This window comes from Homo sapiens, chromosome X (assembly GCF_000001405.40).
Source record: "Homo sapiens chromosome X, GRCh38.p14 Primary Assembly".
Classification (NCBI taxonomy): Eukaryota; Metazoa; Chordata; class Mammalia; order Primates; family Hominidae; genus Homo; species Homo sapiens.
Genome location: NC_000023.11, coordinates 2,825,700 through 3,114,057, shown reverse-complemented (window position 1 = coordinate 3,114,057; position 288,358 = coordinate 2,825,700). Strand labels below are relative to the sequence as shown.

The 288,358-nt window shown below is 43.3% G+C and overlaps 5 protein-coding genes, 1 long non-coding RNA gene and 2 pseudogenes across 41 annotated transcripts, besides 15 other annotated features; 4 read left to right on the top strand and 4 right to left on the bottom strand.

Annotated features, from left to right (window-relative positions):
- RPS24P21 (ribosomal protein S24 pseudogene 21) lies at positions 928 to 1,268 on the top strand (annotated as a pseudogene).
- On the bottom strand, positions 1,331 to 73,824 carry ARSF (arylsulfatase F). Of its 7 annotated transcripts, none has more exons than NM_001201538.2 (11): positions 73,717 to 73,824; positions 45,947 to 45,985; positions 41,883 to 42,032; positions 37,389 to 37,510; positions 33,045 to 33,167; positions 29,392 to 29,815; positions 24,426 to 24,562; positions 12,837 to 12,971; positions 10,134 to 10,296; positions 3,806 to 3,930; positions 1,331 to 1,884 (listed from the first exon to the last, which is right to left on the bottom strand). In NM_001201538.2, exons 2-11 carry the CDS (start codon positions 45,955 to 45,957, stop codon positions 1,502 to 1,504), a joined length of 1,773 nt encoding a protein of 590 aa, NP_001188467.1. In that variant the 5' UTR covers positions 45,958 to 45,985; positions 73,717 to 73,824; the 3' UTR covers positions 1,331 to 1,501. The 7 variants fall into 7 exon arrangements, with proteins under 7 accessions (NP_001188467.1, NP_001188468.1, NP_004033.2 ...); NM_001201539.2 differs by lacking the exon at positions 73,717 to 73,824 and adding an exon at positions 72,395 to 72,587; NM_004042.5 differs by lacking the exon at positions 73,717 to 73,824 and adding an exon at positions 47,186 to 47,259.
- RN7SL578P (RNA, 7SL, cytoplasmic 578, pseudogene) lies at positions 55,556 to 55,838 on the top strand (annotated as a pseudogene).
- On the bottom strand, positions 79,947 to 107,512 carry ARSH (arylsulfatase family member H). The gene is made up of 9 exons (NM_001011719.2): positions 107,354 to 107,512; positions 103,907 to 104,028; positions 100,886 to 101,011; positions 98,665 to 99,088; positions 95,388 to 95,524; positions 89,903 to 90,037; positions 86,583 to 86,745; positions 84,690 to 84,811; positions 79,947 to 81,040 (listed from the first exon to the last, which is right to left on the bottom strand). The coding sequence occupies exons 1-9, from the start codon at positions 107,443 to 107,445 to the stop codon at positions 80,673 to 80,675; spliced, it is 1,689 nt and encodes a 562-aa protein (NP_001011719.1). The 5' UTR covers positions 107,446 to 107,512; the 3' UTR covers positions 79,947 to 80,672.
- On the top strand, positions 145,813 to 179,537 carry ARSL (arylsulfatase L). Of its 10 annotated transcripts, none has more exons than NM_001369080.1 (12): positions 145,813 to 145,909; positions 153,638 to 153,680; positions 154,170 to 154,455; positions 155,623 to 155,784; positions 158,521 to 158,642; positions 160,793 to 160,915; positions 164,331 to 164,754; positions 167,924 to 168,060; positions 170,859 to 170,993; positions 175,801 to 175,963; positions 177,195 to 177,316; positions 178,868 to 179,248. In NM_001369080.1, the coding sequence occupies exons 3-12, from the start codon at positions 154,358 to 154,360 to the stop codon at positions 179,224 to 179,226; spliced, it is 1,845 nt and encodes a 614-aa protein (NP_001356009.1). In that variant the 5' UTR covers positions 145,813 to 145,909; positions 153,638 to 153,680; positions 154,170 to 154,357; the 3' UTR covers positions 179,227 to 179,248. The 10 variants fall into 10 exon arrangements, with proteins under 10 accessions (NP_001356009.1, NP_001356008.1, NP_001269560.2 ...); NM_001282628.2 differs by lacking the exon at positions 145,813 to 145,909 and adding an exon at positions 149,717 to 149,834 and having other exon boundaries at positions 178,868 to 179,537; NM_001369079.1 differs by lacking the exon at positions 154,170 to 154,455.
- Positions 148,019 to 148,078: an enhancer, noted in NCBI's record as "active region_29373". NCBI's record gives its function as "activates an Ori minimal core promoter by ATAC-STARR-seq in GM12878 lymphoblastoid cells {active_cell/tissue: GM12878}" and the evidence as "EXISTENCE:reporter gene assay evidence [ECO:0000049][PMID:35858748]".
- Positions 149,409 to 150,232: an enhancer, noted in NCBI's record as "H3K27ac hESC enhancer chrX:2881867-2882690 (GRCh37/hg19 assembly coordinates)". NCBI's record gives its function as "activates a minimal SCP1, AML or CMV promoter by ChIP-STARR-seq in naive H9 embryonic stem cells {active_cell/tissue: H9 hESC(naive)}" and the evidence as "EXISTENCE:reporter gene assay evidence [ECO:0000049][PMID:30033119]".
- Positions 151,883 to 152,708: an enhancer, noted in NCBI's record as "OCT4-NANOG-H3K27ac-H3K4me1 hESC enhancer chrX:2879391-2880216 (GRCh37/hg19 assembly coordinates)". NCBI's record gives its function as "activates a minimal SCP1, AML or CMV promoter by ChIP-STARR-seq in naive and primed H9 embryonic stem cells {active_cell/tissue: H9 hESC(naive and primed)}" and the evidence as "EXISTENCE:reporter gene assay evidence [ECO:0000049][PMID:30033119]".
- Positions 152,709 to 153,532: an enhancer, noted in NCBI's record as "NANOG-H3K27ac-H3K4me1 hESC enhancer chrX:2878567-2879390 (GRCh37/hg19 assembly coordinates)". NCBI's record gives its function as "activates a minimal SCP1, AML or CMV promoter by ChIP-STARR-seq in naive and primed H9 embryonic stem cells {active_cell/tissue: H9 hESC(naive and primed)}" and the evidence as "EXISTENCE:reporter gene assay evidence [ECO:0000049][PMID:30033119]".
- Positions 184,702 to 185,051: a silencer, noted in NCBI's record as "silent region_20639". NCBI's record gives its function as "represses an Ori minimal core promoter by ATAC-STARR-seq in GM12878 lymphoblastoid cells {active_cell/tissue: GM12878}" and the evidence as "EXISTENCE:reporter gene assay evidence [ECO:0000049][PMID:35858748]".
- Positions 184,719 to 210,086, top strand: ARSD (arylsulfatase D). Of its 5 annotated transcripts, none has more exons than NM_001669.4 (10): positions 184,719 to 184,826; positions 188,293 to 188,442; positions 192,034 to 192,155; positions 193,335 to 193,457; positions 195,831 to 196,254; positions 198,366 to 198,502; positions 203,265 to 203,399; positions 204,079 to 204,241; positions 205,216 to 205,337; positions 206,426 to 210,086. In NM_001669.4, the coding sequence occupies exons 1-10, from the start codon at positions 184,783 to 184,785 to the stop codon at positions 206,785 to 206,787; spliced, it is 1,782 nt and encodes a 593-aa protein (NP_001660.2). In that variant the 5' UTR covers positions 184,719 to 184,782; the 3' UTR covers positions 206,788 to 210,086. The 5 variants fall into 5 exon arrangements, with proteins under 5 accessions (NP_001660.2, XP_005274572.1, XP_005274571.1 ...); XM_005274515.3 differs by having other exon boundaries at positions 206,074 to 210,086; XM_047442108.1 differs by lacking the exon at positions 184,719 to 184,826 and adding an exon at positions 188,180 to 188,197.
- Positions 185,072 to 185,231: a silencer, noted in NCBI's record as "silent region_20638". NCBI's record gives its function as "represses an Ori minimal core promoter by ATAC-STARR-seq in GM12878 lymphoblastoid cells {active_cell/tissue: GM12878}" and the evidence as "EXISTENCE:reporter gene assay evidence [ECO:0000049][PMID:35858748]".
- Positions 189,203 to 189,712: an enhancer, noted in NCBI's record as "H3K4me1 hESC enhancer chrX:2842387-2842896 (GRCh37/hg19 assembly coordinates)". NCBI's record gives its function as "activates a minimal SCP1, AML or CMV promoter by ChIP-STARR-seq in primed H9 embryonic stem cells {active_cell/tissue: H9 hESC(primed)}" and the evidence as "EXISTENCE:reporter gene assay evidence [ECO:0000049][PMID:30033119]".
- Positions 189,713 to 190,223: an enhancer, noted in NCBI's record as "H3K4me1 hESC enhancer chrX:2841876-2842386 (GRCh37/hg19 assembly coordinates)". NCBI's record gives its function as "activates a minimal SCP1, AML or CMV promoter by ChIP-STARR-seq in primed H9 embryonic stem cells {active_cell/tissue: H9 hESC(primed)}" and the evidence as "EXISTENCE:reporter gene assay evidence [ECO:0000049][PMID:30033119]".
- On the bottom strand, positions 207,936 to 209,154 carry ARSD-AS1 (ARSD antisense RNA 1). Its single transcript, NR_144459.1, has 2 exons — positions 208,853 to 209,154; positions 207,936 to 208,490 (listed from the first exon to the last, which is right to left on the bottom strand). It is a non-coding gene; the product is annotated as an ARSD antisense RNA 1 (long non-coding RNA).
- Positions 215,405 to 216,200: an enhancer, noted in NCBI's record as "NANOG-H3K27ac-H3K4me1 hESC enhancer chrX:2815899-2816694 (GRCh37/hg19 assembly coordinates)". NCBI's record gives its function as "activates a minimal SCP1, AML or CMV promoter by ChIP-STARR-seq in naive H9 embryonic stem cells {active_cell/tissue: H9 hESC(naive)}" and the evidence as "EXISTENCE:reporter gene assay evidence [ECO:0000049][PMID:30033119]".
- Positions 216,201 to 216,996: an enhancer, noted in NCBI's record as "H3K27ac-H3K4me1 hESC enhancer chrX:2815103-2815898 (GRCh37/hg19 assembly coordinates)". NCBI's record gives its function as "activates a minimal SCP1, AML or CMV promoter by ChIP-STARR-seq in naive H9 embryonic stem cells {active_cell/tissue: H9 hESC(naive)}" and the evidence as "EXISTENCE:reporter gene assay evidence [ECO:0000049][PMID:30033119]".
- Positions 221,553 to 222,243: an enhancer, noted in NCBI's record as "OCT4-NANOG-H3K27ac hESC enhancer chrX:2809856-2810546 (GRCh37/hg19 assembly coordinates)". NCBI's record gives its function as "activates a minimal SCP1, AML or CMV promoter by ChIP-STARR-seq in naive and primed H9 embryonic stem cells {active_cell/tissue: H9 hESC(naive and primed)}" and the evidence as "EXISTENCE:reporter gene assay evidence [ECO:0000049][PMID:30033119]".
- Positions 223,762 to 224,353: an enhancer, noted in NCBI's record as "NANOG-H3K27ac hESC enhancer chrX:2807746-2808337 (GRCh37/hg19 assembly coordinates)". NCBI's record gives its function as "activates a minimal SCP1, AML or CMV promoter by ChIP-STARR-seq in naive H9 embryonic stem cells {active_cell/tissue: H9 hESC(naive)}" and the evidence as "EXISTENCE:reporter gene assay evidence [ECO:0000049][PMID:30033119]".
- Positions 224,004 to 224,093: an enhancer, noted in NCBI's record as "active region_29372". NCBI's record gives its function as "activates an Ori minimal core promoter by ATAC-STARR-seq in GM12878 lymphoblastoid cells {active_cell/tissue: GM12878}" and the evidence as "EXISTENCE:reporter gene assay evidence [ECO:0000049][PMID:35858748]".
- Positions 231,240 to 285,128, bottom strand: GYG2 (glycogenin 2). Of its 17 annotated transcripts, none has more exons than XM_017029928.2 (12): positions 284,972 to 285,128; positions 283,863 to 283,997; positions 270,968 to 271,060; positions 270,704 to 270,845; positions 259,904 to 260,078; positions 258,903 to 259,065; positions 257,434 to 257,560; positions 253,993 to 254,215; positions 252,336 to 252,536; positions 238,144 to 238,248; positions 236,751 to 236,858; positions 231,240 to 233,006 (listed from the first exon to the last, which is right to left on the bottom strand). In XM_017029928.2, the coding sequence occupies exons 2-12, from the start codon at positions 283,867 to 283,869 to the stop codon at positions 232,845 to 232,847; spliced, it is 1,506 nt and encodes a 501-aa protein (XP_016885417.1). In that variant the 5' UTR covers positions 283,870 to 283,997; positions 284,972 to 285,128; the 3' UTR covers positions 231,240 to 232,844. The 17 variants fall into 17 exon arrangements, with proteins under 17 accessions (XP_016885417.1, XP_047298564.1, NP_003909.2 ...); XM_047442608.1 differs by having other exon boundaries at positions 236,751 to 236,855; NM_003918.3 differs by having other exon boundaries at positions 285,083 to 285,128.
- Positions 265,225 to 265,851: an enhancer, noted in NCBI's record as "H3K27ac-H3K4me1 hESC enhancer chrX:2766248-2766874 (GRCh37/hg19 assembly coordinates)". NCBI's record gives its function as "activates a minimal SCP1, AML or CMV promoter by ChIP-STARR-seq in naive H9 embryonic stem cells {active_cell/tissue: H9 hESC(naive)}" and the evidence as "EXISTENCE:reporter gene assay evidence [ECO:0000049][PMID:30033119]".
- Positions 267,249 to 267,351: a silencer, noted in NCBI's record as "fragment chrX:2764748-2764850 (GRCh37/hg19 assembly coordinates)". NCBI's record gives its function as "represses an EF-1alpha promoter that drives an FKBP-Casp9 reporter gene in an ReSE screen in phorbol 12-myristate 13-acetate-treated (for megakaryocytic differentiation) K562 erythroleukemia cells {active_cell/tissue: K562(+PMA)}" and the evidence as "EXISTENCE:reporter gene assay evidence [ECO:0000049][PMID:32094911]".

Genomic DNA, 288,358 nt, shown 5'->3' with positions numbered 1-288,358 from the left:
CAATTTCTATCTGTTGTTGACAAACATAAACCCTTTTGGTTGGTTAGTGGCCACGTTTAGACTTGATCCTCTTAATGCACTGTTTAAATGCCTCGTATGTTGCCTCCTGATGACACAGGGCCTTATATTTAGAGCAAAGCAACTGAGCAGATGGCACAAGTGTCTGTAGGTGCTTGTTTTCTGGCACGGAAAGACACGTTTAGAAAATGGAAATTAGGCTTGATGCAGTGGCTCATGCCTATAATTCCAGCACTTTGGGAGGCTGAGGCAGGAGGATCACTTGGGGACAGGAGTTTGAGATGGGCCTGGGCAACATAGCAAGACCCATTCTCTACAAAAGAATAAAAAGAGCCGGGCGTGGTGGTATGTGTCTGCAGTGCCACCTACTCCAGAGGCTGAACTGGGAGGATTGCTGTGGAGTCTTCAGTGAGTTATGATGGTGCCAGTGCCCTCAGCTGTCAACATGGATGACATAGTAACTATCTACACAGGAAGGTCATGAGCTACTGACTTCTTCAGAGGCAACAAATGGTCATCGATGTCCTTCACCCCAGGAAGGCAACAGCACCTAAGACAGATATTCAGGAAAAACTAGCCGAAATGGACAAGACCACACAGGATGTCCTGGTTTTTTGGTTGTTTTTGAAACGGAGACTTGCTCTGTTGCCCAGGCTGGAGTGCAGTGGCGCAATCTTGGCTCACTACAACATCTGCCTCCCAGGTTCAAGCAATTCTCCCGCCTCAGCCTCCCAAGTAGCTGGGATTACAGGCATGTGTCACCACGCCTGGCTAATTTTTGTATTTTTAGTAGAGACGGGGTTTCATGATGTTGGCCAGGCTGGTCTCAAACTCCTGGCCTCAAGTGATCCCCCCACCCCAACCTCCCAAAGTGCTGGGATTATAGGAGTGAGCCCCCGTGCCCAGCCAGGATGTCCTCTTTGTATTCATATTCAGAATTCATTTTGGTGGTGGCAAGACAACTGGTTTTGGCACGATTTACAAATCTTCAGATTATGCAAAGAAAAATGAACCCAAACATAGACTTGCAAGACACAGCCCATGTGAGAAGAGAAAGACCTCAAGGAAACAGCAAATGGAATGAAAGAACAAAACAAAGAAAGTCAGGAAGACTGCAAAGGCCAGTGTTGGTGCTGGCGATAGGCAAGGTGGAGACTGGGTGACAAACAGAAGAAGTAGCAATTCTGCAGTGACATTATCAGCGGCCATCGTGCGGATTTTTTATAAGAGAATTAGTAAATTATAAGCTTTCGGGAAATAAAACAAATTTCAATCAACATTTATCCACAGGAATCCAAAAAAAAGCAGCAAGTGGAACAACCAGTGGGCCTTTAATAATCTGGAATGGTAGATGAATTTATTGACTATTAAATGCACTCCTTGCCAACTTGAAAGCACCAAAGTTAGTGCTTCCTTTGGTAGCCTGATTGTAATTATCTCTTCTCGTTAGGACCAAAGGCTTCCTCTGGTAGCCTGATTGTAATTATCTCTTCTCGTTAGGACCCCGAGGCTGAGAGACTTCCTCTTCCTTGTCACACAGACAAAATGGGAACACCCCACAGCAAGGCTTCAGCCACGTCCTGCCCTGATTCAGTTCTGAGAGTTGGTAGGTCACAGGCACGATGGTTTCCTGGTGTTCCTTCAGGGCGTTGGCCACCTTTTTAATCACAAAATCATGGAGGGGCTCTGTGGCAGGTGTCAGGGGTGTGGACTCTGAGGGGTCCCTGGAGAGATCGAAGAGCAGAGGGGGGTTGTGGTAGGTAACCTGTTCTCCGAAACATCTGCATAATGAGGTGACATAGCAGCCACCAGAAGCTGGTGGCTGGAATACCGGGGTCACATAGTGAGCCTTCCAAACTGACCCACCTGGAGGAGAAAAGAGAGACTCGTCAAATGATGCGCACTTCAGCCAGATCAAAGGAAGAAGTCCTAGTGTTCTATAGCAGGGGTCCCCAGTCCCCAGGCCACAAACTGGTACCTGTTCGTGGCCTGTTAAGAACCTGGTCACACACAGGAGGTGAGTGGTTGGGGGAGAGAGCGAAGCTTTATCTCTGTATTTACAGCCATTCCCTATCGTTGGCATTATTGCCTGAGCTCTTCCTCCTGTCAGATATCAGTGGCTGCATCAGATTCTCATAAGAGCACGAGACCTATTGTGAACTGTGCATGCGAGGGATCTGGGTTGCAGGCTACGTATGAGAATCTAATGCCTGATGATCTGTCACTGTCTCCCATCACCCCCAGATGGGACCATCTAGTTGCAGGAAAGCAAGCTCAGGGCTCCCACTGATTCTACATGATGATGAGTTGTAGAATTATTTCATTATGTAATACAATATAATAATGATAGAAATAAAGTGCACAATAAATGTCATGCATTTGAATCATCCCAAAACCATCCCCCACCCCAGTCTGCAGAAAAATTATCTTTTACAAAACTGGTCCCTGGTGCCAAAAAAGTTGGGGACTCCTGTTCTAAACACTGTAGAATAACTATAGTTAACAATAATATGTTACATAGTTACAAATAGCTAGAAGGAGGATATTCAATGTTCCCAACACAAAGAAATTATGCATGTTTGAGATGATGGATGTGCCAATTATTCTAATCTGATCACTATGCATTGCCTATCTCAAAATATCACTAGATATCCCCAATTTTCATGTGCAATGTGTGCATATTATTATATGTGTGCCACTTTTTAAAAATTTAAAAAACTTCCAATTTCTGGGTCATAAACTCATTTTCTTCTAACACTTTTAATCTTACATTTTATCTTTAGTCTGCCTAGAATTGATTTTTATAAATGAAAGTTTAGCCATGACCACTTATGCCTACAAAATAACCTGCCCATAGAAGATATTCAATACATATTTTTTTATCTCCAAAAAAAAAAAAAAGAAAGAAAGAAAGCACATCAGAGGCATGCACCCAAGGTGCTGGCTTCTCTTGTCTTCTTCCGTCTTCTCAAGGCTGGTTCTTGGGCTTCTTTTTGCCCACACGTCAATGCTAAATATTATGCAATCCTTACAACAAAACGAGAACATTAGAGTTCCCTGGTGAAATGATATACACATTTTCCAGCAGATATCAGTCCTGTTTCTAAAAATGTATATATATTTTTTGGTTTTGTTTTTGTTTGAGATGGAGTCTCACTCTGTCTTCCAGGCTGGAGTGCAATGGTGTGATCTCAGCTCACTGCAACCTCTGCCTCCTGGGTTCAAGTGATTCTACCGCCTCAGCCTCCCAAGTAGCTGGGACTACAGGTGTGCACCACCATGCCTGGCTAATTTTTGTATTTCTTAGTAGAGACAGGGCTTTGCCATGTTTGCCAGGCTGGTCTCAAATTCCTGACCTCAAGTGATCTGCCCGCCTCGGCCTCCCAAAGTTCTGGGATTACAGGCGTGATCCACCACACCTGACTAAAAATGTATGTTTCGTAAAAGTGTCTCTCTAACTTTATAGGCAAATCTTATGTTCATACATCTGTTTTCTTTATTAAAGTGTAATCGATAAGTAAAAATTGCATAGATTTTCCATGCACAATGTGATGTTTTAATGTATGTGCGACTGCTGAGATAATTAAGTGAAGCCAATTAGCATCTCCATTACCCCCACCTGCCTTTCTGCAGAAGAGCAATTCTGAGAAACTTCTCCAAAACCATGTGTTCAGTGAGCCCTGGAATGAAAGGACCGGTCTAGAGAGGAAAGGAAGAATGCGTTCAGGATACACCTGAGTGACCCTGCTCCTGGCAGGGAACAGGAAGCAACGGGTTGAGCACTCACTGTCGTCCTTGGGGATCCACCGCACGGCGTGCAGGTAGGAGCCACAGTAGTGGAAAAGAAATTCATGCTCCGAGTGCCTGACGTTGCCCTGCAGCAAGGGCATGAGGTCTCGGCCGTCAATGACCCTGCAGAGACACAGACAGTGCAGATAAGGAAAATGAGGAGAAGGGACGTTGGGTCCCAAGCTACCTGAAGGGTACTTGGTGAAGACTGCGTCATGCCTCAGGTCCAGAGGACAGCGTACTGAGTCTTTAGGAAAACTCATGCATGCTCTCTGGGAGATTACACTCCAGTGGACAAGAGAAGAAAGCTAAGTTCTGATCCTGAAATGATGAGGCCGAGGAATGTGACAATGCATGCCCCAAAGGCGAAAAGATCAGACAGCCTTGGCTGCGACACAGAGCTCTCCACAGCTCAGCAATTTATGGCAATTTCATAAATCTGAACTTCATTTGCAATTATATTGCTACCCTTTGAAAAAATTTTATGTAATCACTAAAAAGTCATATACTTCTAATTTTATATGAGAAATGGAGTAAATGAACGCACAAACAGAAAACCAATCACCATGTTCTCACTTACAAATGGGAGCTAAACACTGGGTACACATGAACATGAAGATGGGAACATTAGACACTGGGGGGCTCCGAAAAGCAGGAGGGAGGGAGGAGGGAAGGGTTGAAAAACTACCCGTTGGGCGCTATGTTCACTGCTTGGGTGATGAATTTAATAGAAACCTCAGCATCACACAATATATCCAAATAACAAACCTGCACATGGGACCCTGAATCTAAACTAAAATGAATTTTAAAAATTTATATTAGAAAATATATCTTATGCCTTGTATTAGAAAGCAATAATAATAAAACCTGCTTTGTAATGGGACACATAATAATACATCCCAGATAAGGATTTTTCTCTTTTATTTTTTTTGAGATGGAGTTTCACTCTTGTTTCCCAGGCTGAGGGGCAGTGGTGTGATCTCTGCTCACCGCAACCTCTGCTTCCCGGGTTCAAGGGATTCTCCTGTCTCAGCCTTCCAAGTAGCTGGGATTACAAGCATGTGCCGCCACACCCAGCTAATTTTGTATTTTTAGTAGAGATGGGGTTTCTCCATGTCAGTCAGGCTGGTCTTGAACTCCCAACCTCAGGGGATCCACCCACCTCGGCCTCTCAAAGTGCTGGGATTATAAGCGTGAGCCACCGCGCCCAGCCAGGATTTTTTTTTCTTTCTTGGAGACAGAGTTTTGCTCTTGTTGCCCAGGCTGGAGTGCAACGGCACGATCTCGGCTCAATGCAACCTCCATCTCCCAGGTTCAAGCAATTCTCCTGCCTCAGCCTCCTGAGTAGCTGCGATTACAGGCGTGTGCCACCATGCCTGGCTAATTTTGTATTTTCAGTAGAGACGGGGTTTCACCATGTTGGTCAGGCTGGTCTCAAACTCCTGACCTCAGGTGACCTATCTGCCTTGGCCTCCCAAAGTGCTGGGAATACAGGTGTGAGCCACCGTGCCATGCCTAAAAAGGATCTTAAAAGAAATAAAACTATATTTACTATCAGATACAATGATTTCCTATGTTAATTATCACTGAAAAAACTGCCGGAAATAATGAGTAAGACTAGCAAGATCACACAATACAATAACAACTTTTAAAAATGTCTATATATTTGCAATGAATAGCTGGGAATAGCTTTTTAAAGTATCATGTACTATAACATGAGAAAGCATGAAGTATTTAGGGATAGCATTTTTATGTGAAAAATTTGTATGAGAAAAGCCACAAAGCACCAAATAAGAGAAATAAATGGAGAAATGAACTATATTTATTGATTGGAAAATTCAAAGTTTTTTAAGACATCAATTTTCTGCAAATTGATCTATAGATTTAAAGCAATCTCAATCACAATTTCAGAAAGGTTTATGTTGAAAGGAAGAAACTTATTCCAAAATTTACATGGGAAAATAAAGATCCTAGAATGGTTTAAAATTTTTTGAAGAAGAAAATAGTTTGAAGACTCACTACATAACTCCCAGATTTACTATAAAGCTAGACTAATTGAGACAGTGTAGTGTTGAAATAAGGGTTTCAATGGATCAATGAAATAGGAGAGTCCAGGAATTGACCAACACGTATACTGCTTTTCAACAAATGCTCAAAATAATTCAGTAGAGATAGGACTGTCTTTCAATAAATGACAGTAGACAAATTGGATATCCAAATGCAAGGAAAATAAATCTCAGCCTATACCTCAAGCCACATTAAAAAATTAACTCAATGTGGACCATAAGCCTAAATGTAAACCCAAAACTATAAAACTTCTAAGTGAAAACATAGGAGAAAATCACTGTGATCTTTTGATAAGAAAATTTTTTTTAAGTTTTATCACAAAAATCACAAGTTATAAAAGAAAAAAAGATAAATTAGCCATTATCAAAATGTAAAACTTCTGCTTTTCAAATGGCAATGTCAAGAAAATAAACATGTGACCTCACTCCATTAGTGGGGAAAAAGAAAAAAAGAAAAAAATTAAAATATTAAATATCAATTTTAAAAATTTAGAGCATTAGAACACCATCCTGATTACTCTTTTAAACTTGATTACTCTAGCTTTATAGTAAATTTTGGAATTATGTAGTGAGTCTTCAAATGATTTTCTTCTTCAAAAAATTTTAGGCTATTCTAGATTCTTTATTCTAGAAAATCTTATGAAATACTTTTGATCTGCAGTTGATTGAATTCGCAGATGCAGAACCTCTGAGTTCAGAGGGATGACTATTTGCTTCTACTCCACGGCTTGTCTTTTTCTTTTCTTTTAAACTTTCTTTTAAGTTCATATTTAATATTTTAATTTTTTCTTTCTTTTCTTTTTTTCTCCACTAATGGACTGAGGTCACATGTTTATTTACTTGATATTGACATTTGAAAAGCAGAAATTTTAAATTTTGATAATGACTAATCTATCACTTTTTTCTTTTATAGCTTGCAACTTTTTTGATAAATCTAAAAAAATTATTTTCTTATCTGAATATTACAATGATTTTCTCCTATGTTTTATTTAGAAGTGTTATAATTTTGGGTTTACATTTAGGCTTATGGTCCTTTTAGGGACGGTCTTGTTTGTACTGAATATGTACAGACTTTTTCTCGTCATTATTCCCTAAAGGGTACAATATAACAACTATTTTATGTGGCATTTACATACATTGTATTAGGTATTATGAGTAATCTAGAGATGATTTAATATATACAAAAGGATGTGTGTAGGTAATATGCAAATACTACAGTATTTTACATCAGGGACGGGAGCATCTGGGTATTTTGGTATCCACGTGAGGTCTTGAGACCAACCCCCCATGGATACCAAGGGACAGCTGTATTGGTAAACCACATACCTGATAAGTCATTTTTTCCCAACACTTTGATAAACCATTGCATCCTCAGATTCCCGTGTTTCTACACATTAATGGTGTCCTCTGTTTTATCTTTACTTTTCTTTTTTGTCTATTCTACACTCTTGTTCAGGATCTCTGGTTATAAATCTGTCCATCTCTATTTTTGGTTGTAATTTGCTTTATCTGTTTTGTGTGATGAGGTGGTGAAACAAATTGTGTTAATTCTAAAAATAAATAACTATTTGGCTTTTACAGTATTAGCAGCCTTCATTTCTGTACAGGTGAGAGCCGCTTTTGAGTTCTTCTTGTTGATTTCATTGTGTTGGGGATTGAAGCAGACAGGAGAGAGGTATCCACAGGCCCTCATGATGCTGGTGTCATAGACAGTGAGCCTGATACTGTGAATTTGCTGTTTGTTCCCTTCTACGTAGTACAGCTATTCTCTATTAGCAAGGACATATTTAACTGGTCAATGCACATGCCAAAGAAGTCATGAATTCAAATAAAGAGGCTTGGGAGAACCAAGCATAGGAATAACCAAAAAATCAACCTGATGAGTAGTACCCGGCACGCCGACCTGTACGTGAAGCTGAGGTTAGGTCTCCCACCACAGTGCCTTAGTCATCTTCGCGATATTCTTCCACTTCCCGTTGAACTACAAAGATGGTGCGTCCTCTGAAGACTTAGCCTATGGCTAGTGGAGTCATGGTTGCAGGCAGGAAAGGACAGCTGTACTATACATCTTATCAAGGACACCAAACTCATAACCCTAAACCCCTGACCAAATGAGCATGTAATCTCATGGCGCCGAATGCACTGGAGTGATGAGTGACTCCAATCAACTCGTTCTTCTTTTTAACGTGAGGACAACGGCTGGAACTTGGCAGCAGTTGCCTTCCACCCTCATGCAACGTAACAATATTGTGCCTGGACATTTGCCGTCTCCCTAACAGGCTGTTGGGCTATGTGGAACGACAGACTTCTTAAAACAACTATTTCTAAATGGTAGAACAGGAAAGCTGGGCTTCTCCATAGTTTTTTGATAGGTTCTTTTTGCAATAACTTCACAGTGGTTTTTTAAATATTTTTTCTGGGCTGGTCATGATGGCTCACACCTGTAAATCCCAACACTTTGGGAGGTTGAGGAGGGAGGATCACTTGAGGTCAGGAGTTCAAGACCAGCCTGGCCAACATGGCGAAAACCCATCTCTACAAGACATACAAAAATTACCCAGGCGTGGTGGCCGGTGCCTGTAGTCCCAGCTACTGGAGAGGCTGAGGCAGGAGAATTACTTGAACCCGGGAGGCAGAGGTTGCAGTGAGCTGAGATCGTGCCACTGCACTCCAGCCTGGGCAACAGAACGAAACTCTGTCTCAAAAATAAAATAAATAAAAATAAAGAATAAAATATTTTTTCTTTCCTGTGTTAGCATCATCAATGACTAACTTCTTTCCAGGCAGAAAATAAAAATGTCTTCATCTAAAGTTCAGTCCCGAAAATTATAAAATAAATTCCAGCCTTAGTGTGTTGATAGAGATATCTGCTAGCATCAAACATAAATTTTTAAATATTAGAAAGGCAAACTTGGGGATGTGTCTTGATTAGTTCTTGATAGTTTGTTTTTCAGTAAGTTAACCATGACTTCTAAAATATTTTTCTTTTCTGTATTAGTGCCAACAGAACCTATTTCTTCAGAAATAGATTAGCTTTGTTACGTGAAGAAAGAAATATTACAAGAACTCTGTGGGCTTGGAGGAGAGACATAGCTGCGGTTCTAACCCATCTGGATTCCCTTGCAGAGCTGTGATCAATGAACTGTCAATCAGCAGCAAACCTACCTAGGCTGGTTGCTGCCAGGGAATGGAGCAATGTAGTATGAACGATCTCCTCTTGAAGAAATTCAAAGTATTCATGATAGAGTTCAAAGCATCCTCAAATATCTTACCTTCTTCTCAGTCTTCCAGATCTTTCACACCAGAGACTAGGATTATTTTTCCCTTTCTTATAGAGATGAGTGAGTTTTACCTACCATGTCTTCATCTCCAAAGCTTCCTGTCTCCATCTTTCTCTCAATTGAAAATGTTAAAGTATCTAAGATGGTCCGCATTAGATTAGTATCTAAGACTGGTCTCTGATACTTGTTCAGGACCTCTGGTTATAAATCTGTCCATCTCTATTTTCGGTTGTAATTTGCTTTATCTGTTTTGCGTGGTGAGGTGTTCCTCAGAAAACCAAAAATAGAGCTACCATGTGATCCAGAAATCCAACTACTTGGTATACACCCAAAAGAAAAGAAATCAACAGATCAAAGGAATAGCTGCATTTCCATGTTTATCGCAGCACTCTTCACAATAGCCAAGCTATAGAATCAACCTAACCACCTATCGGCAGACAAATTAACTTTTTAAAAAGTGTTATATATGCACAAGGGAATACTATTCATCCCTAAAAAAGAAGGAATTCCTGTCATTTGCAGCAACATGAATGGAACTGGTGGCCATTATGTTAAGTGAAATAAGCCAAGCCCAGAGAAAGGCAAACATCACATCTTCTCACTCAGTGTGGGAGCTAAAAATAAATAATAGTGAATCTTAGGAAGATAGAAAGTAGAATAGTGATGACCAGAGGGGAGAGATGAGAGGAAAATGAAGGGGAAAAAAAGAAAATAAGTATGTTTATTACCACTGAACTGTATACTGAAAAATGGTAAAGATGGTAAATTATATATGTATATTTTACCTCAATAGAAAAAAAGAAAAGACTGGTCTCTTCTGAAAAATGCTGAATAGACACAGTCATATAGGAAGGTAAAACTGTGTAGATACTAGGGAAAAAGTGGGTCTGCCAGGATAGAGTCAGTCTCCTTGTTCTGAATCTTCTGAGAAGGAAGAAGGGTGAAAATAAGCTCTTGTTAACAGTTTATATGACATCACCTGTCCTGAGGGAGACTTCCTCCTGACACTGATGCGACAGTTGGTAAAATATCCATTAAACTTGTAGGTTCCTTAATCAACCGTCCAGCTGGTACCTTTCCAGGCCATCGGACAATTCCTGGGACGCGGATTCCACCTTCCCAGCCCCCCATGCCTTTTCCACCTATAAGACAATGCAATTAAGTTCAATTATTGTGCCTAGTTAAAATAGTCACTGTATTGAATGTATTTAAAAGGTAAGCTAGTATCAAAAGAGATCACATTTGTATAGTGTCTACTCTATGTAGAGTCCTAGTGGGGTAAGTAGTGCACGTCTACAGAATTATATTTTCCTGTGCTGCTGGTAGGTTTTTGATTAAATAACTAAGCATATGTAATATTGGACATTTACATTCTATTTGCATGGCTATTTTCTCTACTTAAAGTGTTCTTATCTCAAATATACACCTACTTCATTTCCAACCTCCCTCATACCTTTGCTCAAAGTAACTTCCTATATTTTTTTTAATTAATATTTTTCTTGTATCCAGCCCCCAATTTTATGGAACTCACAGTAACCTCAATGAGGCGTGCCTGAACATTTTATTTGAAATGGCAGTCCCACCCCAGAATTCTTTACTCTCGTGTTTTTTCTTATTTACAGCCACCTTCTAATATGCCATATTATTTATTTATTTTATTTTATTTTCTGCTGTGCCTCCCTCCAGTAGGATATAAACTCCATGAAGACGAGGATTTCTGCCTATTTTGCTCACTGTTGATTCATGCACCTTGAAAACAAATGGAATACTATGGACATATGGTAACTTATTGTCCACATCAAGGTATTATTGAGAATAAAAGCAGAAAGTTGTCTTAATTATACCAAGATGACAGGCATACACCAGGATTTCCAGGGGGAAATTAGGAGAAGTGGCCACTGTCCTGTGTTAATTGACTCTTATTTTATTAAGTTAATCAGAGTAAAATCTACATTATGTCATGGCATGCTGAAAAGTTAATTTTTTTTTTTTTGAGATGGAGTCTCGCTCTGTTGCCAGGCTGGAGTGCAGTGGTGCTATCGCGGCTCACTGCAACCTCCGCCTCCTGGGTTCACGCCATTCTCCTGCCTCAGCCTCCTGAGTAGCTGGGACTACAGGTGTCCGCCACTATGCCCAGCTAATTTTTGTATTTTTAGTAGAGATGGAGTTTCACCATGTTGGCCAGATGGTCTCGATCTCTTGACCTTGTGATCCGCCTGCCTCAGCCTCCCAAAGTGCTGGGATTACAGGCATGAGCCAAAAATTTTTAAAAACAGTTCCCATAAGCAAACATACAATGTCTAACATGCGCACGCATGCTTATAGCAGTGCAATTCTCAATTGCAAAGATATGGAACAAGCCTAAGTACCCATCAACCAACAGGTGGATAAAGAAAACGTGGTGTACATACACCATGGAATTCTACTCAGCCATAAAAATAAGTGAAATAATATCTTTTGCAGTAACTTGGATGGAGCTGGAGGCCATTATTCTAAGTGAAGTAACTCAGGAATGGAAAACCAAACAGCCTGTTTTCACTTATAAGTGGGAGTTAAGCTACAAGAATGCAAAGGCATAAGAATCATATAATGGGCTCTGGTGACTTTGGGGAATGATTGGGAGTAGGCTGAGGAAAAAAATACTACATATTGGGAACAGAGTACATGCTCAGATGACGGTGCACTAAAATCTCAGAAATCACCACTAAAGAACTTATCTGTGTAACCAAAAACCACCTGTAACCCCAAAACTACTGAATTTTTTTTTTAAAATAGAATGTCTATAATAACAATTTCCACTAAGGATTTGTTTTGGGTCCTAAGTGCACACTTTAGTGCTACACGCTCTAAAGAGTACACATTCATACCCTCTGCAAGATGGAGGCAGAGCCTTTACCTCATTCATACAGAAATTATAATTTCCTACCGAATCCAAGACTGTGGAATCTGTAGTTGCATGAATAACAACGTATTTTCCTCTAGAAAATACTTTAAAATCTCTCTCAAGACATATGATAAAATATACTCGACATTTTCCAGATAATTATCTTTTTTCTTTTTCTTTTTTTAATCCTCATTTCACAAATGAAGATAATATTCTAACATCAGGTTACACATTATAGACTGGCCAATGTAGTAGCTTATGGACCTATTTTGTGGACTAAATGTTACAGCAGGACATAAAATCAGTATATGTGAATTTAATCATGAAACCCAAGACAGGCTTGTCTACTTTCTATGCTGTACTATATCCTTGGAAGAGAGTGTCGAAGACTTCTTAATGATGAAGGATCCCTGGTTTCTGATCTCTGTTCTCTAGGAATCACACTCCCCCTCATTTAATCTCTCAATAATCTCATAAATGGAATGAATGAGTAGATATTTCTTTAAAGACCCCATAAAAGCATCTGCTTGTGCTAACTCCTCATAATTTGATAGGGTTGTCAGAAAGGCATATTTCTAGATGCTCCCTCTACATAAATGGCTTCCTTCCACAGAAATGTTAACAAATGTAAGACCAATTTTCTTGACCTTGGTCCAATACTTCATTTTACTAAGAGTCAAATTAAACAAACTTGTTCAGTTTTTCAGGCCTCATTCCTTTGTGTCATGGGCTTTAATTATAAGAACCACAAAAAAGCTTATTCACCACCAGATCACTTGCATGAGTTCCTCTCCTCACCTTTGTATATTCCATTCCATCCACCAAGTTGGGCATGCCCTCGCCTAGCTTCCAAATGCCCTCCGTGATCTGATGTAAAGTAGACAAGGGTGTTGTTCCTTAGGCCAAAATCATCGATAGCATCAAGAATCTTGCCTAAAATAATATACAAGAGACAAGTAAAAATAATGACATTATGAGGTATTTCACCCCTAAGTCAAATGGGCATGAGCTATCTAAAGGAAAACAAGGATGGTGTGACCCTATGTCAAAAGCCACAAAAGAAAAGAAATGTGCATTAACAGTTTAAATTGACAAACCATTGAAAGAGAAAAAAACTGAGAGTCAGGCCGGGCGCGGTGGCTCATGCCTGTAATCCCAGCACTTTGGGAGGCTGAAGTGGGTGGATCACAAGGTCAGGAGTTCAAGATCAGCCTGGCCAAGATCATGAAACCCTGTCTCTACTAAAAACACAAAAATTAGCCAGGCATGGTGGCACAGGCCTGTAATCCCAGCTACTCAGGTGGCTGAGGCAGAGAATTGCTTACACCCGGGAGGCAGAGGTTGCAGAGAGCTCAGATCGTGCCACTGCACTCCAACCTGGGTGACAGAGTGAGACTCATCTCAAAAAAACAAAAAACAAAAAAACAAAAAACTGAGAGTCCAAAATTTTTAAGAAATAAAAGATGACCTGCTTTAAGAAAAAAATATTATGGCAATACAAATGAACATCAGTTGCTACTGGTATCATTTAAAAGGACAAATTCTCCTTGATAATTTCCTTCATGCAGAATGAAAACATTAAACAGAGAAATACAGTTTTTCCCACTGGATATGAAACGAAGGACTGTAGTGGTATTCTGACTGATGTTGCACAGAATGGCAGTCACGGTTTATGCAACCTCTCTGCTCACAGAAGGCAGACATTGTTACAGAATTTGAGGAGACAGAGGCAAGAATAAGACACTCCCACTGTTGGGTTCACATAATTTATTTGATATATTCTTGCAGATGATTTAGATAAGTAATTCTTTAACCATTTTCCCTTCCCTTCTTATTTGATATTTTAAATAGAGAATAGGATGACTAGGTTGGGAGAATTAGACTCAATGGGCAAGTTAAAAGAGGAAGAATGTATTCAAAATAAACCACATTTCCAATCATTTTTATAGGAAAATAGCTAAATTCCTAGAGTTCCCAAACCCAGTCTGTATTATGCATAATTATGAAAAAGCTTATTAGTCTCAAACGTGTCTAATTCTATGTGTTCTACTGTTGGTTATCTCAGATAACATTACATTAACATTCCTAAAGTACTATACCTTAGAAATTTTCTTCTAGAGCCAAGGCACACAAGTAAGGGCAAGTTAAGAAAGAATTTATATTTTAAAATACTTTTAAAAATTTACCACAATACTTTTAGCAAAAATCGCACTGAAAATTCATCCAAGAGAAAATGATCAATGGATGCTAAACCTGGCATTAAATGTTTGATAAGAACCAAAATATTGGCTTCATCTCAAAGTATCTCCCATAAAATAGTTAAAAATCTCAAATTATTAAGTAATGACAAAATAAGTAACTTTACAGTGGAGAAAACTGGAAGACACCATTTAATCAAGAGATGAAGAATTTTATAACCATTGTTGGGGCTAATTCACTTACTTGTCTACTGGATTGAGAACACACCATCACTTCCACTTCCATTGAAGGAAATGTCAAACCAACCCAATTCAAGGGACATTCTAGATGATACCCGGTCTTTATTCTCAGAAAATGTCAAGGTCTTTGAATTCAAGAAAGAATAAAGATTGCTCAGTCTTTGTCCAGATCAGAGGAGTTTAAACAGATACAACAAGAAAATCCATGGACCAGAACAGAAAGAGGGTAGAGGAAGTAGGGGTTTTGTTGGTTGGTTTTTGTTTGTCCATTGGTTTTGCTTGCTGTGTATAAATTTTCTTTTGAGGACAGCTGGAGAAGTTTGGCTGGGATTTGTGAATTAAATCCTAAGAATCCACCCATGTTAATTTCCCGATTTTGATGATTCGCAGTGATGATGTAGGAGAATGTCTTTGTTTTAGAAAATACACACTAAAGTTTCTAAATTTAATGAACATCATATCTGCATCTTATTCCCAAATATTCAGAAGCATAAGAAACATGTGGAGGTGGAAGAGAGAAAGAGAGAGAGAGGAAGAAAGAGGATGATCAGGAGAAAGGAAGAGGGGCGAGAGAAGATATATTTGATAAATTGCTAACAATTGGGAAAGATGGGTGAAGGGGACACGGGAGTTGTTTTTACTCTTCTTGCTACTTTTCAGTAAATAGTGAAAAGTAGCAAGAAAAAACAACAAAGCTAATATTTTTCTGATTATAAAAATACAAAATAGCTTGGGAAATACAAAAAAATAAAGAAAATTATAAGGAGGAAAATAAAGACCACCAATTTCCTGCCCCATTGCCATTTGACTATTTAAAAAAAATTGTTACATACTGTATTAGTCTGTTTTCACGATGCTAATAAAGACATACCTGAGACGGGGTAACTTATAAAGAAAAAGAGGTTTAATGGAATCACAGTTCTACGTGGCTGGAGAGGACACACAATCACGATGGGAGGTGAAAGGCACATCTTACACGGTGGCAGACATGAGAGAATGAGAGCCAAGCAAAAGGAGTTTCCCCTTATAAAACCATCAGATCTCATGAGACTTATTCACTACCATGAGAACACTATGGGGGAAACTGCCTCCATGATTCAATTATCTCCCACCAGGTCCCCCCCACAACATGTGGGAATTATGGGAGCTACAATTCAAGATGAGATTTGGGTGGGGACACAGCCAAACCATATCACATACTCTTGTAGATGCATCTCTCTCTCTCTATTTGGGTTGATATTGTATGAACGGTTTTCAACTTGCTTTCTTCATCCAATATTATTTCTCGGAAAATCTTCGTGTTAAAAAATTATTCAAGACTGGGCATCATGGCTCACACCTGTAATCCCAGCAATTTGGGAGGGCAAGGAAGGCGGATCCCTTGAGCTCAGGTATTTGAGACCACCCTTGTCAACACAGTGAGACCCTGTCTCAATTAAAAAAATAAATTTAAAAAATTATATGTACAATTTAATGGCTGGAAAAGTGTCCATTGTGTGTGTGTGTGTGTGTGTGTGTGTGTGTGTGTGTGTGTTGTGTGTGTATGTGTATATATATATATTTTATTTTGAGATGGAGTTTTGCATTTGTTACCCAGGCTGGAGTGCAATGGCACGATCTCAGCTCACTGCAACCTCCGCTTCGCAGGTTCAAGCATTTCTCCTGCCTCAGCTGCAGGCATGCGCCACCACACCCAGCTAATTTTGTATTTTTAGTAGAGACAGGATTTCTCCATGTTGGTCAGGCTGGTCTCGAACTCCCGACCTCAGGTGATCTGCCTGCCTCGGCATCCCAAAGTGCTGGGATTACAGGCGTGAGCCACCACACCTGGCCTAAACAATTTATGATACTTTATTTTTAAGTAGTATAAATTATTTAACCATTTTACTGTTGTTCACTATTCTGGTTAATTTTCATACTTTGCCATAATTTAAAATGCCATAATGAACAACTTTTGGCATTAATAATAGTTCATTTTCTCAATTCCTCATCAGTATCTAATGTTTGATAGGTGATTATGGTACATTATGAATGATCATGAGTTTCCTCCTGTGTCCACTCTAATATTTGTACTTTTAATCTGTAAAAGATGTTTAAAATTTTGCTGATATTTTTGGAAGGAATTATGTGTTTCCATTATTGATTTATAAGAACTCTTTATTTGTCAAGCAGTTAAAACAATGTCATGTTGTTGCTAATATTTCCTCAGTTTGCATAGGGCCTTTAGTCATGCTACTTATCAGATAACCTTTTGCTATTACTAACACTATACCTCATCCAGATGTAAATTTACTGTTTAACTATAGCTTCTTCCAATTTTTGTTTTGTTTCACTCAATGTCCTTAATGTGTATGGAAAAGCATGCTAATTGAATTGGTAATGGTTTTTCCTAAACTAACTCTGTGAATTTCCTTGGGCTGCTGAAACAAATTAGTACAAATGAGGTGGCTTAAAACAACAAACATTTATTCTTTCACAGTTCTGGGGGCCAGATGTTCAAAATCAATGTGTTGGCAGAGTCACTCTCTCTCTCTGAAGTTTCTAGGGGAGGACCTTTCCTTACCTCTTCCTCACTTCAGACAGTTGGCATCAGTCCTTAGCCTTCCTTGGCATGTAGCAGCCTCATCCTAATTCACCATATCGGATTAGGACCCACCCCCAATGACCTCATCTTAACTTGATTCCACCTGCAACGACCCTATTTCCAAATAAGATCCCATTCTCACATACCTTGGATTATGACTTGAACATACCTTTTTGGGGGGATGTAAGTCAACTCATAACACAAACTTTCCCCAACACCTTTCACCCCTGCCACCTTGATTTAAAAACTTTATTGTACCGAATGTAATGTCCTTCTCTTTCCCAGACCTGCTCTAAGGCTATTATTTTCTGCTTCATTGATCTAAAAGTCAAATCTTGTATTTCTGCGTTTTAATTTTTGTAGTTATCTTTTTGATAGCATTTCTTATGATCACAGAAGTGTTTCTTGATGTTTTCTACCAAAGACTTTCTCATCAGATGTTTCTGGAAAGTTTATTTCCTATCAGTTTATTCAGTGTGTATTTCATCATCACCTCTATAATGACCACTCCCCAGAGAACAGTAATTAATGCTCTAATCAGAGCTACCTTAGCCTTCAATATTAACTTTGAAATAACTAATACATGTATACAATCCACTCTTCCTTTCCATGTATTCAAGTTTTCTTTCATGAGTCAGCTTCGAGATACTCATTTACTGCTTGAAAAATTATTTCTAAATATTTTAGTTATTGACATTGGAGCTATAATGAATAGTAGCTGGTGATCCATTGTATCTTGAAATGCATTATTTTTAACAAAAAGAAAAGGTCTTAATTTTGGTGCATATACCCAACAGAGAAACACTGTAGACTTCATATATATGTATAACTAATATATTTTTATATATAGCTAATATATTTATGTATAGCTAATATATAAATGTAACTAATTATACTATTGGACTAATACTATACTAACATATACTATACAAAAACAAATGTATTTATTATATTATATATCAATCTTTAGAACACATATACTACATAACATGTAGTATATATGTATTTATGTATATAATAAAAATGTTTTATAAGTTATATTGTTAGATATATATAAAATATAGATAATATCAACAGCATGATATATAACATGTATATAGTTAACTACATATACATATATATAGTTAGGTAATACTAGAAAGCATGCAAGAATTTTCCTGGCTACTATCTAATTAATGCACATCTTATAAGTCTCTCAAAATATTAAGAATTAAAATATTCAAAGCGTCAGTCAACATTATGCTTAAAAGTAAAAATTGAAACTATTTCATTAATACCAGAAAAATAAGAATATTTTTGTCATTATGTAACTTATTTTTGTACATAACCTGACTAATGCAATTAACATTAAAGTTAAATACATACTTTAACACATAAAATACAAACTTAACATTAAATGTAGTGAACATACCTATGTTGGAAACCCCAGAAAGTTTAATAAAACCTCTATGGTACTGATGTATACATGTACATAATATATAATATGCATAGCATAATTGTGATATATATAAGATAGAACCATATAATATATTAAAATCTAATAATTGTATATTAATGATATGTTTATATTATATATGAACATAATAATATAATGATGTATATAAGTAATATAACTATAATATAAATTATATGTAATATAATTTTATTATAATATCATATGTCATCTATGTGCTGATATGTGTTTTATTAAACTCTAGGGTTTTTAACATAGGCAATTCTGTTCTTTACAAATAATATTAAATTACTTTGAGTTGTTTGTATTCTTAATATTATTCAATTATATTCAATTATTCTATTTATATCTTAAAATTTAGAGAGATTACATAGTGGCCATGGAAATGATTATTTCTGAGACAGGATTTTGCTCTGTCACCCAGGCTAGAGTGCAGTGGTGCAATCGTGGCTCACTGCAGCCTCAAACTCCTGGGCTTAAATGATCCTGCCACATCAGCCTCCAAAGTAGCAGGGATTACAACCATGGAAATGATTCGTACCTTTCTAACATCAACTGAAATAAATAAATAAATATAGAAATTATATGCTACAGAAATACATAATATATATTCATATATATGATAACTTTCAAATTATTAATACTAATATGTATAACAAATAATATAAATATATATATTATAAAGGGTTAAGTTATATTTTATATATGTGTCTCAAATATTTCATATAAATTATATATATATATGACATAGAAATACATGTTTACAGCCTCCTTTGCAGTTCTGCCCTGTCCAGGGTTGCTGCCCAAGCTGTGTTGCTGTCCACAGACAGGCCTGCCCTGGGATTCCACCACTCACAACTGTCTGTACAACAGGCTCAGCCAAGACCCTCATCCTTGTCTCATCTCCTGCTGATAAGGCCATTTCTCCTACTCATTTTTGCACATTTTACTTTCTTATCTGCATTCTTGAGAAACCTGCTCTTCAGATCCAAGCTGATGGACTCTTGCCCATGCAGAAATGCATGACTCATTCGGCATCAGAGATTTTCCCCTGGGTGGGGCAAGGGTGGTATCTCCAATGAAAGCCTCTCGCTGGGCTCGAAGGAAGCAGGAAGCCAGGTTGGGGGAAGTTTTTGGAGTTTTTCTGACTCCTGTGAAATGACGGTCTGTAGGAGTCTAATGGGGCTACTGGAGACTTCAGAGAAGAATGTAGCTCTCCTTCCTCATCATTCAACATGACTTCTTTGCCCTGCATAAGAGGTAGCTGAGCTAGGGAGTAAGAGCTTTGGAGCCCAACCCTGGCTTATCTCCAGGAGCAGCCACCAAAGGCCACATACTTTTGCCTCCTTCTCTGTGAATGGAGATAAACATGATGATGAAGATGATACTCGTCTCCGGGGATGTTGTGGGGATTCATCCAGAATACACTGGTAACAGTGCATGGCCCATAGGAAGTATCACTTTTAAAAGTGTTTATTATACCAGCTGGAAAGGCTACTATTAGGTTGGTGCAAAAGTAATTGAGGTCTTTGTCATTACTTTCAATGTATCCATCTATAATCTATCAATCTATCATTACTTTCAATGACAAAGACCTCAGTTACTTTTGCACGAACCCAATAAGTCAAAAAAATAAAAGAGGAACAGATGCTGGTGAGGCTGCAGAGAAGATGCAACACTTATATACTATTGTTTGGAATATAAATTGGCTCAGCCACTGTGGAAAGCACTTTGGAGATTTCTCAGATAACTTAAAACAGAACTACCCTCTGACCCAGCAATGCCATTACTGGGTGTCTACCCAAAGGGAAATAAATCATTCTACCAAATAGACACAGGCACTTGCATGATTATCATACTATTCACAATAGCAAAGACATAGAACCAATCTACATGGATAAAGAAAATGTGGTACAGATGCACCATGGAATACTACACAGCCATAAAAAAGAACAAAATCACATCCTTTGCAGTAACATGGATACAGCTGGAGGCTATTGTCCTAAGCAAATTAACACAGAAAAAGAAAACCAACTACCACATGTTCTCATAAGTGGGAGTTAAACATTGGGTACTCATGGACATAAAGATGGGAACAATAGACACTGGGGACTCCAAAAGGGGAGAAGGAAGGTGGGGGACAAGGGCTGAAAATCTATCTATTGGTTGCCATGCTCGCTCCCTGGGTGACAGGAGCTATTGTACTTCAAATCTTGGCATCATGCAATATACCCAGGTAACAAACCTGCATGCGTACTCCCTGAATCTAAAATAAAAGGTGGAAATTATTAAAAAATGAAAATAAATGTTTATTCTATCAGTAGACTCCATTATTTCAGGGCACTGCTGTGGGAAACCCATGATAATTTTTTTTTCTTTTGAGACGGAGTCTCGCTCCGTTGCCCAGGCTGGAGTGCAGTGGCGCGATCTCGGCCACTGCAAGCTCTGCCTCCCAGGTTCACGCCATTCTCCTGCCTCAGCCTCCCGAGTAGCTGGGACTACAGACGCCCGCCACCACGGATGTGTTTGTATATTTAGTAGAGACGGGGTTTCACAGTGTTAACCAGGATGGTTTTGATTGCCTGAACTCGTTATCCACCCGCCTTGGCCTCCCAAAGTGCTGGGATTACAGGCGTGAGCCACCGCGCCCGGCCACCTATGATAATTATAAAAGGCAGGAAGGTGATATCTCTACCAGGAATGGCCACAAATCAACTTTTCTAATAAGAAAAGCAACAATTCTTAGGACTTGGGGTATTGTTACAGCTTCTGGGATAAATAATTTCAGGGTAAATATATGTTTGCTTGAGAATTGCTAAAATTATATATTAAAGCAGATGTTTATTCTTCCTAAAGGCTTGATTCTGGCTGTGTGGACAAAACATTCAAAACCTCTGGGCACCAGTATCATGTACATCTCAGTTGCGCTTTTTCAAAATATAATTTTCAGATATCACAGCTTGTCCAACCAGATTCAACACACCCATCCGTTTGCGTAATATTATCTGAATGTCACCAGAAAAATCCCATCGAAATTAAAGTCATACCCAAAGTGCCTTGTTTGAACACTATGACACATCATCAGGTTTATTAAATTAGATACTTTGGGAGCTTTGTTAATTTAAATTTTTAAAGCAAATAGTAATGTCTTTTACTTATCACAGCCTGAGTTTGAATGACCTATTTCATTGATTTTCAAAGATCAAATCAAAAATAGGATCGCCACGATTTTTGAGATTGAGTGCAATATTAAGAATCTAAACTTTAAGGACTAGTGCTGGTGGAGGCAGAAAGTAAGAGGGGTATGCATAGCTATCTATCTATCTATGTATCTATGTATGTATGTATGTATGTATGTATGTATGTATCTATCTATCATCTATCTACCTACCTATCATCTACGTATCTGTCAATCTATCCTATCATCTATCTATCTTATCTATCAATCACCTATCTTATCTGTCATCTATCATCTGTCATATGTATCATGTACTTATCTATATATCTATCCATCTATCATCTATATATCTGTTTATTCATCTTTCTATTCATGTATCCATCTATAATCTATCAATCTATCATCTGTCTCTCTGTCATCTATCATCTGTTTATCTATGTATCTATCTCTCAATCATCTATCTTTCTATCGATCATCTATCGTCTATTTATCATCTATCTATCATCCATCATCTATCTATCTACCTATCATCTATCAACTATCAGTCCATCATCTATCTATCCATCTATCATCTATTTACCTATCATCTATCTATCCATCATCTATCTCTGTCAATCATCTGTTTCTATACATATGTACACAAACACTACAGACACAGACACACACACTTATACCTACATAAACATCTATTCATGTTCATGTATTTGGTTTGAATATTATTTATATTTTTAAATACTTCATATTTTTTATGTGTTTAAGACTATGCAAATTGGCTTTGCTTTTTCCAGGCTTAATTTTCCAAAGCGTCTTTCTATTTAGTGACATATATTTCACAATATCTGTGTCTGGAAAATATTATACTTTAAATTTGTGTCCTGCATATATGTGAGTTTCACTCATGGTTTTCTTTCATTAATGTTGGAAAATTAAAGCCATTTTGCTAATCAATACATTTACCATGTAAGTCCTAGGACGTCCCATTTACATTGTTCTCTCTACAGGATGAGTTCATGAGGGTACTGGATTCTGACTTACCAGTTAATTCCCAATCCCCAACTAAGATATTGGTGCTCAACAGACCTGAAATAAAGTTTGGCTATGTCACTAAAGAGTCTGAAAATATGATTTCTCTTTCTATCAAAAAGATATGTGGGCTGGGTGCAGTGACTCATGCCTGTCATCCCAGCACTTTGAGAGGCTGAGGCAGGCATATTACCTGAGCTTGGGAGTTCAAGAGCAGCCTGGGTAACATGGAAAAACCTTGCCTCTACAAAAAATACAAAAATTAGCCGGGCGCAGTAGCATGTGCCTATAGATAGCCCCAGCTACTCAGGAGGCTGAGGCAGGAGAATCGCATTAGCTCAGGAGGCAGAGATTTCAGTGAGCTGAGATCATGTCATTGCACTTCTGCCTGAGTGACAGAGTGAGATCTTGTCTCAAAAAAAAAAAAAGACATGTGCACTCATATGTTCATCACAGCACTATTCACAAGAGCAAAGACATAAATCAACCTAGGCACCCATCAATGGTGGATTGGATAAAGAAAATGTGGTACGTATACACCATGGAATATTACACAGCCATAAAAAAGAACAAGATCATGTCCTTTGCAGCAACATAGATGCCGGTGGTGGACATTATCCTATGCAAATTAATGCAGACATAGAAAACCAAATACTGCATGTTCTCACTTATAAGTGGGAGCTACTGTCACCCAGACTGGAGTGCATGGAGTGCAGTGGTGCAATCATGGCTCACTACAGCCTCAATTTATGGGCTCAAGCAATCCTCCCGCTTCAGTCTCCTAAGTAGCTGGGACTACAGGCACATGCCACCACACTCAGCTAATTTTTGTATTTTTGTAGAGACAGGGTCTCACTATGTTGTCCAGGCTGGTCTCAAACTCCTAGGCTCAAGTGATCCTCCTGCCTCAGCCTCCCAAAGTGCCAGGATTACAGATGGAAGCCACTGTGCTCAGCTGGACTTTTGTTAAATAGATTTTAGCTGATCTTGTCACAAAAAAGTAACAGTGTGAGATGATAGATACATTTGCTTACTATATTACTATTACTTAATATTACTATATTATGTTACTTAATGATTACTATTTGCTTCACTATAGTAATCATTTTACTATCTATACGTATCTTTTAACGTCACGTTGTGAATCTTAAAATACACAATAAAATTTATTTTTAAAAATGAAACAAAATAAGTGGGAGCATAACATCAAGTATATGTGGACACACAGATCAGTACAATAGATACTGGGGACTACTAGAGGGGTGAAGGAAGGAGTGGGGGAAGGGTTGAAAACTAACTATTGCGTGCTATGCTTAGTGTCCGGGTGAAGGGTTTGATCATATCCTAAACCTCAGCATCACGTAATACACCCAGGTAAAAAACCTGCACATGTACTCCCTGAATCTAAAACAAGAGTTGAAATTTTTGAAAAGAAGATTTGATTTGTTATCTGGCCAGCACTGGAGACGCAGTCAAGTAGACAAAGACCCAAGTTGATAAGTGGACAGCATGCAAAGAAAGGAGAGGAAATGCATATAGTTTTTTTGCTGACTTTCTCAATTGCTAGCAACTATTACCTCATTAATGTCTCAGACCACTCTGTCCCATAGGCATAATTCTCTTCACTCTACAGGTTGACCAAGAGCAGTTTTCAGGTGTCCTGTCCTATCAGAACACGTTAGTTTCTGTCCACTTAAGTCCTGTGACTTACCCACCATGGAGTCCATCTCTTCCACATTATCCCCATACAAGCCATGCTTGCTGGTGCCAGTGAAATCGTCCGTGGTGGGGAGAGGTGTGTGCACGTGAAGAAAGGAGAAAAAGAGAAGGAAAGTTTCCTTACTGTGCCTGAGAAGACATCAATGAAACTACTTGTGAGTTTTCAATATCTATGAATGTGAAAACTATTGTTTTGGCTTCTCATAGACATGACCTGCTTCCTTCTTCTCCAAGCTGCAGAAGATAGAGTGGGTCCACCCAAGGGCCCCATCCTGCATAGAATGGACTCCATGATCCTGCAGCACCTCAACTGCTCCCTAACCCCTTTGGTAATGCTACTGAAACCATCTCTATAAACTTCATAAAATCAATCAGAGAGGAAGGGAGCGGGAGAAACAAAATGAACTAAGCTTGCAGCATACTCAGCTTTGATCCTGAGGTCAGCTTGCCCTCTCATCTATGTATTCCTACTTGTTTGGTACCTATTTGTTCTAGAATCGCACAGATCCTGTTACAGGATGATAACATAACATCATGAAATGTTAAGTTTTCCATTTGCAATAATCTTTCAGGTTGTGCATACCAGGGAAACTGCTGATGTCTGCTTCTCTGAAGGACCCTATGAGAAGCTGACTTACCAAAGCATACCATTTCCATATTCTGATGATTCCATTCCCTCTTACCCCAACCCATCAGTGACCCCAAGACCCTCCATGATTCCCCTAAAAAATCCAGCCCAGAACTCCTTGGAAGGATGGGTTTGAGGACAGGCACAGTGGCTCACGCCTATAATCACACCACTTTGGGAGGCTGAAGATGGCGGATCACCTGAGGTTAGGAGTTTGAGACCAGCCTGGCCAACAGGGTGAAATCTTATCTCTACTAAAAATACAAAAATTAGCCAGATATGATGATGGGCTCCTGTAATCCCAGCTACTGGGGAAGCTGAGGTGGGAGAATCGCTGAACCCAGGAGGCAGAAGTTGCAGTGAGCTGAGATTGCACCACTGCGCTCCAGCCTGGGCAACAGAGTGATACTCAGTCTCAAAAAAAAAAAAAAAGATGGATTTGAGGTCTCCTCTCATGTTCGCACTAATTGCCCTGCAATTATTAAACCTTTCTCTGCCATAAACCCTGCTGCCTCAGTGTATTGGTATGTTACTGTGCAGCAGGCATATGAACCTGGTAGTCCTGTGACACCATCACAGTTCCTTTGATTCTCAGATGCCAGGACAGCTGTAGAATATACTGCAAGCCAACACGGACCTCCCATATCATGCGAGTGCGAAAAGTCAAATCCAGCTCTGTTTGGTGGATGTTCTCACTGCTCGTGAAGCCTCAAACTAGGGTCACACCCTGAGATACATCAAGAGACAGTGGTATGGAAGTCATTTCTTAGCCAGATCAAGAGTTTCACGAGCCATAAGCCAGTACAAACAGGAATGCCTTGGCAAGCCATTTGCACCCTGTAGGTTCTCACATGAGGATACAGGGAACTAGGCTGACCCGCTGTTAATTTTGATAATCCATCTGCATGAATGATAAGTCCTCAGCTACCCAGGAAAACACACAGCACAAATGCCATTCGTTGGGAAATTTCTGCTCTGGTGAGATATCAAAATATAAAGAAATAAAAAAAATGAATTTTAAAAACAAGACTTATGTCATGGTGTCTTGAACAGTGACCCCTCAAAATTCACGTTCACTTGAAACCTCAGAATGGGACCTTATTTGGAAATGGGGCCTCTGGAGATTTAATTACTTAAGATGTGATCATTCTGGATTAGGATGAGTCCCCAATCCAATAATGTTGTCCCTATAGGAGAAGAGGAGACACAAGCACAGAAGAAGAGGCCATGTGGAAATGGAGTAATGCAACCACCAGCCAAGGGGCATCTGGAGCCACCAGGAGCTAGAGGAGGCAGAAGAGATCCTCCCCTAGAGCCTCCAGAAGAAACTGGATACAATTGTAGTAGTTTGAATAGTAGCCCCCAGAAATATAAGTCCATATATTTTAAAGCCCAGAACCTGGAATGAGACCTTATTTGGATATCAAGACCTTTGCAGAGGTAATTAATTAAGGATCTGAAGATGAGCTCATCCTGGAATTAGGATGGGCACTAAATCCAATGACTATTGTCGTTATAAGAGACAGAAGATGAGACACAAACACAGAGGGGAAGGCCATATGCAGATGAAGCAGAGACTGGAGTGATGCGGCTACAAGCCCAGGGATGCCTGAAGCCACCAGGAGTGGGGAAGGGCAGGAAGAATCCTCCCCTAGAGCCTACAGAGGAAGCACAGCTCTGAACATTAAATATTTAAAATTAAATAGTTTGCATCCCAAACTAAGCTGCCAAAATAAAGAGTCGTGGTCAAAGTGATCAGCTGAATAATGCCCCATTCCAAAGATATCCACATCCTCATTCTCAAAACCTGTGAACATGTGATATTACATGGTAAAAGGTTTTTGCAGATGGGAATGAATTAAGGATCATGAGACAAAGTGATTATCCTGGGTTATCTGGGTAGGTCCAGTGGAATCAGAAATGTCCTTTTATAAGAGAGATGCAGAAGGGTCTGAGTCAGAAAACAAAACCCTACAAGCTAAAGAATGCAGGCAGCTTCAAGAAACTAGAAGAAAGAGAAAACAGATTCTCCCCTAGAACCCCTAGAAGTAACTAGCCCCACCAACATCTTGATTTTAGCCCACAAGTTTAATTTTGGATTTCTTACCTCAAGAACAGCAGAATAATAACTTTGTGTTGCATTAGGCCACTACATTTGTGGTAATTTTTTTTATTTTTTAAGACAGGGCCTCACTCTGTTGCCCAGACTGGAGTGCAGTGGTGCAATCACGGCTCACTGCAGCCTCAACCTCCCAGGCTCAACTAATCCTCCCACCTCAGCCTCCTGAGTAGCTGTGACTACTGATGCATGCCATCATATCCAACTAATTTTTTTGTATTTTTTGTAGAAATATGGCTCCCATATGTTGCTTTGGCTGGTCTCAATCTCCAGAACTTAAGTGATCGCTTACCTCAGCCTCCCAAAGTGCTGGAATTACAGGCATGAGCCATTGGACTCAGCCCTATAGTGATTTGTTATAGCAACTGTAGGAGAGTCATACACTGAGAATCCAGATAAAAATAGTTTTGAGCATTCATGAACCTAAGCCATGAGCTTATTGTCACAACGTCCAAGTCTTTATATTTCCTCTTCACCATTGTTTTTTCCATTCAATATTGTGTTATTGTGGATCATATGGAACTTTTGAAACTCGACAGAGGTTTTGGTGAACAATGTACATCTCAACCATAGGATCTGTTCTTCAAGTACTCATGTAAATTCCTAAGGAGAACTGTGTGGGAATGTTTGAAGACGAACTGGCAGACAGAAGAGAATAGGATTGCTTATCATATACTTTCAGAGTGGTTGGTGCTAATTTGCACATATTGATGCTCTGTCTGTAAAAATTCATAGAACTCTGCACATTTGGAAAGGTACCAGGGAACAGAAAGATTTGCTCTAAGTGACACCAAGCATTCAGTTGCATCTACAGAGCAAGTATGGCTTTATTACTCCCAGACAACATTTTTTTTTTTAAGACAGAGTCTCCCTCTGTTGCTCAGGCTGGAGTGCAATGGCGTGATCTCAGCTCACTGCAACCTCCGCCACCCGGATTCAAGCGATTCTCCTGCCTCAGCCTCCCAGCTAATATGTATTTTTAGTAGAGATGGCGTTTCACTATGTTGGTCAGGCTGGTCTCAGATGATCCACCCTCCTCGGCCTCCCAGAGTGCTGAGCCACCGCTGCCAGCCCCAAACTACATATTTATCACCTTCACTTGGGCTACAGAGTGAGGACAAAGCTATGTACCAGAGTACACAAGACACCTTACATCCTGAAAATCCAGATCCTAGAATGGCTATTGGTAAAGATTAAGCCTCAATCAATATGGAAAAAGCAAATGAAAAAATGTGTTTACAGGCTTTTTTTAAAGAAAGAAGGTCCAACAACAAGAGGATAGATACCCTTGAAAATTTCCAGTCATTGTGTTCTGGATGCATAAAGTTTTTATAACAATCACCTTTGACCATTTACCTCATCCAATTCATGAAATAGCCCTTACGTATCACATGCTCAAAGAGAAGCCTTCTGATTTTAATTTCCCCAAGTAGCTTTTTTTTTGTTTTTTAACAACAGGAACATAATGCAATGGAAAACTTACTTTTTTCATCTGATTTCCAGATATATATATATATTTATCTATATGTATCAGGGAACCAGACAAAAAATATTATAAAATATATTATATATATACATATATAGTATAGTATATACATATTGTATATGTACATATTCCCTGTTGTAAGTTAACATGATGACAAGATGCATTGTAAATTAACGTAAACAATTTGTGAGTTTAAGTTACTAGGGTCTGCGTCCATGGTCTGACAACATATAAATTTCAGAGCCAATAGAGAGGCCATGATTTTAATAACAGGAGCCCAAACAAGGTACCACCGCTTTAGGTACCAACTGAAGAGTCCAACTGGTCTTCAATACACTTCATATTTTTATCTAACCCTATTACACCATTTAGCAATATTCCATTTCCTAACTCAATATTTTTAATACCATCATCCCCTATTATTTTTATTAATGCATTATAGATGTGCATAGTTTAAGAGTACACGTTACAATTTAATACATTCATATAATTTGTAAAGAATTATTACAAATGATTTATTTTTTCAAATCAGTGTAATTGGGGTGTCCATCACCTTAAATATTTGTCTTTTCTTTATTCTAGAGCCATTTGACTTATTCTCTTTTAGCTATTTAGAAGTGTACAATAGATTATTATAAACTACAATCACCCTACAGATCTATCTAGGTCCTTTTAAAAAAGAGATCATTATCATTATTACATGAATTTGTAATTATTCCGCTTACCTTTCTAAAAAGGAAATCGCTTCCTTCACCATAATGGATCCAGCTCGTTCAGCCTTCATGGGCTGCTCCGTGATCTCGTGCCCCCGCATGAGGAGGCAGTCCCAGTATAAAGGGGACGTGTGGCTGGAGAACCAAGCATAGCCCAAGAGGAAAATAAACAGAATCATGGAGAAGATCAGGAGCCAGGGAACAGAGACCCAGCCGCTCAGCTTCCCAAAGGTTAGGGTGAGGATGGCAATGGCAACTAGCTGCACACAGAGCCAGAGCTGACTCTCAAAGGCTAATTCCGTGTTACGAGAGGGGTCCGGCCAGCAGCTGTCAACGAGAGTGAACGGCATGCCATAGTAGTAGTCAAACCCATAATTATATGGATGGTGGCACTGGTCACTTCGGGAGTCGCAGTTCAAGCCTTGGTGCCATTTGCCTAAAACCAAACACACAAACACATCTACGCATCAATATGTCAACATATGCCAGCACATTGCAAAAACCATGTGAGCATTCTTCACGTGAAACAATCAGCTAATACACAAAAATAAAGTAGCAGAGATATTCTCCTTCCTCTAAAAAATCCGAGTGCCACTTAGCCACATTTTTTTTGTTCTTCTTTAGTTTACAGAGGAAGTTTGTATTCAGATCCGGTTGTGAGCAACAGGATAGGATAAACAATAAGGGAGAAAAATAGAATTGTGAGTTTCTGTCAATGACGTGAACTAGAAATTTTCTCATTCACTGAGAAGACAAAGTCATAGCCACAAAGATAGAGACATCACAGAGGCAAGGCAGGTTACAGATGATGGAAGAATAGATACACCGCAGAGACAAGGCAGGTTACAGATGATGGAAGAATAGATACATCACAGAGACAAGGCAGGTTATAGTTGATGGAAGAATAGATGTATACATAGATAGAGCTAGCTAGCTAGCTAGAGATGATAGGTAGGTAGATATATAGATAGATAATATGTAGACAGAAAGATAGGTAGATAGACAGATGAACAGATGCATATGTAGATATAGCTAGCTAGATAAATAGAGATGATAGAAAGAAAGATAGATGATAGATAATATGTAGACAGAAAGATAGGCAGATAGATGATAGAGATAGAGTGAGTGGTTGGATGGATGGATGGATGGATAGATAGATAGATAGATAGATAGATAGATAGATAGATAGATAGATAGGATAGAGGAGAGGAGAGGATAGGACAGATTCAAATAAATGACGGAGGATAGATGGAGCATGTATAGATGTGTGTGTAGGTGGATGGATGGATCGATAGATGACTAGCTAATTAGATAGATGCACAAATAGATCTGTGTTGTGGGTGGATGAATAGACAGATGGGATATGATAGATAAAAATAAATTATGGTGTATACATCTATGTATACATATGTGTATGTATATATCAATAGAGAGATAGATGTGATAAATATGATAGATACAAATAAATGATGGATGGATAGATGGGGCATGTATGTATGTGTAAGTGGATGCATGGATAGATAGGTGGGTGGCTGAGTAGGTGAGTAGATAGGTGGATGGAGATCTATGGGTGGATAGATAGATAGGATAGATGAATAGATAGATAGATAGATATGATGGATAGATGGATTGATAGATGAATGGATAGATAGATAAATAGATGATAGAGATAGAGTGAGTAGTTGGATAGATGGATAGATAGATAAATAGATAAGATAGGATAGGACAGATTCAAATAAATGATGGAGGATAGATGGAGCATGTATATATGTGTGTGTAGGTGGACAGATGGATACCTGGATGAGTGGGTGATTAGATAGAGAGATGCATGAATAGATCTGTGTTGTGGGTGGATGAATAGACAGGTAAGATATGGATAAAAATAAATTATGGAGTATGCATCTATGTATACATATGTGTATGTATATATCAATAGAGACATAGATGTAATAAATATGACACGTACAAATAAATGATGGAGGACAGATGGAGCATATTTGTATATGTAGGTGGATGAAAGGATAGATGGGTGAGTAGACAGATAGATAAATAGACAGGGATAGAGATATATGGGTGGATGGGTGAATGGATAGAGAGATGTCTAAATAGATGAATGAATGGCTAGATAAATAGACAGATATAGATGATGGATAGATAGATACATGATAGATGAATGAGTGGATGAATAGATTATAGATGATAGATAGATGATGGGTAGATAGATTCATAGATGATAGATAAATGATAGATGATGGATTGATCAATAGACAAACAGGTAGATAGATAGACAGGTAGATGGATGGATAGATGCATAGAGATATATGGGTTGATGGATGGATGGAGAAAGAGAGAGAGATGACCGATGATAGCTATAGATAAATCATGGAGGATGGACCAGCATGGATGGATGAATAGCTGGCTGACTGCAAATCCTAGGGGCTCTCATTAAAACTGATCGAAGTAAGGGACTTATTCAGTAAAACGTACCACACCTTGAATGATCACCAAAGGGTGCCTGTGAGTCCTGCTAGCATGTGGATGATCAGCAAACCCTCAGAGGCTGCGATAATGTGTATCTACTAGGAATATTAACAGCTTCCTGTATGTGGTGAGGGCCCCATCAAGAATGCCTGTGCTTCCATCAACCTCTGAGTGCCTGTGGGGATAGGTAGAGGAGAGGCAGTGCTACTGGCTTAGGCTTCCTGTCCTGCAACCCCACGGAGATTGCCTTCTCTTATCAACAGCAGATGTATTACAAAAATTGAAGGGATTTAAAACAGCATGTTATTCTCACACCAGCTGAAACCCAGGCTTCCCAAACAGGAATAGTAGTTGGAGTTCCAACTACTGGGTGGCTGAGGACTTCTATCATCCTTGGCAGTGAGAAGAAAATCTGTGTGGTCCATTTTTAGTGAAATAAAGAGGCAGATGACAGGATACACGGTGAGAGACTATGCGGGCAGGCAGAGCCAGAAAAATTTTATGTTCTTGTAATATATTCATTTTAAAACATCTCCTATCACTGAGCTGTGTGAAGAATCAGACTAGGTGTGGTGGCTCACATCCATAATCCCAGCACTTTGGGAGGCCAAGGCAGGCAGACCACTGGAGGCCAGGAGTTCAAGACCAGCCTGGCCAACATGATGAAACCCCATCTCTACTAAAAATACAAAAATTAGCCAGTCGTGGTGGCACGCGCCTGTAGTCCCAGCTACTTGAGAGGCTGAGGCACAAGAATCCCTTGAACCCAGGAGATGGAGGTTGCAGTGAGCCGAGATTGTGCCACTGTGCTCCAGCCTGGGTGACACAGTGAGACTCCTCTGTTTTAAAAATAATAATAAAGAAAAGAAGTCCTGCCACAAGTAATCCTCCCACCTCAGCCTCTGGAGTAGCTGGGACCATAGGCACATGCCACAATGCCTAGCTAATTTTATATTTTTAGAGACGGGGTCTTTCTATGTTGCCCAGGCTGGTCTGAAACTCCTGGTTTCCAGCGATCCTCCCACCTTGGCCTCCCAAAGTACTGGGATTGTAGGCATGGGCCACTGCGCCTTTACATAAGACATTGTAAAATACAGCGTTTCCAAGAAAGTCATAAATCAAGGGTAGAACAAAGGACATGATTACCTTATGATCAATGACTAACACCAATTCTTGTGTCTTACCTATAAGCCCCGTGCTGTATCCTTGCTTCTTTAGCAAGGCTGCAAGTGTTGTCTCATTAAGAGGGAGGCCTGCGGGGACTGCAAGATTTTGGATGACACGTCTATTACCACTAGAAACCATACCTAGATGTAGTGTGGAAAAAAGTACAATGAGTAGGTGTTGCTACAGAGGGAATATTTTTGTCACTACAAAATTTGCACATTGAAATCCTCATCTGCAAGGTAATGGTTAGGAGGTAGGGCTTTTAGGAGGGGATGAGGTCAGGAGGGTGGAGCCTCAAGAATGGAATCAGTGCCCTTACAAAAGGGACCCCAGAGAGCTCCCTCACCCCTTCCACCATGTGAGGACACAGCAAGAGGGCGCCGTGTATGAACCAGGAAGCAGGTCCCCAGCAGACACTGAATCTGGCATGCCTTGATCTTGGACTTCCAGCCTCCAGAACTGTGAGCAGTAAATGTCTGTTGTAGATAAGCCTCCCAGTCTATGGTATTTTTGTTATAGCAGCCCAAACAGACTAAGAAAAGATCTTTTTTTTTTTTTGAGATGAAGTCTCGCTTTGTCACCAGGCTGGAGTGCAGCAGTGCCATCTCAGCTCACTGCAACCTCCACCTCCCAGGTTCAAGTGATTCTCCTGCCTCAGCCTCCCAAGTAGCTGGAACTATGGGTGCACGCCACCACACCCAGCTAATTTTTGTATTTTTAGTACAGACGGAGTTTCATCATGTTGGCCAGGATGGTCTGCATCTCCGGACCTCATGATCTGCCCGCCTTGGCCTCCCAAAGTGCTGGGATTACAGGCATGAGCCACTGCACTCAGCCAAAAAAGACCTTTTCTTTCTTCTCGTCCAAAGTCAGTGTCAGCAGACTGGCAGTAGGGTTGATACGTGCGATTTTATTCTGCCTCCAAGAACCGCTATCTGGAATCCACATAATTTGGCATTAAACTGCGGCATCTGTACCCACAAGCGAAGACTACTTCCCTCACCATTTTTTTTTCTTTTTTTTTTTTCTCTCTCTCTCTTTTTTTTTTTTTTTTTTTTTTGTTGTTGTTGTTGACATGAAATCTCACTCTGCTGCCCAGGCTAGAGTGCAGTGGCATGATCTCAGCTCACTGCAACCTCTGCCTCCTGAGTTCAAGCAATTCTCCTGTCTCAGCCTCCCGAGTAGCTGGGATTACAGGTATGTACCACCATGCCCAGCTAATTTTGTATTTTTAGTAGAGATGGGGTTTCACCATGTTGGCCAGGCTGTTCTTGAATTCCTGGCCTCAACTGATCTGCCCTCCTCAGCTTCCCAAAGTGCTGGGATTACAGGTGTGAGCCACCATGCCCCAAGCCCACTTCCCTCACCTTTAAAAATAGAACTATATGACTGGATGTGGTGACTCGCACCTGTAATCCCAGCACTTTGGGAGGACAAGGCAGGGGGATTACCTGAAGTCAGGAGTTCGAGACCAGCCTGACCAATATGGGGAAACCCCGTCTCTACTAAAAATACAAAATCAGCTGGGCGTGGTGGTACATGCCTGTAATCCCAGCTACTCAGGAGGCTGAGGCAGGAGAATCGCTTGAACCCAGGGGCAGAGGTTGCAGTGAGCCGAGATTGCGCCATTGCACTCCAGCCTGGGCAACAAGAGTGAAACTCCATCTGAAAAAAAAAAAAAAAAAAAATAGAACCATGCAACCCAACAATTTCACTCCTGGGGAATGTCAAAAGAATTGAGGTTCCTGAGGAACCCAAAAGGATTGAAAACTGGTATTCAAAGAAAAACTTGTACATGTATGTTCATAGTTGTATTCCTCACAATCACTAAACAATAGAAACATCTTGACTGCCCATCAATTGATGAATGGATGGAGAAACTGTAGTGAATCCATGCGAGGGAATAGTATTCAACATAAAAATAAATGAAACTCTGACCCAGGCTACCATAAAACATTATGCTTGGTGACAGACGCCAGTCACAGACTGTCACATACTGTATGATTCCTTTTATGTGAAATGTCCAGGACAGACATGTTTGTAGAGACGGAAAGTGGATTCTTGGTGACCGGGGGCTGCGAGAAGGGGGAATGGGGAGTGATTGCTTCATGGGGACAAGATCTCCTTTGTGGGTGATGGAAATGTTCTAGAATTCGATAGAGGTGATGGTTGTACAATATTGGGAAAGAGCTACATGCTACTGAATAGCACATTTAAAAATAGCTACTTTTGGCCAGGCACGGTGGCTCATGCCTAAAATCCCAGCACTTTGGGAGGCCGAGGTGGGCCGATCACTTGAGCTCAGGAATTCAAGACCAGCCTGGTTAACATGGTGAGACCCCATCTCTACCAAAAATACAAAAATTAGCTGGGCATGGTGGCGGGTACCTGTAATCTCAGCTACTCAGGAGGCTGAGGAGGGAGAATCGCTTGAGCCCTGGAGTTTGAGGCTGTGATGAGCTGAGATTGTGACACTGCACTTCAGCCTGGGCAACAAAGGGAGACCCTATCTCAAAAGCAAAAAACCAAACAAACAAAAAAAGTCACCAGGTTGGGTGCAGTTGCTCATGCCTGTAATCCCAGAACTTTTGGAGGCCAAAGAGGGAAGATGGCTTGAGTTCAGGAGCTCGAGACCAGCCTGGGGAACACAGCAATACCCTAAGTAGTTAAAAAATTAGCCAGGCATAGTGGTGCACACTTGTGGTTCCAGTTACTTAGGAAGCTGAGGTGGGAGGATCACCTGAGCCTGGAAGGTTGAGGTTGCAGTGAGCTGTGATCATACCACTGCACTCCATCCCGGTCAACAGAGCAAGACCTTGTCTCAAAATAATAGTAATAAATTAAAAAGTAATGAGAACATGACAACTAGAGCTTACGATAATTTCGTTCTTCTCATTTCATTTTTGTTTTATCTAAAATTGATATATGGCCGGGTGCGGTGGCTCACACCTATAATCCCCGCACTCTGGGAGGCTGAGGTGGGTGGATCACCTAAGGTCAGGAGTTCAAGACCAGCCTGGCCAACATGGCGAAACTCCATCTCTACTAAAAATACAAAAATTAGACAGGCCTGGTGGCACGTGCCTGTAATCCCAGTTACCCAGGAGGCTGAGGCAGTAGAATCACTTGAACCCAGGAGGCAGAGGTTGCAATGAGCCGAGATTGCACCACTGAACTCCAGCCTGGGTAACAGAGCGAGACTCCATTTCAAAAATAATAATAATAATAATAATAATAATAAATAAAATAAAATTGATATAAATTGAGCAAGGGGATAATACTACTGTCTCCATGGGTAAAATGCTGTGATGAAAGTTGTCCAAAAATCTGATAGCTATTTCTTGGTTTATGACTTTGTGGGTTTTTGGTTGTTGTTGCTGTTTGTTTGTTTTGAGACAGAGTCTCGCTCTGTCACCCAGGCTGGAATGCAGTGGCACAATCTTGGCTCACTGCAACCTCTGCCTCCCGGGTTCAAGCGATTCTCCTGCCTCAGCCTCCTGAGTAGCTGGGACTACAGGTGCATGCCCCCATGTCCGGCTAATTTTTGTATTTTTAGTAGAGATGAGCTTTCACCGTGTTGGCCAGGCTGGGCTCGAACTCCTGACCTCAAGTGATCCACCTGCCTTGGCCTCCCAAAGTGCTGGGATTACAGGCATGAGCCACCATGCCCGGCCATGACTTTGTGGTTTGAAAGAAAAAAAAAGATATTTTTTGGTGACAGACTGAATGTGTAAACACATGTTGTATTAATTACTTCATTCCAAGACAGCTTATCTTTGTTGACCTGGGAAACTCAAATGTACACCTTGTGACTTGGAATTCAGATAAAAAACTCTCATTGCATCAAAAGACAACTGAAGCACACAGGGTGATCTTGCATCTCTGAGAAGCGCAGCCATTTTGATGTGACCAGTGCTAGCTGTGTGTGCCAGTGCACCTATGCACATGTGTGCTTTTTCTTTTCTTTCCTTTGTATCTTTTTTTTTCTTTCTAACACATGCTCTATCAACGAGGCTAGAGTGCAATGCTGTGATCACACTCACTGCAGCCTCAAACTCCCGGGCTCAGGCGATCCTCCCACTTCAGCCTCCCAAGTAGCTGGGACCACAGACACATGCCACCATGCTCAACTTATTTTAAAAAAATTTTGTGGAGATGGGGTCTTGCTCTGTTGCCCAGGCTGGTTTGAAACTCCTGGGCTCAAGCAATCCTCCCACCTTGGCCTCCCGAAGTTCTGGGATTACAGGCGTGAGCCATCGTGCCCAGCCCTTTTTTACTTGTTAACGTGGTCAAGCCACATTTTTGTTTCCTCACATCCTAACATGAGGGCAGAGCCCAGCAGAGCCCGCCAGTTTGCGCACCTGATCGGATGGGGTATCTTCCCGTCAAGAACGCGGACCGGCTTGGGCTGCAGAGGGAGGCGGCAGAGATGTGCTGAGTCAGTCGCACGCCTTCCCTGGCAAGGCGGTCGATGTGAGGCGTCCTGAAGGGGGAGAGGGAAGGTGTATTGGAGAGAAGGAAAAGGTGGGGGGCGGGGGAAGCAGAGAGGAAGAGCGAGAGGAAGACAGAGAAGGACAAACAGAAAGGCACAGGTGGAAAGAGAGAGGAGAGACAGACAGGGAGAGAGGGAGAGACCCAGAAAGCGAGGCAGAGAGAGAGACAGACAGAAAGAAAGGATGAAAGAGAGAGAGAGACAAACGAGAAAGAGAGCAACAGAAAAGGATAGAAAGAGAAAAACAGAAAGAGAGAGATGAAAAGAGACAGAGAAAGAGACAAAGGGTAAGACACACAGAGAGAAACAGAGAGAGATGGAAAGAGAGAGACAAACAGAAAAAAGGAGAGAGAAAGACAGAAAGAGGGAGACAGAGAAAGACAGAGAGGGACAGAGAGAAGACAAGAGAGAGAGAGAAAGACAGAGAGAGAGAAACAGAAAGAGAGAGATGGAAAGAGACATGCAGAGATTAAGAGAGAGACAGAAAGAAATGGAAAGAGAGATAAACAGAGGGAGGGAGACAGAGAGAAACAGAAAGAGAGGTGGAAAAAGAGACAGATGGAGGGAGACAGAAAGAAAAACAGAGAGAGACAAACAGGGAGAGATGAAAAGAGAGAAAGAGACACAGAGAGAGATACAGAGAGAGAGATGGAGAGAGAGAAGAAGAGAGGAAGAGAGAGACAGAGAGAGATGGAAAGATACAGACAGAGGGAGAGAGAAGGAAAGAGAGAAAGACACAGAAAGAAATGGATAGAGTGAGATAGACAAAGAGAGAGACAGAGACAGAGACAGACAATCAGAGAGACATAGAGAGACAAGCAGACAGAGAAAGGGGGAAGACAGAGACAGACATAGAAAGAGATGGAGAGACAGATGGAAACAGAAGGACAGAGAGAGGGAGAGAGAGAGACAGAAAGAGATAGAAAGAAATGGATAGAATGAGATAGACAAAGAGAGGGAGACAGAGAGAGACAATCAGAGAGAGAGATAGAGAGACAGGCAGACAAAGAGAGGGAGACAGAGAGAGACAGAGAGAGAGATAGAAAGAGACAAGCAGACAGAGAGGGGTGACAGAGACACGCATAGGCATAGAAAGAGATGTAGAGACAGAAAGAGGAGAGAGAGAGACAGAGAGAGAGACAGAGAGATCTGAAGATAAACAACATCTCTGTTTATTATGATTTCCAGGTACCCAGAGCAGGTAACTGCACACGGAGTTCATTTTTCTTTTTTGCCCGTGTCAAGGTGAAGTATGACTGAGATTCCAGGCAGCTGTTGTTCTGCAGGGTTCATATACCTGGGTGCCACTATATGGTGTCCATTCACTGTACTTCAGCCTTACAAAATAAAATGCTTAAGGGATTGGGGTCTGATTCATCGAGGCTAATTGCTTACAGACCTTACTTATGCCTAACTACTCACAGACCCACCCACTCACTGGTTTGATAGATACATTTCCCTGCAGTCTGCATAGGTTGCAAAACTGTCATATGATTAAATATTCAAAAGAAGGAAATCCCACCATTTTCGACAACACAGATGAACTGGAAGGGTATTAGATTAAATGAAATAAGCCAAGCACAGAGAGACAAATACCGCATGATCTCACTTATGTGTGGAATCTAAAATAGCAAACTCAGAAGTAGACAGTAGAATGGTGGGTATCAGGCGCTGGGGTGAGGGTCGAGAACAGGTAGGTTAAAGGATACAACATTTCACGGAGCCAAACGTGAATAAATCCTCTATTTGATTTATTCCTCACATAGAGGAATAAATTTAAGAGATCTGTTGCAGATTGTGGTGACTATAGTTAATAACAATGTATTCTATTCTTGAAATTGCTATAATTTTCACCATTTTCACCACATATAAATAATAAGTATGTGTGGTTGTGCATGTTAATTAGCTTGATTTAGCTATTCCACAATGGATCCATGAATCAAAACATCATGATGTACACCAGAAATACACAGAACTATAATTCGTCAATTAAAAAATAATTTAACAAGAGATTTCTGGAGGCTGGAGAGACTTCTGGAAAAAGAATCAGTCTCCTCTTGGATGAAAATAAAATATAATGAGTTCTACATTTATTCATGAGAGAAATTATGACAGGTAACTGGTGCAAGGAGAAGTTCCAGCTTTACCAAGGTGTGCATCTGATTTTTTTTTCAGATATGGAAGTCACCTACCAACTTTTAAAACATTATTTATTTTGCAAAGAAAAAAATTGTAAACTGCATTCCTGGGGCACATGTGCCTGGTTTTAGATTTCACATTATAATCTCACTTCTCAAATTGCTAGTATTTTCAGCAAAACACCGATACCCCACGCTAACATACTCTCTGTAAATATCTGCCATTTATGGACACCATGTTTCTGCGCTTTTCGGTGAGTCCTCTCTTCTTTTCTCATAAGCAATGGTTAATTTTTGGCGACTACTTTTTCATGACTCCTAGCTCCGTTGTCGAAAACTGTGATGACTACCTTCAGCATCTATTAGTCATACAACGCAATGATCTTAAAAGTGTATGATGTACGTCTGATAACGATGTACTCCTAAGCTCAGTATAAGAATGGCTAATACAGATAGCTTCTATTATCCACCACAAAGCACTGAGTTTGTTTCATATCTGTTTTTCTTCTTTCAGAATGCCCATTGTTAAAAATACAAGCTCACCATCTTAAAGAATCTATTGGCTCACCAAATTAGGAAACAGAATGAATTCTGCTGAATATACATATTCACATTTATATATTTATGAATATATATAATTGAATATATATTCATAAATTCATACATATTTATTAATATATATTTATATATTATAAATCTATATTTATAATATATATTTATTAATTATATATTTAATTATATATTTATAATTATATATAATTTTATTTATAAATATATTTATAAATATTTATATTATATTTATTTATATTAAAATATTTATATATGTATAATTAAATATATATTAATAAATAATATATATTTATTTATTAATATATAGTATAGTGATCAGATCAGGGTAATCAGCACATCCAGTGCCTCTAGCATTAACCAGGATGGTCATAGTAAAAGCATGGCTATCTGGACCCGAGTCCTGGCTCTGCATTTACTAGCTCTGAAGTCTTGGAGAAGTCGCTGAACCTCTCTGTGCCTGTTTTCTTATTTGTCAAATGCAGAGAAGCCTTTATATCCCTGAGTTTATGTGTGTAAAGAACTTAGAATAGTACCTAACACACAACTACCCTCTATCATACAGCCTATTATGAATATTATATATTATATATATAAATATATATTTATATATTATCAATATATATTGATAATATATACTTTTATATATTATCAATATGTATGAAGATATATTCATTTTATATAAATATTTATTTATATAAAATGAATATATATTTACATATATTTATTTAAATGTACTTTTATAAAATATATAAATATATGTTTATATATTTATTTAAATATATTTATATTTAATTTTTAAAAATACATTTATATAAAAGTGAATATATATTCATAGACATAGAAATATGTATATGTTCATGTATATATGAATAACATATTCATATATATTAGTAATATTATATATTCATATATTATAAATATATTCATATATGTTTATACATTGAATGTATGTTCATATATTCATAATATATGGATATGTAATATAATAAATGTATGATATATACTTTATATATTATAGAATATATTCATATATGAATATATCACATATATTTATATAATGACATTTATATGTTCATATCTGTATATGTACATGTACATACAATCATCATGCTTCATAATAGGCTGTATGATAGAGGGTAGTTGTGTGTTAGGTACTATTCTAAGTTCTTTACACACATAAACTCAGGGATATAAAGCCTTCTCTGCATTCGACAAATAAGAAAACAGGCACAGAGAGGTTCAGCGACTTCTCTAAGACTTCAGAGCTAGTAAATGCAGAGCCAGGACTCGGGTCCAGATAGCCATGCTTTTACTATGACCATCCTGGTTAATGCTAGAGGCACTGGATGTGCTGATTACCCTGATCTGATCACTATACTTTGTATGTATCCAAACCTCACTGTGTACCCTGTGAAGATGGACAATTATTATTTCTTAAGTTTAAAAACTGAAAGAGATTCAAATTAAAATTATTAAAAATGTAATTGTAAAACTATTACATAATCTAAATAATTTAAAACTATCAAAAAGTTTAAAGTAACTTAAAAAAAAGTCCCAACAAATACATTTGGTTTTGCACATAGATGCAGCCGTACAGCCAGCCTGCTGAACCTGAACGACTGACGAACGTATGACTGGCCATGAAACCGCCTTACCTCATGGTGTCATTGCCGTAGCAGCCCAGATCTCCAATACCCAGGTCATCAACCATGATTAGGACAATATTAGGCTTGTCGTCATGCACCCTGTGTGCCTGGCATGTGTTCAAGAGTGCACACACCAAAGACATGAAGACCAAGGGTCTCCTGGAAAGCAAGCAGGGATTTTATTGGTATCAGGCTTCTCTGGGTGGATTCAGGATCCACCTCCCAACACAACACAACAGGGGTCTTTGGAGATCACGTGGATCTCCCAGGCATCTCCTGAAGCTCAAGAGTGTCTCTCTCCAAGCACCGAGCACTGCTGCTGAATGGTAGCGGAAGTGCCCAACGTAATGCGTTATTGGCTTCTCACTTTGCATAAAATAAAGGCTAAAACAACAGATGTTAACATGGATGCAGTGAAAAGGGAATCCTTTTATACTGTTAGTGGGAATGTACAAGCGCTGTGGAAAACAGTATGGAGATTCCTTAAAGAACTAAAAGTAGATCTACTATTTGATCCAGCAATCCCACTCCTGGGTATCTACCCAGAGGAAAAGAAGGCATTATATATAAAAGACACTTGCGGCCGGGTGTGGTGGCTCACACCTGTAATCTCAGCACTTTGGGAGGCCGAGGCAGGTGGATCACCTGAGGTCAGGAGCTCGAGACCAGCCTGGCCAACATGGTGAAACTCTGTGTCTACTAAAAGTACAAAAATTAGCCGAGTGTAGTGGCACACTCCTGTAATCCCAGCTGCTAGGGGGGCTGAGGCAGGAGAATCACTTGAACCCGGGAGGCGGAGGTTGCAGTGAGCCAAGATTGTGCCACTGCACTCCAGCCTGGGTGACGGACCGAGGTTCCATCAAAAACAACAACAACAACAACAACAACAACAAAAGACACTTGCACACGCATGTTTACAGCAGCACAATTTGCAGTTGCAAAAATGTGGAACCAGCCCAAATACCCATCAATCAATGAGTGGATAAAGAAAATGTGATATATAGAGATAGATAGCTATAGATTGTATACAAAGTGAGAAGCCAAGAGCGCATTTCTTTGGGCACTTCTGCTGCCATTCAGCAGCAGTGCTTGGTGCTTGGAGCGAGACACTCTTGATATCTATAGATCTGTAGATACCTATATATAACACATCTTCTTTATCTGTATAGATCTGCAGGTATCTATCTATCCATATCAAATTTTCATATTCATACACACACACACACACACACACACACACACACACCATGGAATACTACTCAGCCATAAAAAGGAACAAAATAATGTCATTTGCAGCAACCTGGATGGAGTTGGAGACAATTATTCTAAGTGAAGTAACTCAGGAATGGAAAACCAAACATTGTATGTTCTCACTCATAAGTGGGAGCTAAGCTATGAGGCTGCAAAGGCATAAGAATGACGCAATGGACTTTGGGGACTCAGGGAAAGGGTGGGAGGGGAGTGAGGGATCAAAGACCGCACATTGTGTGCAGTGTACACTGCTCAGGGGATGGGTGCATCAAAATCTCACAAATCACCACTAAAGAACTTATCCATGTAATCAAACATCACCTGCTCCCCAAAAACTATTGAATTTTTTTTAAAAGGCTAAAGTAGATGCCCTTCCAGGAGGGAAGTCTGAAAACACGTACTCAGGGGCAAATCATTGCAGAGGACGGAGACGATAAGACTCCTGAGGTTAACTCCCTCTTCCAGGGACTTAACCTCATTTAAGGGACTTAAATGAGTCTCTACAGGTAAGGGATTTAACCTTAACTTCATTCTAAAATTAGAATTTTTATTCTAATTTAAGGGCATGTGGGTGTGTGTGATCCTTACAGTACTATTCACAATGGCCAAACTGTGAAATCAACCTCAGTGTCCATCATTGCATGAATGGATAAAGAAAATGCGGTACATATACACCGTGGAATATTATTCAGCGTTAAAAAAGAATGAAATTCTGTCATTTACAACAACGTGGATGAACCTGGAGGTCATTATGCTAAGGAAAATAAGCCTGGCACAGAAACACCAATACCACATGATCTCACTTCTATGTGAAATCTCAAAAAGTTGATCTCATAGAAGGAAAGGGTAGAATGATGCCTGCTGGGAGCTGGGGGGCCAGTGGAGGGGTTGGGGAGATGTTGGTCGAAGGATACAAAATTTCAATTTGACAGGAGAAATAAGTTCAAAGAATCTATTGTACTTGTGCTGACTGTAGTTAATAAGAATGTATTTTAGAGTTGAAAATTACTGATAAAATCTACTCAAAGTGTTCTCATCACAAATAGGTAAGTGGATGAGGTAACATGCATTAGCATAATTGAGCTATTCCAAAATGCAGGCGTATTTCAAAACATCAAGTTGTACACCATAAATCTATGCAATGTTTATATGTCAGCTTTTTTGACTCAAGGGACAATAAAAAAAGAAAAAGAAATTTAAAAAGGAAAAAAATAAAAAGAAAAATGAATTTAAAAAGAAAGAAAAAATAAATAAAAATAAAATATTCATAATATAAAAAGAATAAATACATGCAATTTATCATTACTCCAAATTTTTAAAAAGTCAGGTTGCAGTGGCTCACACCTGTAATCCCAGCTCTTTGGGGGGCTGAGGCAGGAGAATCAGTTCGTCACCAGCCTGGGTAACATAGTGAGACCCCATCCCTACAAAAAAATGTAAAAATGAACTGGGTGTGGTGGTGCATGCCTGTAGTCCCAGCTACTCTGGAGGCTGAGGTGGGAGGATCGCTTGAGCTCAGGAGTTCAAGCCTGCAGTGAGCTGAGATTGCGCCACTGCACTCTAGCCTGGGCTACAGGACGAGACCCTCAAAAGAAGAAAAAGTGTGAGAATAGCAGCTTTGGCTGGAGAAAAGAAAAACAAGCAAAAAAATAAATAAATAAAATAAAATAAGGAATTACCAAGTAAAGGAAAAGTGGAAGTTGGGGAAAGAACTGAATTGAGGAAAAGAAAGAAACGTGGACTCTGAGGACCACCTGAGTCCACTTCATAGTTTTGCTCAGTCCCAGCTGAGGTCATATTTTCTTAAGGAAACACATGACGCTCTTCTCAGCATATCCCTACTCAGTTATCAGGTAATGAATATTGGACATGTGGATTATTGATTCAATTCCTATCTCATGTCTATACATGTTTCAAAACCCACTTCAAATATCTCCTCTGAGAGAAAAAATACAAACAGGAGTTCATCCCTATTGGCTCTCAGAGTCCTTTGTAAATACTCTGAAACAATGACAGCCACAGAAGAGTACAATTTTTTTGCTGTATGCAAACATCTCCTTGAAGATTGAGAATGTCTTGCAGGCAAAAGCTACATGCTCAGGACTGTGGGCCAAATCCCCGAAGTTATAGAAATGCTTTTCATCTATGCAAAGTTAGTTGAATTTTTTCACCTCCTGTTTTTACAACACTTTAAAATCATGTATACGGCTGGGCACAATGGTGGCTCACACCTGTAATCCCAGCACTTTGAGAGGCTGAGGCGGGGGGATTCCTTGAGCCCAGGAGTTCAAGACCAACCTGGGCAACAAAATGAGAACCTGTCTCTACAAAAAATAAAAATAAAAAATTAGCTGGGCGTGGCGATAAGCACCTGAGGTCCCAGCTACTCTGGAGGCTGAGGCTGGAGGATCTCTTGAGCCCAGGAGTTGGAGGTTGCAGTGAGCTATGACTGCACCACTGTCGTCTACCCTGGGTGACAGAGCAAAACCCTGTGAAACCCTGTCTCTAAAATAAATAAAAATAAACATAAACTCATATGTATCTGTTGGAAATTTACAGTTTACATCTCTATCAATTGCCTAACTCCTACCTTTTTAAAAAACTTACACACTTACTAAGTCGAGAGAATGAACTTAGACATCTTATGGCCAGCCATATAAAGACAGCATGTTGACTCATAGTAGGTTACAAGAAAAGAAAAAGAAAAAAGAAAAAAAGGCAGATGATATTAAATGCCTCTACCTATAAGGCTGGATTCACAAATACACAGAATTATACATTAGATTCAATGTGCTCACAATGCAGTATATGGCTTTACCTACCTGGGCCTCATTGTGCAGCTTGGAATACCTTCTTGTTGTCTTTGGCAGAAGACACAGACGTGATTTAAAAGACCAAAAAAAAAAAAAAAAAGTATCATTCATGTGTCAATTAAATTAGTTCCCAGCATGAAATTCACACTAGACTTGTGAGCCATATCCCTAATTCCGACATTTTTAAATTGATTTTCCAAGGCCACTACTGCACAAATCCTGAACTTTCAATGAGTTCATTCTTTTGACCTTTTTTTTTTTTTTGAGCCGGAGTCTCGCTGTCACCCAGGCTGGAGTGCAGTGGTGCAACCTCAGCTCACTGCAACCTCTGCCTCCCGGGTTCAAGCCATTCTCCTGCCTCAGCCTCCTGAGTAGTGGGGACTACAGGCGTGCACCACCACGCCCGGCTAATTCTTGTATTTTTAGTAGAGATGGGGTTTCAGCATGTTGGCCAGGCTGGTCCTGAACTGCTGACCTCAAGTGCTCTGCCCGTCTTTTGGCCCATTTTTAAAAGAACTCCTGCTGCCCCAAGTCCTGGGGCTCTTGGATGAATTGTCTCAGTGGCAAAACCTGCCCTGAAACATGCTGGCCCAAGAGCATTGTCTCAATGTCCTGCCAAGCCTAAAAGTTTAAACTCAGAAAGCTTCTGTGTCCTGAATAAGGAAAGAGGCAATTAATCAAAATGAGCTCCCTCTTTTTTGACTGCAAAATGCAGAAACCACTGAATGACTAATGGTTATATTTAGTTGGCAGTGGCAGAGGGGTTAGGACTAAGGGATATGACAGCCAAATGCATTACAATGAAAGAAAAGCCCATCTGTAGTCTGCAAGTTATTACCCATATTTGTACCTTAAAATAACACTAAGGACAAAATACAAACGCATTCCTCCTTAAATTCATTTTGTTCCAAAGCATGTATACTCTGGACACATACTATACACACTACACAGACACACACGCACGCACACTCACACACACACACACACACGTTCTTGGTTAAGAAAGAAAAAGGAAGGGAGGGAGGGAGGGAAGAAAGAAGAAAGGGTATGAGAGTAACAGAAAGGAGAGAAACTTGCTCACACTAAAATTGGTTTGGAATCCATTTCTCAGTGCCTAAGCTGATGATCCATTGAGTTTCAGAATACAATAGGTCAATGGATCTTTCAACTATGCCCGTTTCTACCAGAGGTTAAAAAAAAAAAAAAAAGGCTGAGAAAATGTGTCCAAACAAGCCTTCCCCAACTCACCTATCAGCCGTATTATCTCTCTAATGTCTAGGAGCAGAACAGACAGGCTGTTCTGCAAAGGCTCTGCCTCTTTTGGCAGCTGCCTCGAATCATTACGAAAGCATCAGCTGCTCCGTGTCACCTCTCTCTCCCATGGGAGGGCTGGTCCCTGCTAGGCTCACCCAGATGGTTCCCGTTGCTAATCTGCAGCCCGCATTTGCAACTCCTACTACACACCCAGGAAAAGAAAAACAACAGCACATCAACAACAAAACATTACATTCAGCCAAATACCTACAGCCTTTCTTGCTGACGCTGAATGTTCTTATCTGGGACGACCACCAAAGCCATTCATCGCACCAGAATTAAGACTGGCTGTTTTGAGCCAGAGCAATCCCATTTGATGTCCCTTGTGTTGCGGTGACCTCATGGTCTATAGCAGTGCCTCAGGGACATCTGTGCTCCCAACTAAAGGTGGTGGGGACGTGGGAGGGAAATGGAAGGTCTTCCCTGTCTTTATATCTTAATAATATTCAACAAGACAAAGTGTGGGGTATAATTTGGAAGATGGCAGGTGTGCTGTTCGTCAACACCCACCCCAAAAGGATGGCTATTATATTAAACACTGATGCAAAGCCAGATAGCAACTCTCCCAGCATTTTAAATAAAGATTTGAGAATATCAGAGGGCATACATAACCCTCTCTAAACCAAACACCACCTTGTGAGATGGAACGCTCCATGAAACATGCTGTTGTATGATTCTATAAACTCTAGAAACCAGATTTTGTTTTGTTTTGTTTATGAGACTGGTTGTCTCTCTGTTACCCAGGCTGGAGTAAAATTATGGTGATCACAGCTCACTGCAGCCTCGACTTCCAGGCTCGAGTGATCCTCCTGCTTCAGCCTCCCGAATAGCTGGGACTACAGGCACCCACTAGTCCATGGATAATTTTTGTATTTTTACATAATCTCACTATGTTGCCCAGGCTGGTCTCAAACTCCTGGGCTCAAGCAATCCTCCCATCTCGGCCTCCCAAAGTGCTGGGATTATAGGCGAGAGTCACTGCGCCCAGCCTGGAAACCAGATCTTGCATTAGACCAGAGATGCAGATTTCTTCAGGTAAATGTACCTGGAGAGGAATTTTGAACTGGAATTGTCTAAAAACACCAAAATAATATATGTTAAGAAGATGTGAACTTATTCCCTAAAATGAAAATTTACATATAAAGGGCATGTGCATTTTTTTTTTTTTTTGAGACAGAGTCTCACTCTGTTGCCGAAGCTGGAGTGCAGCAGCACAATTTCAGCTCACTAAAATCTCTGCCTCCTGGTCTTAAACGATTTTCCTGTCTCGGCCTCCTGAGTAGCTGGAATTACAGGCACCTGCCACCATGACTGGCCAATTTTTTTTCTCCTGATTTTATTTTATTTATTTATTTATTTATTTATTTATTTTTATTATACTTTAAGTTCTAGGGTACATGTGCACAACATGCAGGCTCGTTACATAGGTATACATGTGCCATGCTGGCCCGCTGCATCCATCAACCCGTCATTTACATTAGGTATCTCTCCCAATGCTATCCCTCCCCCAACCCCCCACCCCACAACAGGCCCGGTGTGTGATGTCCCCCACCCTGTGTCCAAGTGTTCTCATTGTTCAATTACCACCTATGAGTGAGAACATGCAGTGTTTGGTTTTCTGTCCTTGTGATAGTTTGCTCAGAATGATGGTTTCCAGCTTCATCCATGTCCCTGCAAAGGACATTAACTTATCATTTTTTATGGCTGCATAGTATTCCATGGTGTCTATGTGCCAGGTTTTCTTAATCCAGTCTATCATTGATGGACATTTGGGTTGGTTCCAAGTCTTTGCTATTGTGAATAGTGTGCATATGTCTTGATAGCAGCATGATTTATAATGCTTTGGGTATATACCCAGTAATGGGATTACTGGGTCAAATGGTATTGCTAGCTCTAGATCCTTGAGGAATTGCCACACTGTCTTCCACAATGGTTGAACTAGTTTACACTCCCGCCAACAGTGTAAAAGTGTTCCTATTTCTCCACATCCTCTCCAGGATCTGTTGTTTCCTGACTTTTTAATGATCGCCATTCTAACTGGTGTGAGATGGTATCTCAGTGTGGTTTTGATTTGCATTTCTCTGATGGCCAGTGATGGTGAGCATTTTTTCATGTGTCTTTTGGCTGCATAAATGTCTTCTTTTGAGAAGTGTCTGTTCATATCCTTTGCCCACTTTTTGATGGGGTTGTTTGTTTTTTTCTTGTAAATTTGTTTATGTTCTTTGTAGATTTTGGATATTAGCCCTTTGTCAGATGGGTACACTGCAAAAATTTTCTCCCATTCTGTAGGTTGCCTGTTCACTCTGATGGTAGTTTCTTTTGCTGTGCAGAAGCTCTTTAGTTTAATTAGATCCCATTTGTCTATTTTGGCTTTTGTTGCCATTGCTTTTGTTGTTTTAGTCATGAAGTCCTTGCCCATGCCTATGTCCTGAATGGTATTGCCTAGGTTTTCTTCTAGGGTTTTTATGGTTTAGGTCTAACATGTAAGTCTTTAATCCATCTTGAATTAATTTTGTATAAAGTGTAAGGAAGGGATCCAGTTTCAACTTTCTACATATGACTAGCCAGTTTTCCCAGCACCATTTATTAAATAGGGAATCTTTTCCCCATTTCTGGTTTTTGTCAGGTTTGTCAAAGATCAGATGGTGGTAGATGTATGGTGTTATTTCTGAGGCCTCTGTTCTGTTCCATTGGTCTATATCTCTGTTTTGGTATGAGTACCATGCTGTTTTGGTTACTGTAGCCTTGTAGTATAGTTTGAAGTCAGGTAGCATGGTGCCTCCGGCTTTGTTCTTTTTGCTTAGGATTGACCTGGCAATCTGGGCTCTTTTTTGGTTCCATATGAACTTTAAAGTCGTTTTTCCCAATTCTGTGAAGAAAGTCATTGGTAGCTTGATGGAGATGACATTGAATCTATAAATTACCTTGGGCAGTATGGCCATTTTCACAATATTGATTCTTCCTATCCATGAGCATGGAATGTTCTTCCATTTGTTTGTGTCATTTTATTTCGTTGAGCAGTGGTTTGTAGTTCTCCTTGAAGAGGTCCTTCACATCCCTTGTAAGTTGGATTCCTAGGTATTTTATTCTCTTTGTAGCAATTGTGAATGGGAGTTCACTCATGATTTGGCTGTCTGTTTGTCTGTTATTGGTGTACAGGAATGCTTGTGATTTTTGCACATTGATTTTGTATCCTGAGACTTTGCTGAAGTTGCTTATCAGCTTAAGGAGATTTTGGGCTGAGACGATGGGGTTTTCTAAATATACAATCATGTCATCTGCAAACAGGGACAATTCGACTTCCTCTTTTCCTAATTGAAAACCCTTTCTTTCTTTCTCTTGCCTGATTGCCCTGACCAGAACTTCCAACACTATGTTGAATAGGAGTGGTGAAAGAGAGCATCCCTGTCTTGTGCCAGTTTTCAAAGGGAATGCTTCCAGTTTTTGCCCATTCAGTATGATATTGGCTGTGAGTTTGTCATAAATAGCTCTTATTATTTTGAGATACGTCCCATCAATACCTAGTTTATTGAGAGTTTTTAGCATGAAGGGCTGCTGAATTTTATCAAAGGCCTTTTCTGCATCTATTGAGATAATCATGTGGTTTTTGTTGATGGTTCTGTTTATGTGATGGATTATGTTTACTGATTTGCATATGTTGAACCAGCCTTGCATCCCAGGGATGAAGCCAACTTGACCATGATGGATAAGCTTTTCGATGTGCTGCTGGATTTGGTTTGCCAGTATTTTATTGAGGATTTTTGCACTGATGTTCATCAGGGATATTGATCTAAAATTCTCTTTTTTTGTTGTGTCTCTGCCAGGCTTTGGTATCAGGATGATGTTGGCCTCATAAAATGAGTTAGGGAGGATTCCCTCTTTTTCTATTGATTGGAATAGTTTCAGAAGTAATGGTACCAGCTCCTCTTTGTACCTCTGGTAGAATTTGGCTGTGAATCCATCTGGTCCTGGACTTTTTTTGGTTGGTAGGCTATTAATTATTGCCTCAATTTCAGAGCCTGTTATTGGTCTATTCAGAGGTTCAATTTCTTCCTGGTTTAGTCTTGGGAGGGTGTATGTGTCCAGAAATTTATCCATTTCTTCTAGATTTTCTAGTTCATTTGCATAGAGGTGTTTATAGTATTCTCTCATGGTAGTTTGTATTTCTGTGGGATTGGTGGTGATATCCCCTTTATCATTTTTTATTGCATCTATTTGATTCTTCTCTCTTTTCTTCTTTATTAGTGTTGTTAGCGGCCTATCAATTTTGTTGATCTTTTCAAAAAACCAACTCCTGGATTCATTGATTTTTTTGAAGGGTTTTTTGTGTCTCTATCTCCTTCAGCTCTGCCCTGATCTTAGTTATTTCTTGCCTTCTGCTAGCTTTTGAATGTGTTTGCTCTTGCTTCTCTAGTTCTTTTCATTGTGATGTTAGGGTGTTGATTTTAGATATTTCCTGCTTTCTTCTGTGGGCATTTAGTGCTATAAATTTCCCTCTACACACTGTTTTAAATGTGTCCCAGAGATTCTGGTATGTTGTGTCTTTGTTCTCATTGGTTTCAAAGAACATATTTATTTCTGCCTTCATTTCGTTATTTACCCAGTAGTCATTCAGGAGCAGGTTGTTCAGTTTCCATGTAGTTGAGCAGTTTTGAGTGAGTTTCTTAATCCTGAGTTCTAATTTGATTGCACTGTGGTCTGAGAGACAGTTTGTTGTGATTTCTGTTCTTTTACATTTGCTGAGGAGTGCTTTACTTCCAACTATGTGGTCAATTTTTGAATAAGTGTGATGTGGTGCTGAGAAGAATGTATATTCTGTTGATTTGGGGTGGAGAGTTCTGTAGATGTCTATTAGGTCCACTTGGTGCAGAGCTGAATTCAAGTACTGGATATCCTTGTTAACCTTCTGTCTCGTTGATCTGTCTAATATTGACAGTGGGGTGTTAAAGTCTCCCATTATTATTGTGTGGAAGTCTAAGTCTCTTTGTAGGTCTCTAAGGACTCCCTTTATGAATCTGGGTGCTCCTGTATTGGGTGCATATATATTTAGGATAGTTAGGTCTTCTTGTTGAATTGATCCCTTTACCATTATGTAACGGCCTTCTTTCTCTCTTTTGATCTCTGTTGGTTTAAAGTCTGTTTTATCAGAGACTAGGATTGTAACCTCTGCTTTTTTTTTGCTTTCCATTTGCTTGGTAGATCTTCCTCCATCCCTTTATTTTGAGCCTACATGTGTCTCTGCACATGAGATGGGTCTCCTGAATACAGCACACTGTTGGGTCTTGACTCTATCCAATTTGCCAGTCTGTGTCTTTTAATCAGGGCAGTTAACCCATTTACATTTAAGGTTAATATTGTTAGGTGTGAATTTGATCCTGTCATTATGATGTTAGCTGGTTATTTTGCTCGTTAGTTGATGCAGTTTCTTCCTAGCATCGATGGTCTTTACAATTTGGCATGTTTTTGCAGTGGCTGGTACTGGTTGTTCCTTTCCATGTTTAGTGCTTCCTCCAGGAGCTCTCGTAGGGCAGGCCTGGTGGTGACAAAATCTCTCAGCATTTGCTTGTCTGTAAAGGATTTTATTTCTCCTTCACTTGTGAAGCTTAGTATGGCTGGATATGAAATTCTGGATTGAAAATTCTTTTCTTTAAGAATGTTGAACATTGGCCCCCACTCTCTTCTGGCTTGTAGAGTTTCTGCCGAGAGATCCACTGTTAGTCTGATGGGCTTCCCTTTGTGGGTAACCCGACCTTTCTCTCTGGCTGCCCTTAACATTTTTTCCTTCATTTCAACTTTGGTGAATCTGACAATTATGTGTCTTCTCGAGGAGTATCTTTGTGGCTTTCTCTATATTTCCTGAATTTGAATGTTGGCCTGCCTTGCTAGGTTGGGGAAGTTCTCCTGGATAATATCCTGATGAGTGTTTTCCAACTTGGTTCCATTCTCCCTGTCACTTTCAGGTACACCAATCAGATGTAGATTTGGTCTTTTCACATAGTCCCATATCTCTTGGAGGCTTTGTTCATTTCTTTTTACTCTTTTTTCTCTAAACTTCTCTTATCACTTTATTTCATTCATTTGATCTTCAATCACTGATACCCTTTCTTCCACTTGATTGAATCGGCTATTGAAGCTTGGGCATGCATCACGTAGCTCTTATGCTGTGGTTTTCAGCTCCGTCAGGTCATTTAAGGTCTTCTCTACACTATTTATTCTAGTTAGCTGTTCGTCTAATCTTTTTTCAAGGTTTTTAGCGTCCTTGCGATGGGTTTGAACATTTCCTTTAGCTCGGAGAAGTTTGTTATTACCGACCTTCTGAAGCCTACTTCTGTCAGCTCGTCAAAGTCATTCTCCATCCAGCTTTCTTCCGTTGCTCGTGAGGAGCTGCAACCCTTTGGAGGAGAAGAGGCACTCTGGTTTTTAGAATTTTCAGCTTTTCTGCTCTGGTTTCTCTCCATCTTTGTGGTTTTACCTACCTTTTGTCTTTGATGCTGGTGACCTACAGATGGAGTTTTGGTGTAGATGTCCTTTTTGTTGATGTTGATGCTATTCCTTTCTGTTTGTTAGTTTTCCTTCTGACAGTCAGATCCCTCACCTGCAGGTCTGTTGGAGTTTGCTGGAGGTCCACTCCAGACCCTGTTTGCCTGGATATCACCAGTGGAGGCTGCAGAACAGCAAATATTGCAGAACAGCAAATATTGCTGCCTGATCCTTCCTCTGGAAGCTTTGTCCCAGAGGGGCACCACCTGTATGAGTTGTCAGTTGGCCCCTACTGGGAGGTGTCTCCCAGTTAGGCTACAAGGGGGTCAGGGACCCACTTGAGGAGGCAGTCTGTCCATTCTAAGACCTCAAACACCATGCTGGGAGCACCACTGCTCTCTTCAGAGCTGTCAGACAGGGACGTTTAAGTCTGCAGAAGTTTCTGCTGCCTTTTGTTCAGCTATACCCTGCCCCCAGAGGTGGAATCTACAGAGGCAGTAGGCCTTGCTGAGCTGCAGTGGGCTCTGCCCAGTTCGAGCTTCCCTGGCCACATTGTTTACCTACTCAAGCCTCAGCAATGTTGGATGCCCACCCCCCCAGCCAGGCTGCTGCCTCACAGTTCAATCTCAGACTGCTGTGCTAGCAGTGAGCAAGGCTCTGTGGGAGTGGGAACTGCCGAGCCAGGTGCAGGATATAATCTCCTGGTGTGCTCTTTGCTAAGACCATTGGAAAAGTGCAGTATGTGGGCGAGAGTGTCCCAGTTTTCCAGGTACAGTCTGTCACAGCTTCCTTGGCTAGGAAAGGGAAATCCTCTGACACTTCCCAGGTGAGGCAATGCCCTGCCCTGTTTCGGCTTGCCCTCTGTGGGCTGCACCCACTGTCCAACCAGTCCCAATTAGATGAACAAGATACCTCAGTTGGAAATGCAGAAATCACCCGTTTTCTGTGTTGATCACGCTGGGAGCTGTAGACCGGAGCTGTTTCTATTTGGCCATCTTGGAATGGAATCCCAATTTTTGTATTTTTAGTAGAGACGGGGTTTCACCATGTTGGTCAGGCTGGTCTCAAACTCCTGATCTCAGGTGATCCACCCACCCCAGCCTCCCAAAGTGCTGGGATTACAAGCATGAGCCACCGTGCCTGGCCGCATTTTCAATCCAAACAATAAAATACAAAGAATAAAAGTGACTGTAATTCAGATTCCCATGGCAGCTCCATGACCATCGGTTTGCAGTCTCATTGGTGAATTAGTTAAGTGACTCTGCTTTCTACAGATTCCTCTCCTCCCAGCTTCCAGGACTCTCTCAATTCATTCTGTTTCTCCATGGAATAAGTATTCACTTTGAGGACTTCTTTCAGAATCCCTACTTATAATCACAGAAAGGTTTTCCACCTTCATGCAACTGCTCATGGTAAAATCTTGGTTTCTAAAGAATTTACTAATCTCTTTTTTTCTTTTTCTTTTAGAGACAGGGTCTCATTCTGTCACCCAAGTTGGAGTGCACTGGTGTGATAAGAGCTCGCTGCAGCCTCAGCCTCCTAAGCTCGAAAGATCCTCCAGTCTCAGCCTCTGGAGTGGCTGGAACTACAGGCATGCACCACTGCACCTGGGTAATTTCTTTATTTTCTATTTTTTTGTAGAGACAAGGTCTCCCTATATTGCCCAGGCTGGTTTTGAACTCCTGGCCTCAAAGAATCCTCCTGCCTTGGCCTCATGAAGCACTGTGATTATAGGTGTGAGCCATCATGCCCAGCCTAGATTTACTGATCTTGATATGTTCTGCCTTTTCTGACTCCCTTTTATGTTGACAAAAACAGCAAGTAGCCTGCCTGTGGTCCCGGCTACTCAGGAGACTGAGGTGGGGGATCGCTTCGGCCCAGAAGTTCTGGGCTATGGTGCGCTAGGCTGATCAAGTATCTGCACTACGTTCAGCACCAGCTTGGTGACCTCCCAGGAGCAGAAGACCACCAGGCTGCCTAAGGCCTGGTGAACCACCCTAAGTCACAAATGCAGCAGGTCAAAACTCTCGTGCTGATAGTGGTGGAATCACATGTCTGAATAGCCACTGTACTCCAGCCTGGGCAACACAGCAAGACCCTATCTCCTAAAAAAAGAAAAAGAAAAAACAGACAGTAACATAGCCACACTTAGCCAAATTCTAAACTATGGTTCATGCTACCTAATCAGTCGTGTCTATTTAATGCAATAATGCCATTGCACACAACTGTCATAAGGGCAGGAAAAGAAAACACTAGAACACGAAATGAAAAGGAACAAACCTTTGACCAAACCAAGTGTTGTTTCCTGAGCTGTGTAAGTCAAAGACAGTCCTATTACAGGTCATGATTTGCAATGTTCTGCTGTCCATTGAGTGGTTGTCGGGGTAAGGTGCATGTGTCTGACTTCACCCAAATTGTTCAGAAATGGCACTTGCCTGCCATCTCTGAAAGACATAGATGAATCTTAATACAGTCCTTGTACATAGCTTTTCTATGTATTTTTTTCCAGTGGGACAAGAAACACATGGCAGACTTTACTGTCATGCTGGGTATAGTGACCCAGTGAAGATAAAGCTCCCCTAAGGAAATTGATAGCATGTCTATTTTATCAAAGTTTGCATTTCTTTCAAAGGGTAGCATCTGGCCAGGAAATATAATGTCCCCTCTTCTAGGAAATAAAGTGAAATTGTAATAAATGCAATGTTTATCATCGACACGTCTACATTCCTGAAATTCTTGGAGTTCACTTTTCTCATGGGTGAAATCAGGATTGGCGTGTTATCTGTGCATAGCCTTTGATGTAAAGATGACGACACTCCCTAGCCACATTCCCTAGACGATTTCAGCTGCCCCCTAATAAGACGTTCTGCCTGTTACTCTTCAGAATTATGGGATGAAGAGGGCTCCATAAACCATCTCACCGAAAGAGAATCAGAACCACCTACTCTTCCAGGAGCTGAAGAGAGCTTTTAAGCAGATCACAGATGACCAAGTGTCCTAGTAATGTCAGAGTTTCTGGGGAAAAAAACGCTAATAAAGAGCAAAAGTGCTCCCTGCATTTCTGATGCAACAGATAATTCTTGCTGAAGCAAAGCAAAACAAACAAACTTTTTTTTGCTTCTCATTAATATAAATTTTGCTTAACAATATTCAGCTCCAGAGAAGATATGACACATGTCATTTTGCAATAAGCAACCTGCTAGGGTGTTTTTTATGAAAAAATATCCAGGGATCTATCAAATGATGGGCAACCGACTCTTTTACCCCAAAGCCGAAGTTCATTTGTTCATGGAATATTTATAAAATCCCACCTGAGCATCTGACTTCCAGGGTAGACTTTGGAGTCACAATGAATGGAATCAGAATAGCTCCTCTCTCAGCAGAGAGGATCAGTGTCAGTCGTGGCTATTAAAAAGTTCAATAAAGTGTCACAGACAACAAGCTTAATGTATCCTGGGTTGAAACAGACACAGGTTAGAAAGTGAAAGGAATTCTACCTAGGGTGATCGGAAGAGAATCATAGAAAAAGGTCAATGTTCTCCTGTTTTCTAATAAAGCAGTCGGCCTGTCTACAAGAAAATTGAGTGAAACAGATTTTGTTTAAGATTGAGATAAAGTCAGCACTGCCTCCATCTGTTTCAGGTTGGGTGGAGAGGGTCATTCTCTTCAACAAGATGTTGTTTTGATACGATCCAATATGTTCAATTCTTTTAAATGTCTAGACTAGACATTGAAATTAAGAATGATGCTTCGTCCAGGAGTGGTGGCTCATGCCTGGAATCTCACCACTTTGGGAGTTGAGGCAAGCAGATGGCTTGAGCCCAGGAGTTCGAGACCAGCCTGGCCAACAGGGCGAAACGCCGTCTCTACTAAAAATATAAAAATTAGCCAGGTGTGGTGGCACATGACTGTAATCCCAACTACTCAGGAGGCTGAGACAGGAGAATCACTTGAACCCGGGAGGCAGAGGTTGCAGTGAGCCGAGATAGCGCCACTGTGCTCCAGCCTGGGTGACAGAGGGAACTTCATTTCCAAAAAAAAAAAAAAAAAATAGGAATGATGGTGCGACCCGGCGCAGTGGCTCACGCCTGTAATCCCAACACCTTGAGAGGTTGAGACAGGCAGATTGATTGAGCCTGGGAGTTTGAGACCAGCCTGGGCAACTAGTGAGACCCTGTCTCTACAAAAAATATTTTACAAAAATTATCCAGGCACGGTGGCACACACCTGTGGTCCCAGTTACTCAGGAGGCTGAGGTGGGAGGATTGCTTCAGCTAAAGGGTTTGAGGCTGCAATGAGCCGTATCGTAATTCCACCACTGTTCTACAGCCCGGGCAACAGAGCAAGATCCCATCTCGAAAAAAATTTTTTTTAATTAAAAATTTAAGACAAAAAGAATGATGCCGCATTTCTTTTTCAAACCTTAAATCCAAGTAGGTTATTAGGGAGGTAATTGAGGGAGCATTGGTCAGGGAAAGAGGAAGAGAGACAGGGAAAGGCAGGAAGCCAGTAGAGGTTGTACTTATGAAGCAGCTTGCCACTGGGCTATTGAAGCTGAGTGCTGTGCAGAAACACTGAGATTCAACGACAGACCCTCAGAATTATCCAACCCAGGGACGATGAAGATGAGATATTTATCCTAGGATTCCTTTTCATCCTTCTGTCCCAGCACCTTTATTTGGTCTTCCACGCAGGGGCTGACAGCAGAGTCAATAGGACAACTTTGCCATGTGCTATGACGGCTAGTACCATGGGGCCATAAGCTGTCTGCAGACAGCATTCACCATATATACGTATTTCTGTGTTAACTTGGAGGTTTCCTTGATCATTCTTTATATTTCCTGACTGGTTGACTTGAACAAGAGGGATAAGGGGAAGCAGAAACCAGGCAATCTTGTCCAGCAATAGTTTGAAATAGGCATAGTTTACTCCCAAAAGTAGGAATTGGGGACAATATTAGATTTTTTTTTTTTTTTTTTTTTTTGAAATGGAGTTTTGCTCTTGTTGCCCAGGCTGGAGTGCAGTGGCGCGATCTGGGCTCACTGCAACCTCCGCCTCCCAGGTTCAAGTGATACTCTTGCCTCAGCCTTCCGAGTAGCTGGGATTACAGGCATGTGCCACCATGCTCGGCTAATTATGTATTTTTAGTAGAGACGGGGTTTCTCCATGTTGTTCAGGCTGGTCTCGAACTCCTGACCTCAGGTGATCTGCCCGTCTTGGCCTCCCAAAGTGCTGGGATTACAGGCATGAGTCACTGCGCCCGGCCAAAGATTGGATTTTAAGTGCAGTTTTGGCTGGATGTGGTGGCTCATGCCTGTAATCCCAGCACTTTTGGGAGGCTGAAGTGGGTAGATCGCCTGAGGTCAGGAGTTCAAGACCAGCCCACCAATATGGTGAAACCCTGTCTCTACTAAATACAAAAAATATTAGCCAGGCGTAGTGGCACATGCCTGTAATCCTAGCTACTCGGGAGGCTGAGGCAGGAGAATCGCTTGAACCTGGGAGGCGGAGATTGCAGTGAGCCGAGATCGTGCCGTTGCACTCCAGCCTGGGCAACAACAGCAAAACTCTACCAAAAAAAAAAAAAAGAGAGCAGTTTCATGCATCCATCCTAAAGGTTGGATTTATTTCCACCTTATCTAAACTTTCATGAATGCTTAGCGATTTGAATTCCATAGAGAAAAGTAGACAGCCCTAAAAGACTTCATGGGTTTTAAGAGGACACTTAGGTGCGGGGGCTCACACCTGTCATCCCAGTACTGTGGGAGGTCAAGGCAAGACGATGGTTTGAGACAAGGAGTTTGAAACCAGTCTGGACCACATAGTGAGACTCTCCCCCTGTTTCAAGTAATGATAATAACAATTAATAATAATAATAATAATTGAGGAGGCTGATTGTAGGCTGCAAATTTTTTAATTAAAAAAAAGTCATTGTGGAGCCACATTCCTGAGGAAAGGCATTTGTAAGAAGCCTGTGAGGAGACACCCTGAGAACCGGGGGTGATGTCCCTTCAGGAAGAAAAGAACAGATCGTCAATGCTGGGACCTTGGAGGTAGTAATAGAGAATTTGGATTTTATCTGACAGTGAAGGAGAGCTGCCCCATGATTTATGACCAAGGTCCATCCAGTCTGGCTTGTGTTTCAATATCAATACACTTGACCAAGTACAGCACACACTGTAAAGTGAGTGTGCAGCTGGGACCAGGAACAGGCATTCTTTCTTGAGAAACTACAGTGTGTCTCCGAAAAAAAGTCCAGTAGGTAGGCTGGGTGCAGTGGCTCATGCCTGTAATCCCAGCACTTTGGAAGGCCGAGGCAGGTGGATCACCTGAGGTCAGGAGTTCAAGACCAGCCTGGCCAACATGGTGAAACCCTGTCTCTACTAAAAATACAAAAATTAGCCGGGTGTGGTGGTGGGCACCTGTAATCCCAGCTACTTGGGAGGCTGAGGCAGGAAAATCGCTTGAACCTGGGAGGTGGAGGTTGCAGTAAACCAAGATCACACCATTGCACTCTAGCCTGAATGACAAGAACGAAACTCCACCTCAAAAAAAAAAAAAAAAAAAATTACCCAGGCGTGGTGGCATGCACCTGTGGTCCGGAAGGCTGAGGCAAGAGAATCGCTTGAACTCAGGAGGTGGAGGTTGCAGTGAGCCGCAATCATGCCACTGCACCCCAGCCTGGGCGACAAGAGTGAAACTCTGTCTCAAAAAATAAATAAATAAAATAAAAATACATTACAAGTAGTGACAAGCTTAGGGCTAAGGATGCTGCAGGGTAATAGCTTGATAGTTTTGTAAATCTGCCCAAATTTAAAAATTAAGTTGTAATTAGCCAGGCATGGTGGCACATGCCTGTAATCCCAGCTACTCGGGAGGCTGAGGCACTAGAATTGCTTGAATTTGGGAGGCAGAGTTTGCAGTGAGCTGAGATCACACCACTGTACTTCACCCCGGGCAACAGAGTGAGACTGTCTCAAAAAAAAAAAAAAAAAAAAGTTGTGGATACAGCATTCACACCTGCTGAACATTTATTTTGACCAAGAAATGATCTCTCAATGTACAACTGCAAATCAAGGAAGTTCAAATTATCGGAGGACATGTCAGAAATTCTCCCTAAATAAAACGTCTGAAAAAGTGTATTTCCAAATGTGGTCCATCTTACCTACAGTGCCCTTCCCTGGAATTTAATATGCAACTCATTATGAATGTTGGGAGCTTTCTCACAATGTCAGGCTAGTTCCTGGGCATGGTTCCCAGGAAACCGATTTTCTGCCATTGCCTCACCCCATGCCAGAACTTGCTAATTTGCAGCCTGTTCACTTCCTCCTGATTTGCATCTGCTAATTCTGGGGTAGCAACCTCACCCAGTCTTTCTCAGCAATAATAATCAAGAAAATAATTTCCTTGATAGACAAGTTAGATAAGCAGGATGAACTTCAGAGAGACAGGTTCTTTAAAACATTCCTAGATGCCTTCTGTGTGCAATAACAATAACTGTAAAACATTTTTAGTGTGTGATAGGTGTAAAAGGATTGCAGGCGTATGCATAAAAAAAGGTAGCTGCAATCAGGGAGATAGGTTTTATACTGTTTTATTTTGACTTCTTTGAATGTATCTTTTTTTTTTTTTTTTTGAGACAGGGTCTCACTGTCACCCACACTAGAGTGCAGTGGTGTGATCACAGCTCACTGCAGCCTCAACTCCTGGACTCAAGTGATCCTCCTGCCTCAGCCTCCCAACGTATTGTGATTACAGATGTGACTGACCGTGCCCAGGCTGAATGTATCATTTTTACAGTAGAATATAATTTGAGCTGTTTCTTTTTAATCAGTGATTTCAAAAACTATAAAAGAACCTCTGTTGGTAATAGAAGAAAATTACACCCATGCTTAAGATAGGATATTTAGGCCTATACTTAAAGAATCAAAGCTTTTTGGCCAAAGTGGACTAGCAAAGCCAAAATATGAAGGACATGCAGAAAAAATAAATGAAGTATTGCAAGTGTTTGAATTTGACAAAATATAGGTGAAAGTACTACATTGCTGAAAACTAAAATGAATGCTTAAATACAGCGAGGCATAGACCCTGTCATGGGAGATAGGTTATACAGAGTTATGCATTTGCTTTTTCTTAGCAGAAGCTCGGTGTTATAACAAGTGCAGTTGACAAGGAAGCTTCATTTTATAAGGACGCCACTGGAATAGAAAATCTCAGAGGTGACTCAACAGTAAGTGATTAAAATAAAATTAGTTAAAAATAATCTGATGGGAGACAATAGAATACAAGTTTTTTTTTGTTTTTTGTTGTTCTTTTTGTTGTTGTTGTTGTTTTGAGACAGCATCTCGCTTGGTTGCCCAGGCTGGAGTGCAGTGGTATAATCTTGGCTCACTGCAACCTCCAGCTCCTGAGCTCAAGCAATCCTCCCACCTCAGCCCCCCAAGTAGATGTGATTACAGGTGTTCACCACCACACCCAGCTAATTTTTTTATTTTTTGTAGAGACAAGGTCTCGCTATGCTGCCCAGGCTGGTCTTGAACTTCTTGGCTCAAGCTATCCTTGGCCTTGGGCTCTCAAAATGCTATGATTACAGGAGTGAGCCACCATGCCTGGCCAAATTTTTAACCTCAGTCAAGCAATAAAGGAAAGTGTACACCATCTCCAACTTTGCCACTTTTTTCCTAAGAGATAAAAATGAACACACTAATAACTTTGGAAGGCAAAAATCTTCTCACAGTTACAGAGTCAGTCTGAAGAGGAAAAAGAAGCTCCCTCCTTGTATATTATCTTTGCATTCCCCAGGTAGCAGGTCCTACATGAACCATTTACGTTTCATCACGGAACTCTTTTGGACACCATTATTTCCATTAGCTTCGGTTAACATCCCATAGCAAGAGTGTATGCCTCTGCTGATGAAAAGGGTCAAACTCTGTAAACTATTCTAAGATATTTATTCTGAGCCAAATATGAGTGACTACTGGCCCATAGCACAGCCCTCAGGAGATCCTGAGAACATGTGCTCAGGGTTGTTGAGTTACAGATTGGCTTTATGCATTTTAGGGAGACATAAGACACCCCTCAATACATGTAAGATGGACATTGGTTCAGCCAGGAAAGGTGACACACTTCAAAGTGGGGGCTTGCAGGTCATAGATAGATGCATAGATTTTCTCACTGGAAATCGGTAGAAAGAGTTCAGTTATTGTTACAGTAGGTAGCTAGTCAGGCATGAGCAAGGCAGGAAAGGCTCTCCCCAGCCCCACCAGGAATGTCAGGCGAGCATCAGGCGGTTATTAAACTGTCTCTCTAAAATAATAATTGGTCACAGTCAGCACCAGGGAAAGGCCGTCTCCCAGTAAATAGAAAACACCTAAAACTGGTGGTCAGCAGTTTCCCAATACGATCTCAGGAGGTGAGTGAGTGGGCTCAAGCATGCACACTGAGAAGCAAAACGGTGGAGTTTAACTGGTCTATAACCTTCTAGGAACATTCAGCTGGTAAGGGAAGAACGCCTCAAGTGAGCATGCGTCCAACTCCAGTAAACACACTGCGCATGCTCCCCTCCCAAGTGCTGGCAGGCCACTGTGCATGTGGACAGCCCAACCCCAAGGGAAGACTCAGCGGAGAAGGGACACAAGACTCCAGAAGCATGCCAACCTATAAAACCCCAAGTCTAAAGGTCAACCATACACTTGATCTCTTAGGTCAGCTACTTGGCCATCTTCCAAGTGTACTTTCCTTCTTTTCATTCCTGCTCTAAAACTTTTTTTTTTTTTTTTTGAGACAGAGTTTCGCTCTTGTTGCCCAGGCTGGAGTGCAATGGCATGATCTCTGCTCACTGCAACCTCTGCCTCCTGGGTTCAAGCGATTCTCCTGCCTCAGCCTCCTGAGTAGCTGGGATTACAGGTGCGTGCCACGACGCCCAGCAAATTTTTCTGTATTTTTAGTAGAGACGGGGTTTCACCATGTTGGCCAGCCTGGTCTCGAACTCCTGACCTCAGATGATCCGCCTGCCTTGGCCTCCCAAAGTTCTGGGATTACAGGCTTGAGCCACCATGCCCAGCCTCAATTTTTCTTAAACTTCTCCAATCTGAGGCAAATGAAGAAAACTGGCATGGGGCCCCTTCATGTTGGGGGACCAGTTGGGGCTCCCTGTGGCCCACCCAACCTTTGATCATGTTGTAAAGTCTTTTGTTTTAACTCCATCAATTTTCCTTTTCTTTTATTTCTTAACAATTATCTAAAGATTCCAGCCTGCCCAACATTGTGAAACTTCGTCTCTACTAAAAATACAAAAAAATTAGCTGGGCGTGGTGGCAGGTGCCTGTAATCCCAGCTACTCAGGAGGTTGAGGCAGGAGAATCACTTGAACCTGGGAGGTGGGGTTGCAGTGAGCCAAGATGGCACCATTGCATGTCAGCCTGGGCAACAAGAGCGAAACTCCATCTCAAAAAAAGAAAAATTAATAATAATAACAAAATAATTATCTAAAGATTTCCACCCTTCTGGCATGAGCCCTTTGACTCACTTTTCCCTTCCCTGTTTTTGTTTGTTAATTTATTAATTTTGTTTGTTAATTAGTGAAAGGAAACCAAAATCCCCAAGCCAAGGGGAAAAGGCAAGCTGGGAACTGCATCAGAAAAACCTGCCTCCCATTTTCTCCTAAATAAGACAGCTATGGAGACAAAAACAAACAAACAAACAAACAAAACAAAACAAAAAGCTACATACCTCTTTCATAATTTGCCCACAAAGAAATTTTTTGTGGACCTCAAGATCTTTACCCTAAAACAGTTCTGTTCAATTTCACCTTGGCTTATCTTCACAGGTGTGGGTCAAAGGAGAGACAGAAGTGAAAGTCAGCCCTCTCTGCTCACCTGAGACAAATGCATATCTGATAGATTCCCCTGCCCTATTGTTTACGCAAACTTGCAGATTCACTGAACAGGCATCAGTCACTATTCCTCTACCCACCACCCCCACCCCCCAACCTCCGTCACATGTAAATTGTGTATTCTGATCAAAGACCGAAAAGAATGCAACCTTCTGTGTCTTGTCCATCCATGAGCTGGAATCCCCCACTTTGAGTTATCTCACCTTTTTTGAATGGAAACAATGTACGTCTTACATGTATTGATCGATATCTCATGTCTCCCTAAAATGTAGAAAACCAAGCTGTACGCAGACCACATTGGGCGCATGTTCTCAGGATCTCCTGAAGTCTGCGTCACGGGCGGCCATGGTCACTCATATTTGGCTCAGAATAAACCTCTTAAAAAAATTTACAGTTTGTCTCTTCTCGTTGACACCCTAGTCTTTTGGTAGCATCTGTAAGACCCATGAGGGAAAGCTACAACTGCAAATTTGATAAGGTTTCTCAAACCATTGTTTGATTCTGCAAGAGTAATGTCACCTGGGGTGCTCTTGTAGAAGGGGACCCTTGAACCACAACATTTATAGAAATAAACCTTTCCTTTCCAAATTTATGAGCTTCACAGTTCTTCACCTAACATCATTAATACACTGAGAATCTATTGCGAACCCAAAATATCTGAGACAGGTCTCAGTCAATTTAGAAAGTTTATTTTACCAAGGTTGAGAACGTGCACCTGTGACACAGCCTCAGGAAGTCCTGACGACATGTGCCCAAGGTGTTCAGGGCACAGCTTGCTTTTATATATTTTAGGGAGACATGAGACATCAATCAATATGTGTAAGACATACATGGGCTCAGTTCAGTAATTCAGGACAACTTGAAGTGGGAGCTTTCAGATTAGAAGTAGACACGAGACAAAAGGTTACATTCTTTTGAGTCCTTGATCAGCTTTCCACTGAATACACAATTTAGGCTGGCTCCGTGAATCTGTACTTTTACATAAGCAATGAGGCAGAGGAAGTTATCAGATAAGCATTTGTCTCAGGGGAGCCTTGGAAGGATGACTTTGAGTTCCGTCTGTCCTTTGTCCACAAGGAATTTCCTTAAGCACAAATTGTGAGGGGGGTATGTAGCTTCTTATCTTTGTAGCTGTCTTATTTAAGAATCAAATGGGAGGCAGGCTTGCCTGACACAGTTCCCAGCTTGACTTTTCCCTTGGCTTAGTGATTTTGGGGTCCTGAGATTTATTTTCCTTTCACACTATGACCTCGGTGATATAGTTTGACTGTGTCCACACCCAAAGCTCATCTTGAATTGTATCTCCCATAATTCCCATTGTTGTGGGAGGGACCTGGTGGGAGATAATTGAATTCTGGTGGCAGTTTCCTCCATATTATTCTTGTGGTAGTGAATGAGTCTCACGAGATCTGATGGTTTTACAAGGAGAAACTCCTTTCGCTTGGCTCTCTTTCTTTGCCTGCCACCATCCATGTAAGATGTGACTTGTTCCTCCCTGCCCTCCACCATGATCGTGAGGCTTCCCCCACCACGTGGAACTGTAAGTCTAATTACCCCTCTTTCTTTTGTAAATTGCCCAATCTCGGGTATGTCTTTATCAGCAGCATGAAAACGGACTAATACATTGGGTAATGGGCATATTCAGCTGGTGAATATCCCGGTCATCATTAAGCCAATCCCACATGGCTTGCATATGAAGCACATCAGCTGCTTTATCTAGGGTGCTCCACTTGGCATTTTATAGGGAGGGCTGGGCAGTCCCCTTTTCAGGATAAACAGACCTTGTAGTGGTGTTTACCTAGTCCACCAGGCTGGCCATTTCCTCAGGAAAAACTTCCTGTGCATCTGGGTCCCATACACTCATCAGCAAGTGTTTAATAGTGAGTGAGCTGCGGGCCCTGCACCAGCCCAAACATGCTCTTTCTTTCTGTGGCATTTAAAAATTAAGCATATCGGTGGGCAGAGTGGATCACGCCTGTAATCCCAGCACTTTGGGAGGCCAAGGTGGGCAGATCACCTGAGGTCAGGAGTTCAAGAGTAGTCTGGCCAACATGGTGAAATTCCATCTCTACCAAAAAATAGAAAAATTAGCCGGGCATGGTGGCGTGTGCCTGTAATCCCAGCTTCTCAGGAGGCTGAGGTGGGAGAATTACTTGAACCCAGGAGGTGGAGGTTGCGATGAGCTGAGATCATGCCACTGCACTCCAGTCTGGGTGACAGAATGAGACCCTTTCTCAAAAAAAAAAAAATTAAACATACTGTTCTTAAAGTAGTCATTCTTACAACCCATTTTAGAAAAGGGAACTCAGGAAGCTGACGATACCAATCTAGAAGATGAACCAATTCCTTTTCAAGCTTGTCCAATCCACGGCCCGCGGGCCGCACGTGGCTTAGGACAGCTTTGAATGTGGCCCAACACAAATGTGTAAACTTTCTGAAAATGTTACGACATTTTCTTGCCTTTTTTTTTTCTCATCAGCTATCATTAGTGTTTGTGTATTTTATGCATGGCCCAAGACAATTTTTCTTCCAGTGTGGCCCAGGGAAGCCAAAAGATTGAACAGCCCTGTAAATACCCTCTGGGTTTAATAGTTACTTGGTTTTGCCCTTCCTCCACATGTCTATCTTCTTGGTAATCACAGGTCTCAGAGGTAACTTTTGGTTGACGTGGCTTAATTTTTCCTTGTGTAGGAAGCTTTGAGGTCACTGGCCTGATCTGAGACAGACCCACATCTGAGCTTGGTGCTGCCTTCACGCCCAAGGCAGCACTCTTTTACTTTCATTTTAGCAACTACAGAGGCAGTAAGCAAGGGATTGAATAGTTCACTTTTTCCTTATTAATTTGCATTTGCTATATATCCAGTGAACGAAATTCCCTGGGACTATGAGTAGGATCCATCTCTAAATTCCTCTGGTGGCTTTGACCTTTAGTGACTGAAGACAAGCCAGCTGCATCTCCTTACTGATAGAGGAACTAGAAAGAAATTATTCAGGCAGATAGTGAGGGTAAAAGAGTCCTTGGCAGAATTTCCCTTTTTAAAAAGGAGCCCCCAAATCATTTCTTTTTAACAAAGAGCAGCCTGGAAAATAGAGCTGCAGGCATAGATAATAAGCAAGCTGGAAGCTTGAATGGGTAAATGCTGGCAGCTGTGCCAATGGGAAAGGGCTACCTGGAAGCCAGGTATGTTCAACATGGAGGCTCCGTCTTCCCTTTTCTTTGTCACCACGTGTACAGTAAAAAACCAGAGGCCAGGCGCAGTGGCTCACGCCTGTAATCTCAGCACTCTGGGAGGCCGAGGCGGGCGGATCATCTGAGGTTAGGAGTTCGAGACCAGCCTGGCCAACATGGTGAAACCCCGTCTCTACTTAAAAAAATACAAAAATTAGCCAGGCGTGGTGGCACATGCCTGTAATCCCAGCTACTCAGGAGGCTGAGGCAGGAGAATTGCTTGAACTCGGGAGGCAGAGGTTGCATTAGGCCAAGATCACGCCACTGCACCCCAGCCTGGGCAAAATGAGTGAAACTCCGTCTCAAAAAACAAAACAAAACAAAACAAACAAAAAAAACAGGCGACATGGCACTAGCCAGGTAAAGAGTCCATCTGCATAATAAAAGATTAGGCACCGAGGTGGGCAGATCACCTGAGGTCAGGAGTTTGAGACCAGCCTGACCAACATGGAGAAACCCCATCTGTACTAAAAGTACGAAATCAGCCAGGTGTGGTGGCAGGCACCTGTAATCCCAGCTACTCAGGAGGCTGAGGCAGGAGAATCACTTGAACCCGGGAGGTGGAGGTTGCAGTGAGCCGAGATGGCGCCATTGCACTCCAGCCTGGGCAACAAGAGCAAAATTCTATCTCAAAAAAAAAAAAAAAAAAGATTAGCCCAGCTTTTCATGCCCTATGCAAATGACACATCTAGTCCTAACCAGCTTTACATGCCCTATGAAAATGGTACACCTGGTCCAACCAATCTTTTGCGTCCTATGTAAATCATACACTGCCTCCTCAAGCTCATCTATAAAACTTGCTGCATTTCAGCAAAGAAGCAGCAACCCACTTCTCCAGGACCCCGCTCTGCTGCAGAGAGCTCTTCTCTTTCTTTTGCCTACTAAACTTCTGCTCTCAACCTCATTCTGTGTGTCCACGTCCTCGATTTCTGTGGCCATGAGACAATGAATCTCGGGTATTTACCCCAGAAAATGATGCCACTTCATTACCATGTGTGACCACGTGGCCACCCAAAAGTCAAAGGTTTCTCATTCCCCACCTCTTTATTTTTCTCTTTCTCCAATGAGTTTTATCTACATAATTTTCCATTTATTTTAAAGTGACCTTTAAATAGCCTCTAAACATTACATTTTCTTTGGCAAAAACCACATCTTTGTGTTTTTATAAACCTCACCAAAAATACATCTTACTCTCCTACTATTCCAACTCCCAGTAACCCTAATTTCCAGTGCAAAACCTAGGATTGCCTAATTTAATCTAACATTGATACAGGATGGCTGGGCTCCCGGCTAAACTACAACCTCAAGTCTGGAAGCTCGGCCCTAGTGAAAGCAGCTGACCTCGTTTCTCTGCCCAGATGATTGCCTTTTTGGCCTGCCCTGCCCCCTATCCTGTGCCCATAAGGACCAGACCAGCTGGCAGGAAGAAAAACGAAAAAGAAAAAGAAAAAAGCAACACAAGCAGCTGACCGGCAGGGATACAAGCTACTGAGTGGCGAGCAGAGAAGTAACTGAGCATTGGAGACTACAGATAAACATGACTAACTTCAGACGGTGTGGTTTTGGAGGGGAGCCCAGCCAGAGAAGGCTAGGCTTCAGAGAAACATCACCTTCTTCACACACCATCCCCTTTCCAGCTCCTCTTCCACCAAGAGCCACTTCCACTGCTCAATAAAGTCCTCCACATTCATCATCTTTCAGTTTGTGTGACCTGATGATTCTTGGACACCAAACAAGAAGTCGGTGTCCAAAAGGACAGATGCAGAAGGCTGTCACCTTGACCCTTCACTGAGCTGTTAACACATAGCTGTCCACAAACTGCAGGCTGAGTAACATGAGCCACTCCAGTTCCTGCCCACGAAGGGGGTCAAGGTCAGGGGAACAGTCCCATCTAACGTGACTCTAAGATTTTAAACCACTGGACAGGATTTTGAAATTAAATTTACCAAATTAGTCTTACCAAAGATTACTAAAGGAATGTCAATTAAAAGCATCTGAGCTAGCTTTTGGTTGTCTGATAAGCACTTACTTTTCTTTAAGCCATTTGATTAGAGCTCTTTCATATAATTTGGTACTGAAATATTACTTCCTCATGACAGATAGAAACTTACAGACAAGGCCAGGCATGGTGCCACACGCCTGTAATCCTAGCACTTTAGGAGGCCAAGACGGGTGGATCGCTTGAGCTCAGGACTGAGACCAGCCTGGCCAACATGGCAAAACCCCATCTCTACATAAAAAATACAAAAAATTAGCTGGGCGAGATAGTATGCACCTGTGGTTCCAGCTACATGGATGGCTGAGGTGAGGCAGGAGGATCCCTTGAGCCCAGTGCTCAAGGGAACAGTGAACCAAGATCACACCACTGCGCTCCAGCCTGGGTGACAGAGTGAGACCCTGTCTCCAAAATAAACAAATCAATCAAACAAACAGACAATAAATAAACTTATAGACAGACACACAGATAGAGGCACATCCTATAACATTTTTCACTTGCCTGTTTTCAAAAATTCTCTCTCTTCCTTTAGACTATTAATTTTTAAAAAATTACGGGAGCCAGCAAAAGTTGAAGGAGAGAGTTACCATCCCAGGCCTTTTCAAAAGAGGGAAAGCTCTGAGGCAAGCAGGATGCAGCAGAAGTGGAACCCCTAGGATGTCCATCTGAAGAATTTCAAGAAGAGATTATGGAATTCAAAAATAAAAAACTTCTTGCAATTTCACTGAGTACATCAGTATTTTAAGAAAATCTTGTTCTAACCAATGATCTCCTTTTGCATTACTGTATTTTTATTATTGAAGTCCAATACCTAGAATGATTATAATTTCCTTTTAGTTATAGCAAACTTAATTACATAAAAATTTTTTTGAATTCCTTTTTTACAGACTGTATTATGACTTGCACAGACCATATACAACCTGCTTGGATTTTCTGTTCTGTCCTAAACATCTCTCTTAAACAACAAGATTCTTTCTCATACAAAATTATTTTTCTTTTAACATTTCTTACCAAAAATACCTCCTTGTAACTTTCTTCTTCTTTTTTTTTGAGATGGAGTAGTCTCGCTCTGTCACCCAGCCTGGAGTGCAGTGGCACGATCTTGGCTCACTGCAACCTCTGCCTCCCGGGTGCAAGCAATTCTCCTACCTCAGCCTCCTGAGTAGCTGGGATTACAGGCACATGCCACCATGCCTGACTAATTTTTATATTTTTAGTAGAGGTGGGGTTTCACTGTGTTGGTCAGGCTGGTCTCAAACTCCTGACCTCATGATCCGCCTGCCTCAGCCTCCCAAAGTGCTGGGATTACAGGTGTGACCCAATGCACGCAGCCTAACTTTCTTTACATCTCTTGTTTCTTGGTTCCTTTTACCATATTTCATAAATAACCCTTAAATAAACCTAGAATCTGGCCGGGTGCGGTGGCTTGCACCTGTTATCCCAGCACTTTGGGAGGCTTAGGTGGGTGGATCACCTGAGGTTAGGAGTTCGAGACCAGCCTGGCCAACATGGCAAGACCCCTATCTCTACTAAAATTACAAAAATTAGCCAGGCATGGTGGTGGGCACCTGTAATCCCAGCTACAAGGGAGGCTGAGGCAGGAGAATCGCTTGAACCTGGGAGGCAGAGGTTGCAGTGAGCTGAGACTGCACCATTGCACTCCAGCCTGGGAGACAGAGCGAGGCTCCATCTCAAAAAATATAAATAAATAAACATGGAATTAGATGAAAATAACTTAGCTTTGAATAAGAACATATTTTTTAGAAAAGTTTTTCTATAATACAATTTATTTAAATTGAAAATGGCCCAGACATTTAGTGAATATCTATTATTTAACTTTAGATTCTAAATTATATTTATTTACAGGCATTTGTTTCATTACATTTACCTAATTAATTTTATAAAATCTTTTACCTAGATTATCTGTGAAAACTCTGATAGTCATCATTTAAAGTTATTTCCCTGTTAACCATTTTTATAGTCTATGAATTTTCTGTGTTTGCCTAAGCAAAAATTTTAAATATATATATATTTTACTGATAACTTGGGATTTAGCTCTTTTTACTACACTAATAACATTAAACGTCTTATTTCTCAAAAAGTACAGAAACAAAGATTATTGTGTTTCATGCTGGGTTGCTGGGTTTATAGTTTTGTAAGCCTTATGCCAAATTTTGACACCTTATAATATCTGTCAGAGGTAAATATGAAACTGCTTGATCAGTAAATGCAAACAAACATGTATGCTGACAATTTTTAAGATATTTCTAATACTATCGTACCAATAATTTTAAAGCCAGCTTATTTATTAAAGATTTATGTAAGTCACGTGAACTTGAAAAGCGTTTTGGCTTATTATTTAATTTATGAGTACTCTTTGACTTGAAGCCAATTTGACACTTCAGGGCTAAAGCACGTAAAAAATGTATATGTGCACACATATGTGCATGTACATAAACACATCTAAATACGCATGCACACTCACACAAAGATCCTATAGCTTTTACTTCAGAACTCTAGCAAGAGATATCAACACAAACTCACCAGTTTATACAAACAAAAAGGTTGGATCCCAACAGTGACTTCTATCTCAACAGCAGTGGAAAAGTAACAGAAGGGCCAGGAGTGGTGGTTCACGCCTGTAATCCCAGCACTTTGGGAGGCCGAGGCCGGCGGATCACTTGAGGTCGGGAGTTCGAGACCAGCCTGGTCAACATGGTGAGAGCCTGTCTCCACTAAAAATACAAAAATTACGTAGACGTGGTGGCGCACGTCTGTAATCCCAGCTACTGGGGAGGCTGAGGCAGGAGAATCGCTTGAACCTGGAAGGCAGAGGCTGCAGTAGATAGCGCCATTGCACTCCAGCCTGGGTGACAGAGCAAGACTCTGTCTCAAAAAAAAAAAAAAAGAAAAAGAAAAGAAAAGAAAAGAACAAAAAGTAAACAGAAGATTTAAAGTAGGCAGAAAAGAAAATAGCAAAATAGAGGACTTAGGAACTGATTGGTTGCAGGTTGACCTTTGGGCTGGAATTTTCTCTGGTGTAATGTGTGCAGCAGTTTAAAGTGTGAACAAGCACAGACATAATATGTAACAGGAAGCTTCTTGTTTGACCTGGCATGCCCTCAAGCTTTTCCCGCTTACACAAATACTTGCAAGTAGAGGAACCAGAGAACCAAAAGGGGTGCCCAAATGGGGGTCGCTCTCTCCGCCTTTCCTCATCCTTACATGCTATGTCTCCCACTTTTATTTTAAAATGAGGAACTAAACTGTGGCCTGGGTTTTAGTAGGGTGGATTGAAGTGTGCTGGCTGTGAGAGGGACTACACTGTGTGTCACCACTGAGTCTTTCTACCCTTTCACGTGTCTGAGTTTCTCTCTCCAGAGGTCTAGACCTCTGACAGGGCTCAACATAGCAAGTGATCAGCTCTTACACCTGTCTCCTGGATGAGCCTCTTAAAATTAATTTTGTTGTGTGGTTCCCTGTAGGGTCACTGCACATCATGGCAGGAGTCAATCCCCCAGAGACTCCCACTCAACCCCTACCACCCAGGGGTGGTTTTTGGCTAGGAGGAGCAAAACTCCCTTTCTTTTCCAAGCTGAGGAGGTCAGCCTCTCGTTTGGCAATTCAAAATTATGCCACAAAAGTGGCAGTTCAGTCTCTCACGCAAATGTACTCACAGGCCAATCGACATTAATTTGGGGGGAAAAGGGCAGTGGAGAAGACCATTTAGAATGCACCACCAAACCTAAAGTAGGATCCTATACAACAACTTCCTAGGAGAAAAATAAAAAGGAGGTAGAAAAACAGCTCAGAATGAACCAAGGACCATCAACCAAATGGAAGGTCCAGAGCTGCAGAGGACTCACCGGTTCCACTGGAGGAGAAACCTAAAGCCAGGGAGGGCTTCCAATGGCCCTGCGGGTAACTTAGCTCCGGGTTCGGGCAACTGCGTCAAGGATTCTGAGTCTTTTCTGAGGCCCCACGTGTAGGGCACCAATTAATGTCCATGAAAAGAGTCAAACTCTGTAAAATATTTGAAAAGAGTTATTCATTTAACCAATGGCTCACGACACAGCCCCAAGGAGGTCCTGAGAACAAGTGCCCAAGGTGGTTGGGTGACAGCTTGGCTTTATACAATTTACGGGGACAGGAGACATCAATCGACACATGTGAGATGTACATTGGCTTAGTCCAGAAAGGTGGGATTCCATTCAAAGTGAGGAACTTCCAGGTCGTAGGTGGATTCCAGGATTTTCTGATTAAAGACCTGTAATTAGTAGAAAGGAAATGTCTGGGTGAGGATAAGGCGTTGAGGAGACCAAAGTTTTTATTATGCACATGTAGCCCGCAGGTAGCAGGCTTCAGAGAAATCAGGTAGTAAATGTTTCTTATTAGACTTAAAATGGTGCCAGACTCTTGCTTAACCTTTCCTGGATCAGAAAAAATAATAATTTCACAGTGGAGAATTCCAACAGACACCACTTAATCCAGGTGATGAAATTTAACATCACCAGGACAGGACATACAGACATCATGCACTCCGTAACATGACACACTGAAAACTTACATCAATTCTGATGATTTTTTTGCCAAAAATGCATAACCTCAGTCTAATCATGAGAAAACACTGGACAAAACCAAACTGAAGGCTGGGCACAGTGGCTCAAGCCTGTAATTCCAGCACTTTGGGAGGCTGAGGCGGGCGGATCACCTGACATCAGGAGTTCGAGACCAGCCTGGCCAACAAGGTGAAACCCCGTCTCTACTAAAAATACAAAAACTAGCCGGGCGTGGTGGCAGGTGCCTCTACTCCCAGCAATTGTGGAGGCTGAGGCATGAGAATTGCTTGAACCTGGGAGGCAGAGGTTGCAGTGAGCCAAGATCGCACCACTGCACTCCGGCCTGAGGGATAAAGGAAGACTCTGTCTCAAAAAAAAAAAAAAAAACTGAAGAACAATCTATAAAATAATTGACCATTACTTAGATTGGATAGTGGAACAGAATCATATCAAATGCATCCATTTATTTTCAACATTTTGTTTGTTTTTAATTAAGCTGCCTCCTACACTACCGTATGTCCGGATTTTATGTTTATTTTCCCATTCAGAAAGCCTATCTTTTTTAAAGGAATTTTAATCCATCCATGTTTATTATGATCATGGTTATATTTGGATTGAGTCCTGCAGTTTCACTTTATATTATTTTCCCTTTTTTACACATATCAGATTTTCTGCTTCTTCGGTGTAATTCTTTCCCACCCACCTCTGATTGCATGAATCAGGTTTTCTTCAATCCACGCATTTCCCATTAAGGCTCTGAAACTTGTACACATCTTTTCTAGTTTTCTGGTGGTAACCACCTTTCACCTGTCAGCACACGTATTTAAGCTTATATTTTCTATCAAATATAAAGATAGTCATTACCTATGTCTTCTTCCCAGACGAAACAAAAACATGAACATATGCTCATTCTCTCTTTCTTCTCTGCTCTTTCAATTACCTCCCATGTGAAATGTTAATTCCAGATTATTTTCACAACTGTGCACTAACACATTCAGACTTTGTTTTATACATTTATTTATTCAGCACTGCTTCCTGTGTACTCTCTTCTTTTTATTATTATTATTAGTAGTAGTAGTAGTAGTATTTTGAGACAGGGTCTTGCTCTGTCACCCAGGCTGGAGTGCAGTAGTGTAGTCATAGCTCACTGCAGCTTCAATGTCCTGGGCTCAAGTGATCCTCCCACCTCAGCCTTCTGAGTAGCTGGGACTACAGGCATGTGCCACTCAGCAATTTTAAACAAATTTTTAGTAAACACTCAGCAATTTTAAACGAATTTTTAGTAAAGATGAGATTGCACTATGTTGTCCAGGCTGGTCTTGAACTCCTGGACCCAAGCGATCCTCCCACCTCAGCCTCCCAAAATGCTGTGGTTACAGGCATGAGCCACTGTGCTTGTCTACTCTCGCCTTTCTTGTATTACATTCCATTTTGCTGGAGTCAATCAACTAACTTTTTCCTCAAAGGTCTTTGAGGGATAACATTTTTGAGCATTTGCAAATTTGAAACCCTCTGTAAAGATCAAAAATGGCACATTCATTTTCTTCAGTCTCTCCATACCTCAGGTGATATGGTTTGACTGTGTCCCCATCCAAAGCTCATCTTCAACTGTAGCTCCCATAATTGCCACGTGTTGCAGGAGGAACCCAGTGAAAGATAATTGAATCATGGGGGTGGTTTCCACTGTTCTCATGGTAGTGAGTAAGCCTCATGAGATCTGATGGTTTTATAAGAGGTTTCACTTGGCTCTTTTTTCTCTCTTGCCTGCCACCATGTGAGATGTGCCTTTTGCCTCCTGCCATGATTGTGAGGCCTCCCCAGTGATGTGGAACTGTGAGTCCATTAAACCTCTTTCCTTTATAAATTACCCAGTCTTGGGTATGTCTTTATCAGCAGCACGAGACTAATACCTGAGGAATATGTTCTTCCTGGCAAACATGCAGGGCAGCAAACACAAAGACACTCTGGGGCTATTTCTTAAATCTCCCTCCTACTACCTTAACAATTCTCCAAAATAATGCTGTGAGTTTTGGAAAATATAATAATGAAGGAAGGGTTTGCTCCCATCACCTCGTTGCCAGCTCTCTGGCAAAACCACAGAAAATCTCTTCTCAGACACCTTCCAGAACTCACGTCTTTAAGGTTCATGGTAGGAGGCTTCCCATGTGGGAGCGTCCCTGATGAAGACTCTGTCTGTCCTTCACTCTCTCTCAATTCCCCCAGTCCTCTGAATATGTGCCTTTTCATGTCCCAGCATGGGATGATAGACAGATCAGGGCAGATGGTTTGAGTAAGACTCCTACTTCAGCTACCTCATGTTTCTTATACATTCATTTAACACCTCTTATTTTGTCAGCATTTTATTTTTATTTTTAATTGATAAATTTTATATATATTATATATAATATTTTATATATAACATTATATATAATATTTTATATATAACATTATATATAATATTTTATATATAATATTATATATAATATATTATATATATTATATATATTTTATATATAATATTATATATATTATATATATTTTATATATAATATTATATATATTATATATATTTTATATATAATATTATATATAATATTTTATATATATAATATATATATTATATATAATATTATATATAATATTTTATATATATAATATATATATATAATATATAATATTATATATAATATTTTATATATATAATATATATATATTATATATATTATATATAATATTATATATAATATATATAATATATATATATTATATATATTTTATATAATATTTTATATATAATATTATATATAATATTTTATATATATTATATATAATATTTTATATATAATATATATATAATATTTTATATAAAATATATAATATTATATATAATATATATTATATAATATTATATATATAATATTTTATATATAATATTATATATATTATATATATAATATTTTATATATAATATTATATATATTATATATAATATTTTATATAAAATATTATATATATTATATATATAGTACCATGGAATGCTTTGATATATGTTCACAATGTGGAATGATTACATCAGGCAAGTCAATAAATCTTTCCCCTCCCAGGAGCAATAAGCTTAGAGATCTATTGCACAGAATGGTGACCATAATAAGTAATAATGCATGGTATATTTTAATGACCACTTCTTCCTAATCTAAGTTCTGGGTTAAGAAAATTCAACCTCAGTCTTTCTTGTAATAAAATAAAATTACTGTCATCTTAAAGTGCTCGTTCCAGCCTCTTGTGTTTTCGCATATTTATCTATGTAATCTTTGCAGCAACTCTATGAAGCATTTGCTATTGTAGTCATTTTAAAGTTGAGACATTGCACTACAGAGAAGTTAAGTGACACTGATTTTTCCCTAGCCAATAATTAGAAAGAACTTGAAAAGCAGACATTCAGTTTTAGACTCTGCATGTTTCAGCACCATTTTTTATTTCTCTAAAAATGCTGAATTGTGGAGGACAGATTGGCTACTTTGACTGTCTGAAATGGACATGTCTGGTTGGTACCTATCTACCATCATATCCCCTGGATTAACATAAAGCAAACCGAGTCTTTTCCTCATGGCCATTTCCTTCTAATGGCTCAAGAAAACATCAATGACAAGTCTCTAGCAAGAACACCTGTGGCATGCTTGAACGCATTGACCGAGTAGTTGAGAAATGTTTTTCTAACGCCCTCTAGTGGCCCATTAGTGAAGTGGGGGCATAATTAATTGGTTCATTTAGGTCAAAGGTTCATTTACATTGCAGTGTGGCTGCAATGCAAAGAGGGATAAGAAATAGCAGAATGGGGGCGGGTGCGGTGGCTCACGACTGTAATCCCAGCACTTTGGGAGGCCGAGGCGGCTGGATCGCCTGAGGTCAGGAGTTCGAGACCAGCCTGGCCAACATAGAGAAACCCTGTCTCTACTTAAAAATACAAAAAATTAGCTGGGTGTGGTGGCGGGCGCCTGTAATCCCAGCTACTGGGGAGGCTGAGGAAGGAGAATCGCTTGAACCCAGGAGGCGGAGGTTGCAGTGAGCCGAGATCGCACCACTGCAGAATTGAATAAAGAGAAAATCATGGATTTGGGGTGATGTAGGACCTGCTAGCTGCCCCCCCCTCCACACACACACACACAAATTTGAGAACAGCATTAAAGACAAGTAATACAAGGGAGCTCTGAGTGAAATAAGTAATCTTCAAACTTCAAAAATTGCAAAAGATGTTGTTATTGCATTTGTTTGTTCGGTCTTTTTTTGGGGTTTTGTTTTGTTTTTGAGAAAAGATCTCCCACTGCACTCCAGCCTGGGCGACAGAGGGAAATTCCATCTCAAAAAAATAAAAATAAAAAATTAATTATGGTAAAATAACACATAACAAAATTTACCATTTTAAATCATGTTTAAGTGCACAGGCTGGTGATATTAAGAACATTCATTGTTGCTGGCACGGTGGCTCACGCCTATAATCCCAGCACTTTGGGAGGCTGATGCAGGTGGATGGCTTGAGGTCAGGAGTTCGAGACCAGCCTCGTCAACATGGTTAAATCCTGTCTCTACTAAAAATACAAAAATTAGCTGGTTGTAGTGGTGTGTGCCTGTAATCCCAGCTACTCAGGAGGCTGAGGCAGGAGAATCACTTGAACCCAGGAGGCAGAGGTTTCCGTGAGCTGAGATCGCCTCCACTGCACTCCAGCCTGGCTGACAGAGTGAGACTCTATCTCAAAATATAAAGTATAATAAAATAAAGAACATTCATTGTTGGCCACATGTGGTGGCTCACACCTGTAATCCCAGCACTTTGGGAGGCCAAGGCAGAAGGATTGCTTGAGCCCAGGAATGGTAAGAAGAAGAAGCAGAAGCAGACAGAGGACCAAACTGAGGACTAGCTAAAACATGGAAGCAGCATTCCATAAGACATGCCTAACAGCATGCCATGTCAGTTTACCATTGCCATGGCAACATCTGGGCATTACTGGCCTCTTCTATGGCAATGACCTGAGCACTCAGAAGTTACCACCCTTTTCCTAGAAATTTCTGCATAAACTGCCCATTAATCTGCATGCAATTAAAAGTGGGTATAAATATGACTGCAGCAGTGCCCTGAGCTCCTGTTCTCTGCAGGAGCGGTCACAGAACTGTGACACTACCTTCTCCATAAAGCTGTTGCTTCCACCACTGGCTTACTCTTGAATTATTTCCTGAGGGAAGCCAAGAACCCTCCCAGGCTAAGCCCCAATTTGGGGCTCACCTGCCCTGCATCCATCTGTAGATCTTTTCTTTGTCTTTTGTAGTCTGCAGTCACAAATGCTTCAAATTTTGGATTTATGTTTGTTTATCCTGCTTTGAATTACTTCCTATGTGTATTGCCAAATGCCTTTCTTCAATTAAATAATTGTTTTAGCCATGTTTCTTTATTTTTTCTTAAATGTTGACTCTTCTTTGCCATTTTTCTTATTTTGTGTTTAAGGAATCATGATTAACTGCAATTGATGATGCTTACAACAACATTTGTAATAATAACATTTATTGACTGCTTATTCTACACAAGGCAATTTCACATTAATTAATGCATGTAATCCTCATAGCTACTCTGTGAAGTAGACACTGGTTTTCCTTATTTTACACATGAAGAAACCAAATCACAGAGACATTTCCACGATGATATAGCTACGAGGAAGCAAAGTCAAGAACTTCAGCCCAGCATTTTTTCTCATAACCAGATGCGTATCGGACAGGAAGAGAAAAGAAGGAAAGAGAGAAAATCAAGAAGTCAAACTGACTATAACAGCACTACTTCAAGTTTTATGTGACCCTCTGCTTCATGAAAAAATTAAGTACTTATCATGATTTATTAGAAAGCTAGCATGCCTGGGTATAGAATCTGCAAGCAGAAGTTTCTAACTTATGACATTGGACCTGATGCTTCCATGAATTCTAGGAACAAAAGCTCTACAAGAATCTGCTGAAGTCACCTTGATTTGCTCTTTTCCTTGGGCAATGGCACAATTATATACTAGAAAAAAATTATACAACAAATGCTCCCCTCCAGGTTCACTGTTATATGGGCCCACTTTAATTTCACCGAGCTCTTGAAAGAACTGATTTCTGAGGATAAAACAATGGGTTGGGCCATCAGTTTTTATCCCAAATGGAATGAATCAGTCAGGTGAGCTCTGCTCCTATGACCATTGTAACAGTAAGTTTGTGGTGGGTAACACGTGGTCCGCATGGTCTCAGGGAGCCATGGGAAGGATGTCATCTTCCTTGTCACACCCACAGAAGGGGAAGGTCCCACAGCAAGGCTGCAGCCATGGTTTCCAAATTGTGTTGAACACAGAGAACTGCTGTGGGACAGGTGTTAGTGTCCTACGATGCTCTCTTATGGCTGCCTCCATCTTTTTGATCACGGAGTCAAATAATGGCTCATTGTCAGGGTTCAGTGGAAGGGCTTCTGAAGGGTCTCTTGAGATGTCAAAGAGGAGTGGTGGGTCGTGGTAGGTTACATCCCCCGAACATGAACATATTCCACTCCCATAGCAGGCACCTGTTCCTTCAGGGTAGAATTTAGGAGTCACATAATGAGCTTTCCACACAGTTGCACCTAAAAAACAAGTTGCATTATGTATGATACCATCTTTGTGGTGATTTTAGGACTCTTTTCGTTAAAGATGTTTTTCTCAAAAGCTTTTTCTAGTGATTGATAATACTCTTCTGCACAGCATTACACAGCAACAGTAGCATTTCTTCAACTCTAAGAACAATGCACAATTTCACTGCAAACTTGCAGACATTTTTAGAAATCTTGTCATGAGAATATTTGGAGATAATAATGATGACCCAGATGGGAATAGGGTAATTCTGGGAATACCAAATTAAAATTCTACCTCAATCTGATTAGGTACAAACAAAATTAAAAATGATCCAAGGCTAAATGCCACTTTCACATCTGAAATTGACAAAAGTAATTTGGCAAAGTTAATCATTCTTTATCCTTTTCTCCCTCCCTCTTCTGTCTCTCCCTCCCTCCTCTTCCCTTCCTCCCTCCCTCTTTCTCACTCTCTTCTTTCCTTCCTTTTTTCCTCCATTTCTGTTTTCTTCTTTTCTTTCTTTCCCTCCTTCCTTCTCTCCCTCCCTCGCTCCCTCCTTTCCTCCTTCCTTTACTTCCCTTCCTTCCCTTCCCTTCCCCTTCCTTCCTTCCTTCCTTTCCTTCCTTCCTTTCCTTCCTCCCTCCCTCCCTTCCTTTCTTCTTTCTTCTGATATGAAATGGTTACCAAATCTATTTTCAGAGATCAATTTTATTTTTCATTTTTTATTATTTACTTATTTATTTATTTTGAGGCAGGGTCTCACTCTGTCGCCCAGGCTGGAGTGCAGTGGCAACATCTCAGCTCACTGCAACCTCTGCCTCCTGGGTTCAAGTGATTCTCCCACCTCAGCCTCCCGAGTAGCTGGATTTACAGGCATGTGCCACCATGCCTGGCTGCAGAGATCAATTTTAGATAGAAAATATAAGCATTCCCCAGCCTCTGGTAAATGAGGATTATACCGAAGTCTACTGGTGGGGTCTTGCAGAGAAGCTGTGCTTTCCTACTAAAATAGGATCAAATCATCTAACTGGATTCTTTACCGCCTTTGGTTTTTTCCCTCCTTACTGCATGGAGTGCAGGTGTGATGCTTGGAGGAACTGCAGCCACTTTGCAACCATGAGGTGAGATGCACAAGAATGAAAGCTAGCATGTCAGAGGTGGCCAAGTAGAAAAAAAGAACCCTGGTCCCATGACCGTGGCACTGAGCACTGTGTCAGCCCCATGCTCCCAACTTCTGAAATTATGATGAGAAAAAATAATAACAAAAAATTCTACTGTATAATCCTCTATAGTTAAATTTGGGAGGCTTGTGCTGTTTACGGGGCTGTTTTATTTATCATTGATCATGTCCTGCACTCATATAGAATCTTAAAAACATAGATTTTTATTTACTTATTTTTGTTTTTTTAATTGTTTTATGTGGGACTATCCACATCAAAATGAAGATACATCACACCACAAGTGACTGATCCCATCAGAGAAAATTCCTCCTGCAAATAAAGTTAAATCCAACCAAGTAAGAATTCTGGAATTTCATGCAATGACTCCAAAAGACCTTTCTTTACAGGTCTAAGGCAAACGATGCTATTTGTTAATTTATATTTGTTTGCATGACTTCCATAGCACGAATGTGGGACAGAAACAATCACTAGGATGTTAGAAAGGAAGGAAGGTGGAGATAAGCAACCACCCGGCAGGTCATGTTGAAGAATTTACTCCTCGTTGCTAGAATAATTACTTCAGTCATCCCTAAGCTGTGGGTATTCATAGTCTCTCTTTCTCTCTTGTTCTCTCTCTCATGTATACATTCACACAAGCTAATGCATACTTACACACACACATTAATCATGTTGTCTTAATTTTCTGTATCCTATAATGTTTTGACTTTTTTTTTTTTTTGAGACAGTGTCTCACTTTGTTGCCCAGGCTGGAGTACAGTGGCACGATCATTGCCAACTGCAGCCTCAAACTTCCCACTCAGCCTCCTGAGTAGCTGGACTACAGTTGTATGCCACCATACCTGGCTAATTCTTTTTTTTTTCTTTGTAGGGACAGGGTCTTGCAATGTTGCCCAGGCTGATATCAAACTCCTGGGCTCAAATAATCCTCCTACCTTGGCCTCCTGAAGTGCTGAGATTACAACTGTGAGCCACTGTGCCAGGCTAGTATTTTGACAGCTTGAGGGGCCTCATAGACTTGGGGAAAGACTGCTCCTCCCAGGACTAGCTGATTCCTAAAAATAGCGATATGGTTTGGCTCTGTCCCCACCCTAATCTCACCTTGAGTTGTAATAATCCCCATATGTCAAGGGCAGAGCCAAGTGGAGATAATTGAATATGGGGGCAGTTTCTGCCATACTGTTCCCATGGTAAGGAATAAGTCTCACGAGATCTGATGGTTTTATAAGGCATTTCCCTTTTCGCTTGGCTCTCATTCTCTCTTGCTTTCCACCATGTAAGATGTGCCTTCCACCATGATTGTGAGGCCTCCCCAGCCATGTGGAACTGTGAGTCCATTAAACCACTTTTTCCTTTATAAATTACCCAGTCTTGAGTATGTCTTTATTAGCAACGTGAGAATGGACTAATACAAATAGTAACAACTCACTTAGGAACACACCCTACCTATGCAAGCATCCACCTCCTTTATCTAACTCTCACACAGTAAGCTGATATTTTCTCTGTCCTAAATCAACCCAGCACCGGGTACCAGGCAGCTAGGGGCAGTCTCTGTTGCTCCAAACTTACTGTAATTACTCAAACTACCAGTGTGAAGCTGTTCACCCTGCCCTGCCTGACCTTTCCCTTGGAAAGCCTAATAATAAAGGCTGTTGCTTGGGCTCCTCATTCCTTCCTGCCTCTGCTTCCAAGCCAAGCCCTGGTGCTTCCCACCGTGAACCTGTGTGGTAGGGCATATCCCCTTCTCTCGGGAAATCTAAGTCATGAAAATATTGCAATGGCATTGGTTTGTCTGTGTCAGCACTCACCTCCCTAAGTTAAAATGCTTTGAGTGGATCGGCTGTGGTGGGTCACACCTGTGGGAGGCCAAAGAGAGAGGATCACTTGAGCTCAGCAGTTCGAGACCAGCCTGGGCCACATAGTAAGATCTTGTCTCTATTTTATAAATATTTTAAAAATTTAAAATAAAACCCTTTGGGCACAAATCTCTCTCACAAACACATCTCTCTAAAATCCTACTGCAGGCCAGGCACGGTGGCTCACGCCTGTAATCCCAGCACTTTGGGAGGCTGAGGTGGGCAGATCGCCTGAGGTCAGGAGTTCGAGACCAGCCTGGCCAACATGGTGAAACCCCATCTCTACTAAAAATACAAAAATTAACTAGTCATGGTGGTAGGTGCCTGTAGTCCCAGTTACTCAGGAGGCTGAGGCAGGAGACTCACTTGAACCTGGGAGGTGGAGGTTGTGGTGAGCCGAGATTGCGCCACTGTACTCCAACCTGGGTGACAGAGTGAGACCCTATCTCAAAATAAAATAAAATAAAATAAAATCCTACTGCAGTGCACTGTTTATGTGGCTTTCTCAGCGAAAAAGAACCATCATAGCTGGGCAATATCTGCACATGGTGCAGCTTCCGCCAGGAGACGAAGGAGACCGGAACCGGGCCCTTATCGTCTTTCCACGTGTCCACAGCCTTCATACTTACAGTCCTTCTGATGCCACCTGACCGTGTGCAGATAGACCCCACAGTAGTGGAAGAGGAACTCGTGGTCGGAGTGGGACGCCCTTCCTTCCAGCAGGGGCATTAGGTTCTGGCCGTCAATCACTCTTGGGAGAGAAGGGGGTGTGTAGAAGGTGATGAGAGAGGCATGGTTCAGTCACGCATTTTATAGCAGAAGAAAGAGGAGGAGGAGGAGGAGGAGGAAAAGGAAGGGGAGGAAGAGAAGGAGGCGAAAGATAAAGAGGAAGAATTTCTTTTTTCTTTTTTTTTTTTTTTGAAATGGAGTCTTGCTCTGTCACCCAGGCTGGAGTGCAATGGTGCGATCTCTGCTCACTGCAACCTCCGCCTCCCGGGTTCAAGCAATTCTCCTGCCTCAGCTTCCCAAGTAGCTGGGATTACAGGCACACGCCACCATGCCCTGCTAATTTTTGTATTTTTAGTACAGACGGGGTTTCACCATGTTGGCCAGGCTGGTCTCGAACTCCTGACCTCATGATCCGCCTGCCTCGGCCTCCCAAAGTGCTAGGATTACAGGCGTGAGCCACGGCGCCTGGCGGAAGAAGGAATTCTTAAAACTTTCTCCTTTTCCCTCATTTTATAACAAAAAGAAAGAGAAACAAAACATTCATTTTCTGAGGTCATGGAAGAAGAGAACAGCTAGAACTATTATCCTGATACCTTGCAAGACAATATGAGTTACTGTTGTGGATTGGAAAAATTAAGCTATTTACGCCCTTTTGATTCCAATAAAACTTCACATTTAATGAATAGATATCACCCCACATACATGGAATTAAATCGTTAAAGCACAGGATGTATTTGTTCATTTTAAAGCTCATAGACAAAGCCAGGCCTGGTGGCTCGTGCCTGTAATCCCAGCACTTTGGGAGGCCGAGGTGGGTGGATCACGAGGTCAAGAGATCGAGACCATCCTGGCCAACATGCTGAAACCCCATCTCTACTAAAAATACAAAAATTAGCTGAGCATGGTGGCGCCCGCCTGTAGTCCCAGCTACTCAGGAGGCTGAGGCAGAAGAATCACTTGAACCCGGGACGCAGAGATTGCACTGAGCCGAGATCACACCACTGCATTCCAGCCTGGCTGACAGGACGAGACTCTGTCTCAAAAAAAATAAATTTAAATTAAATTAAAAATAAGCTCATAGACAAAGTGCAAACCAGAAAGAATAATATCATTTAGCACACATGCAATTACACATACGTGTTTTGTTTTCGTTTTTGTTTTTGTTTGAAACAGGGCATCACCCTGTCACCCAGGCTGGAGTGCAGTGACGAGATCTCGGCTCACTGCAATCTCTACCTCCTGGGTTCAAGCGATCCTCCCACCTCAGCCTCCCAGGTAGCTGGGATTACAGGCACGTGCCACCACACCAGACTGATTTTTGTATTTTTAGTAGAGATGGGGGTTTCACCATGTTGGCCAGGCTGGTCTCGAACTCCTGACTTCAAGTGATCCGCCAGCCTTGACCTCCCAAAGTGCTAGGATTACAGGCACGAGCCACCGCACCTGCTCTAGGCATACATGTTTTTATTCAGTAATCATTTAACACTTAATTGCATAATGGTCTAGAAGCTGTGAGGGATGTGATGATGTATGAGAATCAGATCCCATCCATGAGAACAGTCAAACACACACAGGCATAAGTGTAATATGACAAAGGATATTAAGGTATACTCTAAGAAGAAAACAAAATATTCCACCACGCACCAAGGGGAGAAAGACATCTGGCCCTATGGGCAGAATATTGATAATTAAGTAATATACTATGTACATACACACACACATAGAATTATCAAGTATATCCACTTATGTTCAAATATATCACCCTAGGTTAGGAGCAAACACTGTTTCCATACCTGTCCTGGGACAAGATCCCTCCGCCTATATAAGACAGCGTCGGATAGATGTCCATTAAGCTGGTGGGCTCATTGATCACTCTCCCAGCCTCCAAGACTGACGGCCACCGGAATATCCCTGGCACACGGATACCTCCTTCCCATCCTCCCATTCCTTTGCCACCTAAAACCAAAGATTACGACACAACCAAAGATGAGTTAAAACCCAACCATATTGGCCGGGCACGGTGGCTCACGCCTGTAATCCCAGCACTTTGGGGGGCCGAGGTGGGCGGATCACTTGAGGTCAGGAGTTCAAGACCAGCCTGGCCAACATGGTGAAACCCCGTCTCTGCTAAAAATACAAAACCATTAGCTGGGCATGGTGGTGGGCGCCTGTAATCCAAGCTACGTGGGAGGCTGAGGCAGGAGAATCGCTTAAACCCAGGAGGCGAAGGTTGTGGTGAGCCGAGATCACGCCACTGCACTCCATGGTGGTGCATGCCTGTAGTCCCACCTACTCGGGAGGCTGAAGTCGGGGGATCAGAGACGAGGAAGTGGAGATTGCAGTGAGCTGAGATTGTGCCACTGCACTCCAGCCTCGGTGACAGGGTGAGACTCTGTCTCCAAAAAATAAAAAAGAAAAAGAAAAAGAAAAGAAAAATACAGGTTTTATCCACATTATAATGATCCTTGAGGAACAAGCTAAAAAACTTTACCCCGTGATTTCCCATATAGAGGAAGAAAGAGAGGAGTGTGAGTAGAAAAATGGCCAGAGGCAGAGTTGAGAATCACTTCTTAGACAAAAGTCCCCTTGGGTGTTTCTGAGCACAAAACAAAAATGAAGCCCTTGCCGTAAGATCAATCATGAGACTGAGGCGGTTGTTACAGAATAGAAAAATGGCCCTATGCCAAATGCCAGTGTCAAGACCATATGTCTAGACTCTTTAAGAAAAAATAGGAACCTCTCTGGAGGAAAAGGTCTCTTCCTATGTGAAATTTTCATTGAATGTCTTCTACGTGCGCACCTGTCTGACAGGCAGCATTACAAAGAAACACAAAACCGGAAGCCTCTAGCAGAAAATGAGGTAAAATTCACTGCTGACACATTCACTGATCTAACCAGTCTAACCAGTGTTGAAAGGCAGCTCAGCTTCTTGGCACCATTCTTTTTTTATTTTTATTTTTTTTAATTAAGACACTGTCTCCTTCTGTCACCCAGACTGGAGTGCAGTGGCGCAATCATAGCTCACTGCAGCTTCCAACTCCTGGGCTCAAGCGAGCCTCCCTCCTGAGCCTCCCAAGTAGCACCATTCTTTATTATAAGAAAAACTCGACAAGCTCACTGAACCAAATCTATGTGCTTTTAACATACAATCATAAAGCCATCCTGATGTTTTCTTCATCGTATTTAATAACCTGTATCTTTGTGGGGCAGAGCTGCGAGGTGTAACTAGACTAGAACAAAACCCATTGCTTACCCAGGAGATCTAAATCTCTCTATCCATTGAATTCATCGCTTCACAGGAAGCACCCTGAGAAACAGGCATCCTGTCCCAAAGCCTGAGAAATGCTCACAACAATTTTGCCAGTCCTATTCCAGGGTTATGTGTGCTTTTTAAGGACAGGGGCTTTACACTCACACATACTCATGCAATTATAATAATTATTATAATATATAATAGGTACAGTTGTTAGAATCATCATGACTGTAATAATCACACTTCGTTAGATGGCATATATATGGTGACTCAGATCTGTTCCTCACTTTTTCTACTAGGTTTAGCACCAATTTAGTCTTTGCTAATTAACAGTTATGACTACAGCAAGTCCACATGACAAGCCAGAGGAGGTGAATGCTTTCAGGAGCTCACTTCTATTAATTTACAATATATAATCCAGTATCCACAATCCTATATATATACAATGAATATAGTGAATATATATATAGGATTATGTGTAATATATAATGAATATAGTGAGTACATATAGTGAATATGTGTAGGGTTATGTATACTCTATACAGTGAATATATAGAATTCTATATACTATATATAATTAATATGTGACTATAGACATAGTAAATATATATAGTATTATATATTATATTATATATACTGAATATATAAAATTATATATAATGATCTATACAATAAATATAGTAAATATATAGAATTATGTGTGTATATATAATGAATATAATGACTATATATACATAGTGAATGTGTACAGGATTATGTATATTATATGTAGTAAATATGTAAAATTACATGTATTATATATAATGAATATAGCGAATATATATAGGATTATATGTGTTATGTGTAATGAATATAGTAACTATATATACATAGTGACTATATATAGGATTATATATCACATATGATGAATATATATGATTCTATATTATATTACATACAATTAATACGGTGAATTTATATACATAGTGATTATACCTCCAGGAAAATACATATATAAGACACACACACACAGAACTTTTTAATGAAATATAAGGAAGTTCAAACATTCTGATTTTATAATGATGACGATTTTGATACCCTTTTAGTTTTTTTGTTTTACTTGGAAGGTTAGCGGGTAGGGGGAAAATAGCGAATGCAGAATTCTTTTTTAAATTATTCTTTCTGTTGGCATGCCTTTGGTGATGCCTAAGAGTGGGTGCCATGGAGTTCTTGAACAACCCGGCATGAAGTCTATCAAAGTGAGCTGGAAGAATCTGCTGGCCATGAGGAGCTAGGCACCCCAGTCAAATGAAAAACTCTTTTTTCTGATCCACATAACACTAGTTAAAGCATAATGAATAGCATCATTGGTGTGATTGAATTAAAAACCTGCATCTGAGAATCCAAGTGAGGATTAATCTAAAGGAGCACTTCTCACTTAGAAATGACCTTGTCCCCAGGGGACACTGGGCAATATCAGGAGACATTTCTGGTTGTTGCTGCTCTGCGGTGGGTGCTACTGGCATGTGTGGGTGGAGCCCACAGACGCTGTTCAACACCTACAACGGCACAGGATGCCCCCAGCCAGAGAATCCTCCAGCCTCAAATGTCAATCGTGCGGAGGCTGGGACATCTGCCACAGATGGTCATTGAGATGCTGTGCTGTCTCCTGGGGTTGGCGTTGCTTCAAACATTTTACTTTGAAGCTCTTGGAAACTGCCCCAAAATTTGCAGCTTTTTTTTTTTTTCGGTCTAGCTTAATAAGAGTCTAACTCACATCAAAATATCTGAACATCATGGCAAATGAATTCAAGCAAACACAAAGCCAATAGAGACTACTGATTTAAAATGGACAGGCGTTGGTTCTCTACACACAATCACCTTTGTAGATCCCGTTCCAGCCACCCAGCTGAACAGCCCCGTCCAGGGGCTCCAGGTGGCCCCCGTTGTCAGAGGTGAAGTACACCAAGGTGTGGTTGGCCAGGCGCTCCTGGTCCAGGGCATCCAGGATTTTACCTGGAGAGGGTCAGAGACACAAAGACGTTGACCTCTTGATGCAGATCACCACTGCTTTATTACATATCTGCTACTATGTATTTATTACACATAGCGTTTCAATGTTATTCTGCACTACACGATATTGTATAATTAATCATATAATATTGTAATACATACTATTTTAAACTGTACGTAATATAGTGTATATAATATATATTATATCCAGCAGTTAAAATATTTAATATATAATGTAATAATGTATAATATATGCTATATTTACTATAATACATACTTTTATACATTTGAATTACTAATTATATATTTATTATATATTGTATGATATATAGTACATATTTCTTACAAATACATATTAATATATAACATGATGTATTAAAAATGCATAAAGAATTGTTATATATTAAAATATAATCAATTATGGAATAGAACAAAATATATTGTAATATGTACAATCAATACATACTATGTATTATTATACCATATGACTTTACAATACTAGAAACATATCATTATATAATAGTTTATCATTGTGTAAAAATTGTTATGTAATTATATAATAACATGTAACTATTATTTTATTATATAGTATTTTGTATATCAATGCAATATGTAAAAATATATGTTTATTGACATAGGAAAATATATTAACTATAAGATAAAATATGAGTATATGTAATAAATGTATAATATATAATGAACATATTAAATTTTATAATATATGTCTAATTAATATATTAAATTTTATCATAAATTTATATCTTTATATAAATATATACTATATTATTTTATATAATTGAATGATATGTGTCACATATTACTTTAATTAATTTTATTATATTAATGTAATTATATAAATTATATTAAATATACTAGATACATTAATTATATTAATTTAAAATGTAGAATAGTTCATATACAATATATAAAGTACTGGTTTATTATACAATTTTATTGTATAATGTGTTCATTATTTTATTATTGAATATATAATAAAATCTATTTTATTATACAAATCGTGTAATAATACATAAGGTCATCATTGCCCCAAACGATTCAAATAGACAGTGCCAAGAAGGCCCAGCAGTTAAATAAACCGATGAACATTAATTTAAAAAAATACAGTTTGCAAAATGACACCTCCAGGAACATATGAGCAAAGCCATCCCCGTACTCCAGGGCACAGCACCACCTCCCTTAGAGACTTGCTGTCCTGGCTGCTATCTGAAGTCTACATGGAAATTGCAGGTTATTCTTGCTGTTTGGGTTATGGTTAAGATCTAATGACAATTAATGCTGCGCTAGACTCAGCAGACACTGTCTTTAATGTGTTGACAATCCCTCAGGAGGACAGTTTTTTAAAATAATAAGTAGAAAGCTGTTCTAGCAAAATTCCAAACAACATTCATTTCCTTTCTGATGTCTGTTGAGCATTTGCTAATCAACAGATAACATCGTCCTGGGCCTGAGGTCACACTGCATTTCTAGTTTACACTAGATCATCTCTGTGCTATGCTCTTGTCCCATTCAAAGATAAAAGAAAATGTAACTAGCTTAACTAGCTGCACAGAAAACTGTTTATACGTAAACTCAGTGATTTGTTTTAGAAGTGACATATACTATTTTTTAGAAATGCTATAATTAGAAATTAAGATATTTTAAAGCCCAGGGTTTGTAAGATGAAAGATTGTAAAGGCTTTCTGGGAACAGCATAATTATATGTAAATTATCAATTCACATTAGATCTGGCTATAGTATAAAAAAATCATAAAAGTGATTTGTAATTTATACTGTGCAAATATAGTAGCTGCAAATTCTTTTTCTGTTCCAGAACAAATATATTTGCAAATAATTGTCTGTATAGTGTCTAAAGTGAAAACACACAGATGCATATGAATATATAAATACTAATGGTAATAGGTCACTTATAAGACCTCCTACCAAAGACACCTGGAAAGAAACCAATAATGAAAAGTGATTAAGGTTGGGCCTGGTGGCTCACACATGTAATCCCAGGACTTTGGGAGGCCGAGGTGGGAAGTTTGCTTGAGCCCAAGAGTTCGAGACCAGCCTGGGCAAGATGGCAAAACTCCACTACAAAACACACAGAGACACACACACACACACACACACACACACACAAATTGGCCAGACATGGTGGTGCACATTTTTAGTCCCAGCTACTCACGAGGCTGAGGTGGGAGGATCACCTGAGCCGAGGAGGTCAAGTGTGTGGTGAGCTGTGATCGCACCACTGCATTCCAGCCAGACTGGGCAAAAGAGTGAGACCCTGTGTCTTAAAAAAAAAAAAAAAAAGGACTAAAAGTGTTTTTTAATAGGCACAAGTTTCTTTCATTGGAAAGTTTAAAATGTTACTGAATTCCCGAAGATTCATTAAGTTCATTTTGCACGTTGTATTTGCATTTGCATGAGTATAGCATTGTTATGGCTTATTTTTGAGTAAAGTTAATAAGTTACTAAACCTTTGAGTTTTATACTCATATTGTTAAATAGTAAAATAATACCCACAGAGATACCTGTCTGACTTTCAATATGTCTTTATTTTGGTAGAATTTTTATAAGAAATGACGGAGAAAACTCAGAATATTTGGGAGATGTTACGCAGAAAAATAGCTACTCATCATTTCTCCTGTGTCAAATAATATTAGCCATTTAATAATGCAATTGCTAGCTTTTGTAACACGTCTTCATCATGTATTTACATATACTGTAAAACAAACATAATTATTTCTTAGTGATAAACACTCAGATATAGACTTTAACAGAAAATCCCTTTACGGGAAACTGTCCTTTGACTAAGTACAACTATAGTAAGCGATTTCAAAAGAAGCAGAGAAAAAAAAAAAATCCCAATTATATAATTCCATAAAGGCTACAGTGTTATAGCTATTTTTAACTGTAACACCTTTCAGTGTTTGTATTTCGTTACCAAGGAATTAAACTATATATAATAAATGTGTATATATGCAACATACAGTGCTATGTGTGTATATGTATAAAACATAACTTGTGTATACATATAAACCATATGGGGTGTGTGTATATATATATGTATATAACATATGGTGTGTGTGTGTATATAGCTTAATTCATATTAAATCTGACTATAGTATTATGCATAAAAGTGATTTGTAATTTATACCGTGCAAATAAAATAACTGCAGCTGGGTGTGTATATATATACACACACATACACATCCCACAGCAAAGATTAAATTAAGAAATACAGAGCTTAGCTTTAGTTCAGCAAGCTTCAAAAGGGTTTGGATGTCAGGGTTAGTTCCCTTTAACTAAGCCCATAAGTTTTTCCCTTTAACACATTCCTTTTTTCTCCCCATTTCTGCTTAAATGCCTTACTGGCAGCCTGGCAGCACTGACTTTCCTTGTATTCTTTTTTTTTTTTTTTTTTTTTTTGAGACTGAGTCTGGCTCTGTCGCCCAGGCTGGAGTGCAGTGGCACAATCTCGGCTCACTGCAAGCTCCGCCTCCCAGGTTCACGCCATTCTCCTGCCTCAGCCTCCGGAGTAGCTGGGACTACAGGCGCCCGCCACCGCGCCCGGCTCATTTTTTCTATTTTTAGTAGAGACGGGGTTTCACCGTGTTAGCCAGGATGGTCTCGATCTCCTGACTTTGTGATCCGCCCGCCTCGGCCTCCCAAAGTGCTGGGATTACAGGCGTGAGCCACCGCACTCGGCCTCTTTTTTTTTTTTTTTTTTTTTTTTTTTTTTTGAGACGGGGTCTTGGAGTACAGTGGTGCAATCTCGGCTCACTGCTACCCCCACCTCCCAGGTTCAAGTGATCCACCCACCTCAGCCTCCTAGGTAGCTGGAACTACAAGGCGTGCGTGTGACACCATGCCTGGCTAATGTTTGTATTTTTTTGTAGAGATGGAGCCTTGGTATGTTGCCCAGGCTGGTCTCAAACTCATGGGATCAAGTGATCCTCCCGCCTGAACCTCCAAAAGTGCTGGGGCTACAGACATGAGCCACCACGCCTGGCCCCTCTCTGTATTCTATCTCCTCTTTGGGATTAAATATAGACAGTAAATGTTACAATGGTACCTATAATTAGAGGTAAACACACATAGTGGAAATATACAAGAGAAATTTATCCCATGACAAGATTCCCCTCTTTGTCCTATCCGACACCACTAGTTCTTCAGTAATTTTAACTAGTATTTTATAGCTCACTTAGATGGTGGTTTTCAGAGAAAAGAAAGTTATTTATAATAAAATGTGATTGATTAACACCCCTTAAATGCATTTAAATTAAAATAGCTCTGTTTCTTTCAAAGGCACTCCATATAAGTCAACAGAGGCGGCTGATAACTGGGAGATTGTTCGTTTCAATGGTTCGGCAGAGCACCGTTTTCAGAAGTTTGCACTCAGAAGAAGAAGAAAAGTACTGTATTCCAAAATGAAACACCATCGCTGAGAGGAAGGACAACTCTGTCACGTACATAGAGGCGGGGGTGGGCAAATGCAATTCAACTAGCACAGCTATTTATTATTCTGGAATGCATACAGTAACTCTTCCCACCTGCTCATTTATTATCCTTAGCATTTCTTTATAGTGAACACTATGCCTTTGAAATAAGTTGCTTTAGTTGTGTTAAATCCCCATCCCAATTTTCTATGTATTTCCTGTAGAACTGACTAATCAGAATAACGTTCCCTTTTATATCCATCAAAATAATTGGGAATTGAAATTACAATATTCTTTTTTTTTTTTTTTTTTTTGAAACAGAATCTCGCTGTGTCACTCAGGCTGGAGTGCAGTGGTCTCATCTTGGCTGACTGCAACCTCTGCATCCTGGATCCAAGTGATTCTCCTGCCTCACCCTCCCGAGCAGCTGGGACTACAGGCCCGCATAACCATGCCTGGCTAATTTTTGTATTTTCAGTAGAGATGGGGTTTCACCATGTTGGCCAGGCTGGTCTAGAACTCCTGACCTCAAGTGATCTGCCAGCCTTGGCCTTTCAAAGTGCTGGGATTACAGGTGTGAGCCACTGCGTGCCCGGCCAGGAATTACAATATACTTTACAGTGCAGCTTTCTTTATCTTGCCAATGAGTTTTTCAGAAAAGTGGCTGTCTTTATTTTAAAGATGGGAAAACTTGTATTTACAAACTGTGACTTATCTTGGGGAATATATTTCACTGGTATTGCTGAACAATTAAAAGCCAGCTTTTAATCCAATTAAGGGATGAAACAGATACTTTTCAGGTATCTATGCTATGCAAGGGGCTGGACATAATTTGAGACAGTTAGTACAGATTTGTTTTTCTGTAGCCCGTACTTCAGATATTTACAGTTCTGTTACTGAATACTTACCCACCATCCAATCCATTTCTTCTACATTGTCCCCATACCTGCCATATTTACTGCGCCCAACAAACTTCTTTTTGGAGATGAGTGGAGTATGTACGTGCAGGAAGGAAAAAAAGAGGAGAAAAGGTTCCCTTTTGTACCTAAGGGGTAGAAAGTTACCAAAATTACCTTCACAAATATGAAGTCATTTCCATCATTTAAATGCGATTCTGCACTGATGAAAAGATCTCATAATAGCTGGCGGAGGTTTTCTATGTACTTTAGATGACAATACCACTCCTGTGAGTCGTAAATACCACAAGATTTATGTTGAAAGGATATGAGGAGGAATGAAGGATAACAGAACATTTGTGTTCCCAGTAAAATGTTTCATGTAGCCAGGCACAGTGGCTCATGCCTATATTCTTTGCACTTTGGGAGGCTGAGGCAGGAGCATTGCATGAGCCCAGGAGTGTGAGACCAGCCCAGGCAACATGGCAAGACCTCGTCTCTACAGAAAATACAAAAATATAGCTGTGCTTAATGGCACACCTGTGATCCCAGCTACTCAGGAGGCTGAGGCAAGGGGTTCGCTTGAGCCTGGGAGGTGGAGGCTGCCGTGAGCTATTATCACACCACTGCACTCCAGCCTGGGCAACGCAGTGAGACCCTGTCTTAACAACAACAACAAAAATGTTTAACGCAGTTCATTTTATACTCTCTTGTGTCCAGTTTAGCATCTGACATAAAGTAGCAGCTTAATAAATCTTTTAATCTTTGTTGAATGGGTTAAAAAGTATGAATTCTCCTCATCTATTGTTTCAAAGTGTTCTTTTAGGTATGAGTTCAGAAGAATCATATCTTAAGGACAGACTCAGATGTGCCACAGTAAGGATTTGATGCTCCTTACTCTCCATTTTCCCTTCTTTCTTTCTTCCACCTCCTTCATGGTTCCTGGAACATAAGTCTGATGGCTGGAGCTTTGGCATCTACCTTGGGCCATGAGGCTGCTCACAAAGGATGGCAGAGAACAAGATAACCTCACTGTATCTGTAGCCTGCCTACCCCAAGAGAGAAATAAATTCCCCTCATTTACATCTTGCTTTTTGTGTTCTGCATTTTATGTATTTATTTATTTTGAGACAAAGTCTCACTCTGTTGCCCAGGCTGGAGTGCAGTGGTGCAATCATGGCTCAACCTCCTGGGCTCAAGTGATTCTTCCACCTTATCCTTCCAAGGAGCTGAGACCACAGGTACACGCCACCAAGCCTGGCTAATTTTGTACATTTTTTGTAGAGATGGGAGCTCACTATATTGCCCAGTCTGGTGTCAAACTCCTGGGCTGAAGCAATCCTCCTGCCTCAGCCTCCCAAAGTGCTGGGATTACAGACATGAGCCACCACACCTGACCTTGTGTTTTGCATTTTAATGTCACATGCAGTCATTCTAAAGCTACTCCTTTACACATTTTTCACAACCAGCATAGAAAGAAGGGAAGGAGATGGAGATTGAATATATTCCCAAAAAGATAGCCCAAGCAAATGGGTTGGGACGGGAAGGGCAGGTAAGATGAATGGAGAGCTGAGTGGGTGGCTGATCACTGTTCTCATGGTTGTGTTGGAATAAATAATGAATCTGATGGGCACAGGGGCATATGAGTGAATGATATTCCACTGCATACCCTTCAGCCTGGTGGAGTAACAATATATCCTCCCCTCTCCACTCCCTGCCAACCCCACTAAGGAAGGTGACAAACAGTGTCAATGAGAATCCACACCAACAACTTTAATGTGCCCCTCATTTGTAACCCAGGCTGGGCACAATGGCTCACACCTGTAATCCCAGCATTTTGGGAGGTCAAGGCAGGAGGATCGCTTGAACCCAGGAGTTCGAGACCAGCCTGGGCAACATAGCAAGACCTTGTCTCTATGGAAAAATAATTTTATAAAATTAACTGGGTGTGGTCATGTGCACCTGTAGTCCCAGCTACTCAGGAGGCCAAGGTGAGAGGATCACTGGTGCCCAGGAGTTTGAGGTTTCAGTGAACTATGATTGCACCACTGCACTCCAGCCTGAGTGACAGAGTGAGACCCTGTCTCCAAATAATAATAGTAATAATTTGTAACGTAGGAGTGAGCTGGTATGGGATGATGAGAGCTCATTATAGTTATGCCTGCATAGCTTGTGTTGAACACAGAAAACTTAAAACTAGGTATCTGTAAATACAGAGCCACTATCCAATAGTTTATGGACAGAGAGCTCTTCCGGCTGTGTCTGAGACAGAGAAAAAAAATTTTACCCCCCAGGTTTAATCAATTTACATAACAATCCACACTGAAGCAATATAGATTAAAATATGGCAACTCTAGTTTTCATTTTTAAAAAGGGGTAAGTGGCCAGGCGTAGTGTATCCCCAGTACTTTGGGAGGCCAAAGTGGGTGAATCACTTGAGCCCAGGAACTTGAGACCAGCCTGGGCAATATGACAAAACCCCATTTCTAAAAAAAAAATGCAAAATTTAGCCAGGCATCCTGTAGGTGCCTGTAGTCTCAGCTACTCTGGAGGCTGAGGTGGGAGGATCACTTGAGCTTGGGAAGTCGAGGCTGCTGTGAGCCATGATTGCACCACTGCACTCTAGCCTGGGTGGCAGAGTGAGATCCTGTCCCAAAAAGTAAAAAAAAAAAAAAAAAATTAAAACATTAAAAATGGGGAGGTGAGCAAAATATGTTTTTATGTTTTGTTTTTGTTTTGGTTTTTGTTTTTTTGCCTTTTGAGCATTCAAAATTTGCAGGAAATTTAACTATTTAATTCTACCTAAGAGGAGACTCAAGTCTATCACAAATGTCACCTAAAGTTTTTTTTTCCTCAGCTTTTATTTTCGATACAGGGTCTCCATGTGCCAGTTTGTTACGTGGGTCTATTGCACTCAGGGGGTAAGCAGAGCACCCAATAGGTAGTCTTGCAACCATGTGCCCCTGGTCTCCCTGTCTCCCTCTCTCCTCTAGAAGTTTGCAGTCTATTGTTTCCATGTTTATGTCCATGGAGGCTCAATGTTTAGCTCCCATTATATCCCACAAAATACTACACAGCCATGAAAAAGAATGAGATCATGTCTTTCGCAGCAACATGGATGCAGCTGGAGGCCATTATTCTAAGCAAATTAATACAGGAACAGAAAGCCAAATGCCGCACATTCTCTCCAAGAGACTTTTAAAGGCCCATGTTATCAAGGTGTGATGACCTCCTATGAAATAAAAATAAAATTTCCATGCAGGAAATCAGGCAAGAAATGGCTAAATACCTTTCAATGAAAGCAAGTGCCTCCTTCAGCATGAGGGAAGCTACTTTCTCCTCTTTCATTGGCTGCTGGATAATTTCATGGTTCCTCATAAGGATGCAATTCCAACGTCGAGTAAATCCATAACTAGAGTACCAGGAAGTGAAAAACAGAAAGGCGAGGAGAGCAAAGACAAAGATGACCTTCCATGGCACTGAGAACCAGCGGGCGAACTTGGGAATGAGAAGCAGAAAAGGAACCAGGGCAAGGGCTACCGTGGAGATCCACAGTTTGATCCTGAGCCAGCGGTGCAGTTCTGGTGTCTTGGATGCCTGGCAGTCGCTTAAAAGTCCAAAAGGCACCCCGTAAAAGTAGTGAAAACCATGGTTGAGCGGGTGGTAACAGTGATCATTCCGAGAGGCGCAGCTCAAACCCAGGTGCCATTTGCCTAAAAGTAAAATAAAATCGTACCATGGCAGCATGGCAGCATTCAATGCCGGTCTGTTTCTAGAATGTGGGCTTCCCTTTGGAAAAGTCAAATATAACTTTCATTCTGTTGTCATCATGGTTTTTTCTTGATATCCCCAAATACCTCCCTGGTATAGACATGCCACCAACAGCCTTCTCCCTACAATATGCCTCTTTCAGACAAAAGCCATGCAGCAGGAGCCTCTTTGCTTGCGACAAGGAGAGGAGCCTAGTGTTCATTCAGAAGAAACCTTTTGCTTGGTACCAAACAACCTCATGAACAATGAGAAACTTTCCAGGTATCTGGAGCTTGCTAGGAGGGCAGAATCGATGTCTTGGTTGTTTGGTGGGGACAATACCAAGGACTTTCAGTGCACCTTGCACATTCATGCTTTTATCTAGCAGTGCCTTCCGACCCTCTTATTCCATCTCACTGAAAGGTAACCGAGATTTTATGTATAGATGGAACACCTCTTCTAGGTCCTCAAGCTAGGGATGACAAAGTAGCCAAAGAATTTCATCAAGAACCAAACGATTCTGATAATGCAAGTAATTCCTTTTATCAAGCACATACTCTAGGGGGCCAGGTCACGTTCTGATTTGTCCGCACACATTATTATATTCAACACTTCCCAGACCCTTTATTATGAATAAAAAACACATTGTCTAGATTATTTTTTTAAGAGACAGAGTCTTGCTCTGTTGCCCAGGCTGGAGCGCAGTGGCATGATTATAGCTCACTGTAGCCTCGAACTCCTTGGCTCAAGCAATTCTCCTGCCTCAGCCTCCTGAGTAGCTGGGACTATAGGTGCGTGCCACCATGCCCAGCTAATTTTAACATTTTATTTTTGTAGATCCAGGGTCTTGCTATGGTGGCCTAGGCTGGTCTTGAACTCCTGGCCTTCTTCTGCCTCAGCCTCCCAAAGTGCTGGGATTACAGGTCTGAGCCACTGTGCCCAGCTATCTAGATTTATTCAGAAGCCTGAGTCACATTAATGAATAATAGCAGAGTCAGATCTGAATCCCGTGCTCTAATGATGTAAGAACGCTGCTCAAAGCTAATCTAGAGAATTCCCACTCACAGGACGCTGCTGGGAGTTGCATGGGAATACATGCCCTACTGATAGAAAATTTCTTAACCTTTTTTTTAACTGGGGATATCTCGGAGCTGTGGCTTACAATTCACATTAGGAATCCTCAAAAATAGTGGACCGTACAATGCTTTTGAGTAGCATTTCCCAAAAGGATTTGATCACACAAGTTATTCTTAGAGGACTATCTTCTAGGACTGGAATTCTACAAACTTATTTTTCGGTGAAAGGCTCCCTCACAAGCTCATGTCCCCCCGCCCCAAACCCCCACCCCCGCCAAAAGGGCATAGAATATTAAGTGATCTAAGTCGACCAGCAATTGCCTCCATTTGACAACTCTTAATGCTGTAAGTTTCCCATTTCAACAGTACTTCTCTACAAATTTACTGGTTTTTCTGCTAATAATGGTGTCACAAACATCGTATCCCTCCAACACAACATTCCATTTTAGTGGCAACTTTGGATACACTTGTTTGCTTTCTGTTCTCATTGTTTTTCCAATACTATGCCCTCGATTCTACACATGCTCAATCAATGTGTGATCATTTCCTTCTCCAAGTGTCTTATCTCAAAGAGAAGTCGGTCAAACTGGCGCGCACAAAGCCAACATCCCCGGAAACACCTTAGACACGATGACAGAGAGGCTGCAGGATCACGTTTCCACGGGCAGAGTTCCGGCGCCATACCTATGAGTCCCGTGCGGTAGCCACGGTGCTGCAGCAGCTTGGCAAAAGTCGTTTCATTGGTGGGAAGACCACCTGACCCACCAAGCCACGTGAAGGCACGGTTCAGGTTGTAGGCAGACACCATCCCTAAATTCACAGAAGTCAATAAGTTAGCACCATAGTCTTTGCTAATACCGAATTTATCCCGACATGCTTAAAGTCCTCTCCTCCCGCACCTCCTCAAAGCCATTCTTCCCCAAGTTTTCTGTTGCTTTCTGGCTGTACGTCCTTGACCCTCCTTTTTTCACTTGCTAAATGCAAACATTCCCTTGGAATTAGGGTTGCCAGAATAAATACGGGACACTTAGTTATATCCATTTGAATTTCAGACTAACAACAAATAACCTTCGTTAGTTTTTCATATAGAGGCTGCTAACCTTCAATGTTTCAATAGTATCTGAGGACACTACTGCATTTTAGCTGGGTATAAATACATTTTTAAAAGTATCCTTGAGAATCTGAAATGAAGAAGTGTAGGAGTGACAATTTCTTTTTCATATGTGTGTGTGTGTATATACACATACATATATATATTATATATATATATATATATATATATATATATTTTTTTTTTTTTTTTTTTTTTTTTTTTTGAGATGGAGTTTCACTCTGTCACCCAGGCTGGAGTGCAGTGTCAACATCTCGGCTCACTGCAACCTCCGCCTCCCAGGTTCAAGCAATTCTCGTGCCTCCGCCTCCCTAGCTGGAATTACAGATGTGTGCCACCACACCTGGCTATTTTTTGTGTGTGTGTTTTTAGTAGAGACGAGGTTTCACTATGTTGGCCGGGCTGGTCTCTAACTCCTGACCTCACGTGATCCACCCACCTCAGCCTCCCAAAGTGTTGGGATTAAAGATGTGAGCCACCGTGCCTGGCCTCCATATAATTTTATGTAGATTTATACTGGTGGACAATATTATACACCTATAGTTTAAAAGGAATTCACAAGAAAACCACAAGTGAAGATCAGCAAGAAATAAATAAATGATAATTTCAGGCCGGGCTCAGTGGCTTACGCCTGTAATCCCAGTGTTTTGGGAGGCCAAAGTGGTTGGATCACCTGAGATCAGGAGACCGGCCTGGCTAATATGGTGAAACCCTGTCTCTACTAAAAATACAAAAATTAGCTGGGCTTGGTGGCAGGCACCTGTAATCCCAGCTACTCAGGAGGCTGAGGCAGGAGAATCACTTGAACCTGGGAGGCAGAGGTTGCAATGAGCTGAGATCATGCCATTGCACTCCAGCCTGGGTGACAAGAAGGAAACTCCATCTCAAAAGAAAAAAGTATATTTCAAGGATCCTACCTTGGAAGAAGAAGAAAGTAGACTCTAGATAGTGTCATTGATAGGAAAGAGAAACAGTTTTATTAAGGGAAGCATTAGACCATTATCTTGCTGTTGAACTGTTTTGCTGAAATTTTTGATAAGTAGAATGAATTAAACTGAACCGTTTGTGTCAAATGATTAAAAATATACACATGGCAATGACTTGAAATCTCTCCACCAATCACCTAATTTTTTTCTTAATTTTTAAAAATAAATTTTATTTCACCATAATCAATACTTAAAATTCCCTGAAATTAGGCAGAGCATGGTGGCTCACTCCTGTAATCCCAACACTTTGGGTGGCCAAGGCAGGTGGATCACACATGAGGCCAGGAATTCAAGACCAGCCTGGCCAACATGGTGAAATCCCATCTCTACTAAAAATACAAAAATTAGCCGGGTGTGGTGGTGCATGACTGTAATCCCAGCTATTCAGGAACTGAGGCAGGAGAATCACTTGAACCAGGGAGGCAGAGATTGCAGTGAGCTGAGATCAGACCCTTGCACTCCAGCCTGGATGACAGAGCAAGAGTCTGTCTCAAAAAAAAAAAAAAAGAAAGAAAGAAAAAAAGAAAAAATCCTGAAATCCTGAAATTATAAGTGTAGTTTTTTTTGGAAACTCATACAAATTCATATCTTTATCCCTCTTCATACACGGTACTGTGTTATATAGAGACTGCTTATCTAGAAACCAAACTATTTTGAACAAAATGGAGAACCTTGAATTATGAAAGAAGGTCATTAGGCAACAAAAAAAGATAATAATAAATCAATATTTATGGGACAAAAACTTTTAATGTTTACTCTTAATTTTAGTATAATTCTCATTAACCTAATTAGTTCATTCCTTGAATGTATTGGATGAGAATCTACTACTTAGGAGGAAGAAAATTCATACAGAAAAATTTTTCACTGAAAAATTAAACTGTGAAGGCAGGTATACTAAAATTATGACAAGCAAATACTAGAATTAAACAAAATGCAACAGCATGACACGATATTTCACATAGAGTCTGATAACCATGAACACTTCAATAGTGTCTAAGGGCACCACTATATTTTAGCTGGGTATAAAAATTGTTGTTCATAATATTGATCTTGAGTGGATGTTTGTAGGTATTGATCCTAAGCTAAGCAGCAAAGGAACACATTTAATTGTCGTTATATCAACTTGGTAAGTCTAAATCTTGAAATGATGGGGTCAAGTAAGGGAGTATGTAAAAGTTTCATTTCCTTTTTGTTTTCTCAGTTATACCTTTTTTCCCAACTGTGTCTAGTTTTCCAATCTCATCCACAGAGGTGGATTTGATCCACTTATCTCAGAACCACTGCATGGTCTCTGCTAGCTTAAAGACATCAGGGGTCTCTTGAGAAATCTTAGCACAAGTACCTGAAAATGGGAGTGTTGACCATAAGTTGGCAAATTGCCCCCAAGAGGCCTAAACCCTGTCGCTATATGCACAGAGATGAGCAGGTGCAGTGGTACCTGGTGAGAGGCACACATATTTAAGCTGCCCAGGGATAACAACCACCTTTGAATTTAGATCCCTAATACTCTGAGTGACCTTTTGAGAATTCTTATAAAGATTTGCAAAAACTAATCATTAGAATGCATTCTGGTGAGACTGAAATGTTGCTGCCTTTTTATTGCCTCACCTGATCTGATGGGGTACCGGCCGGTCAGGAAGGCAGCCCGACTTGGGGTGCACATGGAAGCAGCTGCGAGATGCTGGGTAAGCCTCACTCCTTCACTTGCCAGGCGGTCAATATTAGGTGTGCTGCAGACCAAAGAAGAATTCAGCAGGTGAGTTTCTAAAAATTCTCAATACAATGATCAAGGATCAAAGCTATTCTATTTTGGGTCAAGTTGACTCTATTTCTGGTAAACCTAAAATCCATCTTTTTAAAACTTTAATCTGTCTATTTCCTTATATGCATTGATGGTTAGAAGCAAATGGAAACATAAGTTTAAAATATATCTTTAGTCAAAACTATTACAAATGAATACAGGTCACTCGGTATACAGTTTTATGAGTCTGAGAAAAAAATGTATTTCAATGGAAAAATTAGCCAATTTCTTCTTATCAAGGACCTAAAATTAATGGGTAATTTAGATTAAGTAAAATTTTAATGTGTTTCATATTTTTTTAAGAGACAGTCTCTTGCTCTGTTGCCCAGGGTGGAGTGTAGTGGTGCAGTTATAGCTCACTGCAACCTTAAATTCCCTGGGCTCAAGTGATCCTCCCACCTCAGCCTCTCAAGTAGCTAGGTCCACAGGTGTGCGCTACCATGCCCTACTAATTTATTTAAATTTGTATTTAATTTAATTTTTTTTCTGAGACGTGGTCTCACTCTATTACCCAGGCTGGAGTACAGTGGTGCGATCCCAGCTCACTGCAACCTCTGCCTCCCAATTCAAGTGATCCTCCTGCCTCAGCCTCCTGACTAGCTGGGATTACAGGCATGAGCCACCACGCCCAGTGGTATATTTTTAGTAGAGATGAGGTGTCACCATGTTGGCCAAGCTAGTCTTGAACTCCTGACCTCAAGTGATCCACTTTCCCCAGCCTCCCAAACTGCTGGGATTGCAGGTGTGATCCACCACACCTGGCCTTAAAATTTTATGCAGAGATACATGTCTTGCTATTTTGCCCAGGCTGGTCTCAAACTCCTGGCTTCAAATGATCCTCCCACTTCAGCCTCCCATTAATATATATCTTACGGTAAAATTGACCTATTTTATGACCAAATTGTGACATTTTGGAGTTTAATTTATTTCCCATTTTGTTTGTCTAATACATTGCAAAAATTTTGTAAAACTTATAGGTTAAAAAAAAGACGTGCCTGTTCTCCTAAAAGCTAAACCATATCCAATCTTGATCCCATGGGTACAACATTTTTTTTCCATAATCCCACAGAAAGATGATAATGGAGGCTGAGTGTGATGGCTCACGCCTGTAACCCCAGCACTTTGGGAGGCCAAGAGGGGCTGAACACTTGAGCTCAGACCAGGGTGGGCAATATGGCAAAACCCCACCTCTACAAAAACAAAAAACAAAAAAAAAACAAAACAAAAGAAAAACCACAAAAATTAGGCAGGTGTGGGGGCTCATGCCTATAGTCCCAGCTACTCAGGAGGCTGAGGAGGGAGGATCACTTGAGCCTGGGAGGTCAAGGCTGCAGTGAGCCAAGATCATGCCACTGCACTCCAGTCTGGATGACAGAATGAGATCCTGTCTTAAAAATAAAAGGAAAAAAAAGAGATAGAGGAAAGAAAGGAAAAGAAAAAGGGAAGAAAGAAAGAAAGAAAGAAAGAAAGAAAGAAAGAAAGAAAGAAAGAAAGAAAGAAAGAAAGAAAATAAGAAGAAGAAGACCAATGCCTTTCAATCAACAAATATATGCTTAAGATATAGGACTAGACTGTGATCTGCATTCCAAGAAGAAACAATGTTATTTAAATCCACACTAAAAGATGCTATGTATTTTTACAAGAGCCAGATTGGTCTATCGATAGAGAGTAGAGAAATAAAGAGCCCCGGGTACCAGAGACTTTAGAAGTAATTCAAGGAAGATATTTTTAAAACTGTAGACTAATGTGGTGTATGTATATAATGAAAAAGTATTCAGCCATGGAAAGGAATGAAGTGCTGACGCATGCTACAATATGAATGAACCTTGAAAACATCACGCTAAGTGAAAGAAGCCAGTCACCAAACACCACTTACCATATGTTATGAGCTAAATTGTGTCCCTCCCAAATTCCTGTGCTGAAGTCCTAACCCCCAGGACCTCAGAATGTGACTGTATTTGAAGATGGAGTCTTTATAGAGGTGATTAAGGTAGCATGAGGTCGTTAAAGTGGACCCTTATCCAATAGGACTGGGGTCTTTATAAGAAGAGGAAATGAGGACACAGACACACACAGAGGGATGACCCTGTGAGGACACAGGGAGAAGACGGCATCTCCAAGCCCAGGAGAGAGGCCTCAGGAGGAACCAGCCCTGCAGACACCTTGATCTCAGACTTCCAGCCTCCAGGACTGTGGGAGAATCAATGTCTGTTGTTTCTAAGCCACCCAGTCTATGGTATTCTTTTATAGCAGCCTGAAATAGACTAAGACACCTCATAAGAAGAAGAGATGAGGACACAGACCCACACAGAGGGACGACCCTGTGAAGACACAGGGAGAAGACGGCATCTACAAGGACAGGAGAGAGGCCTCAGGAGGAACCAGCCCTGCCCACACTTTGATCTTGAACTTCCAGCCTCCAGGACTGTGAGAGAATAAGCTGATGTTATCTAAGCCAACCAGTCTGTGGACCTTTGTCACGGCAGCCTGAGAAAATAAATACTTTATATGATTACTTGTATATGAAATTCTAAGAAGAGACACATCCATAGAGACAGAGGGTACATTTGTGGTTAACAGGGCATGGGGATAGGATGGGAAATGGGGGTCTTCTTTGTGGGGGTGACGGTTGTCCAACACTGTGAATGTACCAAATGCCACTGAATTGTTCACTTTAAAATGGTTAAAAGGTGATTTTTTTTTTTTTTTTTAAACAGAGTCTCCCTCTGTCACCCAGGCTGGAGTGCAGTGGTGGGATCATAGCTCACTGCAGCCTCAATCTCCCTTGCTCAGGCAATCCTCCTGCCCCAGCCTCCTGAGTAGCTGAGACCACAGACACACGCCACCATGTCCCAGTAGATTTTTTTTTTTATTATTTTTGTAGAGACGGGGTCTCCCTGTGTTGCCCAGGCTGATCGCAAACTCCTGGGCTCAAGCAATGCTCCCACCTTGGCCTTCCAAAGTGCTGGGATTATAGGCTTGAGCCGCCATGCCTGATCAAAAAAGGCCAATTTTTAAATGTAAATTTTGCCCAACAATGAAAACGCCACCACCAACAGCTAGAATCTAAGGAAACTGGGAGGTTAAGTGGTCTCCTGACATTTTGCAATTTTCCCCAGTGACCTCTGCTATTCCTGCCGATAACATCAGACAATGACTTCTCTCCAGAAACCCTTCTCTGCAACGGCAAAGACGTGAACACTGTGGTAAGGGAGACTCCCACATACAGGGAGGGGGTCAGAGTCCATCTTTACCTCACTGAGTTATTACCGTAGCAGCACAAATCCCCCACTCCAAGGTCATCTGCCATCAGCAGGACAATGTTGGGTCTGGCGTTTCTTGTCATAAATGTGCCATCAACACCGCAAAACAAACAGCACAGGGACACTGACAGCCAGCAGCTCCTGAAAGCATTTTTAGAAATAAGCAAACAAACAAGCAAGCAAAAAACCAGGCACTATCAATTAACATTTGCATTTTAGATAACTTAACATATGAAACAGTGATATTCGTTATCAGTTCTCACTGTACAACGTACCTGTGTTGTCTTACTCAGAAACTAGATTAAACAACAACAACAAAAACTAATGTTCTATACCGGGGTCCCCAATCCCCTGGCCATGGACCAGTACTGGTCCGTAGCCTGTTAGCAACCAGGCCACACAGCAGGAGGTGAGTGGTGGGCAAATGAGTGAAGCTTCATCTGTATTGACAGCCGCTCCCCATTGCTTGCATCACTGCCTGAGCTCCACCTCCTGTCAGATCGGTAGCAGCATTAGATTCTCATAGGAGCGAGAACTCTATTGTGAACTGTGCATGCAAAGGATCTAGGTTGTGTGCTCTTTATGAGAATCTAATGCCTGATGATCTGTCTCTGTCTTCCATCACCCCCAGATGGGATCATCTAGTCACAGGAAAACAAGCTTAGGGCACCCACTGATCATACACTACGATGAGTTGTATAATTATTTCATTATATATTATCGTGTAATAATAATAAAAATAAAGTGCACAATAAATGTAATGTGCTTGAATCATCCTGAAACCATCCTGCACCCCCTTCCTGTCTGTGGAAAAACCGTCTTCCACAAAACCAGACCCTGGTGCCAAAAATGTTGGAGACCATTGTTCTATACGAATATGGCATCATATTTTACCAATTCATTTTGCAAGCATGATGAGGTTTAACTCTTATAACATCTTTTGATATTGTTTTAGTGACATCAGAGGCTTAAAATTTATAACAGGGGTTACAGTTGAGGGTAAGCTCTAAAAATTGAATTTTGCCGGGTGCTGTGACTCATGCCTGTAATCCCAGCACTTTGGAAGGCCAATGCGGGTGGATCATTTGAGCCCAGAAGTTTGAGACTGGCCTGGGCAGCATGGTGAAACCCCATCTCTACAAACAATACAAAAATAGCTGGGCATAGTGATGCATTCCTATAATCCCAGCTACTCAGGAGGCTGAGATGAGAGGATTGCTTGAGCCTGAGAGGTCAGGATTGCAGTGAGCTATGAATGCACCACTGCACTCCAGCTTAGACAATAGAGCAAGACCCTATCTCAAAAAAAACTTTTTTGTTTACTTTATTGAATAAAAATGTAACCAAGGCCGGGCACAGTGGCTCATGCCTGTAATCCCAGTGCTTTGAGAGGCCAAGGCAAGTGGAATACCTGAGGTCAGGAGTTTGAGACCAGCCTGACAAACATGGTGAAACCCCATCTCTACTAAAAATACAAAATTAACCGGGCATGGTGACACGCGCCTGTGGTCCCAGCTACTTCAGAGGCTGAGGCAGGAGAATCACTTGAACCCAGGAGGCGGAGGTTGCAGTGAGCTGAAATTGCACCACTGCACTCCAGCCTGGGTAGCAAGAGTGAGACTCCGTCTCAAAAAAAAAAAAAAAGTAATACCATCTGCTCGGGAGGCTGAAGCAGGGATAATTGCCTGAACCTGAGAGGCGGAGGTTGCAGCGAGCCAAGATCGCGCCACTGCACTGCAGCCTGGGCAACAGAGAGAGACTCTGTCTCAAAAAATAATAATAATTGTTCATATTTATGAGGCTTATAGGGGTGTGTGTGTGTGTGTGTGTATGTGTGTGTGGCACCATGCCCAGCTGATTTTTGTATTTTTTTTGGTAGAGATGGCGTTTCGCCATGTTGGCCGGGCATGTCTTGAACTCCTGACCTCAGGTGATCCTCCCACCTCGGCCTCCTGAAGTGCTGAGAGGTGTGAGCCATCGTGCCCAGCCTATAAACAATTATTATTTGTCAATTAAAAATAAAAACTTTTAAAGTTTCCTTTTTAGAAAAGAAACTTTCCAAGGTTTAACTCTGTCAGTATTCACGTATTCTTTTTTTTTTTTTTTTTTTTTTGAAGCTGAGTGATAGAGCTTTAGGGTTTTTGTTTTTTTTTTTTGAGACAGAGTCTCGCTCTGTCACCCAGGCTGGAGTGCAGTGGCGCAGTCTCGGCTCACTGCAAGCTCTGCCTCCCGAGTTCACGCCATTCTCCTGCCTCAGCCTCCCGAGTAGCTGGGACTACAGGCGCCCGCCACCACGCCCAGCTAGTTTTTTGTATTTTTAGTAGAGACGGGGTTTCACCACATTGGCCGGGATGGTCTTGATCTCCTGACCTCGTGATCCACCTGCCTCGGCCTCCCAAGGTGCTGGGATTACAGGCGTGAGCCACCGCGCCTGGCTGATAGAGCTTTATTAAACTATTCTCTCTCTCAAAAAAAAAAAAAAAAAAAAAGTAAGCAAAATGGAAAATCAGAGACTAAGAGCGAGTCAGTTTTGATTTTTCAAGTGTTCAGTTGTACTTTTTAATACATTTTATAACCTCAAAGGTTTTCTCTAAGCCACATGGAGCGGGGTGGGGGCAATTATAACAGAAGCTCCAGTAACTTATTAGATCTAAGCCCAGAACTAGATGCTGAAACACTGATATTTGGGGATGGAACACATGTGTGTATAGAAACTGTTTTCTCCTTTGGTTCATCAAGAACATATGTCCATAGAAGAAATCAGGTGGAAAAAATTCCACTTCAAAAACAATCTAGAAATCATTTAAAATCTATGAAAGAAAATTTAACATTTTTGAGATTCTGCTAAATTTTTTTTGTCAATTAGTTCAATGAAAGGCAGATTTTACTAAATTTTATTTTATTTTTCAATGGGTCAATGTTGGAATAGATCTACTAAGTTTTATTTATTTATTTATTTATTTATGTATTTTTTGAGACGGAGTCTCTCACTCTGTCACCTAGGCTGGAGTGCAATGGCGCGATCTCAGCTTACCGTACCCTCTGCCTCCCAGGTTCAAGCGATCCTCCCACCTCAGCCTCCTGAGTAGCTGGGACTACAGGTGTGCACCACCATGCCTGGCTAATTTTTGTATTTTTAGTAGAGATGGGGTTCGCCATGTTGGCCAAGCTGGTCTCAAACTCCTGACCTCAGGTGATCCACCTGCCTCGGCCTCCCAAAGTGCTGGGATTACAGGTGTGAGCCGCCACGCCCGGCCTAAATTTTAGATTGTAAAAGAACCCTCTTGTAACAGCTGAATTGTACAATATCCTGAAATATTCACAACAGCCATTGATCAAAAATGATCACTATGAATTGAAGACCAATATCCCCTCAGTCAGGTTCCCCAACTCCAAATTCCATTCAATCAATTCCAAGTCCTCCTAATTCAACCTCAAATATTATATCATAAATCCTTTTGTATCCATCCATCTTCCCTTCTATTTCATGTTTATATTTTTATTTTAAAAACTTTTTAAATTGAGATGGGGGTCTCACTAGGTTGGCCAGGTTGGTCTTGAACTCCTGAGCTCAAGCAATCCTCCCACCTCAGCCTCCCAAAGTGCTGGGATTACAGGTGTGAGGCACAGTGTCTGACCTATTTCTTTTTTAAATATTAATAGTAGTTATTTTATTAAATCTCAAGCTCATGTTTTTTTTTAAATAGACTTATTTTTTAGAGCAGTTTTAGGTTCACAGAAAAATTGAGCATAGGTACAGAAAGTTCCCACATATCCCCTGCCCCTACATATGTAATAGCTTCCTCCATTATCAACACCCGGCAACAAGATGGTACATTATCTGATACAATCAATGAACCTACATTGAGAAATCATTATCTCCCAAAGTCCATAGTTTAATTTAAGGGTCACTCTTGCTGTTGTACATTCTATGGTTTTGGACAAAAAGTCCCAGCCTACTATTAAGAGGGTTTAAGGATGAGGATAGGGAGATGATACATTGAAAGATATCTTGGCTAAGAATTTTTCAGGATTGAAGACAGACATAAGTTTTCAGACTGAACCCAGTTAAAAAAATTAAAAACCTCCAGTTAGACCTAGCTCAGTAAAGGGCAATGATGGAGACAGAGGCACTTGGTTTAAACACAACCACAGATAACCTAAAATGGGAGGATAACTGGAATGTCAAGAGACTTCCCAACAGCCACAGTGGATGCCTGATGACCAGGGACCATTGCTTCCAGAGTGCTGAGACAAAAGTCACTCTGAACTCAGAGTTCCAAACCCTTCTAATACATCATTGAAGAATGAATAGGGATTACAGGCATTTGGATTGTACATGAACCCAAAAACTCTTGATGAAAATCTACTAAGGAATATTTTCAGCAAAAGGCAAACTTATCTTAGAAAGAAAGAGTAGACAGGCCAAGTGCAGTGGCTCATGCCTGTAATTCCAACACTTTGGTAGGCCGAGGCAGGTGGATCACTTGAGGTTGGATGTTGGAGACCAGCCTGGCCAACATAGTGAAACCCCTTGTCTACTAAAAATACAAACATTAGCCAGGCATGGTGGCATGTGCCTGTAATCCCAGCTACTAGAGAGGCTGAAGCAAGAGAATCGCTTGAACCTGGGAGGTGGAGGTTGCAGTGAGCTGAGATCACACAACTATACTCCAGCCTGGGTGACAGAGCAAGACTCTGTCTCAAAAATAAATAAATAAAAATAAAAGGGTAGACATAAGAAAAGATGTTGAAAAGAGATAAAACATGTTGATAACATTAAATACGCATTGACAGAAACTATTATTAATTATTATTATTTTGGAAAGGAGTAAATAATTCACTAAGCGGTAATTACATGGAGGAAGGTGGGGCGGGGGGGGTAGGACTGTAGTGTTCAAACATTCTCCAGTCTTTCCTTTCTTCAAAAGGAAGCTGGAAATAGAGATTAACCATCATATTTTGGTAAGTTAATAATGATGTTAATATGATTAAGGGAAACATGAGGTACAGTTACCAGGCCACTTGAGGGGAGAAGGATGGGCCAGTGTATTAGTCTGCTCTCACACTGCTAATAAAGACATACCTGAGACTGGGTAATTTTTTTTTTTTTTTTTTTGAGACAGAGTCTCTCTCTGTTGCCCAGGCTGGACTGCAGTGGCACGATCTCAGCTCACTGCAAGCTCCACCTCCCAGGTTCACACCATTCTCCTGTGCCTCAGCTTCCCGAGTAGCTGAGACCACAGGCGCCCACCACTACGCCCGGCTAATTTTTTGTATTTTTGGTAGAGATGGGGTTTCACCGTGTTAGCCAGGATGGTCTCGATCTCCTGACCTCGTGATCTGCCCACCTCGGCCTCCCAAAGTGCTGGGATTACAGGTGGGAGGGAAAGAGGTTTAATAGACTCAGTTCCACATGGCTGAGGAGGCCTCACAATCATGGTGGAAAGCAAAGGAGAAGCAAAGGCACATCTTACATGGAGGCAGACAAGAGAGCTTGTGCAGGGGAACTCCGATTTATAAAACCATCAGATCTCATGAGACTCATTCACTATCATGAGAACAGTGTGGGGGAAACCACTGCCATGATTCAATTATCTCCACTGGGCTCCTCCCTTGACACGTGGGGATTATTACAATTCAACCTGAGATTTGGGTGGGGTCACAGCCAAACCATATCAGCCAGGAAACAGAGAACCCTTAATGCAGCCCGTAAAAAGCAAGAGGGGAAAAAAGAAAACCACAGGAGAATCTTGAAAATATAAGATAGCATGTAAGATGACAGAAATAAGATCAACTATCTTAATATTTATAACAAATGTGGGTGGGTTTACCTGCCTATTAAAGAATCCCATACTAATTTTTAAAAATCTGTCCTATGTCTTTCTTAAAGGACACACCTAAAACCTAATGACAAACAAAACTTGAAACTAAAAAGATGTAAACATCTAAGTAGGCCAGCCAAGTAGTAATCAAAAGAAACTTGTAACAATAATAACATCAGCCAGAAGAAAATTACAATTGAAAAATCATTAATATAGAATGGCAAGACTATTATAGAATAATAAAAATACAAATCCACAAAGATGATATGAACATCATAAACCAGTGTGAATTTAGTTATGGCTTGAAAATATAGACAGTAGGCTGGGCATAGCAGCTCATGCCTCTAATTCCAGCACTTAGGGAGGCCGAGATGGGAGGATCCCTTGAGTCCAGGAGTTTGAGACCAGCCTGGGCAACATAGTGAGACCCAATCTCTATAAAAAAGAAAAAAATTACATAAATAAATAAAAGACAAAAAATAGAAAGCACAGCTTGAATAAAATATGAGGAATAATTGATAATCCACCCTCATAAAGGACATTTTAAGCACATATTTAACCCAAGTCCTCCAGGATAGAGAAAACCTTGACAAAGAATCCTTCTCTCTAGAAATGGAGAGTGATGAATGTTCGTGAATTTGCCAGCTCACCAGTCATACAGCAATTGCTTCATGGCTTCTTCTTAGATTATCTAAGGAAGAGAAGAATAAAATAAGAGCATCTGCAAAGCAAATGTTTTCCTCATAGCTAGGCAGATAATGGTCCAAAGGCTTAACTAGATTGTTTTGTGGTGACCCAGTAAACCCAGTACATTCTTTTTTTTTTTTTTTTTTTTTGAGACAGAGTCTTGTTCTATCGCCCAGGGTGTAGTGCAGCGACTCGACTCACCGCAACCTCTGCCTCCCAGATTCTAGCAATTCTCATGCTTCAGCCATCCAAATAGCTGGGACCACAGGTGTGCACCACCATGCCCGGCTAATTTTTTGTATTTTTAGTAGAGACAGGGTTTCACCATGTTGGCCAAGCTGGTCTTGAACCCCTGTCCTCAAGTGATCCACACGCCTCGGCCTCCCAAAGTGCTATGATTACAGGTGTGAGCCACTGTGCCTGGCCAGCCCAGCACATTCTTTAAACGTATTTGCAAATAAGTGATATTTGCTCACAAAGAATAAGGCAAAATTCTATGCATGGTCTATGCAGCTCAGGTTAATTCTAATGGCAGAGTTACAAGAAATTACGTTGGTATAGCAACAAAAACCTACTATTCTGGTGTCAGTAAAGTAAATCAGTAATCAATGAATGTGCATATATTCAATAACTGCTTTGTATCAGATCTAATTTATGTGTGGTACTGTTCTGGAAAGCACTTTGTTTTTACACATACTGGATCAACTGTGGTATCTACCTTAAAAAGCACAACAAGAAACACCATAGACCTGTGATAGTCATGGAGGCCAGACTTGTTTGGTGGAGGAAGACATGTTTAGCAGCTGTAATTAAGATATTTTTACAAGAATGCAACCAGTGGTACAATCTGGTGTTTCCCTGCCTAGAATCCTCAAGTGATTCCAAGTTGGTGAGGCTTTATAGGCTGAGGAACTGCCCCACAAGACAAATAATATATAATAAAGATTAATAGCACCGCCATAATGTTAGCAGAGCTTTATAATTCCCCAGGCATTTCCACACACTTGTTACTATTTGATCCTCAAAATATCTCACCCCGCTTGCCTCAAAGGGTTAATGATGACTCTTCCGTTTTCTAGGAGAAGCAATTGGGTTTCATATCGCTTAAAAGACTTTCACAAGGCTGGTAAATTGAAGAGCTGGGATTCAAAATAAGGACTGATTCTCAGGAGTCTGTGTGTGTGTGTGTGTGTGTGTGTGTGTGTGTGTGTGTGTAAATTAGCCAATTCCCCAGGCCATCTTCTCAACTTCAACCCTCCAATATGGCTCTCAAATGTAATATCCTTAAAGACTAACTACCTTGGGGCATTTGGTGAAGCCCACGTTCTAACCGTTTAGTGGTCCATTTTCTCTACCCCACAACTTCCAATTAATACCTCTATATTAGACTTGCCCACAATGTGACATTTAAAAAATATCACATTCTGGTTCTCATGTCTGTAACTCCACTGCCTAATATACTATTTAGTATTCCCATAAAGTTCACACCGAGAAAATCCAGAGTTTCCCAATAGTTAGGTGAGACAGAGACAGAAACATGGATGAATTGAGAATATCGTCTTTTTATTCACCATATTTAGCCATTTCCACCCTCCTTTAATAAGCATCTCTCCAGGACAAGATTAGTAAGGATCACCATGAATGGTCCTAGCCACCAGTGCAATGTTCTCTCCAACTAGCAAGGAATCAAGGTTATTTTTATTTATTTATTTATTCATTTAGAGACAGGGTCTCACTCTGCTGCCCGTAGCCATGACTGTAATGTGAGATTAAAATAGCAAAGATGTGGAATCAACCCAAATGTTCATCAATGATAGACTGGATTAAAAAGTGTGTACTTATACACCATGGAATACTATGCAGCCGTAAAAAGGAAAGAGATCATGTCCTTTGCAGGGACATGGATAGAGCTGGAAGCCATTATCTTCAGCAAACTAACACAAGAACAGAAAACCAAACACCCCATGTTCTCACTTATAAGTGGGAGCTGAACAATGAGAACACATGGACACAGGGAGGGGAGCACCACACACTGGGGCCTGTTGGGGGGTAAGAGTAGGGGGAGGGAGAGCATTAGGATAAATAGCTAATGTATGCTGGGCTTAATACCTAGGTGGTGGGTTGACAAGTGCAGCAAACCACCATGGCACACGTTTACCTATGTGACAAACCTGCACATGCTGCACATGTACCCCAGAACTTAAAATAAAAATTAAAAGTTAAAAGAAAATGAGAGATTATACACACACACGCACACATATTTATATATGTAAGAAATCTGAGATACATATATCTATATCTGGCCATTCTGTGTGTTTTTAAATAAATGTGAGATATATATATATCTGTGTATATCCAGTTTATATAATACACTCACACATGCACTCAGCCAGAAAAAATGAATAAAATCAAGTCTTTAGCAGCAACATGGATGGAGCTGGAGGGCATTATCTTAAGTGAAATAACTCAGACACAGAAAGTCAAATGCTGCATGTTCACTTATAAGTGGGAGCTAAACACAGTGTCCTCATGGACATAGAGAGTGGAATAATAGACACTGGAGACTCAGAAGGGTGGGAAGGTGATGAGGAATGAGAAATTACTCAGTGAGTACAATGTACACTATTCGTGATGTATTCACTGAAAACCTGGTCTTCCCCACTGTGCAATCTATCCATGCAACATAGCCGCACTTGTAGCCCTTTACTTTATACTAAAAAATAAAATAAATGGTCACTGAGGACTGTCTACACATCATCAACTTGATTGAGACTCTTAAGTGGAAAAAAAAAAAAACAGAAGGAAACACTACAGTGGGAAAAGGGAGAAGAAGAAAGATCAAACATCACAAAACCAAATTCTGGGTTCCATTTCAGAATGGTGGACTTTGAACACGGCTGGGCCAAAGTCACAGAATTAGACAAAGATTGCAAGAGCGCAGTCATGCTTTAAAAACAAGAAAGATATGGTTTTTTGTTTTTGTTTATGTTTTCTTTTGTTTTTTTAAAGTCATGCTCTAGAAGAGAAGGAAGACAGATGGGAACCCACAGTAGCTAGCAATGTCAATGCTGGAAGCATCTGAGGGTGCCAGAGAAACACCTATAAGACTGGAGTGAGATGTCACCAGCCAGGACACAGGGAATTTGATGATGGTTAATGATGGCCTATTATGGAGTCACCACACAGTTGGGGTCAGCCAACAGCAATGAATGAGGGAAATTATTTGTGCAGAAGTCCAGTGAATTAGCAGATGACTCAGCGGCTGGGCGCGGTGGCTTACACCTGTAATCACAGCACTTTGGGAGACCAAGGCAGGAGGACTGCTTGAGCCCACAAGTTCAAGACCAGCCTGGCCAACATGGTGAAACCCCATCTCTACTCAAAAAAAAAAAAAAAAAAAGAGCTGGATGTGGTGGCACACGCGTGTAATCCCAGCTACTCAGGAGGCTGAGGCAGGAGAATTGCTTGAGCCCACAAGATGGAGGTTGCAGTAAGCCAAGATCCTACCACTGCACTCCAGCCTGGGTGACAGAGTGAGATCCTGTGACAAAAAAGAAAGGAAGGAAGAAAGAAAGGAAGGAAGGAAGGAAGAAAGGAAGGAAGGAAAGGAGGAGAGAGAGAGAGAGAAAGAAAGAAAGAAAGAAAGAAAGAAAGAAAGAAAGAAAGAAAGAAAGAAAGGGAAAGAATCTTATCCTGAGTCATCTGTTTTTTGTTGTTGTTGTGTTTCGTGCTTTTTTTTTTTTCTTGAGACAGTCTGGCTCTGTCTCCCAAGCTGGAGTGCAGTGGATTCTTTTCTTTCTTTCTTTCCTTCCTTCCTTCCTTCCTTTCTTTCTTTTCTTCTTTTTCTCTCTCCTCTCCCTCCCTTCCTCCCTGTCTTCCTGCCTTTCCTTTTTTACTTTTTTTGTCACAGGATCTCACTCTGTCACCCAGGCTGGAGTGTGAAGTGATGGGATCTTGGCTTACTGCAACCTCTGCCTCCTGGGCTCAAGCCATCCTCCTGCCTCAGCTTCCCGAGTCGCTGGAACCACTGGCACAAGCCATCACACTAGGCTAATTTTTGTATTTTTTGTAGAGATGGGGTCTTACCATGCAGGCCAGGCTGATCTAGAACTCCTGAACCCAAGCCATCTGCCTGCCTCGGCCTCCCAAAGTGATGGGATTACAGGTGTGAGCTACTGTGCCCGACCAGGATAGGACTTTAAAGTAGCTATCTTTAAATTCCTCTGATTAAATAAGGAGTGGAATCTCTTATAGGCTGAATTGTGTCTGCCAAAAAGTTATATGTTGAAATCCTAGCTCCTAGTCCCCCAGGATGTGACTGTATTTAAAGACAGGGCCTTTAAACAGATAATTAAGGTAAAATGAGATCACCAGGGCTGGCCCTAATCCAATCTGACTGGTGTCCTTATAAAGGGAGAAGATGAGGACACACACACACACAGGGACGGCCATGTGAGGACACAGGGAGAAGACAGCATCTCCAAGCCAAGGAGAGAGGCCTTAGGAGGAACCAGCCCTGCCCACACCTGGATCTCAGACTTCTGGTCCCCAGTACCAGGAGAGAATAACTGTCATTTTAAGTCACCCAGTTTGCGGTATTTTGTTACAGCAGCCACAAGAAACTAATATAAATAACTGAAAACAGTTTTATAGACCATCGACAAAGCAAAAAGGAGTTACAGGGAAGGAAAAAATCTCTGTAACATTTCCCTTTTTTTTTTTTTTTTTGAGACAGAGTCTTGCTCTGTCACCTAGGCTGGAGCACAGCGAACTATAGGCTGAAGCAATTTTTCTGCCTCAGCCTCCTGAGTAGCCGGGACTAGAAGTGTGCACCATGCCTGGCAATTTTTTTACTATTTGTAGAGATAGGGTCTCGCTATGTTTTGCAGGCTGGTTTTAAACTCCTTAAGGCCTTAAGTGATCCTCCCACCTCGACCTCTCAAAGTGTGGCAGGCCAGGTCTCACTAACGCAGGCCTCCATGACATCTGTTTCAGCACTGACCGAGTGGTGAAGTTCAATATTAAAAGCTGAGAGAGCCAGCGCCCTTATACAAAGGCTGGAATCTCACAAAAGCCCACCAAGAGTTCTGCCCAGGCCTCTCCTGGGCCTTGAAGCATGACAAGACAACGAAGGCATTCTTAACAGGACCCGTTTAGGATTAAACAGGTTTTATTGGGGGTCTGATGAAACTCCCCAGACCTCCACAAACAAGTTTATAGAGGGTCTGAAAGAACTCCTCAAACCTCCATGATTTAGCGAGAGACAAGATAAGGGTAATCACCCCAGCACCTGGACCCATTTAGATTAAATGAACTTACTGAGGCTCCAGAGGAAGGTCTTCAGGACTCAGACCTTTGTTCTAGATTAGAAGAAGTTCATCACTAATGTCTTTAGATGAGTGCACACTTACTGATAGACACATTGCTTAGCAGGTAGATAAGCTCTAGAAAACTTTGTAACTTTGAGTTGGTCTGGCAATAATTTCTAGGCCTTCTCCCTGTACCTGGTTACAGAAATAAAAACTCCCTTCTCTCTCAGTTCATCTGCATCTCATTATTGAGCCGCAAGAAATAGCAGCCAAACCCTCGGTTTGGTCCAGGAACAGAAGAACTAGGATTACAAGCATGAGCCACTCCACCTGGCCATATTTTCGATAAATAAATTAGAAAAGAGACCCCAAAAATTACAAATTATCAATAGGCACATAAAATATTTTTAACTTTCCCATCAACTAGAAAAAGTAAATGTTAAGGATAATGAGATAGAATGGCTCACTATCAAAACACCAAAAACTTTTAAAGTGTGAAAATATATGTTATAAGAAGAATTCACAGCAAGTTACCTTCAGTTGCCACTAAATATCAAGACTTAAAAGTGAGCCTAAATTTTAGCAAAGCACTCGTGCTTCTAGCCCCACACTCAGTGCAGGGAGCCAGGATGGAGGAAGGATGTTTCATCCAACATTGTCTTTAAGTAGAGTCATATTGAAACCAACTGAAATCTCCCCTCTTTGAAGTAGATTGGCTAAATACATTGGTGTATATTCCTACTATGAGATTCTATGCATCAGATCAAGAGTAAGATAGTTCTATGTCTAGTAATAGCAGTAGATTTCCAAGATACATAGTACAGTATTTTTTCAATTTAAATAAGTTTTCTGAAAATATATACAGTATGATACCTTTTATTTAACGCATTCACACATCAACATTTCCCTTTTCATTAATGTTTATCAAAGTGGGGCAGATATCTGGAAGGAAAAGGCTCATAGGAATTGCAACCCCCAGGTAAAGTCAGGAGCCACAGTGGTGAAGACAGGTTTTGGCCAAGTTGAGCTTTATCTATAATAGTTGTTTAAAATTTAACTTAAAAAAAAAAACCAGAGATGATGCCTGTTTCACATTAATTCAATATGTGGCTTTTGCAAGTCTTCGTACTGAATCTGGAATGCTGTTTCCTTTAAAATAGGGAGACTGGGGCCAGGTGTGGTGGTTCACGCTTGTAATCCTAGCACTTAGGGAGGCCGAGGTGGGAGGATCTCTTGAGCTCAGGAGTTCAGGACCAGCCTGGACAACTTAGTGAGACCTTCTCTCTATTTATTCTATTAAACTAAAAATAGGCCAGGCATGGTGGCTAACACCTATAATCCCAGCACTTTGGGAGGCCAAGGTGGGAGGATCACTTGAGCTCAGGAGTTCAGGACCAGCCTAGGCAACATAGTGAAACCTTGGCTGTATTTTATTGAAACAAAAATATGCCGGGCATGGTGGCTAACGTCTATAATCCCAGTCTTTTGGGAGGCCGAGGTGGGAGGATAGCTTGAGCTTAGCAGTTTGAGACCAGCCTGGGCAACATGGTGAAACCCCATTTCTATTATGAAAAAACAATAATAATAAATTACAAAATAAAATAAAAATAAAAAATAAAATAGGGAGATTAGATAATTTACTGCATATTTCAAAATAGCTAGAAGAAAGAATTGTAATGTTTCCAATACAAAGAAAAGATAAATGAGGTGATAAATATCCTGATTTCTCTGATTGGATTATTACACATTGTATACAGGTATAAAAATATCACATGTACCCTAAAAATATGTATAAATATGATTTATCAATTAAAATGTAATTTTTTGGTGGGGGGGATGGCGTCTCACTCTTTCACTCAGGCTGGAGTGCAGTGGCGCGATCTCGGCTCACTGCAGCCTCCGCCTCCCAGGTTCAAGGGATTCTCCTGCCTCACCCTCCCAAGTAGCTGGGACTATAGGCGTGCACCACCATGCCCAGATAATTTTTGTATTTTTAGTAGAGATGGGTTTGCACCATGTTGGCCAGGCTGGTCTAGAACTCCTGACCTCAGGTGATCCACCTGCCTCTGCCTTCCAAAGTGCTGGGATTACAGGCATGAGCCACTACATCTGGCCTAAGATGTAAAATTTTTAAAATTAAAATAACAAGAGAGATGCCCTCAGTCACTTCGGTTTCCTGGGTCACTTTGATGGTAGAACTGTATAATTCTACAAGGCATTTCCCCACCGCAGGTGAAACCAAAACAATAATTACTTTTATGAGACCTTTCATCTCAGGAAACAGCAACACTACCCGGACATCACCTTCTTAACCTTTCTGTTCTCAATGACGAAGGATGGTAATAACATCAGTGCTCCCAGGTCTATGTAGGTAAATTGGGCTGCATGAGCAAAGTGCTGTTTAAGGTCAACTAATAAAATCCAAAGCAGTCTCTGCATTCATTAAAATACTCCATTAATATTCATTAACAAAAATATTATAGGCACTGAAGCTACTCTTGAAAGTGCCTGTGTTCTCCAGATAAAAAAAAATAAGCTCTTTTCTTCCATTCTCTATACACCTGCAAACTGTGCTGTCCTGAATGAAACCTGCAGTGAATTTTCACCAAGTTATCTTGATGATAGTAGAGTTTAGACAAGAAAGTCTAAGACATAATCACAACCCAGACAAAATTCATCAGGATTCAACAGTTGGTTGAATCCTTTAACGTGGAGAAATGTAATTTGTCACACTTTTCACTGGAATTTCTTCTTCCTTTCTTGGCTCAGGACACAAACCTAGAGAGGGAGTCTGTAAAGGCAGCAAGAGCAGAGGCGATTCCTGAGGATCTATACAGAAGTAAAGCTCCACACGGATGGGGGAGACACAAGGGTGAGAGGAGCTTTGAAGATCTGGGTAAAATGCACTGGACCAGGCTTTTTCCACCTTGGTCCAGCTGACATTTGGAGCTGGATGACTTGGTGGCCACGTGCTTGGTGAAAATTCGCTGTGGGTTCCGTGTAGGACTGCGCGTTTTTCAGGGGTATAGGGAATGGAAGAAAAGAGCTTATTTTTTTTTTCTGGAGGACACAGGCAGCCCTGGGCACCGTAGGGTGTTGAGCAGCGTCCCTGAGCTTCATTCACCAGGTTCCAGGACCACCCACGCCCCACCAATGTGACAACAAAAATGTCTCCAGACATGGCCAAGGGTTTCCAAGGGAACAGAATGACCGCCTCCTCACAGTGAAACAAAGCTAAAATAATGGGAATTTATAGACTAGAACTAGTTATGGTAAAACTAGAATAAGAGGGCCAGCATGGTGGCTCACACCTGTATTCTCAGCACTTTGGAAGGCCTAGGCAGGAGGATTGCTTGAGCCCAGGAGCTTGAGACCAGCCTAAGCAACATAGGGAGACCTTGTCTCTACTAAGAAATAAAACAAAATAAAATAAAAATAGCCAGGCATGGTGGTGTGCACCTGTAGTCTCAGCTACTTGGGAGGCTGAGGCAGGAGGATCATTTGAGCCCCAGAGGTCGAGGCTACAGAAAGCTACAGTCACACTGGTGCACTCCAGGCTGGACGACAGAGTGAGACCCTCTCTCAAAGAAAAGAATAAAGACACCAAACGGTACTTGCAACTAGAATAGGGGGAACTTATGAAAAGTATCTTCTTGGATGACACCAAATGCTGCATTGTATATTAATGAATCAAAATTCTGGCTTTCTCATTCAAAGAGTTATTGATTTGGAATATAAGCTATGCTATCCTTAGCTGATAGTATCTTATTTTTTTAATTAAAATAGTTAAATAATTAAAACTTAGCAGTGCCTTATGTGTTTTATTTTACTCATTCACCGCTGGAAGAAACTTGTTACTAGATTTCTGCTTTCTTATGCGGTTTCTCACCTACACATAGAAGTAATTTTTAAAGATTTCTAAAGAAATTTACACACATTCCCAAACTTCCCACAAATGGTCTGATATTCAATAATTCTTGGAATGTTATTATTATAAAGTAGAAAGAAAAATACTCAGCAGTATAGAAAAACTATAAGTAAGTAACTAAAAACCTTTCTTTTTCTTTTCTAACCATTAGGTTCTTACATTGAATGAGATACATCTTACCAATTCATTATTTGTTTTTTACTCAGAAAGACGCTACCAATAAAAAATAAAGTAAAATAAAATATACCCAGTATGAAAGTAAATGTAACATAAGGAAGTCTGCTCTATAAAGTGGCAAAAATTTGTATATTATACAATGTAAGTCAACATTGGATTTTTTAAAAAGTGAAGAAAATACAATATTCATTTATTCATTGCAATGCTATGAGATGCATAATCCCCTTCAGATATTATAACAAATACCCTCTTAGAGAATTAAAAATAAAATACAAGCCTTTGGGTATTCACACTTACTTGTGTAGACTTCCTAATTCAACCACAAAACAATCTACCTCTGTGGTCTTGGATATGTCTATTTGGTTCTCTTCTCTTCCTGAAATTAGCATCACTAGTCTTAAATAGGAATGCCACCGATGGCTATAAAATCCACTACGGAAAATATGATTTGACACCCAAAGTGTTCATCCACTCACAGGTGAGTGGAAAATCCACTCCGGGACAGCCAGAATCCAATAGAAGTCAACTCGAAAATAACTAGGAATCAACTATTGATATAGGCAAAATATTCATGGATGTCATGAGAAGCCACACAGAACAGTATGTACTGTATTAGCCCATTTAGATAAAAACCTGGAAACATGTTAAAAACAAAAAACAAAAAAAACTAGATAAAACAACTACTCAACTCTTCACTCTCAACCCCATTGTTTACCTAAAATTTTAAGTATGCCCAACTGCAATTACAGGAAACTTAACGTATTTTCCTTACTTACAATAAGTTGATTCCCCAGCTCCTGCATTTGCAGACACTGATTCTACAATTCCAAGATCCTGCCGTAGTCCTTAGTTGCTCTTGTCATTATTATAATTAAATATCTATTAAGTGCCGAGGCTGGACACTGCTCTAGTCTACCAATTATTTTTATATTAAACATAACCTACCATGACAGCTATTACATAGTTATTTAAGAAAGGAATAATTTATCTCAGCCTTTCAACTGACACTCATACATATGGAATGAAGGGAATTCTATAAAATTGAATATGCTTTCCATGAAGATAATTTTTTTTAGAAAAGTTAACCAAGAGCTACAGTTGGGCTTAAAAGGAAGTGAAGAGGGAAGAGAATTCTAACAGGGTGAATTTCAGCATTTGAAATATGACTGCAGACTTTACAGTACAGCTTCCACCTTTGGGTCTAAATGCATCTTACAAGCAGTGCATCATAAAGCCTCAACCTCAACACTCTCCTCTGAGGTGGGTGAACGTTATTACCTGCATTTATATGTGGAAGTATCGAGACGTGCTTCATGCGAGATTAGCTTAGACATTCCTCATGAAGCACTTTTCTCACAAGACATTCTCATTTGTTTTCACCATTGATTAAAGTCTTTTTTTTTTTTTTTTTTTTTTTTTTGAGACGGAGTCTCACTCTGTCGCCCAGGCTGGAGTGCAGTGGCATGATCTCAGCTCACTGCAACCTCCGCCTCTCGGGTTCAAGCAATTCTCCTGCCTCAGCCTCCCAAGTAGCTGGAACTACAGGTGTGTGCCACCAAGCCCGGCTAATTTTTTGTATTTTTAGTAGAGAGAGGGTTTCACCATGTTAGCCAAGCTGGTCTCAATCTTCTGACCTCGTGATCCACCCGCCTCGGCCTCCAAAAGTGCTGGGATTACAGGTGTGAGCCACTGCACCCAGCCTGGTTAAAGTCTTATTATGTGTGTGGTAACTGTGGTTGGGGGAGAGTGGGGTTGTTTTGGGTAAGAGTAGTACGACAAGATGCATATATGAGAAATTTAGTGAAAAATAACTCCAGTTAAAAGTTACAAAAAAATGAGCATCTTTTTAGGACACTGTTAGACTTATATATACTTGCATTTGCCTTTTCAATAAATAACATGCAAACTATGCAGACTGCAGACATAAGAATAATTCTTTTTTTTTTTTTTTTTTTTGAGATGGAGTTTTGCTCTTGTTGCCCAGGCTGGAGTGCAATGGAGCAATCTCGGCTCACTGCAACCTCTGCCTCCCAGGTTCAAGCGATTCTCCTGCCTTAGCCTCCCAAGTAGCTGGGACTACAGGCATGTGCCACCACGCCTGGCTAATTTTTTTTTTTTTTTTGAGACGGGGTTTCCCCATGTTGGCGAGGCTGGTCTCGAACTCCCAACCTCAGGTGATCCGCCCACCTTGGCCTCCCAAAGTGCTGGGATTACAGGTGTGAGCCACTGCACCCAGCCAAGAATAATCCTTAATGATTATATTCCCAACAACATAACAATATTCTCAATGACATTTTAGACCATAAATAGGAGCTTAGAGGAATTCAACTAGTTTTCTTATTTCTTACAATAAATAATTTTAGTGAAAAGTGCCTATATGAGTATTCTAGTTCAGTTAAAGAGCTGATTCCAGCTTTAGAGGAAGCCAGAAATATTTACTCTTTCTTCAAGACAAAAGAGCCAGAGTGGAGGCCAGGCATGGTGGCTCTTGCCTGTAATTCCAACACCTTGAGAAACAGGCAGGAGGATCACTTGTGCCCAAGAGTTCAAGACCAGTCTGTCTCTGTGAAAGATAGGGCAACATACTGAGACCCTGTATCTACAGAAACAAAAGCAACAAACAAACAAAACAAAGGGCCATCTCATGTCAATCAGAATGACTCATATTAAAAAGACAGAAATCAACAGGTGTCGATGAGGTTGTGAAGAAAAAGTAACACTTCTACACTGTTGATAGGTGTGTAAATTAGTTCAACCATTGTGGAAGGCAGTGTGGCAATTCCTCAAAAACCTCAAGGCAGAAATAACATTTGACCAAGCAATCTCATTACTGGGTATATACCTAAAGGAATATAAATCATTTTATTATAAACATACACACCCACATATGTTCATTGCAGCACTATTCACAATAGCAAAGACATGGAATCAACCTACATGTCATCAATGATAGATTGGATAAAGAAAATGTGGTACATATACACCATGGAATACTATGCAGCCATAAAAAGGAACGAAATCATGTCTTTGCAGGGACATGAATGAAGTTGGAAGCCATTATCCTTAGGAAAGTAATGCAGGAACAGAAAACCAAAGACCACGTGTTCTCACTTGTAAGTGGGAGCTGATGGATGAGAACAATGAACAAGTCAGGGGGAACAACACACACTAGGGCCTGTTGGAAGTGGGGATGGGAGGATGGAGAGCATCAGGAAGAATACCTAATGGATACTAGGCTTAATACCTGGCTGATGGAATGATCCGTGCAGTAAATCACCATGGCACACGTTTACCTATGTAACAAACCTGCACATCCTGCACATGTACCCCAGAACTGAAAATAAACGTTGAAGGAGGCCGAGTGCCGTGCCTCATGCCTGTAATCCCAGCAATTTGGGAGGCAGAGGTGGGTGGATTACTTGAGGTCAGGAGTTCGAGAGTAGGTTGGTCAACATGGCAATATCCCATCTCTGCTAAAAATACAAAAAAATTAGCCAGGTGTGGTGGCAGTTGCCTGTAATCCCAGCAACTCAGGAGGCTGAGGCAGGAGAATTGCTTGAACCTGGGAGGCGAAGGTTGCAGTGAGCCAAGATCGCACCACTGCGCTCCAGCCTGGGCGACAGAGTGAGACTCCGTCTCAAAAATAAATAAATAAATAAATAGTTGAAGGAAATAAAAACAAACAAACAAAAAAATCCATGAAGGACCAAGATAGATGACTACTTCCAGGCCTTCAGTGGACATGTAGGTTACTGTGACATTGTCCTTAGGGACATGGATGAAACTGGAAACCATCATTCTCAGCAAACTATCCCAAGGACAAAAAACCAAACACCACATGTTCTCACTCATAGGTGGGAATTGAACAATGAGAACACATGGACACAGGAAGGGGAACATCACACACCGGGGCCTGTGGTGGGGTAGGGGGAGGGGGGAGGGATAGCATTAGGAGATATACCTAATGCTAAATGACGAGTTAATGGGTGCAGCACACCAACATGGCACATGTATACATATGTAACAAACCTGCACGTTCTGCATATGTACCCTAAAACTTAAAGTATAATAATAATAAAATTTAAAAAAAAACATAAAATATAAAATAGTAAAATAAAGTACTAAAGCCCATCAATGTATTGGGAAGGTCAGATACATTCCTGGACTGGAAGATCCAGTGGAAGCCCTGAGGGGGAAAATAGAGTCCAAAGCAGAGCTTATTCTAGAAAGAATTTCTGGAAAGTTACATAGACACACACTTACATGTTACCTTGGAGTCCAAAATGACTCAAAGGCAAAACACACCATGATCTGATTTCAGTGCGGCAGAAAATGTCTTTGTTGTGAGACACTCAATCCAGGGAGTACGTACGGAGTGACAGGGAGGGGCTGGATCATGAGCTACCAAGAATAACCATCAGTCCTCAGTGTTTCTGTGTGTCCCGCTCACCTTATTCAAAGGGTGTTAGGTGTAGTCCCCACAGTGATCTCACCAGTGGGCACTCCAATACCATCCTGCCCAGGAGGAAATCGAGAAACAGAGAGGTTGACGGCACACCTGTAATCCTAGCACTTTGGGAGGTCAAGGTGGGTGGATCACATGAGATCAGGAGTTTGAGACCAGTCTGGCCAACATGGTGAAACCCTGTCTCTACTAAAAATACAAAATTTATCTGGGTGTGATGGCAGACGACTGTAATCCCAGCTACTCAGGAGGCTGAGGCAGGAGAATTGCTTGAACCTGGGAGGGGGTGGTTATAGTGAGCTGAGATAGCACCACTGCACTGCAGCCTGGGTAACAAACCAAGACCCTATCTCAAAACATTAAAAAAAAAAAGAAGAAGAAGAAGAAGAACAGAGAGACAGAGAAGTTCTTAAATTTGAAAAGAAGGAGAAGGAGGAGAAGAAAAGAAGAAGAAGAAGAACAACAACAACAACAACAACAGAGAGATTGAGTAACCTATCCGAGGTCACACAGCTGGGAAGCGCCCTAGCTGGGCACTGATTCTCTAAGTTCTGCCATCGTCACTCTAACTCCATAGCCTCTGCAGTTTGGGATCCCATACTGGAGGAAGTGAGGCAAAGAATGATACCAGAATGAGGTCTGGTCGTAGTGGCTCACATCTGTCATCCCAGCACTTTGGGAGGCTGAAGTGGGAGGATCACTTTGGGCCAGGAGCTCAAGACCAGCCGTGGCCACATACTGAGACCCCCATCTCTACAAAAAAACAAACACAGGCTGGGTGTGGTGGCTCACGCCTGTAATCCCAGCACTTTGGGAAGCCGAGGCAGGTGGATCACCTGAGGTCACGAGTTCAAGAGCAGCCTGGCCAACAAGGCGAAACCTCGTCTCTCCTAAAAATACAAAAATTAGCCAGGTGTGGTGGCATGTGCGGGTAATTTCAGCTACTTGGGAGGCTGAGGCAGAAGAATCGCTTGAACCTGGGAGGCGGAGGTGGCAGTGAGCCTCACACCATTGCACTCCAGCCTGGGCGACAGAGCCAGACCCTGTCTCAAAAAAAAAAAATTTGTTGGGCATGGTGGTCCCAGCTACTCAGGAGACTGAGGCAGGAGAATCCCTTGAGACCAGGAGGTGAAGGCTGCAGTGACCTATAACCACTCCACTGCACCCCAGCTGGGATAACAGAGCAAGGCTGGTCTCTAAAAAATACCACAAAAAAATACCCCAAAAGTCATGACTTATATTAATGTACTGGTCCTTCCAGTACAAAAAAAAAAAAAATAGAGTAATTAGACTTTACCAAAATCTATCACTCTATCTATCTCTCTTATATCCATCTATCTATGTATCTATCAATCTATCCATCCATCTATCCACCCTCCATCTAGCTATCACTCTATCTATCCCTCCATATATCTATCCATCTGTTATCTATCTATCTATCTATCTATCCTTCCTATTGGTTCTGTTTCTCTGGAAAGGGCTTTCCAGATAGATATCCAGATAGATAGGTCTTAGATTTGGTAATAGTTTCTCAATGTGACACCAAAAGTATAAGCAATAAAAGAAAAAATACAGAGTAATTGGACTTCACCAATATTGAAAATCCTTTGCATCAAAGGACACTATCAAAAGAGTGAAGATAATCCACAGCATGGAAGAAAATAACCACAGAGCTCCCGGTGTCAACGCTTCTGAATTTGAGATGCGTCTTGCACTCCCTCCCAGCCAAGGGGCAGCGCAACCTCACTCTGCTGGCATCTCCTGGCAAGATCAGGACAGTGCTGGCCAAGAAGCATCAGTGTTACACAGGAGCACCTCACTGTGTCCACCATCATTATTTCCATTTGGGTTTTGTTCTGCTAAGTTGAGTCAAATGTTTACCACTGCATCATAGTATAAGTAATTTCCATCTGTAGCTTTCTCTCCTTGCTTCACCAGTTTGTGGGTGCAGTGGAATCCTATTGATAAGACACGCCTAAGTTCTCTCCTCTCCTGCTTCCAAATGCCTCCTCGTTAAACTGGGGGAGTCTTTTAGGGACAACTAAACTGCTTGCATATAGGTCTGGTTGATAGCCAAAAGGCCTCCGCGTCTACCAGGTGTCACCATGGCTGCTGTTGGTTCTACATTTGCCCTTCTGAGCAGGCAGGATTTACAGGAACCCATCCCCTAAAATGGGAATTGCATCATTTCTGCTTCTACCTACACAAAGCCTCTGCTTTATCCATCTGGTGTGGGTTGAAGTGTGTCCCCCGACAAAAGACACATTAAAGTCCTAACCCTCATGTATACGTGAGTGTGATTTCATTTGGGAATAGGCTCTTGAGCTGAAGGGGTACTGCAGTAGGGTGGGCCCTAAAGGCAATGACTGGTGTCCTTCTAGGAAGGAGAGAAACATTCATGCATAGCTTCAATATAAATAAACAAATAAGGAAAAAGAAAAGGAGGAACACAGGCATGCACAGAGGGAAACCACTTATGAGAAAATGGAAAGGGTGATTGCAGTGATGCGTCTACACACCAAGGAATGCCAAGTATTGCCGGCAAGCACCAGAAGCTGAAATAGGCAAGGAAGCCTAGTCCCCTAGAGTCTCCAGAGGGAATGTGGCCCTGCCGAACTGGGAGAGAATGCACTCCAAGCTGGGTGCAGTGGCTCACGCCTGTGATCCCAACACTTTTGGAGGCCAAGGCAGGCAGATCGCTTGACAGCAGTTTGAGACCAGCCTGGACAACATAATGAAACTGCCTCTCTGGCAAAAATACACACACACAAAATTAGCCAGGCATGGTGATGCATGCCTGTAGTTCCAGCTGCTCAGGAGGCTGAGGTGGGAGGATCACTGGAGCCCAGGAGGTTGAGGCTGCAGTGAGCCATGATTGTACCACTGCACTCCAGCCTGGGCAATAGAGCAAGATCCTGTCTCAAAAAAATTAAAAAGTGAAGATAAGGTCTGAAAATCTGTGTTTCTAATTAATCAGAGCACTACACTTCAAAATGTTAAGCTCACTGTAAAAATCAGCTCTCAAATACAACATTGAGGCTGAGATGGGAGGATCACCTGCACCCAGAGAGGTCGAGACTGCAGTGAGCTATGATCGTGCCACTGCATTCCAGCCTGGGTGACAGAATGAGACCCTGTCTCTAATAATAATAATAATAAAGGAAACAAAAGAAAATACAGCATTGATGATGTGAATTAAAGATTGTATTCTTGTGTGACAAGACCACTTCTTAGTTTTCATCTCCACATACCTTACTCATGGGATCCACACTTTATGCCTGGCCAGGGGTTCTCAAAATTTAATTTTCATCAGAATTAACTGAGAGGCTTCTCAGGACTGAAGGTTTCTGGAACATTTCCTGCAGAATGCCAAATTCAGTCGGTCTAGAATAAAGCCCAGATAGGAAACTATCAAATTACAAAAGGAGTTTTCTTTTCCCCTTTAAAATATTTTTTCCTTTTCATAGAGTTGGGGGTCTTACTATGTTGCCCAGGCTGGTCCTGAACTCCCAGGCTCAAGTGATCCTCTTGCCTCAACCTCCCAAAGTGCTGAGATTACAGGCATGAGCCACTGTGTCTAGCCTGAAAGGGGTTTTCAAAATATTTGGGGAAGCGTGATGAAAGCTGTTCACTATGGACTACGACTGATCATACTGGGCACTTTGAACCAGAATACATTTATTTTAAAAAATTGTCATACTATAAGTTCAAATTTGAATAAAAGTGGGAAAAGAACAGTACCCAGGCCTCCCATATGCACTTTACATAGATTTTCCCCGATTGCTAACATTTCTAAGCCCTTTGAGAATAACTTGAAAAGAAGATGTCCTATTATAGTGTAATTGTTCAGGGTGTATTTACTACTGTATTAGTCTGTTCTCATGCTGCTAATAAAGACACACCTGAGAATTTCTAAAGGAAAGAGGTTTAGTGGACTCACAGTTCCACATGGCTGGTGAGGCCTCACAGACATGGTGGAAGGTGAATGAGGAGGAAAGTCACATCTTACATGGTGTCATGAAAGAGGGCTTGTGCAGCAGAACTCCCCTGAATAAAACCATCAGATCTCATGAGACTTATTCACTACCATGAGAACAGTATAGGACATACTGCCTCCATGATTCAGTTATCTCCACATGGCCTCATCCTTGACACATGGGAATTATTAAAATTCAGAATGAGATTTGGGTGGGGACACAGCCAAACCATATCATTCCTCCTCTGACACCTCCCAAATCTCACATCCTCACATTTCAAAACCCATCGTGCCTTCCCAACAGTCCCCCAAAGTCTTAACTCATTTCAGCATTAACTCAAAAGTTCACAGTCCAAAGTCTCATCTGAGACAAGGCAAGTCCCTTCCACCTATGAGCCTGTAAAATCAAAAGCAAGTTAGTTACTTCCCAGATACATTGAGGATACAGGCATTGGGTAAATACACCCATTCCAAATGGGAGAAATTGGCCGAAATGAAGGGGCTACAGCCCCCATGCATATTTGTAATCCAGAGGGGTGGTCAAATCTGAAAGCTCCAAAATGATCTCCTTTGACTCCATGTCTCACATCCAGGGTGCACTGATGCGAGAGGGGGGTTCCCATGGTCTTAGGCAGCTCCACTCCTGTGGCTTTGCAGGGTACAGCCTCCCTCCCAGTGGCTTTCATAGGCTGGAATTGAACGTCTGTGGCTTTTCCAGGCACATAGTGCAAGCAGTCGGTGAATCTACCATTCTTGGGCCTGGAGGATGGCGGACCCCTTCTCACAGCTACACTAGACAGTGCTCCAGTGTGGACTCTGTGTGGGGGCTCCAAACACACATTTCCCTTCCACACTGCCCTAGCAAAGGTTCTCTATGAGGGCCCTGCCCCTGCAGCAAACTTCTGCCTGGACATCCAGGCATTTCCATACATCTTCTAAAATCTAGGCAGAGGTTCCCAAACCTCAATTCTTGACTTCTGTGCACCTGCAGGTTCAATACCACATGGAACCTGCCAAGGCTTGGGGCTTCCACCCTCTGAAGCAATGGCCTGAGCTGTACCTTGGTCCCTTTTAGCCATGGCTGGAGGGGCTGGGACGAAGGGCACCAAGTTCCAAGGCTGCACACAGCAGGGGTGCCCTGGACCTGGCCCTGGAAACCACTTTTTCCTCCTAGGCCTCAGGGCCTGTGATGGGAGGGGCTGCTGTGAAAGTCTCTGAAATGTCCTGGAGACATTTTCCTTATTGTCTTGGTGATTAACATCTGGCTGCTCATTACTTATGCAAATTTCTGCAGCCAGCTTGAATTTCTCCCCAGAAAATGGAGCTTTCTTTTCTTGTTGGGTTGCAAATTTTACAAATTTTTATGCTGTGCTTCCCCTTCAATGCTTTGCCGCTTAGAAATTTCTTCTACCAGATACTCTAAATCACATCTCTCAAGTTCAAAGTTCCACAGATTTCTGGACAAAATGCTACCAGTTTCTTTACTAAAACATAGCAAGAGTCACCTTTATTCCAGTTCCCAAACCATTTCCCATCTCCTTCTGAGACCATGTCAGCCTGGACTTCATTGTTCTTATCACTATCAGAATTTTGGTCAAAGCCATTCAACACGTCTCTAGGAAGTTCCAAACTTTCCCACATTCTGCTGTCTTCTTCTGGGCCCTCCAAACTGTTCCAACTTCTGCCTGTTATCCAGTTCCAAAGTTGCTTCCACATTTTTGGGTATCTTTACAGAAGTGTCCCACTATCTGGTACCAATTTACTGTATTAATCAGTTGTCATGCCTCTGATAAAGACATACCCAAGACTGGGTAATTAATAAAGGAAAGAGATTTAATGGACTCACAGTTCCACATGGCTGGGGAGGCTTCACAATCATGGTGGATGGTGAATGAGGAAGAAAGTCACATCTTACATGGTGGCAGGCAGCAGAGCTTGTGCAGGGGAATTCCCATTTATAAAACCATCAGATCTCACGAGATTTATTCACTACCACAAGAACAGTATGGGGGAAACCACCCCCATGATTCAATTATCTCCACCTGGCCCCACCCTTCACATGTGGGGATTATTACAATTCAAGGTGAGATTTGGGTGGGGACACAGCCAAACCCTATAAACTACAGATTAGGATATTCAATGTACATAAACACAGAACACTCACCAAAACCAACAAATTAACAGTCTCCCAGGCCAGGCACAGTGGCTGACATCTGTAATCCCAGCACTTTGGGAGGCTGAGGCAAGTAGATCACTTAAGCCCAGGAGTTTGAGACCAGCCTGGGTAACAGAGTGAGACACCATCTCTACAAAAACTAAAAAGAAAACAAAAAAATGATCACCCAAAATTACTGTCTAATCCACAGACTTCATTCAAGTTTCATTGATGTCCTCAAAAATGTCCTTGAAAGGTCCAGAATCTAATCAAAGATCCTATGTTACATTTAGTTATGTCTCTTTAGCATCCTTCAGTCTTTTCTGGACCGTTTTTTGTTTTGGTTGGATTTTCTTTATTGTGGTAAAATATACATAGCTTAATATTTATCATGTTGACCATGATCAATGTCAATTTATTCTGAAGGAATAAATTCATGATCAATTTATTCTGAAGGAATAAATTCATGATCAATTTATTCTGAAGGAACACTGAGGTTTACAAATCAGTGGCATTAAACACATTCACAGGGTTATGTAGCCACCACCACTTTCTGTACTCAAAGCTGGACGTGGTGGTGTGCACCTGTAGTCCCAGCTACTCGGGAGGTTGAGGCAGGAGAATTGCTTGAACCTGGGAGGTGGAGGTTGCAGTGAGCCAAGATTGTGGCACTGCACTCCAGCCTGGGTGACAGAGCAAAACTCTGTCTCAAAAGAAGAAAGAAAAATATAAGAAAGAAAATGTAAGATTCCATAAACACATGTGAAAAGAAGGGGGGAAAAGATTCCAAACAAGTATGGTCTCGGATTAGCATAGTTACGGGTCAATGGAGCAGAAAGGAGAATTCAAGAATGACACGCTCATTTATGAATTTTTCCACATTGTCGCCAAGGTAAGCAAAAAGGCAGAAAATGGTTTTCCAAACAAATAAAGTGCCAGAACAACTGATGTGAAATTTGACCTTTCTCTCATGCTATTAAAAAAAAAAACAAAACACTCAAAATGTATTACAGACCTAACTGTAAACGTAAATCTTTACAATTTTTAGAAGAAAACTTAGGAGTTTCAGCCTTAGGGGCAGGCAAAGATTACCTAAAAGGACATCAAAAGCACACACTATTTTTTTTAAATGGTATATTGAACTTCATTGAAATTAAAAACTCCTGCTCGTTGAACAATAGTGTTAAGGAAATGAAAAGGAAAGCAACAAATTGTTACAATATATTATCCGTTCATATTTGTGCCAAACATACATCTGATTTCTGGACTATATAAAGAATTCTTACAATTCAATAATAAGAAAATGAACAGCTCAGTTATTTATTTATTTATTTATTTATTTATTTATTTATTTATTTTGAAACAGAGTCTTCCTCTGTTGCCCAGGCTGGAGTTCAGTGGCATGATCTCAGCTCAACTGCAGCCTCCACCTCCTGGGTTCCAGTGTTTCTCATGCCTCAGCCTCCCAAGTAGCTGGAATTACAGGCGTGCACCACCATGCCCAGCTAATTTTTGTACTTTTAGTAGAGACGTGGTCTCACTACGTTGCCCAGGCTGCTCTTGAACTCCTGACCTCAAGTGATCTGCCTGCCTCAGCCTCCCAAATTCCTGGGATTACAGGCATGAGCCACCATGCCCAGCTGTTGAATAGGCCAGACGTGGTGGATCACACCTGTGGTCTCAGCACTTTGGGAGGCTGAGGCAGAAGGATCACTTGAAGCCAGGAGTTTGAGACCAGCCTGGCCAACATGGTGAAACCCTATCTCTACTAAAAACACAAAAAATTAGCCGGGTGTGGTGGTGCACGCCTGTAATCTCAGCTACTCGGGAGGCTGAGTCATGAGAATCACTTGCACCCAAGAGGCGGAAGTTGCAGTGAGCCGAGATCACACCACTGCACTTTAGCCTGGGTGACAGAGTGAGACGACCTGTCTCCAAAAAACAAAAACAAAAAAGTTAAACATACAACTCTCCATGTGACTCAAAAACTTCACTCTTAGGTACTTATCCAAGAGAATTGGAAAATGTGTCCATACACACAAAAAATGTTTATAGCAGTGTTATTTATAATTGCCCCCAAACTGGAAACAATACAAGTTTCTATCAGTTGGGGAAGAACGGATGGATTGATATCTATAGAATCTGCTAGTACTTAGCTATAAAAAGGAACACACTGATAAGGCATGCAACAGGATGAATGAATCCTAAAAATAGTTTGGTGACCGAAAGAAGCCAGACGTAAAATAAATATTTTATATACTTAATGTGACTCCATGTATGTGAACTTCTAGGACAGGTATACCTACAGTTGACCCTTAAAAACTCAGGGGTTAGGGGTGTAGTCAGCACATAGCTTTTGACTCCCCCATAACTTAACGTCTAATAGCCTGCAGTTGACCAGAAGCCTCACTAACAGCATAAACAGCCAATATACCGCATATTTTGTATGCTCTGTGTATTATATACTGTATTCTTACAGTAGAGTAGCTAGAGGGAAAAAATGCTATGAAGAAAATCATGGCCGGGGTCAGTGGCTCGCGCCTGTCATCCCAACACTTTGGGAGGCCAGGGTGGGAGGATTGTTTGAGGCCAGGAAGTTGAGACCAGCCTGGGCAACACAGTGAGACCCTGTCTCTACAAAAAATAGAAAAATTAGCCAGGCATAGTGGCATGTGCCTGTAGTCCCACCTACTCTGGAGGTTGAGGTGAGAGGATTGCTTGAGTCCAGGAGGTTGAGGATGCAGTGAGCCATGATTGCACCACTGCACTCCAGCCTGGATGACAGAGCAAGACCTTCAAAAAAAAAAAAGAAAGAAAAGAAAGAAGGAGAAAAGAAAGAAAGAAAGAACGAAAGAAAAGAAAGAGGAAGGAAGAAGGAAGGAAATCATAAGGAAGAGAAAATATATTTACTGTTCACTAAGTGGAAGTAGATCATCATAAAGGTTTTCATCCTTGTCTTCAAGTTGAGGAGGCTGAGGAGGAGGAAAAGGAGGGCTTGGTCTTGCTGTCTCAGGGATGGCAGAGTGGAAGAAAATTCTTGTATAAGTGGGCACATGCAGTTCAGACCTGTTGTTCAAGGGTCAACTGTAATCTGTAATGATGAAAAAATGATCAGCAGCTGCCAGAAAGTGAGGGATTGGGAGATGGGGTGAAAGAGTTTTAACTGCCAAGGAGCATGAAGGAACATTTTGGGGTGACAAAAATGTTCTACACCTCATTTGTGGCGGTAGTGACTTGGGTGTATACATTAGTTGAAACTTATTGAACTGTGTGCTTAAAACTGATACTTTTATTGTATGTGAAGTATTGATCAATAAAGTTGATTGCTTTTAAACAAAAACTAAATTAAAAATAAGACTCCAGGCAACTCTAAATATTTTTTGGAGGCCGTCCAGTGCTGCTAGCTAAATTAAGTCTCTCTAACTGCATTTCTCAAGCCTACTGAAGAATATGTGTTTATATGTGTATATATATGCATATGTGTATATGTACATGTCTATGTGTATGTCAATATGCATGTGTGTATATTTATGTATATGGTATATATACATGCATGTATATGTATACGTGCATGTATGTATAGGTATATGTGTGTGATATGTGCATATACATTCATTATGTGTATATGTATATGCATGCACATACATATATGTGAGTGCATGTGTATATGTATATGTGTATGGTGTGTGTACATATGTACATGTGTGTTACTTGTATATATACGCATATATATGCATGTGTCTATGTGTGTATAGTATATATATGTTTATATGTATGTATATGGTACTTGTATGTGCATATATGTATGTGTGTGCCTCTTAATAGGTACATGTTTAGATATATGTGTATGGTATAGGTTTTTATATATGTATATGTGTGTATGCATGATGTATGTATATGTGTGTATGTATATTTATATGCATAGGTGTGTATATATGTGTATGGCATATATGTGTGTATATATGTGTATGGCATATATGTGTGTATATATGCGTATGGCAGATATGTGTGTATATATGTGTATGACAGATATGTGTATATCTATGTGCTTGTGTGAATGTGTATGTTTTTGCGTATGTGTATAGCATGTGCATTATATATGAGTAAGGGGACTGAGTGCAGTGGCTGACACCTGTAATCCCAGCACTTTGGAAGGCCTAGGCAAGAGGATCATTTAAGGACAGGAGTTCAAGAACAGCCTTGGCACCATATCAAGACCCCATTTCTACAAAAAAATTTTAAAATATACATATAAATTAGTATGGGTATATGTATGGTGTATGTATACAGGTATATATGTGTACATATATGTATATGCATATATGTGCATTATGTGTGTATATATGCATATATGTGTATATGTCTGGTATGTAAATGTGTAAATGTACATATATGATGTGTATATGTGTATATGTGCATAGTATGTGGATGTGTGTATGTATACATATGGTGTTTATATGTATATGTATATCTATGTGTATACATGTGTGTATCACATATAAATATGTGTATATCTATGTGTGTATGAATGTGTAAATATTTATGCATATGTGTATGGTATATGCATGCATATATGTGTATGTGGGTGCATGTCTATACATATGTATAAGTGTACAGCGTGTGTATGTATACATGTGTATATGTGTGGATGCATACGTATGTGTGTGTGCATGTGTATATATGTATGTGTATATGTGTGTATGGTATATATAAGTGTATCTTTATAAATGTTTGTGTGCAAATGTGTATATATTTATGCATGTGTGTATAGTATATGTATATATGTTTGTATATGTATATGTGTGTGCATTTGCATATGTATAAATATGTGTATAATTCTGAGAAAAGTGCTCTTTTGCAGAATTATACATATATTTATACATATTTAGCAAGAAAAAGCTAAATTAGAGCTGAATGCTGTGACGCATTCACAGTTGTGGTTGGGCACATTCAACTAGACAGATTTTTAAAAAAACAATACTGCATGGAGTCCAAACCTAAATGCCATGGTTCAGACAAGCTGGAAAGGAGGATTGAAACCCACAATGTGAAAAACTGTCTGAGGCAATTCTGGTACAGAGCCAACCTGTAGAAATTCTGACTCACAGGTTTTTTGGATGTTTTTCTTTTTTTCTTTCTTTCTTTCTTTTTTTTTTTTTTTTTTTTTTGACAGTATCTCATTCTCTCACCCAGGCTGGAGTGCAGTGGCACAATCTTGTCTCACTGCAGCATCAGACTCCCAGGCTCTGAGATTCTCCTGTCTCAGCCTCCTGCATAGCTGGGATTACAGGTGTGAGCCACCACACCTGGCTAATTTTTGTATTTTTAGTAGAGACCAGGTTTTGCCATGTTGTCCAGGCTGGTCTCCAACTCCTGGACTTAAGCAACCCTCCCACCTCAGCCTCCCAAAGTGCTGGGATTATACTAACTCTCTCCACGAGAGTTTTTTCTTTCTTGTTTCTCACAAACATGCCTTAGGAGATGCCCCACTTTGATAAAGATAAAATAAAGACGGGATAGGCTAGAGATGAGATAAAAAGCACAGACCAAGGAAGAAGATTTCACCTTTTATCTTACCATTTATGTCTCCTCTTCTATTCTTTGTGGACCCGAGCGGGTATAAATTCAGTGTTGGACCTTAGAAGCAGCATTTAGTCATGCTGATTTGTAGGTTCCTTCCTTATTGTCCTAATGGGACCCTTTACTTGATTTCTTGAAGTTGCCACTCATAGAGTTTGGGCACTTTTCTCTCTCTCTCAGTTTGTTTAACCTTTTTCTACTTCATTTCATGTCTATTTGGTACAGAATGGCTGGGCCCCTGGCTAAACTCCACCCTCAAGCCTGGAACCTCGGACCTAAGTGAAAACAGCTGATCTCGTTTTTCCACCCAAATAGTTGCCATTTTGGCCTGCCCCACCTGCTATCCTGTGTCCATAAAAACCAGACTTCAGCTGGCAGAGCAACACAAGTGGTTGGGGATACAAGCTGCTGAAGGCTGGGATACAAGTGGCTGAGCATTGGAGACTACAGATAGACATGGCTAACTTCAGACAGTGCAGCTTCTGAGAACAGCCCGGCCAGAGACAGCTGGACTTCAGGGAAAGCTAACCATCTTCCCACACCATCCCCTTTCCAACCCCCTATTCCGCTGGCAGCCACATCCATTGCCAATAAAATCTTCCACATACACTACCTTTCAATCTGCTCGTGTGACCAGATTTTTCCTGGATGCTGAAAAAGAATGCAGGTGTCAAGAAGGGCAGGTGCAGGAGGCTGTCACCCTGACCCTTCACTGGGCTATTAACACTTAGCTGTCCAGGAATGGCAGGCTGAGTGAAACAAGCCACTCCAGTTCCTGCCCACAAAGGGGGTCAAGGGAACAATCCTATCTCATCTGGAGGCTCGTCTGGGATACAACAAAGGGTGGGTTAAAATGCGGAATTGTTGGATCTGTCTCTTTTCTGAGACCCTGCTTCCTCTCTCTTTTCTTCAGGAAAAAGGAATGTTGGCTCTGTTTCCCTTCATGAAAGTCTAGCTGGTCTGAACCGGGGGAGGGATGCAGTGGTTAAAGGAACCCATTTCCACAGAGCAAGAGGCTCTTTCCCCAGCTTCCCCCGCCACCATGCACTTTAAGTTGTTTTTCTTCTTTTCCAAGTAAGAGAGTTCTCTGTCTACGTCAGCACTCTGCTTATGATGGGGAAACGACAGAGGGGCATTGTCTGCAGGCTGTTAGCTGTAAATTTGGCAAGGCCTGTTTGGGACTTAATCTAAATAAATCTATGCAGCCCCTGAAATACTTTTTTTTTTTTTTTTTTTTTGGTCTCAAACTCGATTCCAAGCTGCAGGTCGAGGCACTAGAAAGGAAAACCAGATCTGAGCCAGGCAACAGGCACAGTGTAAATAGGCAGGACAAATTCCTGTCCATTAAACCCCTGCTTTACGGAAGGAGGCCATACTCCATGGCATAAATGAGGCCCAGGAAACTCAAAGGTTGTTGATGGTAGGGGAGGTAGAGGCATAGGTGAGTGCAGATAATTCCCATTCTCTGGGTCTTCCCTGCTTCACAGGTGGAAGCTGCATTGATAGCCATGGGTGGCACCTGCCAAGGAACTCAAAGGTTGTCAACAGCAGGGGAGGTAGAGGCATAGGTGAGTGTGAATCATTCCTATTCTCTAGGCTCCCCCGGCTTCATGGGTGCAAGCCACATTGGCACCCATGGGTGGCACCTGTCAAGGTTGCTGGGACTTGGGGATGAAAAGATAGAAGAGGAAAGGAGGATGCCCACTTCCTCTCTCCCTCATACCCCAGGTTATCACTGAAAGGAGAAAGAGAATTGAGGGAAGCCTAATTCCCTGTCTTCAGAATGGGCAACCAACACAATTTTCCACCTCCAGTTTATACTCAGAAACAGACCCTGGGACCAGATAGTACTTTAGAGGACATCCTGAAAACGACCACCTTGGTCTTTTAGACACAAGAAAGAGGCAGAAACTTTACTGCCCGCCGGCAAGCCCATAAGCCTCAGAATTCCTAAGATTCACCTGTTAACTCCGACAGATGTGGCGAGAGCACTTCTCTGGCTCATAAAGTTTAACTGCTCCCATACGAGGTTTAATTTCTTTCACCAGGGTGAGGCAGCTTGGGGTACAGTGTTGTTTTATTTCTTGTTTCTGAGATGTTTTGCACTACATTCTTTCTTTGTATAATACACATGTTTGATCCATGCCTACTTAACCTTGTAAAGCTTGTTTATTCTTTCACCTAGAGGCCATCAAGGCTCCAAATGGGCAGGCAGCCGGAGCCTCGGATGATGGCTCGCCTTTGCCGGGGACTCTTGGGAGACCTCTGGGAGGAATCTAACTGCCATTTTCCCCAAACAACGCCCTCTTTCAGCAGGAAGTAGCTCAGACTGGTCGTCATCCATTTTCTAAGGGCAGTTAGATGTGCCTCTCCAGAGGGGGAAAATGGTACAGAACAACTGGGCTCCTGGCTAAACTTCACCCCCAAGCCTGGAACCTTAGTCCTAAGTGAAAACAGCTGAACCCATATTTCAACCCAAATGATTGCCCTTTTGGCCTGCCCTGCCCCCTGTCCTGTGCCCATAAAAACCAGACTTCTGCTGGCAGAGCAACACAAGCAGCTGATGCAAGCAGTCAGGGATGCAAGCTGCTGAGCGTCGGGTATACAAGTGGCTGAGCAAGGGAGACTACAAATAGAAGCTAACTTCAGATGGTGCAGCTTCAGATGGGAGCCCAGTCAGAGATGGCTGGGCTTCAGGGAAAGATCACCTTCTTCCCACGCCGTCCCCTTTCCAACTCCCCATTCTGCTGAGAGCACATCCATCTGAGAGCCACATCCATCGCCCAGTAAAATCCTCCGCATACACTACCCTTCAATCCATTTCTGTGACCACCTGGATGCCAAACAAGAACTCGGGTGTCAAAAAGGGCAGGTGCAGAAGGCTGTCACTCTGACCCTTTGCTGGGCTGTTAACACTTAGTCATCCATGGACTGCAGGCTGAGTGAAATGAGCCACTCCAGTTCCGGCCCATGAAGGGGGTCAAGGGAAAAATCTCATCTCATTTTTTAAAATTAATATATCATCATTGTACATTTTTTTCATGAGAAAGGGCCTCACTCTTTTGTCCAGGCTAAAGTGCAGTGGCACAATCACAGCTCACTGTGGCCTCGACCTTTTAGTCTTAAGCGATCCTCCTGCCTCGGCCTCATGGGTAGCTGGGACTACAGGTGTGCACCACCATGCCTGGCTGTGTACATATTTGGGGGGTATAGGTAATCTTTTGAAACATTCAAACAATGTGTCATGATCCAATCAGGGAATTTGGGGTATCCATCACATCAAACATTCATACTTTCTTGGTGTTTGGAGCATTACAATTCTTTTCTAGCTGTTTTGAAACATAAAACAAATCATTATTTTGTTTTGTTTTCATTTTAACTTTTGAGACAGGGTCATAGGCTGGACAAATCATTGTTCACTATAATTTCCCTACTGTACTATCAAATACTAGAACTTATCCCTTCTATCCAATGGTATTTTTGTAGCTCTTCACCGACTTCTCTTGATTTATGACATGCAATATAAGTGCAACATAAGAAATGTTTTGCTATTTAAAATTAGATGCATGCTGACATGCACATCTTCAGAATGGGTGAGGGATTAGGAGTCCAAAGAGATTAGAAAAGATTTGATACTTATGAGACACAATAGTAACAGCAACATTTTTATTAAAAAAAAAAATTATTAGAGACCAGGTCTCACTATGTTCCAAGGCTGGTTTCGAACTCCTAGGCTCAAGCAATCTTCTCACATCAGCCTCCCAAAGTTCTGGGATTACAGGCACGAGCCACTGCACCCACCTAACTTTTTGTTAAGTCAGGTTCTGTTCAAAGTAGATGATGATAGTTGAGATAAAAATAGCTTTTCATAGATTTTCTTAAAAATACATCACCGTATATAAGACATTTTCTCATGTGGACAAACCATCCATTTTACCCCCATGGGCGTTTCTTTTTCTTCATAATGTCAAAGCTGAAGCAACTAGTTTAGAAACATGGATTTCCAGATTGTCTTCTTGTATGCAACCCATATGAAAATGTTAAGTTATGTCTGAATATTTTCAAGTATTACCTGTGCAAGGAATATGGAAAATGGTGGCCAGGTAGAGAAGGAATTTGAGGTAGAGAAGGAATTCTGCCCAAAAGGAGTGGCTCCTTATGTCACCCTTTACAGTGACACTTTAAACCATAGCCCAGGATAAATAAATTCCAGCTAGAGTGGAATATGAAGTGGTTGTTTGGGAAAGATGGATGAAACCACCTTTACAGAATTATAAATAATGAGAGAAATCGAACATGACTGATTCCATGTTGCTTCTAACCTCACAGGCTACATTGTTGTTGTTCTTGTTGTTGTTGTTGTCTTGTATTTGTCTTGCTTCTTCTAGCATATGGTGCCCAAGATGACAATGAGACCACTTTAGTTCGTAGTTCAACTTGGAGTCAAGGGAAAGCGAACGTCCGCCTTGTTCAGAGACGAAAGCTCCGTGCAGAAGACAAGGTTAGGATGACGGTGGGGATCTGAACTTTGCTAAAGAATATGTATTGTTAGGATGGGCACAGTGGCTCATACCTGTAATCCCAGCATTCTGGGAGGCTGAAGCAGGAGGATTGCTTGAGGCCAGGAGTTAGCGATTAGAGGGGGCAACATAGCAAGACCCCATTTTTACAAAAAAAAAAAAAGCGATCCACCTGTGGTGGCGTGTGCTTGTGGTCCCAGCTATTCAGGGGGCTGAGGTGGGAGGATCATTTGAGTCAGGAGGTCGAGGCTGCAGTGACAGTGATTGTGCCACTGCACTGCAGTCTGGGTAACAGAGCGAACCCCTGTCTCAAAAAAAAAACAAAAAACAAAAAAAGAGTAAATGACTTTACTTGATGCTAAGAGAGTATCTCTTTTGGGATGCTAGTATTGGAAATGCAGCTGACAAGTACTGTTGTATAACGTTCGTGCTAAGAGTTTCAGGTGTGGAGCTTGATTCTGCTACCAGCTCTGAAGGACGTGGGAGTATGAGAAACAAATTGAAATGGCTCACCCAGCATGATCGTAATTAAGTGTTCTCCAGTCACCTGCAAAGTACGTCCTTAACACCAGTGTTTTCAACCGGAGTGATTCTGCCCCCCCGGGAGACATTGTGCCACGGCTGGAGATATTTCCGGTTGTCACAACTGGGGAGGAGGTGGTGATCACTACCTGCTTCTAGGGAGTGGAGCCCAGGGATTCTTTTCAACATTGTACAATGTACAGGACGGCCCCTACAATAAAGAATCATCCTCCTCAGAGGTCAATAGTAGGGTAGTGGCGTAACCATGCCTCATCCCAGAACATAGAAAGTCAGGCTGAAGTTCAGCCAACCTGGGAGTTCCAATTTGGATCCCGGTTTTATCTCCTTGATGTTCAACTTGTGCAAAAAATAACTGCATGAGTGTTGACAGCCTTCCCTCAAGAGCAACATAACCTAGTAGACTTGGCCTAGAGCGGTAGGTGTTCCTCAGCCCGTCGAGCCTATGCTTTGTTCTTTCTGATGTGTTAAACTCATGAAGAATGTAGGCAGCTGCAGATTTATAAGAGGGCTTATTTGGCAAGCGGGAGTCTCAAATCAAAACTCTGCAATGTTCAGGCTATAGAGACTATAAATGCATTAGGATGAATATTTTTGTGATTCAACACGTAGAAGTGTGCAGACAGCTCTTATTTGAAAAAAAAAAAAAGTCCTTGAAGTGATTCGTTTTACACCTAACGTTGCCTGCAATGTATGCTCTGCTTCAATATGAAAAAAGAAATGCGCTCCCTGGCAAATAGATGAGAAAACACATTGGTGCACAGAGCTAAACGGAAGTGATAGTGACAGAGTCACATAGGTGAGCAGCTATATACATATGGTAATAGTTGCGGCTGTGTACACACAGTCATAGTTGCAACTGTAACCTGAATTGTTTCCTGTCTTCTTTTTATGTTTGAGGCAAATAGCAAAAGGAAAGAAAAAGGCGTGAAATTGAAGGGCTACGGAGTGATGATTCAAGATGAGTTTTAAGAAAACCACTTTTCCACTTTGGGAAATGCACTCTGCCTACATCAAAAGCCCGAAGGGATTCCACCTTCCTGCCATTGAAAAACCCCGCGTTCAGCACCAGATGTCTGGGCTCCTTCCGCGAGAGTGAGGTTCTGCAAATAGAACAGAAGGTCTTTTGTGGACGCCTGAAAGACCCAGCAGTACATTCCTTGGGGACTTGCCTGATCTGTTTCTGGGACAACCTAACTTGGTTTCTGCGGAATTCCTGTTTTTGCTTTTCAGAGTGAATCAGCTACGCACATGCGTGAGCCAGCCGTTCAGTGCCGCCGAGACAGCCAGTGCGTGTCTGTTTTGGCAGGAAGAAGACGTTTCTTCCAAGGAGCAGCCTCCCCGCTACATCCAGCCAGTGTCGCCCTTACACAGCTGCATGTCAGGTAACTGGCCTTCCTGGGGCTTCTTCTTACAGGCCGGCTTTTGCACGTGCAGAGACGCTCCAGGGGATATTCTTTTATGCTAAACTGCGTCTTTTCAAACAAGTCCCTGTCAATGTTTTAAAAGTAATTTGCTTTCAAAAAATAATAATAATCATCAGTGAAAATCTCAAGTACAGATTTTACATGGGAGATTTCCAAACGTAATGCGTAAAAAAAAAGCAACGAGGGAAGATGCACCAAATGGGAGACATTGCATCCACACTAGATTCTTATCTTAGAGATGCTGAAGGCACGTGCACTGAACATCGAAGAGACACCGGAGGTGAAAAGCGAAACTGGGTTTGGGAACAGGGCCCAGGCGAAGCGTTGAACACAGGCTCGCAGCCCGGGGCTGAAGCTCAGGGCGGGAAAGGAGGGCTGGGATTCCTTCTCCCCGGAAGAGAATCAAAGGCTATATTGTCAGTCTTGCATGGGTGTTTCCTCGTCTGCTTCTTTTATCTTTATTTCTATTGCATTGTATTATATTTTACTGTATTCTATATTTTATTATTTTGTTTTATTTTAAATTCAGACAGGATCTTGCCGTGTTGTCCAGGCTGGTCTCAAACTCCTGGCCTCAAGTGATCTTCCCATCTCGGCCTCCCAAAGGCCAGAGTGTGCCAGCTGGGATTACAAGTGTGAGCCACCGCGCCCAGCCTCTTGTCTCTTTCTAAAGATACCTTGTGTCTTTAGAATAAAAAAGTAGAAAGTTTTATTCAGTAGTAAAAATTAAATCTGGACCAAAATGTTTAACATTCCAAGGGTTAAAGTGCAGAGTTCTTTGGAAAAGAAAAATCTGCTTTTATTGTGTCACTAAATACATAAATACATCAGTTCAGAGGTAGGCCACAGACTTGATATCTAACCGTACGTCATATGACTGTTCAAACATGTTTGAGGGTCCTATATTTAGACACCAATATAACCAGCCCGATAAAACAAACACAACCAGTCATGTTCCCCAGGCAAGTCAGAAGCAGCCCATAATATGCTTTTTCCTTGAAAAATCATGTACATATATATGTTATATGCATATATGTACTTGTTTTATATGTATATATGTACTATACATACACACATAAACATTTTTACTTTAAAAAGTACATATATTAACGTTACATGTATATACGTACATGTTTTATAGGTATATATGTTATGTATACATATATGTATGTATATATACATGCATGTACATGTATACATTATATACATATAAGCATACATATATGAACACATAAACATGTATGTAGATGTCTATAGGTACATGTTTATATGTTATATGTTTATATTTATACGTGCATATTATAACATGTATTTATATGTAGATGTGTACGTATATGTACATGTTTTATGTATCTATACATATATGTACATATATATTTTAAAGTATATATTATTTTTGTAAAGAAAAGCATGCATATTTTAATAAAGAAAAATTATGCTTTATTATATATTTATATATTATATTTATATATTTTATTGTTTTGTTTTTTTTTTCTAGAGATAGGCTCTCACTTTGTTGCTCAGACTTAACTTGAACTCCTGGGCTCAAGCAATCCTCCCACCTCGGCCTCCCTAAGTGCTGGGATTATAGGCGTGAGCCACCACACCCAGCCTTATTTACATATTTTATGTGATACATTTATACTATGTATGATGTACAAAAGTTATACTATATTATATATAATAATTATGAATATATAAATTAAAATATAGGTGAAAATATTCCTTTAGGCCCCCTACGAGGAAATGACTTAAGATTTGTTGCCAAAAATCACAAAGTGAAAGCAATTACCATTAGGGCACACACCTGTGGCAGGAAAAGAAAACATTTCTGACACCCCTCCTAATACTCGTTTTGAGACATGCCACCAAAACCGTCCACTTGTAAAAATGAGTCAGGCTGGAGTGTGCCAGCGTGTCAGCTCCTCATCCCAGAAGTAGGGTGGTTTCCACCCCCACATAAGGAGGAAGTGAGATCAGGTAGGCTATGTGACTTCTCACAGACCCAGCATGTGGCTGCATATGAAGTTGCGAAGAGACAGCAGGTGGAACTCTATGAAACCCCGTCCTTGTAGGTCAAGGATGGTTGAATAATAGGGACCATTGCGTAGGGTTCCATTCTACAGAGTAACTTCCCAGCAATGATCATGCAGTGCCTCAGAAACTGCTTCCTGCCCTCTTGGTCTTGTCTTGTCTTTTCTTTTTTGAGACGGAGTCTCACTCTGCCGCCCAGGCTGGAGTGCAGCGGCACAGTCTCGGCTCACTGCAAGCTCCGTCTCCCGGGTTCAAGCGATTCTCCTATCTCAGCCTCCCAAGTAGCTGGGATTACAGGTGCACGCCACCACATCCAGCTAATTTTTGTATTTTTAGTACAGACGGGGTTTTGCCATGTTGGCCAGGCTAGTCTCAAACACCTGACCTCAGGTGATCAGCCCACCTCAGCCTCCCAAAGCGCTGGGATTACAGGCGTGAGCCACCGTGCCCAGCCCGTCTTTTCTATGTTTTTAAACCAAGCATTGCTTGAAAATAATCCTTTTTTTACTTTTTTTTTTGCTTATTTTTTTTCTTTTTATCTTATGTTTATTATTATTATTACTATAATTTTTGAGACAGAGTCTCTCTCCGTTGCTGAGGCTGGAGTACAATGCTGCGATCTTGCCTCACTGTAACCTCCGACTCCGGGGTTCAAGCAATTTTCTTGCCTCAGCCTCCCGAGTAGCTGGGATTACAGGCATGTGACACCATGCCTGGCTAATTTTTCTATTTTTAGCAGAGACAGGGTTTCACCATGTTGGCCAGGCTAGTCTCGAGCTCTTGGGTTCAAGTGATCGGCCCACCTCGTCCTCCCAAAGTGCTGGAATTACAGGCATGAGCCACTGCGCCTGGCCTTTTTACTTCTTTTGTTTGTTTGTTTATTTACTTTAAGAAATGTTTTCTTTTTTATTTTTATCTTATCTTTATTATTTCTTATTTACTTCATTTACCACTCAACAAATAACTTCTTTAAAACATTTTTTTTTGAGGCAGGGTCTTGCTCTGTCACTCAGGCTGGAGTGAAACTGCAGCTTCAACCTCCCAGGCTCAAACAATCTTTCCACCTCAGCCTCCTGAGTAGCTGGCAGTAGAGACACATGCCACCATGCCTGGCTAATTGTTTTATTATTTATAGAGACAGGGTCTTGCTATGATGCCCGGGCTGGTCTCGAAGTCCTGGGCTCAAGCGATCTTCCTGCCTCAACCTCCCCAAGTGCTAGGATTATGGGCATAAGCCACACTGCCCAGCCTAATATTTTTTATTTTTGAAGAGACAGCATCTCACTTTGCTGCCCAGGCTGCTCTGAAACTCCTGGCCTCAAGCAATCTTCCTGCCTCGTCCTCCCAAAGCGCTGGGATTACAGGCATGAGCCACCATGCCAGGTTGGATATGATCATATTATAGCCAGCACCCTGTGTAACAGCACAGGCAATCACTTAAAAACCTAAGGACACTGGCAGAATACGGTGACTCACATCTGTAATCCCAGCACTTCGGGAGGCCAAGGAGGGCAGATCACTGGAGCTCAGGACTTTGAGACCAGCCTAGGCCACATGGCAAAACCCCGTCTCTACAAAAAATAAAACAAAATAAAAACCTAAGGAAACTGACCACTGGTTTGGTAGACGTGGGCGTGGCTTTGAGATTCCCCCATGCTGCGATGTGGGGGGAGTCTGCTCTGTCTGTCCTAACTCTCTCTGATCTTCTGACTTGGGAAAAACAAACTCGAAGTTAATCATTCCCAGCTCAAAGCCTTGTGCAAGTGCTCTCTGCCTTCACGCTTGCTTCCTTTGGGAGAGAACCTTCCTCTTCTTGATCGGGGATTCAGGAAGGAGCCCAGGAGCAGAGGTGAGTCCTGTGAATGTTCATTTGTGCTGGATTTGGGCTCCGTGACCAGGCATGAATAGCGTGGTGAACAAAGAGCTCCCCGTTCCCTTTTCTGTCTCTGAATAATTGCCCAGTTTGTTTTGATAAAGCAGAAACGTACCCGTGACTTACAGGCCTAGGAATGCAGCTCTTTCCTGGAGAAGGGGGATCTGTTTTCTAATCTGCAGGAGAGGCCTTGGGCAGGCCCCATGCTCTGGGTCACCTCAATGTCACAGTTTCCAAAATTAAACTCATTCAAGGCTGTTATCACCATCTCTTTATTTATTTAACGTTTTTCTCCAAGAAAAAATATTCATATTTTTACTTATAAATACATAACATTGCGGGAGAAAGAAAAATTAGGTCGGGCACGGTGGCTCACGTCTGTAATCCCAGCACTTTGGGAGGTCGAGGCGGGTGGATTGCTTGAGCCCAGGAGTTTGAGACCAGCCTGAGCAAAAGAGGAAACCCCACCTCTACTTAAAAAAAAAAAAATCAATAGCCAGGCATAGTGGCATGTGCCTGTAGTTTCAGCTACTTGGGAGGCTGAGGTAGGAGGATCGCTTGAGCCCAAGAATTTGAGGCTGCAGTGAACTATGGTCGCACCATTGCTCTCCAGCCTGGGTGAAACAGCCAGACCCTATCTCAAAAAAAAAAAAAAAAAAAAAAAAAGGAAAAGAAAAGAAAAATTAGAAAAAGAGCACTTTTCCTAAATCTCCACACCCAGAGATAAACCACTGCTGGGCAGGATTGCTGCAAAAACCATCTTCCCCTAGTTTGTGGTGGTTTGGGGTTTTCTCATTACATTTGTACAGTATTTTGCTTTTATTCCGTTTTCTGACCATTGGCAGCATGTCATTGTAGGTCAGAAAGCAATGCTGAGGGTATTAAAATGCTCATTTTGGTTTTCTCTCCATGTACAATTTTAAATCAATCTCTTTCCCGGTGAAGATGCTATTAGGTTGGTGAAACGTAATTGCGTCTTTTGCTATTACTTTTAGAATATGAGAATTGTGTGTGCTCTCTAGGGTAAAACAAACGAACAAATAAACAAAAAAACCTCACGAGCACGGCGTACACCTTATCCCTTCCTTCTGTGTTCTAAACAAAGCACAAATGATATCTAAGGTCTTTTTCTCTTCGACAGACAGAAAATTATTGGAGATGTAGCAATTCAGTGTTAGACATCCATCAATAATGTAAGAAGTGCATTGATTCGGTCTGGAAAGGCCGGAAAACTTGAAGCAAAGGCAGGAAGACTGTAAGCAGGGAGGGGGCTTCCAGGTCACAGATAGGTGAGAGAGGAACAGTTGCCTTCTTTTGAGTTTCTGATGAGCCTTTCCAAAGGAGGCAATCAGATACGCATCTATCTCAGTGAGCAAAGGGGGGACTTTGACTAGAATGGGAGGCAGAGGCCCTAAGCAGTTCCCCGCTTGACTTTTCCCTTTAGCTTATTGACTTGCGGGCCTTGAGATTTATTTTCCTTTCACAAAGCTCATTGTCTTTCTCAGAAGACTGGTTTTGTGCCTGAATCCTGCTAGGAGCAAACACCCCTCCCAGCATCCCCGAAAAGGCGTTGAGGGGAAATCCCTCAACCAATCGCTTCTCTCCCACTCACACCCTGGGGTTTCGCAGCCCTGCGGACCTTGCCCACCCCTCCTCTCTGCCCTCCCCGCTCCCACACCAGCTGTGTCTATCCTTGGTCAGGTTTCACCTGGACAGACACCACGGCCACTTCTAGGCTCTCAGTGCCTGCTGGCTCCAGTGTGTCCTCACTCACTGGCCGCTCGGCCCTTCTAAAAGTGGCCAGGTCACTCCCCTGGTTACTCAGAGGCAGAAACCCAACACATCTGCATGCTCCTGTCTCTTTATCTTCTATGCATGCCCATGTCCTGTCAACGAAAAGAAGCGAACTCTGTAGAATATTTGAAGAGATTTATTCTGAGCCAAATAAGAGTGACCATGGCCCATGACACAGCCCTCAGGAGGACCCAAGAACGTGTGCCCAAGGTGGTCAGGGTGCAGCTTGTTTTATACATTTTAGGGAGGCATGAGGTGTCAATCAAATACATTTAAGATACACATTGGTTTGGTCCAGAAAGGTGGAACAACTCAAAGTCAGGGGGCTTCCAGCTTATACATAGATTTAAACATTTCCTGGTTGACAATTGGTTGAGTTCATCTAAAGACCTGGGATCCTAGGAGGCTGAGGCAGGAGAATCACTTGAACCCGGGAGGCGGAGCTTGCAGTGAGCCAAGATCGCGCCATTGCACTCCAGCCTGGGCAACAGAGCAAGACTCCGTCTCAAAAAAATAAAAAAGAAAGATTAAAAAAAAAAAAAAAAAACCCTGGGATCCCTAGAAAAGAAATCTTCAGGTTAAGAGAAAAGATTGTGGAGACCAAGGTTATTTTGAAGTCTTGTAGCGGCTGCCCTTAGAGACAATAGATGACAATTGTTTCCTATTCAGACTTTTAAAAGGTGCTAGAGTCTTAGTCAATCTTTTCAGGATTGGAAGGGTCCGGTAGAAAAAGATGTGAATATCTATGTGAATAGAGATTCTTTACATCTTTACAGATGCAAATTTTTCCCCACAAAGGACAGCTTTGCAGGGCCATTTCAAGATATGGCAAAGAAACATGTTTTTGGGTAAAATATTTTGATTTTCTTATTGGTCTCATGTTATGCCAGAGTCAGATTGGAAAGTAAGTCACAATATATAGTTAAATGAAACCCTTCTGATGAGAATTTTTGGTTTGTAGGGCATGACTCTCCAGACCCCTTAGATAGGAATTTGGGCAAGATAAAAAGAAAAATCAGAGCTTCGTCCTCAGTCCCATGCACAAGCCACATGGGGTCAGACCACTGCAGTACCCTGAAGGTGACCTCTTGCTGCCTGCAACTCTAATTGTTATCTTCCATCTCATTCCTTTCCTGCTCTACACCCTGGGCTCTCCCTCACTTCTCGGCGAGACTGAGGGGCCGCCCCTCTGTGCTTTGGGGGTCGCCCGTTTCCCTCTGTGGACAGAACATTTCCAAGTGTGGGCAATGGTCGCCCCCTCTCCCGGCAGCACCTACCCCTAGCAATGAAGGCGAATGCGTCTCTCCTTCATGCAGCACTCAGTGCCTGCAGAGTCCTCTAGGCCTTTTTCCTTCACACTGACACTCCCAGTTCTGTTTTCAAGTCTGGACCTCCTGGGCTCAAGCAAATCCTCCCACTTCCGCCTCCCAAAGTGCTGGGATTCCAGGCATGAGCCACCACGCGCAGCCTCTCATTGTATTTCTGATCTTCATACCCTCTACTCAGATTCTTTTGTGTATCATCCAAGCTTTGATCTTTCCCCGCTTCCCCCTTCCAAATCAGGACTCTCTCTCTGCATTTCTGGACATTAGGAATCACCCCTGCCCTGGGCTCGGGAAGCAGAAGACAAAATAATCTGCTTCCGGACACTGGGATTCTCTCATCACTTTGTGATCACTCATGGGCTATGAAAGCTGATAAAGGGGATGGAGACCCTATGACCACTTTCTTCCTCTTTCTCTGAAGACCATCTGGCTGTGTATTGAAACACGTTTTACATTCTTAACATAGTATTAAACATTTTTGAAGCCTTTTCACTCGGGAAGAGCATTCCTTTATAGATTTTGATCATTGTTTTAAGATATTTTTGCTATTGATATCATGAACGGGAATCAAAGTTCCCCTAATTACTTACTTACTGTTTTATTTATAATCAGGTCAATTTCTGCTGTCAATGTGATTGTGGACATCTTTATGTCTTACAGGAAGTAGAGAGAGAGACAACATGTTACATCTGCACCATTCTTGGTAAGATACAATTATATGCACTCATTAGTAGTCTCCTTTCTTTCTTTCTTTCTTTCTCTTCCTTCCTTCCCTTCTTTCTCTTCTTTTTTTTTTTTTTTTTTTTTTTTTTGAGACGGAGTCTCACTCTGTCGCCCAGGCTGGAGTGCAGTGGCGCGATCTCGGCTCACTGCAAGCTCCGCCTCCCGGGTTCACACCATTCTCCTGCCTCAGCCTCCCGAGTAGCTGGGACTACAGGCGCCTGCCACCACGCCCGGCTAATTTTTTGTATTTTTAGTAGAGACGGGGTTTCACCGTGTTAGCCAGGATGGTCTCGATCTCCTGACCTCGTGATCCGCCCGCCTCGGCCTCCCAAAGTGCTGGGATTACAGGCGTGAGCCACCGCGCCCGGCCTCTTTTCTTTCTTTCTTTCTCTTTCTTTCTTTCTTTCTTTCTTTCTCTCTCTCTTTCTTCCTTCCTTCCCTTCTTTATTTTTTTTCCTTTCTTATATAGAGACAGGGTCTCACCATGTTGCTCAAGCTGGTCTTAAACACCTGGGCTCAGGCAATGCTCCCACCTTGGCCTCCCAACGTGCTCAGATAATGGGCATGAGCCACCACGCCTGACCGCTTCTGGATCTCTTGATGGTGCTTTCTCAGAATGCACTGATAGTGATTTATCCTGCATCTGGAGAATGAAGCATGAGACCCGTGATTAATAGATGTGCTCCAGGCTCCCTTGATTTGATGTTGCCCCAGGCAGCCTCAGAAGGAATTGTATTTCATTCTCTGCAAATCAGGTGGGCATCAACCGCTACCATCGGCCAGGTGTCTGGTTTTCCAGGGAAAATCAGGGTTTCCCCTACTACAAACCTTGGAGACTCAGATTACATCTTTACTGCATCCCACTGGGGATTGGGACACTATGGCCCTGCTGTCCATGTGCATTCCCAGGGTGGCATCGATGAAAGAGGCAGCAATGATAGTGGCAGGCTGTATGTCACCAACCCCTGCGGAAATGTTCCCTCATGGTACGCAACTACCAGGGCTTTCTCCTCCAGGCTGGAACCTCCTTCACCTCCAAACCCACTTCTCATCAGATACCAGTGGGCTAAAGAAGTCAGTCCTGGGTATTTTCATCTGTGTGCTACAATGAACAGAGGGTTTTCATAGACTCAGAAGTAGCAGCTCACTGTGTTCTCACCTTGCCCCAAGCTTGTGTCTCTTCCTTGCTCTGCTGGGTGGTCCAAACCCTAACCCCAGCCTCCATTCCCTATGTTCAACACAGTTTGCTTAAGGAAGAACAATGAAGAAGAGGGAATGGAGAAGGGGCAATAGCTGTTCTGGGGACCCGATCCATCCAAGAAACCATGACTAAGGCAGGCTTTCTGGCTGTTTTTGCTTTTTCTTGTTGCTGTTGTAGTTTTGAGACAGCCTTGCTCTGTTGCCCTGCAGTGGTGCGATCTCAGCTCGCTGCAGCCTCAACCTCCCAGGCTCAAGCGATCCTCCCACCTCAGCCTTCCCAGGAGTTGGGACTACAGGCACGTGCCACCACGCCCAGCTAAGCTGTGTATTTCTTGTAGAGATGAGTTTTCACCATGTTGCGCAGGCTGGTCTTGAACTCCTGTGGTAAAGCAATCCACCCGCTGCAGCCTCACAAAATACTGAGATTACAGGAGAGAGCCACTGCACCCCACCAAGGCTTTCTGTTAATCATGAGTTTAATCACTTAACAACAGACTTTACAGCATCAAAAAAAACCCAAAAAACTTCAAGGCCAAATAAAGCCATCAACGGTATCAGTTAATTGTAACCAGAGAAAAACAATCAAATGCCTAAGAGATGTCCTCAAAGCTATTCTGAAATGTGATGATAATATCAATACCTCTTAAAATAGTGATGCCAACTTCCCCCATACACAAGTTCTGCAAATGAGATGGACAGGAGCATGACGCAGTCTCTGACAGTTTGTGTTTCAGGAGCTGGCTGCCAGCGATGCTCGCTGTACTGCTAAGTTTGGCACCATCAGCTTCCAGCGACATTTCCGCCTCCCGACCGAACATCCTTCTTCTGATGGCGGACGACCTTGGCATTGGGGACATTGGCTGCTATGGCAACAACACCATGAGGCAAGGGACAGAGAATTACTCACCTGGTGCCCCCAATGCAGACACCAGAAGAAAGAGAAGCCACTGAAAATGCATATAACCCTTGATCTTGGCAGTTCACACTTCAAGAGTTCTGCACTTCTGCGTTTTCTAACTCTCCCTAATGTTACTTTCTTCCCATGCCAGCACTAACCTCACCTCAATCCATCCTACATATGACTGCTCATTTCATTTTTATTTTTATTTATTTATTTTTATTTTTTATTTTTCTCTGAGACAAAGTCTTGCTCTGTGGTCCAGGCTGGACTGCACTGGTACAATCACAGCTCACTGCAGCCTTGACCTCCCAGGTTCAAGTGATCCTCCTGCCTCAGCCTCCCGAGTAATTCTGGGACTGCAGGTGCCCACCATCATGCTTGGGTAATTTGTAAGTTTCTTGTAGAGGTGGGGTTTTGCCGTGTTGCCCAGCCTCGTCTCGAACTTCTGGGCTCAAGTGATCCACACACCTCAGCCTCCCAAAGTGCTGGTATTGCAGATGTAAACCACCATACCTGGCCTCATTTCTTTTCTTTTTTTTTTTTTTTTTGAGACAGAATCTCACTGTGTTGCCCAGGCTGGAGTGCAGTGGTGCGATCTCGGCTCACTGCAACCTCCGCCTCTGCGATTCCAGTGATTCTCCTGCCTTACTCTCCAGAGTAGCTGGGATTACAGGCGCCCGCCACCATGCCTGGATAATTTTTCTATTTTTAGTAGAGACAGGGTTTTGCCATATTGGCCAGGCTGGTCTCGAACTCCTGGCCTCAAGTGATTCACCCGCTTCAGCCTCCCAAAGTGCTGGGACTACAGGTGTGAGCCACTGTGCCTGGCCTCATTTCATTTTTTAAATATGATTTTTATCCACCCAGTACATAATGGACAATGCTTTAGAAATGCTATCAGCCGGGCATGACTGTAATACCAGCCCTTTGGGAGGCTGAGGCAGGAGGATCACTTAAGGCCAGGAGTTCAAGACCAGCCTGGGAAACATAGTGAAATCCTGTCTCTAGAAAATATAAACATTAATTTTTTTTTTTTGAGACGGAGTCTCGCTCTGTCACCCAGGCTGGAGTGCAGTGGCATGATCTTGGCTCACTGCCAGCTCCGTCTCCCGGGTCCACGCCATTCTCCTGCCTCAGCCTCCCAAGTAGCTTGGACTACAGGCGCCCACCACCACACCCCGCTAATTTTTTGTATTTTTAATAGAGACGGGGTTTCATCATGTTAGCCAGGATGGTCTCAATCTCCTGACCTCGTGATCTGCCTGCCTCAGCCTCCCAAAGTGCTGAGATTACAGGCGTGAGCCACCACGCCTGGCACATTAATTTTTAAATTAAAAAAAAAATTAGCCAGGCATGATGGCATGCACCTGTAATCCTAGTTATTCAAGAGGGTGAGGTGTGGGAGGATCACTTGAGCCCAGGAGTTTAAGGTTGCAGTGAGCTGTGATCAGACCACTGCACTCTGGGCGACAGAGACCCTGTTTCAAAAAGTAGGCTGGCCGTGGTGGCTCACGCCTGTAATCCCAGCACTTTGGGAGGCCAAGGCAGGCTGATCACTTGGAGGTCAGGAGTTCGAGACCAGCCTGGCCAACATGGTGAAACCCCCGTCTCTACTAAAAATACAAAAATTAGCTGGGCATGGTGGCGGGCACCTGTAATCCCAGCTACTTGGGAGGCTGAGGCAGGAGAATCACTTGAACCCGGGAGGGGGAGGTTGTAGTGAGACTCAAATAGTGCCACTGCACTCCAGCCTGGGTGACAGAGTGAGACTCAGTCTCAAAATACAAACAAATAAACAAACATACAGGAGAAATCAGTGTCGTTGCCTGTAAGCAGAAGACCAATATTGATCTCTGTCTCACTCCCAACCCTATCCATCTAGCCAAGCCCAGCACTTATGCGGGATTTCAATCCTCCCCTGCTGAAAAGCTCTGCTTCAGACAGACAAGTCCACACCCTCCTAATGCCAAAATATGGCGTGTCCATCTGTCAAGAGCTAGAGCTAGTCCGTCCTCCTGTCCGAATTCCAGCCTTCCACCCTCATGTAGTACTTACAGTGTGTTGGCGTCCATGAAGTCAAACCTTCCCATGAACACTGTGAGCTCCAGAGAAGGTGCCCTGGGCTCTCAGTTCTGCATTCCCTCTGAGGTCGGTCTCTCAGTACCAACAGTGCCTTGTGGAAACTTAGTCACTCTATCTACTCATTCATTTATTTATTTTAGAGACAGGTTGTCTCTCTGTCACCCAGGTTGAAGTGCAGTGTTGCAATCACAGCTCACTGCAGCTTCAAACTCCTGAGCTCAAGCAATCCTCCTTCCTCAGTCTCCCAAGTAGCTGGTTCTACAGACATGCACCACCAATCCTGGCTAATTTTTCTATTTTTGTAGATTTTTTTGTAGAGACAGGGTCTCGCCATGTTGGCCCGGCTGGTCTTGAACTCCTGGCCCTAAACGATCCTCCCGCTGTGGCTTTCCAAAGTGCTGGGATTACAGGCATGAGCCACCGCGTCCAGCCACTCATTCCTATTTAAATGAGTTGATGTTTCCTCGAAAGTTCAGAAGACATTAGAAATCTTTGACATTACCTTTGGGTCATTCCTGAGAACATCTTGAAGCACTCAGCGATGACCAGCAGACCTTCTATGAAGTAGCATGTAGCTATGCTTATGAAAAGCCTGTCTAATTTTAACAAGTAAAGCTGTTAATTTGTCCCTCCATAGGACTCCGAATATTGACCGCCTTGCAGAGGACGGCGTGAAGCTGACCCAACACATCTCTGCCGCATCTTTGTGCACCCCAAGCAGAGCCGCCTTCCTCACGGGCAGATACCCTGTGCGATCAGGTCAGTCTCTCTTTACAACTGCACTAGGGTGCAGCCTGGTGTATTCGTCACAGTTTCTAGTTCTTACATTTTGGTTTTTTTATTTTTTATTTAAATAGAGACTGGGGGGTGTTCTCTCTATCTTGCCCATGCTGGTCTTGAAATGCTGGGCTCAAAAGATCCCCGCTCCTTGACCTCCCAGAGTGCTGGGATTACAGGCATGAGCCACCGTGCCCAGGCAGCTTTTATATTCTGATGCTTTGACATCTTAGGGCTTTGCTGACCTTGGCAGGACTGGCCCTCCCAGGGCTAGCCAATTCTTAGAGATAGCAAACAAGTCACCTGGGAGTGCACCTTTCATGCATAAACCAAACAGTCCAGAGCCCACACCCCCAACCATCACTTTTATGAGATTTTCATATATGGGGCTACTCTCTCCTTGCCCTAATCCCCCCAGAATCAGGTACCAGCTTTCTAGGGACAGCCCCTGCAGATGAAAGCCCACGGAAATTGTACAACCTGGCCAGTCTTAAGCCGGCTTACCCTACCTTGCCCATTACTTTCCAAAAAAGAAAAACAATAAATAAGAAAGGCTTTTTCCATGCTTTCCCCTCACTCCCTCTGCCTCCTGACCAACCCTGGAGCTTCCCCATATAGTCACACAGCATGGCTCACCCCTGCGTCCTCTTGAACTGTGAGTAATAAACTATCAGAAACTGTGAGTAATAAACTATCTCTCCAATGACAGTCATCTCCTGATCTGTTGGCCTTGCCATAGCTGAATGATAAAACCTTAATAATAATAATACATAACACCTACATTTTAAAGCACTTGGGTAGAGGCTGGGCACGGTGGCTCATGCCTATAATCCCAGCACTTTGAGAGGCTGAGGCAGGCAGATCACCTGAGGTCAGGAGTTCAAGACCAGCCTGACCAACATGGGGAAACTCCGTCTCTACTGAAAATACAAAAATTAGCTGGGCGTGATGATGAGTGCCTGTAATCCCAGCTACTTGGAAGGCTGAGGCAGTATAATTGCTTGAACCCGGGAGGCGGAGATTGCAGTGAGCCGAGATGGCGCCACTGCACTCCAGCCTGGGTGACAGAGCAAGACTCTGTCCCAAAACAAACAAACAAACAAAAAAACCCTTGGGTAGAGATTTGGAATGTCTGGAGAGCAGAATAAAATTTTATCAGTGGCTACCAACCTTGTCAGTACGTTAGAATCATCCAGAGGATATTCCCACCATCCCAAAGCCCAAGTTCCACCCAAGACCAATGAAAATTAGCACCCCTGGGGTGATAACCAGGCGTCAGAATATTTTGAAGCTCCCCACACGATTCCAATGGGCAGACAACTTTGAGAACCTTTAGATTATATCAAGAGTTTGATGAAATTATAAAATCATTTTTAGTTCAGGCACAATGGCTCATGTTTCTAATCCCAACACTTTAGGAGGCTGAGGTGGGAGGATTTACTTGAGTCTAGGAGTTCAAGACCAGCCTGGGCAACATAGTGAGACCCCGTCTCTGCCAAAAAATTAAAAATATTAGCTAGGCATGGTGATGAGCCCCTATAGTCCCAGCTACTTGAGAGACTGAAGTGGGAGGATCAGTTGAGCCCAGGAGTTCAAGGCTGCAGTGATCTATAGTCATGCCACTGCACTCAAGCCTGGGTGACAGAGTGAGACCCTGTCTCTGCAAAAAATTTAAAAATTAGCCAGGTGTGGTGGTGCACACCTGTAGTCCCAGCTACTCAGGTAGCTGAGGTGGGAGGATCGTTTGAGCCCAGGTGGTTGAGACTGCAGTGGACATTGATTACACCACTGCATTCCAGCCTGGACGACAGAACAAGACCCCATCTTTAAATAAATTAATTAACAAACAAAAAACCATTTAAATTTTTAGTCCTTTTTCACTGAATTATATTGCTTATAACCTGCACATAACAGGAAAGTCCATCTTCTCGCTAAGGTTTTCAATAAATTAATCATTTACTTTGCTGCCAAAAATGCAATCCACTAGGCAAAGTCATATAGGAAGTCCATTTTCAATTTAATTTTAAGTAAGAGAGATTTTTACCAAGTGTTCTATTTTTGAATAAATAATAAATAACAAACAGGAAAAAAAATGTGGAACAGTAATTCTTTCTCTTAATAATTGCTCAAAGGGATGGTTTCCAGCATTGGTTACCGTGTTCTTCAGTGGACCGGAGCATCTGGAGGTCTTCCAACAAATGAGACAACTTTTGCAAAAATACTGAAAGAGAAAGGCTATGCCACTGGACTCATTGGTATGTACGTTTTTAAAAGTGGTAAGCACATGACTTTTATATGGAAGGGACATTCAGCTAAAGAGTTTGGAAAGGAAAGTGGGTGAGGTGCTGTGGGATTTCCCACTAGACAGAAAGCTGCATGTATCTAGGAACCATGTTCCTTTCCAGGTTGTTTTCTGCAAAGTAGATACTCAAGAAATACCAGCTCAGGCAAGGTGGCTCATGCCTATAATCCCAGTACTTTGAGAGGCCGAGGCGGAAGGATTGCTTGAGCCCAGAAGTTTGAAACCCGCCTGGGCAACATAGCAAGACCCCACGTCTACAAAAAAATACATAAAAATAAATTAAAAAATAAATAAAATGTGCTCATGCCTATGGCATATGTTCCAAGCTCCATTGCACAACACATAATTGCTTCTTTGTTCTGTGGGATCCTCTCCCACCCTTCACATGGACTTTTTGTCTTAGACATGAATGTCTTAGACTGAACACCTTCAGCTCTTTTCTGGTTGGTTTATGGATCAACTTGGCTAGTTTAGTGCTGCCATCTAAATGTTTGTGTCCCCCTAAAATTCCTATGTTGAAACCCTTACCCCCCAGGTGATGGTGGCAGGAGGTGAAGCCTTTGGGAAGTGATGAGGTCGTGAAGGTGGAGCCTCATGTGTGGGATTAGTGCCCTTACAAAAGTGACTCTGGTCAGGCGCGGTGGCTCATGCCTGTAATCCCAGCACTTTGGGAGGCCAAGGTGGGTGGATCGCTTGAGGCCAGGACTTTGAGACCAGCCTGGGCAGCATGGCGAAACCCTGTCTCTACGAAAAAGAAAAAGAAAGAAAGAAAAGGAACATCAACTTAATGAAATATTTGGCATCTCAAACAATGTTCTCGTAGGCCATGATAAAAAAAAATAAGAAAAAATATATTCTTGCATCAAAAATTTCTGTAATGCTACCTATTTTTCCCCTTGGTGTGTATGAAAATGTCTTTACTAGATTTAGTACCTCCCTGTCAGCTTCCATAACTAACATGGTTATTTTTCTACAAGTCAACAAACATGTCATGTATTGGATGAAAAATAAAATTAATGACAACAGTTCCTTGAGAGGAGACCAAGTTGCCATTATCATTATTGTGTTATAGTAATGATTGTTATCAACAGTTCCATTTATTGATAACAAACAACATGACTAGTGGATACAATGAGTATAAAATTCAATAAACTATATTTCTAAAAATTAAAAATTATAAAATGTTCTTTGTTTAATTTTTTACCAAAAAAAAAAAAAAAACAAATTCTGGGGAGATTCAGTCATCGCTGTCAAACAAAGGTGTATTTTTTCCAATAGACTTTTTTTTTTTTTTTAAACAGGGTACTCACTCTGTTACTCAGGCTAGAGGGCAATGGTGCAGTCACAGCTCACTGCAGTCTCGACCTCCCAGACTCAAGTGATCCTCCCACCTTAGTCTCCCAAGCAGTTGGTACTACAGGCTTGCACCACCATGCCCGGTTAATTTTTTCTTTTTTTTCTTTTTTTTTTTTTTTTTTTTTGTAGAGATGGGGTCTTCCCATGCTACCCAGGCTGGTCTCCAGCAATCCTGGGCACAAGGAATCCTCTCACCTCGGCCTCCCAAAGTGCTGGGATTATAGTTGTGAACCACCATGCCTGGCCAACTATAATTTTTCTAAGACAGAAGAGTCTATCCTTAAGGGATATCCATTGGGAAATCATGAGGTTTTCCAGATGGCAGACAGCATTGGGGTGGTTGACATCTCTTTGTCAACACCATAGTAGTGGCTACATGGAAGCAAAGACTATATTCCTTTGACTGAATTTGAAAGGTGTGCCTTGCAAAACCCACCACCCACTTCAACCATGGCCACTATGATAGTGGTTTCTCAAAGAGAGAACAATTCCAAAGTCCAGAAGTCTTTTGCCCATGCTGCTGATATCACATGGTGCTTTCCGGCCTTCATCATTGCACTGCAAAACAAGGTGCAATAGACTAAATAATGGTCCCAGAGATGTCAGGCCCTAACCTCTGAATCTAGCAAATATTAGCTTATATGCAAAAAGAGTCTTTGTAAATGTGATTAAGTGAACAATCTTGAGGTGAGAAGATGATCCTGAATTATCCAGCTGGGCCCACTGTGCAAGGACAAGGCTTCGTTTAACATGGAGGTAGAGGAAGATTGGGCCACAGAGAGGAGAAAGCAGTGTGATTAAAGTGAGGCGACCACAAGCCAAGGGATAGCTGGAGCCACCAGGAGCTGGGAGAGGCAGGAAGGATCCTCCCCTAGAGCCTCTGGAGAGAGTATGTGTGTGTCTGTGTCCTACTATCCTCTTCTTATAGGACACAAGTTCTATCAGATTAAGGCCTGTATTAGTCTGTTCTCACGCTGCTAATAAAGACATACCCAAGACTGGGTAATTTATAAAGAAAAGAGGTTTAATGGACTTCCAGTTTCACATGGCTGGGGAGGCCTCACAATCATGGTGGAAGGCAAAGGAGAAGCAAAGGCATGTCTTTCATGGCGGCAGGCAAGAGGGCATGTGCAGGGGAACTCCCATTTATAAAACCATCAGATCTTGTGAGACTCATTCACTACCATGAGAACAGTGTAGGGGAAACCACCTCCATGATTCAATTATCTCCACCTGGCTCCACTCTTGACACATAGGGATTATTACAATTCAAGGTGAGATTTGCATGAGGACACAGCCAAACCATATCAGTGCCCAAACTAATGACCTCATTTTACATTAATTATCCTTTGAACACCCTGTCTCCAAACACAGTCACATTCTGAGGTCCTGGGTGTTAGGGCTTCAACTCATGAATTTGAGGCAGGCCAGGATCCAGCTCACAATAGAGTCATTGCAGATATAATCAAGTAAAGATGAGGTCTCTACAGTGGGCCCTACTGCGATGACTGCTGTCCTTATGAGACAAGAGATTAGGTCGCAGACACACACAGAGGACAACGCCATGGAAACATGGAGATGGAGACTGGAGTGATGCGGCCACAAGCCCAGGGAGGCCTGGAGCCCTCAGGAGCTGGGAGAGGCAGGAAGGATCCTCCCCTAGAGCCTCCAATTTGAGTGTGGCCTGGAGACACTTTGATCTCAGACTCCTGGTCTCTAGGACTGGGAGAGGATAGATTTCTGTTGTATTAAGTGAACAGTTTTACAGTAATTTGTTCCACCTGTCACGGGTAACTAATATTTTGGTTAAAGCTGACACATGGGGTCCTCATTCCCCTGAAACGATGAGGCCAGATTGTGGTGCAAATAACAGCTAATGCTGCCCACACTTCTTTGCAATCTCCTGGCCCCCCAGTGTCTAACAGAGTATCAGGAATGTGACAAACAGTCAATATCGACATGTCCAGTTATGCTCAGATGCTTGTCACATCAACATCCTTTTTGCCTCTCAGGAAAATGGCATCTGGGTCTCAACTGTGAGTCAGCCAGTGATCATTGCCACCACCCTCTCCATCATGGCTTTGACCATTTCTACGGAATGCCTTTCTCCTTGATGGGTGATTGCGCCCGCTGGGAACTCTCAGAGAAGCGTGTCAACCTGGAACAAAAACTCAACTTCCTCTTCCAAGTCCTGGCCTTGGTTGCCCTCACACTGGTAGCAGGGAAGCTCACACACCTGATACCCGTCTCGTGGATGCCGGTCATCTGGTCAGCCCTTTCGGCCGTCCTCCTCCTCGCAAGCTCCTATTTTGTGGGTGCTCTGATTGTCCATGCCGATTGCTTTCTGATGAGAAACCACACCATCACGGAGCAGCCCATGTGCTTCCAAAGAACGACACCCCTTATTCTGCAGGAGGTTGCGTCCTTTCTCAAAAGGTCAGCAGAAAAGGGTCAGCTTCCTCCAAGCACTCAGCTTTGGAATGAAAACGCATCCTAAATAGTCTTCTTCAGTCAGGCATGGTGGCTCATTCCTGTAATCCCAGTGCTTTTGGAGGCTGAGGTGGGAGGATCGCCTGAGGTCAGGAGTTCGAGACCAGCCTGGCCAACATGGTGAAACCCCGTCTCTACTAAAAATACAAAAATTAGCCCAATGTGGGGCTTTACAGGTGCATGCCTGTAATCCCAGCTACTCGGGAGGCTGAGGTGGGAGAATCCCTTGAACCTGGGAGGTGGAGGTTGCAGGGAGGTGAGGTCACATCACTGCACTCCAGCCTGGGTGACACAGGGAGAACCTGTCTCAAAAAAAAAAAGTCGTTTTCTTTAATTGACGTTTGAAGAATGGGATAGCCATGACCTAGAAGGACAATTTTTTGGTAAGAATGGGGCATAGATGAGGGTCAGTGGAGCCCTGTGACTTGCCTTGTGTCCATTAAAACATTGTTACAGCTGAGCTGGGCATAGTGGTACACACCTGTTATCCCAGCTACTCGGGAGACTGAGGCAAGAGGATAATTTGAGGCCAGGAGTTAGAGACCAGCCTGGACAACACAGCAAGACCCCATTTCCACAAAAATTTTAAAAATTAGCTGGCTGTGGTGGCATGGACTTGTAGGCCCAGCTACTTGGGAGGCTGAGGCAGGAGGATCACTTGAGCCCAGGAGGTTGAGGCTATGTAGTGAGGCTATGAAGGGAGCCTGGGCGACAGAGCAAGGCCTTGTCTCAAAAAGAAATTGTTACAGGTCAGCTGGAATTTGCTACTACTCTGGGGTCAGTCTTATTCCATTAGCATCCTCGGATCACCACAGACACTATTTAAGTAACCTGCATCACCTGAAGGGCTTTATAATCAATTATAAACTTAAAAAAAAGTCTATCTTCAGAAGTCAGATGTCTTTTGGCAGAATTCAGCCTGCGGTCAATTTTATGGCAAGGAAAATTCCTGTGTGGGACCAGGAGAAATGGGATGAAACTAGTTCTCAGTACTACACAGCTATTTTCATGCTCCCCAAGGGCATTCTAGTAAAGATGGTAACACCATCAAAAGTCACCTTACCTGGTGACAATGAGGTTGTCATCATCTCCTACAACATTCTTAGATAATTTTTTTCTTTTTTTTTTTGAGACAGAGTCTCGAGCTATGGCCCAGGCCGGACTGCAGTGGTGCAATCTTGGCTCACTGCGACCTCCGCTCCTGAGTTCAAGCAATTCCTGTACCTCAGCCTCCCAAGTAGCTGGGATTACAGGCATGCACCACCATGCTCAGATAACTTTTATATTTTTAATAGAGATGGGTTTTGCCATGTTGGCCAGGCTGGTCTTGAACTCCTGACCTCAAGTGATCTACCCGCCTTGGCTTCCCAAAGTGCTGGGATTACAGGCGTGAGCCACTGCATCCAGCCTCTTAGAGAGTTCTTCATGGCAATACCTAATGTATGACAGAAAGGACATTGACAATTAGCTTGCAAATTAAAGCAGGGTAAGACTGTTGTGTTCTTTTTGATTTTAAATGTGACAGGATCTGGCTATGTTGCCCAGGCTGGTCTCGAACTCCTGGGCTCAAGTGATCCTCCTGCCTCAGCCTCCCAAAGTGCTGAGATTACAGGCATGAGACACCATGCCCAGCCTGACGTGTTCTAATTAAGGCTAACACCTTCACCATTGCTCTTAGGCTTCAAGGATCTAGATTAGACCATGAAGGCCGGGTGAAGGGAGGGAGAAGCTAAAACACTGCTTTCAAGGAGGACAATGGAAATAATATGAATAACCCAATATGCCTCATTTGTAAAGTGTGTTTTTTATAACTATTTTATGTCCTAATCCTCACTACGTGATAGCAATTATAAAGAAAATGGAATGTGTGGCACCACTTATTCTATAAGCTAAAGCTTGAGGTTAAAAATAGATATTGAAATAATTGAACAAAATAAAAGTCATGTCAGTAACCTACAGTTCTTTTAACTTTGCATTAAGCAGTAGAGTTAGAACATTATAATATTCGGGGGGGAAAAGATGCATTAGATCAGTGTGGGTTTTTATTTATTTATTTATTTATTTTGAGACAGGATTTCAATCCGGTTGTCCAGGCTGAAGTGCAGTGGCGCAATCTCAGCTCACCGCAACCTCCTCCTCCCAGGGTCAAGCAATCCTCCCACCCCACCCTCCTGAGCAGTTGGGAGTACAGGTGCATGTCACCACATCCCGCTAATTTTTGTATTTTTAGTAGAGATGGGGTCTTGCTATGTTTCCCATGCTGGTCTTGAACTCCTAGGCTGAAGCAATGCTCCTGCCTCAGCCTCCCAAAATGCTGGGATTGCAGGTGTGAGCCACCACGCCTGGCCCAGTGTGGATTTTTAAATAGATTTCAGAAGGGAAGGGAAAAGTCATGATGTTAAAGAGTCTTAAACAAGACGTGTGTTGTGGTGCATGCCTGTGATCCCAGCTACTTGGGAGGCTGAGGCAGGAGAATTGCTTGAACCTGGGAGGCAGAGGTTGCAGTGAGCTGAGATCGTGCCACTGCACCCCCGCCTGGGCGACAGAGCCACAATCCGTCTCAAAATGAAAAACAGAGAGAGGTAACAGACCAGAAAGGCATGGTGGCTCACGCCTGTAATCCCAACACTTTGGAAGGCCGAGATGGGCAGGGGCAGGTCACTTGAGCCGAGGAGTTCAAGACCAGCCTAGTAAACATAGTGAGACCCTGTCTCTACAAAAAAAAAAAAAAAAAAAAAAAAAAATTAGCTGGGCCTGTTAGCACATGCCTGTGGCCCCAGCTACTTGGGAGGCTGAGGTGGGAGGATCACTTGAGCCTGGGAGATTGAGGCTGCAGTGAGCTGAGATCATGTCACTGCACTCCAGCCTGGGTAACAGAGCAAGGCCCTGTCTTTAAAATAGCCAAAAAAAAAAAAAAAAAAAAAAAAGGAAGATTGTTAAATATAAGAATTAATTTTCCGTTGAAGAAGAGTTTTGAGTGTTTCTTTTTGGTGAGCAGAGTTGAGAAGACATTTGAGTAATGATGTGACAAGTGAGATCCGTATTTAGTATCTACAGGACTTCAATCTCTGTTTTACCAAAAAAGTCACCTTAATTGCTTCGTATTTATTTTTAGGAATAAGCATGGGCCTTTCCTCCTCTTTGTTTCCTTTCTACACGTTCACATCCCTCTTATCACTATGGAGAACTTCCTCGGGAAGAGTCTCCACGGGCTGTATGGGGACAACGTAGAGGAGATGGACTGGATGGTAGGTAAGTGCACTTCCAGGGAAAATGGGCTGCTTCCCTTCCAGCAATAGAAGCAGGAAAGGAAACAAAGAATGAGAAGGTTAAAGACAGAAGATGCAGAATAGCGATTGCAGTGCGATTGGATTTTAAGAGTGCAAAATATTATAGCACAGATCTTCACTGCATTAGCAGAGGGTGAATTCCATAACACATGCACGGGAGGCAATGCGATTCGGCCAAAGATGTCCACATCTTAATCCCATGTGGCAGAAAGCTGTCCACTCCCTAGACAGAATAATGGCTGCAGAGACATCCACGTCCTAATCTTGATGTGGTAGACATAAAAATGGCCCCAAAGATAGCCACTTTCTAATCCCCATGTGGGAGACAGAATAATGGCCCCAAAGATGTCCACATCCTAATCCCCATGTGCTAGACAGAATAATGACTCCAAAGATGTCCACGTCTTAATCCCCATGTGTTAGAGAGAATAATGACCTCAGAGATTTCCACGTCTGAATTCCCAAGTGGCATACAGAATTTTGGCCCCAAAGATGTCTACGTCCTATTGCCATGTGGTAGACAAACAAAAGAAAGAGCAGATAAAATTCCTCTCCGCTGTAGAGTGGCTAGTGGCTCCACTGCACTGAAAATAGGACTAAATTTCCTCCTATCACCTACAAAAGCCCCATGACCTGCTGCTGCCCAGATCCTAGTCTGACCTCTACCCAACCCCCTTGTCCTCCCCACCTGCTGCATTCTGGCCACGTGGACGCCACACAGTATCTTTCACATTTGTCCCCTGTCAGGGCTTCCACACCTGCTGTTCCCTCCTGGAATGCTTCCTCAGGCTTCACTGGCTCCTCTTCAGAGCCTGCCCTGACGCACCCCTAAAGTAGCTCCTCCCCAATCATCTTCTCCCCCATTCTCCTGTGGTCCTTTTTTGTTTTGCCTTTGTTTTCCTCCTCCTCTTCCTCCTTTCTCCTCCTCCCCCTCTTCTTCTTCTTCTTCTTCTTATTCTTCTTCTTCATATTCCTCCTCCTCCTCCTCCTTCTTCTTCCTCTTCCACTTCTTCCTCTTCTTCTTCTTTCTTCTTTCTGTCTTCTTTCTTCTTTTTTTCCTAACACAGCATCACCATTGCTTCTCTTCGTGACCATGTGTTAGGTAGGTTGATTTTCCATTTCCCCCAGGGGAATATAAACTCCTGTGGGGCCGGATTGTCTTGCCTCATTCCCTCATTATATTTCCTGGGTTTAGAACAGGATGGAAGGGGAATATTGCTTGAGTGAGTCAGGGCTGGGTGAGCACCTGTATATGGGCACAGCACATCCCTGCCTCCCAAAAAAGAACTTAGGAACCGCAGGGTTTAGGTGGTGGTGGGCTGCGAATCCCAGGATCCTCAGAATAATTGCCATCAGAGATTTGGGTGAACGACGTATTTAAAAAAAAAAAATTGTTTCCTCAACAAGCTAGGCATGGAAGGAGAAAAAGTTAATTGTGTGTGTGTGTGTGGCAGGGTCTCACTTTTTGTTTTGTTTTTTTTTTTTTGTTTTTTTTGTTTTTTTTTTGAGACCGAGTCTCACTCTGTTGCCCAGGCTGGAGTGCAATGGCACGGTCTCAGCTCACTGCAACCTCCGCCTCCCGGGTTCAAGCAATTCTCCTGCCTCAGCCTCCGGAGTAGCTGGGTTTACAGGCACCCGCCACCATGCCTGGCTAATTTTTGTACTTTTAGTAGAGATGGGGTTTCACCATGTTGGCCAGGCTGGTCTCGAACTGCTGACCTTGTGATCCGCCCGCCTCAGCCTCCCAAAGTGCTGGGATTACAGGGATGAGCCACTGCGCCTGGCCGACAGGGTCTCACTCTTACCCAGGCTGGAGTGCAGTGGTGCAACCGTGGCTCACTGCACCCTGCCTTCCCAGGCTCAAGCAATCCTCCCACCTCAGCCTCCCAAGTACCTGGGACCACAGGTGTGCACTACCACACCCGGCTAATTTTTTTATTATTTGTAGAGACAAGTTCTTGCTGTGTTGTTCAGGCTGGTCTCAAACTCATAGGCTCAAAGAGCCTCCCACCTCAGCCTCTCAAATTGCTGAGATTTCAGGCATGAGCCACTGTGCCCGGCCAACTGTGAGTGACATTAATGACATGAGTTCCCTTGTGTGTGGCTGCAAGAAGCTCAGGGTCACTTTTGAGGACTGGTCTGCATTTTCAGTCTATGCTTTCTTCTCAGGAATATTCACATGCCTCACTTTTTTTTTTTTTTTTTTTTTTTTTTTTTTGAGACCGAGTCTCACTCTGTCACCCAGGCTGGAGCGCAGTGGCGTGATCTCAGCTCACAGCAATCTCCACTTCCCGGGTTTAAGCTATTCTCCTGCCTCAGCCTCCCAAGTAGCTGGTACTACAAGCATGTGCCACCACGCCCGGCTAATTTTTGTATTTTTAGTAGAGATGTAGTTTCATCATGTTGGCCAGGCTGGTCTACAACTCCTGACCCCAAATGATCCTCCTGCCTCGGCCTCCTAAAGTGCTGGGATTACAAGTGTGAGCCACTGTGCCCAGCCTGCATGCTGCACTTTTAAGTTTTTGATATTTTGTCCTTGTACGTTGCCTAAAATTCTGACCAAAGGATGGGGTGCATATAAAGTCATACATCAATCTCCAACAAAGGATATCAAAATTATCCAACAGCTGACTTCCATTATGCGTTAAAACTAAGGCTTCATTCTTGTGGCTAGCCCCCGAATGCTAAAGCATACACTTCAGAGCTGCATTTCTGATATTTTTCCATTTCGACGGCCCCAAAAACATCTGTTCTTTGCAGGACGGATCCTTGACACTTTGGACGTGGAGGGTTTGAGCAACAGCACCCTCATTTATTTTACGTCGGATCACGGCGGTTCCCTAGAGAATCAACTTGGAAACACCCAGTATGGTGGCTGGAATGGAATTTATAAAGGTAAGACTGAGATGCTCCCAGATCTTCATCTTGCAAGTTTATCTCTTCCCTGCAATTCCCAGCAGGGCAATCTATTCCAGGAGGGTCAATATTATTGCTCAGGGACAGTGATTTTTCCTATCCAGGGCAAAAGTGGTAATTTGACATACTCCAGTTTGAATTTTTGTTCCTGGACCAAACTGAGGGTCAGGCTGCTTATTCTGGTGGTTCAAAAATGAGATGCAGATGAACTGGGAGAGGAGGGAGTTTATTTCTGTAACCGGTTACAGGGAGGTCTGGAAATTGTTGCCAGACCAACTCAAAATTACAAAGTTCTCCAGAGCTTCTATTTCTAAGCTGTATGTCTGCGTGTAAGTGTGCACTCATCTAAAGACATTAGTGATGAACTTCTTCTAATCTGTAACTAAGGTCTGAGTCCCGGAGACCCTCCTCTGGAGACTAAGTAAATTGACTTAATCTAAATGGGTCCAGGTGGCCGGGCACGGTGGTTCATGCCTGTAATCCCAGCACTTTGGGAAGCCGAGGTGCGTGGATCACCTGAAGTCAGGAATTTGAGGCCAACCTGGCCAACATGGTGAAACCTCGCCTCTACTAAAAATACAAAAATTAGCCGGGCATGGTGGCACACGCCTGTAGTCCCAGCTACTCAGGAGGCTGAGGCAGAAGAATCGCTTGAACCTGGGAGGCGGAGGTTGCAGTGAGCTGAGATCGCGCCACTGCACTCCAGCCTAAGCAATAGAGAGAGTCTCCATCTCAACAACAAAAATAATAAAATAAATAAATAAACAAATAAATAAATGGGTCCAGGTGCCAGGGCTGATTACCCTTACCTTGTCTCCTGCTAAATCGCGGAGGTCTGGGGAGTTGTTTCAGACCTCTAATAAAACTTGTTTAATCCTAAAAGGGTCCTGCTAAGAATTCCTTGGTTATCTTGTCACGCTTCAAGGCCCAGGAGAGGCCTGGGCAGAACTCCTGGGGGGCTTTTGTGACATCCCGGCCTTTGTATACAGGCGCTGGTTGTTTCAGCTTTTGCTATTTAACTTCACCACTCGTCAGTGCTGAAACAGTTGTTACGGAGGCCTGTGTTAGTGAGACGTGGCCTGCCACGTTTTTGTGCACAATTAAGGAATTTTTAGTAGATTATCAGAGTTGTGTAACCATCATCATGTCGATGAAAAGAGCTAAACTCTGTAAAACATTTGAAGAGGTTTATTCTGAGCCAAATAGGAGTGACCATGGCCTGTGACACAGCCCTCAGGAGGTCCCGAGAACGTGTGCCCAAGATGGTCAAGGCGCAGCTTGGTTTTATACATTTTAGGGAGGCATGAGACAGCAATCAAATACATTTAAGAGACACATTGGTTTGGTCCAGAAAGGTGGGACAACTCAAAGCCACGGGGCTTCCAGCCTACAGGTAGATTTAAACATTTCCTGGTTGACAATTCGTTGTTTCTCTAAAGACCTGGGATCAACAGAAAGGAATGTCTGGGTTAAGATAAAGGATTGTGGAGGCCAGGCACAGTGGCTCACACTTGTAATCCCAACGCTTTGGGAGGCCAAGGCGGGTGGATCACTTGAGGTTAGGAGTTCGAGACCAGCCTGGCCAACATGGTGAAACTCTGTCTCTACTAAAAATACAAAAATTAGCTGGGTGTGGTGGTGCGTGCCTGTAATCCCAGCTACTTGGGAGGCTGAGGCAGGAGAATCCGTTGAACCTGGGAGGCGGAGGTTGCAGTGAGCCAAGACTGTGCCACTGTACTCCAGCCTGGGCGACAAAGCGAAACTCCATCTCAAAAAAAAAAAAAAAAAAAAAAAAAGATTGTGGACACCCAAGTTCTTATTTGCAGAGGAAGCCTTCAGGTACTAGGCTTCAGAGACAAGAGGTTGTAACATGCTTCTTATCAGACCTAAAGGCTGTGTGGATGTTAATGCCAGAGAGGAATCATGAGGCATGTTCGACTCCCGCTTCCTGTCACGGCCTGAAACAGCCTCTCAGGTTAAGTTTTTAAAGAGCTCTGGGTGAGGAGGAAGTCCATTCAGATGGTTGGGGGTCCTTAGAATTTTATTTTTGTTTTACAATCACTATTTTCATTCGTAAAATTTATTGTTATTATTTTTATTTATTTTTATTGAGACAGTCTGGCTCTATCTCCCAGGCTGGAGTACAGTGGTACGATCTTGGCTCACCGCAACCTTTGCCTCCTGGGCTCAAGTGATCCTCCTGTCTCAGCGATCATAAGTAGCTGGGACTACAGGTGCATGCAACCACTCCTGGCTAATTTTTGTATTTTTGTAGAGATGGGGTTTTGCCATGTTGCCCAGGCTGGTCTCAAACTCCTCACCTCAAGTGATCCTCCCACGTTGGCATCCCAAGGTGCTGGGATGACAGCAGGCATGAGCCACCACATGTGGTCCACCACTGTTTATTTCAGAACATTTCATCACCTCACAAAAAAATCCTCTACTCATAGCAGTCACTCCCTTTTCCCCCGTGCTAACATCCATCACCCAAAAACTTATTTTTGATTTGTTTATTATTTAATTTTTAAAATTATCTTTTGTAAAGATAGGGTCTTGTTATGTTGCCCAGGCTGGTCTGAAACTCCTGAACTCAAGCAGTCCTCCCAGCTGGGCCTCCCAAAGTGCTGGGATTCCAGGCGTGAGCCACCATGCCTGGCCACAAAATTATTTTGTATCATTGTATATTTTCCTACTCTAGACATTTATGTAAATGAAATCATGCAATATGTGGAGTTTTTTTGTTTTTACTTAGCATGATGCCTCTGAGGTTCATCTGTGTTGTGGAAATGTTTCATTCCTTTCCATGGCTGAATATATTCCATTGTGTGGACTCAGGTTTGAATTTTACCTTCAGACAATGCATCCAAGAAGGATAAGGCCAGGCGCAGTGGCTCTCACCTGTAATCCCAGCACTTTGGGAGACCGAGGCAGGCAGATCACTTGAGGTCAGGAGTTTGAGACCAGCCTGGCCAACATGGTGAAACCTCATCTCTACTAAAAATACAAAAATTAGCCAGGCGTGGTGGTGCACGCCTGTAATCCCAGCTGAGGAGGCTGAGGCAGGAGAATTGCTTGAACCTGGGAGGTGAAGGTTGCAGTCAGCTGAGATTGTGCCACTGCACTCTCGCCTGGGTGACAGAGTAAGACTCTGTCTCAAAAAAAAAAAAAAAAAAAAAAAAGGTAGAAGGGTAGACACCTAGCTGGCCACATTATATTCAAACCTGTATTCCATTGTTTCCAAACACGCCATTCTTTCGTGTACCACAAAGATGCTAAAATGTGCTGCCCCGTGTACATGACTTCACACTGTTGTGCTTACACATTTTGTCTTCTCCCTGCTTAGAGAGCTTTATTTTTCAGTCCTTGAAAGAGCCTTTTTAGGCTAATATTGGCAAATATACCTATGATGTATATTTGCTTTGAAGTAGATGGATCCATCAGTCTAGTACATATGTAAAACGGGATATATAAATGCCAACTACATCCACTAATGCCTTCCCACAACAACTTCACATTGAAGGCCTGACTCCTCAGAAACCTTCTTTATCTCATTGCCATTGACGTTAATGTATCCTCTACCCAATCTGGTTCTCTGTGCCATCAAGAATGTCAGTATTATAAACTGGCGGAGCTTTAAACAACAGGAATTTATCCTGTCCCAGCCCTGGAGACCAGGAGTTTGAGATCAACGTGTCTCAGGGAAATGTTCCCGCCAGAAGCTCTAGGGGAGGCTCCTCCCTGCCTCTGCCAACTCCTGGGGGCCCCAGGTGTCCCTGAGCTTGTGGCCACATCACTCCAGTCTCTGCCTCCGTCTCTATGTGGCCTTCTCCTCTGTGTCTGTGTCTCCTCTTCTGTCTCTTAGAATGCTGTCATTGGACTTAGAGTCCATCCTTCTCCGCGACGATCTTGAGATACTTAATTGCATCTACAAGGACCCCTTTTTAAAATAAGGTCCCATTCACAGAATCTGGGGATCAGGGTGTGGATATATGTTTCAGGAGGACTAAAGTGCAATCCATTGCAATTGAATCCACTTCTTTCTGGATGCTCTAGGGGAGGCTCCTTCCTGCCTCTCCCAGTTACCGGGGGCTCCAGGCATCCCTGGGCTTGTGGCCGCATCACTCCAGTCTCTGCCTCTGTCTCCACGTGACCTTCTTCTCTGTGTCCGTGTCTCCTCTTCTGTCTCTTAGAAGGACATCTGTCATTGCATTTAGGGCCACCCTAATCCAGGATTATCTCAAGGTCCTTAACTTGATTATATCTGCAAACCCCCTATTTCCAAATAAAGTCTCATTTATAGGCTCTGGGAGATATGACATGAACATGTTTTGGGGTCACTGTTCAATACGTTATAGTTGTATCCACTTTCTTCTTGAGGCTCTAGGGGAGGATCCTTCCTGCTGCTCCCAGCGCCTGGGGGTTCCAGGAGTCCCTGGGCTTGTGGCCACATCACTCCAGTCTTTGCCTCCGTCTCCACATGGCCTTCTCCTCTGTGTCTGTGTCTTCTAAGAACAAGAGTCATTTGTAGTGAAGGACCTAACTTAATCCAATGCACACTAACCAATAACAAGGTTAATAAAAAATATAAAATCAAACCTCTACAGGGGAACTACATGAGATTGAATGTTTTAATGTCACTAAAACAGAGAGAGAGAGAGAGAGAAATTGAGAGACTCAGGGAGAGAGAAACTTCAAACAAGTGAAACAAGCAGAAAAGTTAAATCAGCCAGGCTGAGCATCTATTTCTGGTTTTTAACCACTTTCTTTTGTTTCTGTTCAAACCCAGGTGGGAAGGGCATGGGAGGATGGGAAGGTGGGATCCGCGTGCCCGGGATCTTCCGCTGGCCCGGGGTGCTCCCGGCCGGCCGAGTGATTGGCGAGCCCACGAGTCTGATGGACGTGTTCCCCACCGTGGTCCGGCTGGCGGGCGGCGAGGTGCCCCAGGACAGGTACAGAACAACCCAAAGAAACAATTCAGCTTTGCACAGACACAGCAACACTTATGGCAAATGAACATGTCACTTTGGCTTTGCAGTAAGGCGTCCCTGAAATTGTTCCCCGACCAAACCGAGGGTCGGGCTGCTTATTCTCATGGCCCAATAACGAGATGCAAATGAACGAGGAAAGAAAGGAGTTTTATTTCTGTAACCAGATACGGGGAGAAGGCTGGAAATGATCACTAGACCAACTCAAAATTACAAAGTTTTCCAGAGCTTCTATACCTTCTAAGCTGTATGTCCACATGTAAGCGTGCATCCATCTAAAGACATAAGTGATTCAACTTCCTTTCATCTAGAACTAAGGTCTGAGTCCTGAGGACCTTCCTCTGGAGCCTCAGTAAGTTGACTTAATCTAGATGGTTCCAGGTGCTGGGGTGATTACCCTTATCTTGTCTCCTGCTAAATCATGGAGGTTTGGGGAGTTCTTTTAGACCCCCCAATAAAACTTGTTTGTGGAGGTCTGGGGAGTTCCTTCAGATCCCCAATAAAACTTGTTTAATCCTAAATGGGTCCTGTTAAGAATCCCTTCATTATTTTATCGCGCTTCAAGGTCCAGGAAAGGCCTGGGTAGAACTCTTAGTGGGCTTTTGTTACATTCCAGCCTTTGGGTGCTGGCTCTTTCAGCTTTTTTTTCTTCTTTTTTTTTTTTTGAGACTGAGTCTCACTCAGTTGCCCAGGCTGGAGTGCAGTGGTGCGATCTAGGCTCACTGCAACCTCCGCCTCCTGGGTTCAAGCGATCCTCCTGCCTCAGCCTCCCGAGTAGCTGGGATTACAGGCACACACCAGCACACCTGGCTAATTTTTGTGTTTTTAGTTGAGACGGGGTTTCACCATGTTGGCCAGGCTGATCCCGAATTCCTGACCTCAGGTGATCCACCCGCCTCGACCTCCCAAAGTGCTGGGATTACACGCACGAGCCACTGTGCCTGGCCAATTAATTACTTTTTAGCCAAAGGTGACGTTTGGTGGTGACTAACGTGGGCAGCTGCTGCATTCTTCTTCTAAGCGTGCTAATGCACACACATGCCTTCCATCCATCTGCGTTCACACCCAGACTTTCCCTCCACTGATACAACATAAGGAGAGTGCACCACCTGGGGCTGGGACTGGTGGATGCTGGAGGGACAAATGTCCAGAGTCCCTGTTCCAACCCTGAGCCATGCCATGTTCCTTCCTGCAGAGTGATTGACGGCCAAGACCTTCTGCCCTTGCTCCTGGGGACAGCCCAACACTCAGACCACGAGTTCCTGATGCATTATTGTGAGAGGTTTCTGCACGCAGCCAGGTGGCATCAACGGGACAGTGAGTAGGGGAGCCCCTTCCTAACACCCTTAGGGAAAGAGTCCCTCTGTGCAGGAAAGCACCATGCCCTAGAACAGGCTAGGGATGGAGCTGCATTCCAGAGTCCATCTCCATGTCTCCGCACTTCCGTTTTTCTCCACGAGCTTTTTAAATTTAGTTTTTGTCAATATGTGTCCCTCTCATTCCAGCGACATGCCTTCTGAGATCACCTGCCAATCGTCTTAAAACGATGGGGAGTCGTTACCTATAGTTTCAGCACCATGTATGGGCTATATTTCATTCTTTCTTCCCTGCACTATATGAAGTGCAACTTTTATCATCATCACACACACGTATGTGCATGCATACACACACGCACGCACACATGCTTGCACACACATGTGTTCAAGACTTTTCTAGTCTCTTTTTTTTCTTATTTTTTTGTAATTATTTTTTTGAGACTAGTCTTTGTCGCTCAGGCTGGAGTGCAACTGCAGTCTCCCGGGTTCAAGTGATTCTCCTGCCTCAGCCTCCTGAGTAGCTGGGATTACAGGTGCCCACCACTACACCTGGCTAATTTCTTGTATTTTTAGTAGAGATGGGGTTTCACCATGTTGGGCAAGCTGTTCTTGAACCCCTGGCCTCAAGTGATCCACCCTCCTCGGCCTCCCAAAGTGCTGGGATGACAGGCATGAGCCACCACGCCTGGTCTCCAATTTTTCTTTATTAAGTTGAAACAAGGTCTCAGTATGTTGCCCAGGCAACTCCTGGGCTCAAGCAATCCACCCATCTTGGCCTCCCAAAATGCTGAAATTGCAGGTGTGAGCCACCACGCCCAGCCTTTTGTAGTCTATTTTATGCATCTAGATGTGCTTCCAAATGTTTTAATCACCTGACCTTAACACGACTTCATCTTCTTTGTGAACAATTACAGGCGCACTCCTGTAATCCCAGCTACTTGTGAGGCTGAGGCAGGAGAATCACTTGAACCCAGGAGGCGGAGGTTGCACCACTGCACTCTAGCCTGGGCGACAGAGCAAGACTCTGTCTCAAATAAAAAAAAAAAAAAAGAAAAGAAAAGAAAAGAAAAGAAAAAACTGACTGAGTGCAATTCACAGGCACTTCGTGCTTTCACAGTGTTGTGCAACCTCCACGTCTATGTAGCTCCAGAACATTTTCATCACGCCAAAAGCAGACACTGTTCCTATCAGCAGTCACTCTCCATTTCACACCCTGCAGACCCTGGAAACCACTACTCTACTTCCTGTCATTATGTGTTTCCCTATCCTTGACATTCAATGTGAATGGAATCATGCAATGTGTGCTCTTTTGTAACTTCTTTCTCTGAGCGTAGTATTTTGAAAGTTCGTTGATGTTGCAGCCTGTGTCATTGTGTCATTCCTTCTCATAGCTGCAGAGTATGCCATGTAAGATGTACCATGTTTTGTTTATCTGTCCATCCATCGATGGACGCTTGGGTTAGGCCTACCTTTTAGCCCTATGAAGATGCCATTCTCCAGCAAGGCACCCTATTTCTCTATGCCAACTCTGTAATGATTATCTTTCCACCAGGAGGAACAATGTGGAAAGTCCACTTTGTGACGCCTGTGTTCCAGCCAGAGGGAGCCGGTGCCTGCTATGGAAGAAAGGTCTGCCCGTGCTTTGGGGAAAAAGTAGTCCACCACGATCCACCTTTGCTCTTTGACCTCTCAAGAGACCCTTCTGAGACCCACATCCTCACACCAGCCTCAGAGCCCGTGTTCTATCAGGTGATGGAACGAGTCCAGCAGGCGGTGTGGGAACACCAGCGGACACTCAGCCCAGTTCCTCTGCAGCTGGACAGGCTGGGCAACATCTGGAGACCGTGGCTGCAGCCCTGCTGTGGCCCGTTCCCCCTCTGCTGGTGCCTTAGGGAAGATGACCCACAATAAATGTCTGCAGTGAAAAGCTGGAGCCCCGATTCCTAAATTTTGTCACTCAAATTGAAACAAACCAGCTGGCCATGGTGGTTGTCATCCCAGCACTTTAGGAGGCCACCACAGGAGGATCACTCCCGTGATCAAAACCAACCTGGGCAACATGATGAAACTCTAGCTCTACAAAACAAAAATAAAAAAAAAATTAGCCTGCATGGTGGCACACGCCTGTAGTTCTAGCTTCTCAGGAGGCTAAGGCAGGAGGATCATTTGAGCACCGGAGTTGGAGGCTGTACTGAGCTATGATTGTACCACTGCACCCCAGCCTGGGCAACAGAGCAAGACCCTGTCTCAAAAAAGAAAGAAAACAAAAAAATGAAACAAACTTCAGTGTCATGTTAAGATATCTATTTGCATAAGGATGAATAGTTTCCCCCTGTGAAAAACAAAGGAAAAGGCAAGAGAAAGTAGAAATGAACAATAAACACTGGCCAGGCGCAGTGGCTCACGCCTGTAATCCCGGCACTTTGGGAGACAGAGGCAGGCAGATCACTTGAGGTCAGGAGTTCGAGACCAGCCCGACCAACATGGTGAAACCCTGTCTCTATCAAAAAAAAAAAAAAAAAAAAAAGCAGCAGCAGCAGCCAGGTGTGGTGGCACACGCCTATAATGCCAGCTACTCAGGAGGCTGAGGCAGAAGAATTGCTTGAAGCCGGGAGGCAGAGGTTGCAGTGAGCTGAGGTCGTACCACTGCACCCCAGCCTGGGTGACAGAGCAAGACTGTCTCATCAAAAATAAATAAATAAACAAACAAACATTAATAATGCACCGTTGAATGATCACTCAGACACCAAACTGGAGAGGCAAAGTATCTCCTGCAGTCGGGGAGGAGTCTGTCAATGGACCCCAGCTCAGTCTGGAAGAGGCTGCCCTGTAGCCCAAAACAGCACAAGTCCCAGCAAAGGTGTCTCTGTGACCTACAGGTTTGCACATGAACAGGAGATAGGCCCCAAAGATAAAAACTGGCACTGATGTGGCTTTGTCTGTGGTGCCCATTTATAGTGTTTGTTTATCGTTTACGGCCACAAGGATGAGCCGTGCTTCCCGTTGGAACTGTTTTCAAGTGGTTTTCCTTTGTCTCCAATGCCCCAGGTGATTTGGGCAAACTCTGGCTGTGGAAGCCGCGCTGTGCAGGAAGTGTTCGCCCCAGCTCTGAGCTGCAAGGTCATTGCATAATCAGGCTGCGCCTTAATTGTCTGGGCTGCTAGAATGAAAATACCATAAACTGGGTATCATCAAGAATATTTCTTTCTTGCAGTTCTAGAGGCTGGATGTCCAAGACCACGGCGTGACGGAAGCTGTGTCTGGGGAGAACCTGTTTCTCGGTTCACAGCTGCTGCCTTCTTCCCATGTCTTCACACGGTCATCCCTCTGTGCCTGTCTGTGTCCTATCTCTGATTCTTGTTTTTTGTTTTTTGTTTTTTTTTGAGATGGGGTCTTGCTCTGTTGCCCAGGCTGGAGTGCAATGGCGTGATCTCAGCTCACTGCAACCTCTGCCACAGGTTCAAGTGATTCCCCTGTCTCAGCCTCCCGAGTAGGTGGGACTACAGGCGTGCACCACCATGCCCGGCTAATTTTTGTATTATTTAGTAGAGGTGGGTTTTCACCATGTTGCCCAGGCTGGTCTAGAACTCCCGACCTCAAGTGATCCGCCCACCTTGGCCTCCCAAAGTGCTGAGATTACAGGCGTGAGTCACTGCACCCGGCCCTAATCTCCTCTTCTTATAAGGACCCCACTCCTATTGGAATAGGGCCCACTCTTGTGACCTCATTTTAAAGGATGAATAAAAACCTTATTCCTGTGAGTTTGAAGGCAACACAATTCAGTCCCCAGCACATTCTCCCCTGGGAGTAAGGAGGTCTTTCCAATAGCTCTTTCTGTCTCCAGATTCAAGCAACAGGTCCCTCCTCCCACTCTTCCAAGCCTAGGTATGTGACGAGCAATGCCCCACCTTGTCACCGCCTCAAGAACATGTCCTCAAATTATCCAATCCACATCAGCCTCCAAGAATTCAGGCTGTGCATACAGACCAAAAAGTCAAATCCATCTCCAGCCAATTCTCTTGGGTCAAGAAAGAAATAGTAGGCCAGGTGCGGTGACTCACATCTGTAGTCCCAGCACTTTAGGGCACTAAGATGGCTTGAGGCCAGGAGTTTCAGACCAGCTGGGGTGACATAGCGAGACCCTGCCTCCGCATAACATTTAAATAATTAGGTGTGGTGACACGTGCCTATAGTCCCACCTACTTGGGAGGCTGAGGCGGGAGGATCACTTGAGCCTTTGGCCTCCCAAAGTGTCCAAGGCTACACTGAGCTGTGATCGTGCCACTGGGCGACAGGGCGAGACCTCATCTCTAAAAAGAAAGGAAGGAAAAAATGGCAGGAAGGAAGGAAAGCAAAGAAGCAAAAAGAAAAAGGAAGAAAGGGAGGGAGGGATGGCAGGAAGAACCAGTTAACCCCTATGGCTTTCCCCATAGCCATGGCTTATGGAACAAGACCAGCACTTTGGGTCAGCTGTGCCCGATGTTCCCGGCCCACAGAGTCACCTTTAAGTTCTTCAGCATCCACTGGGGAGAGTCACCTCTGTCTCCACACTTGCCCACACTCTTGAGCTTGATGGCTTTGAAGCCAAAGTCCCCATGGAGGCTCCATGTGCTGAAAGTCATGTGAGACCCTCAGGGTCAGGGCTTACCCACCCTTTCCATCCCCACAACCTCCCGCAAATATGACTTCTGGAGCACCAGCTCCTACTGCCCCCAGGCCCCATTTCCAAATCCTGGGCACCCAAGACAGCTCAGTGTGTTTACATAATTTACCTAAGGGCACCCAAAGTTCTTTTCTCTCTAGTTCTCAGGAATCTCAACTCCCAGCAGCATAGGATTTCTTCCAAGGATCAAATCTCCGCGCCACCCCTGCTAAACCTCCTTGCAGAACTGCTTCTGGGCTGTCTCCTGCCCCCCTCCTTCCAGGCCTCGGCCTGGCCTTCTCCATCTGCATGACAGAGGCTCAGCAAGGAATCCCAGTTGGGAAGCCCTCAAAGATAAAAAAGTTCTTTTTTAAATTTTTTTAGAGACAGGGTCTTGCTCTGTCACCCAGTCTGGAGTGCAACGGTGCAATCAGCTCACTGCAACCTCAAATTCCTGCACTCAGATGACTCTCCCACCTCAGCCTCCCAAATAGCTGGGACTACAGGCACACCACCATGCCCGGCTAACTTAAAAAAATTTTTTTGTAGAGACAGGGTCTCTCTGTGTTTCGCAGGCTGTTCTCAAACTCCTGGTTTCAAGCAATCCTTCCCCCTCAGTCTCCCAAAGTGCTGGGATTACAGGTGTGAGCCACCAAGCCTGTCTGATAAAAGCTATTTCAGAGTAACAGGGCAAAGAGAGAAGCAATAAACAGTGCTCAAGAGCTAGCTCCAGACAGATGGCCAGCGTAATAAATGTAAATGAACTAAATTTGCCAATTAAAAGTGAATGGTCTTTTTTCTAAATAGAATTCCCAGCACCATTTTGGGAGATTCCAATTGAATAAATTTAGGGAGTAGGGCTCCTGACTGTATTGTCTTGAACAAGCACCCCCATCATCTCATCCCAGGGGAGTGTGGGGCAGCTCCCTCATTTATGAAAATCCTAACTCAGTGAATTTAAGGAGGGGCTTCTGAATCTATGTTTTCAACACAAACTTCCACCCCGCCTCCCCTACCTTACTGATTCCATTTGGTAAGCATAGAGAACTGAGTTGCAAAGGAAAAAAAAATGGCATAAATGTTGGAGGCAGAATAATGGTGAGGAGGACCTGGATATGCTTCCCACCTACACACCCAACATAGAGTCTTGTGGCTGGTCAGGCACAGTGGCTCACCTGTAATCCCAGTACTTTGGGAGGCCAAAGCAGGAGGACTGCTTGAGGCAAGAGTTTGAGACCAGCTTAGGCAACATAGTGGGACCTAGTCTCTAGCAAAAAAATAAATTAACAAAAATGTGTCAGGGGTGGTGGTGCACACCGGTAGTTCCACTTCCTTGGGAGGCGGTGACAGCCTCACCCTTGACAGCCTCAGCCTTGGAAAAAGAAAGTACTGTTAATCTTGAAGACTATGGAATCATTTTGTCCCTGACCAGTGGAAGAGGACCTAAGCAACCCCCTTTGAGGGAAAGTGGGTCACCTGGGCTGGAGGTAGGGATGTGATATTGTTTTGTAAGCTAGCATTTCCTACAAAATATGAATTTATACTTTGACCAGATCTTGCATTGTGAGGGGATGTGAGGGGATGAGGTAAGACATGAAGGGGCTTGAGAGAATCAGCGACTGGAGGTCAAGAGAGTTAGACAAAAACAAAGGCTCACTGCAGCCTCAACTCTCAGCCTTGATCTTTCTAGAGGTCAAAAGAGTTAAAAACAAAACAAACAAACAACAAAGGGAGAGCCAAAGATACAAAAAAAGCATTACGTGAGAGGGTAATGAGCAAAATAGCATCATTCAAAAACAAAAGGATGAGTCACAGAAAAGATGGGGAGGGGTCCAGGGCACAGTGATTAATCAAAAGGAGTAATTTCAACAGCAGTCTGATGAAAGAAACAAAGATAAAAATAGCAATTGGAATTAGCCGGGCGTGGTGGCACGCGCCTGTAGTCCCAGCTACTCGGGAGGCTGAGGCAGGAGAATCGCTTGAACCCAGGAGACGGAGGTTGCACTGAGCCGAGATCGCACCACTGCACTCCAGCCTGGGCGACAGAGTGAGTCCCTATCTCAAAATAATAATAATAATAGTAATAAAAGCAAAAAAAAAGGGCCCATCTAGCATTCCCCGTCCCAGACTTAGAGTACAAGTCCAGCATCCGGAACAGACATTTCAAACACCAAGCTTTGAGAAACTGAAATCGCAACTTGATTGCTCTGGGTAGGTCCTAAGACCCTTCCTGACAAAAAGAAAAGGGGCTCCCTGTGCTCAAGCCTAACTGGGTTTATTTTTTATTTTTATTTATTTATTTTTTGAGACGGAGTGTCACTCTGTCGCCCAGGCTGGAGTTGCAGTGGCGCGATCTCAGCTCACTGCAACCTCCACCTCCCGGGTTCAAGCAACTCTCCTGCTTCAGCCTCCCGAATAGCTGGGACTACAGACGTGAACTACCACACCCAGCTAATTTTTGTATTTTTAGTAGAGACGGGGTTTCACCAGGTTGGCCAGGCTGGTCTCGAACTCCTGACCTCAGGTGACCCACTCGTCTTGGCCTCCCAAACTGCTGGGATTCCAGGCGGGAGCCACCGCGCCCGGTCAATCGTAACTGGGTTTAATCAGCTCCTTAGCCCAGGCCTTCCCGTGTGACGACCTGGGAAAACCTGTTTCCACGCGCAGGTCCCGGAGGTCCCGAGAGCCAGGAGATGACGCGGATGAAGGAGGGGCGGGCGCCCGGCCCAGATCCCGCAGCTGAGAGGGCGGAAGCCTTGGCACTAGCGGCGCCCGGGCGCGGAGTGCGCAGGGCAAGGTCCTGCGCTCTGGGCCAGCGCTCGGCCATGCGATCCGCCGCGCGGAGGGGACGCGCCGCGCCCGCCGCCAGGTGCCTGGGACCCCGGGACGCGGCCCATACTAAGGCCTAGGGTGGGGGCCTGGGGAGGGGGTCGCGAGCACGGCGAGGGGCGCCCCGGGCGAGCCTGGGCCCCTGTAAAGGGCGTGGTTGTGTCCGGCGCCTTGTAGTCTCCAAAATGTAGCTGGAGGCGCGTTCTGTGCCCGGGAAAGACGCCAGACAGCAGAGCCCAGGGATGGGGGGCGACTGAGGGGACGAAGGGCGGGTGGAGGAGACCGAACTGAAGGGAAGGCGGAAGGGCAGGGAAAGAGAACAAAGGAGGAAGGGAAGGGAGGGCGGAGGAAGGCTGGCCGGGACCCGGAGGGAGCGGAAACTGGGCCGGTCACGCCCTGCTGGGTCCTCCGCCTTCCACGCCCAGCTACACCGCTGCCCGGATTCGGCCTTCAAAGGCTCCCTAAGACCCGCCCCGAACCGCGCCCCCCGCTCTGCCCCACTAAGACGCGCCCCGTCCCGCCCCAAGGCTCCATCCCCCGAAGCGTAGCCTTGCCCGCCCCACTTCCTAAGAGGCACCCCGTCCCGCCCCCAACCCCCCAGCTCGATGCCTTCCAGCACGGCCGTGTTCCCCGGGTCCACTAAGACGCTCCCTGTCCCTCCCCAACGCCCCGTCCTCCCGAGCACAGCTGTGACGCCCTCCCGATTTCTAAGAAGGCCCCTTCCCGCCCCCCGCCTCTTCGGCCCCACCATGACATGCTCCATCCCGCCCCCCGGCCCTTTGCCTTCCCAGCACGGCTGTGCCCTCCCCCTCATCCCACTAAGACGCGCCCCGTCCTTCCCCCAGACCCCATCCTCCCAAGCACGGCTGTGACTCCCCCAACACGCTCGGTAAGACACGCCCCTTTCCCCCCCGTGGGCTTCATTGGGCGCCCTCCCCCCAGCACCGCCGTGCCTACCCCGGTCACCCCCCAAGACTTCTCTGTCCCGTCCCCATCTCCACCACAAGCGCGGCCGTTACTTCCCTCTGGCCATCCCCCGGCGCCTTGGCCTTGTGCCGCCTCCATGTCCCCACCCTCTAGCACCGCCATGCCCCGCTGCACTTCCTCAGATGCGCCGGGTCCTGCATTCCCAGCTTCATTTGCGCCCCAGTGCCACCGGTAGAGGGTCGTGACTGCAAGTTGTCCAGGTTCTTGGCGTTTTGAACAAAGAATTGGACAAAACGCCCAGCAAAGAAAGAATGAAGCAACAAAAGAAGGAAAGCAGGGATTTATTGAAAACAAAAGGACACGTCACAGTGTGGGAGCCGACCAAGCAGCGGCTCAAGGGCCCGGGTACATAATCTTCTTGGGTCCAAATACCCCCTAGAAGTTTCCCATTGGCCACTTCATGCTCACCTCATGTAACTGAAGTGGTGGCCCGCGATCAGTCTGATTGGTTGCAGGCAGCAGCCAACCAAAGGGTGAAGTTACAAAGGTCACACTCCTGTGCAAACATCTGATTGGTTGCAAAACCCAACTAATCAGAGACTAGGGTGAAGTCACAAAGTTGCACACGAAGACTAGACCCGAAATCAGTCCGATTGGTTGCAGACAGCCAGTCTACTATCTACCCAATAGAAAAGGTCAAAGGGAAGCCTTCGGTCCTTTTGTTACTTAGGCATGGAAAGTTAGGATTTTCCCGCCAGGCGAGGTGGCTCATGCCTGTAATCCCAGCACTTTGGGAGGCCGAGACGGGTGGATCACCTGAGGTCAGGAGTTTGAGACCAGCATGGCCAATATGGTGAAATCCCGTCTCTACTAAAAATACAAAAATTAGGCCGGGCCTCTACTAAAATTACAAAAAAATTAGCCGGGCGTGGTGGCAGGCACCTGTGATCCCAGCTACTCAGGAGGCTGAGACAGGAGAATCGCTTGAACCCTGGAGGTGGAGGTTGCAGTGAGCCCGGATCATGCCATTGAACTGCAGCCTGGGCGACAAGAGTGAAACTCCATCTCAAAAAATAATAATAAAAATTAAAATTAAAAAAAAAAGGAAAGTTAGGATTTTCCTTTCAATTTACTTCTAGGAAGTCGGCATGGAAAGCCTTAGGTTCCCTGCCTCCAGACCCTATTCTCCTGCCTCAGCAGCACTGCCGTGCCTCTCGCCACCCTCCAAGACACGCCCCGTCCTGTCCCCTTCCGCGGCCATTGCCCTGCTGGCCACACCGGATCCCTCCCCATGGCCTTATTCCTCCCCTGCCCCCCAGTAGAGCCGTGTCCCCTCACACACCCTGAGACACACCCCTCGTTCGCGTCCTCCCCGGAGAGCACAGCCACGATCCCCCAACACTAAGACACCACCTATCCACTGCAGTTCAAGGACTGCTTGAATCAATCCTCCCACCTCAGAATCAGGCAGAGGTTGCTGTAAGCCACCATCATGCCACTACAGCCTGGGCAGCACAGCAAGACCCCATCTCAAAAAAAAGAAAAAAAAGAATAATAAAGCAGATTGGTTGTTTCAAAGTTACTTTTCTTACAGGGTTAAAGCACGGGAGACTTTGTTAGCTCAGATGAACTACACATCTTCTTCTTGCTTACTCAAATCTTCTGTTTTTTGGAAAACTGACCTGTTTCCCTGTTCAGCTTGACGATGTGGCAGTTAACACAAGTGACTCCATTCCAGTTTGTTCTGACCTGTATGGTCTAGTGTGGCAGGCCAGGTCTCACTAATGCAGGCCTCCGTAACAACTGTTTCAGCACTGACTGAGTGTGAAGTTACATACTAAAAGCTGAAACAACCAGCGCCTTTATGCACAGGCTGGGATGTAACAAAAGCACACCAAGAGTTCTGCCCAGGCCTCTCCTGGGCCTTTGAAGCATGACAAGATAACGAAGGAATTCTTAACAGGACCCATTTAGGATTAAACAAGTTTTATTGTGGGTCTGAAGAAACTCCCCAGACCTCCACAAACAAGCTTTGTTGGGGACTAAAGGAACTCCCCAGAACTCTGTGATTTAGCAGGAGACAAGATAAGGGTAATCACCCCAGCACCTGGACCCATCTAGATTAAGTCAATTCACCGAGGCTCCAGAGGAAGGTCTTCAGGACTCAGATCTTAATTACAGATTAGAAGAAGTTAATCACTTATGTCTTTAGATAAATGCACACTTACACTTAGACATATAGCTTTGAAGGTATATAAGCTCTGGAAAGCTTTGTAATTTTGAGTTGGTTGGGAGAGAATTTCCAGGCCTTCCTCCTGTAACTGGTTACAGAATTAAAAACTCTCTTCTTTCCCAATTCATCTGCATCTCGCTATTGGGTCACAAGAAATAGCAGTCTGACCCTCGGTTTGGCCCAGGGACACCAGTGCAGGAATTCAGGCCAAGACAATAACCTCCCATAAAGCTGAACGTCTTAATTTAGTGGTAAGACCTTCGCCTTCCCAGCGAGCTGCCTTGAAATGCCTACTTCCCTTGCCAAATTGTAGATAGTCATTTCTGTGTTTCGCTTTTCTCTCCAGGGACTCTTTGCCGGTGCTACTGTTTTTATGCTTGCTTCTGAAGACGTGTGAACCTAAAACTGCAAATGCCTTTAAACCAAATATCCTACTGATCATGGCGGATGATCTAGGCACTGGGGATCTCGGTTGCTACGGGAACAATACACTGAGGTACAGTTGGTTGTTGCTATTGGTGATGATGTTATGTGAGTTTGACGGAATGGTGCATTTAAAATCTGCCTGGAGAAATTAGGAAACTCCTTAGGGCCTCAGAACTCAACAAAAAACTACCAACAGGTAAAAAGGCCCTTTTAAACCATGCGGAACTGCGGTGAGGGGGTGAATGTATTACTACCACAAAATGGGTAGCTTAAAACAACGGAAATTTGTTCTCCCAGGTCTGGAGACCAGAAATCTTAAATCCAGGTGTGGGCAGGGCCGGGCTCCCTCTGGGGGCCCTATGGGAGGATCCTTCCGGACTTTCCCAGCTCCTGGGGGCTCCAGGTGTCCCTGAGCTTGTGGCCACATCACTCCAGTCTCTGCCTCCGTCTCCACGGGGCCTTCTCCTCTGCGTCTGTGTCCTAATCTCCTCATCCTATAAGGACACCGGCCATTGCAGCAAGGCCTGCCCGCTGTAAAGATCTCATCTTCTGTTGATGACGTTTGCAAACAACGTCTGTTGTGGGCCAAATTCTGGCCTCCTCCAAATTTGTAGGTTGAAGCCCTAACCGCCGGTACTTCAGGGTGTGACCGTTTTCAGAGATGGGGTCTTTGAAGAGGTAATTAAGTTAAACTGAGGTCCTTAGGGTGAGCCCTAATCTGATATGGATTACTAAAAGAGGAGATTAAGACACCAACAGAGCTCCCTGAGAGGCTGTAGGGGAGGACCCTTCCTGCCTCTCCCAGCTCCTGGGGGCTCCAGGCATCTCTGGCTTTGTGGCCACATCACTCCAGTTTGTGCCTCCGTCCCCATGCGGCCTTCTCCCCTGTGTCTGTGTCTCCTCCTCTGTCTCTCAGAAGGACACTGGCCATTGCATCTGGGGCCCTCTCTAAACCAGGATGATCTCATCTCGGGATACCTAATAACAACTCCAAAGACAGTTTTTCTAAGCAAGGTCTCACACACAGGTTTGGGGGGTCAGCACGTGGACAGATCGGTTCGCAGACCCCCATTCAGCCCACTGCAGTGGCATGTGCAAACACAGAGTAGTAGCCTCTATGCCAACCTTACCAGCAGAGCGCTTGAGTGGTGCTCACGTGCTTTCTGCAACAGGAGAAAAGGTGAGAAAGCTCCTTATTCCATTTGGTGGGCTTTTCTCCTAGAAGGACCGCCCCAGAATGCAGGCTGCATCTGCTTTTCAATAGCTGCCAACCTCAGGAGCGGTCCCCGCAGAGCAGGGCCTCCCTTCTTTGCAGTGAACATTGCAGCACCTGCAGCAGTCTGCCCTGTGTGGGCCGGGCACGGTGGCTCCCGCCTGTCATCCCAGCATTTTGGGAGGCCAAGGAAGGTGGATCACTTGAGCCCAGGAGTTTGAGACCAGCTTGGGCAACATGGCAAAACCCTGTCTCTATGAAACATACAAAAAATTAGCCAGGTGTGGTGGCGCATGCCTGTAGTCCCAGCTACTCAGGAAGCTGAGAGTGGAGGATGGCTTGAGCCCGGGAGGTGGAGGTTATGGTGAGCTGAGGTTGCGCCACTGCATTCTAGCCTGGGCCACAGAGCAAGACCCTGTCTCTAAGTCAATCAATCAATCAATCTGCCCCCTGTCCAGGGATCCCCTTTCGAACACCCTGAGCAGGCCTGGTTGTAATTCACAGAACATGCGGTTCATCTGTTTACAGTGTACAGTTCAGGGACTTTTATTCTATTCATGGAGCTGTGCATCTGTCACCACAAACCATGTTAGAGCATTTGCATACCCCCAAAGAAACTCTGCATCCCCTTAGCCATCACCTCCAGCGAGGAGCGAATCTGTGTCCCCTAAACGCCTACGTCGAAGTCCTGACCCCCAGGACCTCAGACTGTGACTCTATTTGGAGACTGAGTCTTTAGAGACGTGATTCAGGTAAAATGAGGTCACTAGGGTGGGCCCTGATCCAATAGGACTGGGGTCCTTATAAGAAGAGGAGATGAGGACACAGACACACACAGAGCAATGACCACCTGAGGACACAGGGAGAAGATGGTGTCTACGAGCCCAGGGTGGTGGCCTCAGGAGGAACCAGCCCTGCCCATGCTTGATCTCAGACTTCCAGCTCCCAGAAATGTGAGAGAATAAATGTCTACTGGGTTTGTTTTTCTGTTTTATTTTGTTTTGTTTTTTGAGACAGGGTCTCACTCTGTTGCCCAGGCTGGAATGCAGTGGCATGATCACAGCTCACTGCAACCTCCATCTCCTAGGCTCTCACCTCAGCCTCCTGAGTAGCTGAGACTACAGGCACATGCCACCACGCCCAGCTAATTTTTGTATTTTTTGTAGAGACAGGTTTTCACTATGTTGCCAAGGCTTGTCTCGAACTCCTGGCCTCAAGTGATCCACCCACCTTAGCCCCCCAAAGTGCTGGGATGACAGGCGTGAACCACCGTGCCCAACCAATATCTGGTGTTGAAGCGGCCAGGTGTGTAGGACTTTGTTATGGCAGCCCCAGCTAACACTCCTCCAACTCTCTCAGCACCCTAACCCTCAGCCTCTGGCAGCCACTAATATACTTTCCATCTCTATAGATTCCCCTGTTAGGGACATTTCATACAGATGGAATTATGTAACCTGTGGTCTTTTATGTCAGGAGGCTTTCACAGTACCGTGCCTCACGCCTTGCAGTGGCTGAGTCATATTCCATAGATTCCATTCTATGTGGATACCTCTTTTGGCTCCTTTTCTTTCTTTCTTTCTTTCTTTCTTTTCTTTTCTTTCTTTTTTTTTTTTTTTTTTTTTTTTTTTTTGAGACACGGTCTCACTCTGTTCTTTCACCCAGGCTGGAGTGCAGTGGTGCAATCTCGGCTTACTGCAACCTCCGCCTCCTGGGCTCAAGCGATTCTCCTGTCTCAGCCTCCCGAGTAGCTGGGATTACAGGTGTGCACCACCTTGCCTGACTAATTTTTGTATTTTTTTTAGTAGAGACGGGGTTTTACCATGTTGGCTAGGTTTGTCTTGAACTCCTGACCTCAAGTGATCTGCCCGCCTAGGCCTCCCAAAGAGTTGAGATTACGGGCGTGAGCCACCGTGCCCGGCCCTCACAGTTTTTTGATATCTGATGATGAAAGCTTTTAAGCCTCTTCTGTCTGTGTTCCCCATCTGGACAAGCAGATAAGAAAGCACAGGGACTGTCTCCTTTGGTGCTGATGGCAGATTCAGACCATAAACGCCCCCACCCTTGCATGGGAACCCTCATCTCGGCCCCACACCCTCACCACAATTGAAAACATAAATCTCCTTTCCTTGCTTCCTTATTTCACATGAGCTTGGAAGGCCTGCCCTGCTCTCCCCAGAAAGCCTCGTTATATGAGTCATAAATTGTCTCATATACTTTGTGTGTGTGTGTGTGTGTGAGAGAGAGAGAGAGAGAGAGAGATGTCATCCATCTCAACATCAACACCAAACTTAGGATGGGGTCAATCTACCGCTGCAGGAGACCATAATGCAACTAATTCTGAAATCCGGTGAAGTCCTTGCAGCTATTCCTGTGCCTTTCAGAGCAGGGATCTGCTTAAGCCAAATGCATGTCTCCCTTCCAACAATGACATTTGTGTGCTTTGCTCAGAACGCCGAATATTGACCAGCTTGCAGAGGAAGGTGTGAGGCTCACTCAGCACCTGGCGGCCGCCCCGCTCTGCACCCCAAGCCGAGCTGCATTCCTCACAGGGAGACATTCCTTCAGATCAGGTTGGTGTCACGGAGATGATGGAGAAATGGGTACATCTGTGTGCACTCATTCTGTCATCTGTAACAGTTGAGTACTGATGGTGAAGATACAGGGGCAATGGTACAAAGATCACCTGCAATTCATCGTCTTCCTTGTATTTATGTAAGGAATATTGTATTGTGTGCATACACATAAAAGTTGTGATCATTAGGATGTGAACAGAAAAACCAAGGTCTGTGGAATATTTTAAAGAGGTTTATTCCGAGCCAGTATGACTGATCACAAGACCAAGTGTCTCTTAGAGAGAGCAAAGTTTCCCCAAGTTGAGAATCATTGTGATATAGATAGATGATAGATGATAGATAGATAGATAGATAAATTGACAGCTAGATACATGCTAGATGGATGATAATGATAGATAATGGATGATTGATAGCTAGATATCTAGATGATGATGATACATAATGATAGATGATTGATCATGACGTGATAGATGATTGATAGCTAGATAGCTAGATAAGAGATGATTGATAGATAATGATAGATGATAGATAATGATGATAGAAAGATAAGTGATAGACAGATGATAGATAATGATAGCTGATTGATAGCTAGATGATTAATGATAATGACAGATAATAGATACATAGATAGATGGATAGATATAGATGATAGATGATGGATCCATATTGAGATAGACAGGTGACAGGTGATAGCTAGGTAAACAGATAGATAGACATATGATAGATCACATGGCGTCTGTCATCCTAAGGTGGGGTGTCTCTGTTTTGGCATGAGGGACATTTGGGGCTAGATGATTCTCTGTGGTGGGGCTGTTCTGTGCACTGTATGTAGGGTCTTGAGCAGCATCACTCGGCTCCACGCACCCGATACGAGTAGCACCACACACCACCCTTTCTGAGCTGTGACACCACAAACATCTCCAGACATTGGCCATGCTTATTATTTCGAGAATAGTGTGATAGGTCGGTAGGTAGGTAGGTATGTAGGTAGGTAGATAGATGACAGACGATAGATGGGTAGATAATTGATAGCTCCATACATGATAGATGGATGATAGATAATAGCAGCCTGGCTCGGGTGCACAAATCCAGATCTCAGACACCAAATCCCTCTGGTTGAGAAGTGCTCCTCTAGAGAAAGGAAAGTAAATTCTTCCTGTCTTCTCTGCCCCACAGGCATGGACGCCAGCAATGGATACCGGGCCCTTCAGTGGAACGCAGGCTCAGGTGGACTCCCTGAGAACGAAACCACTTTTGCAAGAATCTTGCAGCAGCATGGCTATGCAACCGGCCTCATAGGTGTGGATATGTGGGAGCCTCACATTATACGGTGGTTGGGAATATTCGTGATAAAAAAGATCCCAGGCCAGGCGTGGTGGCGCACGCCTGTAGTCCCAGCTACTTAGGAGGCTGAGGCAGGAGAATCGCTTGAACCCGGGAAGCGGAGGTTGCAGGGAGCCGAGATCACACCACTGCACTCCAGTCTAGGTGACAAAGCGAGACTCTGTCTCAAAGAATAAAAAAAAAAAAAAAGATCCCGTTTTCCTGCAAAGGAAAACAATCCTGTGTCCTCTGAATCAGAAGTTGGTGCCTGGTCCATCTCATGCCTATTGGATTGTCCCCAGTTTTTCATGAGTTTTTTTTTCTTCTTAAATTCAAAATCCTAGGAGATTGCCCTCTTTTCTTCTCTGGACCTATCAGTCTTCAGCTTGTCCCCATTTATCACGACCTTCTTCAGACATTATCCTTCTCTACATGGCCACTCACCATCTCAAAAGCCCCAGAGTTAACAAACACTGCCTTCCTTTAGACAATAAACCCCGGCAGGGGCAGAACACCCTCTTTATAACAGACAGCATGTCAGGGGTCTCCAAGAGCACCCTTAAGTTCAGGAAGTTGCTAGGAGGATTTGGCATGCAGTTGTGCTCATGGGTGATTTATGACAGTCAAAGGAGGTGAGGCAGAATCAGTGATGGGAATTACACGGAATGAAGCCCAGGGCAAACCAGACACAAGCTCCCAAGAATCCTCCCCCAGTGGGATCACACAGGATGCACCATATTCCTCCAGAAATGAGTTTCAACAACACGCAAGGAATGCTGTCTATTAGGGAAGCTCCCGGGAGAATCAGTGCCCAGGGGTTTCTGTTGGGGGCTGGTCCTGCAGGCACTCACTGCCTGGCACCCACCCGAATTCCAGACTCCCAGAACCAAAGGAGGTGTTTAGCATGAACCACGTTGCTTTTGCATATAGTTTAGGCACAGTCAGCTTATTATTTTAATGGTGTGACTTCTCCATTGGAAATCCAGATCTCAAACACCAGCCACGGGGAATCTTACAAGCCAGCCTTTGTAAGGGGCACTAGCTCAGGCCTGCCCCTTAAACTCCTTTCTGCACGGAGAGGAAAGGAGGGAGATGTTGGTTTATGCCGCCAAGCACCAGGCAGTCTGCTGGTTACCTCCTTCATTCCTTACCCAGCCTGTGTGTTTAGAGGTGCTGTCCCCGTCATACACATGAGAACGTGGGAGCGCAGTGGTGAGGCCACCCGCCCCGACCTGGTGGTGGGATCTCTGTGCAGGGTCCCCAGTTCCCCTCTGTGCTTTTCTCACACTCAAAGCCACTGTCCCATTCACAGGAGCCGCAACACCCTAACTTGTCCGAAGCTGTGGTTTTCTAAAGGACAACCATTGTTCCTCCTTTTCAAGTTTCCTGCCACTTTATTTTTATTTTGAATTTTTTTAAAGTTTTTTCTTCTTTTATTTATTATTTATTTTTATTTTTTTGAGATGGAGTGTTGCTCTGTCCCCTACACTGGAGTGCAGTGGCACGATTGCAACTCACTGCAGCCTCCACCTCCTGGGTTCAAGCGATTCTCCTGCTTCAGCCTCCTGAGTAGCTGGGACCACAGACATGTGCCACCATGCCTGGCTAATTTTTTTTGCATTTTTAGTAGAGCCAGGGTTTCAGCATGTTGGCCAGGCTGGTCTCGAACTCCTGACCTCAAGTGATCCACCTACCTTGGCCTCCCAGAGTGCTGGGATTACAGGGCCAGTGCTTTATACTGTAGAAGTCTGTGTGTCTCCTACTCTGAGGGTGGATTTATTCTTTCTTTCTCTCTCACTTTTTTTAATTTTTACTTTTATTTTCATTTTTGTTTTTTGAGACGGAGTCTGGCTCTGTCGCCCAGGCTGGAGTGCAGTGGCATGATCTCGGCTCACTGTAAGCTCCGCCTCCCAGGTTCACGCCATTCTCCTGCCTCAGCCTCCCGAGTAGCTGGGACTACAGGCGCCCGCCACCTGTATTGTATTTTTTTAGTAGGGACGGGGTTTCACCGTGTTAGCCAGGATGGTCTCGATTTCCTGACCTCGTGATCCGCCCGCCTCGGCCTCCCAAAGGGCTGGGATTACAGGCGTGAGCCACCGCGCCCGGCCGAAAGTCTTAAACCTTTAATCACTTGCCAAGGGTTCTGACATGGATGCATTCGTTAGTCTTCACGGATCAGAATGCGTTCATTTAAACACAGGTATCCAATCCATTCATTGCCTTTCCATTTCCAGTTTTGCTCTTTGCAGACTTTTCTTTTCCTGCCGACGCGGAATGATTCCGAGGTTCTTTGCAGCAGACAGGGCTGCTTCAAAGCGGGTCTCTGTTGAACATTTGCGTTTCTTTTAGGAAAATGGCACCAGGGTGTGAATTGTGCATCCCGCGGGGATCACTGCCACCACCCCCTGAACCACGGATTTGACTATTTCTACGGCATGCCCTTCACGCTCACAAACGACTGTGACCCAGGCAGGCCCCCCGAAGTGGACGCCGCCCTGAGGGCGCAGCTCTGGGGTTACACCCAGTTCCTGGCGCTGGGGATTCTCACCCTGGCTGCCGGCCAGACCTGCGGTTTCTTCTCTGTCTCCGCGAGAGCAGTCACCGGCATGGCCGGCGTGGGCTGCCTGTTTTTCATCTCTTGGTACTCCTCCTTCGGGTTTGTGCGACGCTGGAACTGTATCCTGATGAGAAACCATGACGTCACGGAGCAACCCATGGTTCTGGAGAAAACAGCGAGTCTTATGCTAAAGGAAGCTGTTTCCTATATTGAAAGGTAAGCAACCATCGCATCTTAAAGAGGAGATGGGGCCGGACGCGATGGCTCATGCCTGTCATCCTAGCACTTCGGGAGGCCAAGATGGGAGGATCTTTTAGCCCAGGTGCTTTAGACTAGCTTGGGCAACATAGGAAGACAGGTTCTACAATAAATAAAATCATTAGCCGGGCATAGTGGTGTGTGCCTGCAATGCCAGCTACTCAGGAGGCTAAGGTGGGAGGTTCGCTTCAGCCTCGGATGTCGAGGCTGCAGTAAGCAATGATCACACCACTGTACTTCAGCCTGGGTGACAGAGTGAGACTCTGTCGCTAAAAAAATAAAAATAAAGTTTAATTTAAAAAAAAGACACGGTAACTGCTCAGAGCATCTGAGAGTCCCCTTATAATCTTTGGGATCTCAGACACCAACCCTCGGAGGAGACGGCTTTGCAGAAGCCAACCTTTTCATGTGGCTGGGTTTCCCATATGAGAGTCTCGAAGTGGATGTCATGTGATGGCTCGAATAGCATTGACATACACGCCATTGGATTCTGTACATTTTTATTGACAGTTTTTTAAACTTTTTTTTTTGCATTCTTTGTAGAGATGGGGTCTCACTATGTTGCCCAGGCTGGTCTCAAACTCCTGGGCTCAAACAATCCTCCCATCTTGGCCTCCCAAAGGGCTAAGATTACAGAAGTGAGCCACTGTGCCTGGCCTTTTTCTAATGTCTCATTTTTTTTTTTTTTTTTTTTTGAGACAATGTCTCACTATATGGCCCAAGCTGGTCTTGAATTCCTGGGCTCAAGCCATCCTCCCACCTCTGCCTTCCAAAGTGCTGGGATTATAAGCGTGAGCCACCGTGCCTGGCCCTTACTTTTTAATTTGTACAAATGTATGGGGTATGTGTGAAATTTTGTTACATGTATACACTGAATAACGATCAAACAGCATACTTACAGTGTCCATCTCCTGAGTACAATACATTTTGTTAGCTTTGGTCACCCTACTCTGCTATCAGACGTTGAATGTACTCCTTTAAGCTTACTGTATGTTTGTACTCTTTAAACCACTTCTCTTTGTCCTTCACCCTTCCCAGCCTCTGGTCTCTATCATTCTATTCTCTATCTTCATGTGATCGATTTTTTTTTAGCTCTCCCATATGAGTGACAACATGCAGTATTGGTCATTCTGTGCCTGGCTTATTTTAGTTAACATAGTGACCTCCTGTTTCATCTGTATTGCTGCAAATGACAGGATTTCATTCTTTTTGATGGCTGAATAGTATTCCATCACGTACATATACCAGATATAACCTTTTTTTCTGAGACAGCGTTGGCTCTGTCACCCATGCTGGAGAGCAGTGGTGTGATCATGGCTCACTGCAACCTCTGTCTCCAAGGCTCAGGCAATTCTCGTGCCTCAGCCTCTTGAGTGGCCGAGATTACAGGCACCTGCCACCCCACCCTGTTAATTTTTTTATTTTTAGTAGAGATGGGGTTTCACCATTTCACCATGTTGGCCAGGCTGGTCTTGAAATCCTGACCTCAACTGAGCTGCCAGGCTCAGCCTCCCGAAGTGCTGGGATTACAGGCTTGAGCCACTGTGCCCAGCCTCCATTCTTTTTTATGGCTGAATAGTATTCCATTGTGGACATATACAATATATTCTTTTTTTTTTTTTTTTTTTTTGAGACAGGGTCTGGCTCTGTCACCCATGCTGGAGTGCAGTGGTATGATCATGGCTGACTGCAAGCTCCACCTCCCGGGCTCAAGCCGTCCTCCCACCTCGGCCTCCCAAGTAGCTGGGACCACAGACTCAAGCCACCACGCCCAGCTAATTTTTCTATTTTTGGTAGAGATGGCATTTCACCGTGTTGCCCAGGCTGGCCTTGAACTCCTGGCCTCAAGTGATCCTCCCGCCTCAGCCTCCCAAAGTGTTGGGATTACAAGCATGAGCCACCACGCCTGGCCCACCATTTATTCTTTCTGTGTTCACCCACTGATGAACTCAGAAGGTGATCCCCTGCCTTGGCTCTTGTGAATAGTGCTGGAGTGAACGTATGGGTGCAGGGGTCCCTTTGGTGTACTGTATATTCTGTGTATTCTCAAGGAAGTTTTCTTCTTTCAGACACAAGCATGGGCCATTTCTCCTCTTCCTTTCTTTGCTGCATGTGCACATTCCCCTTGTGACCACGAGTGCATTCCTGGGGAAAAGTCAGCATGGCTTATATGGTGATAATGTGGAGGAGATGGACTGGCTCATAGGTAAGTCAAGGTACCATGGAGCCTCACTCCACCCTCGGCCTCAGGTTTGAACATAGGGCGTAACAGACTGGCCATCTGAATATGAACCAACTTGCAATAAAGAATAAGGGCGGTGGCTCACGCCTGTAATCCCAGCACTTTGGGAGGCCAAGGCGGGCGGATCACCTGAGGTCAGGAGTTTGAGACCAGCCTGGGCAACATGGTGAAACCCTGTCTCTACTAAAAATACAAAAACTAACCCGGTGTGGTGGTGCACACCTGTAGTCCCAGCTACTCGGGAGGTTAAGGTACAAGAATCGCTTTAACACGGGAGGCAGAGGTTGCAGTGAGTTGAGATCGCACCACTGTGCTCCAGCCTGGGTGAAAGATCAAGACTCCGTCTCAAAAAAAAAGAAAAAGAATAAGAGTTACTCTTAGCACTTTGGGAGGCCCAGATGGACAGATCACTTGAGGTCAGGAATTCAAAACCAGCTTGCACAACATAGTGAGACCCCATCTCTACAAAAATAAATGCTTAGCCAGGCATAATGGTACACGCCTGTAGTCCCAGGTACTCGGGAGGCTGAGGCAGGAGGATCGCTTGAGCCTGGGAAGTCAAGGCTGCAGTGAACTGAGATTGCACTGCTGTACTCCAGGCTGGGCAACAGAGTGAGACCCTGTCTCTTTAATAATAATAATAGTACAAAGAATGGGGGCAGAACACACTCCCATATCATTTATTTGCTTCTTCAGTATTCCCAATTACTTGGTCTAATTCTGCACAAAATCAACCTTCTACACAGCCAGTGACTTCATGTCATCATCAGAAGTTACCGAAAGTGAAGCGATAAAGTTAATGTTCAGGACAATGCAGACACGCTGTCTTCCTTCTATGGCCTTCAAGAAACCCTGGAGAGGACCAGTGAGGCTGCAGATTCTTAAAAGAGCATAGACATTAAAATTCTTGCAGAATCTGAATGTGTCTCCTGAGACAAGCATCGTGATAGAGTTCACAGTCTTAAAAGTCTGCATTTTCAGGTGGGGCAAGGTGGCTCATGCCTTTAATCCCAGCATTTTGGGAGGCTAAGGCAGGGAGATGGCTTGAGACCAGGAGTTCAAGACCAGCCTGGGCAACATAGTGAGACGCCCCCCCCCCCCATCTCTACAAAAAATTTAAAAAATTAGCCATGGTGGTGTGCACCTGTGGTCCCAGCTACTCCAGAGGCTGAGGTGGGAAGATCATTTGAGCCCAGGAGGCTGAGGCTGCAATGAGCTATAATTATTGCACCACTGAACTCCAGCCTGGGCCACATAGCAAGACCCTGTCTCCAAAAAAAAAAAGAAATAAAAGACGAAGAATAGGGAGAAAAACTTCTCTCATATCATTTATTTGGTCCTTCAGTATTTCTGATTACTTAGTCTAATTTTGCACAAAATCAACTGTATTAGTCCATTCTTGCAAAGAAATACCTGAGACTGGGTAATTTATAAAGAAAAGAGGTTGGATTGGCTCACGGTTCTGCAGGCTGCACAGGAAGCATGGCAGCATCTGCTTCTGGGGAGACCTCGGGGAGCTTTTGCTCATGGTGGAAGGCGAAGGGGGAGCAGGCGTCTTGTGGCAGGAGAAGGACCAAGAGAGGAGAGGAAGAGCCGCACACTTTTAAACAACCAGATCTCGTGAGAAGCTACTCCCTCCGCAGCACCAAGCGGGGGATGGTGCTCAACCATTCATGAGAACTCTGTCCCCATCATTCAGTCACCTCCCCCCAGGCCCCACCGCCGATTCTGAGGATGACAATTCCACATGAGATTTGGGCGGGGACACACATCCAAACTATATTGTCAACCTTCTACACAGCCAATGACTTAACAGCCTCATTAGAAGTTACAGAAACTAAAGCAATAAAGTTCGGACAATGCAGAGAGGTCACCTTCCTTCTATGGCCTTGAAGAAACCCTGGAGAGGACCAACGAGGCTGCAGATTCTTAAGAGAGTGTAGATATTAAAATCCTTGCAGAATCTGAACATATCTCCCGAGACAAGCATAGTGATAGGGCGGGATTGGTTCACAGTGTAAACCAAAAATAAATTCGAAGGCCCCCCACAACCATCTGAATGGATTCCCTCCTTTGCCAGGGCACCCTAAAATTTAACCTGAGAGACTGGTTCATGCCATAACGGGAAGAGGGGGTTGGGCTTGCCTCATTCTACCCCCCGCAGCATGAACATCCACACAGACCTTAACTCTGATAAGAAACATTTACAATCTATTTTCTCTGAAGCCTGCCACCTAGAGGCTTCATCTGCATGATAAAAGCTTGGTCTCCACAACTCCTTATCATAACCCAGACATTCCTTTCTATTGATAACTCTTTCAATCAGTTACCAATGAGAATATGTTTAAATTCCCCACTTCCAGTTGTTCCACCTTTCCAGCTCAACCAATGTACATCTTACATGTAGCGATGGATGTCTCATGTCTCCCTAAAGTATACAAAACCAAGCTTTGCCCCAGCCACGGTGGGCACATGTCATCAGGGCCTCCTGAGGCTGTGTCATTCTTAACCTTGGCAAAATAAACTTTCTAAATGGATTGAGACCCGCCTCAGATACTTTTCAGTTTACAGCAGGCTTCAAAGTCTGCATTTTCAGAGCTACAGATGACCTTGTGGTTTATATCATTTTGACTTTCAGTGCTTTCAATGACCAGTGGCCTCCAGGGATAAAGCAACTGCTTGGTTTGCAGGGCGTCCTCTGCGCTGCTGAGCCATCAGCCTCCAATACGCCAATGCCCATAGATGCTAGTTACAGCCCTGCTTCCTCCTACATAGGGTTCTGTCATCACTGAGTCTCACCATTTCCCTCTCCCCAGTGTCTTTATTATGTGACACACACACACGGCACTATGTTTAAAAAAGCGTGCTCACTGGCAACCTCTTGGCGTTGTGTGTTCATTCTGTGTTTTGTATTGGTGGTATCTTGGGGTCGACCGAAAGAGTCAAACTCCGTAAAATATTTGGAGAGATTTATTCTGAGCCAAATATGAGTGACAAGTGGCCTGTGACACAGCCCTCAGGAGGTCCTGAGAACATGTACTCAAGGTGGTCGGCATGCAGCTCAGCTTTATACATTTAGGGAGACATACGGCATCAATCAGCACGTGTAAGACGTACCTTGGTTCAGTGCAGAAAGGCAAGACCACTGAAAGGGGGGCTTCCAGGTCAAAGGCGGATTCACAGATTTTCTGATTGGCAGGTGGTTGAGTTATTATCTGAGAATCAATAGAAGGGAATGTCTGGGTTATGATAAGGGGTTGTGGAGGCCAAGGTTTCATAATGCCAAAGAAGCCTCCAGGTAGCAGGCTTCAGAGAGAATACATGGTAAATGTTTCTTATCAGACTTAAAGAGTCTGTTCTATCAGTCTTTTTTTTCTTTTTTAAACAGGGTCTCACTCTGTTGCCCAGGCTGGAGTGCATGGTGTGATCTTGACTCATTGCAGCCTTGACCTCCCAGGCTCAGGCAATCCTCCCACTTCGGCCTCCCGAGTAGCTAGGACTACATACAAGCATGTGCCACCATACCTGGCTAATTTTTGTATTTTTTGTAGAGACAGGGTTTCACCATGTTGCCCAGGCTGGTCTTGAACTCCTGAGCTCAATGGATCTTCCTGCCTCGGCCTCCCAAAGTGCTGGGATGACAGGCATGAGCCACTGTGCCTGGCCTTCTCTCAGTCATAGGTCTCTGTTTCAATGTGAATGCTGGTCAGTTGTGCCTGAATTCCAAAGGGAGGAGGGTATCATGACGCATGTCCACCACTCCCCCCGCCCCCACTACTTTCCAACATGGCCTGACCTTGTTTTTGTTTTTTGTTTCTTTTGGTTTTTTTTTTCTTTTTTTTTTTTTTTTGAGATGGAGTCTCACCCTGTCGCCCAGGCTGGAGTGCAGTGGTGCGATCTCGGCTCACTGCAAGCTCCGCCTCCTGGGTTCACACCATTCTCCTGCCTCAGCCTCCCAAGTAGCTGGGACTACAGTCTCCCGCCACCATGCCTGGCTAATTTTTTGTGTTTTTAGTAGAGACGGGGCTTCACGGTGTTAGCCAGGATGGTCTCAATCTCCTGACCTCGTAATCCACCCGCCTCAGCCTCCGAAAGTGCTGGGATTACAGGCGTGAGCCACCACACCTGGCCCTCTTTTGGGTTTTTTTTGAAACAGTCTCACTCTGTCACCCTCGCTGGAGTGCAGTAGTGTAATCTCACCTCACTGCAACCTCTGCCTCCTGGGTTCAAGCGATTCTCCTGCCTCAGCCTCCCAAGTAGCTGGGATTACAGGCGTGCACCCCCCACACCTGCCTAATTTTTGTGTTTTTGGTAGAGATGAGGTTTCACCATAATGGCCAGGCTGGTCTTGAACTCCTGGCCTCAGGTGATCCACCCACCTCAGGCTCCCAAAGTGCTGAGATTACAGGTGTGAGCCGCCAGGCCCGGCCTGACCTAGTTTTTCAGGTTAACTTTGGAATGGCCTTGGCTGAAGGGAGAGTCCATCAGTCGGTTGGGGGGCTTCGAATTTTATTGTTGGTTTGCATTGTAAACAGTCCTGTGGTATCACAGTGATTAGCTATGTCTTACACTTTGGGATCACATTGTAACCACGGCCTCCGAGTAAGTGTGGTCTCTTCTTATGACTTCCTGGCAAGAGGTGTCTCCTGCAGAAAGGAAGAAGCGCATTGAACTAGTGGATGCTGCTTTGTTTTCTTGGTCCTGAAACTTTCCATTTTCTGTAAAGGTAAGGTTCTTAATGCCATCGAAGACAATGGTTTAAAGAACTCAACATTCACGTATTTCACCTCTGACCATGGAGGACATTTAGAGGCAAGAGATGGACACAGCCAGTTAGGGGGATGGAACGGAATTTACAAAGGTGAGTTGTGGACATCGGGGACACATATGCATTCGACCAAATATCTGCCACCACTGAGGGTCCCAGAACAAGTTGAACTGAAAATGAGTTTGCTCATTTCAAAAAGAATGCATTGAGCACCTACTGTAGTACAAGTTCTACCTAGATGAGCAGGACAGGCAGATAAAAAGTCACATCCCCTTCCTTTAAAGGGTTTACATTTTAGTAGAATACAGAGAGGTATAAATAAATAATTCAGATAAAATTAAAATTTATTTTATTATAGTCTTAATTTTTAAATATTTAATAAATTTATTACTATTTTAATATTTTAAATGCATCAATTAATATTGATGCATAATAATACATATTTTAAAAATTATTGATAGTTAACAAACATTTTTAAATTATTAAATTTAATGAATATTTTAATACATTATTTTATTCTAAATAAAGGTAGCATAGATCGACTAGAACAGTTGAATCAGCCACAGCGACCCACCGATATTCAAGAGGCCAGGGAGTAGCATGATTCTGGAAATATTGCTGTGGCTGTTTTTGGGAAGCTGAGGCTGCCCCAGTGTGCATGTGTGCATCCGGGTGGCTGTGCGTATTCACATACCTATGCACAAATACATCCAGATGTGTGTACAGACTGGGCAGTTTCCGGCAAAATCCTAACGATGTCTTCTACTTACAGGTGGGAAGGGCATGGGAGGATGGGAAGGTGGGATCCGCGTGCCCGGGATCTTCCACTGGCCGGGGGTGCTCCCGGCCGGCCGAGTGATTGGAGAGCCCACGAGCCTGATGGACGTGTTCCCTACTGTGGTCCAGCTGGTGGGTGGCGAGGTGCCCCAGGACAGGTACGTGGAGATAAGGCTGCCTGTTCCCTGATTTTTTTTAATTGTTTTTAGTTTTTTTTTTTTATTTCAATAGGATTTTGGGGAACAGGTGGTATTTGGTTACATAAATAAGCTTTTTTTTTTTTTTTTTTTTGAGACAGAGTCTCACACTCTTGCCCAGGCTGGAGTGCAATGGCATGATCTCGGCTCACTGCAGCCTCCGCCTCCTGGGTTCAAGCAATTCTCCTGTCTCAGCCTCCCGAGTAGCTGGGATTACAGGCATGCGCCACCATCTCCTTTACCCATGTGGCCATGTGTCTTGGGGTCTGTTATGATTAAAAAGTAAGGACAGGTCGGATGCAATGGCTCATGCCGATAATCCTAGCACTTTGGGAGGCTAGATGGGCGGATCCCCTTAGGTCAGGAATTCGAGACCAGCCTGGCCAACGTGGTGAAACCCCATCTCTACAAAAAATACAAAAATTGGCCGAGTGTGGTGGCTTGTGCCTGTAGTCCCAGCTACTCAGGGGGCTGAGGCATGAGAATCACTTGACCAGGAGGCAGAGGTTGCAATGAGCTGAGATTGTGCCACTGCACTGCAGCCTGGGTGACAGAGCAAGACTCTGCCTCATAAAAAAAAAAAAGTAAGAAAAGCCAACCTAGGAATGTGGGCTGTCCAGCTGGAATTTGAAGGCTTTGTGTTGACCTCCAAGGTGACAGTGCTGTGTGTTGGGGTGTGTGTGTGTGTGTGTGTGTGCACTCTGCTTATGCAGTGCTGCATAACAAATGACCCCAACACTTAGAGACACTGTGTCTTGAAATAACCACATGTATCCTGCTCAGCAACCTGTAATCTGAACAGCGACTGGAGAGACAGCTCATCTCTGCTCCATTTGCTGGGGAGCCTTGCATTCTGGGAGATGTGTTCCCAGGTGCAAAAGGCTGCCTGGGAACCCGTGGTCTGACTCTGCTCTGTGTTCTCTTCATGAAATCAGGGTGATTGATGGCCACAGCCTGGTACCCTTGCTGCAGGGAGCTGAGGCACGCTCGGCACATGAGTTCCTGTTTCATTACTGTGGGCAGCATCTTCACGCAGCACGCTGGCACCAGAAGGACAGTGAGTACCTGCTGCCCACAGCCAGGGTTGTCCAGAGAAACAGCCAATAGGATGTGTGGATATGTGGATGGATGGATGGATGGATGGATGAATGGATGGATGGATGGATGGGTGGATGGACAGATAGCTATAGAAATAGAGATAGATAAACCGATGAGTAGATTATAGATAGATGATGGGGGGGGGAGAGAGAGAGAGAGAGAGATGATAGAGACATAATGGATAGATGATGGATAGATAGATAGATGAGATGGATGATGGATAGATAAGATAGATAATGGATAGATAAGATAGATGATGGATGGATAGATGATAGATAATGGATAGATGATGGATAGATATTTAAGATACATGATGGATGGATAAATATATAGATATGTAGGATAGATGATAGATAAGATACATGATTGATGGATAGATAAGATAGATGATAGATATATAAGATAGATGATGGATAGATAAGATAGATGATAGATAGATAGATAGATAAAAAGTAGAATCAGTTCATGGATGGATGAATAGATGGATGGACAGATAGATGGATGAAAGGTAGATAAACAGAGATAGATGATAGGTAGGTAGATAGATGATCGATAGATAAATAGATAATGGTAGATAGATGAGATCGATGGGTAAGATAAATGGATGGATTGATAGATAAATAGATAAATAGGTAGCGATAGATAGATAAGTACCCAATCATGCTGTTTAAAATATCATGGTTGTTTCTGTGTAGAAAGGTAGTAGATCGACGCTGAACAGTTTCAACACAGGGGAAAGGGGAAGAATTAAGGAACCTCTATGATTCTGATTTCTGAAAGCAGCCACAGTGAGCGCTCTGCAATGAGTCCCTTTGCCTGGGGCATGCAATGCAGAGACACAAACGGACACACATGGGCGCACGCGCGCACACACACATGCTCTGACTTTGCAAGCTGAAGGCTGTGATTGTGTGGACTGCCTCGTGTCCCTCCTCCTTTTCACTGAATAGGGAGGTTCATGCTGATACCACAGGGCCGACACCTGCGTTCTGCGTTCACACCTGCGTGGATTTCTGCCACCCTGACTCCCTTCTTGTCTGCATCCAGGTGGAAGCGTCTGGAAGGTTCATTACACGACCCCGCAGTTCCACCCCGAGGGAGCGGGGGCCTGCTACGGCCGAGGCGTCTGCCCATGCTCCGGGGAGGGCGTGACCCATCACAGACCCCCTTTGCTCTTTGACCTCTCCAGGGACCCCTCCGAGGCACGGCCCCTGACCCCCGACTCCGAGCCCCTGTACCACGCCGTGATAGCAAGGGTAGGTGCCGCGGTGTCGGAGCATCGGCAGACCCTGAGTCCTGTGCCCCAGCAGTTTTCCATGAGCAACATCCTGTGGAAGCCGTGGCTGCAGCCGTGCTGCGGACATTTCCCGTTCTGTTCATGCCACGAGGATGGGGATGGCACCCCCTGAATGCCAGGACTGTGAGAGAGGATCCAGGAGAGCCTGACTGCGTTGCAAACAAAATTCTCCAAGCTTGGTTCTATCTTCAGCTTCCCTTTTTGCAAGGAACATGCCCTGGACTGAGAGTGGGTCCCCACTTTCTTTCTTTCTTTCTTTCTTTTTTGAGACAGAGTGTCGCTCTGTCCCTCAGGCTGGAATGCAATGGCACGATCTCTGCTCACTGCAACCTCCGCCTCCCGGGTTCAAGCGATTTTCCTGCCTCAGCCTCCTGAGTACCCAGGATTACAGGCACCAGGCACCTGCCACCATGCCTAGCTAATTTTTGTAGTTTTAGTAGAGACAGGGTTTCACCATGTTGCCCAGGCTGGTCTCGCACTCCTGACCTCAAGTCATCCACCTGCCTCAGCCTCCCAAAGTGCTGGGATTACAGGCACGAGCCACTGCGCCCATGTAGGGTTTCCCTTTCCTGATTTGTGAAATAAGACTGTCCCAGTAGGCACCCACTGATGCCTCCTCTTCCTCTTCTAAATCTCAGGGTTCGTCATTGTGCCAATGCCCGATGTTTTCACCCCTCCGTCTTAAAGCATTGTTGCAATTTCATCACCTAGATGACATAACAGCCTTACAAAAGGACAGGGAGGAGTGTCTGTTCCTACTCTCACATAGCGGAGGAAAGTTAGAGCCTCTCAGTCTCTGTTTATGAGGACTCATTAATCTCAAATAATTGATGCATTTTTCATACATTAGGGTCTCTGTCCATGTGTCTTCCTGATATTGTTATAGAAATGGCTTCAGGCTGCTGGTAACAGATGCTGCGGAAAAAGAATGCCTTAAACAAAGCCAGGCACGGTGACTCACACCTGTAATCCCAGCACTTTGGGAGGCTAAGGTGGGAGGATCACTTGAGCCTAGGAGTTAGACACCTACCCAGCCTGAGCAACACAGTGAGACCTCATCTCTACAAAAAACAAATAATTAGCTAGATGTCGTGGCGCACAGCTGTAGTCTCAGCTACTTAGGAGGCTGAGGCGGGAGGATTATTTGAGCCTGGGAGGTCAAAACTGCAATGAGCTAAGATTGCACTACTGCACTCCGGGCTGGGAGACAGAGTAAGACCCTGCCTTAAAAAAAAAAAAAAAAAAATGCCTTAAAGAAAATAATAAGAGAAGGGTGTGTTCTCTTCCAAGTAATGAGCCGATCAAGGGGAAGCAACCCAAGGCTAGCAGGCTCTTTTCAATTCCCAGCTCTGCCACTCTTAGCATGGCAGAGAGTTGGCCTCATTATGCCAGTATGGCTGCCACAGTGTCAGACATCACATTCCAGGCAGTGGAAAGGAGAAAGAACCAAAGGGCATCCCTTTCTCTTGAAGCAGTCCCTGTGAGGGGGGATTATCTGGAAGCCCCAACCCAATTTCTGCTTCCAACCATTATCCATAGAAACAACTGGAAGTTGAGAAGTGCAGTCTTTTAGGTGGGCACCTGGCTGCCCTGTATGAAACCAGAATTAGGTTGGTCAGCAGGAAAACAAGAAAACACTTACTGTGTTGACTGAGGTTTTTGACGCATCGCTTTATTGTCAAATTAAACAACTCTATCTCATTCTGCACTGAAACACGTACTACCATTGCCTATAATTGGAAAATGATCCTCAGAGGCACAGAAGATGCCCTGATGGAAAGTTTGCCCCTTGGGCAAAGAGACAGCCATGGGAACCTTCAGACATAGAGAGAGAAGGTGGCTTTTCTCCCTACATTCCTCAAATAGCTAAGATTTGGCCAGTGTGTTTTCTAAGTCAATTCTAGTGTGTTTCATCCTCACCTCTTCCCTCTGTGGCTTTGATGATGGAAGTGTAGTCCTAACCTACTGCACAGCTGGGACCCCCTGCCCCTAGATCCCAATACTGGGGATGGGAGGACCTTGCACTATTCCCCTCAGTCCATCTATCGAGGTCTTTGCAGGAAGCATACTGGGAATTGAAACGAGAGCCTAAATGACATCTAAGAAAGGCAGTGTTCAATACCAGGTATTAGGTGAGGATGGGATTCTAAGGACATCAGTGGGAGGCAGGGAGCCACCTTCAGACCTCAGCATGGAAGCTTCCAAGATCCAGAGGAAGAGGCAACAGCACTGAGAGTCATAGGTAGAAGAATCATCACAGCCCTGCTAACCAGGCAGCTGATGCCCCTCTCCCCTGGCTCCCTGTGTCCAAATCCTACAGGGGCATCTGTTGGCTGAACTCAACCTGAAGCCAAAGAGAAGATGAGTGGAGAGAGGCAACATTTATAGAGCTCAGGTTTCTAGGGCTGGAGAGGGATCTGGAGGGACACACAGGAGACACCTGGCATAACCAAAAAATGATTAAAAAAAAAAAAAAAAAGAAACATCTATGGAGCATGGGACACGGGGAGTGGAGGCAGCTAAAAGCCATCTCATCTTTCACCGTATTCAACAAGCCCATTATAACAAGTCTTTCACGCTCAACCATTCAAACAATCCCAACAATCCCAGCCTAAGAATTTCCTGGCATTTGATGAAAATGGCTGTGGGTTTTGCTATCTTTAAGCTCCCTGGGAAGCAGGATATAAGCCCAGGGCTGGCAGGCTCTTTCTAGCTACCTGCTCTTGCACATAGAGTTTGCCTCATGGTTGCAAGAAGGCTGCCATAGCTCCAGATGGCACATAGACATTCCAGGCAGCAGGAAAAAGGAAGGAGCACTTAACCGAAGGAGGTCAGGGAGTTGGTTAGTCTCCACCTGAAGAAGAGAGCCATGAACCAGCTTCAGTTGACTAACGGGCTCCTGTGAGTGCATCTTTGGACTTTTCTGGAGGTTGAAATCTAGATGTGGTATGTGTCTTAAAGCAGCCACCAACTCCTCCCATTACCTTCCAAGTGAGCCCAACTACACGATGGAGCCTCTTCCCTGCCCTTGGATCTGGGCTGAGCCTCTGACTTGCGTTGACCAACAGAATGCAGTGAAAGTGATGCCGATACTACCCTCCCTGCCCTAGACTTGGGATACCTGGCAGCTATATTCTTCCATTCCTCAGGACTTGCAAAAACGGGTCTCAGCATGCCTTCCCAGAGCCATGAGGTGTTTCTTTGCCCATTCATTGATCTGAGAAGTGAGTGTAAGGAGTTTAAATCAACCTCTGTTCTGTGCTAGTTAAGGTAATAAAGTTGCTGCAGTCCAGGGGGTAGGTACCTGTGGACGGCTCTGCGAATAGGACAGTTGCATTTCTTGGGAATCAAGTGCATCCCTAGGCTGGCAGTGCAGCAGAAATACTGAATAAAATGTGACAAATCTCCCTGGATGGTGTCATTTGTTTGTTTTTATTTCCCATCCTCAATCCTACTTTTCCACCTCCACCCCTTCACCCCCCAGCTTTGAAGGAACTCACCTGGCATTGCTATTCACTATTCATGGAGAGAGGACTAAACAATCCAAACTCCCCCGTTCTGAAAAACTTAAGTCACAGTCACAAGTGTACTCCTGTGCTTTTAGGGTTATACAGGGGAGAGAGGGCGACTGGGAATAAGAACGCCTTAAACAAGAGAAAGATGTGTTCTCTCCCAGGTAATGGGGGTCACAGAGGAAGCAATCCAGGGCTGACAGGTTCTTTCCAGCTTCCTGCTCTTGCACATAGGGTTTGCCTCATGGTCACAAGATGGCTGCCATAGCTCCAGGCAGCATGTAGACATTCCAGGCAGCAAAAAGGAGGAAGGTGCAGTTAACTGAAGGATGTCAGGGAGCTGGTTAGTCTCCACCTAAAGGGGGCAGCCTTGAGCCAGCTTCAGTTGACTAACTTGGGCTGCTGTTGGTGTATCTTTGGACTTTTCTGTAGGTTGAAGTCTAGATGTGGTACATGTCTTACAGCTGCCAAGTCCTCCCATTACCTTCCAAATGAGCCCAGCTACAAGTTGGAGCCTTTTTCCTCCCCTTGGATCTAGGATGAGCCTCTGATTTGCATAGACCAACAGAATGCCGCAGAAGTGATGCTGATACTATCCTTCCTGCCCTAGACTTAGGAGACCTGGCAGCTTCTGACTTCTCTCTTATGGACTCAAGAGCCCCCATGTAAATAAAAAGTTCATCTGCCCTTCTGGAGAGAACAGATGGAGAGAAAGAGAATGAGAGAGAGAGAGATTGAGAGAAAAAGAAGAAGGAGAAGGGAAAGAGGAGGAGAAGAAAGAGAGAGAGAGAGGACCTGAGGTTAAAAGACCATTAAAGGAGTGTATGAGTTTGCTATTGGTGCTGTAACAAAATGTCACAAACTTAATTGCTTAAAATAACACAATTTTTCTTATAGTTCTGGTAATCAGAAGTCGAAAAATCAAGGTGTCAGCAGGCTGGTTCCTTCTGGAGGTTCCAAAAGAAAATCCATTTCCTTGAGATTTCCCTCTTCTAGAGGCTGTGGTATTCCTTGGCTTATGGCTTCTTCCTCCATCTTCAAAGCCAGCAGCACAGTATCCTCCAGTCTCTCTCTCTCTCTCTCTGACCTCTGCTTCCCTCTTCACATCTCCTTCTCTGACTTTGACACTCCTACCTCCCTCTTATAAGGACTCTTGTGATTACTTAGAACCCATCAGGATAATCCAGGATCATCTCATCTCAGGATTCTTAACTCATTATAGCCGCAAAGTCCCTTTTGCCATGTTAGCTAACATTTACCGTTTCTAATGTTTAGGACATTATGGAACTACAATTCAAGATGAGATTTGGGTGGAGACACAGCCAAACGATATCACCCATCTTGGTACCAATCATTATGGCTGAAGGACTTGGCCGTTCCTGGATTAAATGTCCACCCATGGTTGGAATGGGATCTCCACCCTAGAATCCCATCCTAATCTAATCACATGGAGTTGCCATGGCTGTTCCAGAGAAAAGGACGTGTCCAACAGACCAAAGGCAATCCATGGCCACAATTAGAACCGAGCCCTGCCAATGGCTTAATAATGATCCCTCATGCTGTTCAAGATACAGACATCAGAATCCCTGGAGTCTATGAATATGTCTGAATTAGTTTTCTGTGGCTGCTATAACAAGTTACCACAAACCAGGGGCTTAAACAACAGATACTTATCCTTACCCAGTCCTGGAGTCCAGGAGGCTGAGATCAAGGTGTCTCAGGGCTGTACTCCCTCAGGAGGCTATAGGGGAGGATCCTTCCTGCCTCTTCCAGACCTTGGCAACTCCAGGTGCTCCTGGGTTTTTGGTTGTATCACTCCAGTCTCTGCCCCATGGTTTCATGGTGTTCTCCTCTGTGTGTGTCTGTGTCCAAATTTCCTCTTTTCATAAAGACACCAGTCATGGGATTACAGCCTATCCTCCTGCAGGATGACCTCATCTAAACTAATGACATCTGTAAACACTGCATTTCCAAATAAGGTCACATTCACAGATGGAGAGGGGATAGATCTTCCACATATGAATTGTGGGGGAAGAAACACCAGTCAACCCTTAACCACCTTGTATAATGTCACCTTGTATATTAGTCTATTTTCACACTGCTGATAAAGACATACCCAAGCCTGGGCAATATACAAAAGAAAGAAGTTTAATGGACTTACAGTTCCACATGGCTGGGGAAGCCTCAATCATGGTGGAAGGCAAGGGGGGGCAAGTCATATCTTACAAGGATGGTGGCAGGCAAAGAGAAAAGAGCTTGCGCAAAATCATCAGATCTCGTGAGACTTATTCACTGTCACGAGAACAGCATGAGAAAGACTTATTCACTATCACGAGATCAGCATATCACGAAAGACTTATTCACTATCACGAGAACAGCATGAGAAAGACGTGAGACTTATTCACTGTCACGAGAACAGCATGAGAAAGACCTGCCTCCATGATTTAATTACCTCCCACCGGGTCCCTCCCACAACACTTAGGAATTCAAGATAGATTTGGATGGGGACACGGCCAAACCATATCACACTGCATGGCAAAACAGACTTCTCAGATTTCATGAAATTAAGTGTCTTAATATGGGGAGGTGATTCTGGATTATTTGGGTGGGCCTAATGTAATCATAAAGTCATTTTTTGTTATCTGAACAGTTGGTTCTGAGGGTTTTTTGTTTGTTTCTTTTGTTTTGTTTTGAGACAGGGTCTTGCTCTGTTGCCCAGGCTAAAGTGCAGTGGCACCATCACAGCTCATTGCAGTCTCAACTACCTGGGCTCAAGCAATCCTCCCACCTCAGCCTCCCAACTAGGTGGGACCACAGGCATGTGTCACCACTTCCAGCTAATTTTCTAAAATTTGTGTAGAGACTGGGTTTTGCTATGTTGCCCAGGCTGTTCTCAAATTCCTGGGCTCAAGCAATCCTCCCACCTCAGCCTCCCAAGCTCCCTTGGGACCACAAGCGCACACCAACACACCCAGCTAATTTTTGTATTTTTCATAGAGATGGGGTCTCACTATGCTGCCCTAGCTGGTCTCAAACTCCTGGCTTCAAGCAGTCCTCGCATTTGGCCTCCTAAAGTGCTAGGATTACAGGTTTGAGCCACTGTGCCAGGCAATTTTTAAAACTTTTAACTTTTATGAATATATCAGAACTGCACAGATCTATGGGATTGGTGTGATATTTTTGATACAAGCATACAATGTGTAGGCATCCAATCTGGGTAACTGGGCTATCCGTTACCTCAAATATTTATCATTTATTTGTGTTGGGAACATTTCTAAATATACTCTTCTAGTTATTTTGAAATATACAATTGGCCAGGCACAGTGGCTTATGCCTGTAATCCCAGCATTTTGGGAGACCAAGGTGGGCGGATCACCTGAGGCCAGGAGTTCCACAGTGGCCAACATGGTGAAACCCCGTCTCTACTGAAAATACAAAAATTAGCCGAGCATGGTGGCGGGCGCCTATAATCCCAGCTACTCAGAAGGCTGAAGTGGGAGAATTGCTTGAACCTGGGAGGTGAAGGTTGCAGTAAGCTGAGATGGCACCATTGCACTCCAGCCTGGGTGACAGAGCAAGACTCTACCTCAAAAAAAAAAAAAAAAAAAAAAAAAAAAACCCAATAAATTATTGTCAAAAAAGCAAATGTTTGACTGGGCACAGTGTCTCACGCCAGTAATCCCAGCACTTTGGGAGGCCAGAGCGGGTGGATTACTTGAGGCCAGGAGTTCAAGACCAGCCTGGCTAACATGGTGAAACCCTGTCTCTACTAAAAATACAAAAATTAGCTGGGTGTGGTGGTGCACACCTGTAGTCCCAGCTACTTGGGAGGCAGAGGCAGGAGAATCACTTGAACCAGGAGGCGGAGGTTGCAGTGAGCCGAGATCATGCCACTCCAGCCTGGGCGACAAGAGCAAGACTGTGTCTCAAAAAAACACAAAAACAAAAACAAAAAACAAACAATCTGCAAACATTTTAAAAGGAAGAAAGCCTTGAGGTTAAAGGTCATCTCCAGGCTGAATACCTCACCCTCTGTCCTTGGCCTCCACGTCACCCCATGCCACTATCATGCTATCCATTAAAAAAAAAAAAAAAAAAAAATCACATTCCCTTAGACCATCGTGAGAACCTGGAACAGAAGGATGACATGTTTTCTTCTTTGTTTTCAGAAACCATAGCACATTCCCCACCCAGAGAACATGCTCAAAAGGAAAAAAAAGAAGATTCAGAAGTGTTCATCTTCTTTTTTATATTTTTTTAAATTTAAAAACCTCAACTTTCCTCCATACCTGTAAGACCTATGACATGAGCAGACATGCTTTAAAGGTAGAGGTTCTGGCTGGCTTAGAAGCACCCAGGATTTCTGCAGAAAACCTCACTGGGGCTTTTAAAAAATACATTCTTTAAAACTTTCTTGTATGGCTCTTTGCTTTTGTTTTTTATTTTGTTTTGTTTTGTTTTTGGAGACAGGGTTCCGCTCTGTTGCCCAGGCTGGGGTGCTGTGGTACAATCACAGCTCACTGCAGCCTCCAACTCCCAGGCTTAAGCGATCCTCCAGCCTTAACCTCCAGAGTAGCTGAGGCAAGAGACGCAAGCCACCATGCCCGACTAATTTTTCTTTTATGTATAGAGATGGGGTCTCCTATGTCGCCCAGGCTGGTCTCCAACACCTGGGCACAAGCAATCCTCCACTTTGGCCTCCCAAAGTGCTGGGATTATGGCTCCTTGAGAGTTAGGTTCCCTTTGAGTCAAACTGTGGCAGGCCAGGCTTCCATTAGCAGCCGGAGCAACCAGTTTTTCCACTAACGCTTTATTATAATTCTGATGATGCACAAGTTAAACACGTCATACCAGGGCTCACTGAAGATTAAGCGTCTAGAGAAAACTTCCCAGACCCCAGACCCTAGTTAAAGATTAGACAGGAACCGAATGAAATACTCCCGCTCGTAGGTGCAATCCTACACGTGGGCATAGAGCTTAAAATGCATAGAAACCCTGGAAAAAACTTGTCACTTTGAGCTGACCTGGTGAGTTAATCTGACCTTCTCCCTGTAACCCGTTGGAGAAATAAATCCCCTTCTCCCCAGTCTGTCTGCACCTCATTGTTGAGCCCCAAGAACAAGCAGCCAGCACTCGTTCATTCGTCCGGGAGCAAAACCTTTGTTAAAGAAAAAACTATTCAGTGATACTAGGTTGGTAATTGCAGTTATTACTTTTGCACGAACCTCGTACTTGGGAAAGCATCACCAAAAAGATAACGAAGACATTATCCAGGCTTATCGTGTGAAGTACAGGGACCACTGCAATGGCGGTTCACAGTGCAGGAGAGGCTGGGCTCAGCTTCCAATATGAACACAGCAAGGGCAAGTGGGAATGTACAGCCACGGGGGCAGGCAGCGGGTGTACAGATGGCAAAGCACTAAAAGGAAACATCAGAGGTGAAGCGGGTCCTGGCTAAACCAACCTGGCTTGTTAAAGCCAGCCAAGGGGGTTAAACATCAACCAGGGGTGGTGGACGACGAGGAACATGATATCAAGAATGGTGGCTTCTCGCCAAACTGACTTAGCCGGTACTTTGCTGAAATCTAATTCTATAAGGAAACGCACCACCGGGCCTGGGAGGGGCTTCAGGAGCCTGGCTACGGTTTGGCCAGGCAGAGACTTTTTGTCACATCTCCTTCTCACCTAAAGGTGTCCGCGGTGAATTCTTGCATCATTTCCTTTTCATGCATTTCCCCAGTCATGTGTTGCAAACCTAACCCTGAAAATACCAAGTATGCAGCCGGTCTGTGAGCTGAGGGAATATGCAGAGACCTGCAGAGAAGCAGCATTGTCTGCAGATTTAAAGAGGAAGGAAGCAGGACTCGGATAAGGAGGGGGCCAGCCAGAGGGGTGGAGGAGAGCTGACTTACAGCTGCCCTGCAGAGGGCCTACCTTTATCTTGGGGGATGCCTTCAAGTCCGGTCTTTGACTCTTGTTCAAGATAAGGGCTGGGATTTATGACGCGCTAGTTACAGTTCAAACCTCCCCCCTGACCCCAGAGTCTGTTTCTTTACTTAAGGTTTGCACATTTGCAAGTGGCCTAACCAGTTAGACAGCCTGGATGCACTGAATGAGCGGAGTGGCAACCGCCTCCCCTACCTCCTCAAATGTCTGGTTTGAGGCCCCCTGAAACCAAGATTCCTCTCACTGTCCTTCGTGTGCCAACCATGAGACAGAACAAATGAGACCCTGGGAAGCTCCTGCCCGGGATGTCTCCGAAGCTCCAACGCTGGCTGCATGCTCTTTCTCTCCTCGCACTCTCTCACAATCTTACACGAAATGAGCATGCTGTGTGGGGGCTGGGAAGTCCACTCAAATATCCAAACTAGAAACTGGCCGAGTGCAGTGGCTCATGCTTATCATCCCAGCACTTTGGGACACCGAGGTGGAAGGATCACTCAAGCCCAGGAGTGCGAGACGAGCCTGGCCAACACAGTGGGACCCCGTCTGTACAAAAAATATAAAATCAGGCAAGCGTGGTGGTGCACACCTGTGGTCTCAGCTACTTGGAAGGCTGAGGTGGGAGGATCTCTAGAGCCTGGGACGTCAAGGCTGCAGTGAGCTGTGATTGCACCACTGTACTCCAGCCTGGGTGACAGTCTCAAAAAAAAAAAAAAAAAAGAAAAGAAAAGAAAAACTTTGCGGGAAATTTTTCATATATTGACCTATTAGAAATCCAACTTCATGTTCCGTGAATGGAAAACCCTGCACCAAAATTAACTCAAAGTGGATCAGAGACCCAAATGTAAGTGCGATCTCTATAACATGTGCAGAAGAAAACAGAGGAGAAAGTCTTTTTCGTTTTGGGTTAGGAAAATAAGACACCAAAAGCGCGACCCATTAAAAAAATAAATAAATAAATAAATAAACTTGATTGAGTTTACCAAATTTCGGCTGGGTGTGGGGTGACTCATGCCTGTAATCCCAGCACTTTGGCAGGCTGAGGCAGGCAGATCACGAGGTCAAGAGATAGAGACCAGCCTGGCCAACATGGTGAAACCCCGTCTCTACTAAAAATACAAAAATTAGCTGAGCGTGGTGGCACGTGCTTGTGCTACTCGGGAGGCTGAGGCAGGAGAATCGCTTGAACCCGGGAGGGGGAGGTTGCAGGGAGCCAAGATCGGACCACGGCACTCCAGCCTGGCGACAGAGCAAGGCTCCATCTCAAACAAACAAAACAAAACAAAACAAAAATTTCTTTTTTTTTTTTTTTTTGAGATGGAGTTTTGTTCACTCTTGTCGCCCAGGCTGGAGTACAGTGGCATGATCTCGGCTCCCTGCAACTTCCACCTCGTGGGTTCAAGCAATTCTCCTGCCTCAGCCTCCTGAGTAGCTGGGGTTACAGGCATGAGCCACCACACCCAGCTAATTTTTGTATTTTTAGTAGAGACGGGGTTTCACCATGTTGGCCAGGCTGGTCTCGAACTCCTGACCTCAGGTGATCAACCTGCCTCAGTCCCCAAAAGTGCTGGGATTACAGGCGTGAGCCACCATGTCTGGCCTAAATTTCTCTTTTCAAAGGGGAAATTTGTACTTTATTTTTAGCTGTCGAGGAGCAAGTAAAGAGCTCCTCTTGTATTAGCTGGTTCTCAGTGTTTCAGCTCAAAGTAATGGGTATGTTGGGCTGGTATATTCTGGTTGCCAGCAGTCATGTTTGGGGACGTGTATCCTGAGGTCTGACACTATAAAGCCTCCTCTACTTGTCTTTCGGTCCCTGCCAAAATGCAAAGGGTGATGTCTGACTCCCTTACTAGGGCTAGCTCTGAATAAGTGGCCTCTGCTCATTTTCATTTGGGACGAAAACATTTGGGATGGGGGACGTCTCATTTATTTCCACTTGTTCTATTTATTTATTTATTTTGAGACAGAGTCTCGCTCTGTTGCCCAGGCTGGAGTGGAGTGGGGTGATCTCAGCTCACTGCAACCTCCACCTCCCGGGTTCAAGCAATTCTCCTGCCTCACTCAGCCTCCCGAGCAGCTGGGATTACAGGCATGCGCCACCATGCCTGGCCAATATTCTGTGTGTATTTTTGGTAGAGACGGGGTTTCACCATGTTGGCCAGGCTGGTCTCAAACTCCTGACCTCAGGTGATTTGCCCACCTCAGCCCTGCAAAGTGCTGGGATTACAGGCATGAGCCACACACTTGGCTTTTTTTTTTTTTTTTTTTTTTTTTTTTTTTTTTTTTTTTTTTTGACACAGGGTCTGGCTCTGTCACCCAGGCTGGAGTACAGTGGCACAATCTTGCTCACTGCAACCTCTGCCTCCCAAGCTCTAGTGATACTCCCACCTCAGCCTCCCAAATAGCTGGGACCACAGGCGTGCACCACCACGCCCATCTAATTTTTGTATATTTTATACAGAGGAGGTTTTGTCGTGTTGCCCATGCTAGTCTCGAGCTCCTGGACTTAAGCAATCTGCCCACCTCGGCCTCTCAAATTGCTGGGATTACAGGCATGAGCCACTGTGCCTGGCCAATTTTCACCTGTTCTAAAGCAGCTGCTTAGAGGGCATGAGCTTGCAAAGACACAGCCCCTGAGCAGACTTCTCTATATGCACATAAGAAACAGCTAATGCACTGCCATCCCAATCCACAGCCAGACCTCGTATAATGGATAATCACCCTTCTCCCTGTGCCAGGATGTGGCCTCAGGGTAAAAATAATGAGTACAGCTGTGACATTTATTGAGTCCTTGACATGAGCCAGGCCTTGCTCTCCGTGCTTTGCAGATCACAGCTTCTACAATCTTCACAGCAATCGTGGCTCTTTCGCAACTGCAACTCCGTATCTTGGGGCATTTTGCCAATTTAGCCATTAGTCTATGAACAAAGCCACATTCTGATCAGGCTGAAGAATCAGGAAGGGAGAATGTGGCGGTGGGCTTTGTTCTGTATGTCACACAGCAATCTCGCTCTTTTACGGACATCACCTCACGTGGCTATGGCTCTTCTACTTCCCTACAGGGGACAAGGTGGGATAGTAGATCAAGGTGTTCTGCTCTCCCCGATCCAAGCCAAGGAGGAGCCAGGGTCTCAGGCTTGGATTCTCCCACGTTCACCCTGAGCATCTCACAACAGTAATCCCATAAAGCCACCGCTGCATGCTGTCCACAGGCTGTTCTTGATTTCGCCATTTTATAACACTAGCTCTTCTACGTTCCTTACTCTTCGAATGACCCCACACACTCACCATGCCTGGATGGTGTTGTTTAAGCAATCCAGGTTCATTTATGTTGCTTGTGAGGGGTTTCAGGACGTGCCGCCCCAAAACATGGCCCCTTGGCATTGGAGAAAACAGCAGAAGCGGGATGGTCTCTCTGACCTTCCTCTCATCTTTCTCTCCTGAAGCAGGTCAAACCACCCTCATTTGAAAGGTGCCTTAATACCCAGAGGAAAGAAACATCCTTAATTTCTTTTTAAAAAATTTTTAAATTGTTTTGTTTCCATAGGTTTTTGGGAAACAGGTGGTATTTGGTTACATGAGTCAGTTCTTTAGTGACAATTTGTGAGATTTTGGTGCACCCATCACCTGAACAGTATACACTGAACCCAATGTGTGTGGTCTTCTATCCCTCACCCCCTTCCAGCTCTTCTCCACAAGACCCCAAAGTCCATTGTGTCATTCTTACACCTTTGCATCCTCATAGCTTAGCTCTCACTTATGAGTGAGAACACACAATGTTTGGTTTTCCATTCCTGAGTTACTTCACTTAGAATAATGGTCTCCAATTCCATCCAGGTTGCTGTGAATGCCATTCATTCATTCCTTTTTATGGCTGAGTAGTATTCTATCATCTATATATATATACACACACACACACACACACACACACATATACACATATATGTGTGTGTGTATATATATATATATATATATATATAGATGATAGAATACTACTCAGCCATAAAAAGGAATGAATATATGTGTGTGTGTGTATATATATACATATATATGGGTGTGTGTGTATATATATATACATATATGTGTGTATATATATATATACACATATATGTGTGTGTGTGTATATATATATGTATCACAGTTTTTTTAATCCACTCATTGATTGATGGGCATTTGGGCTGGATCCACATTTTTGCAATTGTGAATTGTGCTGCTATAAACATGCATGTGCAAGTATCTTATCTTTTTCAAATAATAACTTCTTTTCCTCGGAGTAGGTACCCAGTAATGGGATTGCTGGATCAAATGGTAGGGAACATCCTTATTTCTGAAGATACAGGGATGCAGAAGAATCTGAACTATTAAATCAAACTAAAATCTGGCCTGAGAATGTCTCTGTACTCTCATACTTGAGTCCTTGTGGGTGAACCGTAACCTAACTTGGCAGGTAGGCGGGCGGACTGAAAAGCTAAGGTATTAGTCTGTTCCTGCGCTGCTGTAAAGAACTACCTGAGCCTGGATAATTTAGAAAGAAAGGAGGTTCAATTGGCTCATGGTTCCGCGGGCTGTATAGAGATCATGGCTGGGGAGGCCTCAGGAAACTTACAGTCATGGCAGAAGGCAAAGGGGAAGTAAGCGTGTCTTACCATGCCTGGAGCAGGACCGAGACAGAGTGGGGAGGTGTCACACACTTTTAAACAACCCGATCTCGTGAGAACTCTAAACCATTAGAAACCGCTGCCCCCATGATCCGGTCATCTCCCACCAGGCCCCACCTTCAACACTGGAGATTTGTGTGAGAACACACATCCAAACCATATCACCTAACTTAAGAGTATGCTTCTGTAACAAGCGACATCTCCACCAATCCCAGCAGCCATACTTCAACCACTCACAGGGAGCCAACTGTTCTAACCATGTTCAAATAAGGCAAACGCTGAGCTGTAACCAGTGGAATGTTTCTGTGTGTCTCTTTCATTTTCATTTTCTTTCTTTCTTTCTTTTTGATTAAACCTCTTTCTCTTCTGCAGCCCTGAGAGTTGGGGTACAGACATGCTGCATGCAACGAACCTATTATGGTTACAGTTTAGCCTGGACCAGGCAACAGAAGTGGGTCCTCAGAAGACACTGAATCTGCCATTCCTTGACCTTGGACTTCAGCCTCCAGAACTGTGAGCCACAAATGCTGGTTGGGGTAAGCCGTGTAGTCTATGGTGTTTTCTTATGGCAGCTTAAATTGACTAAGACAGCTGGGGAGCAATTTGGCAGGTAGTCTCTGAGGAATGGCTATTACCCGTGATGTCCCATCAACATCTTTGCCTGAATTGGTCCAGGTTTACGTGATTTCCATCCATCACAATGGCTCACCTTTTTAATTTTATTTTATTCATTATTTTATTTTTAATTTAATTTAATTTTATATTTTGAGGCGGAGTCTTGCTCTGTCTGTCACCTAAGCTGGAGTGCAGTGGCACAATCTCAGTTCACTGCAACCTCCGCCTCCTGGATTCAAGCGATTCTCCTGCCTCAGCCTCCCAATTAGCTGGGATTACAGGTGTGTGCTACCATGCCTGTTTTTGTATTTTTTGTAGAGATGTGGTTTCACTATATGTTGGCCAGGCTGGTCTTGAACTCCTGACCTCAGGTGATCCAGCTGCCTTGGCCTCCCAAAGTGCTGGGATTACAGGTGTGAGCCACCTGCTGTGCCTGGCCTGGGGTCCCTTTTATAAGGACACTTATCCCATTGATGAGTCTAGACCCCTAATTGTTTCCTAAAAGCACCATCTCCTAATACTATTGTCTTGGGGATTAAGTTTCAACACATGAATGTTCAAGGCACACAATGTTCAAGGCAAGCATTGAGACCATAGCAACAGCAAAATCCACAACACTGCCAAAGAATGCCCAAACAGCTGCCATTGTCTTCTACAAGACTCTACGCAACCTCCTAAAAGGCAGAATGCCTATACTGGCCTCTGCCAGCCATCAACAAGATTCCCGCTTTCCAGGCTCTCTGCCGACTCTATCCTATGAATTCTGGCTGGCCTTTGACCCTTCACTTCCCCAATGGACTCCCCTCTGAGAGAAGAAATCCATTTGAATGCAAGATCACTGACCAGTGTACAAAATGACAAATAAGATATCTCAGTGTTCTTGGACAGAGGCCAAGTCACCAAGTCACATGACCCGAACTGGGGTAGAAGACAGTAATGAAGGAAGGAAAGAGAGGTTCAGAATAGCCCATGAGCTGGATGAGCCCTCCTGAAGCTATTTCAATCTTGCTGTCAGAGGCTTTCGAATGAGAGCCACTCCATCTTGAATAGGGCCTGGGTAAAATGAGGCTGAGACCTGCTGAGCTGCATTCCCAGGAGGTGTGGCATTCTAAGTCACAGGATGAGATAGGAGGTCAGCTCAAGATACAGGACATAAAGACCTTACTGATAAAACAGCTTGCATGAAAGAACCTGGCCAGAACCCACCAAAACCAAGAGGTGACAAATGTGACCTCTGGCTGTCCTCACAGCTCATTATATGCTAATTATAAAGCACAGAATACTAAGAGACACTCCCACCAGCGCCATGACAGTTTACAAATGTCATGGGAATGTCAGGAGATTACCCTATATGGTCTAAAAGGGGAGGAACCCTCAGTTCTGGGAATTGCGCACCCCTTTCCCAGAAAACTCAAGAATAATCCAACCCCTGTTTAGCATCTAATCAAGAAATAACCATTAAAAAAGGCAACCAACAGCCCATGCTGCTGCTCTGTCTATGGAGTGGCCATGCTTTTATTCCTCTACTTTCTTGATAAACTTGCTTTCACTTTACTCTATGGATTCGCCCCGAATTCTTTCTTGCCGCAAGATCCAAGTGTAATGCCCAACCTGGTTTTTACTAACCTGTTTTTAGACTCTCCCTTTTCCTCTACTCACCTAGCCTTCTTTCCACCTGAATGGACTCTCCCTTAGCTAAGAGAGCCAGCCAGACTCCACCTTGGCTCTTTCACTGGCAGCCCCTTCCTCAAGGACTGAACTCGTGCAGGCTGACTCCCAGCACATCCAAGAATGCAGTTAACTGATAAGATACTGTGGCGAGCTACATCCGCAGTTCCCGGGAATTCGTCTGATTAGTAACGCCCAAAGCCTCGCGTCTATAATAGTCTTAAAGCCCCTGCACCTGGAACTGTTTACTTTCCTGCAACCATTTATCCTTTTAACTTTTTGCCTACTTTACTTCTGTAAAATGGTTTTCACTAGACCCCCCGCCCTCCCCTTCCTAAACCAAGATCTAAAAGTTAATCAAGCCCCTTCCTCGGGGCCGAGAGAATTTTGAGCGTTAGCCGTCTCTCGGTCGCCGGCTAATAAAGGACTCTTAAATCGTCTCAAAGTGTGGCGTTTTTCTAACTCGCTCGGGTACAACACAAGAACCCTCTCTTGGAATCTAGATAGGGACCCGTCTCCAGTAACATTGCCATTTTAATTTTTCACCCCTGGGTTTTGTCCCATCAGGGTCCATCCATTGGGTTATAAAATCTTTACAAGGAGAAATTCCTGTGAAGTCATTTTCCTGCAGAGCCGAGAGTTAGGGCACTGTGAGAAGTGCAGCAGGTCCTGGAGAGCATTCGTGGGAGAAGGGAAGCAGCAAGTGGTGCAGGAGGAGAAGGGGAGGAAAGGAAGAACCGCGAATGCGCCTGATTGGTGAGAACAAGATTTGGGGGTGCTTCTCCCATGGGGAAGACTTCTTGGTTTTAGCTTTCAAGAGCTCCTCATTGGAATTGGACAAGATGATGCCGATAAAGAGTAAAACTCTAAAATATTTGAAGAGATTTATTCTGAGCCAAATGTGAGTGAGCACGGCCTGTGACACTATCAGAGGCACTGGAGGCAGAGCCACTCCATCTTGAATAGGGGCTGGGTAACATGAGGCTGAGACCTGCTGGGCTGCATTCCCAGGAGGTGTGTGAGGCATTCATAGTCACAGGATGAGACGGGAGGTCGGCACAAAGCCCTCGGTGATAAAACAGGTTGCAGTACAGAAACCGGCGAGATCCCACCCAAACCAAGATGGTGACAAGAGTGACCTCTGGTGGTCTTCACTGCTACACTCCCACCAGCGCTGTGACAGTTTACAAATGCCATGGGAACGTCAGGAAGTCTCCCTGTATGGTCTAAAAAGGGAAAGAATGAATAATCCACCCCTTGTTTAGCATATCATCAAGAAATAACCATAAAAATGGGAAACCAGGAGACCTCGGGGCTGCTCTGTCTATGGAAGAGCCATTCGTGTATTCCTTTTCTTTCTTAAAAAACTTGCTTTCACTTTATGAACTCACTCAGAATTCCTTCCTGCACGAGCTCCAAGGACCCTCTCTTGGGGTCTGGATCTGGACTCCTTTCCAGTAACACAGCTATTAACATTAAAGTGTTAATTGACTGCAAATGCCAGGGAAAAGAGATGAAATGGTGAAGTATGAAGTATGACCTTCCGGGAGCCTCCACCAGAAAAGGAAGAAAGTCTCAGACCGGCATTCGTACAATCCCTAAACACACCGCACATGCTCACTTTCCAAGGGTAAGGAGGGCACTGCTTATGTGGGCAGCCCACCCCAAGGGAAGAATCATGGGTAAGAAAGAGGCCAGCACGTAAACTCCCAGGATCAAGGTTAGACTCCCTCGCTCTCGCTCTCTTTGACCTTCAGGCATGCACTTGCATCTCTTCCAGGAGTACCTTCCTTTCCTCCTGTTCTAAGGCTTTTTAAAATAAACTTCCACTCCTGCTTTGAAACTTGCCTTGGTCTCTTTTTCTGCCTTACGCCCTCAGTCAAATTCTTTCTTCCAAGGAGGCAAGTATTGAAATTGCCGCAGACCCCTACAGATTCGCCACTGGTAACTCAGGGTAACTCGGATCTCCCCACTGCTATCAGGCACAGAGTTTCAGTTTTGCAAGATGAAAAAGTTTTGGAGACCCATGCACAGCAATGTGATTAGACTTAACTCTACTGAACTCTTAACTCTACTCCCCCCCTTTTTTAAATTTTGGTATTTTTTTTGTAGAGACGAGGTTTCATCATGTTGCACAGGCTCATCTCCATCTCCTGAGCTCAAGAGATCCACTCACCGTGGCCTCCCAAAGTGCTGAGATTACAGGCATGAGCCACCGCAGCTGGCCTGAACTGTACTCTTGAAAATGGTTAAGATAATAAATTTAATGTTTTGTGTTTGCACTACAATAAAACATAGAGAGACCCCAGTTTATGTTGCTTCAACTCTTGCCTCCTTTTCCTATATTTTTCTCTTCCGTTTTCTCCTCTCCTCCCTTTTTGTTACCCCCACTTTCCCCTGAACCTTGACATATTGCAAAGCCTTGCAAAATAAACTGTTCTGAGAGTTGCTGAAAAGGGATTGCACCCATAATACCATGAAAGAGGTATTGAAACCACAGCAACGACAGTCTCCAATGGACACGATGCCAGGTTTTGCAACAGCTGAAGATGAAGAAAAGTGTAATTTGTTTTTTGGTTTTTGTTTTTTTTTTTGAAACAGAGTCTTGCTCTGTTGCGCAGGCTGGAGTGCAGTGACACGATCTCGGCTTACTGCAACCTCCGCCTCCAAGGTTCAAGCGATTCTCCTGCCTCAGCCTCCTAAATAGCTGGGATTACAGGAGCACACCACCACGCCTGGCTAGGTTTCATATTTTTAGTAGAGATGGGGTTTTGCCATGTTGTCAGGTTGGTCTCGAACTCCTGACCTGAAGTGATCCACCCGCCTCGGCCCTTCAAAGTGCTGGGATTACCAGCGAGAACCACTGCGCCTGGCCAGAAAAGTGAAATTTGGGCCAGTCCTCAAAAACATGTACCCCTCTCTCCTCATCTTACAAAACTCAGATCCTGCTGTGCCACAGTGAATCAATTATCTGTGCACAGGGGCCGTCTGGTGAGGATCTGCTGAATAAAAGCCCTTAGCTGTATTCAAGTCATTTCTTTTCCTTGACCACCTGTTCAAGCAGAATTAATGAACAGGCGTCTACCATGTTTACTAATATTTCTAAGTTTTTTTTTTTTTGAGACAGGGTCTTGCTCTGTTGCGTAGGCTGGCTAAATTTGTAAACGTCATACACAGTCATAAACATTTTTTATCTTAATGGTAATTTTTTCTTCTTCTTCTTTTTTTGAGACATAGTCTCACTATATCACCCAAGCTGGAGTGCAGTGGCGTGATCTTGGCTCACTGCAGCCTCCACCTCCTGGGCTCAAGCAATATAATTTTTAAAACCCAAGTTATTGGCAGTATCTCTAAAGATCTCAATAAGGCCAGGGACGATGGCTCACACCTGTAATCCCAGCACTTTGGGAGGTAGAGGTGGGCAGATCGCTTGAGTCCAGGAGTTCGAGACCAGCCTGGGCAACATGGCGAAATCTGTCTCTACTGAAAAAAAAAAAAAAAAATTACCTGCGCATGGTGGTGCAAGTCTGTCGTCCCAGGTACTAGGGGGACTGAGGCAAGAGGATGACTTGAGCCTGGGAGGTCAAGACTGCTGTGAGCCCTGACGGTGCCGCTGCACTCCAGCCTAAGCAACACGGTAAGACCCTGTCTCAAAAACAAGATTTCAATCGGATGTTGACAATGAGAGCAGCAGCTCATGCTTTCATGCTTAATTGTTCCCACAGACTGTGCTAAGAGCTTTATGTTTATTGTCTCGTTTTATCCTCAGAAAATTCCCATGAGCATGTGGTATTGTAATCCCTCTTTTATAGATAAGGAGAGAAGATGTGGGGCTTAGCGTTCATTTGTTACAAAGATGTTTTTAAACTACTGGCTGCGTTTCCCTGAGGAGGTGTGAAGTCAATTTAGAACATAAAAATTGGCTTGTTCTTAAAAATAAGACCTTGGAGAAATGCCTGGCCCCAGGTGTGAGGGGAGAAAATCTATGATGGTTCTGGAGAATCTCATTTTGCCAGGAAGCAAGGAAGTGATCAAAGACTAATGGGGGCCAGGTGCGGTGGCTCACACCTGGAATCCCAGCACTCTGGGAGGCCAAGGCAGGCAGATCACTTGAGGCCAGGAGTTGGAGACCAGCCTGACCAACATGGCGAAACCCCGTCTCTACTAAAAACACAAAAATTAGCCAGGCGTGGTGGCACGCGCCTATAATCCCAGCTACTCGGGAGGCTGAGGCAGGAGAATCACTTGAACCCGGGAGGTGGAGGTTGCAGTGAGTTGAGATCGTGCCACTGCACTCCAGCCTGGGTGACAGAGCGAGACTCTGTCTCAAACAAAAATAAATAAAAATTTAAAAAGACTAATGGGATTAGTTCATAGACTTAAGAATCCATCTAAAGTGAGGAGAGTCCCACTGGTAAATCTGGTACAATTTGAGCCAGACATGGTGGCTCTTGCCTGTAGTCCCAGCCACCTGGGAGGCTGAGATGGGAGGATCAGTTGAACCCAGGAGGTTGAGACAGCAGTGAGCTATATGATCATGCCACTGCACTCCAGCCTGGGCAACAGAGTAAGACCCTGTGTCGTTTAAAAAAAAAAAAAAAAAGGAACAGTTTAAACATTAAAAAAATAATAAATTGGACTGTTTTACACGTTGAACAATCAAAACATAGTAGTGATAGTCAAGAGGAGTGTGCTAGGGAGGGAAAGAGAAACAGAAAAGCTCTTTTGTGCAGCTGAGTGTTGGGCCATGAATGCTGCAATAATGACAGACTCACAGAGCATCAGCATTTAGCAACTATGCAATGGAATCCAGACAAGCATCCTCAAGGCATGCTACAATCCCGTGTAAAGTATATTCTTGCACAGTACATGTCACATACTAGGTATAGCTGGATTTGCACGAATGTGCTTCCAACAGATATTGTCTGTGCCAATAAAAACTTCATTTTGTTTCTTAGGATGATGGATAGAGCAGGGATAGAAGACATCAAGTTTGTAAACCTATGCAACTCATTTGATCTATTAAAAAAAATGGGGGCCAGGCACAGTGGTTCATGCCTGTAATCCTCAGTACTTTGGGAGGCCAAAGCAGGAGGAATGCTTGAGGCCAGGAGTTGGAGACCAGCCTGGGCCACATAGTGAGACTCCTATGAGACCCTGCCTCTACAAAGTTTAAAAAAATTAGCTGGGTGTGGTGGCACATGCCTGTAATCCCAGTTACTTGAGAGGCTGAGGTGGGAGGATCACCTGAGCCCTGGAGTTGGAGGCTGCAGGAAGCGGTGATCGGGCCACTGCACTCCAGCTTGGACAAGAGTGAGACTCCGTGTCAAAAAAATAAAAATAAAAAATAATAAAATAATTAAAATAGATGATTTAATTATTTTATTTTTCTTTCTTTTTTTTTTTTTTTTTGAGACAGAGTCTCACTCTGTTGTCTAGGCTGGAGTGCAGTGGTGTGATCTCAGCTCACTGCAACCTCCACCTCCTGGGTTCAAGTGATTCTCCTGCCTCAGCCTCCTGAGTAGCTGGGATTACAGGCATGCACAACCATGCCTGACAAATTTTTGTATTCTTGGTAGAGACGGGGTTTCACCATGTTGGCCAGGCTGGTCTTGAACTCCTGACCTCAGGCGATCTGCCCGCCTTGGCCTCCCAAAGTACCAGGTACAGGTGTGAGTCACTGTAATCGGCCAAAGATACATAAATAAATAATTTTTAAAATGGTACTGTACACTAAAGAGCAGAGGCCTATGAAACCAGAAAGAATTGCTCTGCTTTTCCTAATTCAAGGGTGGTGGTCAGAAAGAAACCCCTTTCTGCTTCAAACTACAGTTCCACCCCAAAACGCGTTAACACTAGGACCTGTTTCGTGCTTCCAAGCATCAGCCAAAGGTTTTGGCAGGATTCGACCAAGTGGCTTTGAGGAACAAAAATACTATAACTTATTCCTGTGGATCTGTAGGCATCAATCCACCCTGCCAATTCGACAGATCTAGAAATCCTTTCCTTCCCACATCATTTCCACTTGCCACAAGATAATAATCTCATAATATTTATTTATTTATTTTTAAATAATTTCAACTTTTATGTTAGGTCTAAGGGGTACACGTGCCGGTTTGTCACTAGGGTATTTTCTATGGTAGTGAGGTACCCCCACCCACGTACTCAGCACTGTACCTGTGAACCCTGAAAATCTGAGACAGGTCTCAGTTAGTTTAGAAAGTTTCTTTTGCCAAGGTTGAGGACACACACCTGCGACACGGCCTCGGGAGGTCCTGGCGACATGTGCCCAAGGTGGCCAAAGCACAGTTTGGTTTTATATATTCTAGGGAGACATGAGACGTCAATCAACATGCCCATTTTTAACGACACTCTCGGTGGCCCCTGACAGCCACCCAGTGAGATACACAGCATATTGTGCCCATTGAATGAAGATACTTCTGACAATGAGGATTTCTCGTGGAAAAAAGTGTATATTCCCAAACTTATGGTGTATTGATTTGTCCCATGTCACACAGCTGGGTATAAAGAGAGCACTCAATAAGCATATGACGAATGAATGAATGAAACTGACAAAGCAAAGTTCAGAAAATGGGTACCTTTCCTAAAGAGATCCTGCAAGATCGCAAAAAGTTAGAAGTAAACAGTTCTATGCATTTCACTGTGACCAGCAATTCTGAAAAATCCATCTGATAATTTAAATTTATTGTTGGAACTGACTCCTCCTATCTAGCTGTAATTTTGTACCCTTTAACAAATCTCTCCCCATCACCCCTTCTCCCTACCCTTCCTGACCTCTGGTATCCTCTGTTCTAGTTCTTACTTCTATGAGATCCAGTTTTGGGTTTTTTTTTTTTAAGGTAGTTCTAGTGTTCTATAGCAGGGGTCCCCAACCCCTGGGCTGCAGACCAGTGCTGGTCCATGGCCTATTAGGAACTGGGCCGCACAGCAGGAGGTGAGTAGCGGCGAGTGAGCAAAGCTTCATCTGTATTGATAGCCGCTCGCCATCGCTCCCATTACCACCCGAGCTCTGCCTCCTGCAGATCGGCGGCCGCGTAAGATTCCCATAGCAGTGCAAACCTTACCGTGAACTGTGCATGTGAGGGGATCTAGGTTGCGTGCTCCTTATGAGAATCGAATGCCTGATGATCTGTCTCCTGTCACCCCTGGATGGGACTGTCCAGTTGCAGGAAAACAAGCTCAGGGCTCCCACTGATTCTACATGATGCTGAGTTGTATAATTATTTCATTGCATGTTACAATGTAATCATAACAGAAATAAAGTGCACAATAAGTGTCATGCACCTGAATCATCCCAAAACCATCCCCCCAGCCTGGTTTCTGGAAAAATTGTCTTCCATGAAACTGGTCCCTGGTGCCAAAAAGGTTGGGGATCACTGGTATATAGCACTATAGGATGACTACAGCTCAAAATCATATATTATATAGTTTCAAATATATATATAGAAGGAGAATACTGAATGTTCCCAACACAAAAAATGGTACAGGTTGGAGATGATGGATATGCTAATTCCCGTGACCTGATCAGTAGACATGACGTGTACTGCAACTTTACTACATGCCCCATAAATATGTACAATTATTACATGACAGTTAAAAAACATTTTAAATCAAAAATAAAATAAAGTATGTTTATTGTTTACTGTTAAAATTTTACCTTGCAATTCCAGCTCAAATAATGCTTATTATTATTATTATTATATTTTATTTATTTATTTTTTTGAGACAGATCCTCACTCTGTCGCCCTGGCTGGAGTATGGTGGTGTGATCTCAGCTCTCTGCAACCTCTGCCTCCCCAGCTCAAGCAACTCTTGTGCCTCAGCCTCCCCAGTAGCTGGGATTGCAGACGTGTGCCACCATGCCCGGCTAATATTTTTGTGTTTTTGGTAGAGACGGGGCCTCACCATGTTGCCCAGGCTGGTCTTGAACTCCTGGCCTCACGTGATCCACCTGTTTCAGCCTCCCAAAGTGCTGGCATTACAGGAGTGAGCCACCACGCCCAGCCCGATGCTTACTATTTTAAAAACAAAATACAATAGAAAAGGCCGAAAATAAAATAGAAAGGCCCTACCCTTGGTTTAATATAAAATATAAGCCTGATATCGCAGGAAATAGGCAAACACACACTGGAAGGAGGCCACATGGCTGTTTTTTAACATTTTAATTTCAACGTGCCAGCATTTGTCCAAATGAGATGATACAGGCTAGAATGCACGGCGGAATTCCAGACTGGACTCACTCCATAAGCCAACTCATCACTGCCCGTGAACATGAATTCTGGTCCTCAGAGAAGCTGACATTGTTTCCCTGAACATTCCCGTGGTCTCCTTCTGAAAGCCGATGACCATCCAACCCTGACTCACCTGAAATATCCTACGAGCCTCGCCCTCCGAGACTGACGATTATTAACCACCCACACGGAAAAAGAAACAGCCCCTCCATCACCCACATCTTGTACACAAAAAAATGCCACCACTAATGCCATAAATTCAGGCAGGTTCCTCTATCCAAAGGCTAAACTGCTTCAGGTGACCTAAAAAGTGGCCACGCCTCTCCACGTAAACACATCCAGCTGACACAGGCTAGGATCGAGTTCTCCCACGGCCTTCCTATCCCGTCTCTAATTTACTCTCTGCTTTTCCCTGGAATGTGCATGAGAAATAAACCTTCCAAACATTTCAAAAGTCGCACTTTCCTCCTTTATTACAACCATGCCCATTTTTAACGACACTCTCGGTGGCCCCTGACAGCTACCTGGTGAGATACACAGCATATTGTGCCCATTGAATGAAGATACTTCTGACAATGAGGCTTTCTCGTGAAATAAAGTTTCCCGTCTCATAAAACTGAGAATTCTCTGGAAAGAGCTGAGTGGAAATGGCTTTGAGGAGGGCAGTGATTCACTAAGTTATTGAGAACTGAGGTAGTGAGGGTAGAGACCAAGCCAAGAGCAGTCAAGGGTGGACCGACTGCACCCTGACTTTTGTTGTCAAGCAGAGAGCATCTCTAGATCCTGTTATCCTCTAAACGATTTAGAGCAAGCCCTCGTTGCTTCTCAACCAGGAAGTGAATCGGTTTAGATCCTCTAAGCCACCCACATTCCCCAAGCCACCTACAATCTTTCTTCCCAACGTCCACGAGTAGAATTTCTGTCAACGCTCTAGGAAGTCCTGTTAGGATTTAAAGCAGAGAGACCACAGCCGAGGTGTTTCTCAGATACACTTCGCCAAGTCCAAATGAAAGTCAGTCACCACGTCTAAATGTTTCCTTAGCCCTACAGAAATGGGTCTCCATGGCAAAGCCTCAGAGGTGCTAAATACGTATATTAGTGTTGTTAGCTTCGTGATGGGAGGAAATTTGCAGTGAGGTTTAATTCTGAATAGGGTAGGTCTCACAGCACCTGTACAACACAGCTCCAGCGTACTTCAGAGGTCCTTCGGGCAAGAGCGGAGACCACCATCGAGAGTCTACTAGAATGTTATTACTGCTCGCTTTTGCCGACAGCTTCAAGGGTAGAAGTGACCTCTGAAGAAAGCCCAGAAGGCGTTGGTGGAGAAGTTGGGGCGAGGGGCTTTAAGGTGGATTTCTATACTCTACGTTTTTTGTGTGAGGCACTCAAATGGATTAAGCATAAATAGAGGCACAAGGTTCAACAGCGTTTCCCTTTGAAAGGACCAGAGGAGATCTCCACGCAACAGGACCACCCAACAGGACATTGTCTAACTACACACAACGCCCACCAGCTGCCGGATTACTGCAGGAACCGGTCCAGCTTCTCCTGGATGCGAGCAAACGCGTCCTTCCCCATGTAGTCGATACGGCCTTCCTCCCACTTCCTCCTCTCTTCCTCGGGGCTCAATTCCTTCACCTTCTCTTCGATGGAGATCTGGGAAACAGAGACGGCCAGGTCGACCTAGGGAAGACAGTCAGTGGGAGATGGTTTTTGCAGCTGTCCATTATCGAGGGAAAGACTGCTAAAACCCATCCAGTGTAGGGTCCCGCAGAAAGATGCATCTCAGTTCTCAAAAAGAGATTGCGAATCACTAGCACTTTGTTTTTAATGAGACAGGGTCTCTGTCGTCCAGGCTGGAGTGCAGTGGTGCAGTCACAGCTCACTGCAGCCTTGACCTCCTGGGCTCAAGAGATCCTCCCACATCTGCCTCCTCAGTAGCTGGGACTACAGGGCACATCACCATGCCCAGCTGATTTTTGTATTTTTTGCACAGATGGGGTCTCATTATGTTGCCCAGTGTGGTCTTGAATTCCCGGGCTCAAGCAATCCTCTTGCCTTGGCCTCCCAGTGAGCTGGGATTGCAGGTGTGAGCCTCCACACCCAGCAGCACTTTTCTTTTGAGCTAAATATACACTAGATTTAGTATAATATGCTTAGAAGATAATTTTTTTTGCTTAAGTGTTTTGAAATTTTATAAAATGTAATTGTATATGTTCTCTTTTTCTGAAGAATTGTTTTCATTTCTAGCCACTAAACCATTTTAAACACACACATGCACACATGCGCATGTGCACACACACACACACACACACACACTAATTTAATACTCTCACCCACCAAAACTTCTGTTTTGTATGACAGTGAATAACCAAACTACGTTAAATGAAAAAACAACTCACCTCCTGTAAGTAAAGCCTATAAGAATTTGGACTGCTTGGCAAAGGAATTTAAATAATAATTCAGATAGTTTTTTCAATGGCAGAGTTCCTGCCTTCTTAAGGGTCATGTGAAAAAACAGATGAAAATGCAAGTGTGTAACAACACACACACACACACACACACACACATTTTGTTTGGCATTCAGATGAGTCAACAAAAAGAACAAATACATTTGCTTTAAACACTTCTTACCAAGAACTAGAAAAAGACTCTTAAAAATTTAAAGATGGTAACAATAATAGACACACACACATCTTTCTATCTATCTATCTATCATCTATTTATCATCTATCTCATCTACCAACCATCTATTATCTATCATCTATCTCATCTATCTACCTATGTTCTATCTATCCACTCATCCATCCATCCATCCATCCATCTGTCCATCCATTCTATTTATCAATAAATCATCTGTCATCTATCACTCCATCATCTATCTACCTATTTATCTATCTATGATCTCTACCTACCTATCTACTTTCTATCAATCTATCTATCCATTTATCCATCCATCCATCCATCCGTTCTATACTCTATCATTTATCTATTTATCTAAAATATCTCTCTACCTATCTACCTATCTATCATCTATCACTCTATCATTCATTTATCTATCATCTCTATCTACTACCTATGTTTTATCTCTTCTATATCTATGTATCTATTATCTAGATGTGAGGATGAATGGATATATAGATGAGATAGATGATAGAAAATAGATAGATAGCCGGGTGTGGTGGTTTATGCCTGTAATCCCACTTTGGGAGGCCGAGGCAGGTGGATCACTTGAGGTCGGGAGTTCGAGACCAGCCCGGCCAACATGGTGAAACCCCATCTCTACTAAAAATACAAAAATTAGCCGGGCTTGGTCGTGGGTGACTGTAGTCCCAGCTACCCGGGAGGCTGAGTCAGGAGAATCACTTGAACCCGGGAGGCGGAGGTTGCAGTGAGCCGAGATCACGCCACTGCACTCCAGACTGGGTGACAGAGTGAGACTCCATCAAAAAAAAAAAAAAAAAGAAAATAGATAAGAGGTAGATAGATAGATACATGATATGTATAGAGATAGATATATAGAAAGATAAATTTGAGTTTTTACACCATAGGCATATACTACTTTCTTCTCTAATTACTTGCCGCAGTGTTTTTAGAAGGTTTTTACATATAAGATTCTGCCTTCTACACTCATTCCCATATATTATATTTTATTTAAAGACAGCCATCCTATTGATTAAGGTGATAGCAAGAGTTAACAAATAAATTAAAAAGTCCACTTCAGGATACTGCAGCATTTCTCCCCTCTAAGAGCACTTGCATTTAGATCCATTCAGTTCCTGAGAATGAAATGTTTCTGGAATTAACAGGACCTACAGCACCCAACCTTATACTAGTTTTCAAGACAAAACAGCACAGTGATTGTGACATTTCTGCTAACAAGAGATGAGTATCCAAGAAAACAACAAGCTGCTCCAATGTTATGAATTAGGGTATTATACAAGATACTAAATAAAGTTCCCCTAGAGGACAGTGTGGACACACAGGAGGTCAAAGTGCCCCGGTTTAGCAAATCAATGACCGAAATCTTCCTCATCTTTATGAGCCAAGCACTAACTAGGGCTTTCCCTATACCACTCTCCTTTTTAATACCCCTCCTTCCAATTCTGTGAGGTGGGCAACCCAGTCTCCACCTCATGAACACTGAAGCAAAGTAATGAACTCAGGCTGGGCGCGGTGGCTCATGCCTGTAATCCCAGCATTTCGAGAGGCCAAAAAAGGAGGATCACTTGAGGCCAGGTGTTCGAGACCAGCCTGGACAGCATAGTGAAACCCCAACTCCACAAAAAATAAAAATAAAAAATTAGCTGGTTGCAGTGGCCCATGCCTGTAGTTCCATTTCCTTGGAAGGCTGAGGCAGGAAGACTGCTTAGCTATGATCATGCCACTGCACTCCAGCCTGGGCTACACAGCAAGACCCTGTCCCTAAATAATAATAATAATAATAATAATTTTTAAAAAGAAAAAGTAATGAACTCATCCAGGATCCCAAACCTACCACATGGCTGAGCTGTCCAACGTAGGTCTTACCCAACCTCACACTGATGCCCTGTCACTCACTAATAACTACAGATTCAATTCACAGAGCCTCAAATGATGACCACAAGGATGGAACATGCTGAAGGGATACATTCACATGTTTATAAGAAACCTGGACCTCAACCAACAGCTCTAGAAATTAAGTTCAAAATGCTGCATTTGAACAGTAACCAAGTAAGAATGAGAAAAACAAGTTCACATTTTCTCCAAGGGTGACTGTCCAGGGAAGGCATTTAGCCAACACAGTAGGTCACACTCTAAACATGCGTTCAATACCAACTTTCAGTCTAGACCTAAACCTAGCTCTAGAGCTGTATTGATTGTTACTTAAAGACCAAATGGCATTATTAGATCATGCTTAAAGAGCAAGAGAAAACGTTAGCAATTGCTTTCATTAAATGCATCAATGGAGAGAACGTAGTTGAAGATGAAAACATCTCTAAGAGGAAGGAACAGAAAGCATGCATCTCTCATTTCATCCTGAAAGAAGAAATTATTTGCATGCCCCATTTGGATTCGAACATTAGCATGCCCCACTCCCTCCAATTTTCAGCTTTTAATCTCTTCATTTCAGAAAATGGATTGCTACGCATTAATTTCCACAGTCCCTCAACTTCCCTCCTGATCCCTTCTGCAGAACAGCTTTTAAAGAGAGAAAAAGCGTGATGATCAGACTTGAAGATGGCAAAAGAGAGTCGGCCGATCACCCCAGGCAAATGCCAGAGAGAAGACAGAAGAATCAGAGGCAGGGGAAGAGGGAAGCCGATTCTTATTTTTTGTTAAATGAGGCTGAAAAATTAACAGCTGTTGTGTGCATGCAGTTGACCTCAGTGACGGTGGATGGCCCCCACCGGGAGCCTTGGGCAAGGGGAAGAATTTGGATACCACCTCCAGTGCATCCTGCAGACTGGGGTCCCTGAGAGCCTCAGCAGGGAGTTCCTGGCTTGGTTCGAAGGTTTCCTCGGATGAGACACTTTCGACTTTATTTGCTGGCTGCTAAAACATAACCATTCCATCATTAGTCTGCGGTGGGCTGCAGGGAACTGTAGCCCTAACCTAAATGATGGAGAACTCTTTATCCTGGGGTAAAATAAAATCAAATTATTGGGTTGAGGCCAGGCGCGGTGGCTCATGCCTGTAATCCCAGCATTTTAGGAGGCCAAGGCAGGAGGATTGCCTGAGCCCAGGAGTTCGAGACCAGCCTCGGCAAAATAGCAAGACCTCATCTTTATTATAACTTTTTTTTTGAGACGGAGTCTCACTCTGTCGCCCAGGCTGGAGTGCAGTGACGTGATCTCGGCTCACTGCAAGCTCCACCTCCCGGGTTCACGCCATTCTCCTGCCTCAGCCTCCGGAGTAGCTGGGACTACAGGCGCCCACCACCACGCCCAGCTAATTTTTTGTATTTTTAGTAGAGACGGGGGTTTCACCGTGTTAGCCAGGATGGTCTCGATCTCCTGACCTCATGATCCGCCCGCCTCGGCCTCCCAAAGTGCTGGGATTACAGGCGTGAGCCACCGCGGCCGGCACTATAATTAACTTTTTTAAAAAAACTGATGGACTGTACTCGATCTTCTTTTCTGGGAATGCTAAAAATAGCTCAGCTTCTCTCCCCTCACTTTTTCTGAGCCATCCACCAAGTCTCAGACAAGAGGAGATGCTACAAGTTCTTATGCAATTCATGGAAGTTAAATTTTCAGAGAGAGATTTGACTTGTTTATACCAAATGCCTACAGAAGCATTTTACTAAGATAGTCTCTTTGAGAGTTTAAAAACAGGGGGGTGTCCATAAAGCCAGTTTTCTGATGATATGTGGCAATAAAAGCCCAGATTCATAAGGGTAAACTTAGAGAAAAAAAGAATTAAAATAAAATCCATAGTCATGGAATATTGATTTTAGACATGGTGCAAGTCCTATCAAAAGTTTAAAAAAATTAATGGAGACATAGATGCTATATAGACGCTGTATCTTTTTCTTATTAATTTTTTTAAGCAAAGTGGAAGAGAATAACAAAATGACGAAAAAGAAAACCCCACAATAAGTTCGAACAGACAGCCAGATTCCTTATCCACCTGGATAATAGAGAAATAGACTAATTATAACACAACTTATTCCAGGTGGGAGAAACCACTCAAAAAAAAAAAAAAAAAAAAAAAAAAAAGGGAGGAATTTTTAAAAGCCTATGGCGCCCCCACTGGTATGTAATGGGGATAGACCCTGTGAGAAAATAACAAGCAATAAGAGAGCTGGCCATGTGTAGGTCATATAGATGAGGAATACCAAGATGGTTTCAGTCTCTGTGAAGTCTGCAGGCTGAGGGGAAGGCTGGGACAGTGGGTCACACGTTATCACGGCAGGAGTCTCAGTTTCAGGACAAGCTATCATCTGTTATAAAGAAAGAGCAAAGGCAAGTTAAGTCAAACCTTCGTGCAAATAAATGCAACTTAATTGAAAATACCCACTCCATTTTTTTCTGCCTCTATGGTGCAAATACAACTTGATATGGGATAGGACTGGGGCAAGGTGATATGCTCACCAATACCTGTGTTTGTTTCTTCTTCTTCTCGGGCTAATGTCTAAGTGCATTTTGTGACCTCCTTGCACCTGGACAGGACCATGGAAGTGATTCCCACAAGCAGATTGAGTGAATGTGAGGAGGTGATGTGAGTGAATGTGAGGAGGTGATGTGAGTCACCTCTGGGCTGGGCAACGAGAGGAATAAGATATTCCTATCCTCTCTTCTACCACCAGCCAGGTGAAAAACAAGATCCCTCCACCCTCTCTGAACTGGGCCTCCATAAGAAAATAAAACCAAACAGAGAACAAATCAGGTGACTCTTTTCTCAACTCTCCCAAGGATGGTCCATATCTAACACCATGCTAGATGGGGAGGAGATTACTTAATGCATTACGTACAGTGGCTGCCGTCAGCAACAGCGCCTAATCCTCCCAAGGAGTCTCACTTGAGAAGAGCTGCCCTAGAAGGTGGTGCACAACAATAGGAGCATCCTGGATCCCTGAAAGGCTGCATGGGGTAGAGGATACCTTGGCCACCCCAGCTGGCTGTGATACAAATGAGAAATAAACTTTTACTTATTTGGGGGCTGTTTGTTATAGCAGCTAGCCTACCTTGACAAATACAGGGTCAAGAAGCAAACCTGTGTCCAAACACTGGGGCCCCCATCAGGTCAGGTCACAAAGCAGTTAGCTTAATGAGTGTGAGCAACAGAGATAAGAGAACACTGACATCCTCACTGAAAACACACTGTGGAATTCTTGGGGGTGGATGGGGTTGAGCCTCAACATGAGCCCCTCTTGCCTGCACCAGGCCAACTTCAGAGAATTGTAATCCTTCAAATGCAGACCCGCAGGCCATGATCCCAGAGATTTTGAGTGATGTCAGCTGGGGTGGAGATCAGTCACTCGGATACTCAGCTCCCAAATTTCTGATCCTAGCATTCCCTTTTAGGAGAATGTCCAGTTCATTCTCCTAATCGAGGCATGAATGTATGCATTTCACAGGTGTTTATGGAGAGGTAGGTAGTGAAGATTAAACAGTGGCCTACACAGATATGATCTGCACCTTCATGAAGCTTACTGTCAAAGAAGACAGAAAATCAACAAATAACAAATACAAAATGGCAAGCCATGAGAAATTCTAGGAAAGAAAATGGTTATCAATTCTAGGAAAGAAAATGGTTATCAATTCTAGGAAAGAAAATGTTATCAAGAGACCTCACCTGGTCTAAAGGGGGAGACACTCCTAGGGAAGTAATATCTAAAATGAAGCCTGAAGGCTGAGTAGAAGCCAATGATGTAGAACGACTGGAAATGAAGTAAGAAGAAGAACATGCTGAAAAATGCACGTGAAAGCAGATCAGCATGTGCAATGCCCTAAGGCAGAGGAACAGGAGCACAGAAAGAAATAGAAAAAAGGTATCTATAAAAACTGAACACCCCCAAAAGTCATTATTAGTGAGATTTACTGAAACTTTAAGATGTAAAAGAGAACACTGTAATCATGAACCTTTTTTTTAATTTGACTATTCTAACTCATAATCACGAAAGTGCAATTGATTTTATTTATTTATTTATTTTATTTTATTTTTGAGACAGAGTCACCCAGGCTGGAGTGCAGTGGCATGATCTTGGCTCACTGAACCTTCTGCCTCCTGGGTTCAAGTGATTCTCCTATCTCAGCCTCTTGAGTAGCTGGGATTACAGGCATGCATCACCAAACCCAGCTAATTTTTTTTGTGTATTTTTTCGTAGAGATGGGGTTTCACCATCTTGGCCAGGCTGGTCTTGAACTCCTGACCTCAAGTGATCTGCCTGCCTCAGCCTCCCAAAGTACTGGAATTACAGGTGAGTCACCATGCCCAGCCTCCGAAAGTGCACTTTAAATAACTCACAGAAGAATAGAGTGGAACAGTAGTTGCCAGGGGCTGGGGGCGGGGTGCTTAGAATGAAGACATGTTGGTGAAGGAATGAATATGAAGTTTTAGTTACACAAGATAAATAAGTTCTGGGGATCTAACATACAGCATGGTGACCACAGTTAACAATATAGGATTGTGTACTTAAAATTTGCTATGAGAGTAGATCTTATGTGTTCTCATTACCAAGAACAGCAGCAGGAGGAGGAGGAGGAGAAAGAGGAGGAAGAGGAGGAGGAGGAGGAGAAAACAGCATTTATGCGAGGTGATGAAAATGTTAATTACCTTGATACAATGATTGTTTCACAATGTATACATACAGCAAAGCATCAAATTGTACTCCTTAAATACACACCAATTTTTATTTGTCAGTGGTACCTCAATACAGCTGGAGAGAAATTTTTAAAAATTAACATTAAATAAAATATGGGCTTCTTCTTTCAGATCTCAGCTATGTATGTAAAATCCAAATATAAAATTAAGTTCTAAGAATTATGGTGTAACACAAAATTATAAGTTGTCAAAGATATCAGACAACCATGATAACAGGACTCCTTTTTTAGTGGCTGCTCATGGCTGGCTGCTGAGTGACACTCATAAACTTCTCAGCCCTGATTCCTTTTAATCGCGACAGCCCTATGAGGCAGACAGGTTGAGCCTTCCCTCTTACTGCTGCAAAGTTTAATCTGCAGACAGAGATACTGCCCAACATACGAGAACTAGCAAGTGAGAGAGCGGGATTTGGGTATGCGCCTTGCAAAACACCAAAATGAGTCTTGGGAAAAAATGACGAATGCAATAACTGCATTATCATAAACCATATGAATCCCATAAAAATGAATAATTTCCTTCTTCAACCAGGGCTGGTAGAGGGATGTCCTGGATTTGAATACTGACCCATCAAGGAAAAGGACCTGCAGAAATGACTCTCTGAGTCATGGGGCTTTCAGTGAGATGTCACACAGACACTTATTGTGATGGATAAATGAAGCAGCCAGACAGGCAAAGAATAAGTGCTCAAAAAACCATTCCTGGAAATGGATTAGGGAAAATGTCAATCTGTTTCTGTCATCTAATTTCTCCCAACGATAAACACATAAATAAGTTCCACGGGGCCGATCATGAAGTATAATCCTTCCTCGGAAGGGATTTAACTCGGGGTTATATGTTTGATTACAGAGGATGAAATAATGATGCAAGTTCTCAGCTTGCCTTCTGCAGATGTGTTAATCTTACGAATTTAAACGAGGAAGAGAAGTTCAGTCAGCCCTTGCTAATGTTTCTAATCAAGACCCAGAGGCTTACTTAACAAGTAATATTAACAGCCGAAACATAAACCAACTTTTATGAATAAATATGGCCATTATTTTTACTAGTAAAAAGTAGACACTTCCCCCTTGCATATCATGCAGAGAGAAATTTTAAGATGAGAATGCAGCAATCTCAAAGTCCGCTCTTAAGAACATTTTTGGCAAGCTTGTGAATGCATGAATATAAAATGTGACTTTTACAAACTGCATTTCTTTTTATCCTTAGGTAATAACTATTCTACTGATGTATCCCCTAAAAGCCTGACTGAAGATGGGGTCACCTTGAAAGAAGGGACTCTGAAACTGGAGGCAGGCCAGAGAAGAATTCTCAGGTCATTGGAAAGAGGCTGAGATATGCAGAGATGCTTAAAACAAAATGCTCTGTGTGGGAAGATGAAAGCTGAGAGAGGACATCGTAAAGGCAGACGAGGCAGGGAACAGATAGACAGCAGACACAGAATGTTCCAGTACACAATCCAAGGAGATAACATTTACAGCAAAAAAGGAAGCACTCCTTTGCATTATGGGCTATAAATTTGTGAAAGTTATTACTGCTGGAGGTGGTGAATGCTAAAAATACAAATATATATGTATCAGCTCAGGAACTGAAATGAGATTTTTTCCACTTTCAGCAAATGGTGAAGCTGTTGTTTCACACTAAGTCTTCTGCCAAAAATACCTAAAAAGGCTGCACAAATAATGTATATAGAATTTTATTTATTTATTTATTTATTTATTTATTTATTTATTTATTTATTTGAGACGGAGTCTCGTTCTGTTGCCCAGGCTGGAGTGCAGTGGCACCATCTCGGCTCACTGCAACATCTCCCTCCCAGGTTCAAGTGATTCTCCTGTCTCAGCCTCCCGAGTAGCTGGGATTACAGGCACGTGCCACCATGCCTAGCTAGTTTTTGTATTTTTAGTAGAGATGGGGGTCTCACCATGTTGGCCAGGCTGGTCTCAAACTCCTGACCTCAGGTGATCTGCCTGCCTTGGCCTCACAAAGTGCTGGCATTACACGTGTGAGCCACCACACCTGGCCTAGAATTTTTTTTTTTTTTAAGTGCATCAGAGAGCTACTAAGGCAGCACAAAATTAAGAGTGAAGATACCAGAGACAAACAGAAGAGGTAAATGTCACATTTGGTACCTTACTTCCACTCAGGGCAAATAAGAGGCTGGGAAGCTGAGAAACTGAGTAGAGTTGCCAGCAGTGCTAGGAGGCTGAGGGGTCCATAAATATTAATAATCAGGACCAATGAGGGACCCTGGTACACACCACAAGCTTTCTTTTGTGACCTCACTGAGAGGAGAACCAGAAATAGACTGGTCATCACAAACACTGAAGCCCAATTTCCCTCCAGCTCAGCCCCAGATAGGGTCTGGGCAAACTACCTCAGGGTATGGACAAATCACATCAAATCACATGAATTAAAAAAAAAAATCCTCTTTGGGTTATGATAATATGATTCAGAGCTACAAATTGTCTTTGCAATTCTTTTTCATTTACCATGTCTGGCTGTCAATTAAAAAATTAACTATCATACAACAAGAAAAGACCAAATGAGTGAAAATCAAGAGCAAGCAAAATTAAACAACAAAACCAAACCCACCTGAAACCCAGATATGTAATTTATCAGACATGGACTATAATTAAATGTGAGAAATACTTTAAATAAGATGGGGAAAAAGATAAAAATTTTCAAGGTAGTATTGAAACTACATTGATGTTATTTGAACTAAAAATCTGATGTTAATTTGAACTAAAAACATAATAACTGAAGCTAGAATGTGGGTTTAACAACAGATTAGACATAGCCAAAGAGATCAGTTAACTAGAAAATAGGTCAGTAGACTGAAGTATGGGGAGAAAGATTGACAGAAAATGCAGATAACTGTGTCATAGATATATGGGACACAGTCAACGGTTCTACTAATGTTAGTAGAGGCCGGGCGTGGTGGCTCATGCCTGTAATGCCAGCACTTTGGGAGGCTCAGGCAGGTGGATCACCTGAGGTCAGGAGTTCGAGACCAGCCTGGCCAACATGCTGAAAACCCGGCTCTACTATAAATACAAAAAATTAGCCAGGTGTAGTGGCGGATGCCTGTAGTCCCAGCTAGTTGGGAGGCTGAGGCAGGAGAATCGCTTGAACCCAGGAGGCGGAGGCTTCAGTGAGCCGAGATCGCACCAGTGCACTCTAGCCTGGACGACAGAGCAAGTCTCTGTCTCAAAAAAATAAATAAATAAATAAAAAAGTAAGACATACTTCAACAAAAAGGTGTATTATGAATAAAATAAGATGCACTACAAAAAGAGTAAAAAAACTTGATAGCTTAAAAAAAAAAAAACTGAAGGACATCTGTAATCTTTTAATTAACTACATTTCCCTACCCCAAATACTAGAAGACAAAACGCTGGAGAAGATACTAATTGCAACTTTTTCCTTAATACATTAATGTATGTGGAAAAAATTAATATTCAGCTTTACTTTAAAAAACACAGATCTGGGGCAGGCACGGTGGCCCACGCCTGTAATTTCAACACTTTGGGAGGCCAAGATGAGCAGATCGCTAGAGCCCAGGAATTCAAGAGTAGCCTGGGAAACATGGTGAAACCCATCTCTACAAAAAATACAAAATATCAGCCAGGTGTGGTGGCACCTCCTGTAGTCCCAGCTACCTGGGAGGAGGTGGGAGGATCACTTGAGTCCAGGAGGTCAAGGCTGCAGTGAGCCGAGATTGTGCCACTGCACTCCAGCCTGGGCAACAGAGCGAGACCCTGTCTCAAAAACAACAACAACAACAAAACCAAAACACGTCAACCTTGCCATCATTATATATACCAAAGTAGCTACTGGACTAAAGAGCCCCAGACGCACACTCAGCTTTTATGACATTATTGCGATTTATGAAAATAAACTTTTTTTAAAAATCTGTGTTTCAGCTCCCCTAAATAAAAAACCCAGAGTAACTCACTAAATGGACAGCAGGTGACAGTGATGTTGCACGACTCATTTCAAAGACCACCGGGAGTACGAATTAATGAAATGGAATTTCTCCTGATATCCATGGAGGATTGGTTCCAGGACCTCCTGGTTATACCAAAATCCACGGATGCTCAAGTCTCTGATACAAGATGGAACTGTCTTTGCATATAAGCAATGCACATCCTCCCATAGACTTTAAATCATCTCTAGGTTAATTACCATACCTATTACAATGCACATGCTATGTTGATACCTGCTATGTCGTATTGTTTAGGGAATAATAACAAGAGAAAAAAGTCTGTGCATGTTGAGTGCAGATGCAATTTTGTTTCCCCAATATTTTCGATCCAAGGTTGGTTGAATCCACAGATATGGAACCCATAGATGCGGAGGGTGAGCTATATATCAGATACCGTATGGACAGCATCCCTCTTTTTTTTTTTTTTAAGATGTTCAGAAATATTTATTGATTTATCCAAAGTCACATAACTAGTATACAAAACAGCTCAAATTTTCAACTCCTTGTTCAGTGTTATCAAATATTATCTTGGAAAATGTGACCGTAATATAATAATCTCCAATCAATCAACATACCTTTTGTTAAAAAGAGTTTTGTTTTGTTTTGCTTTTACTTTAAATTCTGGGATACGTGTGCAGGATGTGCAGGTTTGTTACACGGGTATACGTGTGCCATGGTGGTTCGCTGCACCTATCAACCCGTCACCTAGCTTTTAAGCCCCGCATGCATTAGCTATTTGTCCTGATGCTCTCCCTCCCCTCGCCCCCCAATCCCTTCCTTTTAAAAGCCTGAAGACTTCATTGCTTTTAGAAAAATACCCTCATCAGAGAATATATAGACCATAACAAATTTTTTTAGGTCAATTTCCCCGACGCAGTATTCACCGACCTTAGGATGGAGAGGTGGGGAGAATAGGGGGTGAGATCGAAGGATGAAATTATGTGGACACAGGAACTCCAAAATACCTTTTTTTTTTTTTTTTTTTTTGAGACGGAGTCTCACTCTGTTGCCCAGGCTGGAATGCACTGGCACGATCTCAGCTCACTGCAACCTCCACCTCCCGGGTTCAAGCGATTTCCGGCTAATTTTTGTATTTCTAGCAGAGACAGGGTTTCACCGTGTTGGCCAGGCTGGTCTCAAACTCCTGAGCTCAAGTGAACTGCCTGCCTCAGCCTACCAACATGCTAGGATTACAGGTGTGAGCCACCGTGCCCGGCCCAAAATACCTTTTTGGTTAGAATTCTTTTTATTCTGTCAGGGTTTTTCGTATCTGTGTTGCAGTCAGCCAACATAACGCTCCCCAGTTATTTAAGTTTATGCTTATATTTCTATTTCTTTTTCTTTTTTTGGGACTGAGTTTTGCTCTGTCACCCAGGCTGGAGTGCAGTGGTGTGATCTCAGCTCACTGCAACCTCCGCCTCCCAGGTTCAAGCCATTTTCCTGCTTCGGCCTCCCGAGTAGCTGGGATTACAGGCGCACGCCACCAAGCCTGGCTAACTTTTGTATTTTTAGTAGAGACAGGGTTTCACCGTGTTGGCCAGGCTGGTCTTGAACTCCTGAGCTCAAGTGATCTGCCAACACTTGGCCTCCCAAAGTGTTGGGATTACAGACGTGAGCCACTGCACCTGGTCTAAATGCATTTTTGACTTAAGATATTTCAGTTTACGATGGGTTTGTTGGGATGTAAACCAATTGTAAATCGAAGAGCATCTGTATTTAAACAGCTTTGATTTCACCTCCATCCCTTCCTCCCATTCCTGAATCTCTCTATTCGAATTTCTCTTCCTTTCTGCTAAATATTTAAGCATGTCTCGCAGTCGTCTACACAGTGGGTCTCCAATGCCTGGGTGTCCCCTCCTTTCCCTAGGACCTATGCAGGCGTCCCCCCTCCGGCTGTAACTAAACATTTCAGCGTCCAAGTCTGAGGCCAGCATGACCTCTCCCTGCCTCCCCTTCACGCTGTGCCTGGGGCCGCTTGCAGGGCTGACAGATCCCTTCTTCACTTTATCACTTTCCTTCAGATCAAATTCCATCTGAGCTGGATCTGTCTGTTTTCCCCTCCCTTGCCGCCCCCTCTGTGATGTACAGTTTATTCATGTAAGGGCCTGCAGTTGGGCACTGCACTATCATCTTCCATTGATGTTTTGAAGCCTAAGCGTGGGCATGACAGTGGGGTGGAGGGAGGGGTGAGGCTGGGCAGAGTCCCTGAGATGGGAGATACAGGTTCTGCAATCACTTTTGAGAACTGCTTAAATACCCTAAACAAAGTACGCTCAGCCCAGCTGGGGGTCATTTCCCCTCATCTTACCCTTGGCCTTGAGCTCATGCTCAGACAGACAGCAGAAGGGCCACCTACTGTCCCCAGCACTACCCAGACAGGGACAGCTTCTACCTGCAAGGGTGATCTTCATCTCCTCCTGGGTCTTGTTCTGGGCCCTGGAAACCGGCGATTCTCCAATTCTTGAGATTTTTTTCCCACCCTCCTCCTTTCTGCAATATTGCCCCTTGAGGATGGGGTGGGGATTTGGAGCCAGCAATCTCTTGCTGTGGATGAAACCAGCTGATGACCTTCTCGTGGCTGCTGGCTGTTGAACATACTTTTTTTTAAAAAAAAAAAATTTACTTTTTAAAAATTGACACATAATAATTGTACATATTCATGGGGTACACAGGGATGGTTCAATACCTACAATATTCAGTGATCCGGTCAGGGTAATTAGCATATCCCTCATGTCAAATATGTACCATTTCTTTCTTTTGGGAACATACAATATCCTCCGTCCAGCTATTTGAAACTATAGATTACTGTTGGCTATAGTCATCCTACAGGGCTATAGAACATGACAACATATTCCTCTTGTCTAGCTGTAATTTTGTATCCTTTAACAAATCTCTCCCTATCTTCTCCTTCCCCCACCTTTCCTAGTCTCTAGTACACTCTCTTCTACTGAGACAGGGTCTTGTTCTGCTGCCCAGGCTGGAGTGCAGCAGCGTGATCTCGGCTCACCGCAGCCTCGACCTCCCAGGTTCAAGCGATCCTCCCACCTCAGCCTTGCGAGTAGCTGGGACCACCGGCAAGTACCGCACACCCAGCTAATTTTTGTATTTTTTTGCAGAGACAGGGTTTTGCTATGTTGCTCAGGCTGGTCTCAAACTCCTGATCTCAAGCAATCATCCTGCCTCAGCCTCCCAAAGTGCAGGGATTACAGGAGTGAGCCACTGTGCCTGGCCTTACTTTTCACTTCTGTGAGGTTAAATTTCTTTAGCTCCCACAGATGAGTGAGAACATGTGGTGTTTAACTTTCTGTTTCTGGCTTATTTCACCTACCATAATGTCCTCTATTTCCATCCATGTTGCTGCAAATGATGGATTTCCTTCTTTTTTATGGTTGAATAGTATTCCATGGTATATCTATACATGGCATTTTCTTTACCCATTCATCCTTTGGCAAACACTTGGGTTGAATCTGTATCTTGCCTGTTGTGAATAAACTGCAAAAACATGGACGGGGGGCAGATGTCCCTTCAATATACTAATTTCCTCTCCTTCGGATAAATGCCCAGTGGTGATGGCTGGATCATGTGGTAGTTCTATTTGTAGTTTTTTGAGGAACCTTCATACTCTTCTCCATCCTGGCTGTGCTTATTTTTAATCCCCATCAACAGTGGAAAAGAGTTCCCCTTTCTCCACATCTTCACCAGCAGTGGATATTTTTTGTCTTTTTGATAATAGACACCACCTAACTGGGGTGAAATGAGCGTGCTTTTGTGTCCTTGCTTACCTCCTTGGGCATCAAGGCAGGATGATCCTCAATTCTGTCATCACGATTCTCTCCATGAGCTTTCCTCAGAAGCCCCAATCCCTCCACGGGAAAGTCTCTCCTAGGTTTGGCTTGACTGGCTCTGATTGAAAGGTGGCTCACGGACGGACAAACACGAAGCTACATATCTATTGTTTAAGTTGCCACCTCATCGACAATTATGAATCCAAAGTAAAAGTAGAAGTGACTTATGTCAAGAAAAATCCACGGCAACAATTCCATCGAGATTAATATGAATTGAACATGACGGGCGCTGTTTTAGAGAAACCAGAGTGCTAAGTGCTGTCACTCTGGAAATGGTTCTGTTTTTGCAGAGATTGGTGTGGCTACAACTTGGGCTGGAGCTGGGACTGGAGCGTCCTGACTGTTTTCCCTTTTGGAGTCTCTGGAAAACCACTGTTTGCCCTGGGAAGCTTGTTTTCAGGGGCTGTGACAATCCGTGGAAATCCCTCCAGGGGCTGAAGGGTGGAGAATACACACTTGCTTCTGAAAGAGGGTGGCTGCCCTTACGAATGAGGGAGTGCTCACTGTGGTTCAGAATAAACTGTTAAGAATGTTTTTAATAGCCAGGCATGGTGGCTCACACTTGTAATCCCAGAACTTTGGGAGGCTGAGGCAGGTGGATCACTTGAAGCCAGGAGTTCAAGAACAGCCTGGCCAACATGGTGAAACCCGGTCTTTACTAAAAATACAAAAATTAGCCAGGTGTGGTGGCTCATGCCTGTCCACCTACTCAGGAGGCTGAGGCAGGAGAATTGCTTGGACTCGGGCGGTGGAGGTTGCAGTGAGCTGCTGAGATCGCGCCATTGCACTTCAGCCTGGGCGATCGAGTGAGACTCCATCTCAAAAAAAAAAAAAGAAAGAAAAAGAAGAATGCTTCTAAGATCATCTGCAAAAACACAATCCTTTAAAATGATCCTTATTCAGAGAGACCTCAGGCCATAGTTTGCAAAACCACTAATGTACAAGATTCAGTGACGGAATAAGATTAAAATTACGCAACCGGAAATCAGAAAGATGGTTTGAAAACCGTTTTCTGAGGACTCAATAGAGTCTTGTGAAGAAAGTAAATCTTGGAACCCCAATATCAGTAAGCAGGGAAAAGTCCAGCTGGGAGCGGAGCTGCTTAGGGCCTCTGCCTCCCATTCTATTCAGTCCCCCCTCTGCTCACTGAGATAAATGCATATCTGATTGCCTCCTTTGGAAAGACCAATCAGAAACTAAAAAAAAAAAAAAATGCAACCATTTGCCTCTATCTACTTATGACCTGGAAGCCCCCGCCCCACTTTGAGTTGTCCCGCCTTGCCGGACTGAACCAATGTACTTCTTACGCATATTGATACCTCATCCTCTCTAAATTGTATAAAAGCAAGCTGTGCCCCGACCACCGTGGGCACATGTCGTCAGGACCTCCTGAGGCTGTGTCACGGGTGTGTCCTTAACCTTGGCAAAATACACTTCCTAAATTTATGTTTTCGAAGCATTCGATAATATTTCTTTTTTAGGCTAGGAGTTTGAGCATTCAATTATTTTCAATACACATCAACAGGGGATGGGAGTTCCCCTTTATTGGCCTTAAGGTGCTGTAATGCACATAAAAGCATGAGCCTTGAATGCCACAGCATTCTTGGATACTCTTTGGTTTACAGTCTAAACTTGGTTGCCTACTAAACATTTAATGTAAATGCGATTTTTCCTTAGACATCCTGAAACGAGCATGGCTCAGCACAATTGCAGCCGTTTTGCACATCATGTAAGGGCTCCACTGATGGAATTCTTCACATTCCAGCAGGAACAAGCAGAGGCTCTTGACTTGACTCGCATGAGGCACGTCCTGGGGCCAGGCCCAGGCTATGGTATGCTCAGGGCACACCATGAGGAATGAAAAACCAGAAAAGCGCATTTTACACCTCCTCAGTCTTCACCATCTGAACCTAAACATCTTTTCAATGTGTTTGGGTCAATGTGAAATCACCACTCCGACATTCTTCATGCATAAAGTTGCCAGAGCATAATTTACGCCAGAGTACAGTGAAGCGTGTGGTGTCTTCCAGAGCAATGTGTGCAAAATCTAAAGGTCACTTGTTTATAAGCAACAAGAAACGGCTCTCCCGGAGCTATCTGAAGTATACAGAAAAGAATCACTTTCCTTCAGCCCAGTCCCCAGATCCTTCCCTAAGTATGATCTCAAAATAATTCTGTTGAGAAACTTGTTAGGATCAGTGGTAAAGATTTAAAACAAGAAATCTTGCCGGGCGTGGTGGTTCACGCCTGTAATCCCAGCACTTTGGGAGGCCGAAGCAGGCGGATCACAAGGTCAGGAGTTCGAGACCATCCTGGCTGACACAGTGAAACCCCGTCTCTACTAAAAATACAAAAAATTAGCCGGGCGCGGTGGCGGGCACCTGCAGTCCCAGCTACTCGGGAGGCTGAGGCAGGAGAACGGCGTGAACCCGGGAGGCAGAGCTTGCAGTGAGCCAAGATTGGGCTACTGCATTCCAGCCTGGGTGACAGAGAGAGACTCCGCCTCAAAAAAAAAAAAGATTTCTTTTTTTTTTTCTTTGAGACAGTGTCTCGCTCTGTCACCCAGGCGGGAGTGCAGTGGTGAGATTATAGCTCACTACAGCCTTGACCTCCAAGGCTCAAGCATTCCTCCTGCCTCAGCCTCCCAAGTAGCTGGGACTACAGGTGCACACATCCATGCCTGGCTAATTTCTTGACTTTTTTTTGTAGAGATGAGGTCTCAGTGTGTTGCCGGCTGGTCTCGTACTCCTGGGCTCAAGCAATCCTCCCACCTCAGCCTTCCAAAGTGTTAGGATTACAGGTGTTGAGTCACCGTGCCTGGCCCCAGGAAATCTTTAAACACAAGATATTATTCCAAAGTATTCACCTAGAAATTGGAGCTGGAGAAATGACGGCCTCCATTATTTGTTTTGCAAGTAAGGTGTATTTTCATTTTTCTTCGATGGGGACAAAGTGCTGCAGACTCGGCCTCAGCAGACACCACTGTGCAGGTCAACATTCATTTGAACATTGAACCCCGGCAGGAATTCATCTTCACTTCAACCACTGTTCAAGTCAGGGGTTCGGCTGAAACCTCTCAGGATGCACGGCCAGGCAGTTGGGTTGAGGGGGCACTGACGGAAGCCTCCCTTTTTGAACCTGAAAGAGCTCTGGCTCCCCCAGAATCTGTAAACTGCGAGAGACTGAGCATCTGTCTCCTTGTGGCATCAGATTTTTGAGGCTGCTATGTAAGAAACAGCCACAAACTGGGTGGTTTACACCAAGGCAGACTGACCATCTGATAGTTCTGGGGGCCAGAAGTCCAGTGGATTAAAATCAAGTTGTCGGCAGGGTTGGTTCCTTCTTGGGGACCTAGGGGAGAATCCATTTCCTGCCTTCTCCAGCTTCTGGAGGCCACCATATTCCCTCGCTCGTGGCCTCCTCTTCCATCTTCAAAGCCAGCAGCCCAGCGTCTTCCAATCCCCTCTCTCTCTGGCCTCTGCTTCCAGCTTCACACTCCTTCTCTGACCTTCACACTTCCACCTTCTTCTTTGAAGGGAGGTTTGTGATGACTAAGAGCCCACTCCCAGAATCCAAGACCATACCTCCCCAGCTCAGGGTCCCTCATTTAATCACAACTGCAAACGCCCTTTTGCCACACAAGGTGACATTCACAGGTCCTAGGGATTGGGGCATAGACATCTTTCAGCAGGTGAGCTTGATTCGGTGTGCCGTAATGCAAAAATAAATGCAGAGCCTTGAATGCCACAGCAAGCCAAAGACCAGCCCTTCCCCTCCATCTCCCCTCCCCAGGGAGCCAGGGAAGCCGGCTCTCTCTGCTCTCTCACTGCGAGCCAGCGTCTGACTATCACACCTGTGAGGAATGCAGGTACTTACATCTTCTGAACGGCGTCCTTCAGGTAGGGACAGGGTCTCATCCACTATCTGGGTCGGCTCCGGAAGGCCCTGAGCAGGCTGGTTAGAACCCAGTGGTGAATTTGCACACGGCACGCCCGCACTGGGTGTTGAATTTTCACACGGCTCTCCAACACCAGAGGCTGAATCCGCACACGGCCCCCCCACATCACTGTGGCAAAGCTGCACAAAAACACACACGTGGAGTGAGTCTTCCCTATGTCTCCTCAATTCACCTGCTGTCCTGGGGGGCGGGTGGGGCCCTGTGTAGCCAGGGCTCCCAGCTCCCATCTGCCAATCATTAAATAATTGTCCTAAATGTTTTCTTTCTCAGGACCGTTTGACACTAAGCCTTAAAATTCCCTCCTATGCAATCCAGTACTTAGTAATCCAGTACTTAGTAATCCAGTACTTAATAATCCAGTACTTAGCAAAACGCCCAGCAGGAAATATGTGACAAGTCAATGTTTGTGAAGTGAATACAAATAAACGTCCATTGCTAGTGTCACTCGGTGAGAGAAATTTTCAGCAGTCCTTAAAAAGCAGCCTAGATCCACCCAAATAAAAAACCATACTAAAAATTAAAATAGGGATTCTTTTCAATTTCCCAGGCAATGCATGTGCTGATAGCAGACTCTGTTGTACTAGCAAATGCTCTAGTTAAAAAAAAAAAAAGGCCGGGCTTGGTGGCTCACGCCTGTAATCCCAGCACTTTGGGAGGCTGAGGCGGGTGGATGACTTGAGGTCAGAGCTTCAAGACCAGCCTGGCCAACGTGGCAAAACCCCGTCTCCACTAAAAGCACAAAAATTAGCTGGGCGTGGTGGTAGGCACCTGTAATCCCAGCTCCTTGGGAGGCTGAGGCAGGAGAATTGCTTGAACCCAGAAGGCGGAGGTTGCAGTGAGCCGAGATCATGTCACTGCACTCCAGCCTGGGTAACAGAGTGAGACTCTGTCTCAAAAAACAAACAAACAAACAAAACTCTAGTTTTCTTTACTCTAGTTAAAAAATACTCTGGTACTCTAGTACAAATGCTCTAGTTAAAAAAAAAAAAAAAAAAAAGCTCAAGTTTTTTTTTACTTTAGTGAAAAAAGCCATTAGGAATAAGAAGTTTCCTGAGTCCTAATTGCAAGAGGTCTTCTGCAAGGCAGATGCAGCCTACATTCAGCACACTGCAGATACTCCACCATTTAGCACACCGAGGGGCTGTCATTATATTCTTTGCAATCAAATTGGTGTCAATCAAAACTTTACAAAATCCTCTTCAGACACTTCCTCCAACTGCTATCTCAAATGATGGTTTCAAGTGGAAAGTGTTGACCCGAATGACGTCGTAATCAGTCATTGTGAACCACTTGTCCATGAGTGTCTCTTACTCTGATGAGGATGGCTAATTTCAATAACCTATTTCTGCACCAGGCCTACACATCAAAACAGGATCTCCAGTCATTAGGCATTCTCTATTTTGAGCTAAAACTTAAAAATTTTTTTAACAGGTGCTTGCTTCTCAGTATTCTTTTCCATGAAATACAGTATTTAGACAAAAAAGGGGCATTTCAAAAAAAAACCACGCCAGACCTTGGTGACAAGGATGTTCTCCTCGTCCTCAGCTACGGGTTTTAAGGGAATCCCCCACTTACTGTGTGACCAGGAGACGCGCGTGCTTCCCCCGCTTGGACGCTTTTATAAAGGGGCAGCACGTTGTTCTGGTAGACCGTCCACCAGAGATGAAGGAATGCCGCCTGGTGCTGGCTGCTGGACGCTGAGCCTTGCTCCAACACCGAGCCACTCTGTGGATTGTACTTGTAGTTCCAAGGTTTCATGGACCCCAAAAAGTGGACGACCTTTGCACTGGAACCGAATCTGAGAAGGAAACAGAAGGGATTCTGATTTCCACTCAGATGTGATAAAAGACACCCAGAAAGCATCCACCTACCATGGGGCTCCTCAAAGACAGCCTCTGAAGGACTTGTCCCAATGGGTTTCCATTATTGATTATTATTACTGATGATACTACTACTATCAGCATAGTAACCAATATATAATCAATAATAATACACTACTACTTCCAATGCAGTAATCAATATATGACCCATAATAAGATTACTACTATCAACATAGTCATCAATATATAATCAATAATAATACACTACTACTATCAATGCATGTAATCAATATATGATCAATAACAATATATTACTATCAATGTAGTAATCGTTATGTAATCAATACTATGCTACTATTATCAACATAGTACTCAATATATAATCAATAATAATCTACCACTATCAATGTAGTAATCAATATATAGTCAACAATATACTACTACTAGCATAGTAATCAATATATAACCAATAGTAACATACTACTACTATCAATTCAGTAATCAATGTGTGATCAATAATAACAAAATACTATCACTACTATAGTAATCAATATATAATCAATAATAATATACTAGTACTATCAATGCAGTAATCAATATCTGAGCAATACTAGCATACCACTACTATCAAGATAGTAATCAATATATCATCAATAATACTACTCCACTGCTATCAGCATAGTAGTAGTAGTTTCATTTGCAGTTATTTTGCATAAAGATATATTTTTTAAATCACAGTTTTTGCAGTTATTTTATTTTCTATATATCAAAAAACATAATCGTAATCCATTGACATTTTTTCCCAAAACGGGAAAAATAAATCAGTTTTGTAAAAACGTGAAGTACAGCAGCCCAAATCATCATATCCTTAAAACGACAGGGGCAAAAAAAAATAGCTTTTACAGTGGCTAATGCAAGCGGCAAGGCAATTGGCTTTTTTTCTCTTTTACAGGATTCTAAATGTTCCCCTTGCCAACTTTTTTGTTGTTCATCATCACCATCCTCCAGGAGCCTTTTTAAACTTTTTTTTCGTGGATCACCTCCTCATGAAATATGAACACAAAAGTCACATGACATATCTATGTTCTGTACATTACATCTGTGATTATACAGTAAAAAATAACAAGATTTCACTCCCAAGAATCAATTTCTCTTCCTTAGGGACACCGTGTCCTCTGTAGAGAATGCAGACTCTAGAATTATTCATTCCCAAGGTGATTCTCAGATTCTCTATTTTCATTTATAGCCATATCTTCTGGAGCAGTGAATTTCACAGCCTCTGGTCCCCTCACCCTTGACCCTTTTAGGAACCCAAAGAGCTTTGTCCGTGTGGATTCTTTCTTTTTTTTTTCTCCTGAGCTGAGGCTTGCTCTGTTACCCAGGCTGGAGTGCAGTGGCACGATCTCGGCTCACTGCAAACTCCACTTCCCAGGTTCAAGTGAGCCTCCCTCCGCAGCCTCCCGAGTAGCTGAGACTAGCGGTGTGCGACACCACATTCGGCTAATGTTTTGTTTTATTTTTTCGTAGAGACAGGGTTTCATCATGTTGCGCAGGCTGGTCTCAAACTCCTGAGCTCAAGTGATCCGCCCACCTCGGCCCCCAAAGGGCTGGAATGACAGGCGTGAGCCACTGTGCTCGGCCATGTCCCTGTGGATTCTCTCTCTCCATATTTAGAATAATCGATATTAAAACTGAGAAATTAGAAAGCATATTTATCAATCCCTTTAAAAAAAATCAAACCATTATGCAGTAACATAAATTTCATAATTTTTCATTAAAAAAATTTCTATATTAAAAAAAATCATTGTGAGAAGAGTGCCATCCATTTTCCCAAGAGGCGACAGCTGGTTCTTCCTAGCTCCATCTGTGTTCAGGGTATTACCTTATCACATGCCATGTAGTGTCTGTAAACTCTCAGCATAGATGCATGAGAAAATGGCAGCAAAAAGGGAAAAAAATCACATCTTCAAATTCTTTTTTTAAAGTAGTTATGACTTTGAAGACACTTGAAAGAGTTGTGGGGTCAGGGTTCCTTGGGCCACACTTTGGGGATCATTGTCGTAGAGCCTTGGCTAGCTATCATTTACAGCAACAAGCAAGCAGGAAACGAGATGTGTGTGTGTGTTTCTGTGTGTGTATATACATATATAAAGACGTATATAGATAGATACATCTATGTATTAATATATAGATAGATGTCTAGATCTACATAGATGGATAGATGCCTATATAGAGATCTAGATCTAGATACATAGATCTATATAGAGAGAGATCTAGATCTAGATACATAGAGAGATATATAGATCCATGTATATACATAGATATCTAGATAGATCTAGATAGATATACAGATATAGATATATAGATCTATGTATATAGATAGATATCTGGATCTAGATAGATAGATATAGATATCTATATGGATGAAGATCTAAATCTAGATGGATATCTAGATACATAGATATCTAGTTCTAGATAGATAGATATAGGTATCTATATAGTGATGTAGATCTAGATAGATAGATAGATAAGATGTTTATAGATAGATATCCAGATCTATCTGAATAGATACATATGATAGATGATAGATTAGACAGATAGACAGATATCTAGGTCTAGATAGATAGATATCTAGGTCTAGATAGATAGACATCTAGGTCTAGATAGATAGATAAATATCTACATAGATATAGAGATTAGATAGATCAATGTATATAGATATCTAGATCTAGATATAGATACATATATAGATATAGATATATAGATCTATGTATACAGATAGATATCCAGATCTAAATAGATAGATATGGATAGATAGATAGATAGATAGATAGATAGATAGATAGATAGATAGATAAACAGATGTCTAGGCCTATATAGGTAGATAACTATATAGACAGATATATATCTATATAGATAGACATAGAGATCTAGATACACAGACACATAGACATAGGTATCTATCTATACAGATAAATAGATATTTAGATCTACCTAGATAGAGGTGATAGATAGATAGATGATAGATAGATGATAGATAGATAGATAGATAGATAGATAGATAGATACATAGATAGATAGATGATAGATAGATAGATAGAGTTTTTAAATATGCCGACAGCTGGTATGTCTTCCAGGAGGGAAGGTGGATCGGTAGTGGCAGATCTGGCAGGATTCGCCAGGGTGGAGAACTTACTGCTTGAAGGCAGGGCTGTAAGTGTACATCGTGTTACTACTCAAGTTATAGATGAACGGCAGGTGCTTGTGGATGTCTGTGGTCGACCAGTTCCTGAAGAAACTATTCAGTAAGCCTTGGTCTGCCCCTACATAATGAGCAAACACAAAAGCAGGTTAGCAAAGTATGGCTTGGTTCACTCCAAGAATGCGAGATGTGCCTGAAGCTCTCAACATAAACACTTGCCTTCAGGGTTACTAATTCCATTTCTTCTGTCTGCCAGCTGCACACATTCTCTTGGTTCTCAGAAAAGACTGATAACCCAAGCCATTGATAAAAATAAGTGCATATTCCCTCCAAAATTCTCCACCAGGAGTCCCCAGAATGAATGCTAAAATTGCATATGGAGTCCAAAGCATTCCACTGGTCCCCTAATGAATTCTCCCTGGTAGTGACAATGCTTTTCCCATCATTTTTGCCAGTTTCATTAACTTCCCCTTTACCTAGAGGCAATTCTTCACTGCTCCAGTATTTTCTTTTACTTTACAAAAATTCCAGCACATTTCCTCTCTACTGACGCCCATTTCAACAAATACTCGGCTTCAGGTTGCCTCCTTTTAATTCTCCCTATATTCTACCATGGGTCAAGCAACTACACACTGTGCATGTTTTTATAAATAAAGTTTTATTGGAACACAGCCATGCTCTTTTCTTTTTCTCTGAGACAGGGTCTCACTCTGTCAACCTGACTGGAGTGCAGTGGTGCAATCATAGCTCACTGTAGGCTTGAGCTCCTGAGCTCAGCTGCTGCTCCCAACTCAGCCTCCCAGGGCTTGGGGACTACAGGTGCCAGCATCACATCCAGCTTATTTTTGTATTTTTTGTAGAGATGGGGTCTTGCCACGTTGCCTAGGCTGGTCTTGAACTCCTGGTCTCAAGCCATCTGCCCACCCCGGTCTTGAACTCCTCGCCTCAAGCAATCTGTCCGCCCTGGCCTCCCAAAGTGCTGGGATTACAGGCATGAGCCACCACGGCCAGCCCATGTTCAATGCCAAGTACAGTCATGCAACACATAAAAGTGCTTCGGTCAAAGACAGACCATACATCTGACGGTGGTCCCATAAGATTTTATACTGTATTTTCACTGGACCTTTGTGATGTTTAGGTATGTTTAGAACACAGATACCTCCCATTATGTTACAGTTGCCTACAACATTCAGTGCACTCCCATGCTATATGGGTTTGTAGCCTAGAAGGAATAGGCTGTACCCTCCAGCCTAGGTATACAGTAGGCTACATCATCCAGGTGTGTGCAGATACACTCTGGGACGTTCATACAATGACAAAATCACTTAACAACACATTTCTCAGACCGCATCCCTGTCGCTGAGCGAGGTGTGACTGTATGGTCAACGGCTGACTTCGTGTTACATCTGCAGAGTTGAGTGTGTGCAACAGAGACCCTAAGCGTCCGGGCTGCCCTGACTTACCGTCAAAGCTGCCGTGTTCCATGGCGTGCTGTAGCAGGAGTTTATGCGTGTGGAGAGAAGGCTGGAAGACAAACACCCCGCTATTGAAGCAATCCGGCCATCCGGGGTCCGGGGCCGCAGAAAACTCTCCCCTGTCAAACAGCTCATCGACATTGGACAGCACCTGGTGAAGCAAAACACGCAGAACCCGCCGCAATGCTTCTTTTACCAATGCTTCTGTTTTTGAGACAGAGTCTTGCTCTGTCGCCCAGGCTGGAGTGCAGTGCTTCAGTCTCGGCTCACTGCGGCCTCCGCCTCCCGGGTTCAAGCGATCCCCCCACCTCAGCCTCTTGAGTAGCTGGGATTACAGGCACCTGTTACCATGCCTGGCTAATTTTTGTATTTTTAGTAAAAACGGTTTCACCGTGTTGGCCAGGCTGGTCTCAAACTCCTGGCCTCAAGTGATCCACCCATCTCAAGCTCCCAAAGTGCTGAGATTACAGGCATGAGCCACTGTGCCCAGTCACAAGTTTTTTCCCTCATGATTCTATTTTGTGCGTGTAAAATACTGTGGTTATAATTCATTCCTGGGGTAGGAACATGTCTTCCAATCCCCTGTTCTCTTCAGCAGGGTCTAGCACAGTGCTCGGGGGTATGTTATGCCTGATTATAATAGACTGAACATCTGTGTTAGAAATAGAAATGCACATGGCCTCACAGGAATCTACCAGTAAGAGGTGACAGCCCGGCCAGCATGGCGAAACCCAGTCTGTACAGAAATACAAAAATTAACCGGGCATGAAGGCGGGTGCCTGTAATAGCAGCCACTCGGGAGGCTGAGGTGGGAGAATCACTTGAACTCAGGAGGCGGAGGTTGCAGTGAGCCGAGATCGTGCCATTGCACTCCAGCTTGGGTGACAGAGCGACTGTGTCACACACACACAAAAAAAAGTTGACAGCCTGCTTAAGGATAGAGATGTGGTCTTGGAGGGTTTCCTATCAAGCAGAGAGTCTTCACTCACCAGAGTGTCTGCATCCAGGAAGACACACTTGCTGTAGTGAGTGAGAGTCCAACAGTGAAGCTTGGTGAGGGTGAGCCCGAGCTCAGGTCTCTTCAGAAAGGCCAGGTGGATGTAGTCGGCACTATCGATTAGATTCACTTCAATGACTTCATCGAACACCTTCGAGAGGATGACCCTGGAACAGACATGTGCCAAATAGTGGGACAGCGGGTGAATATTCAGCACAGAACCACCTCCTCCTTCAAGAGGGTGCTGTTTTGCTGCTCACAAACGTGGAATGCAAAGAGAATCCCCACAGCCCTCACTGCGGTCTCCATGTTCAGAGCACATTTCCACGGATGGCTTAGAGCTGTGCACACCGTCCACTTGTGCCCAAAAGCCTCTGCATGCTTGAATGCAAATGCCAATGGTGTGAAACCCCACTGTACCGGTAGAATTAATATATTACTTTAGTAATGTACCTGAGCTAAATGACGGAAGCTTTAGAGGTGCATAGAAACCACCACAATTTGTATGACATTTTGAAGTGAATTAAGCATCTTTGAACATGCTTCTTTGATAGCCATTGTTATATTTTTCAATCAACACAAAGCACAATGATTACTCTAAGTTCAATATTTTCATATTCATATATTTAAAGTCATGCAAGGCCTGGCGCGGTGGCTTATGCCTGCAATCCCAGCACTTTGGGAGGCCGAGGCAGCCGGATCACTTGAGGTCAGGAGTTCAAGATCAGCCTGGCCAGCATGGTGAAACCCCTTCTCTACTAAAAATACAAAAATTAGCCAGGTGTGGTGGCGCCTGTAGTCCCAGCTACTCAGGAGGCCGAAGCAGGAGAATCGCTTGAACCCGGGAGGCGGAGATTGCACTGACCTGAGATCGCACCACTGCACTCCAACCTGGGCAACAGAGCGAGACTCTATCTCAAAACAAACAAGCAAAAAAACAAAAACAAACAAACAAAAAATTTAAATTAGCCAGGCGTGCTGGTGGGCGCCTGTAATTCCTGCTACTCAAGAGGCTGAGGCAGGAGAATCACTTGAACCCAGGAGGCAGAGGTTGCAGTGAGCCGAGATGGCACCACTGCCCTCCAGCCTGGGCGACAGAGTGGGACTCTGTCTCAAAAAACAAACAAAAAAATAAAGTCATGCAAGCTGCAACTTCCCTGTCAAAATTACTGGCTGCCAAATTTATACCTGTTTCTTCAGCTGTACCTTTTGATATTTAGAATTTTTAAATTTCTGTGAAGTAGATTTTGTAGAATGTAATGTGTTCACTGCCTTTGTGAAGCGATATATAATTGCATAATTTCTGTGTGTAAACTGAATGCTTGGGCTTTCAATCTAGTATTCATATATAGTAATAAATATTAATATTATGAAAAAGAAATGCATGCATACTTGAAAAATGTGACAAATTGAACAGAACTGTCTTAAGATGCATGCACTTGGGCCAGCTCTTAGGAAGACAGTTTCCCTCTGTAAGCTGCAGAGGCAGAGAAATGTAAATGCTGAGCTGGTAGAAACTAACAGATGTCCATAACAATCTCTATCAATTTTTACTTTCTGTATTCAAAGCTTACATTGTTAGTTGCATACAAGTTTGAGACTCGAAGCTTGAAAGACTGTCCATTTTATCAAAGTGAAATTTGCTCTGTTCCATTTATTTATTTATTTTTGCTTAAATCCCACTTCATCATAGTCTGGAACATATTGGGATGACAGAAAAATTAAGCAAGTGCTAGAAAAGGATGGGGGCATATTGAAAGAATACAGGGGGCCAGCTAGGGGAAGCACCCAATTGCCAAAGCTGAAATAATGTAATCAATAACAAAAAACAACAAGCCCAAAATATGAAATAAATATTCATGAGCCTACACTAATATAAGTTTTCTTTTTGATACAGGGTCTCACTCTGTCACCCAGGCTAGAGTTCAGTGGTGCAATCATAGCTCATTGCAGCCTCGAACTCCTGGGCTCAAGTGGTCCGCCTGCCTCAGCCTCCCAAGTAACTGGGACTACAAGTGCATGCCACCATGCCCGGCTAATTTTTTGTATTTTTTGGTAGAAATGGGGTTTCACAATGTTTATGAAGCTTGTCTCAAACTTCTGGGCTCAAGCAATCTGCCTGCCTCAGTCTCACAAAGTGCTGGGATTACAGGCATGAGCCACCACGCCTGACCTAATATAACTATTGAATAAACAAATATGTGAGAAAGAAAGGGCAGGTTTAATTTAGAAGATAATTCCAAGTAATTGAAATAGAAGGAATGAGGGAAGTAGAAAACCACGATTAGGCAAACACTATAGTAACAACTGTTGCAGACAAGACTCACTGATTTTTAGAGAAGAAACAGGCTGTTTGTATAATGTCTATGCCAAGATATTTTCCATTACTAAAAGAAAAACATAATAATTTCACAGTGGAGAATTCCAACAGACACCACTTAATCCAGGTGATGAAATTTAACATCACCAGGTCAGGACATACAGACATCATGCACTCCATAGCATGACACACTGAAAACTTACATCAATTCTGATGATTTTTTTGCCAAAAATGCATAACCTCAGTCTAATCATGAGAAAACACTGGACAAAACCAAACTGAAGGCTGGGCACAGGGGCTCATGCCTGTAATTCCAGCACCTTGGGAGGCCTAGGCAGGTGGATCACCTGACATCAGGAGTTCGAGACCAGCCTGGCCAACAAGGTGAAACCCCGTCTCTACTAAAAATACAAAAACTAGCCGGGTGCGGTGGCGGGAAACTAATCCCAGCTACTCTGGAGGCTGAGGCATGAGAATTGCTTGAACCTGGGAGGCAGAGGTTGCAATGAGCTGAGATCGTGCCACTGCACTCCGGCCTGGGCGACAGAGCGAGGCTCTGTCTCAAAACAACAACAACAACAACAAACAACTGAAGAACAATCTATAAAACAATTGACCATTACTTAGATTGGATAGTGGAACAGAATCATATCAAATGCATCCATTTATTTTCAACATTTTGTTTGTTTTTAATTAAGCTGCCTCCTACACTACTGTATGTCCGGATTTTATGTTTATTTTCCCATTCAGAAAGCCTATCTTTTTAAAAAGGAATTTTAATCTATTCATGTTTATTATGATCACGGTTATATTTGGATTGAGTCCTGCAGTTTCATTTTATATTATTTTCCCTTTTTTACATATATCAGATTTTCTATTTCTTCAGTTTTCACTCCCGTCCGTGTGAAGAGACCACCAAACAGGCTTTGTGTGAGCAACAAGGCTGTTTATTTCACCTAGGTGCAGGTGGGCTGAGTCCGAAAAGAGAGTCAGCGAAGGGAGATAGGGGTGGGGCCGTTTTATAAGATTTGGGTAGGTCAAGGAAAATTACAGTCAAAGGGGGGTTGTTCTCTGGTGGGCAGGAGTGGGGGTCGAAAGGTGCTCAGTAGGGGAGCTTTTGAGCCAGGATGAGCCAGGAGAAGGAATTTCACAAGATAATGTCATTAGTTAAGGCAGGAACAGGCCATTTTCACTTCTTTTGTGGTGGAATGTCATCAGTTAAGGCAGGAACCGGCCATCTGGATGTGTACATGCAGGTCACAGGGGATATGACGGCTTAGCTTGGGCTCAGAGGCCTGACATCAGTGTAATTCTTTCCCACCCACCTCTGATTGCATGAATCAGGTTTTCTTCAATCCACGCATTTCCCATTAAGGCTCTGAAACTTGTACACATCTTTTCTAGTTTTCTGGTGGTAACCACCTTTCAACTGTCAGCACACGTATTTAAGCTTATATTTTCTATCAAATATAGTCATTACCTATGTCTTCTTCCCAGACGAAACAAAAACATGAACATATGCTCATTCTTTCTTCTCTGCTCTTTCAATTACCTCCCATGTGAAATGTTAATTCCAGATTATTTTCGTAACTGTGCACTAACACATTCAGACTTAACTCTGTTTTATACATTTATTTATTCAGCACTGCTTCCTGTGTGCTCTCTTCTATTTATTATTATCATTATCATTATCATTATTATTATTATTTTGAGACAGGGTCTTGCTCTGTCACCCAGGCTGGAGTGCAGTGGTGTAATCATAGCTCACTGCAGCTTCAATGTCCTAGGCTCCAGTGATCCTCCCGCCTCAGCCTCCTGAGTAACTGGGACTACAGGCATGTGCCACTGCACTCAGCAATTTTTAAAAATTTTTTAGTAGAGATGAGACCCCACTATGTTGTCCAGGCTGGTCTTGAACTCCTGAACTCAAGCGATCCTCCCACTTCAGCCTCCCAAAATGCTGTGGTTACAGGCATGAGCCACTGTGCTTGGCTACTCTCGCCTTTCTTGGATTACATTCCATTTTGCAGGAGTCAATCAACTAACTTTTTCCTCAAAGATCTTTGAGGGATAACATTTTTAACGTTTGCAAATTTGAAAAGTCTTTGTTTTGCTTTCAAATTACGGTACTAAAGCTGAATACAGAACTTTCATTTCAAAGTTATCTTGCACCAGAATTTTGAGACATCAATTGTCACAACCAGATTGATACAGAAAGGCATTTAGGATTTTTCTTCATTTTTGCTGCTCTGAAATTTTACCACTTGGTGTCTACATTTGAGCTTTCTTCATCCACTCTGCTCAATATCTGGAACACTTTCAATCTAAACTTTGTCTCAGAGCTGAAATATAATAGGAGTTACTTCTTTCTTTCTTTCTTTTTCTTTCTCTCCTATTTGACAGATATTGAAGCTCTCGGACCTTTTCTATCTCTTAGCATTTCTCTTGGACTCGACATTTATTTGTAAGATTTCACTGCTCTGTATTTAAGGTAACTATTTCTCTGAAAAAGTACCCTTCCTTCAGCAAATCTCCCTCTGCTTTTGGCCCAGTTATTTATGGAATTTATGGCATCTTCACCACAGTTGCGTAAAGATCCGGGCTGGGGGGAGGGCAAGAGAAACAGCACTCCACCTCACTACAAATGGCACTGCCATTTATGTCCTTACATCTTTTTGTTCAGCTCTGCTCATTTCCCTAAAATAAACTCCTGGAAGCAGAATTATGTTTCATGAATACAATTAGTTTAAAGCAGGTTTCCCTGCAAGATCACTCCATAACACGCTTGTACCACACAGCCTGGGGGAGGGGCGATCTCCCACCACCCACACCCCTGGTCATTTACGGTCATTGCTCACTGCTCGTCTTCCACTGCCCTGACCACCGCAGAGCGCCATCCCTCAATTCTCCCCATGACTACGAAACATATAATAAAAGGTCCCACAAAACCTCAACCCGACTTGCAACACTGAACCTTCCCACGATTTCTGCCATGTTGTTTCTGAATATTTTAAAGTTCCTCTTGAGTGAACCTTAAGTCTACTTTGACACAGGCAGGAATAAGTAATAATCACATGATGGAAAATGCAGTATCCATCCCCTCAAGCATTTATCCTTTGTGTTACAAGCAACTCAATTACACTCTTTAACAGCATTTTTCTACCCCGTCGCCCCCGCCGGCTTTTAAAATAAAACACGGAACCTGCTGGATGTGCTATGTGTACCTTTCCACTCACTGGTGCATTTTTGGACCTTAATATAGTCAGGTTTTTTTTTTTTCCCTTCTTTTTTGACAGAGTCTCGCTCTGTCACCAGGCTGGAGTGCAGGTGGCGCGATCTGGGCTCACTGCAACCTCTGCCTCCCAGGTTCAAGCGATTCTCCTGCCTCAGCCTCCCGAGTAGCTGGAATTACAGGCGCCACCACGCCTGGTTAATGTTTTTTGTATTTTTAGTAAAGACGGGGTTTCACCATGTTGGTCAGGCTGGTCTCGAACTCCTGACCTCAAGTGATCCGTCCACCTCAGTCTCCCAAAGTGCTGGGATTACAGGCGTGAGGTACCACACCCAGCCAGTTGCTCGTGTTTAATACCTATTTTTGTATTTGTCTGTCTATCTTTGCTTCTGGCGTGCTAGAGACGAGCCCGTGCAAACCCCTAAAGTGTTTTCAGAGTTCTTTGTACGTGATGGACAATAAGAACCTCTCCATTATAATATTTTAAATGTGGCCCTCAGTTTGTTTTATCTTTAACACATAATATCTCTGACACACAGCAGTTCTGGTGTCCTCTTCCATCTTGTTTAATTTACACCAGCATTTCCAGCTTTCAGATGAACAAAACATCCACCTTCATCAACATGTGGAGATATTTTTAGTTGTCACAACTGCCAACTCCTGCCGGCATCTGGTGGGCGGAGCCCAGGGACGCTGCTCAACACCCTGCAGTACACAGGACACCCCACCACATGGAACCCTCCAGTCCCAGATAGCAGCAGTGCTGAGAAACTTTCATCTACTTTCTTCTAAGATTTCTCTATGTTTTAAATGTTTACCTCTATATTTATAATCTATGTGGATTTTTATTTATTTATTTATTTATTTATTTATTTATTTATTTATTTATTTTGACAGAGTCCTGCTCTGTCACCCAGGCTGGAGCACAGTGGTGCCATCTCGGCTCATTGCAACCTTAACCTCCCGAGCTCAAGTGATTCTCCTGCCTCAGCCTCACCGAGTAGCTGGGATTACAGGTGCCTGCCACCACACCCAGCTAATTTTTTTTTTTTTTTTTTTTTGTACTTTTAGTAGAGACAGGGTTCACCATGTTGGCCAGGCTGGTCTCGAACTCCTGACCTCAAGTGATCCACCTGCTTCAGCCTCCCAAAGTGTTGGGATTACAGGCATGAGCCACCGTGGCCGGCCTGGAATTCTTTTTGTTATATGTTTAGTTTTTATTTTAAAAGGATCTTATCATTGACTTTCTCTAACATATTAATGTGTTGAATGATATTAATAGGTTTTAAAATAATAACCTATCTTTGCTTTCTTAGTGTAAGCACTATTTATTTCTTTACTACAGGGCTAGAGTTGCCTTATTAACATCCTGTATTTGAGGGCTTTCTCAATCCAAATGTAAACACAATCAAACCTGTAAATCAAGTTTGGGTGTCAAGATTATAACAGTTTCTTAAAATAAGTGAACATATTCATCTTTTGCTAGGCTCTGTGACAGTTTATGCAGCAGGGAAATTAATTCATCATGAGCAATTTAACAGAACTTCCCTTAAAATTGCCCAAACCAGGGCCTTTCTACAAGATAAGCCTTTGGTAACATTTTCAGTTTTTCTCATAGTTATTGTCAAACAAAAGGTTTCTATTTCTTCTGATGACAACAACCAACATCTCACCGATTTCCCTAGAAGGATCAAGCACTTCTTCAATACTCCCAGTGTCACTACTGTAAAGGGTTCTATATACTATTTGCTTTTAAAACTGCCTCCAAATGACTTCTTTCTAATTTCAATTTTGTACATTTATGTTTTCTCGAATAAAAGATTCATTTTTATTTGTTATTTTTATTTTTAGAGAGAGGAGCTCACTCTGTTGCCCAGTCTGGAGTGCAGTGGTGTGATCATAACTCACTACAGCCTCGAACCTCTGGGCTCAAACAATCCTCCCATCTCAGCCTCCTGACTAGCTGGGACTATAGGTGCGCACCACCACACCTGGCTAACTCTTTTTATTTTTTGTAGAGATAGGGTCTTGCTATGTCACCCAGCCTGTCTTGTCAAACTCCTGGCCTCATGCAATCCTCCCACCTTGGCCTCCCTGAAGATTTGTTAACCTAATCCTTGAATTTGTTTCTTGTTCCCAATTATTAGTTTTGTCATTTTATCTTTATGAATTTTTTACTGCTGTTTGCTTTTTTAATATTATTATTTTAAAAATATTTGGGGCTGGGCACGGTGAGTCACACCTGTAATCCCAGCACTTTGGCACTTTGGGAGGCGGAGGCGGGCAGATCACTTGAGGTCAGGCGTTCGAGACCAGCCTGGGCAAAGTGGTGAAACCTTGTCTTTACTAAAAATACAAAAATTAGCCGGGCGTGATGTTGGATGCCTGTAATCCCAGCTACTTGGAAGGCTGAGGCAGGAGAATCACTGGAACCCAGGAGATGGAGGTTGCACTGAGCCAAGATCGCGCCATGGCACTCCAGCTTGGACGACAGAGTGAGACTCTGTCTCAAAAAAAAAAAAAAAAAAAAAAAAAAAAATATATATATATATATATATGTGTATATATATGTGTGTGTGTATATATATGTATATATATACATATATGTATATATTTTTTTAAATTTAAATCAGTGAAGAAATTATCCAAGTCAAATATATATATGAAATATATATATTTGAAATTATCCAGTTCAAATATGTGTGTATATATATTTTAAATTTAAATCAGTGAAATCCAGTTCAAATATATATATTTTATATGTATATACATATACATTTGAACATATATATACACATACACATGTATATATATACATACACATGCATATATATACATACACATGCATAAATAAATATACGTACACATGCATAAATATATGTACATACACATGCATAAATAAATGTATGTACATACACATGCATATATAAATGTATGTACATACACATGCGTATATAAATGTATGTAAATACACATGCGTATATAAATATATGTACATACACATGTGTATATATACACATGTGTATACACACGTGTATATAAATATACATACACACGTGTATATAAATATACATACACACGTGTATATAAATATACATACACACGTGTATATAAATATACATACACACGTGTATATAAATATACATACACACGTGTATATAAATATACATACACACGTGTATATAAATATACATACACACGTGTATATAAATATACATACACACGTGTATATAAATATACATACACACGTGTATATAAATATACATACACACGTGTATATAAATATACATACACACGTGTATATAAATATACATACACACGTGTATATAAATATACATACACACGTGTATATAAATATACATACACACGTGTATATAAATATACATACACACGTGTATATAAATATACATACACACGTGTATATAAATATACATACACACGTGTATATAAATATACATACACACGTGTATATAAATATACATACACACGTGTATATAAATATACATACACACGTGTATATAAATATACATACACACGTGTATATATACATACACATGTGTATATAAATATACATACACATGTGTATATAAATATATTTGAACATATATAATACATGTATATATAAATATATACATACATGTATATAAAAATATATAGTTGAACATATATACATACAGGTATACATACATGTATATAAATATAAACACATACATGTGTATATACGCATACCTGTACATATAAATATATACACATACATGTACATATACACATACGTATATATAAATATATACACATACATGTATATATATATGCATACGTGTACATATACACATACGTGTGCGTATACACATATACGCATGCGTGTGCGTATACACATATACGCATGCGTGTGCGTATACACATATACGCATGCGTGTGCGTATACACATATACGCATGCGTGTGCGTATACACATATACGCATGCGTGTGCGTATACACATATACGCATGCGTGTGCGTATACACATATACGCATGCGTGTGCGTATACACATATACGCATGCGTGTGCGTATACACATATATACGCATGCGTGTGCGTATACACATATATACGCACACGCGTGCATATACACATATATATGCATACGTGTGTGTATATACATATATATTTGAACTGGATAATTTCTTCACTGATTTAAATTTTCTGTCTTGTACCACTGTAGTTGCTGTCTTTGCTTTGTATAGGTAGCACTCACATTGCAGTGATTTTCTGAAATAGTACATAATTCAAGCTTTCATTTGTACCCGGATTGAGTTATTTCATTTAAAACTTCCAGTTTCAAACGTCTGAGGACACACTGGTTGGTTTTTTATTTGTTCTCTTTTTAGTTTAGCTATTAATGTCTGGATTTATTATTTCATTGTCAAAGAATATGACATTCAATTCCTGCTACATCTACCATATTAAATGCCTCCTCGTCCCATTCGTATAAAATCAATTTTTTTAAGTGGTCCATGGTTGATGAAAGAAAAAGATTATTGCTTACATAATGTATGACATTTAAGAGAAGCCTTATGCTTTATTCATTAGACGCATTTATTTATGTATTTGCTTTATTTGAGAATTAAAGACAAAGAGAATTATAAAAGGAAATTATAAGAAAAGACTCCTTGGCTGGGTGCCATGGTTCATGCCTGTAATCCCAGCACTTTGGGAGGCCAACCTGGGTGGACTGAGTGAGTCCAGGAGTTCAAGATCAGCCTAGGCAACGTGGCGAAACCCTGTCTCTACCAAAAATACAAAACATAAAAATAAAAATAGCCGAGCATGGGGGCACATACTTGTGGTCCCAGCTACTTAGAAGGCTGAGGAGGGAAGATCGCTTGAGCCTGGGAGGGAGAGGTTGCGGTGAGCCAAGATGGTACCACTGTACTCCAGCCTGGGCGACAGAGCGAGACCCTGTCTCAAAAAACAAACAAACAAAAAAGAATTGAATTTTCAGTTTCCATGGTTGGGAGAATGAACTGTAACCAAACCCAGTATTGTTTTTTAAAGTATTGTGAAGCCGATCACACGCCTATATTTTCACATGATTCGAAGGTTCCTTACAAACGTCAGATGCCCATCATGACTGCCGGCCATCCAGGCCTATGAAGAAGGGCAGTCAGTCGTCAGAATAACTCCTAGGACCTCTTAGGGGAGAGGTGACCCTCCTTCTATAGGACCCAGCTGGGCACAAGCCGCATCTCTGAGCCTTACCTGAGCAGGCTGGACACCTGAGGAGTGATCAACACCACCAGCTTCCTCGTCAGCCTGTGTCTCCTCAGTGACTGCCCCAGGACCAGGGCGCCCTGGCAGTAGATGTCATTGGTGGCTAGTGTGACAAAAGCCTGATCAGTCACTGTGAAAATCAACAGAAACACCAGAGTTACACTCCTGAGGGACAGCAGGGGTGACGGGGCCATAGTCACCTCCTCTCCTCTCCCAAGATTCATGGCTTGGGCCAGACGTGATGGTTCACACCTGTCATTCCAGCACTTTGGGAGGCTGAGGTGGGTGAATTGCTTGACCTCAGGAGTTCGAGACCAGCCTGGGCACCATGGTGAAACTCTGTCTCTACGAAAAATACAAAAATTAGCTGGGCGTGGTGGCAGGCCTGCAGTTACAGCTACTCGGAGAGGCTGAGGTGGGAGGATACTTGAGCCTGGGAGTTTGAGGCTGCAGTGAGCCGTGATTGCACCACTGTACTCCAGCCTGGATGACAGAGTGAGACCCTGTCTCAAAAAAAAAAAAAAAATCACGACTTGCAGTGAATATTCAGTATTCTAATTCGCATACATGCTTCCTTTCATTCTAAACAAAACAAAACACAGGAGGAGTATGAAGGAACCTTAAACAAGGGACAAAGTCAACCCAACTGCTATGCCCATTTCCTGATGCTGCAATGCCATGGAAACTCATAGCTACTATCCCTTATTTTATGTTGTGTTTGACTCTTGAAAACTCACCCAAAGTGTTTAGATCTTAGGTGAAAACAAAAGGCAAAAAGTGGAAGTGATGGCTTGATGACCTGAGTTACAGCAAAGATGTAACCCAACTCACTCAAAAGAACTGTGCTTTGGGCTAGGTGCAGTGGCTCATGCCTGTAATCCCAGTGCTAGGGTCGAAGAAGGGGGATCATTTGAGCCCAGGAGTTTGAAACCAGCCTGGGAAACACAGCAAGACCTCATCTGTACTGGAAAAAAAAAAAAATTAGCCAGGCGAGGTGGTGCATGCCCGTAGTCCTAGCTACTTGAGAGGCTGAGGCAGGCGGATCGCTTGAGCACAGGAGGTCAAGGCTGCAAAGAGCCATGATCACACTACTGAACTCCAGCCTGGGCAACAGAGTGAGTCCCTGTCTCTGAAAAAAAGAAAAAAGAAAAAAGAAAGAAAGGAAAGAAAAGAATCGTGCTCCATAAAGAAGCAGCCAAACATGTTATTTAAATTCTGGACAGACCATTTCTTACAAAGACTTCAAGTTCAACTCAGGGATGTATGAGGCGGTAGAGACAACATAAGGAAAAGTACATTGTTTCATTAGGTAGAATGGATTCAATTTCCTAATGCCTCAGTATGAGAGGAAGGAGCTCTCACAGCAGATATAATTTACAGCAGTTTTAATTCTCTGTGCACAAGACTGATGTGAACTTTGGTAATGACTTTTAAACCACTTGATTCTTGGGCACCCAAGCCCCTGTTGCCAGGAGAAAGACAACAGTCAGGAGGGCAGCCAGCAATGCCGAGAAGTCCCATGCAGTGTGCAGCCCAGTGTACTGTCTATGGAAATTAAAATGCTCAGCATGTAGGCGACCACAGCGCCTTTCCCGGAAGCAGCACTCCAAGCAAAGCCAACCCACAATTCGCACTAAATATAACAAACACAAGCGTCCCAGACGTGTGGTACAGGGCTGCCTCCTTGACCTTTACATTCCAATGGGGTAAATTCCAAAATGTGCCTGTTACAGCTGCTCCTGTAGACTCCTCCTCCCCACCCTTGAACGAAGAAAGAACGAGAATTCCTGACATCTCCATTGGGAGTGAGAATTACAGACAGCAAACTTTACAACTTAATTCTGTAGAACAAAAGATACCTTTCATCAGTCCATATCTATCCATCTACCCATCATCCATCCATCCATCCATCCGTCCATCCATCCATTCATCTATTTATCTATCATCTATCTATCCATCCATCCATCATCTATCTATCATTGGATAATATCTATATTATCCATCTACCTATCTATCATCTATCTATCCATCCATTCATCCATCCATCTACCTATGATCTACCAATTCTCTGCACATCTATTATTTATTATCTATCTTACTATCATCTATCTCTATCTATCCATCCATCCATCTATCCATCTATCTGTCATATATCCATCCATCCATTGTCTATCTATCCCTATCTATCATCTATACATCCATCCATCTATCATCTATCTATCCATCTATTCATCCATCCATCCATCATCTACCAATTCTCTGTACATCTATTATCTATCTTACTATAATCGATCTATCTTTATCATCTATCTATCCATCCTTCTATCTATCTATCTATATCATCTATTCATCTATCTATCATATATCTATCTATCCATCCATCCATCATCTATCTATCCATCTACCTATCATCTATCCATCCATCTATCCACCTATCATCTACCAATCCTCTTCACATCTATTATTTATTATCTATCTTACTATCATGTATCTCTATTATCTATCTAGCTATCTAATCCATGTATCTCTATCATCTATTTATCATATATCATCTATATCTATTTATCTATCATCTATATATCTATCATCTATCATCCATCTATCTCCATCATCTCTCTACCTATCATCTTTCTATTAGCCATCCATCTATCTATACCTACCATCTACCTATCATATATATGTCCTCTATGTATCTACTTATTTATATCTATCAATCTTTCAATCATCTACCTATCTACCTACAGTCTATAGATTATAAATTATCTCTACCATTATCTATAATCTATCTATAGTTTTCTTAGTTACTAGCTTTAAAATGATAATAATGGTGATTACTACTTCTTTAGACATTTCCAAAGGCCTGAGCTCTGATCAAAATTACTTCCCAAGAACAGGCGTAGCTGTCATGGACCCATTCAGCTGTCTGTAAGGCTTCTTTTGTCTCTAAGCAGAGGACAGAGTTGGGAGAGGAAGCAGGCATTCGGGACTGGCATCTGCAAAGCCCAGAGCTGGCCAAGGTAAAGGTACTGTGTGAGCTTCACCCACAGACCTCGAAAATCACACAATGCCCAAAACAGAGCCAGAGATCCAATCCCCTACCCCGTCCTCACCAGGGTTTCTCTGACCCATATCTTGAAAGAGTGTGGAAGCAGAAAGAATTACCAAGTAGAACCCCCAGTGCTGAGCCCTAAGTGTGAACATATTTCTAAGCAGCATAATGGGTATCCCCACACCTAAACATACGACCTGCTTAGAGCTTCACCTTTCCATGCAAACTCTCAAAAAATTAACGGGAAATTAACATAACATAAAACAAACCATTTTAAAGTGCACAAGTGACTCGCATTTAGTCCATGCGCAATGTTGTGCAACCACTAACTCCAGGCAATCCGAGGACATTCTCACCACTCCAAAAGGAGGCCCTGTACCCATTACGCAGTCACTCCCCATTCTGGCAACCATGAGTCCGCTTTCTGTCTCTACATTCCTATTTTGGATATTTCCTATAAATGGAATCAAACACTATGTAGCCTTTTGAAAATGGAATAATTTCATATTTCCTTTTTATTTATCACAGTAAATTTCACATGACATAAAATTCGCCATTGTAAAGAACACAATTCATCACAATGTTGCACATCCACCACCTCTATCTAATCCTGGGACATTTCATCACCCCAAAAAGAGACCCTGCACTCATTAAGGAGTATCTCCCCTTTCTCCCTTCCCTAGCTTGTGACAACCACCAATCACTTTTTATCTCTGTGGATTTGCCTGTTCTGCATATTTCATGTAAATGGAATTAAGCATCATATGGCCTTTTGTGTCTGACTTCTTTCCATCAGCATGATGTTTTCAAGGTCCATCCATTTTCATCAATTCAATCACGTAATTAAAAGTGTAAACCAGGAATCTTCCAAGCAAAGATGGTGGATGTGGAGCTCCTAGTTTCTCTTTCCTTCTTTCTGAGATAAAAGGAGAACAGACTAAAAAGTGTGCTAAGGAAGGCAAGTGTGAACCCCAAGCCAACAAAGAGGCAGGAGAAAACCATCAGCCAATAAGAGAAACTGGAGAAGTCACTGAAATTCTGCAGAATTCTCAGAGGCCAAATATACCCATCACCAGGGGCAAAATCAGATGATAGGATCTATTCTAAAGGAAACAAAAAGCCCAAGAAAAAAATAATTACCATCACACAGAAGTGGAATTCCCAACCTATAGCATAAGCTTGACAAATTCAGACGAGTCGGCAAGTGGGTACAGCTCAACCGACATTCCTCATTTTTATACATATAGATATAAACCATTACCAGATATTTGAAAAACACCTTCACCACAAAAGAGAAAACTGAAAAGTTATGGGGTGGAATGGGAAGAACCCCAGAAATACCAGACATTTCATGGAATAGAAGTTCAAGGAACAGACAGGCAGACATAAAAATTCTGACTGCACCAATTAGTATTCTTTCAAAAGATCAGGGGGAGAGGGATACATCTATAAACCAAGAATCAAATGCTATAGAAAAGATCACTCCAAGGATAAGAAATAGTTATTAGAAGTTAAAAATATGATTTGCTGAAATGAAAACGAAATAACAGAAGGTTTGGAAAACATCATTGAGGAAATCTCTCAGAAAGTAGAATAAAGGGACAAATGGAAAATTTCAGAAAGCTAGAAGCCTACAGGAGTGATTCAGAAGGTTCACCAACATGAGTTTCAGAATAAGAGAATAGAAAAAAAAAATAGAGAGAAGAAAAGTTTTCAAAGAAATTAAACAGGAAATGTTCTCAACAGCAGAAAGTCAGTCTTTAGATTTAAAAAGCCCAGAGAGTATGCAACAAAAGAGAAAGAAAAAGAAAAAAGAAAGAAAGAGAGAGAGGAAGGGAGGGGAGGGGAGGGGAGGGGAGAGGAGAGGAGGGGAGAGAGAGAAAGAAAGAAAGAAAATCAGCAGTCCTTTTCCTGACAATATATTCCTGGAATTTAAAAACACCAAGGCTAAGGAGAACATTGTGAAAATGCCAAGAAAATGAAAGTAAAATAAAAATACAGGTCAATCCTATTAAGGATGAGACTGAGACTTCTTATCATGAATAGTGGACACTAAAACAAACCACCATATCTAAACTCTGAGTGCAATGGTCCTCAACCTAAAATTGTATACCCAGACCAAATAGCTAAATTTCTATACCCAGGCCAATTAGCACATCTGCTGCACATTTATCTACCACGTACCATTTCTCAGGCAGTTATTTCAGTATGTGTTTCATACTGAGAATGGACTTGCATTCATTTAATTTAATTTTTTTTTTTTTGGCACATGCCTGTAGTCCCAGCTACTTGGGAAGCTGAGACGGCAGGATTGTTTGACCCAGAAGTTGGAGGCTGCAGTGAGATATAATTGTGCCACTGCACTCCAGCTTGGGTTACAGAGCAGAGCCCTGTCTTTAAAAAGAAAACGTGTGTGTGTGTGTATGTGTGTGTGTGTGTGTGTGTGTGTGTGTGTATTTAATTGCAAAGCAGATGGCAAAGTAAAAAATAAGGTAAATCAAATCATATATATTATGAAAAGAATCATCAGCAAAGTAATGTCAAACTGAAAATAAAGTGCCATTTACAATTTTTAGCCTTTCATTGGCAGTATTAAGATTTCTTTGTGATCTCCAATGTATAGATTATTGAAATCTGAGGAACCATGTTTAAGGACCCTGTGAATTAAAGAATAGAAAGGAAAAGGAGTGCATCCTTTAGGAACTACAATGACAAAGGTAAGAGAACTCCCGAGGAGGGGCGTTGTTTTGAGATTTCCTCCTGAGCTGACTGTTCTGTCCACCTTCGAGATGCTCAGAGGGATTGGCTCCCCTCTGAACTTCACCACTGAATCTGAGAATGAGGGCTAAATCACACTCCAAAGGCCATGCTTTGGGATTTTCCTCCAGAAACAGATGACTGAGGTTAGACCTTACTATTTAGATGCTTGGTCCTGCAAGAGCAAGCTTTGCAGAATATTTAGCGTGCCAACTCCTATACCCCAGTAAGGAAGAGTCCACTGTTTCCAACCCCACTTACTGACCTGCGCTCTTAAGGAGCAGAGAAGAAGAACAGAGAATGTATAAAATGAAACTTGGCATCATCTGACCTGGGTCATGAGCTCCACCGTGTAGATTCAGATCCCTATTACCCACCTCCTAGGTCTCCCCAAGAGTCCCAGAAGCCTCGTCTGTGCAGAGCATTTATGACATGAATTCTGGGGTAAGGAGAAGTCCACTTGCCTCCAATCCCACATTCTACTCTTGCATAACTAACCTGAGATCTTAACCGAGAGGCACAACAGAAAATGTTGGGGTTGTTCATTACGTTGTGGTGGTGGTGGTTTTTGAGAGAAGGTCTCCGTCTGTTGCTCAGGCTGGAGCGCAGTGATATGATTTCAGCTCACTGCAGCCTCGACTTCCTGAGAGCAAGCAATCCTCCCACCTCAGCCTCCTGAGTAGCAGGGACCGCAAGTGCACACCACTACATCCAGCTATTTTTTATATTTTTGGTAGAGACAGGTTATGTTGCCCAAGCTGGTCTCGAACTCCTGGGCTCAGGCAATCTACCCGCCTCAGCCTCCCAAAGTGCTGGGACTACAGGTGTCCTTCTGTGCCTGGCTTTTTTTTTTTTTTTTTTTTGACAGGGTCTTGCTCTGTCTGCCACCAGGGCTGGAGTGCAGCAGCAGCATCACAGCTCACTGAAGCCCGGAACTCCTGGGCTCAAGCTATCCTCCTGCCTTGGCCTCCTGAGTAGCTGGGACTACAGATGCTCACCACACCTGGCTAATTTATTTTTAACTTTTCTGTAGAGATGGGGTCTCTTGCTCTGTCACCCAGGCTGGTCTCAAACTCCTGGCCTCAAGCAATCCTCCCGTCCTGGCCTCCCAAAGTGCTAGGATTACAGGTGTGAGCCAGCCACCGCACCAGACTAGAAAACATTTAAAATGGGTCTCTGCATCAACCACCCTGAGCCACAGCTTCCCTCCTTTGCATTCTCTGCTCCACCCTGTAGATTCTGGTCCCTGTTATCTGTCTCCTCGGTCCTTAAAAACCACATTTTCTCCCCCAACACACAGTGAAAGCCATCAGCTGCCCTGAAAGCCAACCCAACGCCAATGGTTTTCTCATTGTCTGCAAATGTAAGCTGGGTCCAGACTGCTGGTCATCTCATCCCCCACACTCAGTCCCCACGTCCAGCTCAACCCCTCTGGGTCTTCAAGCACATCCTATGATGTGTGCTACTACCATGGGGCTACTACCACTCCCTTAACTCACCTGGAACTTGCTCTCCTCCCAGCACATGGTGGCCATGGAAAAAACCACCCATCCCTCAGAGATCTTCCTGCAAACCCTGCTCCCCAAGACGACCCTTCTCATCACAGTCCCTCACCTCCTATGACACAGGACCCTTCATCTCTTGTGCCATCTTACCTGCTGTGCTCATTTTGCTTACTGGTGGGCTCATCGCTGACTCCTTTCCCTAGCAAACCCATGAATGAGCTTCCTGGGGCTGCTGTGAGAAAGTACCACACGCTGGGAGACTTAAACAACACACATTTACTCTCTTGCAGTTCTGAAGGCCAGGATTCCAAAACCAAACTCTAGAGAAGGGTCCTTCCTGCCTCTTCCAGCTCCTGGTGGCTCCAGATGTCCCTGGGCTTGTGGCCACATTACTCCAATCTCTGCCTCCAACTCCACATGGCCTCCTCTGTGTCTGTGTCTCTTCTTCTATCTCTTAGAAGGACACCTGCCATTGGATTTAGGGCCCACCCAAATATTCCAGGATAATCTTATCTTGAGATGCTTAACTAATTACATCTGCAAAGACCCTATTTCCCAATAAGGTCTGTAAACCTAAACTAAAATTCTAGGCCTCGCAACTACCTAATTGGCCAAGGGCATTCCAAAGTTAACCTGAAAAACGAGTTCAGGCCATAATGAGGAGAGGGTCAGACATGCCTCATCATAACCTCCTCCATTTTGGAATTCAGGAAAAGCTGACCACCATAAACATCCACACAGACCTCAAGTCTGATGAGAAACCTTTACAATCTATTCTCTCTGAAGCCTGCTACCTGGAAGTTTCATCTGCGTGATAAAACCTTGGTCTCTACAACCTCTTATCATAACCCAGACATTCTCTTCTATTGATAATAACTCTTTCGACTAATCAGAACATTTAAAAATCTACCTATGACCTGGCACCACCCCCCGCAACCCCCTTGCTTCAAGTAGTCCCACCCTTTCAGATCAAAGCAATGTGTATCTTACATGTATTGACTGATGTCTCATGTCTCTGAAATGTGTAAAAGCAAGCTGTACCCCGACCACCTTTGGCCCATGTTGTCGGGACCTCCTGAAGCTGTGTCACGGGCATGTCCTTAACCTTGGCAAAATAAACTTTCTAAATGGATTGAGACCTGTCTCAGATACTTTTGGGTTCACAGGTCCCATTCACAGCTTCTGGGGGGACATGAGTTTTATGGGGGACACTGCTTATCCCAGTCCACAGTGCTATGCCATAAGCTGCACACATAAGGGCATCTGCTTAGAGAAAGAGTGAAGGATTGAAGCTGGAGGCAGAAGACAAAGAAGGTGAAGGGGCAGAAGATGTCTGTGTGGGCCTAATGACGTGCTCTCAGTGCATTACACGTTCACTGTGGGTTCACGTCCCAGGCAATTCCCAGGCACGAGAATCTGCTAGGTGCTGGGCCCAGCAGCTGACAAGGTACAAGCTCTGTCCTCAGACACCCACAGCTCCATGAGAAACATTAGCCCTAAGAAATGGGTGTTTCGATACTGCAAGGCAAGTCCTATGGCTGGCAGCAGTTTTTGAAAGGGCACCATCCAAGCTCAGGGATAAATGGCCAGGAAGAACTTATCCATCAAGAAATCAGTGGAGCAACAAACAAGAATGAATATGGCTCCCATCCCTCCAGGAGTGTGTAGATAGGGCATACCTCTGCGCTCTCATTAATTCCCTTTCCAACACAGACATGTGCTTCAAAAACAAGTAAACCGGGGCTTCAACGAGTAATTAAATGTCCGAGGTCACCTCTGACTCCAACACCAACAAAAGCCCTCAAAATAGCTACTGTCTCCTGCCTCCAATAAGAAACTGAACCAAAAATAATAAGGCAAAGAAGGAAGAGGCAGAAAAAATCCACCAGCCAAGGCCAGAGGTGGAGATGATAGGTTGCATGCTGCATCCTGCATTCCTCACAGCGTAGCAACAGCAGCTGGAGAACAAGGACCCACAGGAAGAGATGGGGTCAGAGGGCCCGGATTACAAAGGTGATATGCAGCCTTTTCTATTATCCTGAGGCTTATGAGGAGCTATTTGAGGGTTCCAAAACCTGTAAGAAGGTCTCATCTCCATTGCCAGGGAGGGCCCTCTGGCTGTCTAGAGAAAAGGATGATGCAAGTGAATTGGCCCAAAGCAAGGTGCAGAGGACAACACACAGGAATGGCAAAGTGATCAGTGATTGATCGCCACCTGTGCTGGTTTTATAGTTCTTCATGAGGGCATCAGTGACAACTAAGAGAAATGGCAAAGCAATCAGTGACTGATAACCACAGGCTCTGGTTTTTTACCCCTTCATGAGGATCTCAGTGACAACTGAAAGAAATGACAGAGTGATCAATGATTGATAACCATGCGCATGGGCTTTTTATCTCTTCATCAGGACGTGAGTGACAACTATGCGAACTGGCAAAGTGATCAATGATTGATAACGATGTGCGCTGGTTTTTTTAATCTCTTCATGAGGATCTCAGTGACAACTAAGAGAAATGGCAGAGTGATCATTGATTGATAACCACATGCGCTGGCTTTATAGCTCTTCATGGGGACCTCAGGGAAAACATGAGGATTAATGGGTGTTATAGACGGATGATAACCCATCCTGAAACGCCTAGGATGAAACCCTACCCCACAGAACCTCTGAATGTGTCTGCATTTGAAGATGGGGTCTTTAAAGAGGTGATTATGGTAAAATGAGGTCACTAGGGTGGGCCCTAATACAGTAGCACTGCTGGCCTCACTACAAGAGGAGATGAGGACACAGACACACACACACACAGAAGGATGACCTTGTGGAGATACAGAGAAAGACAACATCTACAAGCCAAGGAGAGAGGCGTCAGGAGGAAACAGCCCTGCCCACACCCTGATCTCAGATTTCCAGCCTCCAAGACTGTGGGAGAGTAAATGTGTGTTGTTTAAGCCGCCCAGTCTGTGGGACTTTGTTATGGCAGCCCCAGCAGAAAAACACAGTAGTATTCAAATAAATGAGTTATCCTATTATGGGCTGACTTGTGCACCTCCAAAATTCATATATGAATATCATAACCTGCAGGACCTCAGAATGTGACTGTATTTGGAGATGGGGTCTTTAAAGAAGAGATTAAGATAAAATTAAGTCACTAGGGTGGGCTCTGATCCAATAGGATTGGTGTCCTTATAAGAAAGGAGATTAGGCCAAGCGTGGTGGCTCACGCCTGTAATCCCAACACTTTGGGAGGCCAAGGCAGGTGGATCACCTGAGGTCAGGAGTTCAAAACCAGCCTGACCAACATGGAGAAACCCCATCTGTACTAAAAATACAAAAGTGAGCCGGGCATGGGGGCGGGCACCTGTAATCCCAGCTACTCAGGAGGCTGAGGCAGGAGAATCGCTTGAACCCAAGAGGCGGAAGCTGCAGTGAGCCGATATTGCACCATCGCACTCCAGCCTGGGCGACAAGAGCAAAATTCCATCTCAAAAAAAAAGAGGCGATTAGGACACAGACACACACAAAGGGAAGACCCTGTGAGGACCAAGCCCAGGAGAGAGGCCTCAGGAGGAACCAGCCCTGCCCACACCCACCTTGATCTCAAACACAAAAGAGAATGCAGACAGGGCTGCATTTAGAGTGAGAGTTTTATGGAACTACTGGATACCCTGTTTCTCTCTTTGGTTTAGAGTGGAGGGAATATTGACCACAGTCACACAATGACAAGACAACACCAGTTGGCACACGAGCTCTCTCCAGCAACAAGGGATCCGAGACTCAGACTTTTGCTTTGGAACAAAAATGTGCACCTCCTGAAGGTTAGCCGCTTCCCATCCAGGACACTGTAAAACCCATCTAAAGTGCAAAGACAGACCAGCAGATTGAAATAGAACAGAAGATGAAACATTGATTGACAGGGCTTAGCTTCCACATCGCCTTGCCTTGAAGAAACAACTGGTGATCAAGTCCTGGTGCGGCGCCAGACGCCAGAGAACATCCACAATTATCCAATGCTACTGCATTCAAAGAGGGAGTTTCCACTCCAAGTGCCACTGCGGCGGACACTTTCAGCAACGGCATGGAGTGGAAAAACAGCAAGAAAACCTGTCACTGCACCACAGCCCACAAAAAGGAGACATTGTCACAAAATCAAGTCCAGTCTGGAGATTACAGTGGCTGAGAATTTTATGAATCTGTGACAACAGTTTCTTTCTACCCCTTGCCTGCCCCCCTGCACTCAAGGAATCTTCTGATCACCCCCCAAAATAACCTTAGCAGCTTCCTTCTCAGCCCTTTTCTACTCAAAGGTGGTTTTTGTTTTCTGCAAAGAGTTGAGTCTTCTCTTCTGGCACGAGGCTGACCAAGATGTATGCGAATGTCCGTCTTGAATGCTGCTATTATACAGACCCTAGCAGGCTTGGGGAAATGTGTGGCTTTCACTTTAGAGAGCTCCAAACGCGTCCCTAGAACAGAGAATCTTTTCTGCCATTCCTTGGAACAGACTCTTCCAGTACACCTCATGAAAACAGCCCTTAAGATCCCTGCCCCGACAATTTTCATCTCTAAGTCCAGAGTGGGAACAAACAGGAGAGAAGCAGCTCTGTGATTTACCAAATCTCTCCTCTGAATAAAAAAGTCATCTGTTCTGTTTGTGTGTTTTAAATTGCACTCATGGCCAGGCGTGGTGGCTCGTGCCTGTAATCCCAGCACTTTGAGAGGCCAAAGGAGGAGGACTGCTTGAGCCTAGAAGTTCAAGACCAGCCTGGGCAACATAGCAAGACCCTGTCTCTACAAAATTTAAAAAATATACATTTAAAAATAAATACATAAAATGCACTCATAGAATGATCCAGTGTGGTCTGGTACAAGAAGGAGGTGTCTTAATGATTTAATGATAGAAAATAGAACCAGCATCTTTCTTATGGGAAGAGGTTACACTCTGTTCACATATCTAGGCCTCTTAAGTCAACCAGTCTATCTGATGTCCACAAAACCCAAGGGCAGGGAGATGGGGCTCACCGGTCCTTGGCGGGGGCAGGCCTTTCCTGCCATTCTTGCCAGCCAGCCCTCTGCCTGCAGGAGGATTAACCTGGATTCTTATTTTGTTGTTGTTTTTTAGAGACAGGGTCTCACTCTGTCACCCAAGCTGGAGTGCAGTGGTGCACTCATAGCTCACTGCAGCCTGGAACTCCTGGGCTCAGGACCCTCCCACCTCAGCTTCCCTAGTAGCTGGGACTACAGGCAGGTGCCGCAATGCCCAGCTGATTTTTAAATTTTTTTCCTAGAGATGTGGTCTCCCTATGTTGCCCAGGATGGTCTCAAACTCCTGGCCTCAAGCAATCCTCCCGCCTCAGCTTCCCAAAGTGCTGGGATTACAGGCCTGAGCCACCAAGCCGGGCCATCCCTGTATCTGTACTGGAAACAGAAATTAAAACCGTGGTCTGAGTTCTAAGAACTCAAGGCAGCCTCTTCCCAGAGCTTTAGGGCCATTTCAGGAGAACAGACTTCTTCCCATCGGCCTTCCAGGCAGTGACAGTCTCAGGCAGTTCAATGCTATTCCCAAGAAACAAGCCCATTGAAAGTTTCAGGACTATATTTTACAAAAGGAAACTGGTGAAATCCCAAGGCCCCCTTCACTTGCTGTAAATCACCCCCTCCCAGCAGCTGAGGCTGGTATCTCCATTCCCTCCAGCCCCAGAGAGACCTGGGCGAGGCAGTAAGGGGGAGACTCGGGGTTTGGGGCAATCCTGCGGTCAAAGTGGGGTTCTCCCCAGTGCAGACCAATCTGTCACCCAAGCCAGTAGGAACAGGCAGGCTGAACTGAAGCAGCTTGAGCTACTCACCCGACATGGTCAGTGGCGCCGCGGGCAGTGGGCGCGGACCTGCAGACCTGCGCCCGGGAGCAGTGGGTGGACTTCCTCGCCACGAACCCGCAGAGCAGAGGCGCCGTCTCCGGGAATCCGCGTGGATTTCCAGGCCTGGGGGCGACAGCGTGGCAGTCTCGACACCCTCGGCTGCAGGCCCCGCCAGTGTCACCCCCGGCCTCCTACCCACTCCATGTCACCTGCGCCCCACGGGGCCCCTGCCTCCCCCGATGCCCCTGCGACCTCCACGCCCCGCACTTCCTCCTTGGCGCTCCAGGTCAGCCTCGTGCCCTCTGGCCAGGGGCCCCTTGACCCCCTGTCCTCCCCACAGTCACCTGCGACCCCGCTGCGTCTTAACACCCATGCGCCCAGCAACGACAACGCCCCCGGGACACCACCCGACCTCAGCGGTGTCAGCAGCTGCCCCGCCGCCCCGCGCACCTGCTTGGAGTTCTGGGCATCCTCTTCCTCCACCCCAGCTGGCGCCCCCCGGTCACCCCTCTCCACTCCCTGGACCACCCCTGCGCTCCCGGACGCCAGTATCTGCACCTCCTCCGAGCTTGGGCTGCCTCTGCCCGCGCCCCCCGGCCAGGTGCCCCCTCCCTCGTCACTCCAGTGCAGCCCCCCGGCCTACCCCTGCGCCTCTCGCCGCCCCTCCTCCCCGACCCGGCCTGCCGCCCATCCTCCCCAAGCGCCCCCGAGCCCCCTCCACGCTCTGCACCTCTCCCTTGCCCCGCGCTCCCGCAGCCTCTGCCTTGGGCCCGCGCCCCCCTCCCCAAGCCTCCCAGCCCTACGCCCGCGCCCCGTCTGTCCTCCGTACTCCGGCAGCCTCCGTCTCCCCGCGCCCCGCCGCGCCTGGACGGCCTGTATTCCCCAGCACTCGGTGCCCTGGCTCGGCGCACTCACCCCTAAGCGCTCCTGGCCTACTCCCGCGCCCCGCACCCCTCCCCTCCTTCGCGCTTGGGCAACCTCTGACCTCCAGCCCCCTGCGCCCCTCGCCCCTCCTTTGCACTCCAGTCCGGCGCCCCTCCCCCAGCCCCCAGCCTCGGCCTCTGGGTTGCGCCCCCGCCCCGCTGTACGCCACCCACCCTCGAGACCTCCTAGGCGTTCGGGCAGCCTCTGCGCCCCCCGGCCCCCCGCCGCGCCCAGGCCTCCTCCACTGCCCACGGTCCCCTGCAGCCCCCTACAGCCCCCCGCACCTCTTCCGCGCTCTGGCTGCCTCGGCCCAGAGCCGGCGCTGGAGGCCCCGAGGGCAGCGATTGGCCTCTGTCCGGAAGCCCGGCCCCGCCTCCGCCAGCCCCCGCGGGCGCGGGTCCTCTCCTCCTCCCTGCAGCCCCTGCCCGCAAGCCCGCGCGCCGCCTGGTGCCCAGCCCCGGCTGCCGGGAAGAGAGACCCGGGAACCGCCGGGGGCTGCGATCCACGCCCGCGCCCCGCCCCTCGCCCGCCGCGGCCCCTTCGGCAGTCGGCGGTTTCTAGGTTTGGACATTTAACCTTTAATCAGCCAGCCCCAAAGTAAACGTTTGCGATGACTTAAGGCCCTGGGCCCAAGGCCAGCGCGCAGCAAGAGTGGAGGCCGCTCTGGAAGCCTCCCAGAGGGAGAAGGCAGGGCTTATACGCGATCTTGTCGAATGCATGAAAAATGCACGTGCGCGTACTTACACGCATAAACTGAATGAATGAATGAGTGCACGAAAGAAAGAATAAATGAGGGTTTCAGGCTTCAGCTGTTGAATGCATAGCGAGCGAGTGGCTGTACGCACGCGGTGAGTGCATGTATGCGTGAGTGCATGTATGCGTGAATGCATGTGAGGCGTGAATGAACAAACAACTACTCATGAATGAGCAGGCCAGGAAATGAATGAACCATTGAATCAATGTTTGCGCCAAGGAGGGAATGAATGCATTCACACATGAATGCATGAGTTGAAGGCATGAACGAGCCAATGCATGTATGAATGAATTTAGAGATAGATGCGTGAATGGAGGTGTGACTGTGTGGAAAATATAGGTGAATGCATGCATGCATGCGTGAAGGCATGAATCTATGAATGAGTGAATGAATGAGTTGAATGCATGAATGATTGAGTGAACAAGTGAATTCATGCATGCATAGTGCATGAATGGGTGAAAGGTGAATTCATGCATACATGAGTGAGTGCATGAATAAGTGAACAAGTGAACTTATGCATGCATGAGTGACTGCATGAGTGAATAAACAAGCGAATTCATGCCTGCATGAGTGAGTGCATGAATGAGTGAACAAGCGAATTCATACGTGATTGAGTGCATGAATGACTTAAGAAGTGAATTCATGCATGTATAAGTGCATGTATGAGTGAGTAAACAAGTGAATTCATGCATGCATGAGTGCACGAATGAGTGAACAAGTGAGTTCATGCCTGCATGAGTGTATGAATGAGTAAATAAGCGAATTCGTACAAGCATGAGTGAGTGCATGAATGAGTGAGTGAACAAGTGAGTTCATGCCTGCATGAGTGAGTGAATTCATGCATGCAGGATTGATTGAGCACGTGAAGGCATGCATTTATACAGGAATGGATGTGTGTGTGAGTGAATGAAGAGAATACATGACAAGTGAATACGTGGCCGAATGACTGAGTGAATAAATATGTATGAGTACAGGAATGAGCTGAACAAACTAGCATGTGTGTTAATGCACACACACGAGTGAATGAGTGAAGACTGCATACACTTCAGGAATTAATGTATTATGTATGAGTGAATGAATGAATTGAATGCATGGACAAGTTAATGGATGCATGAATGAATAAGTGAAAGTGTGAATGCATGCATGCATGCATGAGTGAATTAAGTGAATGAATCAATGAATGTGTGAATGCAAGCATGTATGAGTTCATGAGTTGAATGAGTGATGACTGTGAGTGCATGCATGTATGAGTTGAATGAGTGATGACTGTGTGAGTGCATGCATGTATGAGTTGAATGAGTGATGACTGTGTGAGGGCATGCATGTATGAGTTGAATGAGTGATGACTGTGTGAGGGCATGCATGTATGAGTTGAATGAGTGATGACTGTGTGAGGGCATGCATGTATGAGTTGAATGAGTGATGATGGTGTGAGTGCATGCATGTATGAGTGCATGAGTCGAATGAGTGAACTTACTTGGAGAAGAGCCTTCACGTGTCCATCCGAAAGAGACAGCAAAGGAACCCAGATTCTTGCCGAAACTGTCAATGGCAATCAACGCAAGCTACAGTCAGGCCTTCCTGATCTAGATGAATACCTAGGATGATCGATGGTCTGTGGATACCAGGCACTGTGCTGAGGGCTGTTCCTGCATCAGCTCAGCCTTGGGGACAGGTATCGGTGGTGTTTTTAGCTCTACTTCATAGATGGGGCCAGAGCTGTACATAAACAGTGGAGGCTATCTCTGACCTCCAGCAGGCTACAGGCAAGAATTTAACTCGTGACTACTGGGGCTTTGTAAGATATCTGCAGGGCATATTAAACATCAAGAAGCCATCTTTATTTATTTTTATATGTTATTACAACATGTTTTTTTTCTGCATTCGTTTGTTTTAAACAGGTTGACATATCCAATTTTACTGATTTATTTTATTTTATTTGTGTAAATTTATGGGGTAAAGTGCAATTTTGTTACATAGATATACTGAGTTGTGGTGAAGTCTGGGTTTCCAGGGTAAGCATCACCTGAATAGTGTACATGGTACCTATTAAGTAATTTCTCATTCTCCACCATCCTCCCACTCTCTCACCCTTTTGTATCTCCAGTGTCTATTAATCCACTCTCTATGTCCATGTGGACATATTATTTAGCTCCCACTTATGAGTGAGAACACGTGGTAATTGACGTTCTTTTTCTCAGTTATTTGACTTAAGATAATGGCCTCCAGTTTCATCCATGTTGCTGCAAAAGATAGAATTTCATTCTTTTGCATGGCTGAATATGATTCCATTGTACACATAAATCACATTTTCTGTATCCAATCACCTGTCGATGAGCACCTGGGTTGACTCCGTATCTTTGCTATTGTGAATGGTGCTGTAATAAACATATGAGTGCAGGTGTGTTTTTGATATAATGACTTGTTTTCCTTTGGGTGAATACCTTGTAGTGGAATTGTTAGATCAACTGGTAGATAAAATTTTAGTTCTTTGAGAAATCTCTGTATCATTTTCCATAGGGGGTCCACTTTCAAATCCGTCCAGCCCCTGAGGCATTGGGGAAATCCTTAGGAGCCAAGAAGTGCCCCGGCGGAGCCCCCTTTGCCAGTACGACCTCAGTTTTCTATCCTCTGGATGCCAGCCCCAAAGAAGAGAAATGCCAGGATGAAGCTGGCCCCTCCAAGGAAGTCTCAGTTCTTGTGCAAGGAAGGGGAGACTCTCCCAGCTTCTATGCTTTCTCCTTGTTGGCTCCAATAGTCGCCAGATGTCTGCACAGCCTTGTGCTGCCAACTCGTTCCATGGGGC

Excerpts from the sequence above, each read along its gene's own strand:
- ARSD (NM_001669.4), top strand. The coding sequence starts at position 184,783 with ATGCGATCCGCCGCGCGGAGGGGACGCGCCGCGCCCGCCGCCAG. Across the intron at positions 184,827-188,292 it reads CGCGCCGCGCCCGCCGCCAG|GGACTCTTTGCCGGTGCTAC; the intron begins GTGCCTGGGACC and ends TTTTCTCTCCAG. Across the intron at positions 193,458-195,830 it reads CTATGCAACCGGCCTCATAG|GAAAATGGCACCAGGGTGTG; the intron begins GTGTGGATATGT and ends CGTTTCTTTTAG.
- ARSF (XM_011545522.2), bottom strand. The coding sequence starts at position 47,041 with ATGGATTCCAAACCAATTTTAGT. Across the intron at positions 37,511-41,882 it reads TACGGCAATGACACCATGAG|GACGCCTCACATCGACCGCC; the intron begins GTAAGGCGGTTT and ends CTCCCCCTTCAG. Across the intron at positions 12,972-24,425 it reads AGAGATGGACTCCATGGTGG|GCAAGATTCTTGATGCTATC; the intron begins GTAAGTCACAGG and ends ATATTATTTTAG.
- ARSH (NM_001011719.2), bottom strand. The coding sequence starts at position 107,445 with ATGACAAGAAACGCCAGACCCAACATTGTCCTGCTGATGGCAGATGAC. Across the intron at positions 101,012-103,906 it reads CCGGTACCCCATCAGATCAG|GGATGGTGTCTGCCTACAAC; the intron begins GTGAGGCAATAA and ends CTGTGAATTTAG. Across the intron at positions 86,746-89,902 it reads CTGGAACGGGATCTACAAAG|GTGGCAAAGGAATGGGAGGA; the intron begins GTGATTGTGTGT and ends CTTTGGTTTTAG.
- ARSL (NM_001282628.2), top strand. The coding sequence starts at position 154,358 with ATGAGACCCGTGATTAATAGATGTGCTCCAGGCTCCCTTGATTTGATG. Across the intron at positions 164,755-167,923 it reads GTTGCGTCCTTTCTCAAAAG|GAATAAGCATGGGCCTTTCC; the intron begins GTCAGCAGAAAA and ends ATTTATTTTTAG. Across the intron at positions 170,994-175,800 it reads CTGGAATGGAATTTATAAAG|GTGGGAAGGGCATGGGAGGA; the intron begins GTAAGACTGAGA and ends GTTCAAACCCAG.
- GYG2 (XM_017029928.2), bottom strand. Across the intron at positions 270,846-270,967 it reads CCAAAGTGCTGGAATGACAG|TGACTGATCAGGCTTTTGTC; the intron begins GTGTGAACCATC and ends TGATTTTCACAG. Across the intron at positions 257,561-258,902 it reads GGAACACGGCAGCTTTGACG|GGGCAGACCAAGGCTTACTG; the intron begins GTAAGTCAGGGC and ends CTCATTATGTAG.